This window comes from Cydia amplana, chromosome 2, assembly GCF_948474715.1.
Source record: "Cydia amplana chromosome 2, ilCydAmpl1.1, whole genome shotgun sequence".
Taxonomy (NCBI): Eukaryota; Metazoa; Arthropoda; class Insecta; order Lepidoptera; family Tortricidae; genus Cydia; species Cydia amplana.
In genome coordinates, this window is record NC_086070.1 from 9,283,819 (window position 1) to 9,572,176 (window position 288,358).

The 288,358-nt window shown below is 36.5% G+C and overlaps 4 protein-coding genes and 1 long non-coding RNA gene across 7 annotated transcripts; 2 read left to right on the top strand and 3 right to left on the bottom strand.

Annotated features, from left to right (window-relative positions):
- Window positions 1–27,854: 27,854 nt before the first annotated feature.
- Window positions 27,855–145,321, top strand: LOC134658104 (peroxidase-like). 2 transcript variants are annotated; one of them, XM_063513714.1, is made up of 14 exons: window positions 27,855–27,997; window positions 104,261–104,468; window positions 105,854–105,898; window positions 107,236–107,426; window positions 111,243–111,419; window positions 115,629–115,822; window positions 120,600–120,798; window positions 122,922–123,119; window positions 123,744–123,894; window positions 124,269–124,445; window positions 132,984–133,134; window positions 134,967–135,168; window positions 140,795–140,903; window positions 145,197–145,321. In XM_063513714.1, the coding sequence occupies exons 2-14, from the start codon at window positions 104,266–104,268 to the stop codon at window positions 145,273–145,275; spliced, it is 2,076 nt and encodes a 691-aa protein (XP_063369784.1). In that variant the 5' UTR covers window positions 27,855–27,997; window positions 104,261–104,265; the 3' UTR covers window positions 145,276–145,321. The 2 variants fall into 2 exon arrangements, with proteins under 2 accessions (XP_063369784.1, XP_063369791.1); XM_063513721.1 differs by lacking the exon at window positions 105,854–105,898.
- A 5,889-nt stretch (window positions 145,322–151,210) lies between these two features.
- Window positions 151,211–151,927, top strand: LOC134662127 (uncharacterized). The gene is made up of 2 exons (XR_010098022.1): window positions 151,211–151,293; window positions 151,450–151,927. It is a non-coding gene; the product is annotated as an uncharacterized LOC134662127 (long non-coding RNA).
- Window positions 151,928–158,856: 6,929 nt separating this feature from the next.
- Window positions 158,857–208,311, bottom strand: LOC134658386 (tachykinin-like peptides receptor 86C). Its single transcript, XM_063514072.1, has 10 exons — window positions 208,070–208,311; window positions 202,259–202,401; window positions 201,683–201,896; window positions 192,953–193,087; window positions 187,695–187,772; window positions 187,178–187,325; window positions 182,052–182,248; window positions 178,913–179,016; window positions 163,434–163,526; window positions 158,857–159,050 (listed from the first exon to the last, which is right to left on the bottom strand). The coding sequence occupies exons 1-9, from the start codon at window positions 208,207–208,209 to the stop codon at window positions 163,480–163,482; spliced, it is 1,206 nt and encodes a 401-aa protein (XP_063370142.1). The 5' UTR covers window positions 208,210–208,311; the 3' UTR covers window positions 158,857–159,050; window positions 163,434–163,479.
- A 26,170-nt stretch (window positions 208,312–234,481) lies between these two features.
- LOC134657402 (trans-Golgi network integral membrane protein 1-like) lies at window positions 234,482–240,327 on the bottom strand. The gene is made up of 4 exons (XM_063512952.1): window positions 239,241–240,327; window positions 238,052–238,189; window positions 236,010–236,137; window positions 234,482–234,677 (listed from the first exon to the last, which is right to left on the bottom strand). The coding sequence occupies exons 1-4, from the start codon at window positions 240,256–240,258 to the stop codon at window positions 234,540–234,542; spliced, it is 1,422 nt and encodes a 473-aa protein (XP_063369022.1). The 5' UTR covers window positions 240,259–240,327; the 3' UTR covers window positions 234,482–234,539.
- A 10,484-nt stretch (window positions 240,328–250,811) lies between these two features.
- On the bottom strand, window positions 250,812–258,152 carry LOC134662128 (odorant receptor 94b-like). 2 transcript variants are annotated; one of them, XM_063518397.1, is made up of 9 exons: window positions 257,722–258,152; window positions 257,072–257,201; window positions 255,336–255,540; window positions 254,828–254,950; window positions 254,621–254,743; window positions 253,350–253,449; window positions 252,714–252,818; window positions 251,889–252,044; window positions 250,812–250,912 (listed from the first exon to the last, which is right to left on the bottom strand). In XM_063518397.1, the coding sequence occupies exons 1-9, from the start codon at window positions 257,914–257,916 to the stop codon at window positions 250,856–250,858; spliced, it is 1,194 nt and encodes a 397-aa protein (XP_063374467.1). In that variant the 5' UTR covers window positions 257,917–258,152; the 3' UTR covers window positions 250,812–250,855. The 2 variants fall into 2 exon arrangements, with proteins under 2 accessions (XP_063374467.1, XP_063374468.1); XM_063518398.1 differs by lacking the exon at window positions 254,621–254,743.
- Between the last annotated feature and the right edge of the window lie 30,206 nt (window positions 258,153–288,358).

The window sequence follows — 288,358 nt, forward strand, 5'->3', positions numbered from 1 at the left end:
AAAACGCCGCCTTATCGTGACTTGGCTAGTGACCATCTTAGCCTCTACAAAACTATGTATGCTAATAATATATCTCAAGAGTATCAAAGAGGTCAGTGGATTTTTGGATACAGGACGACAATATATGTAGGTAGTAGGTGCCTACTTAGTTTAAATATCTAAAGGGTGCTTCCTGTAACAGGAGCAATAAATTAAACTGTAGGCTGTACTCCTCAAACTGACCAACATTTGTTCAGCAACTTTTGAAAATAACTCATGTTTTGATTTTTATTACACTTTAAAGTTTATTCTAAGACGCAATGTATTGCAAACTTTGTTATGTTTAAAGCGTAACAAGCAACGTCAAACACACTGATGTCAGCGTACATTGAAGGCAATATTTATTATGTATGAAAAAGTGGAAGTCTAAAGGATTCATAATTTTTAAAAGTTGCTGATCAAATGTTGGTCAGTTTGAGGAGTACAGCCTTTAGTTTAATTTATTGCTCATGTTACAGGAAGCACCCTGTATATTCACTTCATCTTTTTACAACTACATTATGCAGCTTTAAAGAGCAACATTTTGCGGTTTATGGGACGGAGAATTTTCCTTATAATAAAATTATTTAGGTACCTAATATTATATACTAAAATTGTTTCGTTACATATAATATAATGTATACCTTAGTACTCAAATATTTATTATTGTTTGCTTAAATATTACCTACTCAGTAATTAAGCAGTAACCGCGGCCAGAAATATTTGGTTTACTTTAACTTCTCGGGCAGAGTCTGAGCTGACTTTTGATTAGATAAACAGATTGTAGAATAAACCATTACTTTAACAGTCGCGTGCAAAGTACCTACAGGGCAATAAGGTTATAAAAAACTTACAGATTATAATGGTTCTAACTTGAAACCAAAAGTCTGTAGTCTGTGATTTAAGTGTCTTGGATTTGACATCTAAAGACTGGGTGATTAACGATTCTAGTGCCTTCTGCGTAAATTTTCGCGTTTATCCTCATTTGATTTCATCTGCAATGAAACGATCAAATATTCTCAGATTAGGTACTGAAATTTGTTATGCGTACCTACCTATAAATATTGACCTACAATAAAGCATCTATGGCCTAGCAAGCGTTTTTTTGCATCAGCCTTTAATAAATAAAATGCAAATGTACAGTGAGCTGCGGAATTGCATGGAGAAATTATTAATTAATATACCGATTGAAGGCATTTCTGAAGGCTTTGTCGACGCGGCTGGTCGATTCCACGGGGTACCCTATAGCGCCGGCGGTACACCGAGAAATTCAGTAAAATGCTGCAAATGATGTTAAAGGTATGAAAATCGGTACGATTGATCTTTAGGACATTTGAAACAATTTGATCCGAAGCACCAACAAATAAGAAAAAACGAGAGGAGTTATGACGTCATCTTTTATTTGTATGGAATTTAAAAAAAATGTGTAGAAACCTATCGTGTGTGGTATTAAACGAAAGTGCTTTCTGAGCCAATTCTAAAAATATATCACATCATTATTACATTTCAGTCATTTTTTTTTTAATTATAATAAAAATAATTTTCAAAACATACCAAGTTTGGGTTTCTCCAGATACAATTACACTTTGTAAAATAGAAAAAAAAAACTAAGGTAAATATTTTCAAAATTGCTTTATTAGGATTAGATATGAGGATATTAGGTATAATTTGAGGTATATTTTACAAAAAAATATTGAACGGTAATGTATCTGGAGAAGGCCAAACTTGGTATGTTTTGAAAATTATTTTTTATTATAATTAAAAAAAAATGACTGAAATGTGATGATGTGATATATTTTTGGAATCGGCTCAGAAAGCCCTTTCGTTTAATACAACACACCATAGGTTTCTAAACAATATTTTATAAATTCCATACAAAAAAAAATGACATCAGAACTCCTCTCTTTTTTTTATTTATTTATTGGTGTTTCGGGTCAAATTGTTTCAAATGTCCTAAAGATCAATCGTACCGATTTTCATACCTTTAACACCATTTGCAGCGTTTTTTGGCGAACCGCTAGCGCTACTAGGGCTGGCGCGTACCTCTCTCAGCGTATCGCCTTAGCGGTACAGAGGGGTTATTTTTGTAATTTAAAATGGTACGATGCAAAAAATGTCGGTTTTGGTCTGGTTTGGTCGCTAACACGCTCCTCCTCGCTTCGCTCGTCGTCCCGTTTCTCTCAGTCAGTCAAATGACTAGTTATTATTGTATTAATGAATATTTGGCCAAATAATTATTTGGCGAGTCAGATGTGTTCCAAATGTTGTTTGTCATTATAATAATCTACCAACTTAACAATAATTCTACCAAGTAAAACGTAAGTATCGTGAAATTCGGATATTAAAATTACGGCGAAAAAGCACAGAAGACCGAATATAGAAATGTAGACTCAACATGGCCCCGCAATCCCGACATGCTGCTCTTGGCAGTCTTGGCCGGTATATTAGGTATCCCTATTACATTCCATTCTATAAATACATTGATGTCTTTATTATTTCCGTATTTATTTTGTCCGACCCTCAACAAAAATAAACTGAGCAGGGCCGACAAGGAAATTTGCACGATTTTTAAATTTAGGGAGTGTAGGTACACAGTACACGGAAGGCACAAAGTAAAACTTAAATGACATTGTGATACCCAATACCCAAACAAGGCTGGAAAATCAGGGTCTCAAATGCCATTTTTATTATAAACTATAGTAGCTGAGATATAATAGGAAATAATAGTCACACTCATTATAATAATATTTATATTAAATACTACTTGTGAACATTTTAATTTTATAATGGTCATACACGAGCCTATCAATATGACCTGTCAACTGGTAAAAAAGTAACATATGGGTCGGTTTTTATTTTAATGTCAATGATTTTTAGGGTTCCGTAGCCAAATGGCAAAAAACGGAACCCTTATAGATTCGTCATGTCTGTCTGTCTGTCCGTCTGTCCGTCCGTATGTCACAGTCACTTTTCTCCGAAACTATAAGAACTATACTGTTGAAACTTTGTAAGTAGATGTATTCTGTGAACCGCATTAAGATTTTCACACAAAAATAAAAAAAAACAATAAATTTTCGGGGTTCCCCATACTTGAACTGAAACTCAAAATTTTTTTTTTTCATCAAACCCCTACGTGTGGGGTATCTATGGATAGGTCTTCAAAATTGATATTGAGGTTTTTAATATCATTTTTTTCTAAACTGAATAGTTTGCGCGAGAGACACTTCCAAAGTGGTAAAATGTGTGTCCGTCCCCCCCCCCCCCCCTGTAACTTCCAAAATAACAGAATGATAAAACTAAAAAAAATATATGATGTACATTACCATGTAAACTTCCACCGAAAATTGGTTTGAACGAGATCTAGTAAGTAGTTTTTTTTTAATACGTCATAAATCGCCTAAATACGGAACCCTTCATAGGCGAGTCCGACTCGCACTTGGCCGCTTTTTGTTATATTGCTGGTTTGAAAACCTCCTCATTCTGGGTGGGATAAATACGGAATCAAATAAAATCTGTTGTGTTGCGAAAATACCTATTCGTGACTAAAAGAAAGATTGTTTAAAAATGGAAAACAACATTTGCCAGATGCCAGATGCCAGATTTTTCTGTCACTTTATGGCTTCTCTACACGATGGGCCAACGCCGGCCACTCCAAGGGACGCAGCCATGCGGTAGAATGAGATAGCAATATCACTTGCTCCCTCTAACGCATAAATGCGTCCCTTGGAGTGGCCGGCGTTGGCCCATCGTGTAGAGGAGCCATTACAGGCGGTGTCAACGTAAATCTCATCGTGGCGCACCGATTCAGTAATAACTTTTCTACTGTCTAGCGTATTCCAATACTAGCATACAAAAACGTTGATTATCGTCCATTTCTTTCGTTACATTCTTGATCATTTTATTTTAATATTATAATCTTCCGTCCGTCTGCGGCGTCTTTGGCAATAGGTATTCACAGCTACATAGGTAATAGGATTGTTTGACTTTATCCAATCTATTATGTACTCGTAAATATATGACGTTAACGCATTCTCTTTTTGTGTGTGATTCTTGCATCAACCCTTACACATAACATATTAAATAAGCAAAACTCAGTCAATTGTATAGGTAATTAGTAATTACACTAATTACCTTATTCTCATGTAAAAAAGTTAGAATCAATATTAAATTACACATTTCCGTAGTACGATGGTTACAACATACCTAACGTGGATATAGTCTCAATATACTTCAGTAGTTATCGATTCGATCCCTACATATATTTATAAACATGCAGTATTAAAACCCCGGGGACAAAACCATACCTATTCTACGGCGCTATTATGTGTAATGTAATGTAATTTAATTAAAAATATGGTATTTAAGCTACACAGAATGACAACAAATTTTATAAAAAGTTTAAAAAAAGTTGAGTTGAGGCGCGCGCGCGTATGCAGCGTTTTTAACTAGCTCCTTTTCAAAAATAGTTTTTAGTGGTCTAAAGTGAACTGTTTACCATGTAATTTATATCAAATTAATCCTCAAAAAACAGTGAATGTGTATTTGTTAAAGTTAGTGCACACAGAAATTGGATTGAAGTACATTTAGCAAAAACATAAACCAAAACAAAAGTGCGCGCGAATCTAGATATTGTCTCAACAAAACGCGTAAGAGATAAGAAATCCTGCGGCGCTTCCGCCTTTCTGGACTCGATGTACGCCACAGCAACTAGCTGCTGGTTCCTAGAAAATTGGGGCGATTTCCGCGAACTGACCAGCTGTGTGTCGAACTTTCCGCAAACTACACTATTTTGCGACAAATATTCTCGTTAATTGATAAACACAGTGAAATAAACTAGTAATACCAATATTTTTTCAATGGTTCCTACTGAAAATAACAAGATGAGTCCACCAACGAACTGTATTAAATGCGACAAAAGAGTCTCAGATAGACGTTCGCTCGATTGCTCTGCCTGCCTTGATAGGTACTGCATGGATTGCCTGGAGCTAATCGGAGTGCCTAGGAAAAGGTACATACTAATGACTATAGACAATAAGAAAAGCTGGAAGTGTCGTAACTGCTGCCAGATGGGTAACAAAAAACTGAAGACCGCAAGTACTCCGCTGTCTAAACAGCCTAACACATGTAAATCTTCGTTAGAAAAAGAGAAGCTTCGTCTAGACGACTCGTCGCTACTCGAATCAAGCATTGAAAAAACCGCTCTCAGTGGTCTAGGAGATACGTTTATTTCGTCAACTGATGTGACTATTACACCGAATAAATTACCGCCAACTACACCGGCCAACTTAACGCCTTCACCAATAGAGACGCAGGATACAATATCGCAGCTTAAATTGCGATTGAAGAACATGAAAATTGAACTGGAGAAATCTCAGGCAGAAAAAAAAGTACTAAAACAGTCAAATGATAAACTCTCGACAGAAATCGAAGTTTTGAAAACTTTATGTCAGTCATCGACAATGGGAAGTAATAATAAAATGAACAAAAACAGATATTCTCCTTCTCATTCCAAAGCAACGTCGGTACCCTCCTCGCCTTCCAAGATCTTGACCAGTCAACCTGATTACAACGAAAAGATACTCCGTTTACAACAAGAAATAGAAAAGTTTGAAAAACAGCTTGTTGAAACAAAAACATTGAATACTGAGCTAATGCACCACATCGATGTTCTGTCAAACCAACTGCATGCCCCACAAAACACAGCCTGGACCCAAGAAGCAAACAATGAAAACAATACAAACATAAATAAACAATCAAGAAAAATATGCATCGTTAGTAACAGTAATAAAAAGCAGACGAGAAGACTGATTATGGACAACTTTGACTCAGATCAAGTCTGTCATTACATGATTACCAACGCGAATACTGAAGAACTGATTAAGGGACTCGAAAAAAAAGTAGAAAATTTCACGATGAGCGATTACTGCATATTGTTTATAGGTGACTCCGATTTTGAAACGACACAAAACTACCCAGACCTAATAGAAAGTGTGAAAAACAAACTACAAACTCTACAACATACAAACATAATAATATGCCTCCCTATTTTCAGGGTAAACAAATTAGCGAATCTATTTAACCGGCGTGTTGAGGTTTTTAATAACCTACTATATCTTAACAACCTTGAACATCACTACGCCTATATACTTGACAGTAATAAGAATCTGAACTACTCGTATGAAATGTTTTCAAGTTTTACAGGAAATGTAAACAAAACTGGGATGAAAATGGTTATTACAGATTTAAATACACTTATAACCGAAATAAACTCTTTTAACGCACAGAACAATGCAATTATTGCAGATAAGAACAGTCCCAAAGTAAAAAGTCATTTATCTCCAAATGAAAATATGAATGATGCAACACTTTCTCCAAACACCAGTGATACCAACCTAAATTTAAATGCCTTGAATACTTGCAATAATACATCGAACAACACTTTTTTTCGTAAACAATGACAAACTAAACATATTTCATCAAAACATCGCTGGTGCCCTTAACAAACTGGATAACTTAACTATTGTGCTCGATAACTTTAGGACTAAAGATAACTATATCGATATAATATGCTTAACTGAACATTTTATCAAAAGTGGTGAAGAGCGTAACTTAATACTACAAGGATATAATTTGATCACACATTACAGTCGAAGCAATACACGTCGGGGTGGGTCCTGTATATTACTGCGAAATGGATTAAAAGGTGAACCAATTGAATGGCTCAAGGATCTAACTGTAGAGTCTTGTTTTGAATGTTGCGGTGTTGCCATAAAGGAACCAAATGTACTAATTATTTGTGTCTATCGGGCCCCTAATTCTAATATTAATAACTTCTTTGAAAAATTAGATATTATGTTGTCAAGAATAACAAAAAAATATAATCATAAAGTTATATTGTGTGGTGATTTTAACATCAACCGCAACAATCAAAACTTAATTAATACTTCATTCGAATCTCTATTACTAGAATATAATTTCAAACTACAAATCCATGAACCTACAAGGATCACCACTAAGACAAGTACTTGCATTGACAATTTTGCCTTTAATTTTAGAAGCAAAAACGCTGCAGTTATTCATGATTTAAAATTATCTGACCATACTGCCCAAACTGTTGCCATACCTGCCTCAAATAAGAAAGTATTAGAATCATGGAATATTTGGAAACGTGACATGAACAAAAACAATTGTAAAAAATTTAGAGATTGCATTAGTAAATTATCTTTTAGCGATACATTTAGGGCAAATAATGCTGACGAAGCATTCATGGAATTCCATGAACTTATTACCCTCTTTTTTGAATTATGCTTCCCACTAGTCAAAATTAAAATACATAACACGAGAAAGACAAAATGGCTAACAACTGGGATTAAGATTTCTGCAAAAGCTAAACGAGATAGGTATCAAAGATACATACATTTCCCCAATGAGAATCACAAACAAAACTATAAAACATACGCAAGCCTATTAAAAAAATGCATAGTAACTTCTCACAAAATATCAAATGCAAAATATGTTGAAAGATGTAAAAATATTGTCAAAGGTACCTGGAATGTAATTAAAGAAAATACTAGTAACAAGGATTTACAAAACAAATGCATTGAATCAGTACTGGTCAATAACAATTTAATTTCATCACCTGACAAAATCGCTACTGCATTTAACAATAAGTTTATCGATGAAATTAATAATGATAGCAGACAGGGAACTAAATATACAAATAATGTTTTAAAATCTAGTTTATATCTAAAACCAACAGATCCATCTGAAGTCTATAGAGTTATTAAAAATTTACGGAACACTAATTCAGTAGGCTACGATAGCATTCCTACTTGCCTCATAAAAGAAAATGCTGACCTGCTGGTATACCCGCTAAACCATATCATTAATTTATCAATTAGAGATGGATGTTTTCCTCATAAACTTAAAGTGACAATTGTGAAACCAATTCTTAAAAAAGGTAAACCTTCAGATATGGATAATTATAGACCGATCGCCCTTATTCCTGTATTTTCGAAAATAATTGAAAAAATTGTTTACCATAGATTAGTTGAATTCATTAATAAATATAATATACTTACCAATACACAATTTGGCTTTCGAGCAAACAAAACTACGGCTTTAGCTGTATACGAGCTTGTTAAAATTGTCAGTCAATGTAGAGATGACAGGACTCCTGTATCTGCTATATTTATGGATATGTCCAAAGCCTTTGATCGAGTGTGTCACAAAAGGCTTCTGGATAAATTATATGCCTGTGGGATACGAGGAAATTGCTATTCATGGTTAAAGTCATATCTCCAAAACCGATACCAGTGTACTGAAATTCAAGCACATTGCCAAATAAATAATACATTCAACAGCTACAGGTCTGAATATAAAAAAGTAATGTATGGAGTACCACAAGGCAGCATTCTTGGTCCGTTACTGTTTTTGATTTATATCAATGACCTACCGGTTATAACAAAACATAAAATACTACTTTTTGCTGATGATTGTTCCATAATTATTCGTAGTGATGAGACTGAAAACTATGAGACAGAAATCAATAATGTGTTTCATGATGTTAATGTTTGGATGGAAACTAATAACCTTCAAGTAAATTTACAAAAAACTAAGCTAATGGAGTTTTACTCGCCACAGGGCAAACAAGTCCAACCAAAGATTAGTTATAAGGGTTGTGAGCTAGAAAACGTTAACCAAATTAAATTTCTAGGCATAATAATTGATACTTATAGTAACTGGCACCACCATACAGAGCATATTTTAAACAAATTAGCCAAATTCATATACCCTCTACGTAGACTAAAAAATATATCATCAGAACAAACAGCCTTACTTGCCTTCCACTCATATATAATGTCAAATCTGCGTTACGGACTAATAATGTGGGGAAACAGCAGCAATAAAGATAGAATCTTTACATTACAAAAAAAATGCATTCGTTCCGTTTACGGTATCAATCAAATGGAATCATGTAGATCATATTTCATCAATAACAGGATACTTACTTTCCCATCACTTTATATATATGAAATCTGCATATTTGTAAAAAATAATCCAGATTTGTTTCCTGTAAAAAAATCTAGTACTCAACCAATCCGAACCAAATACATGTACGATATAATACGCGCTAACCCTAAATCGGCACTATTTTCAAAAAGCGTTATATGTATGAGTATAAAGATATTTAATAAACTTCCCACAGACCTTAAAAAATTCGCATCATTACCCTTCAAAAAAAGATTGTTTGATTGGCTAATCAAACATTGCTTTTATAGCATAAATGACTTTTTACAAAGTTAGCTAGTTATTAAGTACCTACAATTTAATGATATGTCTATCTATGTAACTGTTAATGTTAAAAGTAGTTCTAAGACAACTTACTAAATATTGTACGCCTTTGTAAGGCAGGATATGGAGAACATGAAAAATTTGTACCACCTTTGTAAACCCATAACCATACAATAAATATATTTTGATTTTGATTTTTGATTTTGATTGTAGGTACTCAGTTTGCCTAATAAATCACTAATGCTTGAAAAAATTAAATGACAGTCATGGCCACTATGGTACCTAGTAGTTGCCTACTATAGACAGTATTATACCTACTAAACATACATTTTTGGCGAATACGGAACTTAAGTGTGTCTATCCATTATATTAAATAACTATCCATGTCTGATGCCATTAAACGATATGATTAGGCAGGTTATTAAAATTAATGAGCGTAGACACCTACTAGCTACTAGTATAAGCTGTTATGTACGCTGCAGTACAGTTTAATACTCAAGGAATTAAGTAGGTGTCATAGTCGTGCTCAAAAGTACAACGAATTACAAACTTTAAGCGTTCCTTCCAACTACAACAAAAAAATAGACATGTTGATAGACTTTAGAAGTTATGTATTTGCATTTGTATAGGTATTTTAGTAGTATGTTTATAACTGCCATTTACTTAATTAATTTTGTATCCAGTAGAAACGTCTGCGAACGGTGTTATTTAATATTTATTAAGCTTAGAAACAAATTAAGAGTGGAAAAATTCAGTCTCGGGTGGGGTTGAACCCACTGGATCGCTAGCCCACAGTGCCCTGCCAATAGTTACATGAAAATAAAGATTCTCATTTCATTTCATGTATGCCATATGAGCTACCAAGACCTTACCCAATACAGCGAACATTAGCAAATATTTGCCCTCTAGGCAGAGCACTGGGCTAGCAACTTATGACTTATGCCTATGCATTGTATTTGCTTTTCAGAATCGTAGGGGTCTGTCTAGTCAGGAGGAGAATTGTTTAAATAATGATAAACGCCATTCAAAATTTAAACATGTAAGTACCTATTGGAATAACGCGGCAACTGCGTAATCATTTCTATAACAGCCATGACTTGTTCTGATTGGCGTTTTGGAATAAAATATTGTCCCTTTTAATGTGCTCTGTGATTATTTAACACTACCTACCATAAATTTAAGGATACAAATACTTCAAATAGGTACTCTACGAATTGCGGACTCCACCTCCATACAATATTGTAGTACGATAATAATTGAATAATTAAATTTCGGATGAAGTCTGTGTAGAAAGAGAAGAGTCGTGAAAGCTATGGGAACATTGGGAACCCATACAGGGTGTCCCATAAGTGACACGTCACAGCGACACTGGAGGTAGACCAGGCCAAGAGGACCCAAACCAACTTAACATGACCCCAGTAAAAGTGGCACGGTTTTCGAGTTATTGCCAAATTAAGGTTTTTCATGAATTTTTCCCGTTTTTAACATTGTTAGTGTCAGTGTGCACTCGGAAAGGTCTCAAAGTTAGTTTTTTTTATGTGTACGGTATCATGAATAGTTAATAAAGATAACTGATGAGGTATTTTGTTGATAAACAATGTAAAATACCATAAAATACTGGTTTAATCTTGAAATAAAATCACAGCGAGACATTAATTTCGACTTTGACCACCTGTCGTGAAAAAAAAAAATACTAGAAAAGTAATGAGCAAATAACGTCACTTTATTAAGCATGTCATGCAGATTCAAAAATGGTATAATACATGTACCTTCCTGCAATAAAATAGGAATTATTATCATCTTTCGAATGCCTCATAAAAAGTAAGTTAAAATTAGGAAATCTGCAATCCGTTGCTACTTAGTAAAAATAACGATTTAATGTTAAGATTATGGATACAGAAATAAAAAAAACGCCTATTCAGTATTTGTCGAATGCCTAAAAGAAAGAGATGGAAAGTGCTTATCTCCCTTTTTAAGGATATCATTGATTTGATAAATGTTCAAAGAAAATAAAATACAGGTTGAAGTTTAATTGATTTATTAAAATTATTTTACAATTAGGTGCTCGATTTTTTTTCCCCCCGACTCGTATGCACTCTTGGCACCGTCTTGTTTTACTTTTAGTTATTTTCCATTAATTTAATTCCACACGAGGCAAGAGAAGACCGGTCCCAACACCAATTTAAAATTAATTTGTGGACGGGAATATTCGATGGCCAAATAATAGGGCCGGTCGAGTTGCCAGCTATTTTGAATGGCAGAAATTATTTGCAGTTCTTGCAAAACGATCTGCCTCTTTTACTTGAAGACGCACCGCTCGCACTCAGACGGAGGATGTGGTTCCAGAAAGATGGCTGCCCAGCACACTACGCTCGCGATGTCCGCGACAACCTCACGAAGAAGATGGATCGGCCGATTGGGACCTGGCATGGCCGCCGCGTTCCCGGACCTAAACCCATTAGATTTTTTTTATTGGGGATGCTTAAAAGATAAAGTTTACTCCAAGCCAATAAGGTCCCAAGAGGAACTACGGCGTCGTGTGTTCGAGGAAGCACGAAACATATCCGAAATTAATTTAAGGAAATTAACTAATAATTTTACACGTCGGTGCCAAGCGTGCATAAGAGCAGGGGGAAGACAATTCGAGCACCTCTTGTAAAATTATATAAATAAATCAATCAAACTTCAACCTGTACCTATTTTATTTTCTTTGAACCTTTATCAAATCAATGATATCCTTAAAAAGGGAGATAAGCACTTTCCATCTCTTTCTTTTAGGCATTCGACAAATACTGAATGGGCGTTTTTTTATTTCTGTATCCATAATCTTAACATTAAATCGTTATTTTTACTAAGTAGCAACGGATTGCAGATTTCCTAATTTTAACTTACTTTTTATGAGGCATTCGAAAGATGATAATAATTCCTATTTTATTGCAGGAAGGTACATGTATTATACCATTTTTGAATCTGCATGACATGCTTAATAAAGTGACGTTATTTGCTTATTACTTTTCTAGTATTTTTTTTTCACGACAGGTGGTCAAAGTAGAAATTAATGTTTCGCTGTGATTTTATTTCAAGACTAAACCAGTATTTTATTGCATTTTACATTGTTTATCGACAAAATACCTCTTCAGTTATCTTAATTAACTATTCATGATACCGTACACATAAAAAAAAACTAACTTTGAGACCTTTCCGAGTGCACACTGACACTAACAATGTTAAAAACGGGCAAAATTCATGAAAAACCTTAATTTGGCAATAACTCGAAAACCGTGCCACTTTTACTGGAGTCATGTTAAGTTGGTTTGGGTCCTCTTGGCCTGGTCTACCTCCAGTGTCGCTGTGACGTGTCACTTATGGGACACCCTGTATATTCTACGACCTCTTTCCGCACAGACCTATCCTAACATGACCTAACATACGGTTGTTATACATGGTTTCATACGTCGTCTGAGGCTTGAAATTAATATGTATAATAATTAAACTAAGATAGGTAAACCATAATGTTATTAATTACACGCCTGCTGTACAAGTACTAGAGACAATAAGAACTTACGTAGACTAAAAAAACAATTCTGAAATTGACCTTCATAGGTACTTTCTTACAGTTTATTGTTTCAGGTCGAACAAGTAGTGGAAAATATAATTTTCACCACACCAGCTCGGAAAGGCTTACTTTGCACTTCAAAAACGGATAGCAAAGTTGCACTTTGCTATCAGTAATTCACATGTGAGGCAAAGTAATCAAATGCAAAAAATGTTGAGTCGTTTTCTTATGTTTGCTGGTAGAATTGGCTTTTAAATGATGGTTTTGGATGATAAATATTTAATAACATTAATTTGAATTTGATTTTGTTTGATATTTTACATTTAATATTTGCTTCGGGTTGGTGTGGTGAAAAATGATGTGTCTCACTCAGGGGCAAATTTTGTTTAACCCTCGTACTTTGAAACCCTAGCAACGCTCAAGAATCCATTTTTGGAATCTTTCGCTTGCTCGGGTATCAATATTAGCACGAGCGGTTAAACAACAACTTTGCCCCCTTGTAAAACAAATAACTATTAATTACTTTATAGTACATATGGTACTAATTTACCGCCCTAGTGCGTACGTTGCACAATACACGTGCGATAAGGTAATTCACAACTCGTGTCTATTTAAGTTTTAAAATACTCCCTTCGGTCGTGTTTTAATTTTATCGCCACTCATTGCGAATATCCTACTTTTCGCACTTGTATCGATGTACTAATGCAAAATAATTATAAAAACAGCTTATTAAGTAATCTTTACATTATGTATAGTTGTATACTGCCCCGTTGGTAGCTGTTACAGCTCATATGTGTCGTGACTTTTATGACCCGTGACAGCCTTATAAATAATTCGGTCAATTCATAATTTTTTTTTTGAAGTGAAAACTTCTTTAGCGTTGCTGGGCACTTTTTGAGGTGGGGAAAAAATGATAAACTCGAGACAGCGTAAGGCGATTACGTGACCGTAAGGGGCGTAAGGCGATCACGTGACCGTAAGCCCCGTAAGGTGGCCACTCATAATTTAAATGGCATTTAAATCAATAAAGAAAAACTCAATGTTATTTGACATTTATGTTGCGGACTCCTTTTCAAGACTCTACCTATGTTCAAATAATTTGACGTTGTCATGGCAGTATATATAGCTGGTCAACCAAATCTTGTCAGTAAAAAAGGCGCGAAATTCAAATTTCTATGGGACGATATCCCTTCGCGCCTACATTTTTCAAATTTGCCGCCTTTTTCTACTGTCAAGATCTGGTTGACCAAGTATAAATAAATATGTCAATGAAAAAGTGTGATCTTATTTGAGAATGATTAATAATATATAATAAATAAATAGAATACCTCCGCTAAACGTATGTATCGTGTTACCGGGCGTCGGTAACATAGTTCACTTCTATCGGCACTCCCGGAGTGCAACCGTTGTTGCTTGTTTTTATGTAAGTAAGTAGTTGTAGGATTTATTTAATTAAAAAGGTCAGTAAAAAGACAAATAAATAACTTATGAACTAAATACATCTATGAATAATACTAAATTAAAACTATAACAACCCTAAATATATCTAAAATAAAACAAGGAATATAAAAACTACTGAAAGAGGCCTCCCCGCGCTACCCCTGGCGCAAAGGTGCCCATCACACTCGCTGCGCTGCGCTACCGCGTTGAATTTCATTAATTATAACTATCACTACTTATATGCTCGCGCTACAAATTCTAAAATACCGTAAAACGGGGTGAGTAGGTTTCGTGGGGAGAGGTGGGTTATGAATGGGGAGAGAAGGTTTGAGATGGGGGTGAGAAGGGATTTTAAGGCTACTGCTACAAAAATAATGTATTCCAATTTAAAATGGAGCTATAGTAATACGCATAATAAAAAAAATCGATCCAACAATCTTCCAAAATCACCTTTGCATGAAAACCCCTCTCACCCCAAATACGAGGCACTACGGGGTGAGGTGGGTTTTCCTCTTTATCGTCAAAGTTATGAAATGGAACTACCCAAAATAAAATAAAAACTAAAATACAAACGTCCGGAACACATATTATATACACCATTCAGTTTTCATATGTAAAAATAAAATGTTATCGAGGTTTGAATTTCAGTTTTGACCCTACTCACCCCATTTTACGGTACTGCTGGTTTTAAAAATGGGCTTTACGAATATTAGGCACATCAGCATCACATACTAGCTCATTTTTAGGGTTCCGTACCCAAAGGGTAAAAACGGGACCCTATTACTAAGACTCCGCTGTCCGTCCGTCTGTCCGTCCGTCCGTCCGTCCGTCCGTCCGTCCGTCCGTCCGTCCGTCCGTCTGTCACCAGGCTGTATCTCACGAACCGTGATAGCTAGACAGTTGAAATTTTCACAGATGATGTATTTCTATTGCCGCTATAACAACAAATACTAAAAACAGAATAAAATAAAATTTTAACTGGGGCTCCCATACAACAAACGTGATTTTTGACCGAAGTTAAGCAACGTCGGGCGGGGTCAGTACTTGGATGGGTGACCGTTTTTTTGCTTGTTTTGCTCTATTTTTTGTTGATGGTGCGGAACCCTCCGTGCGCGAGTCCGATTCGCACTTGGCCGGTTTTTTACAGATATTCAGTGTTTGAATCTCAATGGTCACTTAAAAAAAATCATTATATTCCAAGATCATAGAGATTTTTCCAGACAAATAGAAAATATCTGAGACTCTAAAAATTCAGCTCGTATTTCACCCCTCGATTTAATATATGTTTATGCGGCGTGGGGCAGCACAGTATGTATAGTAATACAACACAATGCACAGTAGGTACCTTAATTGTTATTTGAAAATCTGTTAAGGTCTTGATATTTATATGATTGATATAATTACAGGATTAAACGAACTTACCTGAAGTGAAGTTCTATCCTGATTATATGAAGTACTTAGTCCGTGGTAAACTATTGTAGTTGTCTTCAGTTCTGCCTTAGAACGTCGCGAAATACAAAGCTAAAAAAAAGAAAAACTCCGACGCTGGCAACATTATTAGTAGCCCATGTCGCGTACCACTCCAGCAGGGCGACCGCGGGGTGAGGTTCCAGCGGGGGGCAGCCAAGTGATCACGTGACTTACTTACTAGCCACCGCGGCAATGACTCGGCTGCATTACATTTTTGTATATTTTTTATAATTAAACTCATAGTAACTACATTGGAGTTCATATTCAGCATCCAGACACCAGGATAGCCCCTCAACATTGGTCTTCGAGCCTACAAATCAAGAACCAGCGAGTAACTACGAATTAACTGTCCAGCCAACGTGTCCGTGCACCGCCATTGTCACAGCGCAGTTAACTATTCGAAATTACAAGCTAAGTTACGTCGAGTTCGCCGCAAGAAACAAGCTAAGTCCACTAAAAATACTTCAAGAAGGGATCTACAAGCCTTTATGGACGGATTTAAGGAACCAGAAGCCCAGGATTACTAGAAACCAGCTAAGTTCCCATCCACTCCCTTTCTTATAAGTGCCTACTTAGGTAATCATTTCAAAATTACTAGCGTCAGAAATCATATTAAAAACTAGATTACAACGTAAAACATACCTTACTTACATAATAAACAGTGAATTAAATACGAATCCTCATAAAGTGCAACTATAGATATCTACTTAGCCATCGTTATCTTGTTGCAGCTAACGGTAAAAATCACATGTTTACGCCGTCAGTACTAGTTGCCGGCTCATAGAAATTACAACTAAATTAACTAAAATACTTGCCTATTGTGATTAAAGTGCAGTTATTTTAACTTCTAGTGCATAAAACAAGAACATTACATATATTTTCGATCAATACAACTAGTGTTCAAAGATATTAGTACCTACAAAGAATATAGTGCAAATAATCTTAACCTAAAATTACTAATTACGAGTAAGTGTTGTTTACATTCGTTTCCTGTTGATTGTTTTAGCATTGCAGTGTCGTTTTTGGAGGTGAAAAATGACTGAAGCCATTTTGAAAGAAAATGTTAAACGTCGTGGTACTTGTAAGGCTCAGTTAACTAATTTCAATACCTATTTGAGTGAATTACCAGAAAAATTAACTCCTCATCAAAGGTTTGAGCTCGAGCTGCGCATTTCGAGGTTGGAATTAGTGTTTAATGACTTCCATGACGTACAATTACAGATCGAATGTGCCCATGAGGATGCTGCCGAGCAGTACAGCCAGCGAAAGGCTTTCGAGGCAACGTACTACTGCAGCATCGCCCGCGCCCAGCTCCTGCTGAGCGAGGCGGAGGGACCTGCGGTCAGTAATGCTAAATCATCACCAGCCGATATGAAGGTGACGGATGTGAAGCACACAAAGGTAAAATTGCCTGAAATAAACCTTACTAAGTTTGACGGTACGTACAGTCAATGGTTGGAGTTTCGTGACATGTATGAATCTATGATTCATAACGATACTAGCTTATCCGATATTACGAAGTTTCATTACTTACGATCTTACTTAGAGGGCAGTGCATCGCTCGTGATTAAATCAATCGAATTTAGTGCATCGAACTACCAAATTGCATGGGAGCTCGTGTGTGACAGATACAATAATAAACGCTTGCTTATATCTAATCACGTTAAAGCCTTATTTAACGTATTTGCAGTGCAAAAAGATACAGCCTTTCAGCTACGCAGGTTAATTGATACTTTCGTAAAAAAACCTAAAGTCATTGCAAATATTAAAGGAACCAGTTGATAAGTGGGACACATTATTGACTTATATTGTGTGTACCAAGCTAGACACCCAAACATTATTTGAGTGGGAAAAATACAAATTAACATTAGAAGGCGATTCTAACACATTTGACGATTTGGTCAAATTTGTTAGGATGCGGGCCGATTTACTAGAAACTCTCGAGCAAAGAAATGTTAGGCAAGAGAAGCCGCGAGCCTTAGTCACTTACGATTCACCTACTAAAACTAATATTACCAATAATAATACCAAATCATGTCCTGTATGCAATTCGAGCGTTCACAACATTTACAATTGCAAAACATTTCTAGATTTGAATGCTAAGGATAGGGAAAACAAGGCCCTAGGTTTGAATCTGTGTCTCAATTGTCTCCGCCATGGGCATCCTACCAATAAGTGTCGTTTAAGCCCGTGCAGAGTTTGTAGGAAAAAACATAACACTATTTTGCACTCGACTAAACCGACTGCGCGGGATAACAACGCGCCGAGTACCTCGGTACCTAGCACAAGCGGTCTCGCGCTGCCCGTCGCGGTAGCGCCACCTGCGCCCGCGCCGGCCGAACCGGCCGCGTCTGCGCCTGCTGACCGGGCGGACGGCGCGACCACCGCACCTGCGCCTATTAGCCTGGTTTGCGCCGAGCCGCAAGAAGGGGTATTGACAACCGCTATAGTCGACGTGCGCGCTGCTGACACTAACGCTTATCCAGTACGTATTATGCTAGATTGTGGTAGTACTATAAATTTTATAAGTGAGCGATTGTGCACAGAGTTGAATCTGGAAACGAAAGAAGCTTTAATTTCGATAACAGGAATAAACGAACATGAATCAATTCTAAATAAAACTTGTATCGTTAATTTAAAATCAAAATATAGTGACTATTCCATTGAAATACGCTGTACTGTCATACCTGTAATTAGTAGGCCGTGGCCATGTGAACCAATGAATATTGAATCATTCAATATACCCAAAAACATCAAATTGGCTGATCCTACTTTTTATGAAAAGTCCAATATTGACATCCTACTAGGGAACAAGGTATTTTGGGGTTTATTAGGCTCAGAGCAAATCGACTTAGATAATACAAATTTAATTTTGCATGAAACAAAATTCGGTTGGGTCCTAGGAGGCTCAGAACCAGGCATGACGGACATATGCGCGTTCGCACATGCACAAAATATGACAAGTACACAATTACAAAACAAAAATAACATAGAAAATTGCACAATACAAAAACAATTAGCAAGGTTTTGGGAACTAGATTCCATAACAAATGATTCTACGTCTTTGAGTGTCGAGGAGATGGAATGTGAACAAAGCTTTGTACAAAACACGACACGTTTACCTGACGGTCGATTTTTACTTACCATTCCACTCAAAGAATCGCCTAGCTTATTAGGTGATAGCTATGGCTTAGCAAAACAAAGGTTTCTTTCTTTAGAAAATAAACTACAAAAAAATCCTAGCTTAAAAGAATCCTATACAAAGTTCATTCATGAATATATACAATTAGGTCACATGATACGATAGGTCGCAAATTACCTACTTTGCGCCACATCATGCTGTTTTAAGCGACAGTCTCACTAGCAAATTAAGAGTCGTTTTTGACTGTTCAGCTAAATCGTCATCTGGCTACTCGTTCAATGATTTGCAGCAAGTCGGTCCGACTATACAAGACGATTTGTTTTCAATTTTAATGCGTTTTAGACAACATGACGTGGCATTGACTGCGGATGTCGCAAAAATGTATCGCCAGTGCGGCGTCGTTGAGTCGCAACGACTATTGCAACAAATATTGTGGAGGGACGACCCCTCCCAACCTATAAAAACATTTCAATTAAATACCTTGACTTATGGTACGTCGTCGGCGGCTTTTCTAGCCATCCGCTGTCTACGACAATTATCAATCGAGTGTGATGATCCTATTGTTAAAGAAATCATAGCTAGGGATTTTTATGTCGATGACCTTATCACCGGGTGCTCCTCTGCAGAGGGCGCCACTAGTATATATACAAAACTTACAGAAGTCTTGAATAGTGCTTGTTTTCCACTGAGAAAATGGAGATCAAACGACACTAGCGTACTTCAAAATATAGCTAATGACAAGACTGTAGACGCCGAAGGAAACCTGGACCTATGCCCCGAGCATAGTTCCAAGGTTTTAGGCATTACCTGGAACAGCATCTTCGATAGCTTGTGCATTACAACCAATGTAGACCTTAAGGGCTCTGTCACTAAGCGCAGCATATTGTCAACTATCTCTAAGATATTTGACCCTTTAGGTTTGGTCGCACCAACTATTTTAGAAGCCAAGGTCATGATGCAGAAGTTGTGGTTGCACCAGTTATCGTGGGACTCAGCTGTTCCTGATGACATCAAAGATGTGTGGCAAGCCTTTGTGCTCACGTTGCACAATCTCAACGAAGTACAAATCCCTAGACACGCGATATGTCACAGTCCTGTCAATTTACAATTACATATCTTCGTGGATGCGTCCGAAGTAGCCTACGGTGCTTGTGCATACGTGCGTTCAACAAACGAACATGACGAAGTGACTGTCAACTTGCTGTGCTCAAAGGGGAAAGTGGCCCCACTTAAACCGTTGACCACTCCCCGTCTGGAATTATGCGCAGCCCTACTAGGTTCTCGGTTGCTAGACAAGATTTTGACATCCATGAGACTGCAATTTGACAGTTGCTTTCTGTGGTCTGACTCAACTATCGTATTGGGTTGGTTGAGCATGCATCCAAGTAAGTTGCAAACATTCATTCGTAACAGAATTGCCGAGATACAGTCCACTTGCGCCAACCATACTTGGAGACATGTTCCAACCAACGAAAATCCCGCAGACCACATTTCACGTGGATTGACAGCCAACGAAATAGTGCACAACCAGTTATGGTGGAACGGTCCACAATTTTTGTCCCAGCCAGAGCACTCATGGCCTCAATTAAAATTAAAACTAAATACTAGTAACTTACCTGAAGTTAAAACCCAAAATACATGTCTGGCAGTGAGTTCCGGCAATGATGAGCCATTTCCTTTTAACAAGTTCTCGGACCTAAAGCGCATGCAACGCACGTTTGCTTATATTACACGATTCATTCACAACACGCGCTTTAGGTCCAACAAAAGAAGTGGCCCACTCAGTGCCGAGGAATTAGACAACGCGTTAAAACATTTAATATTAATTTCACAAAAGGAATCGTTTCCCACGGAATATACTAAGTTAAAATCGGGAACGTCCATCAAAAAATCTACAATTTCGTCACTGAACCCGTACATAGACACGAATGATTTCAATTTAATTAGGGTAGGTGGCAGATTGTCGAATTCTGATTATGAGTATGACAAGGTTCATCCGATTCTATTAAGCAAAAATCATCGTATAACTAAATTGTTATTCGAATGTCAACACAAAGCTCTCATGCACGCCGGTCCTCAGCACTTGCTCTATTCAATAAGGGAACGGTATTGGCCTATTGGGGGACGCGGTATAGCGAGATCTATTTCACACCAATGTGTAACTTGTCGTCGTTTTGGTGGTCGTACCGTAACTCCAATCATGGGCAATCTACCCAAACAAAGACTTCAACCAGGCTCTCCGTTTTTGGAAGTAAATGTAGACTACGCTGGGCCCATAATGATGGCTAATCGTAGGGGACGTGGTTGTCGTCTCATAAAGGCCTACATTTGTATCTTTGTGTGCTGCAAAACCAAGGCCATACATATCGAGCTGGTGGGCGATTTGAGCACAGCTAACTTTATTGCCGCTCTCAAGAGGTTTATTGCTCGCAGAGGAAAACCTTTAGACATATTTTGCGATAATGGCTCGAATTTTGTAGGAGCGGCTAACGAGCTCAAATCTTTTATTGCACAAAACGCTTCTGACATATTAGGCGCTACAACTTCGGAATCAATCAATTTTCATTTTTTGCCTCCACATGCGCCACACTTTGGTGGCCTACATGAAGCCGGTGTACGATCTATAAAGCATCATTTGCGCCGCGTATTAGGTTCGGCTAATCTAACTTATGAGGATTTGTATTCTACACTGACTTATATAGAGGCACTTTTAAATTCTCGACCTTTGACCCCACTTAGCTCGGACCAGAATGATTTATTGCCACTCACACCTGGACACTTCATAATCGGGCGAAGTATGACAGCGATCCCAGAGGCAGATCTCACTTCACGTACCAGATTAGTGGACAGATACCAGAAGATCCAGCAGCTACGCCAACACTTCTGGGCACGCTGGCAACTGGAGTACATAAGCGAGCTTCAGATCCGAGCTAAATGGAGGCAATCGACGAACGGGCAACTAAAGATTGGGACCCTCGTCGTTATTAAAGATAAGCAACAGCCTCCAATAAAATGGCTCCTAGGGAGAATACAACGAGTCTTCCCAGGGCGCGACGGTGTTACCAGAGTCGCAGAAATTCAAACCGCCACTGGACTGCTGCGCAGAGACTTCACCAAAATCTGCCCCTTACCTGTGGACACTGCAGTTGAAGACGATACTTCAAGGTCCGCCGGCATGTCGCGTACCACTCCAGCAGGGCGACCGCGGGGTGAGGTTCCAGCGGGGGGCAGCCAAGTGATCACGTGACTTACTTACTAGCCACCGCGGCAATGACTCGGCTGCATTACATTTTTGTATATTTTTTATAATTAAACTCATAGTAACTACATTGGAGTTCATATTCAGCATCCAGACACCAGGATAGCCCCTCAACAGCCCATATCAGTAAGTTTAGAGCTACATCCAGAGGCTAACAAGGGAAGAAGTTAACAAAATTAATGTTAACTTGGGAGGGAGGGAAGCTCCTACCACGGACTAAGTACTTCATATAATCAGGATAGAACTTCACTTCAGGTAAGTTCGTTTAATCCTGTAATTATATTTGTACTTAGTCCGTGGTAAACTATTGTAGATGTTTAGAGTATTTAACATCAATATATTATATGACTTGTGATCTGATGATATAAAGTTTAGCCTCGTAGGAACATACTTCTGTCCATATTCGTAATATATAATTATTGATAGTACACAGTTAAAAAACAAGTGGAAGTTTATTATTAACAAATTTATAGAACTGTGTTATACAATTAATAACTGACCTAGGGATGGTTCTCGAGAGCTCTCGATCTTTGTAAATATCTCATCGTCGTTACGCGTGGCTCATGAGAGCCTGTATTGAAATATCTGTAACTATTGGTCAAACGTTTAATTAGCATTATAAAAATGGTAATGACTTAGGCATATGTATGAGCAAATCTTGATATATCAAGATGTATCTTTCAATGACCTAGCTGAGATTCATTGTTATCTTTAAGCTTTAGAGAAGTACCTCGTATTACAGATTAATGTCTGTAAGACCAACCAAAACGTGTACTAAGTAGGTATATACATGATATTATTAATCATCATGAATTGCATAAATAATTTGTGTAGGTATACTAAAAACAAATTAGTTTCTAATTTATTCTGGTTCTGAGGTAATCAAATTATCCACACAATATTTATTTGATAATAATATAATAGTTGGATAAGTAGGTACATCGCAAGGTATGTATTCAAGTAAACCACTATTTGTTTTTGTCATTTGGGCCTTGAGGCGCGCCTTGAAAATAAAAACAATAATTGTTATTTATCAATGAAAGCTAGCTGAACTCTTGTTGTTGAAGTTTACTTTCTTGATCATCTCTCTTTCTCGCTTTAAATGATTACCTACCTAATTATATTTCTGTTTAACAAATTCCATTTTATTCAATAAGCTTGCATCATTTATAACTGTCACTCTGTGACTGTTGACAAAACTAACGAAATGGTAAAGTAGAAACATTATATGTATATATATATATATATATATATATATATATGTATGTACGTTAAACTCTCCTTGAACTTCCAAATCGATGTAATCGATTGTACATATCTACAATTAAGCTAAACAATGTCTAGCGCGACACTGATCCATTTGTCACAAATGTTGTGAAAGTAATTAATTATAGATAAGGTGGAGAGAATCATGGAAAAAAAAATAACTCTTTTTCATTGCGATATAAGTACCGCCATATCCAACGTGATAAATCGTTAGACGAAGAATTAATCCATACGGATTTAATAAATTGAGAGCTAAAAGGAAGTATGTCTAGTAGCGTGTGCGGCGACAAAATAAGGAATAAACCGAGTCTATGATCCACTATGAAGTAGTTACAGGTATGCATGTTAACAAAAACTAAATAAGATACATTAAGTATGTCATAATGAACCCTTTAACAGGAATTATTAATACAAAATTGCACCTTATCACTTTGACTTAAAGTTTAAAATCGACATGGGAAATATATTTGTCAGCCTTATTAGTATCTGACGACTTAGTTAAATAAATTGAATAAATATTTCATCTTCTCATATAGGTAAGATTCTTGTATATAGAGAAAAGTATAATATGTGCTGTATGATGATTTCTGAATGCTACTTCTTTATTCCATATAATCCACCTATCAGCAAATCATTCGGTACCTATATTTTAAGTCTCTTAATAGTTCCGAAAGTAGCAATCAGTATGTATCTCAAAATTGTTATCAATCTACCATGACTATTTATATCCTTATGAATACCTGGAAAGATTGCGTTATCCCAATCTTGTGGTGGTTACTCCCTGTTTTTCCAGCTTCTTTTAATATCATGATGAAGAGTGAATCACATTCCTTAAGGTACAGGTGGGACATGTCTAAGTACTATGTCATGTGTTTCCTGTCTTCAGGGCATTCAATCTATATACATATACATAAGGCTCAGATTGAAATTACTTTGTGATATTACTTTGTACATCTCAAATTCTGGTTATCCTTGAATAGTTAGTTAGACATGTTATCAAAAGCTGTTATCCACAGAAGAGAGACAGTAAGACAATAACCATTTTCAGAACCTGATTTTTCTAATATATGATAGACATACATTATATAATATGTCTCTAATTACTAAATGTTATTGTTGGCAATGTTGGTAAATATATATACACACTAATGACTAAATTAGGTATTTTATGTGTTTATTGTATATTATCTTTTATAACCATCTTATTTAACATTAGCCTAAGAAGCCAGGTAAATAGCCTAAAAATGCCATTATAAAGATTTTTCATTCTCATCTTTAAAGGTGTCATTCTAATTTGCGCTGTATTGCCAAATCCTCCTGTGATTGCTTATGTTATTATTTCTCTGAGCAATTATAGGGTTTTATGAATGAAATATATGTACCTATTATATTTATTATATAGGACTCACTATAAAATCTGTGAAGATAGTTGGATATTTGTTATCTTCTTATTGCTTTTTAATGGATTTAAATTAGATCATTAGATTGTTTACTAACATTGGCATTAAAATCACCTTCCTTATGACACGAAATTTAATAACCAGTATATACTCCACTGCTGAAATATTTCTTGCTATATATATATATATATATATAGATGCAAACCTGCATTGTACTGTGTATTTTGTAGTATAGATTTTAAACACCTATCTTCTTGAGGAACCAAACTAGAATAAAAAGATCTATGGTTCCTAAAAGGACTGCTATACTTAATACAGTTCATAAAGATAGCTATCGATAGGCCTAGAGCCTAGGCAAACCTATCTTGATGGTTGGTTGTGGTTGTGTAAGATCCAACAAATGATCCTATATATTTTGTAGAAATAAATACTACTTAGGTCCAAGAATATAATTATCTATTTGTAATTAACCCGCTTTAAGATCTTGGTGTATCCACTCATGTGGTATTGTATATTAAAATTATACATATAACTTAACCCATAAAAGTTGGAAAATCTTGCAATCCCCAATTACCCATTTTGGGATTTCAGTTTGTGTGAACAAAGTCACTTAAGTAAATAGATTTTTAATTAAATCTCTTATTTATGATGCATTCTGACAATATGCATATTACAGCAGCATGAGCATGCGTCAGCATATAAGCATACAAATCCACTTGGCGTTTGTTGCACATTAATATTTGTGTAAGAGCGGATTAAATGTTGTAAAATAGGTATCAAGTACTTTGTTGTACTTACTTACTATGACATCTTGATGTTCCTTGAGTAATAAAATTCTGACTTACTTTTGCAGTATCACAGTACAGTATTTGGAATTGAATCTGTTCAATTAAGCAAGAACCTTGCTAACATCCACATGATGGTATCACAATAACAGGTATCTACTTACCCGAATAATAGACTGCTCCTCTAGTGCAAGAATTAATTACCAATACTTCTCAGTACTTGCATTTTACACAGACTTCATGTTTGTCAACCACCCGTCGCACTTGCAGTAGTTTGTGTGGGTAAGGTAATGTGAATGCATACTTGCATGTTTATGAAAGATATTATTTGTATCTGAGCATATAAAACACTGAACTTTTTATCAGACTGACAGCAGGGACGGTAATGTCTGTCGTTACTAAAGACCTTTTTCAAGGGTATCTTAAGTCACTATCTTCTTCCAATCCATTATATATTTAATAGTTTTAATCAAGAAAAATTCTTTTATGTGTTATATTATCTGTACTTGGTATTCCAAGCATAACATTAAACTTGGATTCTAAATATTATATGTTTAGGTATATCCAACCGGTCTAGATATTCTTAATAAAAAAATGGTATTAAGGTTGGGGACTTCATCCATTTGTTATACCTCTTCTGTGTTCTATTGGTCCAATTTCTAGTTTTGTAAAAAAACAACTTTAAATATACTTCTTGATAATGAAAACATATCTTGGATCTGAGGCACATTTCAGATTATTGTGTAACCAAAACTAGCATGTAAGGACAAATATAAATTTTTGTATAGTCGGATCATCCAAAATATATTGTATAGGTACCCCAACCGTTTAGAGTTCCAATAAAAATGGAAATGGGAATTGGTACAAGTCAATTTATCTTCGACTAAAAACAACTGTAGAAATGTGTCTTCTTAGCCCAACGGGCCAGAATTAATGGATATTCAGATGCTTGAAATAATGAAAGGTAAGTATGTATCTAATGATGCTTTATTTACATACCTGCAAAAACTTATGCACTTCTCTCCCACCGGGAGGACAACATAATGCAATGTATTATGTTGTAACTTGTAACAGTATATGTACCGGTTTATACTATAAACCTTCACTCAATGAGTGATTGAGTATCTTTCTTTATACCTCTTGTCTCCCAAAGATGTCGTAATTACTCCTTCTAAATTTGAAAATGTGCATACTTTTCCACCGGAAAAGCACCCTTGTCCAACGGAAAAGAGTGAAAAAACGATCAGAGTAAAATCGTGAATTTGATAATGTGCATACTTTTCCACCGGAAAAGCACCCTTGTCCAACGGAAAAGAGTGAAAAAGCGATCAGTCGTGATCGTTAATAGACATTTTCCGATACTGCGGCAACGCCGTATTATTGAGAGGTTATGATAACCTTCTTATTCTTATCTTAGGTAATAATGATTTGTATATATTGTCACAATAATGTTGTTTTCCACCGGAAAACACGGCAAAGTATAACATACTATGCCAGTAATAGTATTTGTTTGGTAATCGTATGAAACAAAAACATTGTTTAGATGACAGTAACATGTCATAAGTAAATTTCTCCAATCTTCACAACAATTCTTCTTCTTATAGTAATTCAAACTTCCACTTATCATTTGTAGATATAATAATTCCTGATATGGGCTACTAATAATGTTGCCAGCGTCGGAGTTTTTCTTTTTTTTAGCTTTGTATTTCGCGACGTTCTAAGGCAGAACTGAAGACAACTACAATAGTTTACCACGGACTAAGTACAAATATAATTTGGCTAGGACGCCAGTCTTCCGTGACCACAGATAGTACAACCTGGCTTAAACGTCGGGAAAAAGGTACATTAATGAAATTTAATCGCGTTAGACCCGCTAATGACATTAGGCAATTATGATACAATTTAATCGTTCACGCTGATTAGTGCGTGTGTAATAACTGCCTGTATTCTTTCTGCCTACATACAGTACATGTATACGTATTATGGAGTAACCATGGTAACTCCAGGTTTAACCGGTTAATCCCGGGTAAGTCAATGGTGCAAGTGGCCCTAAAGTGTTAATGTTTCAACAATACTTTCTCTTGACCAGGACTACACCTTACATGACCCCATGTCAACTAGTATTTGGACTAGTCACATGACTTAAATTATTAAATTATAAAATATGAGTATCGGCTTCATCCCCGCTGCCGCTGTATAAAGGTGTAGCTTGCGCGTGCGCACGGCTTAGTCCTCAACAAGCCGCGTCGGCCGTGGCACCCGCGTAAAGCTCATACTATTTACAGTACAGTAGGTACCTAAAAACCTATTAAGGCAGTTCTCGTGTGACGAAAGTGGTGGTACTTCGATTACAATTATTAATTCTAGGTAAGTGATTGGATTATTAAGGAACTAAATAAACATATATAGGGGTCCCATTCAAGGTACTGTTCCTATTAATTAGACACCCGTACTGAATTAAAAAAAAATGCATTAGCATTTTTAATGTTATGTAAACGATGTTTTCTTGTAGTCGAATTATGGATATTTTTTGCTACATTAAACATATAAAATATGTAAAAAGAAAACTGCTTAAGCAACTTGTTTACATTATGGGTTTTGTCATGTAGACATTTATCGCAATTACAATTTGTTTTCAAATGCCATTAACAATATTCTCTAATTCTCTAAGCTTAAAGATATTTATTTAATGAGTTTGACGAAGAATAAATTAGAAATACCTACTGTTAATTTAATACTAAGATCAGATTAAAAAGTTTTTTAGCTAACCAAGTTATAGTGTCGCTATAAATTATAAGTTTCAGACTGTAAACGAGACGACTGAAACTTTGTGAACATGTTGGTTTACAACCCCTTGACGAGACTGTGATCTGAGGTAAATCACCTCGATAGGCTATTACATTTATAATCTCGATTGTTGGCGCACTAAGAGCTGTTGTTTCGTATATTTTTAGTAAAAAAACCTGTTTAATAAAGCAAAAAACATGTTTGCCCTTATCAATTCTTAATATATATGTAATAAAAGTTTCTCTGGAATTAATGTAACTTTTGTCAATATCTCTTTTCTCTCAATCATATTTATAATCATTCGACCAAGATAAATTCATTAATCAAAAGTACCTTTTTGCCGTCCATATTTTCAGTAATACCTTATATGTCTTCTTACGTCAAAAAATTATATCAAATATATTGCTCGTACTAATAAGGATTGTTTGATTCTTACAAAATCCTTTTTAAGATTGACAGTGGACCTATATGCAATATGACGAGCAGTCGTAGCCGACAGTGTTCCCATTTGAGCAGCCTCAGGCTCTCATGGTACTTATTATTATAGAGAGTTGTTTGACGTGGTGTAAGTCGCATTTTATTTCACCATAGTCACCATACCGCGGCCTGCATATAATACGATATGTACAGCCAGAAAATTAGTTTTGTTGTTAGTATTCTCTGGAGCTGACTGTACGTGGTTATTGCTTATAAGTGTTACCTATAACTTAAAAAAAAAGTAAGTCGGGTAGAGATTGCCTACTTCGCTATTTGTACCCGCTTTCTCGATTTGTGGAATAATACTTACCTAAATAAAGTTACTCAGCAAGGTTACGTGAATCGCCAAAGAGCGATCTGTTTCAAACAATTTTCGGTTAGTCTGTGAGAATAATAACGGCCATATTCGAACTTTAAGATACGTCAAATACTAGAGATCTTGGAGGATATAATCAAACGGAGACGCCATGTCTGTAATTTTCTGTACAAAACAGTCTGCCGATTTTTGCGGGGGAGGGGAACGTCAAATGTATGCGTAACGTAAAAATAGCCATGTCAGATAAACGTCAGTCCATACATTGTGTATGACCGTTGGCCGCCTATTTTCGACAGAGGGGAAAGCCTGTTAATGGCTACTCCGTTTAGTTGTATCCTCCAAGCTAGAGATTGAAACGATATGGATTGGATATGTCAGTGCCAAACAAGTGTCAAAAGTGACGCGTTTGTTTGAAGAAACGTCACTTTTGACACTTGTTTGACACTGACATATCCATTTCATATCGTTTCAATCTCTAGTATTTGACGTATCTTAAAGTTCGAATATGGCCGTAAATCAAGGTGGATGCGCTCGCCGCGACACGACGACGCGTCTACACCGGCGGAACGTATTAGGTAGGTACGTAGCGTTCATTCAAGTATTAGCGTGTCCGTGCGTAGATATTTGTATACAGTCTCGTGCCACACGAGACGCTACACCGCCCACATTTTTATCAGTTATCCAAGTTCAATGAAATTCACGATATATCAGTATTGCCTAGCCTCACTGACTTAATATTAGAAATAACACACAGAGCAGAACAAAAACGTCAACAAAATGTGGGTCAGGATAAAAAGTAAAGTAAGTATGGTCAGAATCACTGACTTAATACGTATTAGAATAGAGAATGCCTTAAGGTATTAAGTCCCCCATTTGTACAATTTTATATCGTGCAATAAAGTTTAAATAAATAAATAAAAATAACCTGAAGTATATGGTTACTATATGGTTACCTTTTTTTTACGTTGGGAAAATGCTTTTACGCAACTATATGGTTACCTGTTATTTATTATCTTTAACCTGTTATTGTTTTATAACACTTTAAACTCTCGCGTTTTGTACACATATTTAATTACACAAACGGGTCTACCGCGATATAATTTCATTGTTTTTACCTTTAATTCCGACGTTTCAGCTGAAACACCACCCTAAAAATAAAAACACCCTAAAAATTTCAATCGAGAGGACGGGTACAAATTATCGTCTACTTGGGGACCAGTGATTCAAATGTTGAAACCAGCGGATATATCTTCGGACCAGTGTACGGATACTGTGAGTGTTGCGTGTCGTGCCGTGGACAATAAACATTAAACTTTGACGGGTAGCTGCAATTTCTTTGTCTACCCCGAACATTTTTACTAACTAATTTCGGGTAGTTTAGTGGTGTTTTATTAATATCTCCGTTGACATTTGTTGGGACGTCAGTCTTTCCGTGACCATACAGCTGGTGCAACTCAGCTGAAACGTCGGAATTAAAGGTAAAAACAATGAAATTATATCGCGGTAGACCCGTTTGTGTAATTAAATATCTGTTATTGTTTTATTATTAATACAACCTTTGTTAAAGTAATTAATAAAAAATAAGAAATTTCCCATGCTAAAACCTTTAATAACCTTTTAATAACATCCTTATTTTTTATACGGTACACTTTTGCACCGTACTCCTTTGTAATAAGATGAAATATGTACCTAAACGTAAACATATCTTTGACGTAGTTTGCTTCATAAGCACGCGTTCTATGTACATAAGGTTCACTGTACCTGTACATAAGTAAATTAAGTAAAGGTACAGGACATGCTTCGAATATTTCGACATTAATTCTATTTTCAGTTATTCAAAATTCCACTTTAAAAAATCAAGGTGTGTTTGTGGCTTTAAAACTTTGATTACGGTAGCAATAATATTATTTCTAATATTATATAATTATAAGATATTGTTTAAAAATTATAATTGACGGTAGAACCTACCTATCGAATTGTATCTGTTAAGCCGTTAAGGCCTATCGCCTCTTTGCCTTCTACATAGTAATTACTCATATAATTCATATATCCGACTTCTGAAACAATAATGATCTAGCGGAAGAGAATGACTCTGTCTTATTTTAAAACCATAATAGCCTTGAAACCCTCGTATAATAAATATCTTGATAGTATAATGCTTAAAAACAAATTGAAGCAGGTATTACCATAGATAACTACTCACTTCTAAAAGTGGAAAGTTATCTATGATAATACCTACTTCAATTTTCAAGAAGCACCTAAGTACTTCAGTGATCCATATCAACCTAAAAGTGTAAATACTTATTGTGTTTGCACTTAAATAAATTTTATTAATCGATTTAAAATTTACCGTGACAAATTAAATATTAACTACAATCGGAACCTAATCGAATTAAAATGGCTACGAATTAATACTGGCAGTATCGCTTCCATTCCGGGGCACGCGATTATCACGGTTGTAATTCGCTTACAAAGGCTTGTCAAGCCGAGACAATGTCAATCGCGGTTATCTGTTACAAGTACTAATACAATGCCTTATTATTTTTCACTCGCACGTTTTTCCTCGACACGGTTACGGCTGGGTAGGAAACGCGTTGTGAAAGACGCCTGGGTTTGTACAACTCATTGTAAATAGCTTAATATTATCTGTCCTACCGTTATGTTACACTGTCGTCGTTAAGGAAAACCCAATGAAATCAACATGGTTGTCGATATATCTAGACAATTAGGTACAGTCACGAACATTGACACATTTTTACACGACTGCCCAAAAAAGGAGTGTATTGTTTTGTTTATCTTATAACATTGGCGTTATGGGCTGGTTGTCTCTGCTACCTACCTACTAAGTATACAGATATAGTATTTAGATCGAGGGGCTTTTGTAACTATTAAGCTAGATTTGCTTCTGACATGCTTCAGAGACATTTTGGAATTCTTCGAATTTGACAGATAAGATCTGGGAATATGCATGTAGATGATGTAGATAGCATCAAAAAAGGATTGCACTCGCGGGGTTGATGCAGTGTTTGCAGTGTTTCTGTAGGTATGATTAAACCTGTAGTGCTTTGAATCTCTATTTGTTTCAACAATTATATCATAATATAATTGACACAGGCTTAGCGTTTCTTAAACGATGCAGATTGAGTTATACCTCTTTCTCAAAGGTTTATATAATAACCAGTAAAACTTGTTTCTAGGTACCTAAAAGCCAATGTTGAAAACTGTTTTATTTAACGGGTATTAAAATTTTAAAATGTAGTATTATTACCGATTCTATAGTTCGTTTTTTTAGCATTCGAAAAAGACTAGGTACGCAATCTTGACATGTCTTAATTGAAAAGCGCTTTTTAAAAATCAGTTTTATTACTTATGTAAGTAAAAGAATGTACATAATCATATATGATTCATTACTGTTACATATTTGCAGTGACTTATTTTTCAAGTGTTTGTTAATGAATAGACACGTCAAGATTGTTTACCTTTTTCCTAATGCTAAAAAAAAGAACTATAATAGAAAACGAAAAGTGTTTCCAATAAAATATGTACCGTAAAATGGGGTGAGTAGGGGCAAAACTGACATTCAAACCTCGATAACATTTTATTTTATTTATTTTTACATATGCAAACTGGATCCGGACGTTTGTATTTTAGTTTTTATTTTATTTTGGGTAGTTCCATTTCAAAACTTTGACGATAAACAGGAAATCCCACCTCACCCCGTAGTCCCTCGTAATTGGGGTGAGATGGGATTTCATACAAAGGTGATTTTGGAAGATTGTTGGATCGTTTTTTTTTTATTATGAGTATTATTCCATTTTAAATTGGAATACATTATTTTTTAGCAGTAGCCTTAAAATCCCATCTCACCCTCCATTCTTCCCTCCTCTCCCCATTCATAACCCAACTCTCCCCGCGAACCCTACTCACCCAATTTTACGGTAGGTATAGAAATATTCTTCTTCTCGCATTTGTTACCTTTATATAACAGTTTCTCGATACAATAATTTCCCAACGGCATAGTTAAGTTTGTGCCTCTTTAATCCTTTCCAATAAAATATTGATTCTTCTAAATAGGTACCTACGTAAAATCTAAGAAAAATTCATGAGGTGTACGAGTCTGACAAGCACTTAGCTGTTTTATATCCACAAAAAGAAAAAGGCACAACTGGTAATTGATATAAAGGAGACAGTTAAGGTGAGTTATCAGAATGATAAGATGTAGACCGCATAGATACGGAGAAACTCGCAGTAATATGTATGTTAAATATTATATAGTGCGAGTTTCTCCGTATCTAATCGGTCTAAATTACTTCTTATCATTCTGAAAACTCACCTTAATGTGCACAATGCAATGCACTGCACATCACGTAATCAGTAATGTTGCAGAACTGCATTATTATAGCCGTACCAATTGCAAAAAAATAAAAATAGTATTTAGGAGGTGCTAATAATGCTGGTAAATTGCATTTGGCTTGCATCTGATCGGACTCAATCGATTCTTAAATTAAGTTTAATAATTGAATTTTTTGCTCTGTAGGTACTTAATTAACATGCTGAAAATGCAAATGGTCACGTAACGTTTCGGGTCAGTTGCTAGAATAACAGGACATTCAGTTGCTTGAGAAGAGAAAGTGTCTACAATAGTTTTATGTCGGCTAAGTATTGAAATTATAGCTGCTAATATTGCAGCGCTGTATTACAGTTTGTTGCATTGCCGCGGGAAATGGTTAATGCGGTTCTCAATACATCTAAGCTATAGTTATATAGCTATATAGCTATTGGAAAGTTCAAATCGTCACTCAAGTTATCATTGACATTGGCAGTGACATTCGCCGTTTTGCGCGGCAATGCCGCCTTTTGCCTTTTGCAATGTCGGGGGGCATACTTCCCTATCCCTACCTCTCTGTATAAAGAATATAAAAACTTCATTTGAGGAGGACTTTATTTTCGTGATATTTTTATTTGTGATTTACGACCGGCGGCTGAAATTAACTAGCTGTTATATTTCATACCACCCACATTTTATTCGTTTATTTGGGCCCGATTCGGTTTTTGAACTAGATAACTATTAGACATCACCAAGAAACGACAACGATATTTTTAAGATCTAGCCTTTCAAATTTCACATTTCCGCGATTCTGGAGATACTCTTGAATGATTTTGACAGTGTCTAAAACATCTCGTTATGTATTTTTAGATCTCAAAGCGATTTTAAAACGATTTTGAAAGTGACATTGGTTGCCCGAATTGAGCTGCAAAAGATATCTAGTTGAAATCTAAACTACCAGATATCTAGTACATATCGTATCGTTCTCTTCTCTAGAACGGATCTTGTTCTCCGAATACCGCGGTTTATCTAATAAATTGTTATAACTAGAGATGAAAATATTTACCTATAAAAACAAGAGGGAAAAGAGTTCAAGATCAATTGAATCTTAAAGATGGTTTTGTCTTCTAGCATCCTGGCGCTAAAGATGCTCAAAAATGTAATTGCTTTGTGATGGTAATTGTGAAACAAAGAAATAAATGTTTATGTGATGTTTTATATAATTAATGTAATTTTGGTGTATCTGACATTTTGATTAATTTGTTCTCTCTATTGGTTCTTAATTATAATATATTTCATTAATAAATCTAAGCTAATCTATACGAATTTATATTATGATCGTCAACTATTTATTATATACAAATGTCAATACAGATAAAAATCATCATCAAATATCAATAGCAAAATAACATTACATTATGTAAGAAATAAATAATAAACCTATTCATGGTAATATGCAGCTGCCTAGATACAAATAGTTGGTACCTATAATACCCACGTGTTACCTACTACGACTACTTGCATGAGCTGAGTTAGGTTTCGGAATTCTATCACCGTCAAATTCCGTTTAGCCCGGCCTATTAAATATGTATGTACAGTCAGCAGCAGAAGTTACTAAGCGGGCGAGGTGTTCAAAATGATCTTGACGCAGCTTTATTGTTAAGAGAATAAGAGCGTGTCAAGGTAATTTTGAACACCTCGCCCGCTTAGCAACTTCTGCTGCTGACTGTACTTGTTCATGTAAGCGTAATCTTACCTTATATTCAAGTAAAATCGCAAACCAACGAACTGAAGCTATTAAGTATTTTGTTAACACCCAGGGTAAGAATCTTACCCTATGGGGGTTCAAATACTTAATACCTTCAGATCATTGCTTTGTGATCTTACTTGAATACATAAGTAGGTACCTACTTGTACATGTTTAATTAAACTAGCAAAAAGCAGAGCTTTGTAAGGGCTCGCGGAGTTACCTAAACGTACCGGACCGCGACTTTGATCGAATCCAAGGCTTGTTTCATGTTCGATCGAGTGGGTACCTACGTAATAAGTCCGTTAAGAACGCAGCTATAAGTGAGAACAAGAAGGAAATATACTAACCGGACCTCGGTTGCTGTCCGGTACGCCTGTCTGTTACAGCTTTTACTTTGTCCATTAAAAATGTGTCCAGACGACAAAATCATCCACACATAATTATACAATTTCATAAGCGCTTATTACGTCCTACACGGTCGCCCAGTACTTACTTTTTGTAAAGAAGCCAACTGGCTTTCCTACATAATGTTGGGTCAGTCAGCCAATGTCCTTGAATTTATTTTTGCGTCCACACCCTCTCCACACCACACAATTGACCGAAAAACTATCCCGTCTGGACACCTACTGGCGGTAATCACGCTGCTCCGCACATAAACACACACACACAGTTCCACTAGGTACAGCCAGGGTTCAGCATCAGCTCTATCTTGGGTACTGCTCTTCTAAGTGTTCATTAAGACGTGTCAGATGACCAAAGCAGCGTGTGCTATGTTGCACAAAACCTGAGTTCCACTAGGTACAGCCAGGGTTCAGCATCAGCTCTATCTTGGGTACTAATCTCCTAAGTGCTCATCAAGACGAGTCGGATGACCAAAACAGCGTTAGGCACACGCATTATATATATCCTACACGATCGCCCAGTACTTTTTGTAAGGAAGCTAACTGGCTTTTTCCTACATAATGTTGGGTCAGCGAGCCAATGTCCTTGAATTTATTTTTGCATCCACACCACACAATTGACCGAAAAACTATCCCGTCTGGACACCTACTGGCGGTAATCACGCTGCTCCGCACATAAACACACAAACACAGTTCCACTAGGTACAGCCAGGGTTCAGCATCAGCTCTATCTTGGGTACGACGAGTCGGATGTCCAAAACAGTATGTGTCTATGTTGCACCAAACCCGAGCTCCACTAGGTACTGCCAGGGTTCAGCATCAGCTCTATCTTGGGTACTATATACTCTCCTAAGGGCTCATCAAGACGAGTGAGATGACCAAAACATCGTGTGCCTATATTGCAACAAACCTGAGTTCCACTAAATACTGCCAGGGTTCAGCTACAGCTCTATTTTGGGTATCTCCCAAGTGCTCAAAAAAACGAGTCGGAGGACCAAGACGAGTCGGATGTCCAAAACAGTATGTGTCTATGTTGCACCAAACCCGAGCTCCACTAGGTACTGCCAGGGTTCAGCATCAGCTCTATCTTGTGTACTATATACTCTTCTAAGGGCTCATCAAGACGAGTGAGATGACCAAAACATCGTGTGCCTATATTGCAACAAACCTGAGTTCCACTAAATACTGCCAGGGTTCAGCTACAGCTCTATTTTGGGTATCTCCCAAGTACTCAAAAAAACGAGTCGGAGGACCAAAACAGCGTTTGCCTATGTTCCACCAAACCTGGCTCTTCTAAGTGTTCATTATAAGACATGTCAGATGACCAAAACAGCGTGTGCCTATGTTGCACCAAACCTGAGTTCCACTAGGTACTGCTCTTCCAAGTGCTCACGTGTCGATTGACTAAAACAGCGTGTGCCTGTGTTGCACCAAACCTGAGTTCCACTAGGTACAGCCAAGGTTCAGCATCAGCTCTATCTTGGGTACTACTTTCCTAAGAGTACACATCAAAACGAGTTGCATGACCAAAACAGCGTGTGCCTATGTTGTATAAAACCCGAGCTCCACTAGGTACAGCCAAGGTTCAGCATCAGCTATCTTGGGTACTGGTATACCCAGTGATCACGCATGACGAGTCGGATATCCAAAACAGCGTGTGTCTATATATGTTGCACCAAACCCGAGCTCCACTAGGTACTGTCAGGTTTCAGCATCAGCTCTATCTTGGGTACCTACTACTCTCCTAAGTGCTCATCAAGATGAGTCGGATGACTAAAACATAATGTGCCTTTGTTGCACCAAACCTGAGTTCCACTAGGAACTGCCAGGATTCTGGGTCATTTTGTTGAACTGCACGCCGACGTTGCAATTGGCGTGCAGTCGGCGTGCAGTTTCCATACAAGTTGCAGTCGTGTATCGGCCCTAAGTCACTGAACTATGTTCAGTGACTTAGGGCTGATACATGACTTAACGACTAACTTTGTATTAATATGCTTATCTTTATTTATAATTTTAGCAGTTCCAAGCAATATTAACACTAAAGGCGCCATTCATTAATTACGTAAGACAATTTTTGCCAGGTTTTGACCCCGTCCCTCCCCTATGTAAGAAATAATAAGAATAGGCTGACCCCCTCCCCCTCCGACCCCCTATATTAATCTAAATGAAAAAATGAGTTCACGTTTGGTTTGTTTTAGTGTTTATTTTTCAAAAATATATTTTTATGAATGTTTATTTGTACCTGTACAAAGGTACTTGAGCTCATTTACCCTAACTCTGCACCGTGTTTGATAGCATAGAGTGTGGAAGTATTATTATTATTTTAAACGTTATAACTTCATAGAAATTTAAAAAATCGCATCTTTGTGATCTTACGAAAGAACTATAAAACCCCCTCCCGCCCTTGTAAGAAAAAATAAGACATTGTTCGATCCCCCTCCACCCCAAAATCGTCTTACGTAATAAATGAATGGCGCCAAAACTGTTTCTCGAACTGAAAATACCTGATTTAAGTTGCTAGCACAACATGACTGATCAGTTCATTAGCGTCACAAAACATACGAGTAAATTGACCTCCGCAGTGAATATACAGCAAGATTGATTGTTCTAGTAGGTATTCACAGAAAATTGCTAAATTGGGAATCAAACCAAACGAAGCGATTTTAACCCACTTTTGTATTTCATCGATGTTAATGGCGTAAGCGCCATCGACATTATTGAAATTGAAAACACCACATAGGTATCGTTGTCTGAGTACCCACAACACAAGCCTTCTTGAGCTTACTGTGGGGCTTAGTCGATTTGTATAAGAATGTTTAATATTTATTTATTTATTTACTACTGACGCCATCTGTTAGAGAAATAAATAATTAACATTAGCGCCAATGTTAATTCATTATTTTGCCAACAGATGGCGCTAGTTTTAATACAAAGTGTTATTACTTTAATTTATTTTTTTACGCTCATAAAATGATATTTTTATGTTTGATAACACATCTAGACATCAATTTAAATTACTATGTTAAATCTCAAACCTAACAGTGCAGTAGTTTTTCCGTAAAGTGTACCACAAGAATGCATAGTTTGTCGAATAGTGATAGGGCTCGCTTCGCTCGCCCTAATAACAATGCTTGTACAGTCAGCAAAGCTATTTAGCTTAGTACCCTTGCATACAAATATGTATGTAACTACTTTGTAAAATACCAAAGTCGAACTCTGCGCCAAAACTATCTGTTCTGTGTTTTCAACTGATTTTTTAATCGAACTCTATTTAATATATGGGTCATGCGTGAATTAGCTGATTATTTATTTAATTTTTATTGCTGCATCGGATAAATGATTTTGATTCAGGCATAGTATCTATTTAGAGTTGAAAAGTGTAGCTGCGACGCATCCAACCACGCTTTCTTGAAACGGGTCCTTGACATGCATAAAATTATATTTTTACGAACAAAACTGAGAGATGCATGGATAATTCTTTTCAAATAAATTTCCTTGCTTTTAAATAAATTATTTAGCTTATAAATAGAACTAAAAAAACTGGCCCATCGGTAGAAAACCTATTTGGCTTTGTAAAGACCATTCTAATAAGAGCATGAGGGCGTAATATCTTTAAATAAACTTCCAAAACCGTTTCACATTTATAAAATTTGGAGAGATCCGCTTATATAATTTTTCGTTACCCTCGCGGTATTGTGTCGAATATCTTGAACTTTACGCGTCATTAAATTTCTTTCGTTCCAAATAAGGTATTCTTTTTCGAGACGAAGCTCCAAATATATAGGTAATTTACTAGTAACGGGATCTCTTTTTGTCGACTAACATTCGCAATAAATAGAGACAAATGGGTAGTGTGGAGTAAAACCAGATTTAACATGTCGCAGGCGTTTCAGGGTTGATTAGGTCGAGTACGTGTCCATCCTCTTCCAAGGGCCCATTGTAGGTTTGATTAGTCAGCTTTTGTAAGACATTTTTAAAATTTAATAAATGTGTGTTAGAAAATTGTTGTAATTTTTTTAGTTCTTGTATTGAACTATACTTACATATATTTAACCCATAGGTAATGTGCATTGGTTTCTTTTCCTATATCACCAAAACTTATATGTACATAGGTACGTCTAAACATCTACCTACATGGTCAATATACATTTTGGTATGTCTAATCATTATATCATCCAAGCTTTCAGTGTAAGTACCTAATTATGTGAATTTAATTTAAAAATCATAATAAGCTGCGCAAAGCTTCTTATGCGAGCCCAAAGAGCCCTAAATAAATACCTACATCTATAATAAGTAGGTATCACCCCAAACACAGTAATATCTTCTTGTATAAGTACACAGTAAAGACCAAACATACAATATATTATTTTAACACATTTGCGGAATACAAAATAGTGTGTGGTCGTTTCTTGAAATTGTTCGGTCTTTCAAAATATAGGTATTTTACAGTACATATGATGCTTCTTTACAGCACTAGTGCTATAATTAGCACATTACGGTGTGACTATGTCGCAAAGGGCCATAAATGTAATGTAAAACGTTGAACGATACATGTGCGAATAGGTAATTCGCAACTCGTGTCGATATATCGCTACTCGTTGAGAATTTCCTATTTTTCGCACTGGTATCGTAATGTATTATAACAAGTTAGAGCCGGTGTACTTTATAGCTTGTTATACTTATAGGTATTAAAGAGAACTCTGCGACATGCCCACATTAATCTACAATTCTACAAAATGGAATGGAAACATAATATGAATCCGTATAGCTATACGGATTCAGCAGAAAATAAGTAATTAGGTAGGTAAGCTGAGTAACTTCTAAATAGAGTAGGTTAATAAGCAACATGATTTGATAAATTATAGATATATTCATCTTTACACGATACTAAATAAATAAGACCGGATGTCTGAAATAAAGCGACGGAAATATTTGGGGTGAGGTAAACACATTTAATTCAATAACCCGAATGCCGAGAGAAGCTAATGAAAACCTGAAAGGTACGATTATGATTTATTGACATCTTTAAAGGAACCTCCGTCAATCAGACAAGCGTATTGGATTTTACGACGATAATAAAACTCGTCACAACTGCTCGAATTATTGAAAAGACCACTGAGCGTATAAAACCGTAGGTATATTTGCCAATAATGATTATATTCGAGTTTTGATACACTGAACAAGATGTTTGTTATGTGAGAAATGAAATGAGGCGAGTAAAGATTGTTAGGTACCTATTTGTTTAAAAGGTATTAGATACATATTTATTTACGATTATTTATTATCAATCCCTACAAACTCGCAAAATCAAATTACAAAGTTCTACAAGAACAACTCCGAACTCGTCTTAATGCAATGATAAGGGAAACAACTTGATCTTTGTCGTATTTTCCAACATTAAAGTTGGTTTGTACTGTCATCATTTGATTCGCATCAAAAGCCGCATTATGATTGGAGCTATTGTTAAGCCAATTTTAAGATAACAATTTTCTTAAGCAACAGATTTGAGATATAGCAGCTGTGGTTAACTTATTCATGTTACCTTGACAGTAGTCGCCCGTATTTTAACGTAGGTATCTATTGCGTAAAAAGAGAGTAAACGAGTTCGTTTACTCACTGTGCCTTTCTTCACGCACCGATCGCCTTGAACGCATGATCACGTGCACTGGAACTCGGTTCAATTTATTTTAGCAACAGCTCGTGACATGACGATCGTATGGAGACTTTTTATACAATTAAGAGAAAAGGGGTTGATCGCTTCTCCATACAAGCGTAGTCCTTATTTTCCTCTCTGGACATTAACATTACTCGTTTAAAAAGTAGTTTAAAACAATTTGATGTAGGTATATGAATCATAGCATATTTAGCTATGCCCCTTCGTTAGACTTTTTTCGATTTATTGATTATTACTAGCAAAAAGCAGAGCTTTGTAAGGGCTCGCGGAGTTACCTAAACGTACCGGACCGCGACTTTGATCGAATCCAAGGCTTGTTTCATGTTCGATCGAGTGGGTACCTACGTAATAAGTCCGTTAAGAACGCAGCTATAAGTGAGAACAAGAAGGAAATATACTAACCGGACCTCGGTTGCTGTCCGGTACGCCTGTCTGTTACAGCTTTTACTTTGTCCATTAAAAATGTGTCCAGACGACAAAATCATCCACACATAATTATACAATTTCATAAGCGCTTATTACGTCCTACACGGTCGCCCAGTACTTACTTTTTGTAAAGAAGCCAACTGGCTTTCCTACATAATGTTGGGTCAGTCAGCCAATGTCCTTGAATTTATTTTTGCGTCCACACCCTCTCCACACCACACAATTGACCGAAAAACTATCCCGTCTGGACACCTACTGGCGGTAATCACGCTGCTCCGCACATAAACACACACACACAGTTCCACTAGGTACAGCCAGGGTTCAGCATCAGCTCTATCTTGGGTACTGCTCTTCTAAGTGTTCATTAAGACGTGTCAGATGACCAAAGCAGCGTGTGCTATGTTGCACAAAACCTGAGTTCCACTAGGTACAGCCAGGGTTCAGCATCAGCTCTATCTTGGGTACTAATCTCCTAAGTGCTCATCAAGACGAGTCGGATGACCAAAACAGCGTTAGGCACACGCATTATATATATCCTACACGATCGCCCAGTACTTTTTGTAAGGAAGCTAACTGGCTTTTTCCTACATAATGTTGGGTCAGCGAGCCAATGTCCTTGAATTTATTTTTGCATCCACACCACACAATTGACCGAAAAACTATCCCGTCTGGACACCTACTGGCGGTAATCACGCTGCTCCGCACATAAACACACAAACACAGTTCCACTAGGTACAGCCAGGGTTCAGCATCAGCTCTATCTTGGGTACGACGAGTCGGATGTCCAAAACAGTATGTGTCTATGTTGCACCAAACCCGAGCTCCACTAGGTACTGCCAGGGTTCAGCATCAGCTCTATCTTGGGTACTATATACTCTCCTAAGGGCTCATCAAGACGAGTGAGATGACCAAAACATCGTGTGCCTATATTGCAACAAACCTGAGTTCCACTAAATACTGCCAGGGTTCAGCTACAGCTCTATTTTGGGTATCTCCCAAGTGCTCAAAAAAACGAGTCGGAGGACCAAGACGAGTCGGATGTCCAAAACAGTATGTGTCTATGTTGCACCAAACCCGAGCTCCACTAGGTACTGCCAGGGTTCAGCATCAGCTCTATCTTGTGTACTATATACTCTTCTAAGGGCTCATCAAGACGAGTGAGATGACCAAAACATCGTGTGCCTATATTGCAACAAACCTGAGTTCCACTAAATACTGCCAGGGTTCAGCTACAGCTCTATTTTGGGTATCTCCCAAGTACTCAAAAAAACGAGTCGGAGGACCAAAACAGCGTTTGCCTATGTTCCACCAAACCTGGCTCTTCTAAGTGTTCATTATAAGACATGTCAGATGACCAAAACAGCGTGTGCCTATGTTGCACCAAACCTGAGTTCCACTAGGTACTGCTCTTCCAAGTGCTCACGTGTCGATTGACTAAAACAGCGTGTGCCTGTGTTGCACCAAACCTGAGTTCCACTAGGTACAGCCAAGGTTCAGCATCAGCTCTATCTTGGGTACTACTTTCCTAAGAGTACACATCAAAACGAGTTGCATGACCAAAACAGCGTGTGCCTATGTTGTATAAAACCCGAGCTCCACTAGGTACAGCCAAGGTTCAGCATCAGCTATCTTGGGTACTGGTATACCCAGTGATCACGCATGACGAGTCGGATATCCAAAACAGCGTGTGTCTATATATGTTGCACCAAACCCGAGCTCCACTAGGTACTGTCAGGTTTCAGCATCAGCTCTATCTTGGGTACCTACTACTCTCCTAAGTGCTCATCAAGATGAGTCGGATGACTAAAACATAATGTGCCTTTGTTGCACCAAACCTGAGTTCCACTAGGAACTGCCAGGATTCTGGGTCATTTTGTTGAACTGCACGCCGACGTTGCAATTGGCGTGCAGTCGGCGTGCAGTTTCCATACAAGTTGCAGTCGTGTATCGGCCCTAAGTCACTGAACTATGTTCAGTGACTTAGGGCTGATACATGACTTAACGACTAACTTTGTATTAATATGCTTATCTTTATTTATAATTTTAGCAGTTCCAAGCAATATTAACACTAAAGGCGCCATTCATTAATTACGTAAGACAATTTTTGCCAGGTTTTGACCCCGTCCCTCCCCTATGTAAGAAATAATAAGAATAGGCTGACCCCCTCCCCCTCCGACCCCCTATATTAATCTAAATGAAAAAATGAGTTCACGTTTGGTTTGTTTTAGTGTTTATTTTTCAAAAATATATTTTTATGAATGTTTATTTGTACCTGTACAAAGGTACTTGAGCTCATTTACCCTAACTCTGCACCGTGTTTGATAGCATAGAGTGTGGAAGTATTATTATTATTTTAAACGTTATAACTTCATAGAAATTTAAAAAATCGCATCTTTGTGATCTTACGAAAGAACTATAAAACCCCCTCCCGCCCTTGTAAGAAAAAATAAGACATTGTTCGATCCCCCTCCACCCCAAAATCGTCTTACGTAATAAATGAATGGCGCCAAAACTGTTTCTCGAACTGAAAATACCTGATTTAAGTTGCTAGCACAACATGACTGATCAGTTCATTAGCGTCACAAAACATACGAGTAAATTGACCTCCGCAGTGAATATACAGCAAGATTGATTGTTCTAGTAGGTATTCACAGAAAATTGCTAAATTGGGAATCAAACCAAACGAAGCGATTTTAACCCACTTTTGTATTTCATCGATGTTAATGGCGTAAGCGCCATCGACATTATTGAAATTGAAAACACCACATAGGTATCGTTGTCTGAGTACCCACAACACAAGCCTTCTTGAGCTTACTGTGGGGCTTAGTCGATTTGTATAAGAATGTTTAATATTTATTTATTTATTTACTACTGACGCCATCTGTTAGAGAAATAAATAATTAACATTAGCGCCAATGTTAATTCATTATTTTGCCAACAGATGGCGCTAGTTTTAATACAAAGTGTTATTACTTTAATTTATTTTTTTACGCTCATAAAATGATATTTTTATGTTTGATAACACATCTAGACATCAATTTAAATTACTATGTTAAATCTCAAACCTAACAGTGCAGTAGTTTTTCCGTAAAGTGTACCACAAGAATGCATAGTTTGTCGAATAGTGATAGGGCTCGCTTCGCTCGCCCTAATAAGAATTAAGCGTGAGAAATAAATTCCATATAAATTTTTGAATGCTCCTTATTCATATATGTAATAATTAAAAATCCGAAAATAATCAAACAAAAGGTGCATAGCTATGGTTGATATTACATACCTACATCAAATTATGTCTAAATATTTTCAATTATATATTATATTTTGTTAATATCTAGAGAGGAAAATCGGGCCTATGTTTGTATTAAAAGGCGATTTCGGGGCGGTTGTCCACTTTCGTCTTAACGTACCTAAATAGTATTTTATAGACTATATATATAAGTGGCTACATGGAAAATGGCACAATTTCACAAGACAGACAACGTCATTTATAAAAAAAAAATGTTGAATTGTAACCTTGTGCCCTCGTTCGAGTAGTTTTTTTTTGTATCTCTCATGTACCGTGCTCTCTATCTGCCGAACCCTACCACATCAATCTTACTCCGCCTATTCATTTGTCGTGGATATTGCGTGTTTATTACATTATAACGAGATGCGATGATACGTAATGTAGTTTCCGTTCAATGTTAGCGGTTACTTTACTTTGCGTGTGAATTTTTCTAGGGAAATGAGCTTCGTTAGATGTAAGAAATTATGTAACAGTGAGTAAACATGTGTAATCAAATTAATATTGATAGGTACATATATGTATGTTGTAATTTTTTACGCCGCCTATCGTAACGTAGTTACTATTATATTTATTAAATGAGTTTATCGCTTTAGTAATATGTAACAGCCCATAACTTTATCATTAAGGTAAAATGAGGCCATGATCGAATCACTCAATCTATCTGTTTTTTAGGATTCCGTACCTCAAAATGAAAAACGGAACCCTAATAGGATCACTCGTTTGTCTGTCGGTACGTCCGTCTGTCACAGCCTATTTTCTCCGAAACAAATGGACCAATTAAGTTTAAATTTGGCACATATATGTAAGTTTGTGACCCAAAGATAGACGTGTAACGTAAATAAATGAATATTAAATATGGAGGCCATTTTTGGGGGGTAAATGAGAACATGAAAAAATAAAGTTTTTCAAACTATATCGTGTTTCATATCAAATGAAAGAGCTCATTGTAAGAATCTCAAATATATTTTGTTTATAATTTTATGATTAATAATTTAGCAGTTATTTAAGAAAATAGGCAAAATATAACCATTCCCCCCTTATCTCCGAAACTACTGGGTCTAAAATTTTGTAAAAAATACACAAAATAGTTCTTTACCTATAGATGACAGGAAAACCTATTAGAAATGTGCAGTCAAGCGTGAGTCGGACTTAATGTACGGAACCCTTGGAACGCGAGTCCGACTCGCACTTGGCCGGTTTTTACAATAAAATACTGTTTATTTTCATCTTTCATCATAATGCCGAATTTCGAAATAATTATCATATACATAATATCGGTTTAAAATACAAATAAACATGTTACGTTCGTATAAGATATCATTTGAGTCTTCATCTTTATCATCTAATTTATATTAACACTGATATTAACTGATATGATTTAAATATCGTAAAACGAATACGTTACGTTATTTATCGTGTATCGTGTATCGTTACGTTACGAATTAGCCTGATAGACGACATTGTTGATGTCAAGTCACTAAATGTTCAAAAACAACGTCAAATGCGTACTGTGAAGCTGCAGGAGATTTGTACTAATTTGATCCAATGGAGGTGAATAAATACGTCAATTAGTTGACCCAATTTGATTAAAGATTAAACCCGCGTTCCAACTTCGATAAGGGTAATCTACCGGCTTGTTTACAACATCACAAAGTTTCGCCAAGATAAGTAGATACCTGTTTATAATGATATCATTATGCCATCATAAATATCCTCGCGGTCAATCTTCTGAATCTTTTTAGATATTTTGCTGTTATAACAAATCAACCAATGGTTTATTTTTTGTAGCTTAACGCAAAATTAAACATTTTAAACAGCTTATCTTAAATATGACGATAACGTTTATTAAATTGACAGTAAAATAAACCAGCGTAGGTACCTTAATAACTGAACTGAGTTTGAAAACTCAGATAAAGAAATACATACAGAATTTACACACGAATGGCAAAAAAATCTTACCAAATTCGAAATAAAAACGAGCAATCAAAAATAAATGCATGAAATTTTTTAAGGAATAAGACAAGTCGCAGGACTCTGTTAACACAGCTCCTTGAAGTCCCGTTTTTTCTTTGATGAATGTTGTATTTATTCCCTAGTCGTTTAATTAAAAAAAGCCCAAAGGAAAGCTTAGGAGGGAATTTGTAATGCATAAATAAATAGGTAACTGAATAGACGGCGAGCTAGTGATTTTGCTTTATCGGCCATCTTCCAACTGTTCATCAGTGGGGGTGAGAGTAGCAAACCAGCAAAGTACTAGTAGGAATACATATATACATAAACTTACCTAGATAGTAAATAGAAAGATGCATACATAAGCATAGCTAAAATGATAGCATTACCATATAGTTGGGTAAAGACGATAAATAATGAGCTCAGAAACCGGAGCTATTAACAAAATTATTTAAATTATTTGTTACTCTAGTAACAAAGACGAGAAGAGGGGGTTTGTTGCCTAAATATTTTATTCATTTTTCCGAGTCATGCTCTTAGTTTAAATGTAGCGGCTAACGAGTGCCGGGTGCTGTAATCTGAGCTGATATTTGCATTGCTCACCGAGCGTACCTCAGAATTTATATAAGAAAGATTTGATTTGTGAACGGACTCCTAGCCTAGTCGGTACGGTAGTAATCCTGCCTACAAAGCAGGGGGTTCCGGGTTCGAATCCCGGTAAGGGTAAAATTTCTTAGTTATGGATGTTATATATGTATCAAAGTATGTACCTATTTATCTATATAAGTGCCTATGTATATCGTCGCGTAGTACCCAAAGTACAAGCCTTGCTCAGTTTGTTACATAGTATTGTCCCCAAATATTTATTTATTTACGATACATTTCTATAATAAGCCTCGAGGTCTCATTCACAGTGGTTCTTCTGAGATAACTTGTTCGGTAAGAGAATTGTATTACAAACCTTTGAGGCTTTCTAATCGATCTCAAAAGCAAAGCTCTCTGTGACGCCGCATACTGATTATCCGTGTACACAGTGACACACAGGCTCCTAAATGACAGTGGATCTGAAATATAATTTACGTTTTTTAACAACACAATTTAAGTATATAAATTTAATTTAAAAAAACGCAAATTATTTAAGTAGCTGGCCAATATTAAGAGACAATAAGTAGGTGAGTCAGGGGGTGGCGTTACAAAAATATACAAATAAATACACTTCGCTTTCGCTCGGTCAATTAACTTGTTGACACTAAATGCTAGAGCATGATTAATTGATAGTGACGTTTACATGTAAATACCAATTCAAAATCCTGATATTCAAAAACATAAGCTTATTTTTATGATAACAGGTTATTAGATCGAAAACGAAATATAGCTGGTCAACCAAATCTTGTCAGTAAAAAAAGGCGCAAAATTCAAATTTTCTATGGGACGATATCCCTTCGCGCCTACATTTTTCAAATTTGCCGCCTTTTTCTACTGTCAAGATCTGGTTGACCAAGTATAGGTATATAGGTAACATGAATGTGAAAAAACATGTTTCTTGTGTATCTTACACATATGTATATGTGTCACTTTTTAGGGTTCCGTACCTGGCCGGTTTTTTATGATGGGAAAAATGTTTACTAGAACAAAAATATATCACGAGTAGGTATCGCACCGTGTTGTGGTTTTATATGTCATCCTTGTCAACAAGTACCTATATTCTTAGAGTTAGGAAAATATTTATTTAAAGTCATTGTCAACTCCACCTAGATATATTTCTAGCAATGAGTATCTTGAAAATATTAATTGGGTTTTAGTATCTACAATACATTACATAATGTGCTCCCGAGCATTAAGTTGTAAGACCTTATGTAGGACTGAAAATAATATTAGTATCAAGTTTTTACATACATTAATGTCTCTGTTTGACTCAATGGTTGATTGGTAGTGAATGACTTTTGGCATTAAGTCTGCCATTTGTAATTTTTTCTTTGTTTGTGCAATAAAGATTAAATAAATAAATGAACACACCCTTTTATTTCGTATGTATGTGTGCTTGTGTCCTAATATCCGTCTCAAACCAACGTACCATAGAACGTACAACCATCGTTTTCATATTTAAAACATTAGGTACCTACGAGTAAATCCATTAGGACCGTAGTCCGCGCCATTAGTATTTCCGAGCGACGCGGAATACTTATTAATTAACTTAACATTTACTTTATTACCTATTCAGTATTTAGAGAATAATCTATTTTTGAATGGTATTATACTTACAAATTAAATGGGTCTTGCTTTAGTAAGTGATCAATGATTTTATTCGTTGCATCGTATGTACCTTTCGTATTGATAACAAGTAATTTGTTGTTGTTGTTGTTGTCCTATGGCACCCCAGAGGTGCAAAGGCCTTCACAAGCTCGCGCCAGGCCTTCCTATCTCCAGCGACCCTTCTGGCCTCGCTCCATTTCAACCCGACCGCTCGTAGCTCATTTGTGACGGACCGTTGCCAAGAGTGTACAGGACGCCCGTGGCCACGGCTTCTTCTGTCGCCGGACAGGACAAGTAATTTACCTACCAAAAATTCTTTATACCTATACAAGAAAATCATTAGAAATACTGCTGACAAATATGGCCGTATACAAATACTGCTGCCTGCGAGCGATTCCACTGCTCCTTCTGGCAACAATTGGAATTGTAATATTGTTTTTTTCCCTAGAATTTCAAGTTTCTGTAGCTAATTTCCTGTGGTACACATGGGTTGATTTGTTAACTTCATTAACTTCCGACCTTCTATTATATTTAATTACACAAACGGGTCTACCCCGATATACGTTCCGACCTTCTGTCTACAAGTTAGATATGTTTCAATGTTTGTATTTTTAAAATAGCCTACGCTAAACAGAGGTGGTTTATGGGTAATCTCATATTATTATAATCTGTGTAGGTGCCTGTGTATTTATTCATCTATCTATTCTATTTCGTATTGGTAAATGGTAGAGCCTATTTTATTGAATATAATATTAAGGTTTCGCATCACAAAAAAAGGATCTTTTATAGGATCACTCTGTCTGTCCGTCCGTCTGTCACATAAATTTGCTCCGAAACTACTGGGCGATGAAGTAAAATATAATTTTGTGAACCAGAAAAGCGGTCAATTGTATGTAAATTTTATAACCTCTAATCATACCATAAGTGCGCTGTATTGTAAGTGAAAAGAACTAAGAGACTGAGGAAAATGGTGGAAGGCAATACGCAAATAAAGCTAAGTACCTATAAGTACTTTTTGGATCGAACGTCGGCACTGAGGTGATTGTTTCGGAATTAGGTCCATGAAAGGTCAATGTATATGCCAGATGTTCGCGTACGATACGTATATGTCAACATACTTATTTAGTTATCTATGGATACACGTGCCGGTATGATACTTTCAAAAATTGGCTAACATTTTCGTATTTACAAGTATTTTGTTACAATTTTGACACATGCTTTTTAGCAAAAGACGGGAGACATGTTTTAGAAGGTCTGTCTCTTTAGCGAGGGTATGTAAATATTGTTAGCTCCGGTTCAAGATTTATTTACAATTCTTGTTGGTTATTGGGTTAATCAATGCTAAGACGCAATTGTGTAACAAAAATGTGGATAATCTTCTGGCTGATTACAGCTATAGTTTGATTATTAATATAAATTACATATATTTAATATTAAGATTTATTTTATTTTAGTTATTTATTACACAATAGTTACAACTTTTTTGTTAATGACAAAGCTCCACAAAACTACATTTGTTTGACTGTGGAGTCGCATTATTCTATACTTAGATAAATTCTGATATAAACGTTGAATTCGAAACTTTCATTTTATATCGATAAATTGTTTATACTTGTTCAATTTCATTTTACAGCAGTTTACTTAAACATTAGTCTACCTATTTTTTATTCTATTTTATATTTATACTATTGAACACTAAAAAACTACTGGGAAAAATATTACCACTGGCAAAAGATGGGAAAAATTGCTAAAGTGGTAACAACTTGGTGGTAACAATTGGAAATAACCCGAATATTGCCTGTTAGGTAGGTATTTACTTGCGCCGATTATCTCGCCAATATCCAATAACTAGGGTAACAGCACCAGTGGCCAGCCAGGTACCAGTGGTTAGCCTTTTGAGTCGTTTATTGGTCATAAATATCTGGTATATTCGTTTAAACAAATCGGGAGTACTCACATAGGAGCTTTGATTCCTTATTGGTTAATACGTCACACGACAGGTGTGGTGAGGGAACGGGGGGAAGAAATATACTCGTTCATACAGGTGCTGTTTGTTGACGAGTGCAATAGTGTCATGTCCGCCATATTTTTTTACTGCAAGTGGTGTTCTCTTAACAGGCAAGAAAAACTATGTTTTAATGTTAAAAGTAATTGTTTTTGTTAATGATTGGTTTATCTATTTTTTGTTAATGATTAGTTTATCTATTAAATTGCATTATATTTGAATGAAAATATCAATATTTCACTTATAAATTGAGGGGGCTGGCCACTGGATAACACTTTTTTCCAAAGAATCCAGTGCCCCCCACTGCTGACCTTTGGGTTATTCGTTTATTTTATTATTTTCGAGCCAATGTGACCGTTAGGACCGTTAAATTTACATTTTCAAATTTAGTTAGGCATGCCATAGTCAATTTAAAGTAAAACCCAGTAGTCAGCCGCATTTGAAATAACGTTTTAATGCGGCTGAGCACTAGGTTTCGCGAATCCAGTACTCGGCCATTGACTTTGCTTGGTACGTCGCCGCCAAAAATATATCCACATTTTTATACCCTATCTCATTGAAATAAGGTTCAAAAGTGTATACATATTTTTGACGTTAACTATACATAACTATCATTTTGCTTTTTCCTGGTCGGTATAATGACTTTGTTTATTAATGATAATTAGATCTGCATAGACTCAATTAATTATTTTTTACCGAATACCTACTGGGAACATAATTATATATTACCTGATTTACCTCGTTAATTTTTGACGGATTAATTATTAGAAAATAAATATTGCGATTCTTAGTTTGCAAGAATAGTGTTAGTTAATTAAGTACCTGGCCAACAAATTTCGTGTAATAAGAATTGTATGTACCTATAAGAAACATTTTTTTGATTAAGTAATACATACCTATATGCAAAAAAATTATAAACTAAAATTAAAAACTACAACTAACTACAATAACGATAACAAAAATTATAAAGAAAAAATAAATATTATAATATCGTTGATTTTGATATAAATATTAGTGATTTTGATCTAATTATTATGAATAGTTTATATAGGCTGAGTACTGGGTACACAGAGGCTGCATACTGGATTTTGGAGGCTGACTACTGGAGAAAAGTGCCACTTTTTGTTTAAACTTAATTAGAGATATTATAAAGAGGATTGTTATTTTTTAAATATTTTGTTCTAACCATGATCATACCATGATGTTTCTTGCATGTTAATTGATCTAACCATGTCATTTGTTTAATTATCCGACTAATCCTGTAGAAATGCCGAACGTTCAAACTTAAAAAAGTCGTTATAAGGCTGACTACTGGTGCCTTTACCCTACAAAGAGCCGATTGAGAAGACGCTTTTATACTGGAATCTAGAAATTCTATTTTAAAATGGCAAGAGAAGATTCTAGGAACTGCCACACCACGATATCAATTCTCGAATGAATATTTGATATAAAAATTGGAATTGAATCTAAATGGTACCAGACGGTGTATTTCTTGGTTGAAGTTTTCAATTAAAGTTCCCTTTAGGTTTAATAATACCTATCACGAAAGAAGTTGTGCGGTCAGAATAAGTATTCTCATTATGCGTGTTTGTATTCGAAAATACGTAGGTGTTCTATAGAATCTCTTTTATATTACGCCCTCGAGCGGAATATTTTTAATACCCCGTAACAGAAATGTTATCCATTTGTAAGGTTGGTACAGATTCAAATCCTTATCTTTTGGGTCCCGGAGCCAAATTAGCAAAGTGGAACCTTTATTTTAATCATGTCCATCTGTCCATCCATCTGTGAAGTGTGTAGGTATACATATCACAATACAAAAGAACCAAATTACTTAGTATGTTAATAACCATTATATTCTCTTTCCCCTCTCTAACTTACTAACTTTTGAACCTCGGTCCAAATATAGGACCTATATTTATAAAAAAAACGAGAAAATATATAATATCCAGTACATCTAATTTAGTTTAACTAAATTTCTTACCAATTCACGCCAATAGGCGTCTTCATTTTTAATTGTGTCATTCTTTCATCTTCGACTTCGTTGTTTCAAAAAACACTAATAGATAGGTAAATTCGTTTAGGTATTGTAACTTACCTATACGTATTTATTGGAAATATATAAATACATAAAAGGCATTTATTGCCGTGTAAAAATCGTGTACCATGGACGGAAAAGAAACTTCAAAGTAAGTAATTGGATCCTTCGTCTTTGGAAATCTTGAATACACAAGTAGTTATTGCTAGTCAAGGCAAGTTCTAATATTTTAGTATATATTAATCGGTTTTTATCGTGCAAAAATGTCTTGCATGGTCATATTGTACTCTATACTTATATTATATATTAGCTTAGAAAGTTAGCGGAAATGAAATTACACCCAACCTTTAATGAGTGAACTATTTAATTAGGTAATAAGTTACTGACTCGCCCGCATGATCCCTTATTTTAATACAAAAAATTGTGAGGCTGGTCTTAATGAAACTATTGTTGTGTTAAGGGAAGCGCTGGTGGCCTAGCGGTAAGAGCGTGCGACTTGCAATCCGGAGGTCGCGGGTTCGAACCCCGGCTCGTACCAATGAGTTTTTCGGAACTTATATGTACGAAATATCATTTTATATTTACCAGTCGCTTTTCGGTGAAGGAAAACATCGTGAGGAAACCGGACTAATCCCAATACGGGCCTAGTTTACCCTCTGGGTTGGAAGGTCAGATGGCAGTTGCTTTCGTAAAAACTAGTGCCCACGCCAATTACTGGGATTAGATGCCAAGCGGACCCCAGGCTCCCATGAGCCGTGGCAAAATGCCGGGACAACGCGAGGAAGATGACGTTGTTTTAGAAAGTATTGAAACGAGAATCATCACCATCTTCCTCGCGTAATCTTGGCTTTTTGCCACGGCTCATGGGAGTCTAGGGTCCGCTTGACAACTAATCCCAAGAATTGGCACACGCACTAATTTATACTAAAGCGACTGCCATCTGATCTTTCAACCCAGACGGGAATTTCTGCCTTATTGGGATACGTCTGGGTTTCTCACGATGTTTTCCTTCACCGAAAAGCGACAGGTACATTTCATATGATATATCGTAAACGGCTCGTACCAATGAGTTTTTCGGAACTTATGTACGAAATATCATTTGAATATTACCAGTCGCTTTTCGGTGAAGGAAAACATCGTGAGGAAACCGGACTAATCCCAATACGGGACTAGTTTACCCTCTGGGTTGGAAGGTCAGATGGCAGTCGCTTTCGTAAAAACTAGTGCCCACGCCAATTACTGGGATTAGTTGCCAAGCGGACCCCAGGCTCCCATGAGCCGTGGCAAAATGCCGGGACAACGCGAGGAAGATGATGATATCGTAAACGGCGCAGGATCGGGAATAGTGGTGTGCTCTCGTCTTGGAGGACAAGACCCTGTTTGGAATGCTGAGCCATATTTAGTTAGTTATATCCATAATCTGTCTTCTTTTATTTATAATTGTAAAAATCGTATTGTAATTTTAATTGAATAAACGATATCCATAATTAATAGAGTTTTACGACACATCGTCCTTTAAACACAGTCAAGCCCAATAGGGCTGTAAGGCGTGCCAAAGATCATGATAACTAAACTTACATACAATTAAATGTATCTTATATATACTTATAGGACTGTTTGTACATAGTTTTAGTAAACAATACTCCCCCCGCCCCATTGCGGTCCCCATTTCTTCATTAGCCAAGTTAAATATGACAGTGTGAAAATGGACAGCAGTGGGACAGCATCATGACAGACATTGTTTCAAAATCGTTAGTCTTTAGAATCGTAGAACAAGCCTTGCCCTGAAAAATTACTTAATTCAGTCTTTAATCTTTTGATTTGCATTTTTCTAAGAATAATGTTTTCTTTGTGATCTATCTTTAATTATTTAGCATCGCATGTCTTCTTTGATGGTTATGCCTTATTTCTCATTAGGCGGCGTGTATGTACACATGTATTATTTATGTCGAGCCGTGTAATTGAACAACTTGAAAATGAGTTTCTTCTACAGTAATTTAGGCTGAGGCTAAATTTTGTTTTGAAGCTTATGCTATTATTTGTTTAATTATTGGACAAAAGAGGAGAATTTCTTTATATACTTAACTGTTTGATAATTAGTACATAATACAGTTGGAATGAAAATGCATGACAAGGGTAAAAGGTTATTTCGTAATAATATTATTGTAATTGTAACCTTTATTGCAGACAAATATTTATGTAGTCCATATTATACACATAATAAATTAACAAACAGTTATTGTCGCTTTGTCGCTACCCAACTTGACATTGACATTAACATTCAGTGTTTAAATTTTTATTCGTTTTTAAATAAATAGTACATAATACAGTTGGAATGAAAATGCATAACAAGGGTAAAAGGTTATTTCGTAATATTGTGCTTTGTCGCTACCCAACTTGACATTGACATTAACATTGAGTGTTAAAATTTTTATTCGTTTTTTAAATAAAACTAAATCTAATTTGCATACTTACCTGTTTGTTGTTCGTATAAAGAAATGATGGAAGGAAATTGATTATGTTAAAGTTTCTAAAGTTGGATATACCTAAGTAGGTAAACAGAAAAATGCCACCTATTCACACCAGTTCCGGAGTCGGTCGTCTTTATTGCACTTTTTAGTAGAGCTCTAGAGCTATTTAAAAACGAACTAACTTTATAAAACGGAGGTACTTACATATACTTAGGTATAGCGATTGTAGGTACATTTCTATTTAATTCTAGATTCCACTGTATTCTTAAGGATTCCTAAGGATTACCTAGTAGATTGTTAACAACGGATGAAAGACCCATTTCTGACTAGATATTTTGATTTTTAGGGTTCCGTACCTCAAAAGGAAAAAACGGAACCCTTATACTTAGGATCACTCGTGTGTCTGGCTGTCCGTCTGTCACAGCATATTTTCTCCGAAACTGTTAAACCAAGTTGAAATTTGGTAAACATATGTAAGTCTGTGACTCAAAGACGGACATGTAACGTAATTAAATGAATTTTAAACATTTTCACTTTTGGGAGGTGAATGACACAGTTAAAAAACAAAGTTTTGCAAACTATATCGTGTTATATATCATATGAAAGAGCTCATTGTGAGAATCTCAAATATATTTTAAGATAAATAGTTTAGAAGTAATTTAAGAAAATAGGCAAAAAAATTACCATCCCCCCCCCATTATCTCCGAAACTACTGGGTATAAAATTTTGAAAAAAATACAGAAAATAGGTCTTTACCTATAGATCACTGGAAAATATATTAGAAATGTGCAGTCAAGCGTGAGCCGGATTTAATTACTTTATTTTTGATCCGACCCTTACGGGTTTTTTATACACATTTCACTCACGTTTCAAATCAAAAAATACATTGTTAAAAATTGTGTAATGCAGGGAACCCTTGTTTAGCTTGGTCTGACTCTAGTTACATTTTTGATTTTTAATTTCTTTTCCCTAAAGAGATCAAATTGACGCGAGTTTTTTAAAATTGGAATTGGCATTTAGGAATAATACCTTACCTGACCCAGAGTAACGCGACCTTGCCGGCTTTCGCAGGGCAAGAGTGACATGACTTAATCAGACCTTGCCTATTGTTTCTTTGTGCCTTTATTTTTCTTAAATTGTGAGTCGAAAGCAATTAAATTACAATAGGAATACCATCTATTATGAATTACTTATATTGCTTAAAAAATCGACTTCAAATTATGTAACTGTGTATAAAGTAGTGAAATTTTAGAATTCCTCGTGGTTCGAGGGTCGAACTAAGTGGAATACAAACTTCCCTATAGTCCGAGTGGTTAGACAGTGAGGAATTAAAATTCCTTGTCCTCTGACATGTCGGACATGGCTGTCGAACTACGCGGCCGGAGGTACAACCCCACGTAGGGTTCTCCTTTGCGGTGTGTGCAATTGGCATATTGCTTGGTCAGTGAAAGCACGCGGAAGCCATTGCATTGAATCAAGGAGTCTATTCGAACTGCATGCCTAACGATAACGCAGCACTCGTCTATCCTAAGCTAACCAGTACCACTCGTGACTCTCTAAATCCGAGATAAATGCGCTTAATTGAACTTCAATGTGACTAGTGCTGTGAATTCCCTACATTTTCGGACTTCTGAAGTTCTGTATTAAAAAAAACATGTTAAAAGCCGGCGGCGGTACAAGCTATGTAGATAGTAGAGCCGAACTGCTCTCCTAAGGTAAATCTGAGAAAAAAAAAACAATTTGCATTTGAGATACTTACCGCTTTTTAGCTTAGCAGGGCAGCGGAGACGTGTTGCATTAATTTAAATATGTTTTTTGCTGTGGCAATCAATTATTTTTGTTTCTTTCTTTAAAATAATCATACTTACCTAACTAATTTGCCTTAAATTAATATTTCGAGCGCCCAAGCGACGACGTCTTTAATGTATGGTCATGGTCGCACTTAGAAACACCTTTTGCTGACAGATCTGAGAGAGAGCTTGCAGATCATATCCATGACAAAACCAAATCAAATTCATAACCTGTTATTTCAATCCGAATAAGCCTCTAGGCTTTATCTAAATTGGCTTCCTAGCTGTCTGCATCTTTCGGAATATAATTTCTGTACTTACTGATCCTTATGCACCTCAACAATGCATGGAGACATGTATGCTGGTACACTCCGAAAATACACAGATTGCACGCCCGATATTGGCCCTTCACTAGCACTGAGGCGTATGTTCGTCATACCCCAGCGTTAGGAGTAGCGGCAGCGGCCAAGGAAGTTGAGGAAACCACTTAGAATTTGCTGGACCGCTGAACTGATTAAATCGAGAGTCAGTTACGGATAGCGTTCTGACGTATGAAAAGACACAGTACCTACCTAGGTTCCTATACGTTGTTATGGTTATATTTTTGTATTTTCAGGTTTTCTATATTTATGGTTCTGTGTTTTGTTTTCATTGTTTTAAACTACTTTATTTAGTAAGTACCTACTGAATGCCGTATAAATTATTCATGCGGCACTATAAAACCATAAAATTTAGTAAGTAACCCTCTGTAACTCTGCCGTCGTTGTACATTTTAGAAGTAAGCACTTTCGTTAAAAACAACAGTTCTCTCGTCCATCTAACTTACGACCCAATACTAGATTAGCCCGCCCTAACTCAAACATGAAAATGATCCACTCTGAAGGGCTACCGCGAAAACCGTTTTTCGCAAATTGCGGGGATCTTTCTCTTTTACTCCAATGAAAGCTCCAAAAAAGTAATTTGAGTGACAGAGTTAAATGCCCGCAATTTGCGAACTTCGATTTTTGCGGTTATAGCCGGTCCATTTGCCATGTCAATAGTGATGTAGTGACATAGATAGTGTAAAACAAGGTCGCTTCCCGCTGTCTGTCTGTCTGTATGCTTAGATCTTTAAAACTACGCAACGGATTTTGATGCGGATTTTTTAATAGATAGAGTGATTCAAGACGAAGGTTTATGGGCCAAAATACTTTTTGATGCCTAAAAACTGGTCCCTCCGAAAGAATAATTAATTTTATGGGATATCAGTACAAAATTGCGCAAAAAGTATACTTATATCGAAATATAACATTATTTTCTAACGCAGAAAACAAGATTTGACCGGAAAAATACGTTATTTATCCTAAAATTGCGGTAACAACGCTGTAATTTTTGGTAACGCAGTCGTTCTTAGTACAAAATATTGCTGTCCTTGAGCACTGTGTCAAGATGTACTTATATATAATTTGTTAACCCGTGCGAAGCCGGGGCGGGTCGCTAGTATCTATAATAAAATTACAAAGTCAATACAGGTATAAGCAAACATAAATAAATTTAAAGTGCAATTAAATCGATATCTAGTTAGCAAAGCATATTATTGTATCCAAGATTTTTTAAGTGAGATCTAGATGTTTAGTTTAGTTTAAGTTAGTCATAACATGTTGCTATACCCTCGCAGGGTTCATGTTGGAACTGTACTTAGCCCTAAGATCCTATGTACACATGAAATGCAATAAAATATATGAGTATGATTATGAGTATGCAAGTTTGTACCTAAAACCAGGGCTCGGAACCGGTATTTTTTTTAAACCCCGAAATATCCTGATATTTAGAATTATTTTATGCCCTTTACGTAGGACTGAATCATGTATTTAGGTAATAACTTTGTATTATTAGATTGAGCTATTAAAAATGAAATAATAAACCAAAGAACGAAAAAGAACGTAATAATACCGGTATTTTTGTATGAAGCAAATACCGGTTTCCGAGCCCTGCCTAAAACTACTTATTTACTAATGCGATTTTGTTGTTTTAAAAACGTACTTACCTCGAAAATACAATGTAAGCAAGCTAAACAATTTTCTGCTAGATTATTCTTAATAACAATGAAATATGAAGCTGGAGTTTTGGTCACAAAATATTAATTTCCCGGCAGAGGCGCTCAAAGGCTGAAATTACTTAGTCTCGTTATGACGGCGATTTAAATCTAAAACATCTAAAAGTTACGGTTTCTATTTATACTGAAGTTAGCTACCACGAACAAAAACCAAAGACCCACAAAAACCAAAGGGGTTAAAATGTTTTTGTTTTAATTAAAAAAGACAATTGACTATGGATTTAATATTTAAATTATAAATAAATGATATGAAATGAAACATTCTTTGGTGGTTCGATTTTGGTGACAGCTATAAGTGTAGTACCTAGTTTTAATAATAATAATTCAGCCTAAATATATACGTCCCACTGCTGGGCACAGACCTCCTCTCATGCGCGAGAGGGATGAGGGATGAGGGAGGGATGTTTTAATAAATAAAATAGAATATTGATTACATGTGTTTATTGGTCAAACACAACTTACAGACTGACTCGATTACATGATTGATACATAGCTTATATAATAAGTGCATAAGTACACATATACCACACGCCCCCTCTGCATGTAAAAATAAAAAAGTATAAGCTTTTTTTTTTAGGAATAATATAGTTTAGTTCTATTTTTGTGCAGAGTTTTTTGTCTATTTCTTTTATCTAGAATTATTACATTGGGTTCAATGTCCTTAACTACTTTAAATGGACCTAAATATAAGGGGTCCAGTTTGTTAGAACAAGCTTCATTTTTAACTAATACTAAATCGCCTTCTGTATACTTTACAGTGTGTACATAAGTGTCGTAGCGAGCTTTTCTTAACTCCTTACTTTTACATATATTATTCTTAGCATCTAGTTGCGACTTTTGTAACCTATATTTTAATTCATACGGGTAATCGTTATGGTTGTACAAAGGATCTAATGTATCTGTCAAATTTGTCGGTATATTACACATTTTTCCAAAAACAAGTTCAAATGGGCTGTATTTGGTTTCGGTATGAACAGTAGTATTGAAAGCAAAACACCAGTAGGGTAACCATGTACTCCAATTTTGTGCCGAGTGCAATCAATGGAAATTGATATTATTTGATATCGGACGTCGAATTTCGGATGCAGGATATGATACCGATATACTGTGGGATGAAGCCATTATCGTGTGGGATGCCATTTTGCATTAAGTCCGCCATTTATACATTGTTGTATATATTTTGTGCAATAAAGTTTAAATAAATAAAGAAGTAAGTACTGTAAAATGGCGTGAGTAGGCTTCGCGGAGAGAGTTAGGTTATAAATGGGGAGAAAAGGGATGAAAGGGGGGTGAGATGGAATTTTAAGGCTACTGCTACAAAAATAATGTATTCTAATTTAGAATGGAGCTATAGTAATACTCATAATAAAAAAAAATCGATCCAACAATCTTCCAAAATCACCTTTGTATGAAATCCCATCTCACCACAATTACGAGGGACTACGGGGTGAGGTGGGATTTCCTGTTTATCGTCAAAGTTATGAAATGGAACTACCCAAAATAAAATAAAAACTAAAATACAAATGTCCGGAACACTTATTATATACACCATTCAGTTTGCATATGTAAGAATAAAATGTTATCGAGGTTTGAATGTCAGTTTTGCCCCTACTCACCCCATTTTACAGCACCTACTACTCTGTCTATTTTTATGGAACTAATTATATAGCTTCACACCGGCCATCGCTTTTCTAAGCTAATGCAAACTTTTAGGTTGTAAATAATCACTCAAATATCCGATCTCTGGTGATGACTGCTCAATAAAAAAAATCCCTAATGGGACGCCCCGAAATAACTTCTGTTTGCGAGTTCTTCGCTTCTTTTAATTAGGCGTTCCTCTTTAATTCATTTATAATTACGGGTACAATTATTGTCCTTTTATGTAAGCTGGCAGCTGGACATAACGAAGTTAGTTAGGTACCTTTAAAAAAACTATTGAGGTTAATTTGTCGGTAAGCGTTGGGACTCTTACACTCTAAAAAATGAAGACCAACTAAGAGCAGTTTTCTCTTAGTTGACGTTAAGTTAATTATAACAATAACGATCTTATATAAATCAAAGAAACCTGATTACTTAAAACAATAAGTGTATCTGTGATTGAACTAATAAAGTAGGTATGTTATTAATCCTAACAATTGTATACTTTGCATCTATCATTAACTTGTTGGCATAATTATGTAACGTAGGTTGATTCAATCCTTAACAAATTAATTAAAACAGATAAATATGTTAATAATTATGAACATTTTAATAGTTTATGTGATTATTTTCTCTTTGTTGATTTACATAAGACTTGGTATTTTAATCAACTAAACATATAATATTTAGAACAACGAAGATAAAACATTCAATCCCATTATGATCAAGTTATTGTATTAATTACGAAACTAATATTCCATTATATTATGAATTATTTGTTAAATCGATTTTCTTCATAATTAAATTAAATAATCAGTTAATCCGTTCAATCAAGAGATAAGTAGGGGGGCGCCGGTGCACCCGCGGTCCTCCCCGCCCGCGCCCCTGCGGCGCCTGTGACCGTGCGAGTGGGGAGTCAGTCTCAGCCTCGACGTTCAACATTCAACTACTTAGTCATTCAAGTACGCGTCAACGAAATAAACTTTACTTGTGCCTTTATTTCACGGCAAGCCTGGAACAGTGAACGTGTTACCTTTGCTTTGTGTACCTAATGTATAATAGTGTATGTGCAACATGGAGCAAGTGCTAATCGCGGCGACGGGAATAAAAGGCGCGGGGACGGGCCGGGATGGTTATGTGGGAATCCCTGTTGTGGACTAATGAGACCCCAGGTCTACCCAGTAAAACCCCTGTTGGCCGCCTCAAGGCTTTAAGGCGAGGCACGGGAAACGATCGGGACCATGCTTCCGAAACCCCGCCAGCGGCTGTCCGAACTGCGGACTCGACTTCGGAGGAACTGTTTCCCTTTACTTCTCTAAGAGTGCGCCATTTTTTGCGCATTGGACATCCCAGGGACCCTCGTGTAGGCGACAGACGTCCCCGAGCCTGCCGCCAACGGGTACCCATAAGGGGGAAATCGACGGTTGTACGCCAAACGGTCATTATATTTGTAGCCCGTTTTAAATGTTAATTATAATATATATGTAAGGTATGTAAAAGAAAGTTCGATTTTTAAATGTAAAACGTTTAGTTTTCTAAATGTTTAGATGAATAAATAACATCTTATTATATATATTTTTTGTTTTATTCATTTACCCCCTTTTCATAAAACTTTACTTTGTTAAATTTGAATCTCAATCAATTGTTTAATCAGTTCAACTATGAAGCTTGTTGTTTGTTGTTGTGTTTTATTGTACTAGTACAATTGATGAAGAATGGTATATTGTACTAGACAAGCTTCATAGTTGAACTGATTAAACAATTGAGATTCAAATTTAACAATTTCTTAGTTCTGGCTAATAAGATGCATAAGTCGATGCAATCATGTTCTTAGTTGAACTTATTAGGGTCAAATAGTTGATACAGTAATTCTTCATGTTAACATTGATTTACATCTTAGTTGAAATTATTAAACAATTGAGATTCAAATTTAACAATATCTTAGTTCAGGCTAATAAGGTGCATTAGTCGATGTAATCATGTTCTTAGTTGAACTTATTTGGGTCAAATAGTTAATACAGTAATTCTTCATGTTGATATTGACCTACATCTTAGTTAAACTGACTTGTTTGTATTAGTTGGTACAGTTACTTATCATGATAATAATTATCAAGCCCTTAGTTGATCTTGCTAGGATCAATTAGTTAGCATAATTATTTTTCGTGTAAATATTGAACAAGATCTTAATTGGTTCAGTTACATAGATATAGTAATAGCAATCAGAATTACCTTATTTGATGTGTCTAAGTTCTTGTTAGGCTCGTATGGAATCAAGATGCTTGATTACGACTATCAAGATATTGATAGGACCAACCAAATTTTTTTTAGAGTGTAGGGGCCCGATTCGGATTTTGAAATAGACATCTATAAGATATCTTTTAGACATCACCAAGAGACGATAACGATATGTTTAATATCTAACCTGTCAAATTTGACATTTGCGCGATTCTGGAGATACTCTTGAACGATTTCCACAATATATGGCTTAGAGATCCAATTCACATCTATTAGATATTTAATTCTATCTAACGAAAAAGTGACATTGGTTACCCGAATTGCGCTGCAAAAGAGAACTAGTTGAAATCTAAACTATAACGTATCTAGAATAGATCTAGTACGTGTCGTCTCTTGTGAATATCTTGAAGTTCGAATACAGCAGTAAGTCAAAATATGTAGTTAGAATGGTCGAGGAAGTTACAATATTGTTAGAATATTCTACTAAGCGCATGTAATCCGTTGCTATGCATAATAGGTACCTACGTTTCCCAGAACTATTATGATAGGGTATTATGATATATAAATTATTATGTAACATTCATCCAAACATAAGACAAATTTTGTATGTATGTAAGATGTATTTTGATTTTTCAAGGCACTGAACAGCGTTATGCGTGGTTGCGCTCCATACTTGATCATTATATTGGGATAATTGCAACAATCAACTAAGTAGTTCCGTCTAAGATGCGGTACACAAAAATGCATTTCTTTATATCTGCATTACAAGTCTGTGTACCTACATTAATTTAATGATTGAAGTTAACTACCCAAGAAATAACCAATTAATATACTCAGGTATATTAGGTATATATAATAAATCAGATGCAATCAATTTTTCATTACTTAACCGAGCAAGACGTAATCGGTAACCGTTAAATACGATGATGTAGCGTATCATTCATAAATCGGAAGCAGGGATGTTGCGGATGCAGATTTTTTGACATCCGCGGATGCGGATGCGGATGCGGATATTTAGAGGCTCACATCCGCGGATGCGGATGCGGATGCGGATGTCAAGATTAGGTACTCAGAAAACGTCAAATATTACATTTTTATTATTTTTTTATTTAAAAAAAACGAAACTTTTAGTATTTGAGCAAGAATATAGGTGCGTTATATTTATTAAACAGTTACTTGGCCGACTTTTCTGGATCTAGACGATTTCGTTATAGGTAATGACGAAATTACCTAGCACTTACGCCGCCGCTAAGACGTTCCTGTACCGACTTGTTCGACATCCGCATCCGCATAAGCTCCGCATCGATTTTATGCGGATGCGGATGCAGATGCGGATGTTGAAAATAATGCGGAAGTTCCGCGGTTGCGGATGCGGATGCGGATGTTCGCAACATCCCTGATCGGAAGCTATAAAAATACGAGTTTGGTTATGTCATCATACGTTACAAGTCACCGGCTTGTTTTTTTAGCTTTAGGTCCACTCCAAGTCAGAGCTACGCCCTTAATGCTCTACGAGTAGGTATTTCACTTTACGTTCCGAAGCACCTTGCTGTCTCTGTTGGCAGATTTAATTTAATTAAAACTGACTTCAGTTTGACGAAACAGGGAAAGTCTTCAAGGAGCACGCTGGCTTCCCATCCTATCCATATGTATTTTTGAAGTAGGAGTTGTTGAAGTCACTTTGCTAGCAAGCTTTTATATCCGTAGCAGTCACCTTCATTTTATACCATTAATTATCTAACAGGTACAGTGGGCCAAGAAAGTAGTCTACCAGTTTTGACAAAAGTTTCTGCGAGATGTAACGATCGCTAAGGTTGACTTTTCTAACGGAGTTTAAAGTAAATCGACCTTGTTGTCTCATGACGTTCAAACGAACCTCAACCGTAGGGTGGTACACCACTTTCTTGGCCACGTGAGATGGTATTGGGGGTTGATTAAATATATCAATCTAAATCGTTGGATCATAAGGAGAGAACCTACATGTAATTACTGTCCTATGAAAGGGGTCTGAGCTACTTTGGGGTGTCTGTAGAGAAAATGCGCATGGCGATTTATATACTTGAATTTATTATCGCAAATTTGTTGGGTATTGTGCGTTCCTATGAAAAATTCCACAAGGCATTAGTTTCCTAGAAGTCAATTATTCGTGCTTGGATATAAACTCAATAAGTAATCTTTGCACTGTGTAATACAAATATGAAGTGCAACCTATGCCTTTTATTGCTCGAACCATTACCAGAATTTGATGAAGTCTTTATACAATAACAATAACCAACGCACATACCCCCCTGGGAAACATCTTGGTATCTCCTACTCGTCGAACCAGGAAAAACCCAGGAAAACCTTTGGCTCGACTCTTAATACTCTAAATTATAATGTCTAGATACATCGGTGCTTACACGTTTCAATTTGTTTAACAATAACAATTAACAATCTACTCGTAATTTCCAAGACAGTATACACAGCATAATTGCGAATGACGGTTTAACATGATTAGTCGGTAATATTCAACTACAAAGTATAATATCGGAATTTCCATCGACAATTCATTTAAGTACATCCAATCATCTGCGGGAACTTGAATCCCTGATTCTATAAATGTATTTAACCATATTTATTAGGTAACACTAATGAGGGTCGAACTCATTATATATAATTATAGAATGTCACCTTTAAATACTCGTAGTATAGTTTGACAGACTATAGGTAACATTATTAACACTTGGCCTAATGCTAGGTACTTAACTGGGTTATATCGCCCGACTGGAACCACTGATTCTAGATTTGATTTTATACAATACAAGGTTAGATAACACTTGGCGATATTTCGTAGTAAGAGTTAATTTAATGGTCACCGCCGTCCTCTCTAGCGTCTCGAATCTGAGTGTCCCTCATCTCATCCCATCTCATCCCCAGCGAACCCTTACAAAATAGGTACCAACTTATCTCTACTTAACCTAGGGTCGACTTTATTAACAGTGAATAAAATACATTCTCGCTAGAAGTGTCTGCACATCCCCGTTTGTCATGGCGTCACTGTAGTTGCTCGTACGGGACGCGTTCTTCTCTCTCCCTCCAACTTATGGCGCCAACGGGCTGGTGGTGCTCTGCCTCGCTCGTACAAGGATGTCAAGTGCCCGGCCGCAGGCGACGCGCGCGCAGGGATTGCTTTGCACATGTTCACTGAAACATTCGAATAGACCAAAGTAGATACTGCTGCGTATCGTATTGTAGACCTTAGGGTCATATGTTGAGATTCTAGATTAGTTTACCATTGTGTACAGTGACGGCCCTCTATCTCTCCCAGTGAAAGCTAGAATAGACGTTGTTTTGCGTAGTTTTTGTAATTTCCTCGAAACTATACATCGAATAACCATAAATTACAACCTTTTTGCTCATGGTTTCACTTTAAATTATCGTTGTTTATTTTAGCCTGTCGTTTTTGTCCGTCTAACTATTTTAAATTTATTGCTTCCTCATGATGGGTCAATGGTTTTAAAACTATTAGGGGCCTACGTATGAGAACCTATTGGGCCATCTCACACCCCTCTCTGGGTAGATGACCAAAACTACATCGTTCTCTTTTGGTCTTCTACACAAACTATTTAGGTCATTCGAGAATCTTAGTAACCCTCCAACTCTCCCTTCAAATATCTGTCAATATTAACGAAACTAACACTAGTCAACTCAAGGTTAAGTGTAAAATGTCTTTCTAAACAAAAGTCTATTATGGGGCTTGTAGTGGGCAATAAACAAATAACTTTAGCGCTGGCGCCTATCCTTTTGTGCGGCCTACCCGGCTATTGAACATGGAGTGTCGGACTGCTGTATACATCAAGTATAAATATAATAAACAGTAAGCATACAATAGACAGTAAGCATTCTGCTTTTGGCTAATACAAGTAAAGCGTATGATCGTGTCAACCACGACATTTTATTTAACAAATTATACGGAATAGGGATACGTGGAGACGTCCACAACTGGTTCAAGGCCTATCTGAAGAACAGAATCTATTTACTTGAAGTAAAACATTATGATATTAAAAGGAAAACCGCTGAGAAATTATATTCAGAAACTAAACAAATTACATGTTCTTGTTCCATTCCGCAAGGTAGTGTCCTAGATTGTATCCTATTTTTGATTTACATTAACGACCTGTATACCAACATGTGAGCAATGAAGATATTCTATTCTATTCTATTATTTCGTACGATACTTTAACTTAGGCCGTTGCCTAACGTCTATGAGACTAAAATATATCTCTCAGAAAGGAAAACATCATATTTTCTAACTTCCTGTCTAACAATGGGATTCAATTAAGGCTGTATGTTCGACACAGTGCGTTTATATAATTATAAATTCATTTAAAACAAGTTACCGAGCCCGTAAGTTACAGTTTATAACAACAAGATCTCTTGACTCATCCATCATCAAACAATTAACCTTGTATTCACTCACCATTTTCTTCTAAGTTACATTCATCCTTCTCCATTCAAAATCACGCAATACTCTGGCCAGAGATTTTTCACACTAAGTTCACACGTATTACAATTAATTTGTTACTTATATTTGATTTCCCATTCCTTTCTGATATTTACTATTTACCCGCCAAATTTACATTTGTTGACAAAAACGCCTATATTTTTGTCAAGAGATCTCGCCTCATAAAACTGCATTTAAAACAAACCTTTCCGTGTCCATGTTATCCCAACTATGGTAAGATTGCAACTGATAAGATCTTGTGGTATAACAAAATTTACTTTCCTTCATTTATGAGATTACTGTCATGACACTCATGATATCAAAACTCCTTTGTTAATTGTTTTCTTTGGAGTCTTTAAATATTGTTATAATAGAGATGTCTATAATGTTGTAATATGGTTTTAAAATTTAGTAAGTCACTTGATTTTTTTTTCAAAGAAATAATAGTTCGAACAGACAATGGCCTGGCCACACGTTACAGAGTCATTTCGTCAAGGAGCGGAACATGAACTGCTATAAATATCGTTCGTCTAATACGGGAGTGTTTAATTCTCTAGCTCTGTTGCGTCCAACAGAGGAGAGGCGCAAGAACAGTTGCTCCTAAACGTAAATGACGATAGGTTTGATTGACTAGACCGGGTCTGTCATCCATAACGCCAAAACTTCTAGAATTGAAATCGTTTGCTGCGTACATAGGGCCTGTCTCCAGTAATAAGTGTGATTGCTACGTAGCCTTTTCGTATGGAGGGTCAGCAAGTGCACATGTGCACTATATGATATGTTTTTTTTTATATATAGTATTTGATGTTAACGGTACCATTTCGTTTTTTTTTTTTTTTTTTCTTGGCCAGTGCCGACCCTCAGCGCTTCAAATAGAGGTGGTGTCAGGTTATCCTATGCAAACCGTATAACCGTGGTCTATATTGGCAATTAATCGAATCCCTATTCTCCATGACGTAGTAACGTCGAAGCATCCCTTAAATGTGTACAAGATTATAGGCCTCAATAAAAATAAGATAGGCAAATATAATTTTGTTCCAAGAACAAAAGAAAACCCATCAAATAGCGTCCTCAGAGGTTATCCCCATCCGGTTGGACTCCCTCCAATTCCGCGTCAAAACTGCCAGTATACATCAGAGCTTTTCTACCTGAGATCAAATCTAGTTGCTTATTAAAACCAGGCACATAATGTTACATGTAATTCTCTAATATTGTCTGTTCAAACTTGCTAACGACAACTCTACTTGCTTCCCAAACCCCCCAACGTAAAGCAATTGAATTAGTGTCATCTGTAAAATTACTATCATGGACTATTAGAACGGGCAATTATAAATGATTAGTTTCAATTACTAATATTCATCTTTAATACCAAATATATAAACGCATTTAATGTGAAATACAGCATCAATTGAAATAAATAATTATTTTTGTAACTTTGATTACAGGAAGATTTGTGTAATAAAATGTGCGTATAAATCTATAATTTAAAACGGTAATAAATTTGTGACATACATACATACTACATGATCTTTGGAATAAATTACACACTCTTACTCAGTTTACTACCGCGAATACTACTAAGTTTTGCACTATTATTCGGTTTTCCTTAAGTTTCTCAATTCTAACAAATGCATCAACATCAACTCTACTAGAGCTCTACATAATTTATGTAATCTCGTTAACCTCATAACAACCGAATTAACCTTCTTATCATAAAGGTAAAAGCCCTTCGCTACAGAAGCTCGCATATTATTAACTTTATATTATATGAGTTACTATTTATTCGGCGGCATTAAAACTCGGTCTAGATATCTCACTCTCTGCTATAAATAAAATACCACGCCTGTCACATCTCGCCATCAACAACTCTATTGTATTAGGTACGTCCTATGGTCGATATTTCTACAACAGCATTCGTACCACGCTATATACTCTTGAACCACCCAGGCAAACTTTCTGGTCCTATAGTTGTTTGGTACCTGTTTCGCGCCTATTCGCAACCTTTAAGGTGAATTATAAGCCATAGTCTAAACTCTAGGCAATCAAATAAAACTTACAGCTACAGGGGACTATTTAGCTCTCAATTTAGCACAAAATATCTGCGTCACTGTACACAAAACACACAAAATAAAATCCATTGAAATAAAGATAGGTATACTGTCTTGGAATTTTTGTTTGTTAAACATTATAACAAAACTGAGACTAATAATGATTTTAATTGAAGTATGTTCGCACTCTAGGTAGCCTAATACCCCTCTCAGACCCTTCTCAAGTATGTAAACATTGTGATCGTCATATTAATTTAATAAAATTTAAGATTTCCTACGTTGTGTTTGATTTTAAAAGCAAAAGTTCTTTTTCTAGTTGTGTCTATTTTTTTTGTAATTTAATTTAGACACAAAGTCTAGATCCTGCGGTCACGGAGCCACGTGAGATGGTATTGGGGGTTGATTAAATATATCAATCTAAATCGTTGGATCATAAGGAGAGAACCTACATGTAATTACTGTCCTATGAAAGGGGTCTGAGCTACTTTGGGGTGTCTGTAGAGAAAATGCGCATGGCGATTTATATACTTGAATTTATTATCGCAAATTTGTTGGGTATTGTGCGTTCCTATGAAAAATTCCACAAGGCATTAGTTTCCTAGAAGTCAATTATTCGTGCTTGGATATAAACTCAATAAGTAATCTTTGCACTGTGTAATACAAATATGAAGTGCAACCTATGCCTTTTATTGCTCGAACCATTACCAGAATTTGATGAAGTCTTTATACAATAACAATAACCAACGCACATACCCCCCTGGGAAACATCTTGGTATCTCCTACTCGTCGAACCAGGAAAAACCCAGGAAAACCTTTGGCTCGACTCTTAATACTCTAAATTATAATGTCTAGATACATCGGTGCTTACACGTTTCAATTTGTTTAACAATAACAATTAACAATCTACTCGTAATTTCCAAGACAGTATACACAGCATAATTGCGAATGACGGTTTAACATGATTAGTCGGTAATATTCAACTACAAAGTATAATATCGGAATTTCCATCGACAATTCATTTAAGTACATCCAATCATCTGCGGGAACTTGAATCCCTGATTCTATAAATGTATTTAACCATATTTATTAGGTAACACTAATGAGGGTCGAACTCATTATATATAATTATAGAATGTCACCTTTAAATACTCGTAGTATAGTTTGACAGACTATAGGTAACATTATTAACACTTGGCCTAATGCTAGGTACTTAACTGGGTTATATCGCCCGACTGGAACCACTGATTCTAGATTTGATTTTATACAATACAAGGTTAGATAACACTTGGCGATATTTCGTAGTAAGAGTTAATTTAATGGTCACCGCCGTCCTCTCTAGCGTCTCGAATCTGAGTGTCCCTCATCTCATCCCATCTCATCCCCAGCGAACCCTTACAAAATAGGTACCAACTTATCTCTACTTAACCTAGGGTCGACTTTATTAACAGTGAATAAAATACATTCTCGCTAGAAGTGTCTGCACATCCCCGTTTGTCATGGCGTCACTGTAGTTGCTCGTACGGGACGCGTTCTTCTCTCTCCCTCCAACTTATGGCGCCAACGGGCTGGTGGTGCTCTGCCTCGCTCGTACAAGGATGTCAAGTGCCCGGCCGCAGGCGACGCGCGCGCAGGGATTGCTTTGCACATGTTCACTGAAACATTCGAATAGACCAAAGTAGATACTGCTGCGTATCGTATTGTAGACCTTAGGGTCATATGTTGAGATTCTAGATTAGTTTACCATTGTGTACAGTGACGGCCCTCTATCTCTCCCAGTGAAAGCTAGAATAGACGTTGTTTTGCGTAGTTTTTGTAATTTCCTCGAAACTATACATCGAATAACCATAAATTACAACCTTTTTGCTCATGGTTTCACTTTAAATTATCGTTGTTTATTTTAGCCTGTCGTTTTTGTCCGTCTAACTATTTTAAATTTATTGCTTCCTCATGATGGGTCAATGGTTTTAAAACTATTAGGGGCCTACGTATGAGAACCTATTGGGCCATCTCACCACTGTACCAAGAAATGCAATTTAAGTTAACAAATTCATTCTAAGAGCTTTATTAATGGGGTAATATTTCAAATGCTTTATCCAGAGATATTCATCAAGCAAGTACTGGGTGTACTAAACCATAGAGAAATAAAGACAAGAGTGCTCACTCCATACATCAGTTCAGACTATTAATTTCAGTGTCTACATCTAGCATCGAGTAGCGGAACTATCAGTACTGCTACTTGACAATAGATGTAGCACCGACCGGAAAGTCTTATCTCAACAGCATAAGACTTTCCTGTCGGTGCTACATCTATTGTCAAGTAGCAGTACTGATAGTTCCGCTACTCGATGCTAGATGCTAATAGTCTTTTTGGTACTAAAACTGATGTATGGAGTGAGCACTCTATGTATTTTTTTCTCTATGACTAAACGTTAAAAGATACCAAGGTGCGTTAAAACAAGTTGCTGTCGTTTGCCGTCAGAATTGGCATTACCCTTGTAGACGTCACCTGCCGCTCCGTTGGTAGGATGACGAATGGGCCGAATGGCAGCCATCCAAACCCGTAAAAAAATAGATATCGCATCCCAATTCAATAGCTATTATTGTGATTTAAAAAATCGCCAACCGGTTGTATCGCGGAGTAGTTACTATTTTGTTCATCGTATTAGCATTCCTGTCTAGCGTAGCAAATAGGCTCATTTATGTTCCTCACTCTGGTTACTTAAAACAATATTATTTAAAATGTAACTGTGTAAAAAACACGGAAGATGATATCACAGTAATGAACAAAATTTTAGAATAAGTCTAACTACACAGAAATACAACAGATGCCAAAGACCAATGTCGTTATTCTAATGACTGTTGTAACCTTAATTAGGACTCGAACATCATTGGCACGCGAAGCTTCTAACACAAAAAGATATCTAACTTAGTTTGTTGTGAATTTCACAATTGTGAGATGTGTCCTAAGTATTCTTCGTTGGAAATTTAATATACTAACAGTTATCTATGTCTAATCCGCCGATAAGGCTCTTAAAATGTTTTCTGTACTCGTCAAAACATTTAGCGTATGGCTAGCAGAACCTAACTTTGTTTAAATTATCTCAAAGAAGGCTGGTGTAAGTGTAATATTCCAATTGTATACCTTCAAATGCCTGGGTAGGTATCCAAATGCAAAGTGATAGCCGAATTGCCTCAGATATTCCATCACACATGCCAAAGCCGCAACCACATTCGGAAAATTAAACTATCGTGTTTGGAAATCGCATGTTATAAAACTCCGAACTAAACTTGTACAAACCCACGGTACTCAACATATTTTCACACACTTATGAGCCCATTAACGTGCACACTAGCGCCACTCCTAAATAATCGTCATTATTCAAATTTAACGAAATATATTTAAAAAAGGGGGCCGCTACGTACTGTATGTTGTATGTATTAAAGTACCTTTTGAATACATCAACCTAGTTTCTATGTTGCTGTATTCCTCAATCTATAAACTCAAAATAAAAATGGACTTTTTAACTTTGGACGCATATATTGACGAATCCAGCAACATAGAAACTAGTTTAATATATTCAAAAGGTACTTTAATACAAGGTACAGTACGTAGCGGCCCCCTTTCTTTAATTATCTTTCGTTAAATTGAAATAATCACGATTATTTAGTAGTGGCGCTAATGTGCACGTTGATGGGCTCTTCAGAGAAGGTCTGTACAAGGGAGACAGCTTGACACTTTCTATGTGCAGAATTAGTACCTACCTATTAAATAGTAGGTAGTATACAAAATTGTATCAACCAAAGTGTAGTGTAAGTAGGTTATATACGAATACGAGAGTTTTTTTAATTTATTTACTAAAATTACCTACTCACAAAACAATCACGATGAATAAATTAAGCCTTTTGTTAAACGTATGGCGACATGTCACAATTTTTGTACTTATTCCAAACTTCCAAAATAATGTTATCGAAGGTAATATTATGCAAAGGTCGGTATCTTATACAAAAGTGTAAGTAAAAACTTTGCCTTAGCTGCGCACGTAGTACCTACAAATTACAGCAGTGTCAAAGTAATTTTAATATTGAGTCCAAAGTGTCACAAAGTTGGTACTTTAGCTAGATCAAAGTCTAGTAATTTCAATTTCAGCGACGTACTGAACGCGTTTGCAGCTTCGTCATTGTGGAGGGATTTTCTCAAGCGTGTAACTTCTCGTGCGAACAACTCAGAGGGCCTACCGCGAACCACGTTCGACATTATGCCTCCCTGTCACACTTACGTACGAACTTTCAAGTGCGACAGAGAGACAACACGTCGAACGGGGTTCGCGGTAGGCCTTCAGATTACAATATTTACCGTGTCGTGATACCTTATTCGATTGCAGTGTTACCTATACACTCTCCTGCGTCACGTGAATAAAACATTCTATTCCCACTGTGGATTCTGTCCGAGAGGGCAATTCGAACGTCCCTACACTTTGACATCTAACTGATGTCATTTCATTTAGTTATCATTCGAGCGTGCTTTTTTTCGTAACTATCCGTACATATATCAGCGCGAGCAAGACGCATGGGCGAATAAGAACAAAACGACATCATTTTGATGTCAAAATGTAAGTTTGAATTGGCCTCCGAGTCAAATAAAGAATCTACTCAATTTGGCTGTGAATAAATGATTTGAACTGTGAAATAGGTGGGTATAGACTTTCTAACAAGTTTTGTACTCGAAAGATATATTTATTATCCTCCGGAAATTGCGGATTTTCTATTTCACAGAGAGGGACAGGAGCATGTAAAATAAAAATTCAGGAGCTTGATTGCGGGGCAAATTATTTTGTGTACAATTTTTCAATTTTGAATTGGATATTTTCTCTTGATTCTTGCTTGATTTACTTGCATATAAAATAAAACAAAAACGACTCCACAATAGAAATATCATAATCATAACACCATAACGATTTGACCAAAATCTTAATTTATAACCTTAGGTAGGTACTTACTCGCGGAATCGGAGTTACTAAATGCAATAAAACGTATTATGAAATAAAATCAAAAGTCATTCAAACAGCCAACATAAAACCAGTTCCATATGCGGCCCATATGAAAGTCATATGCACGTCAATAAAATCTGTCGAAATGCGAATAGCGCACACGTTGCAATTACCCTTTATTGAGTCACTAAGTCATTTTAATGCCTACGCAGATAGTAGGTACATATTTACTCAACATTTTACCAATGAAAACATTGATTGAGTTCATAAATTTTAGTCGTAAGTATGTTGTCTCGTAGTCCTGATTACTCCTGACCTGACAGTCCTGACCCCTGACCTACAGGCCACCTTTGGTGTTATTGAATCAGTAGTGGTGTCTCATTACTCGTAATACGTAGGTAGACAGTTAATATTTACACTGTCTGTGCATAGTGCAGTTGTTGTCGCTATAATATAAGTACTCAAGCGTGAGTCGGATTTAAGACACAAACTTTATAAACAGACCAATTTGAACGTACCTACACTGACAGAATGATATCTGAATGATGGTGTTATTTAGTTCTCTCGCGCTAATAGGTAGGTACATGTAACGATGTACGAGCGAAATGCACAATAATTGAGTGACATTTTAGATGTCATTTTGATATCAAATTGTTCAAATTGTACCTAGATACTTGTTTTGATCGCGGGATTTCGGACGGTACAGCGCACAGAACAAGTTAGAATGGCGATGCGAGCAGAGTACGTGTTGCCGCCGGTTTTGAGCAAACGCTCGCATGCTACTCGCCCGCGCTGACCGAAAAACGATGTAAACATGCTTTTTGCGCCACAATAACCTTCAGATTAAGAAGCCAGACATCAAATCTGTCTAAAGGAGGCGTATCCATTCACCACGCACACAAGTTTTTACTACTGTTGCGCGAGTGTTAGTAAATGTGGAGAGGAACGAGCGGCGACACCGGTTCCGATACTAACTGCGCGCGATAGCCATTCTAACCTCTTTAATATGTTCTGTGGTTCAGCGTGCTCGGGCACGCTCGTGTGCATCGCTGCAGCAAGCCCCTCATGAATATTCATCAACGTGATGACTGCGAGGAACCATCATAAATTTTGACTGGAATGAGAAATGGTGATAATGTCACCCGAATTGTTCAGCGTTTATTAGCGATACAGAACTTTGGGAGGACATAATATACCCAAGTAGGCGCCAAATGGGATTATTTCAAAGATATCATTTTCCATGGCAACCCTACGATCGATGTTGTAAAAAAATGCTATTTCTTAGTGATATAATATGAATAAAAATATTATTTATATAGGTAGATTAAAAACGCGATTAGTACTCCTGCAAAAATCACAGTAGGTACTCATATCTATCTATCTATCTATCTAAACGAGCAATTCTTGTATACCTATTTATTTATATATATATTTCGGGGATCTCGGAAACGTCTCTAACGATTTCGATGAAATTTGCTATATAGGGATTTTTGGTGGCAAAAAATCGATCTAGCTAGGTCTTATCTCTGGGATAACGCGCGTTTATGGTTTCCGAGCAAAGCTCGGTCGCCCAGATATTTAAGTACAGTGTAAACAGTCAAGTAATGCCGAGACGTGCCCGAGTGCCCCTAGGCAGCCGAAGTTGCAATTTAATGTAAGAACTAGCGAACGGTTGTCTATCGTAGGATACTTAACATATTTAAATTTAGTAAGATTTTTTACATTTTTAATAGTTAAGTACGTATAAAAATAATAATTTTAAAATCATCTGTGCCGAGGGACCCTCGTTATATTAAAAAAACGTAGTTTTGTTTGCTATTTTATGATTTTTATGAATCCAGACACAATTATAAAATATGAAGATACCATAAATCTATGTGATATAATTATTTACTCTACTACAAGTGAATACCTAGGTACTCATATTTTGACATTGAATTGAATGGTTTAATTAGTTTAAAGTTTAGAACTCACCTTTTGATTAAGATGTAGGTAAGCCTTTTAAGTTGTAGCACAAAACGCATCCCTGGGTAATCCCTTGAGACACATCTAATTAAGTATTCATCGCATCAAAAGCTTTACAGATCGTTTATCTAAAGTCAAAGTAATTTCAAACTTACAGCAGTTCAATTGCGTGGGCTTATGAGTTCTCAACATGTTAGTTCTAAAGTGTCATTCTTTGGAACTTGCTAACTATGTAAACAAAAGTCACTAGTAAACTGACATTCCGAGACAATTTTATTATGGCGGTTTGTTTACATAGTTAGCAAGTTCCATAAAATGACACAATACATACAAATTTTAATCTGAAATGAAGTCAACTAGGGTAAAAATCAATAAAAGATACAAGGTTTTAAAAAGCGGCCAAGTGCGAGTTGGACTCGCCCATGAAGGGTTCCGTATTTAGGGGATTTATGACGTATTAAAAAAAAACTACTTACTAGATCTCGTTCAAACCAATTTTTGGTGGAAGTTTGCATGGTAATGTACATCATATTTTTTTTTTAAATTTTATCATTCTCTTATTTTAGAAGTTACAGGGGGGGGGGGGGGACACACATTTTACCACTTTGGAAGTGTCTCTCGCGCAAACTATTCAGTTTAGAAAAAAATGATATTAGAAACCTCAGCATCATTTTTGAAGACCTATCCATAGATACCCCACGCGTATGAGTTTGATGAAAAAAAAAATTTTGAGTTTCAGTTCTAAGTATGGGGAACCCCCAAAATTTATATATTTTTTCTATTTTTGTGTGAAAATCTTAATGCGGTTCACAGAATACATCTACTTACCAAGTTTCAACAGTATAGTTCTTATAGTTTCGGAAAAAAGTGGCTGTGACATACGGACGGACAGACAGACGGACAGACGGACAGACGGACAGACGGACAGACAGACAGACATGACGGATCCATAAGGGTTCCGTTTTTTGCCATTTGGCTACGGAACCCTAAAAATGGGACTAATATAGGTAGATAATACACGTGGCTTGCTTAACTTCTCCAATAGAAATCTAGTTTCAACTTGTTCACAAAGTGCTTCTAGGATCGACCTGCATATGTACACAACCTTATCCTTTCTGTGGCAAGGGCAAGTCGTCCTTCTGATATAAATTGTATCTCGTTCTCTAGCTAAGGAATACTATTACTTATTATGTGCCTACGGTATGCGGTGTTGTATTATCATATCTGAAGTGTAAAACAGTGGACTGCATCGGAATCTTCAATAAGCACTGTGTAATTAGATTTTTCTAGCATATACCTAGGTTTCCTGTTTCCAGGACCGTCTGGATATAGGTAGTGATTAACTTCTTAATTATCGAAAGGGACAAGATCATCTTCGAAAATGCCCCCTAACTTTACTTTTTAATACTCCTATGCTTTCATAAGTTTCTAGCGTAATATCGAAAAAAGTACTAAACTTCTAGAGTTTTGTTGACAAAGTTTGCATAAAGCCAAGAAGTACTAACTTTAAAATTAGGAATTGCTTGAAAGTTATTTTTTTCATAAAGATAATTATTTACACGACGCAATAGGCTTCGGAATCTGGTAGTGTGGGAGTAGCGCTATTAAATTGTAGAATTAACCCAGTACAGCAGTGATTGTATTGTATCTAGTAGTTTTGGTAGTAAATCTAAAACCACCCACCTGCAAAGCTATATAGCTATATATAATCCGTACCATGGTCCTACAGCCAAACAAGGGGCCACTCGCTGTTTGTTCTCCTGTCATATGTATGTATCAAATTATCGATACTCAATTACTTACCCTGGATTTTGTTTGTTAAAAATTAAGTAAAACGAAAGGCAGACTGACCTTGACATGCATTCACTTTTATATGTACTACATGAATAAAGAAGGTAGCCTTGAAAAGTACCTACATATAATTAAAACGTAGGCTAAAAATAATGGAGTAAATATATACCTAATACTCTAAAACGATTTAATTGTTCGTTTAGACATGACTAGGTTCGAACTTCGAATGCATACAAAAAGACCGTGTCGAATGTCATGATCGCTTCCGCTACGCTGAAGGTTGGGTGCAAGTTCTTTACCTATACTTATGCAATTGAGTTGTTTAAGTACATATAAAAAACCTACCGTTTACTTACCTAATTTAAAAGTCACAATGAATCGGGTAACATGTTAAAATGTCCCAGAAATTACGAAAGCTTCTATACCTACGCTTTAATCTTATTTTTATACTATGAAGTAGGTACCGCCCATAGGAAATAGTATGGAACGCTTATTAACGCTTATTTGTTTCTTGCATAAAAAATTTACGGCGTAGTACTATAGTTAAAAAAATAAACATGTTAGTAGCGCGTAGGTAGGGGAAACTGGGGAGGGTTGATCACCCCTTTTGTTTTTTGCATACATTTTCTTAACTATTTGTAGTATTGAAAAACTTTATAGACCATACGATTCAGAATTTATCTCTTCATTAATAGTTTGAATTAGAACAGATTTGTGCAATAAATTAGACCATTATTTAATGAAAACCCATACTGTTGACTTTTACCATGTGTCCCCTATGTAAGGGAGACTTGTTTACCCCTGGTCGGGAGCCTTGATCCAAGTGACCCTGGTTCTTGGGACACATGGTAAACAGATTTTTACCATGTCTCCCCATACCAGATTCTCATTGATTATATAACTCGGATCGCTATTAGCAATGCATCTATAATTTGTAAAATACACAGCAAACATATATATATTGCATCTTCCATGCTTTGAAGTTGTATTTCCGGTAATCAGATGTCTAAGCCGAAGGGATCAAGTCTTCCAGATTTGGGGACACTTGGTAAAAAGATTTTAAGCGGCAATGTCATATTTCGAGGGTAGTATCTACATTAATTTTTTCACTTTATCTACAGAAAATTAATATATGAACATATCAAACACATATTAATCCATAATCTTGTACTTTTAAAAAACAATGTAATCGTATTATCCATAAAACAACATAAAATAGGGAATCAATTTTTGAACCAAAAAAAAAGTTAAAAAAAAAAACAAAAATCTAAGTTATTAACATAAAATTTCTTGTAACAAGCTAAATTTTTTAAAGTTATTATGAAGGTATTTTTAGCGTCAGATACCTACAGCAATTTTAAATTTTTTACCCATCTCTGGTCGTTATTGTTTACTATAATAAATAAGTTTAGAAATTTACTGCTCACGTTTCGAGGACGGTGGTTGAGCTGCATAATCCTAAAATCCTTTCTATGGACCGTCGGTTCTATAGTACATAAGGTCGGAAAGCCATTGAAATAGCATTTCATCCATAAAAACAAATATCGCCGGTTGAAAACCAAATATCGTTATAAGTGTTGTTTGTCGACCGAGTAACATCCCCTGTGTGTAAAACGTTTAACTTGATAAACAAGACCATGTGCGGGTAGTTCGTAAAATGTTGATGTCTACTTTAGTTAGTCTTTTCAAAGGCCACGGGGATAATTCCGTTTTCGGAGTTCGGAGTCGGTTATATAATTAAAAACTGAATTATACGCCATTAAATCCCGTTTTAATAAACAATAATGAGTCAAAAACCTTGAAAGTTTAAATCAGTGTTTCTCTGGTCGTACTTTTGCGGCATGATTTACTAAAGAAAAGAAAATATTTATGATAGCTCTATGAATCATTTTGTAAGTAAATTTATTACAATGTATACTTAATCGCTTTGGGGGTGACATGATCCCGGAATCATATCTCCCCTGAAGAAAAAGACAAAGTCTCCCCATACATAGTAAGATTATAAAACGTGCCGTACTCGAAACGTGTGTTCGCGTATATCAATGTAATCCAAGTTAATCATCACTTCAATAAACAACAAATAAAATAAGCACACTTACTAACATCATTTCCATCTCATATTATAAAATAAATCCAGTTAAAGCTTACCGAAAATTGAATATAGTACGTAGAAAATCTTTCACCGTCCGCCATTTTTGAACCACTGACTTTTCTGATACAGTGCCATGACAGAACGTGAAGTTAGGAACGAATGAATGAGTGTTACCAGTGCAAAAAAATGTATCTCGTTTGGTTTGATTAAAAATGAAGTTTACCAAGTGTCCCCTAGGGATCGACCCTCCCCACCCTCACCTATATGTTTGTGCCTGGTACGCGTACCTAAAGTGGCGAAAATCTATGTCTGTAAAAAGGATGTCTTAATAGAGGCAGGGGTCAGATACCAGTACATATTTCCTTCATACAATTAATCGCTTAATGATTTCTGTTAATCGTAAAGCGTGACGTTTTTTAGTTCTTTAAATAATTAATTTACTACTCTGAGGCTGGTAAACACAAATTTAAATTAAAAATAGAGAAATTAAGAATGTATTTAAGAAAGATATTCCAAAACTTGTAAAATACCTACCGGTTAGGACCCTTTTTTTTTGCTTGATCGCCCCTACGACGTTTGTGGGGCCGTGCAATGCGGGTTACGAAAGCTTCTATACCTACGCTTTAATCTTATTTTTATACTATGAAGTAGGTACCGCCCATAGGAAATAGTATGGAACGCTTATTAACGCTTATTTGTTTCTTGCATAAAAAATTTACGGCGTAGTACTATAGTTAAAAAAATAAACATGTTAGTAGCGCGTAGGTATATGTTTGTGCCTGGTACGCGTACCTAAAGTGGCGAAAATCTATGTCTGTAAAAAGGATGTCTTAATAGAGGCAGGGGTCAGATACCAGTACATATTTCCTTCATACAATTAATCGCTTAATGATTTCTGTTAATCGTAAAGCGTGACGTTTTTTAGTTCTTTAAATAATTAATTTACTACTCTGAGGCTGGTAAACACAAATTACGGCGTAGTACTATAGTTAAAAAAATAAACATGTTAGTAGCGCGTAGGTATATGTTTGTGCCTGGTACGCGTACCTAAAGTGGCGAAAATCTATGTCTGTAAAAAGGATGTCTTAATAGAGGCAGGGGTCAGATACCAGTACATATTTCCTTCATACAATTAATCGCTTAATGATTTCTGTTAATCGTAAAGCGTGACGTTTTTTAGTTCTTTAAATAATTAATTTACTACTCTGAGGCTGGTAAACACAAATTTAAATTAAAAATAGAGAAATTAAGAATGTATTTAAGAAAGATATTCCAAAACTTGTAAAATACCTACCGGTTAGGACCCTTTTTTTTTGCTTGATCGCCCCTACGACGTTTGTGGGGCCGTGCAATGCGGGTTCGGTACCCGCTGGCCCCACTACCGGTTAGGACCCTGCTTAGAGGTTTTGATAGACAACGGTACTTAATATAAGCAGGCATTTCAGAGCATTATGGATGTCTGACGTAAATATTCCCGGCTATCGTTTTGAAGATAGGTAGATGAAGGATGAAGGTACATGTATTGTTTAAAGAATAAGAACCACTGGGAACCCCTTCAGACAGGGGTTGGTTTACTTTGCTCGGACTGAATTCTAGGTTATATAGACTTAGTAAATAGGTACTACGTAAGTTTCTTTCGCACAGAGCCGCGTCATACTGATCTTAGCCGAAATATGCCCTGAATGATTGAGTACCCGTTATACAAAGGTTTCTTTTTCGCCATTTTTCTATGTCATGCAGAGTCCTTAAAAGCTTTACTGCCGTATTCGAACTTCAAGATATTCACAAGAGACGACACGTACTAGATCCATTCTAGATACGTTATAGTTTAGATTTCAACTAGTTCTCTTTTGCAGCTCAATTCGGGCAACCGATGTCACTTTTACGTTAGATAGAGTTAGATATCTATTAGATGTGAATTGGATCTCTAAGTCATATCTTGTGGAAATCGTTCAAGAGTATCTCCAGAATCGCGGAAATGTCAAATTTGACAGGTTAGATCCTAAAAATATCGTTATCGTATCTTGGTGATGTCTAAAAGATATCTTATAGATATCTATTTCAAAATCCGAATCGGGCCCTTAGTCGGTACTTGCGTACTAATATTGTATGAATTATATCTATAACGCCACCTATATCATGAAAATTTCTGTTAATGGTAATATATTATGAAACGAATTAATCGTATTACAAATTTATCAAAAAAAAAAACGATCTTTCACAAGTATTTTCACGCCAAATTTAAATGTATGGAGATCCAATCATTCTCATTCGTCTGAGTTCAGATCCAGATAATTCTCTATTCACTAGACGGATGTGGATTACAAACCCTACCCTTCACTAATCAATAGGCACCTACATTTACTAACGGGGATGCGTACCTGGTTTACTCTAATACCTACACTACATGTAAATATAAAATAATGTACCCGGGATACAAAAAAATATATAATTTATACGATGACAATGCAGTTAATCGCGTGCGACTCAAATTGTTTTATTAAGAGCAAATTGTTTTGTGTTCCGCAAAATAGCAGTTACCAGTATATTAAATTATTTAAACACATTTAAATCAAGGGCAAATGCTATGAAAAAATTCACTCGGAACTCAGACTCTAAGCAAAACCGTGAAAAGTAAAACTTGGCGTAATAGAAAAAAAAAACATGGAAACGGCGCGCTACCTTATCTTTTGTCCCTTTCTAATTTCCTTGCTTTACGCTCCCGCTTTAATATTTCGATTTTTGTTACTTAAAAGTACAAACTCTACTACGTATACAAAATATAAGGATAAAACAGTTCTTATCAGGTTAAAGAGTTCTTGACCTGATGGTAAACTCATTAGAAGAAAAAATGCTGACAATAGAGGAACAATAGGAATCAATAACGTTTATCTTAACGCAAATAGTATTTTCCTGTTGCTTCGCTAGATTTGTTTTAGTCGTGCCGACGTCTTATTGTGGCAATATGTATAATTTAACTCCTATTTATTAAGAATAAAGACCCTTTTTACGTTTCCAACAGCACGGGGTAGAAAAACCGGCCAAGTGCGAGTCGGACTCGCGCACGGAGGGTTCCGCACCATCAACAAAAATAGAGCAAGAAAATCGTGTTTGTTGTATGGGAGCCCCCCTTAACCCTTCGTATGTTTTAGCACTGATCAGTGCGAACGAATTTAAAATTCATGCGCATTCATGATTTAGGATTAAATATTTATTTTATTTTATTTTTAGTATTTGTTGTTATGGCGGCAACAGAGATCGGCATCATTTGTGAAAATTTCAACTGTCTAGCTATCGCGGTTCATGAGATACAGCCTGGTGACAGACGGACGGACGGATATGGACGGACAGCGAAGTCTTAGTAATAGGGTCCCGTTCTTTACCCTTTGGGTACGGAACCCTAAAAACTACATAATGGCACTATTTTGTCAACCGGTCACGTCGTCGATTGTATTCGTAGGGGTAATGTACCTAACATTAGTTTATTCGTGCGTGTAATATATACAAACGATATAGAGCCTATAAAAGATGGCCTTGACTCACATTGCAAATTGTAGTAGAACTCGTATCGTAGTTAGCTAATGAATGAAAGCAACAACAGTTCCGAGCGTATCAGAACCGGTTTAGTTCCCATATCCGCGTCCAATTAAAACTAAAGCAACTAAGGTACTACGTTAACTGGTGGCGTAACAAAGGGTTCACACTGCGGGTTCAGTGAGCGGTGACCTTTATAATGGCACGGTCACGATATGGAGACAAGAATGCTAAGTTAACGTGAGCCGATTCCATTTTATCGTTTACTTAACTAAACTTTGCCCGTGCCAACGTTTTCGTTGATTAACCTTACTATCATAAATTACTCTAACAATGTAATTTTATTGAATATGGAACAAATTCAAAGGGCGACCCCCGCGCGGGCAGCTTTCTCGCGCAGAGAATTGCAATCGCAATCCAGCGCGGGAACGCTGCCTGCGTATTGGGCACCCTCCCGAGGGCACCAAATTTTGATAGGTACGAGGGGTGTTCAAAATATTCTCGATATGAGAATGAAAACAAACAAGTACGAAAAGTTTGATATTTTTATTTTTCAATATACTCCCCCCCTATGTTCATACACTTAAAAGATCGATCAATTATTTTTTTTAATCCCTCGTAAAAATATTTTTTATCTTTCGTGTAAAAATGCTCCTCCACTGCCGCCTTCAATGCTTCATCGTCAGAAAATTTATTTCCACGCAGATCCTTTTTAAGATTGGGGAGCAAAAAGAAGTCGCTGGGGGCTAAGTCCGGACTATACGGTGGGTGAGTAACAGTTTTAAACCCACGTTCAACAATAGCTGCCTTGGCAATATGAGCAGTATGGACGGGGGCGTTGTCATGCAGAAGCAGAATACCTTTGGTTAACTTTCCTCGCCTCTTTTCTTTAATTACATCCTTTAATTGACGTAGAATGTTAGCGTAGTACTGTCCTGTGATATTTACACCTTTTTCTTTATAATCGATTAGTAATACTCCTTCACAATCCCAAAATATCGTGGCCATGACCTTGCCAGCTGAAGGGATGACCTTCAACTTCTTGGGATGAGCTGAACCCTTAATGTGCCACTGCATGGACTCTTGTTTACTCTCTGGGTCATAATGATGAACCCAGGTTTCATCTCCAGTAACTATTCTTTGCAGCACCTCATCAGGATTTTCACCGCACAGGTCAATAAAATCGGAACAACAAGCTACACGCATGTCTTTTTGAAGCCGAGTCAGCATTCGCGGAACCCATCTTGCACTTACTTTTGACATATTAAGATGGTCATGTATAATATCATGTACGGTACCAATAGAGAGATTGGTTACTTGTGCTACAGATTTTACCTTCACTCGACCATCTTCCAATATAAGTTTTTCCACTTTATCAATATTTTCTTGTGAAGTAGCTACTACAGGCCGGCCAGGTCTAGGGTCATCTTCAATACTCTCCCTTCCGCGTTTAAACTCGCTTGACCACTTTTGAATGGTAGATAAAGAAGGAGCAGACTCACGGTAAACACAATCCATTTCCTCTTTTATGGTTTTTTGATTTTTACCCTGTTTTGTCAAGAATTTTATCACGCATCGATGTTCTAATTTAGTTAACATTGTCAATTCGCACAGGATGTTCATGTTTGTTCAGCAATTGCAGAAAAACAAAAGACTATCTCGGTTCGAATTATACTTTTTTTTAATGTCAATGAATAAACCTTAGCGGCCAGTAACGAAAGAAATTTTAGAAGAGGTCGTAAGATATCAATACCGAGAATATTTTGAACGCCCCTCGTATTTTTAATTTTTAGTTTTAGTTATTTTAATTGTAGTTAGTTTTAGTTTTATATTCTATGTCTTTTAGTAATTTATATTAATTAGGTACCTGTATTTTTTTTAAATATCTATAATTGCTAATATTGTACCCGAATTGTATATTTCAATAATTATTTTATTATATTACCCGTACCGTACGAATAGGGATGACCTGTATAAAAAAAAGATATTTAAAGGAAATTATTAAGAAATATATTCTATCATTTAAAATAGATTTCTTCTCAACTTTAAAATCTCACTCTCAGTTCAAAATTGTCTGTATTCGCCCCGGTTGACGGTACATAACTAGCAATTTGTGAGGTTTAAACGATATAAATTTGTATTATGAGCTTAAAACGATGGGAAATTTGTGGCGAGTTGTGGGTACACTTACCGATTCTAGGGTGTTAATGTTAAGCGACGAAACTAAGCATTTTGTATAATAAACAGAACCTAGTTAGATCCGTATTAATAAATAAGGATCTAACCCATCTATCCCCTACCTACCTATTAAGTAAAGTGCATAGAAAATGTTCGGTGATCGTGTTTCTATGGACTTTATCTTGCCCATAGCACGCAGCCCTAGCAAGGTCAATAGACCTTGCTAGGGTTGCGTGCTATGGGCAAGATAAGTCACTTGTACAATCTATGTAGTAGTAGTAGTAGTAGTAGTTGGTGTCTAATGTTTTATTGGACAACAGGCCGAAAGGACCAGAAGCTGTCTTAAGTACCTAAATGTATCATAGCCCATGCAAATACGGTGTCAATTGTTAGAAAAAAATTACATTATCATAATTTTCCCATCGATATAGGTATATATCCAATTATCCATGTAATTTTTTTATGATTTTCGTTTATTCATCCTCAGATTAACACTTACATTCAAGCTACAAATATTGTACAATTTCCCATGCCAAAAACATAAGCAAACATTACAAAATATACCAATTATTACTTGTAACCAGATAAAGTAATTCCATTAAAGGTAATGGCCAACATGAAATATAATCGTTGATGGAATGTTATCATGTGCTCACATGCAATTAAGTATTAAGCTTCACGTGTTGCAAAATCGCCGAGCTATTATGGTGAGGTGAGTCGAGGCCGATATGTCGAATTTTTGTTTCGATTTTCTATCAAGCAAACTTTTTTAAATCGTGTATCCATATATAATATGTACTTATATATACTCGCTACGATGTCACAGGTAAATATTATTTATCGAAAGTTTAACATATCGGCCTCGGCCCACCTTACCTTCACGGTAAGCAGGAGTTGGCATTTGAAATTTACGTTAGGGACTGCGTGAACTCGATCGCATTCCCTTTCTATCGCATTTGTTCAACCCTCGTAACGCTCAAGATTCCACTTTTCGAACCCCTCGCTACACTCGTGATTCAAATTTGGAATCTTTCACTTGCTCGTGTATCAATATTAACACGAGTATTCTGCGTTACATTATAGTATAGCAAAACCTTCCCGATGTCTTCGATCATTAAGACATTTGTAACACTTGCATATTTTTATGTTAAGGTTGACTTCACTAAAGATTTAAATTGATTATCTGGATTGCGCAAATAATCGACTTTGATAATAAGAACAGTCCAAGTGTTGTTTTTGCGGCGATTAATTAAAACAATGTGTCCGTGGACGCCGCCCACCTAGACGAATAAACCTTGATCCCGATAGCGCCAAACCGAGATTTTAGACCATTTAATTGCTGACCCGTCAAGAACAAAGAAGTTGTGTTTGTAAAAAATATCTAATGGAACAAAAAGTAGATACGTAAATGTCGTAAATATTAAATTAAGCCTTTTGTTTCAGCTAAGGTCTGCCCTTCAAATGGAAATCAACCCATAAAATAATTTGATACTTTTAAGGTAAAAAAATATTTATAGTTAAGCTTGGTTTTTACAGAGTCCTCTTATGACTTAGGCCAGGTACGAGTATTATTATTAGTTCTTTTGAACACAAACAATTCACAAATAACACAAACAACGTTTAGTATCGTTCTGATTGTGTCTACGTATACGATAATATCAATGCCGTAGAATGGTGCAGTAAACATAATGGCCCGTTTTTAGCACGATCGGTGATAGGAAATAATCTAAATGACAATCGGTAAAGTTGGCCCACAAAGCATTTTGACGACCGATATTTCTCATATTCCTGATATTTTTAGAGACTCCTCTCGTAGTTTATTTGCATAAATAATCCGACACTTTTTTTATATCCATCATTGGCTGTTCAGTTGATTTGTGTAGTTGTCTTTGTTACTAGGCTAAATAAAATAAGTACCTAAGTATATTCGTTTTTTAAGACAAGTACGTGTAGTAAGAAATGGTACCGCTAAATGAAACATCATTGATTGTATTGGAACTCATTTATAACATAACTGTATACCTACTTATGTTAGAGGTACCTACCTACAGTAAAAATTCAGTAAACAATTTAAGATCTGTAAGATAAATTACAAAAGGTATTAAACTAAACAAAATTGGGACCCGATATACATTTTATCTGGAATAAAACTTCAACATTCATAATTATAATTATGGAGAAATCTCGTCAAGGAAAGCAAAATTGTAAATTGTCACTGGTTATCATATAATTTGCGTGATATAATAATTGTAAGGTCATAAAAAACAATCGCCTCTCGAAGGCTCTCGCAATCATGACGATAGCGCTTGACCGCGGCGGCAACAATGGTCGTATATCACAGACAACTTTCCGCTTTGTTCTTGCTCTAATAAAATAGCCAATAAATCTGTTTACTTAAGAATTTGCTACCGACACGCTCTTATAGCGCCGGAATAATACCACAGTCCGCAAAATCATAGCTATTTCCTCGAACCCTATAAATTAATGTTTGTGGTGAAAAAAAAAACTGTGGAAAATATTCTATGTCCTACGATTACTTGACGGATTCATCGGACGGAGAAAAATCTTATTAAAAGTACAAATGTTATTAAACAACTGCACCAAAATTCTGACTGAACTATTTTTAAATGTTGTTCAACGTCTCTTTTAGATAAGTAACACAAATATTTAATGTTATCTAAGTAAGATAAAAGAAAATCTTGGTATCAACTTTACGGTACTTTATAAAGTTATAAAAGTCAAACAAACAATTCCTGATTCGACAAAAGGCAGAACGATGTCTTCTCAATGCTTTTATTATAAAAAAACCGGCCAAGTGCGAGTCGGACTCGCGCACGGAGGGTTCCGCACCATCAACAAAAAATAGAACAAAACAAGCAAAAAAACGGTCACCCATCCAAGTACTGACCCCGCCCGACGTTGCTTAACTTCGGTCAAAAATCACGTTTGTTGTATGGGAGCCCCACTTAAATCTTTATTTTATTCTGTTTTTAGTATTTGTTGTTATAGCGGCAACAGAAATACAATACATCATCTGTGAAAATTTCAACTGTCTAGCTATCACGGTTCGTGAGATACAGCCTGGTGACAGACGGACGGACGGACGGACGGACGGACGGACGGACGGACGGACGGACGGACGGACGGATGGACGGACGGACGGACAGCGGAGTCTTAGTAATAGGGTCCCGTTTTTACCCTTTGGGTACGGAACCCTAAAAACTAACTATTTTGGCTCAGTGATCCAAAGAGAATCTTGGCCTCCGAAACGAAAATTATAAAAATACAAGGAAATTTAACTGAAGAGTAAACGGATTTGAATGAACTTGCATCGGCCCCCCAGCGCGCGGGGCGGTGCAGTTGATCACATTATCGGCTTAGACCATGCGGCAATGTTGCATGAAATTCCGTTATCTGCATTTGCATTTGTGGTTAATTATCTAAATTAAAATTATTGCGATATTACGGTGCCATTTGAAGAATAAGCTAAATTATAAGCTCCAAAAGCATAATGTTTGTTAGCTTATTAAATATGTCAACGTTTAGAAGGTTAACAGTTAATATACCTATCCAGAGATAATGCAATGTTATGGACTTATGGTACAATTAAGTTATTCTGATATCCTAATACCTACATATGGCCATAGAAACTCAGTAACTAAACAAAACAACCGTCCTTAGTTTACGCTTGTTAGATTTTTTAAATACTTAGCTTAGCTGTCGAAAAAGTACAGCCGACGACAAAAAATATTAAACTAAATTACAAAATATGAGTAACTACCTAAGTTTATGTGCACGACTTCTTCATTGGCCATTTTTAATTTCGGGATGCATGCGAGGTAAAGAAAATCAACAACAGTAGGTAACTGAAAATATAGCGTCATCCTAAAAAAGGTTAAATACCAAAAGGATAACTTAGAAGACTATAAAAATGTCAAAATAATTTCGTTTCCACGAAACTTTTAGTTAGGAATTCTTTTTATCCAAATTATGTTAACCTACCTACTTAGAAACCCTAGGCTACATAGACGTCTAATCTGTAAGAAGTATTAGCAGTCTTTGCCTCAAACTAATCATAATCATCAAAGTAAGCCTTTTCGCCATTAGAAATAAAAGCTGGAATATTGGATCAGACACATACGAGTATACACTATACCTACGTAGGTCCTTATATTTGTAAAAATAACCTGAACTATATTATAAACGGCTTAACATAACTACGTTAAGCCGTTCCTAATATACTTCACTTAGCTTGGAGCTAGATTATTAAAACTTTAAATTCTACCTACAAGCTAAGCTCTAAAGCATTTTTGATCCTTAGAATACACTAATTGAAATGGCGTTTACAGTTCTCTAGGACCTTGTTTGTTGTTTACGCTTTTGGCTCGACAGAGCTGTGTGGGTTTACAGACAATTTCGTACAAGAATAATTACACAGTGCTTTCAAAAACATCCCTGACAAACGGCTAACGGCCAATTATATGTATATGAAGTGTATGAATTATATGAGTGAATATATTTTTTTCGATTGATATTTAATTTACACATGCTTACTAACCAGTCTTTTCCATCTATCAGAACCTATAACAACATATCGGCAACTGTGACCGAGCCCCGATATAGCACGACAATAATTGTATCGCGCATTATTGCTCTTATATTTGCATATCGATATGATTTTGTTAATAGTCACAACGTTAAACAGATATCGGACTGATGCTATATAGGAAACGTGTTGTCGGATAAGTACTTAACTAGGTAAAAAGGTCCAATAAACGGATCCCCTAAAGGAATTCTGATGTCAAAGTTATCCTTGACTTTTTTACCAGCGGCCTTTTTAATAATCCCGCCCCAACTTTACTTTGATTTCTGAAATTTCTGAACTTTTTGGAAACTTCCCGCAACTTGCAAATCTGTAAATGGGACCTATTTGATGGAAACTGTAAAATTTCACTTTGAAATTTGTTTCTAATTTAGAATTGATGAATAGAATGATTGATTGATGAATTGAAGAAATAGAGGGACAACCAGCTAAATTTAACTGGCGTCAATTAAGACTTCGTTTTAAAGAATTATATAAGGTGATTATTGTTACCTATTTCATTAGAAACTAAATCCCATCTGGTACTCTCACACGATACCTGTAGATAGATAACTGTGTAGTTAGCTATAGCTGTGGGAATTTAACTGCATTCACTTGTGACTAAATCGAGAACACTGACTTCTAGCTCGCGCTTGCAATATCTATATCTGGATATTTTAAAGCCATACTAAGGTACTGGAAGCGAGAGGAAATCGGCACAACATTCTGCCATACTAGTTTATCTTTACCCCGAATCAGTGTCCCAATATTATGCTAATTTACAACTGCATGTTGCGTTTTACTTTCACGATATTGCTAGACGGGCTAACCAAGCGGACGCAAGTGCAGTACTTTTCTAAACCTATGAGCACAGTCAAGATTGCTACAAATTAATAACTTTTTATTTTAGCCATAGTTGAAATGCCATCTTGCTGGAATTTGGAGCAGCCCAACTAATGGAAATATTTCCATCTAATGGAATGCATTTGTTTAAGAACATTGTTGGTCGTATAAAAAAAAAACGACCGAGTTCGACGACGAAACGACGACGAACGACGGTCGTATACATATATACGTTACGTTATAACGTAAATTTGCTCAAACTCAATGTATCTTAAATCCTAACATGTAACTCGAGTGCAGCAACCCATATTGTTCATGCACTCATACCCTTTACATCCACTTTCGTAAACTAGCGCCCTTGCTGATTTGCCGAGATTAGTGTCGACATGCGATTTGTGTCTGCATTGACGTTCGTTCGTGCAGTTGCATTAACTAAATTAGTTTAATTTGTCTTACATGAGTATGTCGTATGTACACTCCCGGTTAAAAGTATGGAAACAAGCTTATATTTCAATAGAAAAATGAGATTTTTTAAAGTGACGTAATATATGCTGCCTACCTATACTCATTAACAATTTAAACATAAAATGGTTAAAATTATAATAGAACATCACTTAGAACATACTAAAAGTACATTACTCAAATTCCGGCTATAATAATTGCCAGTTCGACATTTTGTAAGGCACTGAAAAGGGTATTATCTAATCTATCTATCTAATCTATCTAATACCTTTAAACGAGCAATTCTTGTTTATTTATTTATATATATATATATATGTCGGAGACGGATGGTCCCAATAGCGGTGGGCGCGTGGGGGTAGTACCTAGATGTATTACTTCACAGCCAAAATAGTGGGTATGCTACCAACGCATGAAATAAACATTCGGACTCATTAACCATTCTAGTGCCTACTATATTTCAGTACTAAATGATGCAAAGAACTAATTGCTATTAGAATGTTGACTGGTTAAATTGAAAATAAAAAGATCACATGAAATCGTTCAAATCTTTATTTCAGTCAAACTAAACCGGTTCCAACCCTACACCTCTGACCCGAGAAGATTTAACCCGGCAACAAACTCGGCGGGACACATCTTTTCAAAACAACACATAGTTTATTTACTTTACAAAAGTAAGCTTCTAATGGCACATAAGAAATCAAAACAACACTTGGAATAAAACACTTAGCTAAACGGTTAAACAACGTGAGAATCTATAAGCTTTCAGAATAATCCTTCAGGTGTAAGCCTTCAGGAACGTAGCAAATTAGGCACGAGCTTGGCTAACGTCCGATCTCTAGCGCGGTCCGATCAAGAAGAAGGAAGCCAGTTCCAGCGGCGGAGCCAACCGCTCCCGCCTCCAATTCAAGTTGGTAAACCTGCCTGACCAGTCTACCAACATAACGACAAAAATGCCTGCTCGTGCCTACGTTCACTCAAGATACACATCTTGACGTTCCAAAGCCTTCTACCTGTCATTTTCGTTCAACAATACACCAATAGATGGCGTTATACTCTCTGCGCAACTTTATTATTTAGTTACAAGCAAATAATACGTAGCCAAACATTGCTAATCGATTTTATACAGGCGTCTAACTATGAACTGTAATGCTGCAATACGTCTTTCTGGCGTCTCGCTCCGACATATATATATATATATATATATATATATATATATTTCGGGGATCTCGGAAACGGCTCTAACGATTTCGATGAAATTTGGTATATAGGGGTTTTCGGAGGCGAAAAATCGATCTAGCTAGGTCTTATCTCTGGGTAAACGCGCATTTCCGAGTTATTATATGTTTTCCGAGCGAAGCTCGGTCACCCAGATATTTATAATTATGTTGCTTCTTCCTAATTTCTTTTTTTTTATATAATTTGAAAATATTGTAGAATGTAGTTGTCTTTTTAGGTTGCCCTATTGTCAGTTTTAAGGTTACAAATATGCATTAAAAAAATGCTAAATTGAACTTTCACGATTTTTACACATTACCTATTATAAACAACGGGACTTAATCGCCCTTAATCGGGTCTTCTCCGAGACCACGGGGACAACGCCGTCCTCGGAACGTCGGAGGTAAATCTACGCGATTAAGTCCCGTTGTAAAACACGTAACGTTACGTACACAACAAACGTAATAATGAACAAAAAAAATGAATATAAAACTTGGCGCTAGGCGCCCATTTTCAGAGAATAAAAAAAATGTGAAACTATATCGTGTGAAATATCAAAAAAACCAGTTTGGTGCTAGGATCTTAATTTTTTCTTTATAATTATTTTAAAGTAAATAATTTTGAAGTTTTAAGTAAGAAAAAAATAGAGACATATTGTCAAATGTGAGTCGACCTTAAAAAAAATTAAAAAGTTGTTATGTAAGTATGTAGGTACCTTTAACTGCTAAATACGTTTTCATACAGAAACAGATTGAGCAAGCAAAGAGGCGAGAAAGGCGTATTATAAAAAAAGCGTATTACCGGTATTAACCAGTGAATAACAGAGGTGCGTCAAAAGTCACAATATGATAAATAAAACCATGCGTAAAATAACCCGATGGGTTGTTTTACTTCATTTAATATTTAACCTAACAGAAAAAAACAACATTAGCTTTATGTGTGCCAAGTATTTTATGCTCGAAGCCAAGAGCCCTTAGAGTCAATAATACAAATTATATTAACTTAAAGATTTTACTCACGTATTTTAGTAACTACGCGTGAGACATCTCCATTTTCTGTGCAAATTCATTTAGTGAATGAATACCTATTCACTCAATGAAATTCCACTGATGTTGCGTTTAAATAAGTAATTACTTACCGTGTATGCAACTCTTAGTTCTTCTAAAGATGTCTGTCTTATCAAAACTGTCTGCTGTCAGAGGTACCTACCTACATACTTGAATTACTGTGCTGTTCGGCGCATTTGGCGTAAATGACAAAGTAAGATTAATATTGTGCAAACATGATGGTTGGGTAATGCCGGATGGAAAATTGAGATTATTGAAATTGGTGTGGGTCGGGCCATATATATTTTTGTCTAGGTGCGAAGGAAATACAACCGCCAACATCGCATGGCGTGGAAAACAGGACATTGTGAACTTTGTGGGACGACATCTTCCTATTGGCTGCTGTGCTGTCAACTATCAGACATAATAGAAGTCTCACACCCAACAGGGCGGCACTAAACTCATAACTGTGTCGACTTTTTCACTGCCTCGCGAGCAAACCAACTGGTAAGGCTCTCGTGATTGTTCAAAAACTGATAACCAAGTTGCATTTTATTCACATGTGAAGCAAAGTAATCAAATGCTTTTGAGTGGTTTTCTTATGTTTGTAAATAATGATTTTGAATGATAAATATGTTGTTTGATATCTTACAGTTAATCATTTCTCGGGGGAAAATTTTGTTTTACCCTCGTGCTTTGAAACCCTCGCAACGCTCAGATTGCGTTTTTTAATTTTGGAATCCGCTTGCTCGGGTATCGGGTACGAGCCGGGGTTTGAACTCGCGACCTCTGAATTGCAATACGCACGCACTTACGACTAGGCCACCAGCGCTTATTAATAATAAATAAAATAAAAAAACGAAAGACGAAAAATAAATAAAGGAATAAAATAAATAAAAATCATTTATTTCAGAAAACAGGTTCCATAATTTGGTTAGTAACTCTTAACTTCAGACCTATGTTAGAGACAAAAAAAGCACATAATATCATATATCTTATCCACATAAGAATCTTAAATTAAGTCATGATTTACAATAACGTCAAAATTATGATGGTAAAGATATATGTTTATAGTCCAGTCCCGCATGAAAACCGAACGGCCCCCGGCAAAGATAAGATGGCATATGTTAGAGAAGAATGAATGTGCTATAAAATTTAAAGAACGTGTGATAGATAAAATGATAGAAATGAAGGGAATGGAAGGATTGAATGCAAACGAATGTTGGAACGAGATGGCAAATTATATACGGGTAGTAGCAAAAGACGTCTTGGGAGAGTCGAAAGGGAAAGGTGTGATAGATAGAGAAACGTGGTGGTAGAATGAGGAGGTGCAGGAAGTATTAAAGAAAAAGAAGCAGGCATTTAAAGAATGGCAAAGTGTTGAAACTGGACAGGATATTGAAAAAGAAATAAAGAGGACAGAATATAAAGAATGCAAGAAGAAAGCAAAGCGTGCAGTTGCTATAGCCAGAGCAGCAGCACAGGACAATTTGTACGAGTCTTTGGATGGCCCTAAAGGCGAAAAGCAGCTGTACCGCCTAGCCAAGGCGAGAGAAAGAAGTTCCCGGGATATGTCTCATATAAAATGTGTGAAAGATGATGCAGGTAAGGTGATGACGAAAGATGAAGCGATAAAAGAACGTTGGAAAGTCTACTTCGAAAGGTTGATGAATGAGGAAAATGAATGGAACAGGGTGCTACAGCACAGGCCGATAAATATGGGTGCAGTGAAAGAAATGTGTATGGATGAAGTAAGAACGGCTGTGAGAAGTATGAAAAATGGAAAATCTGTAGGACCAGATGGTATACCAGGAGAGGTATGGAAGTTACTGCGTGAGGATGGATGTAAGTGGTTGACTTTATTCTTCAATAAGTTGTTGCATGAAGAAACCATCCCCGACGAATGGTGCGACAGTCTGCTGGTGCCCATTTTTAAAAACAAAGGGGATGTACAGGAATGCAACAACTATAGAGGAATAAAGCTCATGTCACATAGCATGAAAGTATGGGAAAAAGTGATAGAGAGACGCCTGAGAGATGAGAGTGATATAACACAAAACCAGTTCGGGTTTATGCCGGGGAGAGGAACAACAGACGCCATTTTTGCACTTCGCCATCTGTGCGAAAAATACAGACATGCCAAAAAGAACCTGCATATGGTGTTTGTTGACCTCGAAAAAGCATACGACCGAGTACCCCGAGAGGTTTTGTGGTGGGCTCTGAAAGAGAAATGCGTGCCTGGGAAGTATGTGGAGCTAATCCGGTCAATGTACAACCGATGTTGTACACGCGTCCGGTCAGCTGCTGGCACTACCGACAAGTTCAGTGTCACGGTAGGCTTGCACCAGGGATCGGCTTTAAGTCCTTACCTCTTCCTGCTTGTTATGGACGCTCTATCGTCGGAAATACAGGAGGAGGCACCCTGGTGTATGCTGTTTGCCGATGACATTGTGCTTGTAGGTGAAAACGAACTCGAGGTGCAGAACAGACTTGAGAAGTGGCGGCAAAAATTGGAGAATGTTGGCCTGAAGATCAGCAGATCTAAAACAGAACACATGTTCTGTGATTTTGGCGGTCTCTCCAGTTTTGCTGCCATAAAACTCGACGGCGTTACATTGCCGGTTTGCTCCGACTTCAAGTACCTCGGTTCGCTAGTACAGTGCGATGGCAATATCGATCGTGACGTAAAAAACCGGATTAGCACTGGATGGATGAAATGGCGACAGGTCACGGGAACCATTTGCGATGCCCGAATGCCTCTTCGGTTGAAGGGTAAAATTTATAAATCAGTCATAAGACCTGTCGTCATGTATGGATCAGAGTGTTGGCCCCTAAAGGTGACGGATGAAAAGAGATTGCATGTAGCGGAGATGAGAATGTTAAGGTGGATGTGTGGCGTGACAAGAATGGATAGGATAAGGAATGAGTATATAAGAGGAAGCCTGAAAGTTGCACCCATAACAGAAAAAGTAAGGGCAAACCGCCTAGCCTGGTACGGACATGTGATGCGGAGGGATGAAAGTCATGTGACGAGAAAGGTATTACGAATGAATGTGGAGGGAAGTACAAGGAGAGGAAAACCGAGGAAAAGGTGGATGGACTGTGTGAGAGATGATATGAAACGAACGCAAGTGAATGATGAGATGACGGGTGACAGAGAGGTATGGAAGAGGAAGACATGCTGCGCCGACCCCAAGTAAATGGGACATGGGCAAGAGAATGATGATGTTATTCTCATGCTATCATACATTTATTATATAATATTTGCTCTTGCCTGAACCTTGCTAATGTTTGAACAACTGTACAACTTTACGTATGGATATAATTGAACCGCGAACCAATATAAAGTCCAAAAACTGTAAATTTTCAATCCGTTTGTCGCAGGACAGTATAATATGTCTCCCTCCCTCCCTCTTCTTTCCTCCTTGCTTCGTTCTCCTCAGTGCTGAAGGTCGGGACCTCCACGTAGGAGGTCATGCAGCACATGTATTGTATAATATGTATTTATACAATAAATCACGACCTGAGAAAAATTACCTAATCCATATTATGTATAATTAATTAGGTACCTATGTCTCAATAGTACCTATGTGAACCATTTCACATTTTCCTTTGCTCACGTTATAAATAGGAGGATTAAGAATACAACATTTGTATAAAACCAAGTTAGACTTGTAGCGAACCTCTTTGATTCGCTTACCTGCGCGGCCTGCGCCTGCGAACGCAGGCCGGTAAGCCAGTTTTGATTACTCTGTGTCAACTGACTGACTGATATATTATCACGTCGGAGTCACCAGTTGTGGGACACTATTATTGAGAAATTAAATAATAAATCTTCGATAGATAATAAAACGAATTACATTTTATTTGTCAAGCCAAGAATAATATATCAGTCAATCAGTTGACACACCAGTAATCAAAATTGGCTTACTGGCCTGCGTTCGCAGGCGGAGGTAGGCGAATGAAAGAGGTTCGCTACAGACTCATACAAGTGTTTAGTGAGCACGGGCCCATTATAAGTAGTTAAACTGAATACTAACGTATGATGAAGTTCACTGTTCCCAGTTGATAGCATTTGAATTAGTAAAGTTATTGCTACAGCAGTTAGAGTTGATCCATCGGGAGACCGGTGTCACACGTAATACATATTTGCTGCTTGCTTACGTTATATTGCGGTTTATCTAACTAAATATTTTACTCGCCCTCAGTATAATTATATACATAAAAAAATACCAGCAGGTCTCTTTATAAAGAAAATGTAAACATTTTATTTCATTGCCCGCGAGTACGATAAATAACCTACTAAGTGTTATCCATCAATCATCATACTCAAATCCACAATAATAGTAGCAATTCAACTGAAGTAGGTAGGTAGGAAATTAAGTTTTAATTATTATATCATGTAATATTTCAGACACTTTGTCATACTGGACCTTGAGAAAATATTACCTTTCATCTATCAAATAATCAGTCAAAAGTCACATAGGTACGTAAAACCTACTTCCTAAAATCACTTCCGTGAAAATATCGATTAACTTAACGTGTACGGTTTGGTTTGATTGATGTTTTAGAGTCGGCTCTATGTGTTATGCGTGGGCAGGAACCCGGAAGTGAGTTACCCTTTGTTGCTTCATTGGATTATAATAATTTACTTTTGTTTTTTCACAAACCTAAAGAGAAATTAAAATTGACTTTATCTTCGTAAAACAGTCTAGCTAAAATGAAATGAATAGTTATTTATTTTACAAGAGGGCAAAGTTGTTGTTTATCCCTTCGTGCTAATATTGATAACTGGGCAAGCGAAAGAGTCCAAAAAAGTGGAATGTTGATGGTTTGCTTTGCAGCAAACTTTGCTACCTAGTTAAACACATAATTGTTTTCCACACCAAAGCGAGGAAACTAATAACGGTAAATCATTACATACCTAGGTGTCATATCCAAATGAACAGTATCAAATAATTATCATTCAAAATCATCACTTAAAAGTTAACCCTTCGTATGCTGTCTGTCAAATTTGATCATTGAAAAAGTGACCTTGACATTTACAACAATATATTAAAATTCCCACGCACGGATCCGTGGCTAAGCATACGAGGGGTTAATTCTTCCGGCCAATATGAGGAAACAACGTGAACGTCAGGATGACAGGACCATGATGGCTATTTATAACGAGTGTTACTCCAAGATTTAGTACCTATTTAGTACTATTTGGTACCTGACATCAAATATTTAATACCTCAATAGAAATCGAGAAATATTGAAAATAAAGTGGCCAGCCATTCTGACGTCAGGTTGACAGGACCAAGTCCAGTTCCCCTATTTGTAGACGTTATATCGAATCCATCTTTTGACAAAGATTTAGTACCTCTCATAATTATTCTTCTTATTTAGTTTCGACTTAAGGTAAAAAAGTTACAGCTAGAATAAACTTCGTATGTGCACAGTGGTGCAGCCAGTCAATGTGAACCGGGCCTAAAAGTTTGTTCAAAAGTTAATATTTTTGACTACAACATTTACTTTACGTTGTTTGGCCAATCCAAAATGAACCACGAGCGTAGTGAGTGGTTTGAAAGTGGAATCTTGAGCATTGCGAGGATTTCAAGGCATGAGGTTTAGGGTAACATTCTATTTCTGACCGCAGCTGCACTACTGGTACTGAACGCGCCGCTGTTACTGTCAATTTCCATAGTAAAATGAACAGTAGTGCAGCTGCGGTTGGAAATGGACTGTCACCTTTAAACAATGTTTCTACCGAGTGACACACTACATTTTTGACCACACCAACTTGAGGGAAATACTCACTTAAAATTGTAAATCATCACTAGAAGTCAATTTTACCAGCCAACATGAGTAAATAACTCGAATTTATTACATACATACATATAATCACGCCTATTTCCCGGAGGGGTAGGCAGAGACCACGGATTTCCATTAAACGGTCGCGGTGCGGTGCACTCTCGCTCACTTTCATGAAAAATCACAAAACTGAATATTTGTTACTAAAATTTTACCTACAATCAATTTTTCTGAGCACATATTAAAGAAATTATATCATACAAATGAAATAAATCCTAAAACCGCAACTAAATACTATATTTAACCTCTTATGGCACTTTAAACTTACATAACAATAACGTTATTTGCGAAAACAAACATATACATTTAAGAAAAGGTACCTACCTTATGAAAATAAATGTAATAATACATCACTACAAAACATCAATTACATTGAAGTTTATTTTTTATGAATTGAAAATATTAATTTACAATAAACTGTTTCAAATTTAATTAGTTCCTCGTCATAATAATCTTAAAAAATATCAATAATTTGTATGTAATGAAAAGGTACCTTGTGGTTAAGTTACATGATGAGGCATGATGATTGATGATGATGGAACAGTTAAGATATACTAATCTTATTTTGGGGTTAAGATAGTATATATCGTCTATTTCTTATCAATAATATATTTTGGTTGCCATTGAAGACAAGCGGCTTTGAGGTTGGATGATGACCTATAGCAATGCGTCGGATGTTGGCATTTTTCAGCAAAGCAATGGCAGATTTGTTGCACCAAATGAAGATTATTCTAGTCAAGAAGGACTTGACGAGAGTAACTTTGATATAATAGCAGGCTACATGGATTTGTAATGTAGGTCCGATGTACGGTTATACCTAATAGGTATTGGCTAGGCCCCCCGACCAGAACTGAAATTATCAAATTAGTTTTTCAGAATGCTAATACAGTTCTTTACCAAACTTCTTTTCCCGTATTGCCTAGGTATTTTTGGAATTTTCAGTCACTCCTCCATACGCTACCTTTTCTACTAAACTTTGAGAAGACATTACTAGGCTTATAATTTACTTATAACAAAAATAAAAATATGTAAACAAACGTTAAGCATTAAGATTTCAGATCACATAATAATAAAACAATGTGGGATGTTGATTCGATAGTTGTTTCAGCGAACGGTCTAATAGCGATTAGTCTCGACCAACATCTTGAGGGACTCTCGCTAGGTGGTTGGATCAAGGGCCAGATGCAGAAGGCGGTGATCTTGGACACGGCGCGGATAGTCCGCCGGTTCCTCTCTCTGCGGCCCTGACCACCGGTAGCTTGGGCCTTGCCCCGCTGCCGGCGGCACCCTAGGTTAGGTTTTTTATATTGTGTTTATATGTATTTTTTATTGTTTTGTAAGTGTTTTGATATTTTACTTTTATATTCATATTTCAAATAACCTAATCTACGAAATTAAATGAATAAAAAAATAGCATTACTTCAACTTTTTACAAAACATTTAATATCTCCGAAACTAGAAACCCTCATATTTCCCGTGGAACGTTACAAATTGACTTTAAGTGATGATTTTCAATTTTAAGTGAGTATTTCTCTCAAATTGGTGTGGTCAAAAATGTAGTGTGTCACTCGGTAGAAACATTGTTTAAACCTCATGCCTTGAAATCCTCGCAATGCTCAAGATTCCACTTTCAAACCACTCACTACGCTCGTGGTTCATTTTGGATTGGCCAAACAACGTAAAGTAAATGTTGTAGTCAAAAATATTAACTTTTGAACAAACTTTTAGGCCCGGTTCACATTGACTGGCTGCACCACTGTGCACATACGAAGTTTATTCTAGCTGTAACTTTTTTACGTTAAGTCGAAATTAAATAAGAAGAATAATTCTGAGAGGTACTAAATAGGTACTAAATCTTTGTCAAAAGATGGATTCGATATAACGTCTACAAATAGGGGAACTGAACTTGGTCCTGTCAACCTGACGTCAGAATGGCTAGCCACTTTATTTTCAATATTTCTCGATTTCTATTGAGGTACTAAATATTTGATGTCAGGTACCAAATAGTACTAAATAGGTACTAAATCTTGGAGTAACACTCGTTATAAATAGCCATCACGGTCCTGTCATCCTGACGCTCACGAAACAACTCAAAAGAATCAAAATTACTCTTTACTTAAAATCATGAAGCATATGCCACTCTCGCAACTTTCTCATACATTTTTGAAAAATAAAGAAAGCCTTTACGAGCTGGTGAAGAAAAATAGTTCATTACGACACCAGTGCGAAAAGTAGGAAATTCGCAACGAGTGGCGATAAATTGAAACACGATCGAAGGGAGTGTTTTAAATCGACAAGAGTCGTAAATTCACCTTTTTACAGTGCGGGTAATGACAATGACAAAAACGTTATTGTAAAAATATTTGGCATGCGATGCAGGTATTGAACGCTTAACGGGGTCTAGAACGAGTATGTCCAAATGCCTGGATGCCGGCGAATTTCATTACTGGAGCTAACAAGGAATTGGGTGTCATTCTGAATCCCTAACAACGTTTGTCCTAAAGTCACTTGCCCTAACTGGTTTGTCTTAATGGGCACATGCCATAACGATCAATTGTCATAACGATTATTTTCCATAATATAAGGTTCTGAAAAATGGTTAGGTTTTAGAACTTGCTGCCACAAAAGTGGGTTAGGTTAGGGTTCAACTGCGACCCTCGCAAAAAAGAAAATATGCATAATAACATTAGGATAAGTAATCAATATTAGGATAACCAAAATTAGGGTTTTTAGTGTTAGGACAACTGATCATTATGACAAACAATATTAGGGAATGCATCGATAGGAGAAAAAACTTTAGGGATTTAGATATAGATCCCAAGGAATTGCCCAGCTAGCAGTGTTACGGGTAGGGACCTGTGCAGGGAAACGTCCCCGGTCCCCACCGGCTCATTAACGCCCGGCTAATAACCACTAAAGTTAAAATTTTACGACGGGTTTCCATTTTAACCGTAGGTTTGTCTTTTGTTTTATTTAACTTTGAATTTAAATTTTAACTAAGCATTTAAAGAGAGGTTTCAAAAAGAATTCCTAAGACTGAAATTTTACCGAAGTTAGCAGTTTTGTCCTCGTGGTAAATTAGAGTTAAAACTTAACGTATAATAGGTATAATAAGTATGGGGAATTACCTATTTAGATTGTTTTAAATAGCAAGCCATTCTCTAGTCAAAATACATTTGTCGAATAAAACTAAATATAATTAATTAAGGATATCTACTCAACTCAACTATTAAAATTTTTAGGTACAAAAAACTATATTAATTACAATTAACTCAATAAATCGTATACCTATATACGCTTAACGCAATAAAAGTTGTAGGTATATCACATTTTAACAAATGACATTTAGGTCGAAAAATTTATAGATAATTTTATTGCTATAAAAGCTCTTAAAGGCAAAGGCCTGAAAACTTATAAATATTTACATGAAAGCAAAACCTCGGAAACCCGTTAGCCTTTAAATTTTTAAAATGAGCCAGACATGTGTTCTATTTAGACTATTTAGAGATTTTAGAGCATTAAAAGAACAAAAACATTTTTGAGAATGTTGTGTAGCTAAATGCTAAAATGTTATGCTGTGCGGTAAATTTTTATAACTTTAACTAAGTTACGATCCTTTTTGTTTTAGGTACGATGGCGAGGGTCTTCGCCATAGTGCTGGCGTTATGCAGCGCTGCGCGCGGCCAGGGCTACCACGACCACGGCGCGGCGTCGGCAAACGCTCGGGTCTATTACCTGGAGGACAGTTTAAGCCCAGTGCAGAAATTTGACGCTGTCTTGGCCACGGCCTCTGCGTTTTCTCCTTTGCCAGCTAGGTTACCTGTAAACGGATTTGGGTGAGAAAAACTAAAAAGCAAACAACATTAATATATATTCTGCATCCATTCTCCCAGACAAAGAAACAAACCGTTTGGTGTAAGTTTGCGTTAAGATATTTTTGTAATATAACACGTTAATATTCTGATGGTCTAGCGTGAGTCATCCTTAAATTGATTTGTTATTGTGTAGCCACGGAACAACAAAAACGTTATAGTTATAACATTGGCGGCCACTATTTTCACACATATATAGTACACACACTTAAGGTGACCGCCTCTCACAATACTGTAAATAATTTATATTTTTACATGTTGACTAATCACAGGATTGGGATGGATATAACTTTGCTGTATAAAGTGTGTATATGCACGGACTGAATATTGAATTCCATGCTGCAAATTGGTCTGAAATTTGAGCGACATTACGTAAAGTTTTTTGACAGCTTGTGACATCGCAATATTTTAAAAGGGTCCTAATGATTATAGAGTTAGTGCGGAAAGAAAAGAGTCCTGGAATGTATGGAGCCCAATTCATTCCGCGACTCTTTTCTTTCCGAACAGACTCTAGATAGATTTTCTATTTTTATGACCGTTCAAATGCGCTCCTGCCGGGCTAGCACATGATTGTCGCGACAGTATCTCGCGGCGAGACTACCCGTCCCTCTTTTATTAACATAGTTAGAAAAAGACGGGTAGTCTATCTCGCCGCGAGATACTGTCGTGACAATCATGTGGTAGGGGTGCTGACACGACCATTTTCAAAAATGTGAGCATATCTGGACGTTACGTCACAAGGAGTCATCAAAAAATGCTCCGGAATCTTAATTGCGAATGTCGGCGCGCTCAGTTCACAACTACAAACTAAAGTTATCGTCACTAATTCCAGATATTTTAAAACTGTACTGTATAAATAAAAATAAGTAACACATGTGCACTGAATGTTAAAACAATGACCGACGAAATGTACTTTAACATTACTTAAACGTTGTAAAGGACCAACGTGTCTCTCGCCATGTTGTAGACACAATTCTCTTGATGCAGCGATTTATCTGGCAAAAAATAAGTTACAGCCCGGATAAAATTCAACTATGAAATCTTGTGTTTAACCACCATCAGAAAATCTTGTCGAGCGCTTATTTAAAATTTCCTAGCGGTTTTATGCTGATATTTTACTAGCATAATATTATTTAAAAATAAAATTCAAAGTTTTGATTGTCAGGAAAGTTGATTATCCTGTACCATCAACATCATTACCTAATCATTATTTTGTCATTAAAAATTTCATAGAAATTAATTGTGTCTGCAACAGGTTTGATGTTGTACCTAAATATAATATTGCACTTTCCTTTAACTGGGTATTACCTATTGCATGTGCTGTGTTGTTTACTCCCTTCTGTCTACAGCGGACCAGCCCCACCGGGACATCAGGCCGGCAGTCCACTAAACAGGTCAATAATCCCTTTTTGTACTTATGTGGTTAACCCTTATTGTACTAAAACTGAACTACCCTTGCAAAATGTTTCCTATAAAGTTAAATAATTCAAACGGAAAAGATTTCACCGTGCAACAACTTATTTCACAAAGATCCCTCGGGATAGAACCCGTATATAAATTGTTTGTGTATCCACTCAGGAAAACCAATACAGATCGAAAACATACATGTAGAATTTTGAGTGGTGCCGATTATTCGATAGTTGCTAGTTGAGAAAAGCCAATTAAAACACCTAAGAAAGATGTTTTATTTTCCAATTGGTTTTGGTTTTCTGTCAGGACCTATTTAAGCGACGTACAGCTTACATGTTGTATGGAACGCAGGGGACCAAAAGGTTAAAGCAATTATGGAAACGTTCATACATGTCGCATGTTCTAAACAAAATAAATGTTTTGCGTAACGAAACACGTGGCCCGACATTTAATTTTCTACTGGGCTAACATGAGGGGTATTTTAATAAGCTCACAGCCACCACATCTTCGTCAATTATGTGCCAACTTGACTTGTGTATAAATAGTTCAAGTAATTCGCACAAGGAAGTCGTAAATACATTCGCCATTTTAAACAATTTAACCTAAATGTAGAACATCCTCGTACCAATAAAATAAGTTTATCAGCAATTTAGTACTTTGATCAATTAAATTACAACTTTAAAATGCTCAAGCACAGAACAAGTTAGAATGGCGATGCGAGCAGGGTACGTGTCGCCGCCGGTTTTGAGCAAACGCTCGCATGCTACTCGCCCGCGCTGACCGAAAAACGAAGTAAACATGCCTTTTGCGCCACAATAACCTTCAGATTAAGAAGCCAGACATCAAATCTGTCTAAAGGAGGCGTATCCATTCACCACGCACATAAGTTTTTACTAGGTACCGTTGCGCGAGTGTTAGTAAATGTGGAGAGGAACGAGCGGCGACACCGGTTCCGATACTAACTGCGCGCGATAGCCATTCTAACCTCTTTAATATGTTCTGTGTGCTCAAGTATACTTTAAAATTGCGAGTGGGTCCTTCACTTTACAATTAAGTTTGCTCTAGTACTTATTACTTCGAGATTGCGGAAGTGGAAAGTGAAGATACATGGTTCAGTCCATTTCTTATTGGACTATAACTAAGATATTTACAATGTTTTCTGTTCGACTTTAGTGCATACTTTTACTCCACTGTAGGTAGGTAACGGTTTCTAAGAATCAAAATAGTCGATGTCGCGTTTCCGGATTGACATACAAGTAAATGATGATTAAGTACATACAAATAAATATTGTATTTTTATTAATACGTTTTTGTTGTGCAGTTTTAACAATCCGCCGCCTCCTTTGGGAAACGGCGTGGATATCTCAGGGTTGACATGCGGGCTCGCGCCCCCGTTCTGTGGAAAGTCCCGGTACCGCAGCATCGACGGTTCCTGCAATAACCTCCAGCGGCCCGTGTGGGGCATGCCGCAGACGCCCTATGGACGATTATTGCCTTTCAACTACGCTGACGGTAAGTGAAAACCGAGATATATAAATATAATGTATAATTTGTTAGCAGCAAGCCATAATCGCCACCTTACAGATAAAATCATTCGAGTTGCTAATAAGTTCATAATTTAATCCCCATTAAGTACACGTAATACAAACTTAAATGTACTCTAGACCTACTTTGCAAAATATATATCTAAATATTTTTCGTAAATTAACTTACAATGCATACATGCAATAAAATAATAATTAAATGGTGATTTATTCCTGACGGGATTGTCAACTGTTTACTAACCTTTACGATTATCAATAGTGAATTTCACTTAGTGAGTGTCACTTAGTGAATTTGTTGCTATTGCAGGTTTAGGTACGTGGTAATATTTTAAGTTAAAAGAAAAAATAACTGTTTTAAACTACCTATGTGTTGTAAATCACTCTAAGAATACTAGTTAAACTAACTCGAGAAGAGGTACCTAACCTATTAAGAGTTTGGAGACAATTATACTCTTATTTAATAACATTTTTGTCACCCTTTCTATCGAACTTGGACTTTTTTTCGAACTCACTTATTTTCCCCGAAGCGCTTACACACTTTATAGACCCCAATTAACGTTAATTTGCATTCGATCTGATCTGAATATTCGGAAAGAGTATCTTTTTATCTTTTATTGAATCGTATCTTTTTGTTGGTCATTGAATTAAATTATTCTTGTAAATTTAATCTACTTACTTACCTATATAATATAAATGAGTGGTGATCTGACTGACTGACTCATCAACACATATCCGAAATTACAAAATCTAGAAAGTTGAAATTTGCACATCATGTTACGTAATTATATTTATAATGTACTTATAGGTTATAGAATAAACAAGAAGCGATTATGAAAAATTCAACTCCAAGAGGGTCAAAAAGGGGATGAGTTACACTGATTTAAACTTTCACGATTTTTACACATTATTAAATTGAATGCGGTGGTGGCCGAGTGGATATGACGCCCGACTTTCAATCCGGAGGTCGCGGGTTCAAATCCTGGCTCGTACCAATGAGTTTTTCGGAACTTATGTACGAAATATCATTTGATATTTACCACTAGCTTTTCGGTGAAGGAAAACATCGTGAGGAAACCTGCATACATCTGCGAAGAAATTCAAAGGTGTATGTGAAGTCCCCAATCCGCATTGGGCTAGCGTGGGGACTATAGCTCAAGCCCTGTCACGCATGAGAGGAGGCCTGTGCCCAGCAGTGGGACGTATAAAGGCTGAATTATTATAAAAAAATATTATTATTAAATTGTACAACGGGACTTAATCGCGTATCTAAGTTTTAAGATTTACCTCCGACGTTTCGAGGACGGCGTTGTCCCCATGGTCTCGGAGACCCCCCATTCAAGCCCCGCATTCACAAAATGTTTGATCTCTATACACAACCCTTTTTCACCACCTTGATGATGAATATTCAAAAACGCTGAAATTAGTTTTTTTCACTTTTAATAATTTACCTTTTTACGTTCCTAGCTTAAAATAAAATTTGAACCCCATACAAACTTTTAACCCCTTTTTAACCCCCTTAGGGGTTGAATTTTTAATAACGTTCAATTAATATTATTTTGTTATCTTATATTATGGCTTTATAGGAAGTTTCAAAGAATTTGTAATGGATTCCAACTTTCAACCCCTTTTAACCCTGTTAAGGGATGAATTTTTAAAAACGCTGAAATTACTTTTCTTGTATTTTGATAATATGCCCATATACAAAGTTTCAAGTCCCGCACTCAAAAAAATATTTGATCTCCATACAAACTTTCAACCCCTTTTTCACCACCTTAGGGGATGAATTTTCAAAAACGCTGAAATTAGTTTTATTTGTTTTTTAATAATATTTCTTTTTACGAAGTTTCAAATTCCTAGCTTAAAATAAAACTTGAACACCATACTAACTTTCTTCCCCTTTTTAACCCCCTTAGGGGTTGAATTTCTCAAAATCGCTTCTTAGCTCTAGTACACTTGATAAATTCAACCTAGTGTGCAAATTTAAACTTTCTAGCATTTGTAGTTTCGGCTCTGCGTTGATGAGTCAGTCAGTCAATCAGTCAGGACACGTAGTGCATTTATATACAGGGTGAAACGTCACGAAAGACCTTCCCGGAAATATAGTGTCGTTTAAGTGATATAGAATAAATTAGTAAGGGCCAGAATCATGAATTAAATAAAAAATAAAAATAACAAATTCACTACTTTTTAACTGTGGTGATACCCTATACCATGGGTGGTTAGATTAAAGGAATCGCTGTCGGGAAAACTCGGCGATTATCAACGTTTATTTCCGAGTGTTGACGTAATCACACTAATGCATAAATGACGCATAAATATGTCAAATACTTAAATTCATGAAATAAGTGCGAAAATATTAATTTCAATTAAGATCTTTATTAGTTTTAACCATATCTAACACTATTTCACATTCACATACGGCGTTCGGCGTTCGTTCAAATGTTCCTCCACCTCTTACAATGCATGAAGCAGCCCGTGCCCGAGTATGAGATAGTGTATTGCATTAACCATTGGATTCCGTTCTAAATAGTAGTAAATAGGTACCGCATTCGTTCTTCTAGTCTAGCCGCCAGTTACTCAACACATCATCCACGTTCGTTGGTCATTCCGAGCTTGGTCGTGGTACAATGGGCTGATTATATAGAGCTAAGGCTAAACTATCTCCCATTTCCGTAAAGGTCCGTCGTCACACATAGATTGGAAATAAAATGTCTTAAAGTTTTTTCCTATTCTGTTACCATAATTCCAAATAGTATGGCGGTATTATGGCAGTTACACAAAGAAAAGTTTCCAAAATATAGGTTGTAAAGAACTTATGGTCACTTTTTTTCTGGATTTTCGATCCATTTCAAATTCACGAAAATGTTCACTAATGAAACAAGGGATTTTTGTTAGAATTACTTATATGGTGTATCCGGAAAAAGTTGTATTTTGTAGTACACATTATACCTACCTACTTACACACATATGTAGACATCTCACTAATTGATAGTGGGTACCTATTTAAGTGGCTACATTAGAGTTGATTTTAAAGAAACGGGAGTAATAGTGATAGGTATGTACTAAATATTTACTTGCCTACCAAAACAATTTAAATCACCTTTCTCGAAACTACCACTTTTCTTCATAATATGAAAATGTGCTTCTAGTCTGTCTTCCAGTAGTGTTGGAAATTACGCACAATGCTGGTTTCCTTAATGAAGAACATCGCTCAAGTGAAATAGGTCAAGAGTAGTGTGTAGGAATTTTACCTTAGCAAGCCTATGGGCCCGATTCGGATTTTGAAATAGACATCTGTTAGATATCTTTTAGAGATCGCCAAGATACGATAACGATATGTTTAAGATCTAACCTGTCAAATTTGACATTTGCGCAATTCTGGAGATACTCTTGAACGATTTCCACAAGATATGGCTTAGAGATCCAATTCACATCTAATAGATATCTAACTCTATCTAACGTAAAAGTGACATTGGTTGCTCGAATTGCGCTGCAAAAGAGAACTAGTTGAAATCTAAACTATAACGTATCTAGAATGGATCTAGTACGTGTCGTCTCTTGATGTGAATATCTTGAAGTTCGCGAATACGGCAGTATCTCTATTAAACGGGTTCGTATATAGGTAGCTTTAATGAGAAAGCCGTGCATACACTTGGTTACCCCCTACCGCGTGTTTGCTGCATACGAATATTAAAATGCGAACTATTATAATCGCTTATTAAATGAGTATTTATGTACAATCCTTGTAGTTAAATTGTAAAAAAAGTATTGAATTTATTTGTAGGTATAAGCGCTTGGCCAGTGTCTTCGACGGGGCAGCAATTGCCAAACCCGCGCACAATCAGCTTGGCACTGTTCCCCGACAAGAACCTCGTAGATCCAGTGTGGAACCTGAATGCGCAGCAGTGGGGCCAGATCATCACGCACGACATGTCGCTCACGGCTGGAGTTACTCAGACTCGTAAGTATTTCTGGGTATTCTAAGTACTAGTTCTAGTGAGCTTGAACTTTGATCTGTTCTACAAGGTAAATTTCTTCGGAAGGATTCTTTTTAGTAGTTTGTTCATTCTGAGCGACACTCTGTATATGAATAATACGCTTCTACATAAAGAGTTAGTTCTCTTGATTAAAAATGTAATAATGAGGATCGGAGTAAATTTGTTCCGTAATACCAGTTCATTAACTTTGTATCGACAAAGTGAATCCCCGAGCTTTTTGAAGCTTTTAATAATTCTGGATTTAACTATATTAAGTTCCAATAATATGAAAGGAATTAATTTTTAGGATTCATCTTTAATTATTTAAACTTCAACTATTATGTATCTTAAAACCTTGTTTGGAAACATTCATTTCGCATCTGAATGTTACTTATTCATAACATTCAGATGCGCCTTTAGATTTACCCGTAGCAATATTTGCCAAATAAATTGAACGGTGATGATTTCTTTTGCATACCTAGTAATAATATACATTATTATATTCATTGAATTATTAGTGGCAGATTTATACTGTCAAAATAATTTCGTGTGCTCATTTTATGAAATTATGAATTATAATTTAAAAACATCAGCAGCAGTTGCGCTCATGAAAATTGTTAGATGAAGATTCTCTGAAAAGCGTTATCATAAATACGTCGACAAACAAAAGATGCTTAAACGACGTTAAATTACGAAGCTAAACTCGTCTTCCTAAATTACACCATTCTCTGGAGAAAGACATGATAACTCTAGGTTTCTGTTTTTCGAGCCAGGACAGCGGACAATGTCTATGAAATAAAAAAAGGTTTCACTCATATCCGGAATTAAGTAGGTATGTAGATAGAACATTGTTTTAGAATATTATTTTTAATTCAGGCACGTTTATGTAAAAATGTGATGAGAGCCGAGCTAAGTGAAAAAATAACCATAATGCGGTAAAATCTAATTAAGTACACACCCATATACGTCAGTTTATTTTAAGGGTGATACGAGTATGTTGGTAACAATAGTAACAACAGAATAGTACAACATTACTGCAAACATCACATAATTTTATTTTATATTTCAGACAGCAACGACACAAGAAACGATAGTACGTAAAAAATATACCTAATTAATGTTTGAGTTCTGTGTTTCATATGTGTGTTTGTTTAGCCGTGATTAATTTGGTGGCTTTTCATTTTAGGTAATTCTCAGAGAATATGTCTGCAGGTGCGTCTAATTGCCATGACTCTTTTCATACATTTTGTATAGGTCGCGGCAATTAGACCGTAGGTATATTTTGAGAATTACCCTATACTTGATGTCGACGTCTTCGGGACAGCCCACGGGCCCACTTCGCGCTGTGTTTGTCCGGGATTAGGCGCCGGTTGTAATTGTAAATTATTGACTTTCAGTTCGTTCGCTTCCGTAGCTTCTTTATTTGTTTAGGGACGTTGAATAAACATTTACTTCATTTTTATGTATATTTTAAATCATTGAATGTCAATAAACTTCAGTAGGTACTTACATCATTCATTTATTATAAAGCAGAAATCACTGATTCCTACCATGCAATCGTACGAGGAGTAAGTAATTGCTGATACATTAGTACAATTTCCTAATATGACTTAATTATGAGTTTGTATTTTATGCAGGTAAAGTTATTACGCATAAAATATAAGATTGAATAATTTAAAAACCTATTGAAATATTTTTAAGTACACACTCATATACGTCAGTTTACTTTAAGGGTGATACGAGTATGTTGGTAACAATAGTAACAACAGAATAGTACAACATTACTGCAAACATCACATAATTTTATTTTATATTTCAGCATGCAACGACACAAGCAACGATAGTACGTAAAAATATACCTAATTAATGTTTGAGTTCTGTGTTTCATATGTGTGTTTGTTTAGCCGTGATTAATTTGGTGGCTTTTCATTTTAGGTAATTCTCAGAGAATATGTCTGCAGGTGCGTCTAATTGCCATGACTCTTTTCATACATTTTGTATAGGTCGCGGCAATTATAGATAGCACGCATATTTTATGAGAATTACCCTATACGGGAAGCGTGGTCTCTGGGGACTATAGGTTGGGGTGTGGGATGAGGCAGGGAGGTCTGACCTGTCCCAGACTTTTCAACCTTTATATGAACCAGCTGATTGAAGAGCTTAGTAGCACCGGAGTCGGTTGTCATGTAGGAGGAGTGTGTATAAATAACCTAAGCTACGCTGACGATATGGTGCTGCTAAGCCCTTCAATCAGGGCGCTGCAAAGGCTAATTTCAATATGTCAAGGCTATGCGGAAACGCATGGCCTAAAGTACAATGTAAAAAAAAGTGAGCTAATGGTTTTCAAGCCCAAATCTAAAACCTACACCAGTTTGCCGGATGTATCTCTGTATGGCACACCTCTGCTTAGAGTAAGTAAGTTTAAGTATTTAGGTCATTGGGTTACCGAAGATCTTAGCGATAACTGTGATATAGAGAGGGAACGTAGGTCGCTGGCCGTGCGGTGCAATATGCTTACCCGCAGGTTTACACGTTGCACACATGCAGTTAAAGTGACGCTTTTCAAAGCCAGTCTTTTTACAGTTGCAGCCTGTGGGGTAGCTATACGCGGCGGGCATACAGCGACCTACGAGTGCAATACAACAAGGCTTTCAGGATGCTGATGGGGCTGCCTCGTCACTGTAGCGCCTCCGGGATGTTTGCGGAGGCGCAAGTCGACGGCTTTGCGGCTATCATGCGGAAGCGGTGCGCCTCTTTACTTAGCCGCTGGCGGGGCAGCGCTAACAGTATCATGATAGCGTTGTTGGATAGGTGGGACTCCCCTCTGCTGCAGCAGTGGACAAAACTCCACACTGTAGTAAATAAGTACTTAGTAAGTAGTTAAGTACTTACGTTAAGATTACATTGTAATTATTCTACTATTTAACACTATTTTATAAGTTAATTTTAAATGTAACTAACAACTATGGATTTATGTCCGAAATAAAATGATTTTATTTTTTATTTATTTATACTTGACGTCGACGTCGTAGGGACGGCCCACTGGTTCGCGCTGTGTTTGTATCGGTCCGGGATTAGGCGCCGGTTGTGAATGCAAATTAATTGACTTCCAGTTCGTTCGCTTCCGTAGCTTCTTTATTTGTTTAGGGACGTTTGAATGAATAAACATTTACTTAATTTTTATGTATATTTTAAATCATTGAATGTCAATAAACTTCAGTAGGTACATCATTCACTTATTATGAAGCAGAAATCACTGATTCCCACCATGCAATCGTACAACGAGTAATTGCTGATACATTACAATTTCCTAATATGACTTAATTATGAGTTTGTATTTTATGCAGGTAAAGTTATTAAGCATAAAATATAAGATTGAATAATTTAAAAACCTATTGAAATATTTTTATTGCACAATATAGGTAAGTAAGAATGTTTCATTGATCTCTGCCTCTACCTACTACTAACTGCAATTGGTAGAAAATTCTGTACATAGGTATCTACACACCGTGGGTCATTTAAACCCGACAGATTTGAACCTCGCATTCCTGTGTTACAAGGAACAATAAATGTTATATGAGTTTTGGTCACATTCTTGTTTATGCTTTTTCTGCACACGCCACGTTATTTTTTACAACGAATAGAACGAATAGAATTAAGAAAAAACTGAACGTACCTACACATTTAGTTTTTTTTTACAGATAAAAATGCGTGTTTCCTTTATAAAACTTTAATGTCTGTCAGTAGGTATGTCTAAACCAAGTCACATTAGTTGCAGCGCCACAGCTAAAAAGGCGTTTTTCTCTAAGTTATTCCAGGAAAAATTTTCACAAAAAAATTCATTATCTCTAAAACAAGGTCGATTTCAGCAAACTTTATATGACATATTAGTCTCTAATTTCTGTGCCCCAGAGGCCCTAAAATACATTAATTGAGACATAAAAAACTTTTATTATTTAAGATCATGTTCCGAGTTCTAAAACAAACCAAAATCTATTGGGACTTTTAATAATTATTAAATAAAAAATACAATTTGAAAATGGTACAATTTTATTAACGATACATAAAGTATATATCATCCATCGGTGTAAGCTTCCATTTGTTTGTTATAAAATTTGGCGTGTTTTGAGTTTGCATTTGAATGTCGTGTCTTTGACAATTGAAGATTAGGCTTACATCAATCAATATTTCAGACAAGGAACCGGTGACGTGTTGCGACGATAGCGGGCAGTTAGCGCCCGCCGCCACCAACTCGCAGTGCCGGCCCATCCTCATCCCGCCGGGAGACCCCGTGCACGCGCCCTACGGCAGACAGTGCTTGAACTTCGTCCGAACCGGGACCACCAGAGACAGGGGCTGCACGCCCCCGGATGCTCCCGCCGCCCCGGTAATATATTAATTTCAAAAATTTGTTTGATGGCCTGTTGGAGCGGTCTTCGGGGGCGGATCGAGCAAGACTTCTTGCAGGGTCGAGGCCGGAGTCAGGGGCGTGGTTGCTTGCGTTGCCTTCCCCGCATTTAGGCACCCTCCTCGACAACGATTCGTTGCGGGTGGCTGTTGCTCTTCGCTTGGGCTGCGATGTGTGCGTTCCTCATTTATGCATCTGCGGCGCCATGGTGGAGAGCAATGGCCACCACGCTCTGAGTTGTTGCCGATGTGCGGGAAGGTTCCCACGCCATCACGCTCTAAACGACATCATACGCAGAGCGCTAGTCTCGGCAAATGTGCCTTGTTTGCTTGAGCCCCCGGGCCTTAGCCGGTCTGATGGGAGGAGGCCGGATGGCATGACGTTGGTGCCTTGGCAGAAAGGGAAGTGCCTGCTTTGGGACGCAACATGCGTCAGCACTTTTGCTGCTTCGCACTTGAGTCGCACAGTAGGTCTAGCGGGGGCAGCTGCTGAGATAGCTGCTCTTAGAAAGCGGGAAAAGTACGCGTGCCTAGGTGGTTATTTGTTTGTTCCGCTCGCGGTGGAGACCACTGGGTGTTGGTGCTCGGAGGCGCGGTCCTTCTTTAGGGAGCTCGGGAGTCGCTTGCGAGAGAGGGGACTTGATCCCCGCTCCGGGTCATTCCTGGTGCAAAGGTTATCTATTGCGATTCAACGCGGAAACGCAGCGAGCGTGTTGGGGACTTTTGCGCCTGGAATGGCTCGGGGTGGGTTATTTGATTAGTTACCTAGTATTAGTACCTAGCTATTAGTTTTATGTTAAGTGTCTTGGTTTAAATGTAGTAGTTTTTAAGGTTTTTTTTATTATTGTATTTTTTGACATGTGCCGTTAAAGTATGTAAAAATTTACTTCTCTCTGTAGTGAAATGTATAATGTCTTTGAGAAAATAAAGATTTCAAAATTGATCTTCAAAACCTTTTTCATCAATGAATTCCATTAAGAAACTCTCAGGTTTCTAATAACGATAGACAAATGAGGGCGCATATTATAAATGGGCGGTTCATTAGGTAATGAATGTTCCTCTATGATTTCAAACTATTTTTATACCTGTGCGAGGAGAATGACAGACTAGAATAGAGCCGGTTTTACAAATACATAATATGTTCTATTTACAAATCTGGACTACAAAAATCTTGCAAAACATATATTGAATAACAAATACAAACGAAATAACATCTCCTTTTGGGTTCAACTTTTGGACTTAAGTTGCGGTTTCTAAAACTTCGTAACTCATTTAAAATATTTAGCAAATCCGATTATAAGCGGATAAAATGTTGTTATCCCTATAACGAAGCCGTATGATTTTGCCAGATTTTCATACTCAGCCTAACCTCATAACCTTCAACCTAAATAAGTATACTTATGTTTGTTGCAAAGTTGGATAGATCCAAATAGGTACCTACACAAATTCTCACAAACCTTGAGGTAATTTATTAATAATACAGACTTGAACCTCTGGATGCCACCTTACTCTAGTCTAATTTTTTATCAATATAAGTACATCACCGTCGAAATGCGAAAGTTCTTGAATATATTCGACGTAATTCTCGATGTCAACCAAATTACATTTCACCGCTCCATAAAAAAATCTTTCAACGAATATTTTACATTATCTACTTCAAATAAATATTCTACAAGTAGCCATACAAAAATGTGAAATAGAACTTTATTTTTACCTAAGATTATATGCCAAGTTTAATATAATTACCGCGGTGCGTTGCGTGTCAACAATTTTTTTTGTATGTTTCAAGTATTGCATTTTTTTCGGCTTCAGATAGTGTTATTCTGTAACTCTGTTGCATTTATTTATATGGGTTATAAATACACTTAAGGGCAGCATAACAACAGAATATGTCTGATCTGTAGGTATCACCGATGGTACCCATACAAAAGTGTCAATTCTCCTTTCCCCGCCCTCTTAGTATGAAAATTAATTATCTATGCTATAATTTAACAAAACAGGAAAAAAAGAACATGGTTAAACTGATTAAATTTAATAAAGGATTTGTAGGTATAGTTATATTGGACTAGCTGTTGCCCGCGACTTCGTACGCGTGGATTTGTATATTGGTGGTTATAAATTCTACATTAGCTTAGAACATTATGCAGCAAAAGATAGCAGTAGGGACGGTTAATCATTTGTTAATTATTATACGACGCATGAGATTTGTCTTTCACAACCTGGCTACAAAGTTTCGAGCCCCTAACTGAATAAAATTGTTCTCGATAATCTCGATATAATCTCTCTCAACCCCCAGAAGATTTTCAAGTCCACTATTTAATAAAACCTACTACCTAACTACCTATTTACGAAGTTTGAAGTTCCTAGCTTTAAATAAAATTTGAACCCTCTACCAACTCTCAACCCCTGTTTAAACTTTTAGGGGATGAATTTTTAAAAACGCTGAAATTACTTTTCTTGTATTGTAATAATATGCCTTTATACAACGATTCAAGTCCCGCACTCCAATAAATATTTCGGTTCCATACAAATTTTCGACCCCCTTCACCACCTTGGGGGATGAATTATCAAAGACTCTGAAATTAGTTTTCTTTTCTCTTAATAAAATACCTTTTTACGAAGCTTCAAGTTCCTAGCTTTAAATAAAATTATAACCTATACAATCTTTCAACCCCTTTTTAACCCTGTTATGGGATGAATTTTTAAAAACGCTGAAATAAGTTTTCTTGTGTTCTAATACTATGGCGTTGTACAAAGATTTAAGTCTCGCACTCTCAAAAATATTTGATCTCCATACAAACTTTCAACCCCTTTTTCACCTCCTCGGGGGATGAATTTTTAAAAACGCTGAATAGGTTTTTTGTTTTTTAATAAAATACCTTTTTACGAAGTTTCAAGTTCCTAGCTTTAAATAAAATTTGAACCCTATACAAACTTTCAACCCCTTTTGGACCCTTATAGGGTATGAATTTTTAAAAACGCTGAAATTACTTTTCTCGTATTCTAATAATATGTCATTATACAAAGATTCAAGTCCCGTACTTACAAAAAATATTGACCTCCATACAAATTTTCAACCCCTTTTTCACCACCTTAAATGTTGAATTTTGAAAAACGCTAACATTAGTTTTCTTCTCTTTTAATGAAATAACTTTTTACGAAGTTACAAATTCGTAGCTTAAAATAAAATTTAAACCCTATACAATCTTTCAACCCCTTTTTAACCCTTTTAAGGGATGAATTTTTGAAAACGCTGAAATTACTTTTCTTGAGAATTAATAATATGGCTTTATACAAAGATTCAAGTCCCGCACTCTAAAAAATATTTGATCTCCGTACAAACTTTCAACCCCTTTATCACCAACTCGGGGGATGAATTTTTAAAAACACTGAAATTTGTTTTGTTGTTTTTTAATTTAATACCTTTTTGCGAAGTTTCAAGGTCCTACCTTAAAATAAAATTTACACCCCAAGACAAAGTTTCATCCCCTTTTTTACCCCCTCAGGGGTTGAATTTCCTAAAACGTCGCAATTCCTTTTTTTGCAATCGGCTATTATGCCTTTCTAAGAAGTTTCAAAGCATTTGTAATGGATTCAAACTTTCAACCCCTTTTTAACCCTGTTAGGGGATGAATTTTCAAAAACGCTGAAATTACTTTTCCTGTCTTATAATAATATACCCATATACAAAGTTTAAAGTCACACACTCACAAAAATATTTGATCTCCATACAAACTTTCAACCCCTTTTTCACCACCTTAGGGGATGAATTTTCGAAAACGCTGAAATTAGTTTTCTTATTTTTTAATATAATACATTCTTACAAAGTTTCAAATTCCTAGCTTAAAATAAATCTTGAACCCCATACAACCTTTCATCCCCTTTTTAACCCTTTTAAGGGATGAATTTTTAAAAACGCTGAAATTACTTTTCTTGAGTTTAAATAATATGGCTTTATACAAAGACTCAAGTCCCGCACTCTCAATAATATTTGATCTCCGTACAAACTTTCAACCCCTTTTTCACCACCACGGGGGATGAATTTTTAAAAACGCTGAAATTAGTTTTCTTGTTTTTTAATTTAATACCTTTTTGCAAAGTTTCAAGGTCCTAGCTTAAAATAAAATTTGCACCCCAAGACAAAGTTTCATCCCCTTTTTTACCCCCTTAGGGGTTGAATTTCCTAAAACGTCGCAATTATTTTTTTTTGTAATCGGCTATTATGCCTTTCTAAGAAGTTTCAAAGCATTTGTAATGGATTCAAACTTTCAACCCCTTTTTAACCCTGTTAGGGGATGAATTTTCAAAAACGCTGAAATTACTCTTCCTGTCTTATAATAATATACCCATATACAAAGTTTAAAGACACACACTTACAAAAATATTTGATCTCCATACAAACTTTCAACCCCTTTTTCACCACCTTGGGGGTTGAATTTTCGAAAACGCTGAAATTAGTTTTCTTGTTTTTTAATATAATACATTTTCACAAAGTTTCAAATTCCTAGCTTAAACTAAAACTTGAACCCCATACAACATTTCATCCCCTTTTTAACCCCCTTAGGGGTTGAATTTTTCAAAATCGCTTCTTATCTCTTGTACACTTTACAAATGCAACCTAATGTGCAAATTTCAACTTTCTAGCTTTTGTAGTTTCGGCTCTGCGTTGATGAATCAGTCAGTCAGTCAGTCAGTCAGGACACTTGCATTTATATATATAGATCAATAACCTTACACTGTATTTTTTGTTTATTTAGTTGTCAGTAGTGACCGCGTACATGGACCTGTCACAAGTATACGGCAGTAGCATCGGACAAGCGGCGCCGCTGCGGGAATACCGCGGAGGACGCATGGTGACGGTGCTGCGCGGGGGCCGCGAGTACCCCCCGCAGGACCCCAACGTGACGGTCACCTGCGAGTCCGCGCAGTCGCCCAACGAGCCCTGCTACTTGGCAGGTATGTGGGTCAGAATAATGTATGGCAACGGAGCTGTGGGGAGGCCGCGAGTGCCCCCCGCAGGACCTCAACGTGACTGTCACGTGCGAGCTCAAGCAGTCGCCCTGCTACTTGGTGCCTACCAAGGACGGTGGTGGTGGTCCGGGATCACCGTCCCCCCACACTAGAACATGAGTACACGGAGGTCGCTAATACCCCCCGCAGGACTCCAACTTGACGGTCACCTGCCAGTCCGCGCAGTTGCACGAGCCCTGCCACTTGGCAAGTATGTCGAACAGGGGACGATAGTACACGAGTATAGGATAAGGATTGGATGATACAAGCCTTTTGTATGAACCTGTTTTTGTATAACAGCACAACAGGATGATACAATTTTGTTAGTCATGGCTTTTGCCCTCAGCTGATTATAGAGCGCCAAAATAAAACATCATCTATTCTTATAGCTACGGTACCGTAAACGGGGGTTACTTTGATTTGCGGGTCAACTTTGATAACAACTTCCAATCGTTACTAAAGTGCTTGTTTTAACGAGTTGAAAAACACCTTAATGAAATGAAATGAAATGAAATATTTTTATTTCGAACATGTAGTCCATATATAGGGTTAGGTATTACAATAACTTATATCTATAGTTAGTATTATAATTACGTCAAAACAAACAAACAAAACAAAACATTATTAGCAGTTATTTTTTCTTTATTGGCAACACTGATAGTTGCTTCACCGCATAGTGACGGGATGTGTGTGTATTACTGTTATATTGTTTAGAAAAAAAATCATAAAAATGAGTACGCTTTTCTACCTGATTTTATTTTAGCTGAAAAACTTTTACTGTACTTGTGTCAATAATTATTACAATGTTATTTTTATTTTATGGTTAAGAACGTTAATCAGTATTTATTCGTGAGTTTGAAAAAAAAATATCCAAAATTCGACAATCTATCCATGCGCACGTAGTCAAGGAATCCATGGCTCGGGGTGTCTTTGATCACCTATATGTGGTGAAATTAATCAAAAAGAACTACTCAATGATGCACTCACAGATATAATGGTGAGCACAAAATCTATTCCTCTTAGATTGCATCGCAAGCATATAAGGTTCCTTATAGAACATTATACAATAAGGCAACATAATATATCAAAAACCCGCGCACGGACCAAATTTACTGAAACTGAAAAGCTTGCAATTCAAAAATCTCTTGCTAAGTGCGATGATAAGTTCTTACGTTATAATAAGTAAATAATCTAATAAAGCGCTTAAAATTATTAATTTGTAGCATTTGTATGTGATCAATTACCTTACCTTACCTTACACCTTAAAAAGACATATAACTTAAAAAGTACTCATACGATTTTTATTTTTTTATTTTACGGCCTTTTTAGCGGGTTTACTTTAGATTGTCAGTAAAAAAATTAGTGGCTTCAAAGTAACCCCATTCTTAATATAACTTTGATCGCGTTGTTGTTTTTATTTATTTTTGATTAAACTATAAGTCCTAATTTTTTTTGTATTTGGCAGGCTGAAAGAAGAGAAAAAACCGATTATTATATATTTTTTTCATAATTTTACGCATATTAGGATCGTCAAAAAATGATGCCAAACTCAAAAATTGATCAAAGTAACCCCGGTTTACGGTATTTGCGGTAGACTCTTGACTAAAAGTGTGATAATGACGACTAAATAAAACAAAAATAAAACAGTTGATCCAAGCTGGATGCAAATAGCCCAAGAAAGAGCAAACTGGGCAGATGCCTTTTGCTTTTTTTTTTTGAGGAGGCCTTCACCTGCAGAGGGGTTCTTGTAGATTCAATATTCTTTTCTCAAGAGTGTTTAATACATTAATAAGTGTAAATAGTAGTATAAAAAGAACATTATGTAAAAATGTGTAGACTTTTACTTGCAACATATAAAAGGCTTTTTTCAAATAACTGAGTGGGACGAGCGACAAATTTCAGGCTAGGCCATTTCAGGTTAAAATTTTGTTAAAATAATCAGTTTCAATTTAAAAAATAGTAAATACCCATTGTTTTGTCAATACACTATTCATATAAACCGCATACAAAATCACTGTTTGAAAAGGATAATAACTTCGACTTGAAATAATAATAAATACATTTATCAGGTGACGTCCGCGTGAACCAGAACCCTCAGCTGACGTTGCTGCAGATCATCTTGCTGCGCGAGCACAACCGCATCGCGGACGAGCTCGCGCACCACAACCCGCACTGGAAAGACGAGACGGTCTTCCAGGAGGCCCGGCGCATCAACATCGCTGAGAACCAGCATATCAACTATTATGAATACTTGCCCATCTTCCTTGGTAAGCTATAGCCTCATGACACTATGCTAATCAACTATTAGCTACTTGGGACAGATCATTGTTTTTTTTTTTTCGAAGTAACCTTACTTCAGCTATGATTTCAATAGATTGTTACAATTACAGAAAAGAACGATGAAAACTGATTTGTTAAAGCAGCGATCGGCAACCTTTTAGCAGCCAAGGGCCACATTGTAGTTAACGAAGTTGACGCGGGCCGCACTTTGTTAATATTTTGACTTTGTCAGACATTGTCATTTGTCAATATTACATACAAAATAGCCGGGGAGGCTCGCGGGCCGCAAGTGACAGGTTCACGGGCCGCATGCGGCCCGCGGGCCGCGGGATGCCGGCCGCTGTGTTAAAGAATTGTCAATATCGCTATACTAAACGAATTTGCTTCTTTGAGTCTTGTTGTAAAAATTATCCAAGTTTTGGAAGTACAACCTCAACTAATAGTAAGCTGTCATAAAGACTAGAAGAATCTTATGATAAGATGTACAGTACGAGGAAGTAGACAATACTTGGTATTTAATTAGTTCAAAAGCCCATTTGAAATGAACTCGGTTAGTTTTTCTGTAAGTATGTGAGGCATTTGTAAGTACTTATATGCTTTTATCTATACAGGCACTGAGAACATGATAAAGAACAAGCTGATCTACCCGGGCGTGCACGGCTACGTGAACGATTACAACCCCAACGTGGACCCGTCTGTCCTCGACGAGCACGCCACCGCCGCCTTCAGACATTTCCACACGCTCATCCGCGGCTTCCTTCAGTACGTACCTATGTAATTCTCTAAAAGCAGACAGAGAGACCAAAACCGGAAAGTTTTTGTCACGATATTATAATACAAAAATCTAAAAATAACGAGAGCACTTTTTAACTTAGACAATTCATGCATTACACCGTATCCTACTCGAACTACAAAGGTATTAAAATTTTAACTTTCGGCTCAATTCGAAAAATGCTTCTAAGAACTCACAGCGATACGATACCGATCTGTCAGTGTCAAAAGTGACATTTATTCAACCAAAAAACGTCACTTTTGATACTGACACATCGGGTAGCGTGTTTTCTTTAGCTTTCGAAGACGTTTTTCCTTCTAGCGTTAAGCATAAACATATTTTCGAACAAGTTATTATGTTGCAGGCTGATATCTGAAAACCGCAAACTACTAGGCGCAGTGCGCATAAGCGACTGGTTCAATCGGCCCCAAATTTTGGAGATCGGCAATACATTCGAGGACTTGACTCGGGGCTTGGCGACGCAACCGGTGGATTTCAGCGACCAATTCTGGACCAGCGAGATGACACAGTTCTTATTTAAGTGAGTGTCGAGTTAAATCAAATGTTATGACCATAGAGAAAAAAATACATAGATTGCTCACTCCATACATCAGTTTTAGTACCAAAAAGACTATTAGCATCTAGCATCAAGTAGCGGAACTATCAGTACTGTTACTTGACAATAGACGTAGCACAGACCGGAAAGTCTTATGCTGTTGAGATAAGACTTTCCGGTCGGTGCTACATCTATTGTCAAGTAGCAGTACTGATAGTTCCGCTACTCGATGCTAGATGTAGACACTGAAATTAATAGTCTAACTGATGTATGGAGTGAGCACTCTGGTCTTACTATATTTCTCTATGGTTATGACATAAATTGCATGTAAAGGTGACTTACCTACGCTACGCCGTGCCGTGAGCTATGAACCGTGTTGGACAGGAATCAATGCTAGCTGCATAAAGGATGACTCACGCTAGACCGGGCCGTGCCCGGACCGGCGACCTACTGACTAGAGATACCAGAACATATTATATTCCCTATTTTACGGGACAACTTTAAAGTTCAGGCACAAAAAGGCATATTCTGATTGTAAGACAACTTAAAATTACAACATACATGAACGTCAAAATTACAAACTATGTATACTTTCAATAGTCAAATAGTCAATAGTCAAAATATACTTTATTCATGTAGGCCTAGCAACAAGTACTTATGAATCGTAACATACTTACTTATAAATTATCTTAAGCTAATTATCAGAGCAATTTATTGATGTTATTATTCCATAATAATATTAGATTATTATACAAATAAAATTTAACACAAATTTAGGAATTTCACAAAAGGATCGTCAAACATGAAAAAAAAATTGTATAAAAAATACTAGTCTAGAATGTTTCTAGAATAAAATCTAAATGTCAAATAAATCAATAAAAAAAAACACTTCCTAACTGAAATAAACTTTACTTTTGTTACGGCGCGAGGTACTGTTATTTAAGCGTTGGGTTTATAAGGTTTTGTTGCTTAATGATCAAAATTCAAGACAATGTTCTGTCCTTAATTGGATTTCCCTAATTGCGGGACAGGTACGAATTGAGAGGCTGAAAATCGGGGCGTCTCCAAATATTCGGGACATCTGGTCGCCCGACTACCAGGCTACTGCATGGGTTATGTCAGACGCACGTCTCATTAAATAAATAGGTACCTACCTACTCAAAATAGATATTAATGAATGACCATTTGATGCTCATGCACAGGACGTATGCATGTATTTTTCAATAGAAAATATCAATGTCCTGCTTTTCTAGTTCGCGGTTTGTGTCAAAAATTCATTCTGAAGCATGGTGTTTCATGTTTCTTTAAAATATTATTTGTTTATTTTATAACCGATTTTACAAACCTCTGCTGCCTTATCAGTTATATCTAGACTCCACTGATGACCAGCTGCCGGACCCTCGGACCCTGTAATGATACTATAGCAAACTAACTAGAAGGGTTTCGTTGCCCTCAAAATTGTATTCCTCTTTCCAGGGCTAGTTTAGTGTAATATGACAACGTCCGGTCGGTGCAATTAGGGTTACAATTCACGAAACTGTCGGTCTGTCGATGCCAATTTTATCGACACACGTATCTATGGGTAGACTAGTACGTATAACCTGCGACCTCCAATTGCGAATAAGTAGCTATAGGTATAATCAGGGTCAAATTGTACAAACTACTAGGAACACTCAGTCGCGATGGAATTTGTGATTAGAAAGCAGTGGATAATGTGATTCAATTTGAGTGAGCGGTTCCTGAATTGGATTTAGAATTGCGGTGGAAACTTGGAATTAATTATATTCTGGAATTAACCCGGTTAGTGACACATTGGCAGAGCGATGTCAATTGCATACTCGTAGTTATTCAAGGGTATTATTTCAAGGGTAATATGATTTTATTAGTTAATTAATTAACCTTAGCCAGGTCGCATAGCGATCACATAGCAAATTATTTATTTTGGCAAGCTAAATCTTGCTTTGGTTGCATGTAAATAATATACATAAATGTCTAGTATCATAGTACAGTCAGCTGTAGAGAAAAGGTACCACCCCTGTATAGAAGTTTGTATACAGGGGTGGTACCTTTTCTCTGCAGCTGTTATCACTGTTATAGTTTATTTGGTGAAATATTTGCCCTAAAAGTTTGTGGTTCATACATGACCTTTGCCCGTTTGGGATCAGTAGATAGAGTCTGTTCGGAAAGAGAAGAGTCGTGGAATGTATCAGGCCCCATACATTCCACGACTCTTCTCTTTCCGCACAGACTCTAAGACTAACTTTAATTGTGGTTTATAATGTCAACGATTACATGATCTAAAGACGTGACTAACCCTTATCTTATCTTATTGTTTTCGGGGGCCCTTGCGGATACACTTCGACCCATAGGGATCTTTTGTACATTACCCCCTAGGGAAGATCCGTCAACGACTCAAGAGCTTTTCCTACAATATTCATGTGTCGGATGATGGAGCTCATGGGTAGCCTTTTAAAGTCCTTTGGTTCCAGATATCCTGCTCCAAAGTCCTTCATTCTTTGTCTGGCGAGGGCGTGACATTCACACATTTTTTAAGTGTTTCACTGTCTCTTCCTCTTCGTCACACATACGACAATCGGTGTTGTCAGAGTGTCCCATCTTGGCCAGAATTCCTTTGGCCCCGTAATGGCCAGTAAACACCCCCGTTATGATTTGGAGTTGTCTTTTGCTAAGTTTCCAAAGCTTTTTGCTTCAGCCGGAGTCTACTCTTTGCATAAAGAGCTTTGCATGCTTTAGACCCGTCAGACTGTCCCATTCTTCCTGATGTTTGGTCTTGGTATGGTCTTTAATAGCCGTTGTGATGGTTCCCTATGAGAGCCCCACGAATGGTTCCGAACCTATAAGATTATTTACAGATCCGGTTCTGTCAAGTTCATCTGCATTTTCATTGTCTATGAATCCCTCGTGCCCTGGGATCCATACCAGTTGCACTCTGTTTTGCCTTCCAAGCTGGTTCAGAGCTTGGACGCCATTATATACCAGTCTAGAGTCCACTCTGGGCGCTTCAAGCGCTTTGAGTGCAGCCTGACTGTCGCTGAGTATATAGATATTCTTCCCTTGGGTTTGCCTAACTATATTCTCATGCACACAGGCAATTATAGCGAATGTCTCGGCTTGGAAGACAGTGGCGTAATTGTCCATGCTTGTACTACTACTAAAGTCATTTGCATAAATGCCTGCCCCCGTACCAGATTCTGTCTTAGACCCGTCTGTATATCATATGATGTCGTTTTCATCAGAGATTGGTGCTTCAAGACCTTCGGTACATTCAGCCCTTGTTGGAATTTTAACATTAAAATTCTTATGGAACACAAACTTGGGTTGCATCTTATCGCAGCCCATATTCGTAATCCTTTTCATGAAATTGTCACATTCCATGTTTGTGTGTTTGGTCTTTGGCTTGCTATCGCTCCAGAGGCCTGTTAGGGCCAACCTGTGTAACGATTTCCGCGCCTCAGATTGTATCACTAGGTGTAGCGGCGGGAGGTCTAGCAGTACCTCCAGCGCCGCGGTTGGCGTCGTTCTAAACGCGCCAGTAATAGCCATGCATGCCGTTCTTTGTATTTTCATAAGGGCATCCCTGCATGTGCTCTTTAGTGTCCTTGGCCGACATGCCAGGCATCCGTACAAGATGATTGGTCTTACCATCATGGTATAGATCCATCTTAGTACCTTTGGGTTTAGACCCCACGTTTTGCCATAAGCCGATCTACACATTCCAAACACTCTAAGTGCCTTGGTGATTGTAAGTTCGACATGCTTTCCCCAGTTCAGTTCTTTATCTAGTGTAACGCCTAGATATTTCACTTCATTGGACATTTCCAGTACCCTTCCATAAAGCTTCAGCTGCTTCATGCCATTAAGGGTCTTTTTCCTGGTAAACGGTATTACTACTGTTTTGCCTGGGTTTATGGAGAGTTGATGACAGTTGCACCATCTCTCCACTTGCTTCAGTGCTTTATTCATGACTTCCGATACTGTTCCCGGGAATTTCCCGTTTACAAGAATCACTAAATCATCTGCATACCCTACCGTATGTATTGGGCCTTTGTTTAGTTCTTCCAACAGTGAGTTAACTACCAGACTCCAGAGAGTTGGTGAGAGAACCCCACCCTGCGGGCAACCCTTCGTGGCCGTAGCTAATATTTCATCTCCCATAAGGGAGGATTTTATTAGTCGGCTATTTAGCATAGTACCAATCCATCTACACTATCTACAGATTGTCGGCTCTATGCCATGTTTAGATGCTGCAATACTGATTGCCTGATACGTGGTGCGGTCGAATGCCCCCTCCACGTCTAGAAAAGTGGCCAGACATAGTTCTTTGTTCTCTATCGCCTGTTCCGCTCTGGTTGTCACCAGGTGTAGTGCCGTTTCAGTCGATTTACCCGGCTGGTACGCACACTGCAATTGGTGCAGCGGATGCCTCTTAAGAGGACCATCCCTTATGTGTCTGTCTACCAGTTTCTCCAGTGTTTTGAGGAAAAACGATGACAGACTTAAAAAAACCCTTAGTGGCCACGTACGTACTACGAAATAGAACCGTTGGTTACGGGCAGTGGTCAACGACCATAAGGTTATTTAAAGAAAAAAATAAAAATAAAAGAAATGTATAGTTTTTTTTAAATTATCGTTATCTGCCGTATAAAAAGTAATAAGTTTTTATCGCTGACTGTAGGTACTTTTCGTACCACAGTCCACAAACGAATACTTACTCATCGAGACAATTCTAAAAATTTCAAACACAATTAGGTTGCGTTGTTTCATGATAGAGTACCTATGGCCACCTCCTGTCTTCATCATCAGATTAGCTCTATGGTACCATAATATTGCAATGTCACCCGACTTGCATATTATGCATGGAAATTTTCAGGGCAATCGGAAATCGGGAAGTGGGTCAAATTTAGCTTTCAAGATTTGACCCACACTAACAAACCAACAAACATACAAACTAACAGGGCAAGTTAAATAAAAGCTTGTAAAAATTAATTGTCAGGCCTGGCTAAGGTTTCAGTAATCTAGCTAAGTTTTAGACATACTGGTGATCTTTTTAAAGAAAACTCACCCAGAAGATGAGTAATTGAATACCTCATAGGCTATTCAATTTGTTACTTCTCTCGCTTTCAAATAAATTTGTTACTTCTATCGCTTTCAAATAAACTGAATACTCCCAAAGGCGCTTAGCGAGGTGCTAACCGATAATTCGATTACCTACCCCGTTATCTTATGTCTGAGCATCCCGCAATACGAGCCCAATCTAATAAGGGAGTTTCCGATAAATTTTAAATAATTATCTTATCCGTTCCTCAATAACTCAACTAATTGGAAACATGCCCACACATGAACTTTTAATGAACATGAACTTTTAATTATACACTTGACAAATTATATTGAAAGCCCTTTACATCCAATTAACCTACATTCGAAAAAAAAATTAACTTGTTAAGTTTTAATTGGGGTACAACTGTTAGTGAAGGGCCTTTCTACCCATCTACGCATTTCTGACAAACGATCTGCCAAACACTCGGCTTATAATACCTACAATTATTTGTTAATAATTGAGATCGAGTAAACAAACCCTTGTTCCATATTTTATGCACTCGTGTGAGCAGTAAACAATCGCCTGGGAAGAAAACACGAATATGTAGTTAAGGTGTTATACCTATGTATACAGCTACGTATACGCCAAAAATGATTGAGTATTGTACTTAGAGAAGGAAGTGATTCTATCCGCTGGCGCTGGGTGAAAATAAACATATGAAAAAATTTCACATCTTTACTAAAGTGCTACGTCATGTATTATACATGATGTGAAATAGAGACATCACATTTTATGAGGTAAAATAAAATGGCAGGTAGGGAGTTCCTAAATCGATAAACTCAAATATCGATACTTTTCCTATGTAGGTACCTACTTATGATCGCTCCAAGTTGTGCTTGTAAAAGCATAAATGTACTAAATACAATTAAACAAAATAACAACTTATTTTTCTTCTCCTTTATTTTTAAAGCATTTTTAAAACTTGTACGATCATCGCACTTTTCTTCAAGTTGTTTGTATTTCCGAATAACCATACCGTTGTACTATTTCTGTTTTGCTACGCTATTTATTTACCTACATATATGTATAGACTAGCTGTTGCCCGCGACTTCGTACGCGTGGATTTGTATATTGGTGGTTATTCTACATTAGCTTAGAACATTATGCAGCAAAATATTGCAGTAGGACGGTTAATCATTTGTTAATTATTAATATTATACAACGCATGAGACTTGTCTTTCACAACCTACGAAGTTTCTAGCCCCTAACTAAATAAAATTGTTCTCGACATAATCCCTCTCAACCCCCTTAGAAGATTTTCATGTCCTCTATTCAATAAAACCTACTACCTAACTACCTATTTACGAAGTTTGATGTAAATAAAATTTAAACTTTTTAACCATTTTAGGGGATGAATTTTTAAAAACGCTGAAATGGATTTTCTTGTATTCTAATAATATGCCTCTGTACAAAGATTCAAGCCCCGTTCTCACAAAAATGTTTGAACTCCATACAAACCACCACCTTGAGATATAAATTTTCAAAAACGCTGAAATTATTTTTTTTCCGTTTTAAAATAATACCTTTTTATTATTATTATTTTCAAGTTCCTAGCTTAAAATAAAATTTGAACCCCGTACAAACTTTCAACCCCTTTTTAAACCTGTTAGGGGATGAATTTTACAAAACGCTGAAATTACTTGTATTATCTTCTAATAATATCCCCAAATACAAAGATTCAAGTCCCGCGCTCGAAAAAATGTTTGATATCCATACAAACTTTCAACCCTTTTTTCACCACCTTAGGGGATGAATTTTCAAAAACGCTGAAATTAGTTTTCTTGTATTTAAATTTAATATATATTTGCAAAGTTTCAGGTTCCTAGCTTAAAATGAAATTTGCACCCCAAGACGAACTTTCATCCCCTTTTAACCCCCTTAGGGGTTGAATTTCCAAAAAACGTCGCAATTACTTTATTTTGTGATCGGCTATTATGCCTTTCTAAGAAGTTTCAAAGCATTTGTAATGAATTCAAACTTTCAACCCCTTTTTAACCCTGTTAGGGGATGAATTTTACAAAACGCTGAAATTACTTTTCCTGTCTTTTAATAATATCCCCAAATACAAAGATTCAAGTCCCGCGCTCGAAAAAATGTTTGATATCCATACAAACTTTCAACCCCTTTTTCACCACCTTACGGGATGAATTTTCAAAAACGCTGAAATTAGTTTTCTTGTATTTTAATAATATCCCCAAATACAAAGATTCAAGTCCCGCGCTCGAAAAAATGTTTGATATCCATACAAACTTTTAACCCCTTTTTCACCACCTTACGGGATGAATTTTCAAAAACGCTGAAATTAGTTTTCTTGTATTTTAATAATATATCTTATTCCGAAGTTTCAAGTACCTAGCTTAAAATAAAATTTGAACCACATACAAACTTTCAACCCCTTTTTAACCCTGTTAGGGGATGAATTTTAAAAAACGCTGAAATTACTTTTCCTGTCTTTTAATAATATCCCCAAATACAAAGATTCAAGTCCCGCGCTCGAAAAAATGTTTGATGTCCATACAAACTTTCAACCCTTTTTCACCACCTTAGGGGATGAAATTTCAAAAACGCTGAAATTAGTTTTCTTGTATTTAAATTTAATATCTATTTGTAAAGTTTCAAGTTCCTAGCTTAAAATGAAATTTGCACCCCAAAACGAACTTTCATCCCCTTTTTAACCCCCTTAGGGGTTGAATTTCCAAAAACGTCGCAATTACTTTATTTTGTAATCGGCTACTATGCCTTTCTACGAAGTTTCAAGGCATTTGTAATGGATTCAAACTTTCAACCCCTTTTTAACCCTGTTAGGGGATGAATTTTCAAAAACGCTGAAATTACTTTTCCTGTCTTATAATAATATCCCCATATACAAAGTTTCAAGTCCCACAATCACAAAAATATTTGATCTCCATACAAACTTTCAACCCCTTTTTCACCACCTTGGGGGATGAATTTTCAAAAACGCTGAAATTAGTTTTCTTGTTTTTTAATATAATACATTTTTACAAAGTTTCAAATTCCTAGCTTAAAATAAAACTTGTACCCCATACAACCTTTCATCCCCTTTTTAACCCCCTTAGGGGTTGAATTTTTCAAAATCGCTTCTTATCTCTTGTACACTTTATAAATGCAACCTAGTGTGCAAATTTCAACTTTCTAGCTTTTGTAGTTTCGGCTCTGCGTTGATGAATCAGTCAGTCAGTCAGTCAGTCAGTCAGGACACTTGCATTTATATATATAGATAGATATAATATTAAGTTTTTCATAATGCAATGGTAGATAGCTACCTGTACTCATAATAATCCAGTTTATCCAGTGTTTTATCCTCAATTTACAGTTGTTTTTTACATGCTGATTGATTGTCTAGGTACGTGTATGAATTTAAAATTGAAATGAATGTTTGGCAGACGTAACAACACGGTCGGAGGCGATTTGCGCGCGACCGACATCCAGCGAGGCCGCGACCACGGGCTGGCCAACTACGGGGCGACGCGCGCTGCGTGCGGGCTGCCCGTGCCCGCCACCTTCCACGACATGACCGACTACATATCCCCGGAGGTGCGACACTATTTTTTAGGGTTCCGTAGCCAAATGGCAAAAAACGGAACCCTTATAGATTCGTCATGTCTGTCTGTCTGTCCGTCTGTCTGTCCGTCCGTATGTCACAGCCACTTTTCTCCGAAACTATAAGAACTATACTATTGAAACTTTGTAAGTAGATGTATTCTGTGAACCGCATTAAGATTTTCACACAAAAATAGAAAAAAAAAACAATAAATTTTTGGGGTTCCCTATACTTCGAACTGAAACTTAAACATTTTTTTTTCATCAAACCCATACGTGTGGGGTATCTATGGATAGGTCTTCAAAAATGATATTGAGGTTTCTAATATCATTTTTTTTCTAAACTGAATAGTTTGCGCGAGAGACACTTCCAAAGTGGTAAAATGTGTGTCCCCCCCCCCCCCTGTAACTTCTAAAATAAGAGAATGATAAAACTAAAAAAAATATATGATGTACATTACCATGTAAACTTCCACCGAAAATTGGTTTGAACGAGATCTAGTAAGTAGTTTTTTTTTATACGTCATAAATCGCCTAAATACGGAACCCTTCATGGGCGAGTCCGACTCGCACTTGGCCGCTATTTTATACTACGTTGGTGGCCAACAAGCATACGGCCCGCTTGATGGTAAGCGGTAACCGTAGCATATGGACCGCAACTCCAGAGGTGTTTACATGCGCGTTGCAGACCCTAACACCCCGCACCCTCATTGAGCTCTGGCAACCTTACTTACAGCAACACATCACAAATATCCCCGTTTTATCCAAGACTTCGTCGTTTTTAAAATCGAGTAGAAATTGATTTGAAAATCTTGTTGAAATGAATTCGATCGTCACTTTGGGCGCGTTTAGTCAACAGACGAGACGGGAGAAGTCTGCCGTAAACGTGTAGGTACTGAATCATTTGCAGATTCCCATTTCTGAATAATTTTACACTTTCACTTGAGTGTCTCAGCTTGTCTGAAGTTACACGGCTAAATAGCCTTCACTTGCCTATTTGACTTTCTTTCTGAAATCCTACGTGGCAATGTAGTTAAAAAAATACAATAACCAACTATATACCTACCAAATCAAACAAAATTATATTCCTATGTACCTACATATTTAATTGAACAAACACGCTTTACTGGATTCAAATCTTCAAAAGCGACGGAAGAATGAAAAAAGATTGAAGCGATAATTCAGCCAAAATCGAGTTACGTGCGTTCGATAAAATCAGCACTTTTGCCTCATTAAAGGTAGGCGTCATATATTCGACAGCGTGAAAGCCTTGATTTCCGTTGACAGGTTTTAAAAATACGACATCCTAACTAATTTACGATTTGCATTTTGTGCTGGCACTAAACGATTATTGTGAATATATAAATTATATTGATTTTGTAACATTAGTTATTTTATTTATTTTCTTTTTATATAATTCATCCCTCTAAATCTTATTTGAAAACGAATTAATACTAAACGTTTTAGGAAGTAACGATATATTTATTTAGTATTATTAATAGTAAAAGTGCCTACATAGTATGTATTTGATTATAGTTTTAACTTGATTCGCTATCAATCAGAGAAAGTTAATTGCAAACTAAGAACATGTAAGCTTTAAGGGGAAATACTAGTATGCTATGTCAGTTTTAGGAATTTGAATTATGGACTATACTGAATCTAAAATTACGTTCAATTTATTCACGTCATGGTTTTGTCTAGACAGTTGCTTGAAAAATAAAATGGAATAAGTAGGATCTATTATCATGTATCCAAGTTGAATTTAGGGCTGACATATTTATTTTATGCTTATTTATTTGATTAATATGAAAAGCTTTCCTTTTCAGAACGTGCGAGTGCTAGAGCAGCTGTACGCGAGCCCCGAGGACGTGGACGTGGTGGTGGCGGGCTCCCTTGAGCACAACGTGCCCGGCGCGCTAGCTGGCCCCACGTTCCTTTGCATCCTCACCGAGCAGTTCTACCGCACGCGCGTCGGCGACCGCTTCTTCTACGAGAACGGCGCTGACCACGTCACCGCCTTCACCCCAAGTAAGCACGAACACAGAAACTGCACCACATAGAATATTAATAGCTCTGTCTCATTGTACCTTTACATAGTTTGAAATCTAATTTACTGTAGGACTCAACGTAAGTGTTGCCTCCCACGCAAGATCACGGTCGTCACGTCGCAATTACGCGCCAGCTTATGCCTTCTCCGAGTTCACTCAGATATTTTTCACAAAACATTTTCAGCGATAGCTATAACTCGAACTAAGTAAATCAAATAAATTTACGTGACATTTAAACAGATCTTAGCAGATTTGAAATAATATATAGTAGAGATGCCACGAATATTTGGCAACTATTCGGTATTCGGCCTATTCGGCCACTTTGCCGAATATTCGGTATTCGGCCGAATGTTGCCTACTACTCGGCCGAATCTGTTAGACCTACTTAAAAAGAAAAATTGCACAATAAAAATAACCAAAAACTATGTAGGTATATTTAGAATATGTTCCTGGAAAGTTGTTAAATATGAAGTCCATTTTTTGAGCATTTGTTGGTCAAAAAACATTTTATTTTTATCATGAGTCTGATTTGTTTCACTCTATTCATTAATTCTGTTCAATAAAAATAAATCTTAGCTAACGTCATCTAACGTTGAGCTTTGTTGGCGATCAGTTTTCATAATAATTATGACTCAAAATGTTCGCTTGTCATGCCGAATATTCGGTCGCCGAATATTCAGTATTCGGCCGAGAGGGGCCGAATATTCAGTATTCGGTATTCGGCCAAAACCACTATTCGGGGCATCTCTAATATATAGTTAGAAAACAGATAAAAACTTATTTAAAAGTTAAACCAAATTGCGTTTGGAAACATAAAATCCAATTGTCAGTTCATCCCTTGATAGGCAGTAAATTAAATAATATCTACCTCGGTGCCTTGACGCTAATCAAATTAAAACAAAAGATTCAATTAGGCGGCCAACAACGGCGGGTTTCAGAACAAGTTATACTGGTAGTCGACTTTATCCATGATTGATGTCCAATATTCACAATTCTACATAATAGATTAATGGCCGCGTAGTACATACTTCTTAAATCATTAATCACAACATAATTTATGTATATATATATATATAGTCCTCCTCATCGTTTTCGATGACGGCGACCCCAAATAAACATCATGGACGTTGTCTAGCGTGAGCCCTTATGTGGCTGGCCAGGCCGAACTTGGTCTTAAATACTCTATTGCACGTGTGACAATAAAGTTGGCCAGCTGCGTTGAGCGTGTACACGTAGGAGGGCTTAGGTCTCTCTTTCCGTGACTGGCGTTTTGTGTCTAGGCTTGTGAGGCGGTTATCCTCAAACATTTTGACACCGTTATGGATGGTAGAACGCCAAGATGACCTTCTTCCAGCAAGCTCCTCCCAACGCTCAGGGTCGATGGCGCAAGCACTCAGATGCCGTTTGAGGACGTCCTTGTAGCGCAGGTGCTGACCACCGTGCTTCCGCTTACCCACTGCCAACTCAGAGTAGAGGATAGCCTTAGGCAAGCGGTGGTCATCCATTCGAAGGACGTGCCCACACCATCTGAGCTGCCGCTGCATTAGAATGGCCTCCATGCCATACATTCCGGAACGACGCAGGACCTCGGAGTTGGGAACATGGTCCTGCCACCTGATCCTGAGTATAGACCGCAGACACCTCAGGTGGTAAGTGTCCAGTTTCTTTATGTCTGTTTTGTAGAGGCACCATGTCTCTGCTCCATATAAAAGGACAGGAATGATTAGCGCCCTGTAGACGCTAATTTTTGTCTCGAGCTTGAGATCATGGGACCTCCAGACGCGACCTGTGAGTCGTCCGAAATTAGCAGCGGCGTTGGCGATACGTGAAGGTATCTCCGAGGCTAGGGTGTTATCACGCCTGATAGTGCTCCCAAGATATTTAAAGTGCGATACTTCATCTAGAGGTCTCCCATCTAGATTCAGCACCGTTGGGTCAGCCTCGCCTCCTCTTGGCGGTTGTTTGAGAATTTGAGTCTTGGAAGCACTAATAACGAGACCAAACTGTTGACATGAGCGATGTAGTGCATCAACGTAGCCTTGGAGACACGCCATGCTGTCGGACATGAGGCATATGTCGTCAGCGTAAAGAATCTCCAAAATGGAGACCCTCTGAACCTTGGTCTTCGCTCTAAACCTAGAAATGTCAAATACACCCTTTTCAGTTCTGACATTCAGCTGAATTTGGTCACCACAATACTGCAGAGCATCTCTCATGACCACTGAAAAATATATTGCGAAGAGTGTAGGTGCTAGAACACATCCTTGCTTTACACCACTTGTAATTGGGATCTCCTCGGAGAGTTCGTTTTCGTGCCGAACCTGGGCTTTCATGCCAATGTGGAATTGGCGAATCAGGTTGACGAACTTCTTCGGATAACCAAATTTACAAAGAACAATCCAGAGAGCCTCGCGTGGAACTCTATCAAAAGCCTTTTCCAAATCCACAAAGCACATGTAGAGAGGCCGTTGGTGCTCAAGGCTTTTTTCTTGGATTTGCCTCACGACAGCGATTGCGTCAATGGTTCCTCTGCTAGGACGGAATCCACAATAATTTATGTAAGTAGGTACCTACTTGTCTGATAGTAAATAGGAAGTAAATATATTCTACAGGAAACTTAGTCAAGTTTTATACTTGTAAAATTTTCAAGCTTGGTCAAATGGGTTATGAATGACTTTTTTCAAATAATGAACAGATAAAACACAATTCAGCGTATCGTGATCAATAGGTATTATGATATATCCATACTATACGTACTATTTGTATACAGTACCACTTCATTTAAATTCAATTGCCGTTGCAACCTATAGAGAGTTCGGTCAGTGGAAAATGCGAACTGATTCGATTGTAGTCACAGTAGGTATAGGTTATCGAAACAATAGTTATAGGTACTCGAAACAATACACAACATACAATTGTCTGGGATTAAATGTGGTTTTCCATGTAGTACGTTTCAATTGCTGAAATCTCGTTAATCTTATTGAACTTTGTGATGGATTAAAAGCAACCAAGAATGCGCCGAATAAAAATGTCGTCATCACCTGGAGATAAGTAGGTACCAAAAGCGCTTGGATCCTATCAAAATTGAAGTAGGTACGAGATTTTATCTATCTGTTAAAGTACTTCAGCTGGCTTGGAATAATAATAATGATCAGCTAATAATATGGTGTTTAGCAAAAATGTGCCAACCCACATTCATTTTGCAATAACATGTCAACTCAAAAAATTTACGCTTAAAGTTGACATTTTATTGCAAAATCAATGTGGGTTGACACATTTTTGCTAAACACCATACATTATATATAAGGACAAAACCCGGACCTTACTGGCCAATGATTTACCTACTTTAATACTAAAAGAGAGAGTCTGTGCGGAAAGAGAAGAGTCGTGAAATGTATGGCGCCCAATATAATTCACTACTCTTCTCTTTCCGCGCTGACTCTATGAGATTGAAATCCCAGCTCCTCTACTAAAAATAAGCCCAAACATAATAAATATGCGGAATTAAAAGGGGTGAAAAGGATAACAAACCCTATTTCGCGGATAGTCAACATCGACCCTACTTAGAAGCGAACGAAGTGATCTTAAGGGTAACATTCCATTTCTGACCACAGCTGCACTACTGGTACTGAACGCGTCGCTGTTACTGTCAATTTCCATAGTAAAATGAACAGTAGTGCAGCTGCGGTTGGAAATGGATTGTCGCCTTAATTCGCACCGTCGACCACGTTATGTAATCCTTTCCCTAGAAATTAATTCGTCTTTATTAGCAACGCTTTCGTTAATAGAAAACGTTTACATTGACGGCTATTACGGCTAATAATGTGTAATACCTACCTGTATACTCTTTAACCTTCTCATCTCTCATTGTAAGTATGAAAACGTGTGTAGATGTTTATGAACGTGACGTTACCGAAAATGATCATTAATTTATTTTTATTACGAGGGCTTTGCAAACAATTTAGACAGATTGGCGATTACACGAAAATGTTAAGAAAATGAAAACCGAAGTATGTACTCAGTATCTTACCTCTGTTTAATAATAATCTAAATCTCTCTCTCTTATTAATAATCTAATATTTTATCAGTAGGTATTATATTTAATATTATAAGCGCTATAACAAATTAGGATTAATTAATAATTCCTAGTAATGATAACAAATGAGGTAGGTAAGGTTCAATTAATCTTTTAATAAAAGGCGTAATTATTTCCACCCTTCTAGAACCTTCTTGAATTGAAAAAATTACCTTATATAAGGCTAGTTTTATGATAAATTGCTGTCATGGACTCATGGCCTAGTGATTCAAAAAAGGGTATATATGAAGGGCACATGAAAGAACATGACACACTGAAAGAACACTTTTTTTGGAAAATGAGATTTAAATCTCAGAATGTAGAGCTCTTAATGAACTATTTGTTACAGCTTCTGTTGCCTCTGTAATCATAAAATATAACTCCTTTTTTCTCACTTTAAAAACACGTATACACGAAAATAATGTATTAATTATGTACATCGTTCCTTTCAAACCGCGATAACTCAAAAAGTTGTCAAAGTGACTAGACATGTTCTTTCCGTGTACCCTTCATATATAGAGTTCGGTACTTCACTCAAAAAACGGGCCCTTTTTTTGGTTAAACGGTTTTAACTGCCTATTTGCCTGCCTGTTTGTTATTCTTATCATAGAAATGTTATCTTTGCCATAACATACAAATTTAAATGATATTTGAAAAATAAAACGATGCGAACTTTTATCACCTCTTGCTCAGAAACCAATATTTATAATTGTTGTTTTGTGTAATAACGCCACTCTGACACGGAATTTGTTGAAGTACCGTAAAATGGGGTGAGTAGGGTTCGCGGGGAGAGTTGGGTTATGAATGGGGAGAGAAAGGATGAAAGGGGGGTGAGATGGGATTTTAAGGCTACTGCTACAAAAATAATGTATTCCAATTTAAAATGGAGCTATAGTAATACTTATAACAAAAAAAAGATCCAACAAACTTCCAAAATCACCTTTGTATGAAATCCCATCTCACCCCAATTACTTACGAGGGACTACGGGGTGAGGTGGGATTTCCTGTTTATCGTCAAAGTTATGAAATGGAACTACCCAAAATAAAATAAAAACTAAAATACAGACGTCCGGAGCACTTATTAAGTATATACACCATTCAGTTTGCATATGTAAAAATAAAATGTTATCGAGGTTTGAATCTCAGTTTTGCCCCTACTCACCCCATTTTATGGTAATAAGTAATAGTTGTCAAAAGGAAATCGTCGATTTTTTAAAGCAATTGTGCCCGCTCCGTGAAATTGAACGTAGGTACCTACATGTAATTTAATATTTTACCTGATATAAATGAATCGTTATAATTTGTCGATTATGATCGTGAAAACAAAATCACTAAATAAAGAGAATTCGGAGAAATCCTGAAATGAAAAGTTGTACCTGACAAGAATAACTTTTATAAATAAATGCGTACCTATACCTACATACTATTCATATTCTTGCACGCGTTCGCTCCACAACCGCTGTCGCCGCATTAGGCTGCCGTATTACTATAATTATAAAAAAAAACTTTTAAAAATGTTTTGGTATAACAGGTCAGCTGAAGAGCATCCGCCGCGGCGCCTCGATGGCGAGGCTGCTGTGCGACAACGCCGACGGCATCCACATCATGCAGCCCAAGGCCTTCGAGCAAATTAGAAGCGGGTGAGTTCACTCAGCCATGCAGCTTTGATCTCGGACTGTCTAGAACACAAAATGACTAGTGTAATATTTTGCCTATATCTCTTTTAGTCTACATCCCTAACGGTCTAGAACACAAAATGACCACATATAGGTAGGTTAGGTTCGTTAGGTATCTTCAAATGGCCGAAGGCCAAACCGCACCGTAAAGATAAACCGACGAAATGTAGGTAAATAAAGGTCTAAATAATTGTCTAAGCGGTGGTGGCCGAGTGGATATGACGTCCGACTTTCAATCCGGAGGTCGCGGGTTCAAATCCTGGCCCGTACCAATGAGTTTTTCGGAACTTATGTACGAAATATCATTTGATATTTACCGCAGGTCAGCACCCCTGCTGCTGTGGGGTGCTGACCTGCGGTGAGTGTGGACGTACATTCGCCGCAAAAATAGGCTACGTCAGCCACCTGAGAGCTCACGATCGTCGCTCTCAATAGCCAGTGAATATCCAGTCGCCGAGGCCGAAATCGGCTAGGACAGGATGATGATGATGATGATGATGATGATGATATTTACCACTAGCTTTTCGGTGAAGGAAAACATCGTGAGAAAACCTGCATACATCTGCGAAGAAATTCAAAGGTGTATGTGAAGTCCCCAATCCGCATTGGGCTAGCGTGGGGACTATAGCCCAAGCCCTCTCGCGCATGAGAGGAGGCCTGTGCCCGGCAGTGGGACGTATATAGGCTCAAATTATTTATTTATTATTTTAAATAATTGTAGTCATTTTGTGTTCTAGACCGTTTGCGATGGAGACTAAAAGGGATATAGGCAAAATGTTACACTAGTCATTTTGTGTTCTAGACAGTCCGAGACCAACCCGCCATGCTGCCCGGTTCTATATATTTAAAATAAAAATATGGTGCGACTGGATTGTCATAAAGTACAAATATACTACCTAACATCATTATTTGTTTACTTATCCTAATGTGAGTTTAGCCTGTTCTCCATCAAAAGGAGCGTGTGATTTTTAAATGTGAAACAATGACATGTTTATTTATTATAGTAGGTACATTTTTTCGATAGCCATTTAATTTAACTATGTATTCCAGCCAGTCGAGCTCAGCTGGTAATCCTTCCTTCGTGGCAGTTTTGAAAGTTCTCTATTTGGTTAGAAATGTTTAAAGTTCAAAACAAATTCCCACAAACGTAGAATAGAAATGTTTCGATGTTGGACTTTTAAATTCAATAGAAAATTGTGAGCGTGCCTTTACAGAAAATATCAGTCTTAAAATGTTTAGATATCGGATTTAGTTTGTTGATTTCATCGAACCGTACTCCTTACGAAATATAATCTGATAAGCTTGTACCTAATACCTACACATTTCGTCAAAGTGATCGTAATTAAAAAAGGACAGTTGTTTGGAACACTTTTATAGCTTATAGTGCGTGTCCCACAGCTGGGTCTTTGTGTTTTTGCTCGTTTTTATCTAAATAAAGCGATGTAAGGCTACAAGAATTTATTAAGGTCGTACCGCCATTTTCCCGGTTTTCTTCGAAGTCAATAGTTTTTCTATATTACTAAAACTGTATCATAATGTACAGCAATGTTCAGTTCTATTGAGGAAAACAAAAAAAAACATTTGTAAAGTCACAGTTAGCCAAATTATGTTTACTTAATGATGTTTGTCGGCAAACAAATCGCAGACAGGTAAATATTTATATAGGTAGCAGGTTATGAATTTGATCTGGAGTGACGTTTCTGGTTGAAGAAATATAATTATTGACACTAACAGATCATAACCTGTTATCACTATCAATAGGTACCTACGCTTCCTTGTTACGTGGATGACATGAATAAACAAATGAAAATCAATTCGTTTGTTTAGTTGGTGGTAGGGAAATTAGAAATGTATTTCATGTTATGGGGTATATTTTCTCGATTTAACTTTGAAGCCGATTAAAACTTACTATTATGTACTTGATGTCGATCTCATCTTTTTTTGAAATCGTGTGCGATTGTGGTGCGGTGCGGGTATAACATTCACATTTTATACCCGCACATAACAGATTCTTAACACATTCACTGCCCCCAACGCACATGTGCGTCCACCGTCATACAAGTTTGTTCCTAGGCCACGCCCCCTGGCAGTGAATGCGTTAAAGTTTCAATACTTACCGGTCTCCGGGCCCGGTCTTGTACATTTTATGGTTCATATTAAACAACTATGATTAATTAAGGGTATTTTCCCAACCTTGTAATAATATGATGTCACAAAATGAATGTATGACTTAGTAATTGTAATTGAGAGCGCAAAAATAATTCCACCTTGTTTCAACATTTTGTGAGGCTGTGAAGCAATTTAGTTTTTCAGTACTTATTACATCATGTTGTTATTTACAAGTTGTTAGGTACATTCATGGATCAAACGTGAACCCCGTTAGGGCCGTGAACCTTATAAGTATAACTATACGGGTGTTTTTTTTTATCAACCTGCAATATTATTTTGACGATGTAAATATATAGGTCATACTGAACAACTTTTTCTATGGGACCAACCCCGAAATCGCATAAATAAAAGTTACTCTTCCATAAAAAAGATCAACACCAGCCAAAATGTATGAAACAGCCAAGAATCATCGATAATTTTATTGTGCTTATCGATAGGTATACGAACTCCCTACCTATCAATAAATTACCTATGCCCCCTAGAATCCGAAGTATGCTTATATTTGATAGTCTAGTAAAATTTAATAAGTATTTGGTCAGACTGTACGAAAGGGGGGGCTGGGACTTAGAATTTTTTTTGACAAAGTTACCACTTATACCTCACACTTATACCTCATTATGACACTATTTTTAAATGATTGTAATGTGTAGATCACGTCAAAATAAGCATCTTTTATTGGAAAAACTTTTCTCTAAAATAAAAAATGGCCGAGTTAGACGCGACCAAAGATTGATGTTTTTAAAGGGAGCTGGGACTTGCAAAATTGTATTATTATAAAAACGTCGGTTCTGGCGCTTCGCCGGCCGCTGCCGCGGCACGCTCGCTTCGCTCGCTCGGCTCGCGCGCTGTATGGTCGCAGTTCTACCTAACACTCCTCCTCGCTTCGCTCGTCGTCGTACCTACTCCGACCTGCCTTAAAAGCCTGGCCTGCCTTAAGCTCTATCTCCGCCATTTTCAGTTTTAGTAAAAAGTTTTCCAAGTAAAAGTTGCTTATTTCGATGTGTTCTATACATTAAAATCATTTAAGTCCCAGCTCCCTTTAAAAATATCAATCTTTGGAGGTGTCTAACTCGGCCATTTTTTATTTTAGAGAAAAGTTTTTCCAATAAAAGATGCTTATTTTGACGTGATATACACATTACAATCATTTAAAAATAGTGTCATAATGACACCACTTTGTCAAAAAAAAATCTAAGTCCCAGCCCCCCCTTTGCTACAGTCCAACCTAGAATAGGTTACCTACTCTTACCTTATAAGACCATACCATTAGTATTTAGCCCGTTTTATGGCCACAATGCTCAATTTCTGCACATTGTGCACGATTCGTATGATAAGAGGAACATAAGCCACTCGTAGACAGCTCCCCTCACGCCGATGCCATAGGTACAGTTTTCGTAGGAGAATTTTATGTAGGTAAAACTCTGCAACCGACCTAAGTATAGACTTAGGTCGCGTAGGACAGCAATAGCATATTTATTGACATTGATAATAGTTAGAATGTCATTGATTTATTTGAAGGTAGCTAATGCCTCCGACCTTCATAAAACGTCCTGAAGCCATTAAATATTTTATTTATAGGATACAACCTACATATTTACGTGGCTGTGTGATGTGTAAACATATTATAAATGAGTAGTAGGAAGTGGATGGTCATCATTATAAATAGGCACAAATAAAAAAGATAAACATATTTATGTGACATTCTCATTAAGCGTAATAAAAATTTCTATCACAAATAAAGTTCTTCCCCGTGGATATTATACAGATATAGTTAATTTGCATCAATGTGGTTAAAAATATGATTTTACAGCTATTACGTAATGTTCCGTTTCTAATCTTGTATGGTTAAAATCACATTTGCTTTGGAAAATATCAGAGAAGGTAGGAAATGACTGAAATGAGCAATATTAAGTATGTATTCGAACAGTACCAAATCCATGCCATTGTGCGAAACCTATTTAGAGACTGTACGTACATTTTTTTGCATACAATGTTTAGCCTTTCAAAGACTATTGTTTCGTTGGCCATACTTTATATACCTACGTAATTATATGTACTTATAATTATTCAAATTTTTGTTTTCCGCAGAAACCCTCTAATGCCGTGCGACCACTTGCCAGCTATCGACCTCTCATTATGGAAGGATGCCACCGGATCGTACAAATGATTATTTGATTAATACCTAAGTTGTACTAAGATGAAGCAACATGTAAGATTAATACGTATGAAATAATAACATGACAATAGACCTCACTTCGGGCGCAACATGGTACCATTTTTATTGCCTGTCACCTTTGCACTTACATACTTGGTAGAACGTAACAGGCATGGTGACAAGCGATAAAAATGCGACCGTGCTACCGCCGCTGAACTATTTCCTATTAGGAGCGTTGTATTTAATGTACCTAGATTTATTGAAACGCTAAGTTACCCAATGGTTGTGATTATTATTTGACATAACAAAGCCACTGTCATATTTGGGGGTACCACCCAATAGTTTTAAGGAATTTATATTTCTTGCCTTCATAATATAATATTATCCTCTTCCCATTATTTCTTTTTCTAAGGACAAATTGAGAAGTATTTACTTACATATGATTGTTATGTGAAAGTAGGTATGGTTTTATTGTTGCTGCATTCGTATCGGTACTTTCAAATTAAGAGATTATTTTTTGATATTATATATAACTTTTTTCTTGTAATTATAAAATGTATTAAGTACACGTTAATCATTTTAACCTCGTAAGGCTCAATGCTTTTGTTTCATTGCTTTTTCAAACAAATTTACTTATACAACAAGGTTCAAATTAAAAATAGGAAAATTTTGTATGGTGGGCCTTACGAGGTTGAAATAGGTTCGTATATATTTTGACGTTATGTATGAAGTGAACCATTTAATATTCTTAACTTATTTGTGTAAATGTTTTGCCACTTGCATTTTTGTGAAATAGGAGTTACCATTCACCATCAGATATGATATCGGAGCAACCAATGTGCTCCCAAATGTCTGAACACGCCTCTATTGTCAAGGCGTCAGAGACGTCAGAGTGCGTGTTCAGATATTTTTGAGCACTTCGGCCGCTTAGATATGTCTGATGCATAAGGTGAGTTCGACTAAGATCGGACACCGGGTAAGATCGTATGATTCAAATTTCTGCCTGTTTCCCGGGACCCGGGTTTCCCTTGTGTCCCGGGACAAAACACATTGCAAAACAGCGCATTGCATCACCTTGCCAGCATTAAAAAAAAAAGCCCCGCAACAGGCAGAAATTTGAATCATACGATCTTACCCGGTGTCCGATCTTAGTCGAACTCACCTTAATGGAGACTGTACAACGAGTACGTTCATTGTGTTAGTAGACTACTATAAAGGCCGGAAATTACAGAAATATCTACGAACAAGGAAGAAAGTTACTAGCCGAGGTCGGCTTGCAAACATGCTGTTTTGTACAATCATCATCTTCCTCGCGTTGTCCCGGCATTTTGCCACGGCTCATGGGAGCCTGGGGTCCGCTTGGCAACTAATCCCAGGAATTGGCGTGGGCACTAGTTTTTACGAAAGCGACTGCCATCTGACCTTCCAACCCAGAGGGTAAACTAGGCCCGTATTGGGATTAGTCCGGTTTCCTCACGATGTTTTCCTTCACCGAAAAGCGACTGGTAAATATCAAATGATATTTCGTACATAAGTTCCGAAAAACTCATTGGTACGAGCCGGGGTTTGAACCCGCGACCTCCGGATTGCAAGTCGCACGCTCTTACCGCTAGGCCACCAGCACTGTTTTGTACAATACTAATTTAATATTTAGCCTATTGCACGTCATCTGCTCAAAACCTCACTCTATTTATCCCCTTTTTTCAATAACTTTTCTTGACACAAAGTTTTTTGGAAATTCGAGCTTGAATTCATAGTATAGTTTAATAGGCCATAAATGCCTACATATTATGCTCACATAGTATGATGACGATTCATAGATAATTAAGAAACTATGTCTCTATATAGTTTATTAATTATAGAATTTAAGTTACTGAAAAAAAGCGGGAAAATATGATATATTTTTGTCGAAGACATTTTTAAAACACACTTACTCGAAAACTAAGAAAATAATATGTAAGTAGATCAATTAATTTTTGAAGTGAAAACTTCTTTAGCGGTGCTGTGCATTTTTTGAGGTGGGGAAAAAATGTTAAACTCGCGACAGGTCACGTGACCTGATCGAAAAACTGTTACAATGTCATTGAGTTTTCACTCCCGGAGTGCAACCCATTGTTTTTTTACACCAATTTCCAAAAAGAGTTTGTTCCATGTTCGCGTTTTTTTATTGTATATAAAAGTTATGTCTTGTACATATGTTAAAGTGTGATTAATTACGAATGTACATACCGGATCGTTCTGTCGAATTTAATATTAAATAAACAGTAATATTACCTACTTGCTGTTGTTTTATTTTTATTAAGGGGTTCGACAGAGCTTTCGCCGTCCATCTATCTATTCGTTTAGCCGTCAGCGACCTCTATGGATCTCATAAAAAAGCCGTAAAAGGTAGACAGTTGAAATTTTCTGATTGTTTTTGTTTTTAACTATCGCTATAGCATCAAAGAGAAAAAACCGTACAAGTGCGAGTCGGACTCGCGCAGGCAGGGTTCCGTAGCATTATCTATTGTTTTTAGTATTTGTTGTTATAGCGGCAACAGAAATACATAATCTGTGAAAATTTCAACTGTATAATTATCACGGTTCATAAGATACAGCCTGGTGATAGACAGACAGACGGACAGAGGATTCTTAGTAAAATAGGGTCCCGTTTTTACCTTTCGGGTACAGAACCTTAAAAAAAAGGGAAGAATAAAAAAAAAAATGTTTCAGCCGGCTCTGACTCATTATCTGCATATCAACATTTTTGATGTCCTCTAGTAATCCTAGAGTTAGACTAGATACGACTAAGTCTGCAACGATTTTGATAGCACACGCAGTGCAAGTGTTATTTATACGTCATAATTTCATAGAAGTTTGACGTATAAAATAACACTTGCACTACGTGTGCTATCAAAATCGCTCCAGCCCTAGTAGCACGGTCGCATTTTTATCATTTATCACCATGCCTGTCACGTTCTAACAAGTATGTAAGTGCGAAAGTGACGGGCTTAGTGATAGTGGATAAAAAATGGAACCGTGCTGAGCCCGCTGACTTATCTTAGTCTGACTACTCTATTTTCAATACAATATATTAACGTAATATTTATTATATTTTTTATCTCAAGCTTACATGTAATATGTATAGATATCTTATTCGTACTCAATTTTCTGTCTGAACTAGCGTTGGTGGTGCAGGATTTTCAATCTAATAAATGTTATAGCCGTTATAGGATTTCATTCTATTGAGCAGATAAATTTATTTGACGAGCATCTCATATAGGTATCTAAATTAAACAGACATATCATGAACATATAAATCGTTTAATAAATCTTATTTTGGGTGCTTGGGTATCAACAAAAAATTCGATTTGGATCAGCAAAACTAAAAAAACTTGTTTTATTTTTGACTGCTTACATTATTTCCACTGAAGGCTGTGTAGCACCTTCTCCTTTGTATAAGTAAATGTTAAAACAGTGTTTATATGTTTGGTCTTCCTACCTAATATATCACACTCGCAATGTAATCGTAAGTAGGTACCTAACTCTTTACATTGCGGTTTCCACGTCAATGGATGTAATAAGAACATCGCAGTAATTTAATAGAAGTTAACAAGTGATTCCGCAAGTTGAAACGTGAATAAAGTTAATTAAGTGACATATCATTTCGCTCGACAGCAGAGCTCTTTTCTTTGTAGCGCGCGGAGACATGTAATCTGAGCATGCCATTCAGAAGCTCATAATACCAGTGCAATATTGACGCCAGTAGGTAGGTATATATGTCATATAATCAGGACATATAATGCCAATTTATGTTTGCGCCCTTTTGGCGCTGTTTAAATAAAACAAATGATAAATTTAACTACCATTCCTTTAATGGTGAACTGTACAAAAGGTTCTTAATTAAATGTCTAGGACACGCGCGTATCGTTTGGTGGTTAGAATGCAAGAGAAAGATATATAATGTGTATGGTGGTAATGTTTTAGTAATGTCCGCCCATTATGTGAACAAACCTTCTATAAACGGTGTCCCCAAGAGGTTCGTGATTTTGATTAAATATGATATGTGACCCTTACTCGAAGTAAATCGTTTTCCGATAAAATAACGAACTGGTTTGTGTTTGTTGTCGCATATAATCCTATGCGATGGTGTGAGGTACATACCTACATGGGTACGAGGTGATATAATTTGTAAGTTTAATTCAACGATCCTTAAGATTTAAATAGTTTTCGTTGCTAGAAAATGTAGGTGTTATTTACAAATCCAATAGAGCGAATACAAGATTTAAATAAAAAACGCCTATTCGTAGTATTTTCTTTAATTTACAGTTTTTAGCAACTAAAACTAATACCTACTAGACTTAAATATTGAGTAAATAAATGTTACCTACTTATGTTTATGCTACGTCCTATAGTTCGTTTTTTTTTAGCATTAGAAAGAACTTGAAAGAAGGTAAGCGATTTTGACATGTCTTTTAATTGAAAAACACTTTTTAAAAATCAATAACTATTACTTATGAAAGCAGAAGACTATAAAAGATCGTATTAGATTCATAATTGTTACATATTTACCGTAACTTATTTTTAAAATGTGTTTTTCAATTAAAAGACACATCAAGATTGTTTACCTTATTTCTAATGCTAAAAAAAACAAGTATTCTAAAAAAAATTGTGCATAGGTAAGTCCTTCATTATCACCTAGACATTATTTTTGTTTTTCCGGATCTATGTGCTGCAAATAATAACACAATATAATAATCATTATCATGACTAAATGGCGTCATTACGACCAGAGAACTTTTCTACTTTGTTTGTTTCATAATCAGACGGGCGAAATTGGATTTCTCCTTTATGGCTTCTCTCATATTTGTCACGTTCGCATGTACTATGAAAACCTATTTCGATTAACTAACTTCGTGTGACCAACATGAAAATAATATGCCTGGGCAATTCATGCATTATAACAGGAAGGAGATGGTTACAAAGAAAACAAGGTTTATTTAAAACGGTGTTGTCTAAAACATAAATGTAATACAAGTATTGTCTTTTTATTTTATGTATGGTAAAACTATATTTGTAGTAGTAGTAACCGTATCAGTAAGTCTTCGCAGTCAGTTCCGTCTGTCTGTCGGTACACATACAGACGTAGGTCTTTAAGAACCGTAATTAGTCGACATTTTCGCAGGGTGTGTTTTTCAATTGCAACTTATAGGTACAAATAGGTAATAATAGGTGCGGGCTCAATTTCCCAATATTCAACAACAATCATCATCTTCCTCGCGTTATCCCGGCATTTTTGCCACGGCTCATGGGAGCCTGGGGTCCGCCTATTACACTGGCGGTGTTTCCTCTCCCTCTGTAACAACTCTATGACCTCTGTAATGTACCTAGGTTTAAAAACAACAAAACGTTAAAACAAGATTGGTTCTACATGAAACAAACATGGTGGTTATGAATGACCGATGATGAATTGACCGATTGACCATAGACCAATAAAATTAATTACAAGTAGTTTTTAAAACAGGAGTGTACCTACCTATTTTTTTAGTAAAAAAAAACTGTTGGTCACACTGTTCGTGTTTATTACTTTAGAGAAAATACGATTGTACTTGAAATTGTTTTCGTATAATGCTTCGTGATGCAGTTTGGCTTCAACTAAACTATGGACGTTGTTTAGCGTTTGTTAAATAAACGGGTCACGATTTGCCAAGTAATTTCTTTAATCAAAAGTTGATTGTTTAGCTAAGGGGCTGTCCATAAATTACCTCATCTATTTTTGACAAGTTTTGACCCCCTCCCCCAAAAACATCCAAAAAGCATGCTTCGAATGACCCCGTTTCCTCCTACGTCTTGCTACCATCATCCGATGTCCAGACCCCCCCCCCCCCCCAATTTGAAATGACGTAATTTATGAATAGCCCCTAACTAGAAGAAAGGAGTGAATGTTGAATTGAAGTTTCACGTTACGCCGTTGAGCGTTTACAGTTGTCCATAAAGTAACGAGTTTCATGAAAGTTTCGTGTATAGCAATGATAAAACTAATTCAATTACGTAAGTATTTCTTTAACTGCGTTTCAAAAATTCCCATGTTGGGTAATATGTACAATGTTATAAACTTATAACCTCTATGAAATCTATCAACCTACATGTATCTGCGTGATCAAGAAATCTTTTAGCTTATCTGTATATTTTTGATGTTTATTGCAGTATTTATTTATTTTATTCAACATACTATTTGTGCCGGAATAGAAATAAGAATTGAAGCGGATGACGCTATAAAAATTTTGAACACTTTTGTAATGTCTCCTATATTTAAAAGCATTACAAACGACTTCAGAAAGTCTGTTTCTGATTATAATAATCCATATCACCCCGAGGATGACATATTATCTAACAATGGAGTGATGCCTAGTACACACGCACCAACCGAATCGCCAGAAGATGCTAAGCTAGAAACTGATAACAAAAGGTATAGCGGCAAAGTCAGCGAAGATGAGTTGGCTGATACTTTGGACGAGCCCAGTATAAATAATGCTACAATCCCAGATAATGAGTTTCCTCAGAATGACACTAGAATTTTAGAGGTTGTTGATAAGAACAATGCCATACCGAAAATGAATGAAGGGGATATTCAAGATTATCAGCCCTTGAAAAGAAGATATTCAGTTTTAAAAGGTGAATAAAAGTGTCATGTTAAACATTTTTTATTAGACCATATGGCGTTTGTTACAATGTAGTCAATTGCACATAATAGAAACATAGGTAATCGGAAAACTACCTAGGACTTTTTTTTACGTACGTACGTAAATCTAGTTACTCATAGTAGCTAATAACAGATATTCGTATGTCGAATTATCCACCAGTAACTTGCTCTCCTTTACGTACCTTCATACGGTGTAGTGTAGTGGATAAGAACTTAGAAATGTAAATTATACGAAAAATACATATGTTGTTATTAATATATCTGAATAGAATTCAGGAAGTATTCAAAAATAATTGGTAATTTGAATATATGATGTGTTACTCACACGTGTAGAATTTGGATTACCCTGTGACTTCGTTTAGAAAAAGGTACACTACGCTCGGAATAATACATGGAGGCTGTCAATTCAAGACAAGGAGGTCAATTCGAACTTCTCTCATCTCACATCAATAAATGATTTTATTTTGTTACCATCCAGCCAGCCAGCCAACCAGCATTTCGCTCGTACTTTTTCGTACATTTGTAATGGAGCGTGTGAGAAGCACGGACGAATTACAACAAAATGACATCATGTTGACATCGGAAAGTAATTTCGTATTGGCTTCCAGGAGCAGCGTTTTGATGGTTTTGATTAGATTTTTTAAATTTGTTATTGATGTAATATTATTTTCAAAGCATCTCACTCGCGCTTAAGTAGTAATTTTATTATTGATGCCAGCGCGATACGTTGAAAGTATACTAATTTATTTACCTTGTATGATATTAATAAAAAAACTCAATAGTACCTACCTATATCAAAATAACTACTATTTATAATCTGCAATTGTCATAATCTCAAATCTCAACAATTCGAAATAATAGACATTAATAATCACACTGACTCAGGTTCTTTTGATGTTTTAACGATAACTCACGCTAGACCGGGCCGGGGACTGGCCCGAGCTTCCGGCGCTTCGTTTTCTATGGAAAGCACCACGTGATGAGGCTTTGATCTCGGACTGTCTAGAACACAAAATGAATAGTGTAATATTTTGCCTATATCTCTTTTAGTCTACATCGCAAACGGTCTAGAACACAAAATGACCACATATAGTTAGGTAGGTTAGGTTCGTTAGGTATCTTCAAATGGCCGAAGGCCAAACCGCACAGAAATAGGAGCCCGTCGACATCGCTAACGTAAAGATAAACCGACGAAATGTAGGTAAATAAAGGTCTAAATAATTGTAGTCATTTTGTGTTCTAGACCGTTTGCGATGTAGACTAAAAGGGATATAGGCAAAATATTACACTAGTCATTTTGTGCTCTAGACAGTCCGAGACTAACCCGTGATGAGCCGTCATAGAAAATGACATGTCGGACGCCACGGCCTGGGCACGGCCCGGGTAGCGTGATTCATCCTTTAACCGGAGATATAAAAACAAACAAAAACGTTTCTTGTATGTGCGGTCGGGCCCCCTTCATTTTGCGTTTTAAATAGTTTAAATTCTTGCGTTTGTTCTTAAATTCTTGTTTGTTCTCTTTTGTTCTATATAAGCAAAAGTAACACATACTCTGTGTACCTATATTTCAAATGTATAACAAGCACGGGTCATGTGATAGAGCCCCCTGAAAGACAGCTATTGAAAAGCAATAAAAAATCATGTTTTTGTATGCCGCCCCAATCACATTTTTATTACTCGTTGTAATATAGATAAACACACACAGATAGGTAGATACCAACCTACCTAGCTCTTAAATATTGCATTGAGATTATTGGCTAGATTTGCCAATACTTACTTAACAGAAAACAAATTAATACTTATGTACATATCTATAAATCTGGTCGTTTATAAATATTATAATTAAGTTCTTTGACTTGACTTTGACTTAGATTTGTGTTTACATTCAATAGTGTATTTACTTAAATCATCCTCAACAAAACGAATCCATTAACGGCTGTACAAAGTGCTAGAATAAATTTTGCTCTTAAGTTATAACCAACGCACTTTATACGCATAAATACATCATTGGCGTACAATATGATACTCGTATTCAACCCTTGTTTATTTTGTGTGAAGTTTGCTTTCATAACATAACTGCCGCAAACCGCTTAGCGACTATTCAAAGATTAGTTAACGTAAGTACTTATTATGTACTATGTTTGTATATATAATGTAATTTTTAAATATAATACTAACAACCTTCAATCTTAATATGTTCATTAACAACAAATTGAATCGGAGAAGTGGGTAAAGTGATATCAAAAACCTAAATCCGGGAATCGGGCATTTTCTGAATCTACCTAATTGAAAAAACCGTCCGAAAAGTGCGAGTGAGACTCGCGTTTCAAGGGTACACCATTTTTAAAAAAAAAATTGTACCTATCTACTAGAAACGTCTTGAAAACCCCGAATGGGATAAAAAACCAGATATAACGGAAAATGTTATGATGCGGTGGCTTATATCTCTGCAACTTTCTTCAGGTCGTACAGAATTAGCTTGGCCAGGCGCCTAAAGTAAGTACCTACATACGTAACATTTTCCCGTGTGCCAATTTTCGGAATTAGCAAAAAATTAATTAGCACCTTGTTTGCCCGATGATCCATTAATTGTATTAAATGGCACCTAGATCACAATCACTAACGCGCTATTCCCGATGCGTGCCAACTTGCCAAGTGGAATGTCTGCCAGTTTGTGACATTCTTGCACGTCGCCAAGAGAGATTAATGGTAGCATAATAGTCGTTTTGCTCCTCCAACCTTCGGAAAATCTGTTAAGAGCCCTACGCCAAGATAAAAATGAAAAAAAAAAGGATAAACAGTTTGTATATGTAGTATACCTACATTATGTTTACACACAACACACACAAATACTCTTTATAGGCTCAATAAAAGAAAACAATCCAAAAAGAGAAACAGAAACACAAGCAGAGGTAAACAACAGGTACCTAAATACTTATTTGCCGTGCTTTTATGCTATATTATTATTTCCGCAAGGAAATCTACCACTAACAACTGCAAAGACGCACTTTATGATATACATAACATATCGCGGAGGGTTAATCCCATTTTAAAATTATGTTATATAAATATTGATACCGTAAAACGGGGTGAGTAGGTTTCGCGGGGAGAGGTGGGTTATAAATGGGGAGAGAAGGTTTGAGAGGGGGGTGAGAAGGGATTTTAAGGCTACTGCTACAAAAATAATGTATTCCAATTTAAAATGGATATAGTAATACGCATAATAAAAAAAAATCGATCTAACAATCTTCCAAAATCACCTTTGTATGAAAACATTGACAACCCCTCTCACCCCAAATACGTGGCACTACGGGGTGAGGTGGGTTTTCCTCTTTATCGTCAAAGTTATGAAATGGAACTACCCAAAATAAAATAAAAACTAAAATACAAACGTCCGGAACAATTATTATATACACCATTCAGTTTTCATATGTAAAAATAAAATGTTTATCGAGGTTTAAATTTCAGTTTTGACCCTACTCACCCCATTTTACGATATGTTTATTTGTCTTTTACTTTTATGTTTGTTGTCTATAATTAAACAGATGAATAAATCATTGCTAGACTAAACTAAAAATGGCGGTTGTTTAATTTCAATTCTAATATTACAATACTTATGTACCACAATGCTTCACCCCGTCGCGCTTATTTGTGCGTGAGAAATGCGCAGTGCATCTTGGCACGTGTTTGATGCACTGCGGGTTGTGTCAAGGTAATGTCATAACAATAACAAGTTGAGGATTCTGATTATAATAACATGTTAAGAATTTGATTTAAATAAGATCTGTCAGCTGTCAACAGTGATATTTATTCTAGCGGAATAAATAACCGGTTATTTAGGATCAGAATTAGCCTCCTGTTCGGTGTGTCCTAACGCCGACAAGCTTGGGGATCTTGCTGTGTTTTCAATATCTATGTGTCGTAGATACCTGTCGTATGTTATAAGTTTCCTAGAGCCTTTCTTCTGATTATCAATTTTCCGATATTTTTTAAATCTTAAATATTTTGTTTTACATGTAATAAAATGCCTGATACTCGTACAATTATGCTGCTGTCTCATTATTTAGGTACAAGAGAAGAAGGGCGCAATGAATATTTTTATAATAAATCTAATTCAGATTTAGGTAGGTATTACATAGATTTCTTTCAATGTGTTTCCTTATTTTTTCACTGGCTTACCTTTCCGGCCTTTAAAGATGTATTAATTCACTGTCGTTGTTAAATGGGATTACGTAATTAATAATATTTTTATTAATTACATAATCCCATTTAACCCGGGTCCGGGTTCGGTTCCCGAGCCGAGTATAACTTATTTTTTGTATGAATGTGGTTTTCCTTGTTACTAAAATCGATGACATGGTTCTTAAGAACAGATTTTCATATGTATAGTATAGTTTCAGACTTTCCCATACTGACCGATTTAAATGTTACACCCTAGACTTAAAACATCCTACTTTCAGCCTCTTAGTTCCGATAGTTGTTAATTCTATACCCAGTTTGACAACGTATTATCTGTCTTTGTTGTTCGTCGATTTCCATTTAGTATTTCAATCATTTGCAATTCGACATTTACGATTCTGGATTTCAAGATTGAGATAAATTATTCTACTCAGTTTGTAAGTAAGTACCGTAAAGTTTATGGAGAGTCCTTCGAAATGGGCTATGATTAAACAAACTCAAAGATTTATATGAATGGCCAAACTGTTTAACAAAGATTACTAAGGCACCAAAATCTGTTACTCGTTAAACTTTCCTCCACTGGTTAAGACTGGGTTAAACATCAACAATTATCGTTAAGGAACTAAATAGCTTCACGAGAACTATATGAATAATAAAAACCACTACCTAATTGTATTTAGACTGTAACTATTACAGTAAATTCAGTTGTACTCGTAGTTACCAGCTAGTTAATGTGACATAAATTGTAATAGGTACAAAAAAAACTTCAATAAAAGGACTGGAAATGGAACAACAATGTATTATAATAAAATTATTTTAGGTAAACATATATTTAGGAAACTTTTTACTTACTAATTCTTATATGTACCTTCATCAGATCAATTAAAAATATATTATCGGGGAGATTTCTACAAAACCTTTAGTTAGTACATAATACTTAATATTGTCTTTGGGTTTTGAGTGTGAATTTAATTTATTGTAACGGTAAACAGACATTTATTAATTATTTATTTTGAAACGTTTATTTATAAAACTTAATGCTAAGTTATTTAAGAACTACCTATATCTCTACCTACCTACCCTAAATGACTTAAAACATTATTGATCACCGTATTTTACAATATTATTAGGAGGCGTATTCTAATGGTAATAACAGGTTAGGAATATGACCTGTAGTTGCTTTGGATATGATCTGTCATTGTCAAAAGTGACTTTTCTGGTCGAGGAAACGTTATTTTTAACATTGACAGATCGTATCCACAAGAAATGCATTTCAAATTAATAATTTCAAAATAATATTAAATTCAGGTTAAAATTTAATAGGTTTTCTTTGACTTTTAGGGCAACTAAAAAAATACGAGTTTCCACCTTATTAACTCTCATTCCGAGTGAAACCTCAAAGACTGGAACACTGTGTTGAACACTAACAATAGGGTATTTGACTGTATATAAAATAAATTATTTCACACCATGCATGAAATAAAAGCATTAGATAATTACTAGAAAAACATAGATAGCAGTTATTTTTAATTTCTATTTAATAAATCGGATAAAAATATAATAAGTAGGTGAGTTGACCGTGACGTCACGATGTAATGTTTCATATAAATTCCATATTAGCAAATCGTTTTGACAGTTCTAAAAAAGAAGCTGATTTGACTAGTTGGAAAATACCCTATTATCGTAGGGAAAAATAACATCATGAGAACTATATGAATAATAAAAACCACTGTATTCAGACTGTGTGTGTGTGTGTGTGTTATTAGGCTTCCGTAACCAAAACACTTATAGGTAGTTTCGTCATCTATGCCGTCTGTCCGTCTGTTCCTAGTGTTCCTACCATCATTTTCCTCTGAAACTATTTCGTTGATGCTTGAATTGCTCGATGTAGGTAGACATAACGATTGATATTTTGAATCTGCGCATGAGGTGTGTTAAATAATTAATACGATGACTTTTCTAACCAGTATACTATTTGTACTTACCGTTTTGCTTGTTTTACAAGGCCCAAGCATAACAAATAACTCGGTATTAACAGTTTCAAACACATCCACTTTCCTTTCCCATAAAAATTATCTGTTCTTTACGAGTATATTTAACTTTCATAAAAAGAATAATAATTTCACATCATGAAATGAAATATCGTTCTCGGTTCTCGTGTTGCAGGTTTGCTGTTGCTTGAGGTAATTAACTCTGGTTCTAGTTCAAGCAAATATACTCTGTATCACACAAACATGATTGTATTCCAAATAACTCTTGTCTAAATATTTCCTCAGACATAGTGAACTATCCTAGAACTGTGTTGAATGTGTTAATAATACGTAATATGTAGCAGAAGCTTCTCATATACCTATATTAATTACTATACCCTATGTAGACAACTCATCATCTTCCTTGCGTTGTCCCGGCATTTTGCCACGGCTCATGGGAGCCTGGGGTCCGCTTGGCAACTAATCCCAAGAATTGGCGTAGGCACTAGTTTTTACGAAAGCGACTGCCATCTGACCTTCCAACCCATAGAGTAAACTAGGCCTTATTGGGATTAGTCCGGTTTCTTCACGTTGTTTGCTTAAACAACTATTACCTGTATTAATACTTATATACAATATATTCCACCCACATATATAGATGAAAGCTAATTGAAAGTCTTGAATATAACAATATGGGTAGTAGCGTATGTCACACGTCCAAAGCCTCTTGATCCTTATAATTTACCAAGCACAGACTATACCGCTCAGCAAAAGTAAAAATTACAAACTCGATATAATTACGCGTAATGGAGAACGTAGAATCCAGCAGCCTCGATGAACAGCAAGTGTTTATAGGCGGTCGTCACGGACGCTGCCACCGTCGCGGCCGCCGGTTGGGTTCATCCTCACCGCGTTGCCGGTGGTCAGGGTTGCCACTGCCGTTTCTTTTGAGAGCCCTGGCGACGCAAATACGTCTTTAGTTAACGATTGTGTCCGGTGAATAAAAAAGTAACCACGAATGGAATAAATCTTTATTTTATGGCAAATAATGTGGTTTTACAAAAGAGGATGCTGAAGATAGTGCAAAAAATCAGAAAGCTGACTGGGCGACGTAGCGCAGCTTAGGATGCATCCAGCCGGAATAAATACAATATATGCACAATTTCAAATGAGGCTTGTGGAGCGAGACAGACGGACGGCTAGCAATTTTTGCCATTTTGGCTACGGAACTCTAAAATCAGCTTACAAAGTGTAGTTGTAAGTCTAATGTTTTCTGGGTTACAGATAAATTCATACCTGTGCTAACTCGGGGCACGAATACTAAAGTGATGTAGCAAAATATTTTATCGACAAAAAGTTGTATCGATGTTACTGTCAACATTTAGATGTTATTCAACATAAATAAGTAAGTACCTATTATATTTTTTTATGGATTTTAAATAAAAACACTAAACAAATTTATTATTATAATTCTTATTTTTATTTTAAAATTGATTAATCGTTTACATGAATAATCAATCGTTTGAGTTTGAACCCTAAACAAAAGAACCATTGATTATCGATGGTCAATCGATCGATTGATCGACGACGGTTGGCTTATTATAGACCGACTAGAATATAATAATATACGATAAATATGATAATATGATATCGTCGTTTTTAGGGTTCCGTAGCCAAATGGCAAAAACGGAACCCTTATTTTAGGTATCGACTTCGATCAACACGGAAGGGATGCGGCATTCGCACTATTTCCCCTCTGTCTAGGTACAAGATCAACTGATCTAGCACGAGTAATAAAACTAGTTGCGCTCGGATTTTTAACTAGACCGAGTCCAGACGCGCGAGTGAACACAGCAGCAGAAAAAATGCCTAAGGTAAAGGGCCCCAAGTTCGTGTTAGTACGTTATTTCGTTAGTTTTGTTTCTGGCGCAAATAATAAGGAATTCAAGTATTGTTTATTTAAATTATACATATGAAAAAAATCTGTATTATTTAATCTCTTCAATAAAATAATAACCAATGTTGTATGCGTGCACTTTTTTTAGGCGTAAGGTGCGCGCTCTCACTTGTTAAGCTTATAGGAAGGAAAAGCTAAACCCATTCGAATAAAAGTTTTTGGGAGTGTTTCTGTGGGTTCCTTAGTAATTGATTTGATAAGAAAAAATATTGAATATATGCATAGAAATACCTTAAAATTGCAATAAATCGACTCACGAAATAGCGGTCATTTTATTTTTCGTGTGTCTCCTATTTCGTGCCACTAACGAATCAAGGATTTTCTAGATACATTTTGAGTGCTTGTTTTTAAATAGAACAACGAAGATAATTAAAAAAATAAATTAGAAAACAATTAATGTATTTCATGAAGTTTCGTATGAGCGAAATTCGGTATATGTTTTTTTCACTAGAATTCTCATAAAACGAGTTTGAATGTGACCCGAGTTTAAATTTTTAAGGTATATTCCACGTATATTCTCATATTAACTACTAGCACAATTTTATTTATAATTCAATTTATTTGATTTATTTTTGTGTAAGTTTATATAGCTGGTCAACCAAATCTTGTCAGTAAAAAAAAAGGCGCGAAATTCAAATTTTCTATGGGACGATATCCCTTCGCGCCTACATTTTTCAAATTTGCCGCCTTTTTCTACTGTCAAGATCTGGTTGACCAAGTATATTTAACGTATAAGATAGTAAATTTTTTTTCTATATATTTTTTTTAATTTTTGAATTTTTTTTTATTTATATAGTTCGGCTTTTAGTCAAGTAATAAAGTACCCATATGGTTTACCCAGGTGGTTACTACGAGTACAAAAATTTTAAGCTTGCTCTCAATATTTAACATTTTTTTTAAATATTATTATTAATTTGACCTTACAATTACTCGTAAGTAGGTAAGACCGTTAAATAATTTAAATGATTATCAGCAAATTATCACCAATTACTCTAAGAAAACTTTATTCCGAAACAGGGGACACGAATTCACGAACTTAGGAGCTGAGCTAAATTTGTATCACGAAATGGGAGCCAAGAGGTTCACGAAAAAATTCATATAAAAAAAAGTTTCAACTAAAACCCTATAGTTTATACATTAAATTATTAACAAAGAACTAATATAACTTACTCAAAAGCTTTCAAGGTATTGATATGCTTAGTAATATTTAAAAAAAATGCTTAGTAATATACAAACTCTCAAGAGCCTTAACCTGCCGAAACAGGGGCCCTTTACCTTAATTGCTCGGTTTTTTGTTGTAAAAAGAGGTCGGGGACATCAAATTTACAAAAAGAAGGTGTTACATTTCACATGTCATATTTTTTTTACATGTCATACGTTTAATTACATTTAAACACAATTATTATATTTTAGTCTCATGTAATTGCTGGATTTATCGATTTTGCTCGCCCAGTACAAATTGCGGATCGGTCGAGCGACAAATCCGACTTCTCATCTCTCAGAAAACAATAAAATTCTTTGACGAAAATGTGTTAGTGTGCGTGTTGTGACACTTGTGATTCGTCCGTACACAAAAACAGATCGAAGTGTGCAAGATTTGTCTGTGTAGGGTGTCATTTTCTATGTATTTGTGTCGTCATAACAGATTGGATTTTGTATGTAAGTGTGTGAGAAGTGCGACTGTGTGCACGTTCCCCCCCGCGAAAAATGGCAGAATGATTTGAATGTCAAGATATCGCTTGGGCCTATCCCTTCCGACGTGTCGGAAGCCCGTGTTGATCGAAGGGTATCGACATAGTGGGATCCTAGACTCTAAACTGTAAAGGCTCTTTTTACACCCTTTTAAGGTGCATAAATGAAGCGTTGCAATATGTCACAGATTCTTAAGTGTATGTCGTATCAGTTTATGTAAAACAAAGATTTTCGGTAAGTTTTTCCAGTTTTAACGAAACTGCCCATAACTCAAAACTAGAATCGACAAAGTGGGGTCTTTTAGTAAACTCTGTTGTAAATATCGACTTCAAAAGTTCAAATGTAAGACGACTGGGTGGCATTCATATGAGCTGCTCGGTTTTTAAATTACAAGATTTTATATAATACAGATAGATAGAGAAAAATGAAAGTAGGTAGGTATACAAAAGCGTGGGAAAAGAATCTCCGACAATGGTTTTCAAATATTTTATGCAAACATTTTAAACAATGGCTTTCATCCAAGTAAACGGGCAACTTAAGTAACTTAGGTAACTATTACGAACAACCCGTCACATGAAATGTATGCGACTAAATGTGATATGAAAGCCAAGAAAATGGTGTTGGAAGGTGTGTAACTTTATCAAAAATAATGCTTAGTTAATTTTATAGATAACTGAATTATCCGCACTTATCCCAGATCCGTCCTTATCCAACACCTTAGAGCAAAATTACGAGTAAAATCTCGTTTTATATACTTTTAAAAACTAGGTAAAGAAGAAATAATTCATTACTTAACTACTACTTAACTTACTAAATGGAGTTAAAATTTTCAAGCCCCATTTTAACTTTTAGCAGGTTTCTCCGGTCTGAACTACTTTGTCTTAAGAATACATGCGCAACGACATAACGACAACCTGCCGTATTCGAACTTCAAGATATTCACAAGAGACGACACGTACTAGATCCATTCTAGATACGTTAAAGTTTAGATTTCTACTAGTTCTCTTTTGCAGCTCAATTCGGACAACCAATGTCACTTTTACGTTAGATAGTGTTAGATATCTATTAGATGTGATTTGGATCTCTAAGTCATATCTTGTGGAAATCGTTCAAGAGTATCTCCAGAATCGCAGAAATGTCAAAATTCGTTTCAGCAGCGCAGTATTCAAGTTTAGGCTGGTACGTATAGATAATTGTGTGGGTACAGATCTTGAAAGCAATATTAAAACAACTTCCTGATGTTCGATTTGACCTCAATTTTGTATATTGATTAAAAAACAGGTGACATTACAATTAGGTATTTAGATGTCTAGCTGATCTGAAGATGAAGGTGGCCACCTAATGAGTTAGGTTTGTTAAAATCGTCTAGATTTAGGAGATGAGATGACTGTCGAACGAAAACAGTTAACAATAAAAGCCTGAATCGAAATTCATTCTTTTTTTGATGAAAAAAAACGTATTAAACAGCCGCTTCAACTTTTGCCTTGTCTCAGAAGTCCTTGGTCGCGTAATTTGAGTCTGTACCTATGTAATGTTCTTAACTCTTGAATTTTTGACTGACCATAAACTAATGCACTTTGCACCCTAATTTGTATTTTTGAAAAACAAATCTCAGATATGTACTTGTTAAATAATGAAACCATGAAGGTTCTACAAAAGCCACTAAAAAGCAAAAAAATGACATACGTACCGTGTGGAGTAACCGACCGAGACAGGTTGCTCCGTCGGGGCGAGTGTCATACGCGGCTGAAGAATGAGGCGTCACGATAGTGCCTCTGGCTGACTGTAACAAAGCTTACATATACGATCCTACGGGAAAATCACATACAAGAAATACGATACCTTGATTACTTAGAGGTAATTTTTTTTTATGTTGACATGATTTTTTTTTCTTTTTTTTTCATCAAATTTTATTTGGCGTAAATATTAATTAAGTAATGTCCGATAAATACTAACGTCTACCTATTTTATTAAATCCCCATTTGAGTTCGTAGTAACTAGTAACGTTGTGTTGTTGTTATTACTCTAGATTCAGGGCTTGTTAAATAAAATAAAATAAAACATTCGCAAATTTTAGGGTAGAAAAAAGTAGGTACTTAAGTACAAAAGAGAAAAAAAATATATAAACTGCACATGGAACACAAAATGACAACACGAGACTTTCATCGAGGAAATATTCTCGAAACGTAATTTATTTACTCGACCATAAAAAAAAAATCAACGAAAATTATTCACTGCCAAGCTCGTTACGAACCGGTGCTTTATCTACCTACGAAAAAAATGACAGATTGTGTTTTGGGCGCGGCGCTAACAATAGGTACATTAAATTATAAAGTTCTATATTTACGCCAAAATGTTCTTTATTTACGCTAAAATAATAAGTCCCATGAAATCTGTATACTAAAACAAAGAACCTAATTACATAATAACTTTTGTAGGCGCCTTTATTTAAACGTGTTAGTGGAGTGTGTTGAATAATAATCAATCAAATCATTTCATACAGACTTTGGTCGACGCGTCGGCAAGATTTATTACTAACATCATTTGATGGGCGTATGAACATGAAACAATATCTACGCAAGAATATTATATTGTTGAAAAGTCTGGAAAGTTCTCTATAGCTGGACGAATTAGTTTAGTTGAGTGAGAGCCGACCCGCCAGGCCCTCGAAGATGCGCTCGCCATTTTTACGCTTACTTACCCACATAAAACTTTTAACGACTACTACGAGAAATGAATTATCCGTACAATTTTAATTTTAATAGTTTAACATTAAATATTTTTATATACCTGCCTTCAACAGTAACGACCAACTTTACACTAAAAGCCACCATTAGATTCCAAAAAATCTACCAAAGATGGCGAATATCACAGTGACACATGTCATTGTCATTATGACGTTCCAGATGTAACCAACCTTTACAAAGCAATAAAAAATATTATTTTGCTATTACGTACTTAAATTTGATAAAAATCATCCTAGGTTTTAGATGTTTTTTAATGCATTTATCGCCTATCACGTCTTGAACTGGTTACTCCAAGAACTATTGTATTAGTGAATACATTTTTCACCTTACGTCCATGTGACAGTAGCGAAACGGCCAAGCCACATATATGTTGACTAAGGTGTAGAGTTTGTGAAGTTAGGGCTTGTAGAGTTAGAAGCTTGGCCCTACAAGACATCTGATAACTTTTTGTCAGTGCGAACCTTATGGTTTCGTCTTGGCACCATTTTACATGAAAATGTTTTTGGTGGGATAATTATTATTTATAATGAAGGATGTAACCATAAGCGGGTTTGAAACATATTTGATTTTAATGTTCTTATTTTAAAGGATCAAAAGGGTCAGCTAACAGAAAATACGTCATGACGGGGCCAGATTGCTGTGTTTAATTGAGTATCGACATCGACCCATCAGCGAGTTGAAAAAGAGTGCAGCGTTTCAAAACATCATTGAGGTGTGTAGATCTATTCAACGGCTACATTTCTGAGCAGTGGCGTGAAAAATAATGAGATAAAAACCCATCAGGCCGCGTAGCCAATTTGTCAGCTTGGCTAGGCCGGCTGGTCACAGTTCGCGCAGTATTACAGTAGTACGCGCTTATCACTTAGCCTATTCCATGAATGTTACAGAGAGGCAAAGCCAAAATTAAAAATATGTATCTGATTTATGAACGTAACTCCTACGCTGAACGGTTCCCGCGCTGTCAGCTGTCAATGTCATTTAGTTTAGAGTAACAAGCCAAGACATAACACTTTCACTGTCAGTAGCCCGCTAGGGTTCTCTATTCTTAGGTACTTATCGCTACAAAGCGGAAAAAACATATGGTATCCGCTATGCTTGTAGCTCACGCTGGCAGTGAATATGCCATTAGATGGAACAACTTGGCCCCCAATTCAGCAAAGCCAATATTACCATAACTTTGACAGGGATTATAGGTACACGAATCCCTGGTTGTCTCAGGACAACGTGGGTACTGGGTGGGATGGGTTATCATTTCGAAGTTTGTGCAGCTAATATAATTGAAATGAACTTCACTTACAGGTAAGTTCGTTTAATTTCCAATTATTATTACGCTGCACAAACTTCTTCAATGATATATAACTATGTAGATGTTTAGAGATAAGTATTCAAAGTTCACAGGTCGCAGATGCCGAACGAAATAAACCTTAAAAAATGTAGGCAATAAAAGTAAAAACCCTACTTATAGGCTTTTATATGGTATTTGCGTATGTTAAGAATATCGATTCTGTTTTATGCAATCTTGGAAGAGTGTTTTTGTAACTTAAGTATTTCGTTGGTAAACATATCGATACGAAATCAAATTAGGCTGTGTTATGCAAGCTAACTAAAGGATGTACGATAAGATGGAAAGAGATCATAAAAAAATTGTAAAAAAAACCTTGGCTAAGTAGTACTAGTTCGAGATGCTGTTATAAAAAAAGACTAGAGAAAAGCTTTAAAACATGTTTTAAAACAACATAAAAGTTTATTAAATACTTAACATCCCATTTGTTATTATTGGTAGCAGCTAGTCTTATTTTAAGAAAGTCCTAGAAATCTAAAATCTAAATGAATCTGTTCACATATCGATATAATAAAACCTCAACCCTCCTGTTATATCTTTCATCTTTTAACAGTTTATACTTGTACTGAGACAAAAAATTTGAAAAATTAGCAAGGTATATTGAAATTTTTGTTTTAACTTAGACTAACAAGATTCTTTTTTTTAGTTTAAGAATAGTTTAGTTAAGGACCTTTCGATTCGATGAGTTAAAGCAAAACTTTAAAAAAACATTTTTATCAACTTTTTACTTTATTTAGCATTGAACACGGGAATCCGCTCAGCGGGCCCTCTGTTCGTAATCGCTTTCCTCTACAAAGCGGGAAAACGCTAGAATCGGCTTCGCATGTAGCGCTACGAAAACGTTGGCAGTGAATGCGTTAAAATACTGCTGGTGGTAATCTACTGGGATTACTTTTTCCTCAGTTTTCCTAATAGTAAGTTTCAATTAATTTCATTCCCAGCGGTTACAATGGCAACTTGGTGGTGGTAACAGCTGAAAATAAATAAATAGCCGAAACACTTAGGCAGTGCTTTTAAATGATCCTTTAGAATTTAGAATAAACTGTATGATAGGCATTTATGCCAATCAGAATTAACTTTACACCAATATTTATTATATATTTATTACACGCGATATAATTATTAAACCTAATATTACACGCGAATATCGGATTAACCATTACAGAAATTTCGCGGTTGTACGATTTCGTTAATACATTTATTTGTGCCTAACATACTCGTACACTCTCAAACATAGCCGAGTTAGCTGTAGGTACAAGCCGAGTTAAGTAGGTACTTTCTGAATGAGAACAAAGACGTGAATTTCACGTTGGACATTCTGAACCAGTATTGTTATATGATGCGGCGTAAACACATATTGCAAGCAAATAGGAAAAAAAAGGAGCAAACATGCAAAGCCTTTAATAGTAAGCTGGGCAATTTAGAGTGTTTGACAAATATGTAGGTATATTAAAGTTAGAAACACGTTAGGTAACTAAAGGTAACCGGGCGATGTACAGTCAGCAATACTATACGCTTAGTACCTTTGCATACAAACTTCTATACAGGGGGGGCACCTTTTCCTGCAACTGACTGTACCTACACAGTGTTTTTTGAATTTGTTTTTAAGGGTACGTTCTGGAGCGTAAATAAAGTTAATTTCTCGAAAACATCATGTCGTTATCAAATGAGAGCGTCATCATCTTCCTCGCGTTGTCCCGGCATTTTGCCACGGCTCATGGGAGCCTGGGGTCCGCTTGGCAACTAATCCCAGTAATTGGCGTGGGCACTAGTTTTTACGAAAACGACTACCATCTGACCTTCCAACCCAGAGGGTAAACTAGTAGGGTAAATTAGTCCGGTTTCCTCACGATGTTTTCCTTCACCGAAAAGCGACTGGTAAATATCAAATGATATTACGTACATAAGTTCCGAAAAACTAATTGGTACGAGCCGGGGTTCGAACCCGCGACCTCCGAATTGCAAGTAGCACGCTCTTATCGCTAGGCCACCAGCGCTTCTATCAAATGAGAGCGTAACTTCGTTTAAATGCCAGATTTATTCTTTAACTCCTGTCAGTTTCCTCCGTCTAATTGTGGATACCGTAAATTAAACCAGAATCTATTACAAATAGCATTAGCCACCGACTCTGACTGTTTAGCATACGATCAACCATGCAAACAACCTCTATACACCGTGTTTTTCTTTGATTTCCGTTAATTTCAAGGGTGCATTCCTGAGCTTAAATCAAGTAACTTTCTCAAAGACACCGATATTCTAATTAACTCCATTTCGGAGATAATCAATAATTTATTTTTTTCCTATAAGGCCTCTACAAGCTAACATTGAAACAGTCGTTTATAAACACTATGTCGCAAGAAAGTGTATGATATCGAGCATGGAGATGCTTAAAACCCTCCCGCGTCCACCTAGTTGGCAATCATTTGTTTATTTGTTTATTTGTTTATTTTATTTACAATTAGTACTAACAGTTAAACCTTACGTACTAATCGGTGTTGAGTTACTTAAGTCTAACATGCAGACAGGTACTCAATTAAGATGGATTAAATTACAATATATTACATGGGGGATAAAACTAATTACAATTGCAATAAAAATTAATTACCATAAATTACTATAAATTAAATAAAAAACAGGTCCAGGAGCAAAATGTCAGAAATTAATGTTAATTCTATTAGACTATGGAGCTTTTCGCCACTATTGACTCAAGGTAGCGGTTGGATACTGTCAGAAATTGGTTTTCAGAGGTGTAAAATATGTCAAGTTGGCTATCGCTGTTCAAGATGCAATTTAATTGCGTCATCGCTTGATGTAGTGGGGAGAAAGAGAGAGCACGCGTCCTGGCCGGCGGGACGGCAAAGAAGCCGCGGCTGCGAGCGCGTAATAGCTTGGTGGAGGCCTGAGGCACCCTAATTGCTACCAGGGAGAGTAGGGCAGGATTAGTTAGTGTTCCCCGTATAAGCCGAAGGAAATATTTAATTAGGTAGATATTCCTCCGAGCCTCCAGCGATGTGTAGTCCACCATTCCAAGTATAAAAAGAGTTGGATATAAGTATGGGTAGTAACCATATAGCTTTTTGTATAGGAAACGTGCATATTGTTTTTGTATCCGTTCAAGAAGAAGAATATACTGCTGCTCATGGGGATTCCAGATTAAAGCGTTAGTTTCCAGCTTACTACGCACGAACGCGTTGTACAAAATACTGATAGCGTGCCTGTTTGTAAACATTTTTGCCTGCCGTATAACGAATCCCAGACATCTCCTAGCATCATTACAGACCTTTACAATATGTTGGTTAAAAGTGAGCTGAGGATCAAACCATGTCCCTAGATCTCTTATTTCACTGACTTGTTTAAGTGGTTTACCCTCCATTTTATATATGCAGTGTATAGGTTGGCGCGCTCGCGTATAACACATCACAGAGCATTTGTCCTCATTGAGGCCGAGGCTGTTCTTTTGTGCCCAGGTGTGAACGGCGTCTATATCTGACTGTAGCATTCTGTTATCGTTACCAGTTTCGATGGGTAGAGCTAATTTTAAATCGTCTGCAAATAGCAAGCACGTTGAGAATTTAATTGCTGCCGGAAGGTCATTAACAAGTATGAGAAATAAGAGAGGCCCGAGATTACTTCCCTGTCCAATGCCCGAAGTAACCAAAAAAGGAGTGGACCTAGAACCCTCGTAGCAAACATATTGTTGTCTGTTTGAGAGGTAATTCGACAAAAACTGGAGCAAATCGGTTGAAAACCCGCTCATACAGAGCTTCCTCAGTAGGACATCGCCGTCAACTCGGTCGAATGCCTTACGGAAATCAAAATAAGCTACATCTACTTGTCCCCTCTGATCCAGATTACTCGCTAACAAAGATACAATGTTAAGTAGGTTAGATGTAGTTGAGCGCTTTGGTAGAAACCCATGTTGTTCGTCGCAGAACCAACCGTTTAGCTGTTTGAATATTTTTGCGTAAATAATTGATTCAAAAACCTTGCCGAAGATGCAGAGTACAGCAATTGGTCTGTAGTTATGGACCTCCGATTTCGATCCTGATTTATGAATTGGCAATACTTTGGTCGTCTTCCAGGCTGTTGGGTAGGTTCTGTTTTTTAAAGCCAAGTTAAATATACACTTGAGGGGTTGCACAAATGCTTCACAGCAGTCTCTAACGACATACTGAGGGATCCCATCTGGTCCCTGTGTTTGTTTGGGCCGTAAGAGATTAATTGCTTTGCGAATATCATTGTCACTTATGTCATCAAGGGTTATATGCCGGTCACTGCAGTTGGGTAGTTCAGCTCTGGCATCCATACATGCTGTGGTCACGTCGAGAGTGGGGGAATTTTTTAAAAAGACTTCTTTAAAAAAAGTTGCAAATGAGTCGGCCACATCTTGCGATGACATATTGCCAAAAGTTGCAGGTTGCTTCGAACCACGATTTCGTTTTATATATTTCCAGAAGGTGGAAGGGTCACGAATGATATTGCTTTGTAGGTTTTCTACGTACGTTCGTTCAGCAGCTTCGGTCTGAATGTTTACCATCCTCCGATAGTAGGTGAAAAACGCATAATTGAGTTGATCGCTTGTTTGTTTGAATAACTTGTGATAGTGATTTTTTAATTTGTTTAAATCAATGAGATCCGCTGAAAACCATTCCGGATACTGGTGCTTAGGTTTATTCTTGTGGGGTTTTCTTAACGGTACACACTCTGTGAGGATTTCATCTAAAATGGCATAAAAATGGTTAGTGCAATCATTTGTCTCGCTAGTATTAAGGAGAGGGGACCAGTCCGTGGTAGCTAATTTTTGATACAGAAGATGAAAGTCAGCCTTACGGTAATTTCTTATAGGTATACTGTCATGGTTGTTAGGAGGTGGGCTATTCGTGTTATTAGGACAATTTTTAGTGAATAGAGATGGGCATGACATCACTATGTTAAGTGGGGGGTGATGTTTTTCTACTGTTACAAGTCCAGCGACAGCTTCCTCGACTACTATTTGAGAGGTCACGTTGTCTGACAGCACCAGGTCCAGTATCCGATTGAGATCATTTAATATTTTATTATGTTGGACCATGTTACAATAATGCATAAAATTTTCAAATGACTTACGGACGTTGCTTGTGGCCGAGTATAAGTTAAAATCACCTACTATTACAATTGGGTATGACTGAGAGCTTACAATTTTCTCTATACATCGGAATGCAGAATGGTAACGAACGTCGGGTATTCTAGGGGCCAAATATACGACACACAGAATCAATTTCAAACGTCCCTTGGTAAGAAGTGCACAGATAATTTCATCCTGTGGATGCGCGTCACAATCTAGCTCCCGCAAACAATAGGGTGCGCGCGCCGCGAGCAGCACTCCGCCTCCGCCGCGGCCGGGGCGGTCACAGCGCAGCACGTTGAAGTCGGCAGGGAAAAGCTCGGAATCGTGCACCGAGGCGTCGAGGCGGGTTTCAGTTAGGGCCAATACATCTGTCTCAAATGTCACTAGCATATTCTTTGTTACGGATAGCTTACCCTTTAGCCCCCTAACATTCTGGTAAAAAATATGTGTTTTCTGGGATTTGGGAACGAAAAAACTTATTCAGAGACTTGTTCGCTACATCGAAATGATGATTGTTTATATTTAAAGGAATACCATGACTATTCGAGTCTAACGTAAAGTATGTCAAAAGCGTCATTAGATCATTATAGATCGCAACAAAACCCCGCTTATTGACGTTACCAAATCCAGAGAACATACTATTATCGTAAAGTAAATTCTTATTAGTGTCTAATGTAAAGCAATATTCACTTTGTACATTGTCTGTATATAGCAGCCTATTGAAGGTAGAAACACGGTTATTAAAGAGGATGGAGTACTTGTTACGTTTAAATGTAGGCATACATATGATTATATTAGTATGCTGGACCGCATTTACCTGTTCTCTTATAAATGTAATAAGTTCTTTAAAGTTTACATTTTTCTTAAAATCACTGTCACCTATGTAAATAACACAAAAGTCGTTAAAATTATAACCTCGAAGCTTTTCAGGGAGGTCGCGAAACAGCTCTCTAGTGCCTGCCCCTGGTTTCAAGTAAATACACGGGTTTTCATGGGACCGTGACTGTTTGATTAATTCTATCAGATGATTGGAGTAGTTGCTTATCAGACACATTTTGGAATAAGGTAGTGACGACCGATTTTGCCGAACTTTTTTGGAAATGGGGATTCTTGGCGTTGCGGTCCCTTTGGTTTTCATACGGTCGGGAATGGTATTCGGAATAGGTACACCTTTCAGTTCAGCGAGTTGTTCTTTGTGAGTCTCCACATCAATTTCTAATGAAGCTATGAGCTTTTTCAGGCGCTGCAATTGTACCTCACAGTCAATATTTAGGCACGTCATAGCTCCGCCGGGAGATTGAGGCATGACGTTTTGAATGGAGTTTCGCTTATTTATGCTAGACGGTGAGGGAGAGGCAAGGTTAGAAGAGTGACAGAGCTTTTTCAGTGTGCCAACTTCTCTCTGCAAGTTATCAATAGTTCTTTTCAGTCCATTGTTTTCTATTATTACCTCTTCAAGTTGGTTTTCTGTAGACGCGAGTTCAGTGCCGAGTCGGACTATTTCTTCCTTCATTTCCAGGACCGTCAATACGTCATTCACCGAGTAATCCAGACTCTTTGAGAGCTTTTCCTGAACGAGTGCAGCTTTTATGGAGGTATCAGATTCCACTTGGGCATCTGAGATATGCGATGTTAACGGAGATTCACATTCAAATGGGGGGGATGACGAATTTGTTACATTCATCCCGTCGCTTATTATGGGAGAATTGGGAATCAATCGGAGAAAATCTTGAGATTTTTCTTGGTCTGTGGATAGGTTTTCTTTCTCGTCCGTTTGTAGCGTAAGCGAAGTAGCGGATAAACTTAAATAAACCTGATCCGGTGGTGCTTCTTGGTTCGAGCCTAGATTTTCTGATGGGTCCGTTTTTGGTTTATGTGAGAAGGCTGTTGAGTTTGATTGGGACCTGTCTGGAGATTCTGAAGGTTTGTCTTGGTCCGGGGTTAAGTTTTCTGACACGTCCGTGTTTAGAGCATGATGAGGTAAGGGGGAGCTTAATTGGGAACAACTCGGAGCTTTTTCATGGTCAATGTTACAGTCAACAGTTACTATGGCGTCCGTTCGTGGCGTACTATGGGACAGAACAGGTAAACTTAGCTGGGGACAATCGAGAGCTTTATCTATGTCCATGGGTAAGTCATCCTTAACCGTTATTGGTGTGGAGTGTACATGAGTTTGTGTTGGCTTCTGAGCTTTGTCTTTATTTGCGCTCTTCGCTGAGTTCGTTCGTGACGGCAAGGGTCGCAGAGCCAGTTTGTTTGCCATCATGGGGGACTGCTTTTTATTAGTACATGTTTTGCACTTCAATTGTTCTCTTTTTGTTGGTTCCCACAATCATGCTCCGTGAACATAAAAGGCGCCTTTCTCGCAGCATGCCGTAAGTGCCGACCAGATTTTCGATTCACAATGAAACTTAGGTGTGCGTACAATGAAACAAGTCTTTCGCTTTTAGATATTTCGGCAATCTTATAACGATTCCATATTTCGGAAACCTTATAAATAACAAATTTCAGCCTACCACTATATTCTCTTTCCTTTCTCATTAATTGATTGAAAGGATGTATGTATTAATGTAACTTATTTATTACAACGTTTCAATGTTTATTAAGGATGTTTCATGGTAGACTATATATATTACATCTGTTTCACTGTAAAAATTAGAGTGTTTCATTGAAAACATGCACAAGTACACAATGAAACAAAACTCATTTAAAAAAAAAAGGTTTACAATACAGAAATTGTTAAAGATAAGTAGAAACCTTGAATGCCATACGATAGCCAACTAAATTGTTTATCTTCATGCGAAATGTCACACTCGTAACTTTAAAAACACCAGAGATAGAAAGGCTTGAACTTTTAGTGTTTCATTGATCAACAACTAACCCTATAGGTTATATTCTGATTGCGACTGCAACTCCAATCGCTACTCCTTCAATAATTTTAGTAGCTGCTGTAGTCATAATCGGAACGCAACCAAGGTTCGACAAAGTATAATGTATTGTGTAGTTCATCAAGTTGTTTCATGCACCAGAAGATATTCCATTACGTAAGTTTCGAGAATATTCGGAGGTGCCTTCATTATCAAACTTGATACTAACAACTTCTGCCAGACTTAAGTTTGGTTGGGTCATAATTATTAAGATTGGTACATTTTGAGCAACCTGCGGAGGAAAATTTTAATTAACTGCGAAACTGTTTTATAGTGTGTCAAAGGTCTGTTTGATTTCAAACATAGTCAGAGAGAGTCATACTATCTTTGTCTTACACTAGTACTAGCACCCAAAAGAAAAGGATGGGTATAGTTTTTTTTGTTCCTATTTACTGACAAGATTTGGTTGACCCAGTATATTTACGAATGCCCTTGTACCTTTGAAATGTAAGTATTTCACTTAACAACACAAGAAAGTTATATTTAAACTATGTACAACTGTTGACTTCTTTATACCTACGTATGACCATAATAGCAAATAAAATTAAGAATGCTTGAGTATACCTAATATGTATGATATTCGAATATAGATTCAGATATCTTTCAAATAAGTAATTATTACAAATACATAGACGGTACATAATTATATCAACTTAATCAATTTATTGATGTAATTATGATTCTTTAAACATATTACAGATGTAGTGCATAATGGTTTTCCATCATTATTTCTCGGAAACGCTCGTATTTGTCATGCTACTTCAGTCAACCTCAGGACTTTTTGTACGGAGACAGACAGAGAGAAGACACGTTCGTACGTTTCCGTGAAAATATGTACTATGGTCCTATGAAGTTTAGGTACGTTAGTTTTTATGGATTCAATACATTGCGTGCTAAACTATTTTGTACGAAAAAAAATCATCTTCCGTAAAGAAATATGTAAATAATAGGTCCCTTGGTCCGATACTAACCCTCATTAAAATATACGCCCGTGTAAAATTTACACGCTGTACTTATAAGTCTTATAACTAATTATTTCCAATTTATTTAATTTCGAATATTTTGCAGTACGTACATTTCGAAAACTGAATCTGCTAGGTACGACCTTAAAGAAAATGCGATATTGAAATATTTAAACTGAAATCTAAGTGTTCTGGGCTTGATGGAGTAAAACCCGAATCTTGATAATTAAATGAGAACAAAGCTGGGATTGATACAATAAAGTAGCGCTTTTTTACGGCGAGAACACTCAAGGGAAGAGGGTTTTGTTTACTACGCCTACAAAAATAAGTTTATGCTGCATTTGAAATTGCACACCACTTTAACAATTATGGGAATCTGCAAAAACAACATACAAGGTGACTACTTTATTTAAAGACTTATAATGCCCAACTCTTTATTTATTTGGTTAAAGTATGAGCAGTGGCGTAGCGTGAACTAATCTAGCTGTGGGCGAAATCGCATCTGCGAGGCCCTTTCCTTTCACTGTAACCGAAAGGGGCTTGCGCGAGGCTCCCATAGGGGCGCGAGGCCGTGGGCGACGACTTCGCCCACGCCTAGCTACGCCACTGGGAATGAGTAAATCCACGAGATTAGTTAAACAAATTGAGCAATATTTCGTAGTCAAAAAAGAATGTGGCCAATATATTTCTAAAAGACGTTATTATTTTTCTACGGTTGAAATATCATTTCATATTTATGGATAGACCTTAAACAATAAGTATTCTTATAACTAGTGGGGAAAGGGAACTAATCCCAAGGTCTTTGTTTCCCCTATGGATTGTATTATAAGATCCGATGGCTGTCGCATAAGGTGGTTCGACTAGGTTACTCAAAGCTTAACCCTCGCTAGATGGTGCCACTTTCGCAAAATTTCATGTTTTATTTTTTTATGGAATGGTCTTGGTATTTGTATACTTAAAAGTATGTTTAGCGAACTCTTTAAGTAAATATTGAACTATTAAAATAAACATTGAATACTTCATTGTGCAAAAACCACCCTTTAAAGTCGACGGAGTGTTGCTGTCATGCTTTTTCCTACTATAACTCATACATGCAAACAGTGTTTCCGTGATGCTTATAGTAGACAATTTCACATAACGTAAGTATACTGCAATAGCGTTACGGTATGTTCGTGGAAATACGTGCAAGAGGATTAGGGTTCAAGACTGGTGCGAGTAGGTAATTTCTTTTTGTTTATTTTTGTCCTTTTTGTGTTATCTTACCTTTAAACATTATTATATATATATTTATTTATATATTTGGATGATATCAGAAACGGCTCTAACGATTTCGATGAAATTTGCTATAAGGGGTTTGATCTCTTAGCTAGGTCATAGGTCTGATCTGTGAGAAAACGCGCATTTTTGCGCGATATTCAATCTCTTCTTCCTCGCGTGGGGTCCGCTTGGCAACTAATCCCAGAATTGGCATGGGCACTAGTTTTTACGAAAGCGACTGCCCTGACCTTCCAACCCAGAGAGTAAACTTATTGGGATTAGTCCGGTTTCCTCACATTGGTTTCTTTCACCGAAAAATAGGTATCGGTATATAAATAGGTTCCGGTAAATAGGTATCAAATGATATTTCGTACAAAAATTCCGAAAAATCATTGGTACTACGGTACGAGCCGGGGTTAGAACCCGCGACCTCCGGATTGCAAGTCGCACGCTCTTTCCGCTAGGCCACCAGCGCTTCCCCCAGATATTCAGTATCATCATCATCACTATCACTACATACTATAAAACAAAGTCGCTTTTCTGTCTGTCTGTCTGTATGCTTAGATCTTTAAAACTACGCAACGGATTTTGATGCGGTTTTTTTAAATAGATAGAGTGATTCAAGAGGAAGGTTTATGTATAATTTGTTAACCCGTGCGAAGCCGGGGCGGGTAGCTATTATCAATAAATTACATTATCAACGTTTTAAAAAAAAAATCAATACCTGATTTTCACAGATTATGATCTTTTTGGGTTCTTCCAACTCAGAATCACTAGCATATTCTTGTTGAATCCTGAAGCTAATATGAAAACTATGTCCCAAATATTTGTATAGAAGTTTTAGTTTCCGCTACGTCACGCAGGCTGGGAAACATTTTTGATACTAAAACCTGACGTGATGACCGACATTTTAGGATATCTTTTTATGCTAGGATGGAGTATTCTCCAATACCTACTGACGATTCTTAGTAGAATAAGCCCAAGGAAGTCCAGTTTGTAAGTGTCAGGCGAGTATCAGTTTTTTTTAAAGCGCTAATAGTTTGTTCTACAAGTAAAGCAATCCCTTACTGCCCAGCCTCTAATAAAGTAGTAGGTAATTGTAAAATAAAATAAAAGGAAAAATTTTTTTTTAATTCAAGTACCTACAGTACATTTTTTCATATTTGTTATCCGTAGTAGTCCCTGTACCTGAAAGAAATATAATATCATGAATCATGATAGAAAAAAATATCTAATGTAATAGGAAGAAAGATGATGCAACAATATGGATTCTAATAAAGTTATAATCAAGTTATAATTTACATACCTGGTAGTAACTAGTAATAATTGTGTTTTTCATCCATAGACAAAATTCCATTATTTTCAACCACAGGAAATTTTATACATTTCTTTTTTATTGCTGTGAGGATGTCCTGATTGTAAAACTCAAAGAGATTAGGTAGAGTATAATTTCTAATTATCTTTGTAAAAATTAAACGAATACGCTTAGCCCATATTTAATCCATCGATTTTTGAAAATAAGAAAAATTCAATAAAAATAAAAAACACAACACGAAATTTAGGTGTAAAAAAAATACAAAAAGTTATGTCCCAGCATACAATGACTGGGGTTTGAACCGGGAACCTTCCGTTTGTAAGCAAAAAAGCGACTGTTTACAAAACGTGCCATGATAGTTCTTAGCTAAGCTGACGAACTTCGGGTACTTATTCAACAAAATCGGGTAGGTCAACAAAATTGCACTAAACATGACGGCACTTCAAATTCACGCCGTGGTCAGCCCGGCAACGTCGGAAATGGTATGGCAACGTCGCAAATGTATCCGTACACGACATTTGTGACGCACACATACGTAAAATTGATGAAAAGTTAACTATGATTTTTGCATGATTTCTGTATGAAACATTGTTTTCCTATTCATTTAGCGAAAATGAATATTCGAAAGAAGATAAATGCGGAAATATTTATGTAGTAATAGTGTGTAGTTACTTAATGAAAGTCGATTGAATTTTGTATGAAAATCGAACCACCTTAAGTGAAACAAGTTATTGTTTCAATTCTTTAGATTAGGTTGTCTAGCGGACCCTAGATTTCATTGGAATGTAATCGGGCAATTGCTGAGATAAGGAATAAGATATTATTTGTAAGACTGCAAAGGTTTTTATTTCAAATCTCCTTTTTATGAATTAGCTATATAAATATCCTTCATCCGGAATTTTCCAGTAATAAAACATATATGTTCTTACACGAGATACCCCAATAGACTTCCCGATAGTGATTCCAGTTTGCATTAATTATATAAATATTTCGTTATACCTTTAATTTAAAATATTGTAGGTAAGTGTAGGTAGTTGTAAATTTTGCATGCTAGCTACCTACTGGTGAAATGTGTGCTTCACTTATAATTGTGGACCACCTTATAAGCAAAATAAATAATTTATGATTATGATTATAGAATGAACTGGCTGGATCTAAGTGTAGCAATGTCTAGTTCTCAATATTATGAAAAGCAAATTCATACCTACTAAGAACTAAAAAAAAATATTTTGGTTGAATTTGTCTTTCTATTGTAGAATATTTAACAGTAAAAAAATGCACGGAATGGAACAGCCATTAGCAGTGTTAGTAACGGGTTGAAAGCCGCGCATCTAGAAAAAAACACGAAAAGTAACTAAGCAATATTTTCTGTGTCTATTTTGACATTACGGCTATGGTCTAACAAGTAGTATTAGGTAAATAGAAATAAACAGGCAATTATATTTAAATAACAAATAGTTCAAAGTTAAAAGAAGTGAAGAAGTTTGAATATGTTACAAGAATGTATTTTACCTGAAAACGACTTGTTCATTTCCAGCTGTTTAGTCATTTCCGGCGGCGTCTTCGTCTTTGAAGAACGACACCAGCAAAGTACCACTCGAAAGTAGATCCGGAATCTGTTAAGGACAAGTAAGTCATTTTGTAAATCCGATGTAGGTACATTATAATTTTTTTATACTTCAATTATAATTATTATATTCCTTCCTAGTAAAAAACGACGTCATACGTATAAATAAATAAATAAATAAATATTATACGACATTGGGTTACATTAGGATATAAAATGTAGGTATTTATAATATAATGTACCTACCAACCGAACCATGGCTCGTACGCGTGCATGGTTTCACGAAACTTTAGTACAAAATGACATTTGATATTTACCAGTTTTTAGGAGAAGGAAACCGACAAGATCTAGTTTTCCCTCTGAGTTCGAAAGTCAGATGGCCGTCGCCTTTGTAAAACGCCAGTTATGACTAGGTTGTCTAGCGAATCCCAATACTGGCTCAATTAGGCCATGGCAAAAGGCCAAACAAACATGGAGAAACGCTAAAGAAACGCTCTTAAAATTAAAGTTAATTTTAAATACCTACTATAAATTAATGTTGAAGACAGTAAATATTTTTTTGTGATGCAAACAAAAAGAAACCAAAAGCAGAAAAGGATTTGAATGTAAATAAAAGCAACATGCAACGTTAAACATCCTCGACGGCATCCGCTCCGGGTTTTTGCATTACATATAATATTTTTTTATTTGGGACTTTTAGGAATTTAGGGCTTTTTTTCTCAGGTTGAGTTCAAACAGGAAGACATTTTTATTTGAGAGAAATCTACATTATTGTCCAACCAACGTCGTTGTCGCAGTTTTAGTTCAGTTTCAGACATTGTATATTATTATTCATTGTATTTTATATGTTACAAACTTCTGTCAATTAATTCTTCTAAGATAGTATAAACAAATTTTGTGTTTGTTTTCAGTACACTAATCTACTACATGAGAATAATTTAAACATTATTAATATTAAACTGAAGTTAATAGTTATCTCAGTCAAATAATAATATCTCTATGTAATATTTTACTGCTCCAAACCAATTGAACCCTTATCGATCCGATCCCCTACCCACCGCGAGGGCGCAAATATCGACTTGCTTAAGCCCCAGTAGGGTCGTGTTCTTCTCTCACTCTCACTGAGCGTAATCGTGAGCGAGATGGATGTGCGTGCTCGGGTCTGCGGATATCATGTTTTTGATTTTAAATTTTTTGTATATTTTAATAATAAAAAAGTAATCGCTGAGTATCAAGCATAATATTGCTCATTTTTAGAATAAAATTTCATATTTTTAGTTTTTGCGGAAAATTTACTATACATAATTTTTTAAAGTTCATTTTTAACCTAAATACCTATGTTCGTGGTTCTATCAAGCGGAAGTCAAAAACTCAGGATTCGAATCACTGGAGTCCCTAGAAAATTGCTCATAAAAATTTTGGCAACCTCATTGTGGTCTAGAACAACGCTACGACTTTTAAAAAACTCCGTTCTCTGAGCCTACTGCACCTTAAAAAGATTCTCGTTAAACTAAAATCTCAAAATACTTTATATTTGAGTGTCAAAATGACACCGTATTAATCTAAAATCCATTTCACGTCTTTTACCGATGTTATTTTTATTCTTGCCTCTTTTTTACATTCAAGCCTTTTATCTAAGTAAATATATTTACGTCTAAGTACAAGTATCTTTGCGTACCTACTCCGTCAAAATAATATAAGAAAACGAGTATAATAAATTCAAGACAAGTGTTATTTTAATAGCGATCTCCAATATGTCGACGTAGGACCCTAAACATCATCACAGATTACCATATATCAAGTCAGTCGACGGAAAAAATATATTGGAGAGCAATATAAGCATGTATCATGTGTTGTGAATGAATGGAATAAGGCTGAATTACATTGCGAGAAATAGAGTCCAATTTAAACTTACATTGTGACATCAACATCTACATGATGTGCGCGTGCATTTCGCTTGTAGGTACCTACTTGTCCGTACATGTATTGGCGCGAGTGAGACGCACGAGCGACTGAGATTAGTTAGATATCATTTTGATGTCATAATGTAAGTTGGAAACGGCCTCCTAGTTTACGCCATAATAACTTATATATTATTATTACAATTAAGTACTAATTAATGGTCTATTCTGACGTTGCACGTGTTTGTTAAGATCAAATAAGTTCTTAAAAATATTGTAGAATTTAAGGAAATTAGCCAGTACTTTTTTCCTTTTTATATCAACACCGCATTGAGCAGCGTTTCTCGAAATATTTAAAACCTAAAATATAAACTAGGTATTTAATTTAATCAGATTATTATCCAACTGCGAACTCAAAAAAAGAAGATCTTTTATGTCAATATAATTAAAAGTAATTATTATTTTCTATAACAAAATAAAGCAAAGCAAACGTTTAACTAAATTACCCTTTGGTGTGGGTAATAAACTATTTGACTTTAAAAGTCGCCGCTCTATTCATTAGAGATCTAAATATAACTCAATTGTATTTACTCCTTAATGATTGCAGATGTTTTTCGGTCATATTTTGACCGCCCACGGCGTTGAAGTCGTTGAATATCAAACACGAATAATTCTTAGATACTTACTTAGTTACTTACTACCTAGATTATATCACAGACAACACAACTGCACAATAAGTGCTGCAACCGGAATTAAATGGACACATGCAGGCAGACCAAGGATATTTTACCGAAACTGAACTACAAGCCCACCAAAATACTAGTGAAAACACCTAGACACCAACTACGTAAAATAGTATGATTCATTACAGGACATAAAACACACTAAATAATGTGTCTACACAATATGGGTAAAACAGACAGCCCCATGATGTGCAGAGCGTGCATGGAAGAAGAGGAAACAAACAAAACACATTCTCCTAGACTGCGAACAGGAAGTATACAGAAGCAAATACCTAGTGAACCCGTGCACACTAAAGGAGGCGGGGTAGCAACATATAAACATTACTAGGTTTCATGGAGGAGCGGGGGTGGTTAGAGTAGCGCTACCTAGGATCACGCAAGAAAGGCACAATGGTTGTCGATTTGCGGAAAATGTCCAGAAGCACTAACTAAGTACTTACTTATTACTCATCCAATAGTAGATAAGTGGGTTGAACATGGAGTTGGCCATGGCGAGCCAGTAGAAGAGCAGGTACACGTGCTGCGCCACCGGTGCGGAGGCCAGGCGCTGGTGGTGGTACACCAGCACGAAGTAGGCGTGGTACGGCAACCAGCACAGGGCGAACACCATCACCACGAGAACGAACATTCGTACCACCTAGGAAAGAGAAAAATTAAGATAGTATTTAAAGACCGTGCTACAGAAATTGGAAATGAAACGTTATTATGTACATGTAAATACTACTGAACTTGAATAAGCTGTATGTACGGTCGAGTTCACAATAAACTTCTGTACAAACCAACGTCACATAAATACGTACGACCTTATACTTAGTCTCTTAGAGGTGTTCGAAATATATTTTTGGAACATTAGCTTAGTAAAGATGTTTGTGAACTTGACCTTACGTTATTTTACTATGGTGAATGGGACATATAAAAATAAGTCGAAATTTTGTAATTAATGGACAACCCCTAATAATAAATATGTATTTTTCACGTTAATATGAATGCATTATGACGGAGATAGGTAAGAATAATCCACATAAAAAAATATAGGTACCTACCTACGAGTACCTACACAAATATTTTTACTTTGTAGGTATTTGTAAGTACTTCGCATTCACACAAGTCATTATTTGCCGATAAGGGAAACATATTTTTACGTAATTTTTATTACTGAATAGTATGTACCTACTAGTAGGTAACTAGAAGATTTTTACTCAATTATGTGCCTGCAAAATGCCCCGAATATATGCGATGTATGTTCATGGGAACCTTGCCAAATATTTTTCGTTTTTGTTCGCTTTTATGATATTTCGATATATTTCACGGCCAATTAGTTTTTGCAAAATAGTTATTTACGATACAAGTGCGGAAAAGAGGAAATTCGAAACGAGTGGCGATAAATTAAAACACGAACGAAGGGAGTGTTTTAAATCGACACGAGTTGCGAATTACCTATTCGCACGTGTATCGTACAACGTTTTACAGTACATATGGCCCTTTAAACGTGCCGCACTAGTGCGTAAAGTAGCACACGAAAAGTTAAGCGTAAGTCGTACTGATAGATAAAAACTGTCTTTACGGAAGTCTTAGGATGCAAGTCCGACTCGCACTTGGCCGGTTTTCTTCAATTGTCCCGGTCGACGTTCCTATGTTGCTAGCCTCTTAAAACTAACGTTTATTTTATCACGTGGATAACGCTATTCATCATACACCTGCTTGTCAGCTGCAGTAGCGCTTTTGAAGTTGTTATAAAACCTTTTTCTTTTGCACGTGCCCAGCACTGTAATTTTTCGCATCACAGAATTTTTTGTGCGATAAAGGTTTCTATCGCAGTTATTTTCTTATTTTTATTTGTATAGGAAGGTACAAGGTTACAGGGAAATCACTTCGTTTTTCTGTTCCTGTAGCCAAGTTTTCATCCCATTTTATTTAAAGTAAATGATAAAACTTGAGTTTTAAGGTCCTATTATTTGAATATTTTATATTAGTTGAGTATTATGATTTTATAGAAATAGAATGTTTACATGACACATATAGAAATAGATATGTGTCATGTAAACAAACCGCCATATTGAAATTGTCACTGAATGATGAATTTACAGTTGAATTTACTAGTGACTTTTGTTTACATAGTTAGCAAGTTCCATAGAATGACGCTTTATATGTATTATAAACTATTTTTGTATGAGAGTGCGCCGTAATAAGAGGTTAGGTTTACATAAGAAAATTTGCCCCGAGCCACCGTGACCCACAGACCCAGGTGTCGGAGCGGTTTTAGGCATCTGCCGTGAACACAGAGGACACTGGTCCAATTCTAGCCCTGGCCACTACAGGTTTTATTCTCTTTGTTTTCGTATATGACATCTATTTCAGATTAATGATAAAGATGATATAGAAAATGATATTGTAATTTATTCTCATACCTATTTATAGGTACACACAGTCACGATTATAATGTGCATAATATGTCCGATAAGTCAGATCTCAAAAATAAAGCTGACGTCTTCCGATTACTTATTAAGATCCCCTTTCATAAAACTTCAGAAACAAAGTATCGAATGCGTACCTACTTATACTTACCTTATTCTTTCGGCAAAGTTTTACTTAGTCAATAAACTCACGGGACTTTGCAGACTTCATTGCGGTGATTGTGAACCACAAAAGTTCGGGGCACCATTAAATTGGAATTCAAATTAGAGTAGGGTAAGCGTAACATTGAATTAGTAATGAATAGGTATTTAAGAACGGTTTCAAGATTTCTAAAAAAATCTAAAAAAAGAAATCTAAAAAAATAACGTTTTCTCCGTCTGTCCGCCGACCGAGTTGTTTTTTTCAAATTTCAGGTCCACTGTTTCTCAAGGCTTAAAAAATCCAACGGAAGGAAAATAGGTATATGTCCCCAAACAATTTTTTTAACCTATATTAGGGTAATTCCTATTGATTTGGCAACATAAAATTTGCCATGATGATGCAATATGTACCCAGCACAAACGAAGCCATAGAGAAAAAAATACATAGAGTGCTCACTCCATACATCAGTTCAGACTATTAATTTCAGTGTCTACATCTAGCATCGAGTAGCGGAACTATCAGTACTGCTACTTGACAATAGATGTAGCACCGACCGGAAAGTCTTATCTCAACAGCATAAGACTTTCCGGTCGGTGGCGACATCTATTGTCAAGTAGCAGTACTGATAGTTCCGCTACTCGATGCTAGATGCTAATAGTCTTTTTGGTACTAAAACTGATGTATGGAGTGAGCACTCTATGTATTTTTTTCTCTATGACGAAGCACACAATATGAAAACAATCATTAAATATTGTAGTTTTGGGAAATACACTGCTGGACAGGGCCAAGGTAAAATGAAAGCAAAAAAAAACATAATTAAAAGAAATTGTCATAAAAAACTGAATGGTTGATAAATTAAATACTTACTCGTTGCCTACTCTTTATTATCAATCAACCAATACCTACAGAGGAACACACGTTACAGAAACCAAAATCCCTTCTAAGTGAGTTATGATTAAATGTAAATTAATATGCGATGAAGGTCTATTCACATTCAATAATAATCAAAGTTTGGTATAGGGTATAAGAGCCAGTTGTCGATTTTAGAGCCAATATGTAAAATTTAGACGAAATCAATTTTCACCAGAAATTACTTCAAAACAAGTGAACATTTTTCGTGAAAATCAACTTAATTTCAATGGAATTTTGATTCTGAAACAATCTAGTTAAACAACTTCCTGAAACTGTTCTTATACCTACATATTTTTTTATAATTTACCGCTATAATTTTTTGATGAATTTTTAAAACTGCCCCTTCTCGTCATATATTGCCGGTGACGCACGCTCGGGACCTCATTATTAAAAGGCAAGATGAGAAAACGTGCTAATAGAAACCAATACTTGTTATTTCAGATATTACGTAACAAAAGGAGTACAATTTCATCGACTAAATCTATCAATATTACATTTATGCGACTAAAATCGATACCGGCATCTTAAATCAAATAGACGTCTAGAAAAGGTGCCTACCATTAATAGGTCGATATATATTCCGTTTCACATTGTAACTATGTACTAACCAACTATGAAATGAAAATAAAGGATGACTCACGCTAGACCGGGTCGGGCCTGGGCCGAGGTGTCCGACATGTCATTTTCTATGACGGCTGATCGGGGATCACGTGGTGCTTTTTAGGGTTCCGTAAAAAACGGGACCCTATTACTAAGACTTCGCTGTCCGTCCGTCCGTCCGTCCGTCTGTCACCAGGCTGTATCTCATGAACCGCGATAGATAGACAGTTGAAATTTTCACAAATGATGTATCTCTATTGCCGCTATAACAACAAATACTAAAAATAAAATAAAATAAATATTTAAGGGGAGCTCCCAAGCAACAAACACGATTTTTTTGCTCTATTTTTTGTTGATGGTGCGGAACCCTCCGTGCGCGAGTCCGACTCGCACTTGGCCAGTTTTTTATAGATAACGAAGCGCCGGAAGCTCCGGCCCGGTCTACCAAGTCATCCTTAACTTCCTTGAATCAGCTTTTTTTGAGGAATTATTGGTTCTATTCAATTGTAATATTACGTAACGTTTACCAAAACAAATTTTACCGAATAAAATCACCTAAACTTCTAATAGTAAATAAGTATCTTTAGTGATGATAAAACGATGTGAATGTTTTATATCGTGTACCTGACATACCTATTTTAAACCTTCTTGGACTGAGTTGAGACCTAAATTGTATGTTTCCATTTTGTCGCTTGGTGTGATGTTCAACTGCTGCCTCCTTCAACACCTTCCCCAGATTAGGGAATGCTCCCGGTACTGGTTTTCTATACAAATACAGTACCGGAACCGGGAATTCCCGGTTCTCGCCATACAAATTCAGTACCGGGAGCATTCCCTACCTCAGATGGTTCGCTGCATCGGGTAATGATGCCCGAATAGCCAAAAGATCTTGAGAGATACATGTTGCAAGGGTGTCACTCAGACTCCTACTTATCACTAACTATTAAACTAATTTTCTAAATTCGTAACTTGGGTAAGTATAAAAATAATTCTTATATCGTATTAGCTACATAGTTACTTACCAGTTACACTATGCATTTTTGTAAATGGAATGGAATAAATAATTGGCTGCTCTCCTACTAGTCAAATCAGCTTCTTTTTTAGAACTGTCTGAGCAAAAACGATTTGCTAATATGGAATTTATATGAAAACGTGTGTAGTGACGTCACAGTCAACTCACGTAACATAAATGCTATCTATGTTTTTCTAATAATTATCTGGTGCTTTATTTCGTGCACAGTGTGAAATAATTTATTTTAAGTAGAGGAAAGTACCCAATTCTCATTTTCTTATACCACACCGCTTGCAAGCAATCGTATGCATGGCCCTATGGATGCCTGGAACTCCAGCTACTTACGAAACTCAGTAGCGTTGTGGGTGTAACGTCTAGTCCACGAAGCGCACATGCTCCAAGTGTGCACGCTCGGATCGTACATTACGTGGCCCAGTAAGTATTGTATCACTACCACAGAATACCTAATAGTACTTCACTACTAACCTTCCGTTTGGCTCTGACCACCTGCATCTGGTGGTGCGTGCACTCGCCGATGGCGCGCCCGCGCAGCGCCGCGCTCATGCGCGCGTACGCCCACACCATCACAGTCATGGGCAGCACGTACGTCACGCCCAGGAACACTAGGTTATAGCTGTAGAAAAACACGAGCGTTAACCTTTTACTTTTATTTATAACTAGTGACTAATATTAAAAATTTCAACAAATAATTTTGGTCAGCTTTTAGGGTCAATGTGTCATTTTGACGTCATGAAAGTATGTTTGAAATTACTCCTATGGAGCGAAGTTTAAATATCCAATTATATTTGTTTAATATCAAGATCATTTACAGGTAGTTGTACATTAAAAAAATATTTAGGGGATGAACAGGTACCGTAAACCGAAGATTATTTCTGTCAGTATAATGAATTTATTATCGCAGGAGTCTTGCAGACTTCCGGTTGTCTCTATAAAAACAAACTATGTAGGACTGTATTATCATTTTTAAAGTCTCTTTTCTTACCAATAATCCGTCTTAGATGTGGGGTAGCTACCGTCTGGCCATTTAATGAAGCATATTTCTCTTTCACCGTTTATGTACCTGTAAAAGCGTTTGTAATTAGATTGGTAAACAATTTGCAACAACAATAAATATAATAAAAAGATAAACACTTCCAATTTCCAATCTCAAGGATGGTATCTATTCCATAGATGGTGTTGATACTTAGACAATAAGAATTTGGACAAGAGAGGTGTTCAAATAAATCAGTAGTTAAGTACCTATTATGGCAAGAACTTTTATTTGTATAGTACGTACATCAGTCGCCATCAGATATATCGGAGCGGCCAAGGTGCTCACAAATATCTGAGCACGCCTCTATTGTCAAGGCGTTACAGTGCTTGTTCAGATATTGTATACACCTTGCTGGCCGCTCTGATAATATATCTGATGGCGACTGTATACGTACGTAGCTAGTAGAAATGTCGGCGGCCGATCGTAAGCTCAGGTTGATAGTGAAATTTCCTAGGCATATCGTGAAACTATTTGTCTCGTTCCCTGAGTCTCTTTTATTCCAAACAAAAAAAACTTAAAACTAAAGAACATAAAAAAATAGTCACAGGAAAAACAATTCAAGTTTACTCAAATCCACGGACATGATTAATTTGTTTGGAGACTTTTAATGAGCTCTTTCAGCGCGAAGTTCAAAGTTACGTAGTTGTTACACTTAAAACAAACATCAACATTTTTATCTCTTTCCCTGTTAGAATTAGAACTCTTTTTTGTGGTCATAATATACAATCCCATGAAATGTGTTATTGGTTCATCATATTATTCTGCTTCAAATTTTCATAGTTAAGTACTACCAATGGGTAAAGATCAAACCTCGTTATCAATGATGCAATTCATTAAAAATCAGGGTTGGCAAAAGTATTGATGCCCAACTTCGTAAAATATTAAAATAATGTATTTTACCTTGATATAAATATCCATTGAATTCACAGATAAGAGCTGCGTACAATAGTTGAAATATCTTCGTTACCCCTGTCCAACTTCGCCGTATTATTAATATTAGGAAAATTATATTACTTATTCCAAATCCTAAATGTCCAATATGCCCATGAATCTCATGATACAATTTATAGTGGAATTATGATAAAATTATTGAATTTAGGATACGTTTTTTGCCAACTATTATTTTCAATGAATTGATCAAAGAATCAAAGTGAACACAAACTAGTTTATTTTATACCTATACCTAACACCCAAACAGCGATAATTATGTTAGTTGTTGCTTTGTGACTTAAATTCTTACAACACTACCGAGAAAAATATATATTTCCTATTTAGAATGTCTTCTAAAATAATAAAAATAGAAAAATGTCGGGATCGTACAAACTCTGATCCTAAATCTATCAGGGGATTCTTTATTCTTCTGGCCTGGGCCAAAACTAGCCTAAGCATTACATAAATGTAATGCTTAGGCTACAAAATGACTAAACTTATATTGTTTGTGATACTCGTATCCTTTAGCCGCCTAGAGGCCTATAAAAAAAAGGTATTCCATCCCATTTTATCTGGAATTTTACTTCAAAATTGCATTTGTCTTGGCAAGTTTTGTTTGGCAGGTGGCAGAGATTTTCATTATACATAATGTAACAATGCAACGTAGGGTAAACCCTCCAGTGAATGAACACCCCCCAGTGAATGAAGTTTTTGTTTAATATAATATATTGTCTAATATAAGAAATACAGCAATTTCTACCACTTGTCGTATTTTTTTTTTCTTATTAACAACTCTATTTATTTACTATGCAATGGCAACATGTAATAAATTTATTTTTGACCAGTTGGAATGAGACTGGCGTTTGAAATTTACGAGTTTCTGGATTTGAAGTTTTGTATGGCAAAATTAGATCCCAGATAAGAACAGTGTACGTTTCGAGCAACATATGATGTGCTTATTTAATATTTACCTGTACAAAGTTTAGTTATTTAGTTAGATTAAGAGTTAAACCTTCTATAAATGTACACTTTGTCGGCGTATTATGCGATATGACCCTCTGTCTTTATTTTTTGTAGTTCCATTACTGGCTTATCAAATGTTCTGAAACCAGTAAATGAACAGTGTGTTCATTTACTGGTGTAGTGTAGATTTCATTTTTTTCCCAAATGTATATGTAAACGAAATCGTATTGAGCTTGTTTTTGTGATTCTGCATAGAAAACGATTCTGATTCATTCAGCCAATATTGGAACAAACCAAAATTCTATAGTCCATTTACTAGATTTGTCATGCCTATGTATGAACAATACAAAATTTGGATGGTTCATTTATTGGATTTCTACTAATTCTATGTATGAACAGTATTACCACGAACAATGCAATGATAAGTATATTATTTTAAGCATTATTTGCTTAGCATGACCGTTTTTCATCAAAATATGCACTTTGTTTCTTGCTTTAAAGAGTTATTTTATTTTATCCTATTAATATGTAACTTTTCTGTGTTATTGGTGAATAAACATCATTTTATTACATTCTTATCTATTTTAAATCAACGTGGAGGGATAAAAAGATAAAAACGCTATCGCTATACCTACTAGAATAGAGCTGGAAACGGTGTTTATGTTAAAAATGATTTTTTATGCTAATTAAAAATATCTAAATAATGTTCATTCACTGGGTTTTACGGTGTTCATTCACTAGTTTTTATGTTCATTCATTAGGTTTTTGGGTAGTTTTGCAGTTAATTATTCCAATTATTAATGAATGCTGAGTAATGATTTTTCAAACTTGGATAATTGCTTTTAAGTGTTCATTCACTGGTGGTCTTACCCTATGTATTAAACATTTCATTTTGATATGGACAATTATTTTTAAGGGTTCCATAGTCAAAATGGTAAAAACGGAACCCCTATGGTTTCTTTATGTCTATCTATCCCAGTCTGTCTGTCGTCTCCGTATGGCACAGCTATTTTACTGGAAAACTATAAGTTAATATGTAGCCACACGTTAGTGGCATTGACGCGTGACCAGAGGGCTGGGTCATATCTAGCATAGCGGATCAGCTTTGCCTTCTGAGCACAGCACGACAGCGATTTGGGGCAAGTTTCTAGCTATTTATGGTTTATTTTTAAGTTTAGTTTGTAATTTTTATTTTAGGTCCTTTTATTGTTTGTTGTTAGGTAAATAAAAAAATCGTCTATTAATATAATTAATAAGTTATATACATAATAATATTATAATTACGTACCTACATATACATATATAGAGTACGTTAATTTAAATTATCTGAAGAATTCTGTACCGAAATGACCGGATGCAAACATTTTACGGATAATGCAAACCCTACCTTCACTGAGCATGGCCGACATGCTCTTTGATTTAACAGTTTTTTTTCCACTTTTGCATATACATGATATAAATGAACAAAATGTAAATAAAGGTACAGTCCAAACTGAAGACTAATTAAAAGCTAAAAATCTATATCCAAAGGGTGCCAAAATGCCAATGATACTATCAGCATTTTTTTTACATACGTATACCGTATACAGTACAGTCCTATCGAAGGTCTATGTAAAGATAAGATAATATGTACCTAATAAGAATATCCAATACTTTTCCTTATTCTGAAAACACTCAACATTTTTAGTACCTATTTAATTAGAAACAAACTTAAGCAATCAAATTCAACTGAAAGCTTGTTTTAAAGTCGGAGTCGGACGCTCCGGAAGGAAAGCGTTTTCATTCCTTACTTACTACAAAGCCTGTTAAGCTTAGTTGCTTCAGTGGTTTCTCTAACTTGTTATAATAACTTTTTGCTCTAGATTCTAGAGCAAGGGTATTAAATTTCGACAGATTATTAGGCAATCATATTACATATTTTATCATCGTTTTTAGTTATCCTAAGATTTTCAAAAAATATCAATACCTAAGCGTGTGATACTGATACAGCATTATTATTTAAGTATATTGGTAGGTTCTCAATGATAAAGTCATATATGGCTGCATCGATTTTAATGAAATGGCTGGTTGATATTTAGTATTTACAATTGAACTCTGTAAGTGGCGCTAAAGTCTGTTTTTTGTAGACTTACTTAGGTACGTAAAATATGTATTTAACACAGCAACATCCAGTTTTTAACCGCCTTCATTTATTATAATGTAATTACAAAACTATTTAGCTACAAAATATCATGAACATATAGATGGAATAAAAAGAGTTAGTTAGTTCACTCTTCAAAACTTACTTACTAAGGTACTTGATGTTATATCACAAGAAAAAATAATATTTTCTATTACTAAATAATAAGCCACATCGTTGGAAATAAAAAAGCTCCAGTTGTTTATAATTCTCTGCTAAGAAAGCAGAGAAATTACCTTCGTGGCAAATTCTATAGCTATTGTTATAAATTGCTCCGAGTAATTATCAAGTCAAAATTGGAGATAGGGATACCTCCCTTTTATTTAGAAGACAATGGGAAAAGGCTAAATATATTAGCCAGATCTCTCGTTATTTTGGTATTTTACATCTTAACCTTTTAACCGATGTAGACTGATGTATAAGGTTTAGGTTTAAGATCATTTATTCTCATAAGAATTTTACAATTCACTTGACGAGATAAATACAGAATTACATACAATATCGGGCTCATTTCGCCGCTGTCTGGTAAATAAATAGTGTAATAAATAAAAAATAAGACAAAACTTCGTGTAACTTTGTACCCCCCGGCGACACGAGCACGCTCGATGACGTATTCTATGGCGGTTAAAAGGTTAAATACTTCTTCCACTCCAAACACTTACAAAATTGCATGAATAAATATTGAGATACCTACGTATAAAGATGCTTAACTGTTGTCGTGCAGAATGAAAAACGCATAGACTAGGAGTCCTCTAGACGGAGTTTAGAGCAATTATTTCATGAAACCGATGCTGCCAAAAATACTGGGGTACGGGGGACGAGGTGAGCGAATCCCGTGCCATGATTGGTCCGTTCAGAGACACGGACCAATCACGGCACGGGATTCTGACACTTGACTCGAAGATGGAGTAAAACTACCGTATATTTGTGGCAGAGGCGGTAGCGTTACTATGCTCAGTCTAGAGGATGTCTTGTCTATGGTAAAAACGTCACTGTTATTCCAAAAACTTACTCTTTGTAAGAGAGGAGCAATATGTCAGCGCGCTTGCCCACGGTACAGTAATCGGAGTGCACCTGTGTTACTTCTGTACCGTTGCGTATCTGTACAGAAGCTACTGGTATTTCAGAAACTTACTTCTTCTTGTAGGTATCAGAGTAAATCAGGCTCGGCAGCGCCAGTAGGGCGCTTGCGCACCACACGGTCAGGAGGGCCGCGCGCGCCACGCTTCGGCTGAGCCGGTGCTGGAGGGGCTTCACTATAGCCACGTATCTGTTCAAACATTATTAATATAAAGGCACTGTTTTGTGTTTGTGAGCACAATACGGATAATCCACATAAATCATAACCCGGTATCTCTCGTCTATTCGCCATGAGAAATATAAGTATTTTTACTTTAGAAACATATTAAGCAAAAGGATGATAAGGCCATTAGAAGACACTCTCCACTAGAAAAGCAATATCCACTAGAAAATTGCTTCCAATTGAATGTCGACTAAATTGAATTTCCTGGATACTTTTCTGTGACACGAAACTATCAACTTTATTTTACGGCACCTTCTAGAATGAGTATTATTACTAATCGAAGGTATATAAACATTCTGTTAAAATCGTCAATATTATAAACAAGTTCGGTTTAAATTACATTTCACTTACTTACACGAGAAATATATGTATAACTAACTTGATCATTATATCCCAAGAACCTACATAATTTATACCCATATATGTAATGACTTAACTCACACTTAAGAAGTTTTATGCCATAAGGATGGTAGTGCAGGTAAATTGACGCCTGAGTTCTCATAATTTACTTATATTTTCAGCTGTGACTTGGGTTGGGACAAGGCTAGATACTGTTGCAACCCAATAGTTGCAACCTTCTAGCTTAATTATTATAAGCAATATAGGCGGCAAACGGGCTGTCAACAAATTGGAATTACGCTGTCAAATACCAGAAATTAAATTCCACAATTCCACTCAATAACACTACTTAGCATTAACTTTTGAACCCCACTCCCGATGACATGGCTTACCCTGTCATTGAGGCTGAAATTAAAAGCCTTCGTGATATGTTGTTAAACCATTTTTATCTAAAATAATGAAAAACTCACATCTTTTATACAATAGGAAAAATCAACAAATATTTTAATTACTTAGAGCTCGGAAAGTATGTGTTTATTTGTTGTATGTTCATAATGTATGATTATATTTTAAATTAGTGCTTCATACGAGACAGTGTAAGAACAATTGTCTCGTAAAAACGTAAGTATGCTTTTTTTACAATTGCCGGACTCAATGTCGTCCTATTTATATTAGTGGGACACCTTCAGAGCAATTGAAGTCATAAATATCGAGCGGACTCTAATGGAACCCGACACCTCCCAATAAAGTGACGCTGATGTTTGTTCAAAATAACACGTGTTTTGTGTCTAAATGACGGTTGAAATGTTCCGTGTCACGCGCGAACAAAAGGCAAGAAAATGTATATTTTTTCGTGACACATTTATGGAATAGTATTATCTACTCACTTTATTCGTAACACTCACATATATAATAATATAATAAGAAAAAAAGGAAGGATGTTCATGACATGCTTTTCTCAAAAATGCGTGGAAATACAATCTGAAACCAATAATACTTAACCTAAAAGTTCAAATATACACGCTAAGTCACTTTGCTGACCTAGGCCAGTAATGTCTAAGATCTTACGGCCTCATAGCCTAGCCGTTAGTGACCCTGCCTACGAAGAGATCCCTAGATACCAGGAGGTCTCAGGTTCTAATCCCGGTAGGTTATTTGTGTGTTTATGACAGATGACAGATATTTATTTGTTCACATTTTGAACACGACAAGTTTTATAAAAAAAACTATGATCATTCAGCGAAAATTTAACAAAAAAAATTTGTATGTAATTATAATATACTAGCTGTTGCCCGCGACTTCGTACGCGTGGATTTGTATATTGGTGGTTACATATTCTACATTAGCTTAGAAGATTATGCAGCAAAAGATAGCAGTAGGGACTGTTAATAATTTGTTAATTATTATACACAACCTGGCTACGAAGTTTCAAGCCCCTAACTGAATAAAATTGTTCTCGATATAATCCCTCTCAACCTCCAGCATATTTTCAAGTCCACTATTTAGTAAAACCTACTACCTAACTACCTACTTACGAAGTTTGAAGTTCCTAGCTTTAAATAAAATTTGATCTCTCTACCAACTTTCAACCCCTTCTTAAACCTTTTAGGGGATGAGTTTATAAAAAAATAAACAAAACTAAAACCAAAATAAAATAACTTAATATAATATCTTTTTTTTAAAAAGGGAACCGCCTTCAAAAAACCAACCCACTGAAAAGTACAAAATAATTTTTATATGGCACACCTTTACGTGTCCAGGCCCTATCCCGTCGTAAAGCAAATTTTTGCCAAAAAGTGATTAATACCTAATAATAAGAAAATTAATAATCATCCGGGTAATTACTTAGTTTTTGAAGTCGGTGCCAAACCAAAATTTTTGAGAACCGATATTTTAGACAACGAAGAACGCTGCACTTACTTGCATTATAAAGACATAAAGTCCGTCAACCAAATCTTGTCAGTAGTAAAAGGCGGCAAATTTGAAAAATCGCGGGTTAGCAACACTGTGTTCAAATAATTCCAAAACGCGTGTCATCAGTGTTTTATCTGTGGAATGTGGATCTTGAATGACAGCCGTCACCTTATTTGTTTTCATTTGGTTTTCATTCTGAATCGTTTCTGTTTCAAGAGATATTTCTGCTGTCACCATTAAATACCAATACATTAAATAAGAATAAGCAAAGCTAAGGGGCCTACAATGTACAATCATGCTCGTTGATGGTAAACATTACTAAAAATTTAGGTTATGACAAGTACTGGAAGAACTCTATCGAACTTTTAAGATTATGTTCAGTTTTTTTGTTTTAGGGTTAAAAGGCATAAATAAAATGAAAACGTATGCCTAAATCTATCCAACAAGACCATAAATTGTGTCCTGGAAACCGTCCATAGGCCCACATGTCTAATATTTTCAGCAATCAGTTGTGACTATTTACAAAGGTAAACCTTTTAAACAGTATTAAGAGCCTTGATTATATCGCCGTTCTTTCGCAATATCTACCTAATCCATACATGTTTGTTGCAGGATTAAATCTTGCCCAATATAAGGCGTTCGTAGTAGAAAGTATCTCTTCAGACAATACTTACCTATGGCGGTTTATATACGTGTACAACGCAACCAAGTCGAAAAGTGCCCCTTATCTTATTTACCTTTAAATTAAATAAACACCCGAATATCAGTTGTTTTATTTTTAATATGTATATTGTACAATATATACCAATCAAAAAAATTACACAGGTATGTCATATTCATCCAGAACAGTACACTAATTTACATTAACAAGTGGCATATTATATTGTAAATAACAAATATATGCACTATCTAATTATCTGCATTTTGATATGATTTTATTTTAGTAAACTTAGAAGACATAGGGAACAAAGAGAATATAAGCACTACGATAGGGAGTTGTTTTTGATATCTTCAAATTTGTTCATCATTTTAATTAACATTGTTTTAACATCGCTTTTAAATTGTCCGTCCATGTTTCAATTTTTTTCAATAAACCGCGAGTGACAATTTGAATTGACGTACGCAGGGCGCGCTCAGCGGAAAAAAAAATCTTATGGTTCGATGTACATTACATTGCTGCTTTTCTTAGCGCAATACTGCTCTTTGAGTGTTGCCCTACTTTAGTTTGCTTTACATTGCTACTGACAAGATTTGGTTGACGGACTATACTTAGTTTACTCATTAATTTAGTTATTGTACCTACTCGTATTTTTTTTTTCTGATTGGTAGTAAAGACTGTTTTTGTTGGTTTGGCACCGCCTTCAAAAACTAAGTAATTACCCGGATGATTATTAATTTTCTTATTATTAGGTATTAATCACTTTTTGGCAAAAATTTGCTTTACGACGGGATAGGGACTGGACACGTAAAGGTGTGCCATATAAAAATTATTTTGTACTTTTCAGTGGGTTGGTTTTTTGAAGGCGGTTCCCTTTTTTAAAAAAAGATATTATATTAAGTTATTTTATTTTGGTTTTAGTTTTGTTTATTTTTAATTTTTTAATTATTTTTTATTTATTTTATTTTATTTTTTACTTTTTAGTGATACGTAGTACTTCATTTATTTTAGGTTTTGGGCTAAAATACTAGTTTGTTAGGCTCTCCATTTAGTTTTGGGCTAGTAACTAGGGTAAAGGCACCAGTAGTCAGCCTTATAACGACTTTTTTAAGTTTGAACGTTCGGCATTTCTACAGGATTAGTCGGATAATTAAACAAATGACATGGTTAGATCAATTGTTTATCATAGTTTTAAAACAAAATATTAAAAAAAATAACAATCCTCTTTATAATACCTCTAATTAAGTTTAAACAAAAAGTGGCACTTTTCTCCAGTAGTCAGCCTCCAAAATCCAGTAAGCAGCCTCTGTGTACCCAGTAGTCAGCCTATATAAACTATTCATAATAATTAGATCAAAACACTACATTTTTATATCAAAATCAACGATATTATAATATTTATTTTTTCTTTATGATTTTTGTCATTGATATTGTAGTTAGTTGTAGTTTTTAATTTTAGTTTATAATTTTTTGCATATATCAAAATCAACGATGTTATAATATCTATTTTTTATTTATAATTTTAGTTATTGTTATTGTAGTTAGTTGTAGTTTTTAATTTTAGTTTATTATTTTTTTTGCTTATATGTATTACTTGTTTAAATATTTAATAAAAAGAAAATTTCTTATAGGTACATACAATTCTTATAGGCCACAGGTACTTAAATAACACTATTCTTGCAAACTAAGAATCGCAATTATTTATTTTCTAATAATTAATCCGTCAAAAATTAACGAGGTAAATCCTAATATATAATTATGTTCCTAGTAGGTATTCGGTAAAAAATAATTAAACGAGATTATTCAGATCTAATTATCATTTTATCATTAATAAACAAAGTCATATTATACCGACCAGGAAAAAGCAAAATGATAGTTATGTATAGTTAACGTCAAAAACATGTATACACTTTTGAACCTTATTTCAATGAGATAGGGTTTAAAAATGTGGACATATTTTTGGCGGCGACGTACCAAGCAAGGTCAATGGCTGAGTACTGGATCAGTGAAACCCAGTGGTCAGCCGCATTAAAACGTTATTTCAAATGCGGCTGACTACTGGGTTTTACTTTAAATTGACTAGGACATGCCTAACTAAATTTGAAAATGTAAATTTAACGGTCCTAACGGTCGCATTGGCTCGAAAATAATAAAATAAACGAATAACCCAAAGGTCAGCCGTGGGGGGCTGGGCACTGGATTCTTTGGAAAAAAGTGTTATCCAGTGGCCAGCCCCCTCAATTTATAAATGAAATATTGATATTTTCATTCAAATATAATGCAATTTAATAGATAAACTAATAAATTAACCAATCATTAACAAAAACAATAACTTTTAACATTAAAACATAGTTTTTCTGGCCTGTTAAGAGAACACCACGTGCAGTAAAAAATATGGCGGACATGACACTATTGCACTCGTCGACAAACAGCACCTGTATGAACGAGTATATTTCTTCCCCCCGTTCCCTCACCGCACCTGTCGTGTGACGTATTAACCAATAAGGAATCAAAGCTCCTATTTGAGTACTCGTGATTTGTTTAAACGAATATACCAGATATTTATGACCAATAAACGACTCAATAGGCTGACTACTGGTACCTGGCTGGCCACTGGTGCTGTTACCCTACCTACTAATGTTGGTGATGGCCCAACTCGATGATAAACGCGACACAACATAATACGACGTTTTGGTGCTAAACGATTTGTATGTATATTGCTCCCACTTCCACTCCCATTCCCAGTCCCAGTCTGAGTCCGACTCCCACTCCCACTATTTAATCTAAATCGGTTTCAGCAACATAAATTTGTTGGTAGTCATACCGATAGCATGGCCACCTACCGGGTCCAATTGGTTTTTCAAACCATCCATGTACTGTACACTAAAACCTACTCCAGAATGTAACAAACACTTTTCTGAAAACCGCATCAAAATCGGTTCAGCCAAACGCGAGATAATCACGAGCAAACATACACACATACATACGTACATAAATACATACGGGTCAAACTGAGAACGTCCTTTTTTAAAGGCAGTTAGAAAAAAGTTCATCGACCCACCTAGTGGAACTCTGCAACATAGGCACACGACGACAAGTCGGTTAACCAAAACAAAGTGTGCCTATGTTGCACCAAACCTAAGTTCCACTAGGTACAGCAAGGGTTCAGCATCAGCTCTATCTTGGGTACTGCTCTCCCAATTGTTCATCAAGATGTGACAGATTACCAAAATAGCGTGGGCCTATGTTGCACCAAACCTGAGTTCCACTAGGTACAGCAAGGGTTCAGCATCAGCTCTATCTTGGGTACTGCTCTCCCAAGTGCTCATCAAGATGTGACGGATGACCAAAATAGCGTGGGCCTATGTTGCACCAAACCTGAGTTCCACTAGGTACAGCCAGGGTTCAGCATCAGCTCTATCTTGGGTACTGCTCTCCAAGTGCTCATCAAGATGTGACGGATGGCCAAAATAGCGTTGGCCTATGTTGCACCAAACCTGAGTTCCACTAGGTACAGCCAGGGTTCAGCATCAGCTCAATCTTGGGTACTGCTCTCCCAAGTGCTGATCATGATGTGATGGATGACCAAAATAGCGTGGGCCTATGTTGCACCAAACCTGAGTTCCACTAAGTACAGCCAGGGTTCAGCATCAGCTCTATCTTGGGTACTGCTCTCCCAAGTGCTCATCAAGATGTGACGGATGACCAAAATAGCGTGGGCCTATGTTACACCAAACCTGAGTTCCACTAGGTACAGCCAGGGTGAACCCTACCAGCCAGGGTGGTTTGGTGCATCAGCTCTATCTTGGGCACTGCTCTCCCAAGTGCCCATCAAGATGTGACGGATGGCCAAAATAGCGTTGGCCTATGTTGCACCAAACCTGAGTTCCACTAGGTACATCCCGAGTTCCACTAGGTACATCCAGGGTTCAGCATCAGCTCTATCTTGGGTACTGCTCTCCCAAGTGCTCATCAAGGCGTGTCGGATGACCAAAACAGCGTGAGCCTATGTTGCACCAAACCTGAGTTCCACTAGGTACAGCCAGGGTTCAGCATCAGCTCAGATCTATGTATACTAAAACCTTCTCCAGAATGTAAGAAACACTTTTCTGAAAACCGCATCAAAATCGGTTCAGCCAAACGCGAGATAATCGCGAACAAATATACATACATACATACATACATACATATATACATACATACATACATACATACGGGTCAAACTGAGAACCTCCTTTTTTTTTGAAGGCGGTTAATAAAAAAGCTGAAATTACTTTTCATGTATTCTAATAATATGCCTTTATACAACTATTTGAATCGTGCCGCACTCAAATAAATGTTTGACCGCCATACAAATTTTCAACCCCTTTTTTACCAGCTTGAGGGATGAATTTTCGAAAATGCCGAAATTGCTTTTCTTGTATTCTAATAATATGCTTTTATACAAAGTTTCAAGTCCCGCACACTAAAAACTTTTTGATCTCCATACAAACTTTCAACCCCTATTTAACCCTTTTAAGGGATGAATTTTTAAAAACGCTGAAATCACTTTTTTTGTATTCTTATAATATGCCCTTATACAAAGATTCAAGTCCCACACTCAAAAAAATATTTGATGTGCATACAAACTTTCAACCCCTTTTTCACTACCTTGGGGGATGAATTTTCAAGAACGCTGAAATAACTTTTCCTGTATTCTAATAATACGCCTTTATACAAAGATTCAAGTCCCGCACTCAAAAAAATGTTTGATCTCCATACAAACTTTCAACCCCTATTTAACCCTTTTCAGGGATGAATTTTTAAAAACGCTTAAATCACTTTTCTTGTATTCTTATAATATGCCCTCATACAAAGATTCAAGTCCCGCACTCAAAAAAATATTTGATGTGCATACAAATTTTCAACCCCTTTTTCACCACCATGGGGGATGAATTTTCAAAAACGCTGAAATCAGTTTTCTTCTCTATTATTAAAATACCTTTTTACGAAGTTTCAAGTTCCTAGCTTACAATAAAATTTGAACCCCAAGACAATCTTTCATCCCCTTTTTAACCCCCTTAGGGGTTGAATTTTTAATAATGTTCAATTAATGTTACTTTTTTATTTTATGTTACGCGTTTATAAGAAGTTTCAAATAATTCGTAATGGATTCCATCTTTCAAACCCGTTTTAACCCTGTTAGGGGATGAATTTTTAAAAACGCTGAAATTGCTTTTCTTGTATTTTAATAATATGCCTATATACAAAGTTTCAATTCGCGCACTCGAAAAAAATTTCGATCTCCATACAAACTTTCTACCCCCTTTTCACCACCTTAGGGGATGAATTTTCAAAAACGCTGAAATGAGTTTTCTTGTATTTTAATAATATATATTTTAACGAAGTTTCAATTTCCTAGCTCAAAATAAAACATGAACCCCATACAAACTTTGGACCCCCATTTCACCCCTTTAGGGGATGAATTTTGAAAAATCCTTTCTTAGTGGACCCCTAGACCTTATAAGGAATCTACTTGCCAAATTTGGACTTTCTAGTCCCAGCGGTTTGGGCTGTGCGTTGATTTAAGTCAGTCAGTCAGTCAGGTCTTTCACGTTTATATATATAGATAATAAATATGTATATTTTATTTGTTAGACGTCAATCCTTACCTGTCCACAGTTATTGCTACGAGCGTGAAGACGCCAGCCGAGACAGTGAGATTCGCCGTGAAGTTGCTGGCCGTACACGTGAGAGCCCCGAACGGCCAGTGGGCGGTCACCAAGAACACGAAGTTCGGAGCCCCGTTCAGCGTGGCCATGAGGAGGTCAGCAATGGCTAAGTTGACGAGGAAACAGTTCGTCACTGTTCGCATTCGTCGGTGAGCTGTGAGGAAAACGAAATAGCTCAGTTTGTGGCTACTGAGCCAGTCTAGTACTAACGTTTATTGGAACGTTATAGTACCTACTCGAAAGCTTCTCTTTCACATGTGTATATAAACAATATTCATGTTTATATACCCATGTGAAATGGAAAGAACCCGTTTTAAAGCAAAACGCGTGTTATCTAGTTAAACTCCTAAATGTCTTGGTCAACTCTAGTTCACGACAGAACCATAAAAACAGAGTGTCATATGTGCCTAGTAAAAACTTGATCTAAAGTAGTAATTATTGTTACTTACTTGTCAACTTTATTTTCATGGGGTACACTAAATAATTACTAGGCACACAAGATGAATATCGACTTACCGAGTACAATCCATATGACTAGGGTATTCCCAAGAACGGCTAGCATAAGCATGATGGCGAACACCGTGAACCAGGCCAGCTGCCCCCACCAGGGCGGGCTGTACGGCCTCTCGCCAAGCCCCATGCAGTTGCCGAGTGTTTCTCTGTTCAAAATAAATCACATTACTTATTTGGTTAATTTGAGGGTCTACCGCGAACACCGATTATCGAAAATAGTTCATTATTAGCGTTTTCATCGCCCTAGCATATTCGATTCAGCAGATTCGAACGAAATATCAAGTGGTAACTAGGTCTTTATTTTATTAAATTTATTTCTAATAAACAAAAAACACAACTATTAGAAAACCTCGCCAAACTGCGTAACAGCGCGTCTTCTGTTTATATTTCAGGTTTTTTTTTAATTTGCAAATGTTCTAACGACCAATGTAGGGGAGCATGGACAATGGAAGCCTACGAAGAATATTTGCCAATTAATTTTATAACTGATGTAGGTAGGCTATAAAAAAAATATGGACGGAAGTATTGCTCATCCGGCTACTCATAATCAGAGAAAAAGTAACACCACTCCCATTACCCACGGGCTCCAACGATTTCTAAATAATAAAGCATGAAGCATTTTATAATTTATAAATAGAATTTTACAGAAAGCAAAGAAAAGAAAACATAAAAAAGAAGCGAAGGCATAGAAACCTTCGTAATTTGGTTTTTATTTCATTAGAAATTTAACATTTACAAGTAAAATATGAATGGAGAAATTGGGGATTGATAAGCTTAAAATAAAATATATTTTTGAATTTATGTAGACATTTACAGGTTTTCAAAGGCTATAATGCATTTGTTTATTTAAACGAGCAAAATGTTTGGAAAACTTTAACTTAACTATGGTTTTATTAGTTAAAACAAGTCTCTTTCTCTTAAAAAATAAGTTGAAATACTCATAGGCTACATCTGATCCACGGTGCATGGTTAGAAAACGTATTACATACGTAGTAGTGTTATTACATACCTACATAGTAGTTTTGACTCTACGGTGGAGCACACTACACAAACATACCCACATTAGAATATTTGCGTACGTGTTGTACCTTTATATACAGATAGATAGATAGATAGAATACTCTTTATTGGCACACCTCAGTAAAAAGATACTTACAAAAAAAAACAATTGATAAATATAGAGGTTGACAACACAGATTTATATTCCATTATTGAGGTGTGCAATAATCCTAACTAGGTATTTACGATACAAGTGCGGAAAAGAGGAAATTCTAAACGAGTGGGGATAAATTAAAATACTAAGGGAGTGTTTTAAATCGACACGAGTTGTGGAATTACCTATTCTCACGTCTATCGTACAACGTTTTACAGTACATATGGCACTTTGAACTTTCGACATACACACGGAAAGTGCTATTTCCCGCACTAGTTCCTACTGTAAAGAGTATTTATATTGTATTGTATTATAATTCTATTTAAAGACATCACCGGAACATTTCAAAAGATACGCTCTAACTAATGTCATTTGTCCGCCTTGTTCATTTCCAAATATTAAAAGGGCTTTATATTAAAGCTGTAAAAATTCTGAGTTCTTTTATTAAACGTTGCGGTTGGCAGTGACAAACCGTTAAAAAGGGTGGCATTTTTTTAGGGCTTCTTATATTCCGTAACATGTTCAGTACGTCTACAAAATGTAACATGGAATGACAAGAAACACTTTGTTTAGTTTAGTTAAGAATTATGTTTCCGAGTGACAAATGAGCTAGTAAATAGGTAATTGGTTGTTAATTGATTGATTACTAGTTATATTATTATGACTAATTTTGAAAGGAAAAATAAGTAGGTATGTGTAAAAGACGATTGTTTTAAAAATATGCATGATAACTATCATATTTGTAAGCAACGTTTAAAAAAAACCGGCCAAGTGCGAGTCGGACTCGCGCACGGAGGGTTCCGCATCATCAACAAAAAATAGAGCAAAACAAGCAAAAAAACGGTCACCCATCCAAGTACTGACCCCGCCCGACGTTGCTTAACTTCGGTCAAAAATCACGTTTGTTGTATGGGAGTCCCACTTAAATCTTTATTTTATTCTGTTTTTAGTATTTGTTGTTATAGCGGCAACAGAAATACATCATCTGTGAAAATTTCAACTGTCTAGCTATCACGGTTCGTGAGATACAGCCTGGTGACGGACGGACGGATGGACGGACGGACGGACGGACGGACGGACGGATAGCCTGCGGACAGCGGAGTCTTAGTAATAGGGTCCCGTTTTTACCCTTTGGGTACGGAACCCTAAAAATCAGCGTTATTAAAATATCATGGGACTTTTGAAGCTCTCGTCTATTTTATGGACCTACTTAAGTAGCGTAGTTTTTCAATACTTGTTCAGTGAGGAAAACTGCGTTGAAAATATTTTATAGAAATCGCGTCAGATTTTGATGCTAACAAAAACAGCAATTTCCTATACAATCAACAAGAAGAATATTGTCATGGTACATTTTAACTGACCTAGAGAAGGCAATATTCAAATAAGTTACTCTGTATATAGCAAGGAGTGGCCCGCCCTTCGAGTGACCTCTAAGGGATTTCTTTGTGTAGCACCGAGAGTTCGAACAACGCATCGTCTTATGAAAAGGGCAGTAAAAGCGCCACAAAATTTCTTGAAGGCAATTTGTGGCCCACCTGTTTGATTAGGATAAAAGCCAATTCTCCTGGTGCAGGATATTTTTGCTCACATTACACTGTATACTTTACACTCACTTGAGGCGTCGCAAGAGGAAATGTAATCTTTTGAAAAAACACACTGAATTTCTTCGAAAAGTTTCAAATCGAACCTAACTGTATTCCAAAGTTATTTTACCTTTACCTTTACCGGTACCTTTTGCCGTGGAACGTCACATATCTTTACTATTTCATATCTAGTGAATCTCTTATTCATTTTCCGAATCGCGCCGTATGATATTTAGCAGATAAGAAGTTTATTGAAATTAATTGATGAATGAAACTTGAAGACTTAGTTTGATAGTAAAGGAAAAACAGCGCTACAATTCTTGCAAAGAAATTTTAAAATACATATAAAGAAAACCACGTTCTTTCTATGCCCATTCCAAATATTCCAATGTTGCTCGGGTTTATTAAGTAGGTATATTTCACTTTCTATCTATCATATACTCAGAAAACAGTGTAAATCTGGAGTATATGATAGACACTCTACAAAAATCAAGCAGGCAAGTAGGCCTAGAAATGAATTTCAGTAAAACAAAAATTATGACAAATTCATCAAAGCAGCCAATGATCATCGAAGACGTACCACTTGAATATGTCGATTCATATATATACTTAGGCAAGCTAATCTCTTTCGAAAAAGAAAGCAACGAGATGGAAATTGACAGAAGAGTAAAAGGAACATGGAAAAAGTATTGGAGCCTAAAGGAAATTTTCAAAAGCCAGATACCTATACAGATTAAGAGAAAAGTCATGGATACCTGCCTATTGCCATCGCTCACTTATGCTTGCCAGACGTGGAAATTCACGAATCAAATAAAAAATAAAATAACCTCCTGCCAACGAGGTATGGAGAGAAGCATGTTAAAAATCAGAAAGATTCAAAAAATACGGCACTCTAACATAAGACAAGTATCTGGAGTAACAGACGCCCTAAGCTACTCAAAAAAAATGAAATGGCGGTGGGCAGGCCACGTAGCCCGTATGAGCGACGGTCGCTGGACAACGGTCCTAACTAAATGGCCAGGACCGCTCGGCAAAAGAAAGCGAGGAAAACCAAGAGCCAGATGGGAAGACGACATCACACACGCGGCTGGCAAACAATGGATGACACAAGCCAACGACAGAGACCATTGGTCATCTCTGGAGGAGGCCTTTACCCTCAGCTAAGAGGGGTTCTCGCCTGACATTGCTTCACTTTATTATTATATTATATTACCATTGACTATTGACATTTAAATTACTATCTGCATTTTGATGACTGTATTATCTTATTTTTTTATATTTTTTATTATTCTAGTATGAAATGACATGAAAATATTCAATTTAGTTAAATGTATTAAACTTAAATAAAAAAAATGCATGATAGAATAGGGACCTATAGAAATGTACTGTGACTTTCTACGAAGCATGTCTTTATGTGATAATTAATACTATGTTATGTGACTGTATATTTTATATTCGCGAGAAATAAAAGGCTTTTTTATTTTATTATTTTATTTATTTTATATTTCACTTTGTAGGCGACGTTGTCATGTAGTAGTGATGAGGCGTAACTTTACATACCGTAAAATGGGGTACGTAGGGGCAAAACTGACATTCAAACCTCGATAATATTTTATTTTGCTTTGATCTCGGACTGTCTAGAACACAAAATGACTAGTGTAATATTTTGCCTATATCTCTTTTAGTCTACATCGCAAACGGTCTAGAACACAAAATGACCACATATAGGTAGGTTAGGTTCGTTAGGTATCTTCAAATGGCCGAAGGGCAAACTGCACAGAAATAGGAGCCCCGCGGCAGCGGGGCTCCGTCGACATCGCTAACGTAAAGATAAACCGACGAAATGTAGGTAAATAAAGGTCTAAATAATTGTAGTCATTTTGTGTTCTAGACCGTTTGCGATGTAGACTAAAAGGAATATAGGCAAAATATTACACTAGTCATTTTGTGTTTTAAACAGTCCGAGATCAACCCTTTATTTTTACATATAATATGCAAACTGAATGGTGTATATAATAAGTGTTCCGGACGTTTGTATTTTAGTTTTTATTTTATTTTGGGTAGTTCCATTTCATAACTTTGACGATAAACAGGAGTCCTCGGTAATTGGGGTGAGATGGGATTTCATACAAATGTGAATTTGGAAGATTGTTGGATCGATTTTTTTTATTATGAGTATTACTATAGCTCCATTTTAAATTGGAATACATTATTTTTGTAGCAGTAGCCTTATAACCTTTTCCACGCCGTGTCAAACACAAAAGCTGTCACTCAGACGCCACATCATTGAAGTGTCAAAACTGAAGTTGAACTTTATGTATATGCACGTAGGTCGATGTTGCTCTGTGGTCTGTGACCGATTAATCGGTCTTTGGCGTTGAACCTACGGTGCGGATATATCGGTCATTGGCGTCCAAAAGGTTGAAATTCCATCTCACCCCCCTTTCATCCCTTCTCTCCCCATTAATAACACAACTCTCCCCGCGAACCCTAGTCACCCCATTTTACGGTACTTATTTATAATAGATAGATCATACCGTATCTTTTACTATAAGCAATTTTTCGAACTTTATTAATTTGGTTATTCAGCATTGTTTCATGACATCAGTATATTTATTTATGTATTTATCAGTAATTTAAACGGACACAACTCAATAGGTAAGTATGTAAACTGCAATAATCGAATTTAAACTTGTCCCCCAAGCGGTTTTCTCGGCGCGCGCGCAGCGTGCGACGCGGCGTTCCGCGGTACGCGATACACGGCCGTCGTGAACGCTGCTCGCACTGTACGGTTACCATCAGTTTGTCACTGACATAAACGCCGTCGAGAACGTAATTTACTTTCTATACATCCCGTTTGCACGAATATGCGAGTGCGAGCAAGATGTATAGGAAGTAAATTACGTTCTCGACGGCGTTTATGTCAGTGACAAACTGATGGTAACCGTACTGTTAGTGCTTGAGAAAGGAGACCTAGGCTCTCCGAAACATGTCGGGCGAGTGACTTAAAACAAGTGAGACTAAACCGTAAAATTATTCTATGTTGCTGTAAACAAGTGATAATGATGAGCAACTTACTTGAGTGTGACGTCCTCCTGCAGCTGGTCGGGGAGTAGGTCCAGCAGCTGCGTCACGTTCAGCGCGTCCCACGCGCGGTTTCGCCGGAGCACTTGTTGCGTGCAGTTTATAAACGTCTGTATGTCTATGTCGGAGTCCATCTCAGCAGCGTTTCGCTACGTTTCACTAGAACGCTGTTACACTCGCGAAGCTTTATTTATGTGTGTGTTTGATATTAATGTCCATTTCAACAGACTTTCGACAGTTTTTCACTACAAGGTTATTTAAGTATAGGTACACTAGGACTTTTGATGATATTGGAGTCAAACTTTTAATTATTATCATTTTGCCATTTCACTTCATTAACGTTATGCCAATAGAATAAACGGTTTCAGTGTAGCTTGGCGCAGATGCCAGATGCTATTTAGTACGATAAGGGTAAAGTTTATTGAAAAGACAGCTGACTGACACCCACTCCAAGCTACGATTTATAACACTGATAATATCGTTCATGATACTTATCTAGATTCTTGGTAGGTATACTAATAACGATGTTCGTACAAGCTTTCTTAAATGGCATTATATAATATAACACAAAAGAATTGAACTTTTAGATCCTATTGTTTCACTCTTGAAATCATAATTTATTATTCGCACGTATTTTTTTCATTCTATTCATTTTTTCTTTCTTTGTGACAGCAAGAAGCGTGTACAGTCAGCAGCAATAGTTGCTAAGCGGGCGAGGTGTTCAAAATGATCTTGACATGACTTTATTGTTACGGAGAATAAGAGCAACTTCTGCTGCTGACTGTATTAAGTTTGCACATAACTGGCAAGCAGTATATGTTAAAATACATACTTAAGTGCAGGAAACAACCATTGTTAATTGTTTACTCTTTTAAGGAATTTATTGCAATTTGCACTTTGCACGCCTCCTAACTAATGCTTACACAGCAACTTCATCTTTGTCAGGCATTTTAAATCTGATCTAATAATAAATATGTTGAATATCAAACTAATACAAACCTAAATAAATACATTTTCCTTACATTAGTAGCGCAATGAATAAATATTTCGTAAATTTAAATAGGTAAACGTTATCAAGGCGCACATCGGTTGACCGGCTTTATTTATGTAGATGAAGAGTAATACGAAACGATTTGCCTCAATTACACTGCGATTGTAGTTAGATCCCTATTATTCCCTATGAGCGTTTATAGCTATCGTATAGGATGCCATAATATATGTTCTCCGCAGTCATACATCTGACTCGGAAATGAACCGCTGTGCGTGCCTCGGGGCGTTTCATTTGGATAAGAGAACTTACTTACTTAATCCTAAATCATACATAACACTCGTGCAGGTGTATATATTTTCGTGCAGTGAGACTAGTAAAATTTACTCAAACAAACCTAATGCATTTGAAAATGGAGCGTTGCATTAAGAAAGAAAGAAAGAAATCGTTTATTTCAGGCAACTAGTGGCCCATACATAAATACCATAATATATTAAGTCCACTAAATTTGCAAGAATGAAATTGCTTTGCTACTTAAATTTTAGTCAAGTTTACCAACGTTTTGAAAATTACCTACTTCACGAAAATGAATTAGATGCGATCTTTTCTCCTTAATAATCAAGACTTGAAGCACACCCAAGAGCACTTTCAGTACTATAATAAAATAGAAATTAAATAAAAGCATAACTTCGTAACTGCGCATTAGTGGCAATTTCTCCTAACTTGTTTTGTATTCTTCACGGTATCCTGCGCTCTGCGGCTGGGCGAGCACCGCACCGACCAACTTCACCGTCCAACTGCAGATAATTTTATTACCACATCAGTAACACACTAGTTTGTATCAGTTGTAAAAGCAGTAAATTTGAACAATATTAGCAAATCTAATTATACATCTGGGAGACCGAGCTTTGCTCGGAAAACATATAAAAACTCAAAAATGCGCGTTTTCAAAGAGATAAGACCTATCTAGATCGTTTTTTGGCCCCCAAAATCCCCATATAGCAAATTTCATCGAGATCGTTTCCGAGATCCCCGAAATATATACAAATAAATAAATAAATTTACAAGAATTGCTGGTTTAAAGGTAAATATTAGATAAGATATAGTACCTAAGTACTTAATTTTTATTAAAAATGTAAACACGTCGCTCAATTTCTGGAGATTTAATAAACTTACATACATAACGCTGACCTTTAGAAAGAAAATTATAAGTTTTTACTTCTTGGGACCATATTTTTTGCACGAAAAACGATTTCGGATATTAACACGGTTCGTGTCTTATTATAATTCCGGTTCATTGAGCCGCTTCAATGAGTTCTACTTAAGGTCAGGGAGGAAAAATGCTCTCGCGGGGCTAATAATATAAATGTAAGTCAATTCGAGATACTTGTTTCTCGGCATATATGTACTCTCCCCGGTAAGGTGGGAAAGTTCGCCGAATGCTCCGGCCCAGTGCATTGAATTTTTATATTTATGAAGACACTCGCCACGTGACAAGCACTTGATCCACCTAAACTTAATTTTGTAAATTGATGTCACGGCGATAATATAATTCACATGTGGTAAATAATAACTTCCGGTACACAAATCACTACATCTGTGAAATCCATATTACATTTTAGTATATATATATATATATATATATATATATATTTATTAAAAAGTTTTTTAATGCAACAATAGGCACAAACGGTGGATGTCAAGTGGTATTCTCAACAGTCAACAATAGGGGACGTACAGTGAGTGATAAAGGCATAGGTAACCGAGACATGGTTCGACTCGTGACAAAGGTCTTAAAAGTAATTTATTTCCTTGACTTCAGCGTCTGAAAGTTCATACAATGTCGGTGACGGTGTACAATTTGACGTGTGTGAATGTGTGTGTATTTAGGAAATAAGATTCCTTCTTATTTAGGGTGGAATCACATCTGTCAGCATCGAGCAGCATTTTATATATGAGAAATTGCTCGTTAGTATGAAGATGTTGTTAAAATTATTTAGGAATTTTGCAAGGTTATTTGTCATGCATGTAAGACTGTAGGGAGCAAAGTTCTTAAGTCTGACGATAGCTGAGAAAGTTCTTAGATTAAATTTATATAAATTAATAAAACCAATGAAAAAAATAATTACTGTTGGTTTACCTACTTGGGTTAGGTATATATTTAAGGGAAAAAATATTTTTCACCTCAGCAGCTCGAACAAGGGTACTTTGCTACTTAAAATGCGATTTTGCTCACTGTTTTTAAGTAGCAAAGTACCCTTGTTCGAGCTACTGAGGTGAAAACTTAATTGTTGGTATATCTTAAGAAAACACGAGTGAATAGAGGTAAGTGATGAAGAAGGAATACATTTTTCGGATTCTCTAATATGTTCTCACTGCTGAGGTGAAAAGTTTTGTGAACTACACGAGATCAAAGTTATTTACATCTCGTGCGCTTTTGAGTCCCTTACTACGCTCAAGATTCTAAATTAGATTCACTCGCTACGCTCGTGAATCTAGTATAGAATCTTTCGCTTGCACGGGACTCAAGATAAGCACTCGAAGAAATATCAAACTTTGATCTCTTGTTGTACAAATAACTATTATTGTTCTTTAGCGACAATCATCAAAGGCGATAATTAATGGCTTGCGTGACACGGTCCGTGTCACGTCGATATGATATTAATTATTATAACAAAGGTTTATTATCGAATTCCGTGACAGATTCAGTTAGACCAAGATAAGTCTGCAAAGATTTTGATGGCACGCAGTGCAAGTGTTATTTTAAACTACTATGAAATAATGACGTATAAATAACACTTGCACTGCGTATGCTTTCAAAATAGTATAGAATCTTTCGCTTGCACGGGACTCAAAATAAGCACTCGAAGAAATATCAAACTTTGATCTCTTGTTGTACAAATAACTATTGTTGTTGAGTATATAAACTCAAAGAGAATTGTAGTGCATGTGCTGATATGTCTTAGCTTATAGTTAATAGTTAGGTATAATATTACGGTTATATCAACGACTAAAAATAGGCATATTTATTAGTGACTGATGTTAAGTACCTAACTATATCAGTCATCCATCACACTCTCTTAAAGAGTGTCCTGATCTAGGGATCTATTGATCAACTATCAATCTATGTACTTGCAAAGGACACAATGTTTACATTTGACGTCCAGCTGATTACCTTCTACTTGTGTCAATACAAAATAGACTGACGGTATCTGTCATTATCCGTGACTAGAGATGGGTAGTGAGTAAATACTCACGGGTAAATACCGAGTAAATACTCAGTATTTACTCAATATACCCGTATTTACTCTTTTATACCCAAATTGGTGGGTATAAATTATTTAGAGTGCTGAAAGGAGCATATAAATTTGAAATATAGGTGTATTTTGTAAGCCGCTACTGGATTAAGTACCTACTCAAAATTGTAAGAAATGTATTTTTAAGAGGGGCACTCCATGTAACTAATTGTCACAAAAAAATATTTGAGAAACCACCAACGTGCTGCACATCATTAAATGGGTCTTTAAAAATAACTGGAATGTTTCTAAGAACTTTTTTGGATAAATTGAATATTTTTGGAAAAAACTGTTTCAAAAGGCCAAAACAATGCTTATTTCTCTATAACTTTCGAACCGAAGTTCAGAAAACATATGAAAACATATCGGGAGGTTAGCCGTATAATAGAGTACAAAAAACAATATTTTGAACATCATAGGCTGAGCCATTTTTGAGTTTTCTTTAAAAAATCCTTAATAAAAGGTCGTAAGTGCCGCGTAAACACGAACTTTTGCGCGACATGCAGTTATCTAGAACATCGATAGAATTTAAGTACCATATTTTTAAAGTAAATACCGTCTTATTTAAAACATAATTGTTAACTATGCATTATAACAATTTGCCTCTCACTGATAATTACCTTTTTTTTTCTAAAATTAAGCGTCCTATATGCTTTTTATTTTATAGATATTGTTAATACACGTTAGCATTGTTCAATAAAAGACAATTTTGTTCTTCAATTTCACTTTTTGAATATTTTATAAGCAATCGTTTTTACCCACCTAAATGAGTAAATACGGGTATTAATCGGGTGCTTTGAGTAAATACCGACTAATACTCAGTAAATACTCAGTATTTACTCACTCCTACCCATCTCTATCCGTGACATTACATATTAGCATATTTGAAATTAATTTGCGATGGGTCAAAAGTTAATTTAATACTATTTCATAAGTTGACAACTGAACAAGGCCATGAATTCATACCCTCGTTAAAAACAGACAGTTGAAATAACATATTAAGTACCTATTAGTTCTCGGTTAAATTTTTGCGCGTAGTTAGGAACAGGAATGTTGCGAATATCCGCTTTATTTTCAACATCCGCATTTGCATCCGCATCCGCATAAAATCGATGCGGAGTTAAATGCGGATGCGGATGTGGAACAGGTCGGTACAGGAATGTCTTAGCTTCGGCGTAAGTGCTAGACTGCTAGGTAATTTAGTCATTAGCCAAAAAAGACTTAATGTACGGAACCCTTGTGTAGTAAAAGTCAAGATGCTTGGTCAAACACTGATTTATTTCAGCTACCCACATATGATAATATCTAAGACTAAGACCTACCCACCTATGTACCATTATTGTAAATCTACAACACCTTGGAAGGCGAGTCCGACTCGCACTCCGGTTTTTTGAAATAAAAATTACTAAAATGTAACATTTGACGTTTTTTATGTACCTATCTTGACATCCGCATCCGCATCCGCGAATGTGAGCATTTAAAAATCCGCATCCGCATCCGCATCCGCGGATGTCAAAAAATCGGCATCCGCAACATCCCTGGTTAGGAAAATCTGCGGCGAGAAATTGGAATCCAACTGTAATCACTCCCACGGGGAATACTCTCGTCCTGGCCATATTTTTTACGCTTATGTTCTGTATTATGTAAGGAGTACCTACCTAGCCAAATATTTACTTACTTTAACACCGATATAAAAAATATACTTCTAGGGTCTGTAGACTTGAGTTTATGGTTTAAATTTTTTTTTTATTTCAAGTCAATACCTTCACGCGTTCCCGAGATAAAGGGTCTTGACAGACAGACGGACGGGCGGCCAAAAAAGTGATCCTATAAGGGTTCGGTTTTTTCCTTTTGAGGTAAGGAACCCTAAAAGTACCTACCTATGCTAGTACATACCTTAACATTCATTAAAATTGTTCTCTACCCCATTCACCTCTAAGCTAAGGTCGTAGCGCTACGTCGTAGCGGCGCGCTCTTTCTTTCTTCCCTGGTCGTAGTCGATTACATGGGTATTGGGGCCCGATTCGGATTTTGTAATAAACATCTATTAGATATCTTTTAGACATCGCCAAGATACGATAACGATATGATTAAGATCTAACCTGTCAAATTTGACATTTCTGCGATTCTGGAGATACTCTTGAACGATTTCCACAATATATTACTTAGAGATCTAATTCACATCTAATCTAGACACGCGGTAGCGTGTCCAGCCAAGTTCAAAGAAAAAGGAACTGGCGACGCAGCAACCGTGTGTAATATTTCGAGACAAATCCTTTATAATTTCAGGATTTTCTACACAGCACAGAACTTGGCACCCATATAGATCTAAATTCTTTTGTCGGCGAGTCAACAACGACACATATTCTTAATGCCTATTGAACTTGGCTTTCATTTCACATTTATGTTTTTGTTGGGATAGATATCTAACACGATCTATCGTAAAAGTGACATTGATTGCCCGAATTGCGCTGCAAAAGAGAACTAGTTGAAATCTAAACTATAACGTATCTAGAATGGATCTAGTACGTGTCGTCTCTTGTGAATATCTTGAAGTTCGAATACGGCAGTTAGGCATGTAGCAAAATCCTTCGTATAGATAAAACGAGGCATAACGATGTGATTAGATACGACTTCTCGGTTAAACAATGATCGTCAGCAAAAAATATCAATACCCACATTTTTAAGTCGATTTGAGTTAAAACCAAAAAAGGTAGGTAAGAATTTGTTTTCATAATTATATAGAGTTAGACCAAGAAAAGTCTGCAACGATTTTGAAAGCATACGCATTGCAAGTGTTATATATACGTCATAATTTCATAGTAGTTTAAAATAACACTTGCACTGCGTGCCATCAAAATCGTTGCAGACTTATCTTGGTCTAACTGTATCTGTCACGGAATTCGATAATAAACCTTTGTTATAATAATTAATATGATATCCACGTGACACGGACCGTGTCTCGCCTTTGATGATTGTCGCTAAAGAACAATAATAGTATTTTATGCAACCGTTGTTTAAGAGAGGTCAAAAAAGGCGAGTGGCGTGAGTAACAATTTGAGGCGAAGCCGAAAATTGTTAATAAAGACGCCACGAGTATTTTTTGACTCAGTTAAACAACGTTGCATACAATACTTTTTCTACGACCAAGCACTTACTTTGAAATAAAATTGTAAATTTAACAAATATTTTTAATTCAAGAAGTAGCAAAAATGGAGGGTACGGACGGGAAAAGAATGAATGAATGAATTAAATTAAAAAAAAAAACATGTCTATGGTTCACTTATTTGTCAGAGATGACATTTAAAATAAGGTTGGCAACACTGTATTTCATTCAATATTTTTTAAGTGTTCATTAGGTTATTCGTCGACCGCCATTTTGGTAACATCGCCTCGTGATTCATTTCTTTGTTTTTGCTTATTAATATTGTTTAAAGTGTAATATTGATAGCGTATTATGCAGTAAACTAATGTGGAAGTGTGCAGATAATGAAAAAATAATCATGAAACGCGTTTAACCACCATTCTGGCGTCAACGCCGGGTAGCCCACGCGGGTTCTTGTAAAGTCCAGCTATCGCCTTACAAGAACTGAGAACCCAACTACTTACCGAACAACGTCGTGCTCTAGAGCATTTATTTTGGTATTTCTACCTCTAACCGTGGCTGGCTAGAGCCCTAGAGGCCATAATTTTATACTTTTATACCGTACACTGGCTGAATTTTATTACAAATAATCAAAATAATAATAATTCGATCCCACGTGGGATCCACTTTGACGTTGGCGAAATCATCGACAGTATCGATGGAGCCATATTACCCAAAGATTGATTGAAGTGTTCATTACACGAAGTATCGTAAAATCGCCAAAAAGATACTGCGTGTATGCACAAATTATTTTTTGGGGAATAGACTAAAGACTTGTCATGACAACTATAAGGTAGGGTTTTAAAGGTGTGTGCACGACCCTTTAAATGACAAATAAAAGTACGGGAGTAGAAAAAATAATTTATCGCTGTAGTGTCTGTCTATGCATGCTATCGGCGATTGGATAGGGGAAACTTTGTTTCGTCTCCTTATATAAAATAATCACGACTTTTTTACATAAATACATAGCCTTTACGATTTAGCGAACGGGCTTAATTTTGTTACCTATTAAAGCAATTAGCTATTAGTAGGGCGATTAGTGGTTGTGTGAGAGTTAGAGTCTAAAGTTTAGACTTGGCGATCTATAGAGGGGAATACAAATACAACCCTTTCACAATTTTTTTTGCTCACAAGATAACTCTGAATATACTCGTAATTTGCAGTAATAATTGTAGTTTCGGTGTCTACACGGGGTAGCAAGATATCACTCGTATCTTAATCTGACGCGTTCGAGTAAACACAAAAATCCCCTCTTGGGCTCCCCTACTATTAGTAAACAACACAAATAATATACAAGAAACGTCATAACGGCATTAAGCGTTTAAAATGACGTATCAAAACAACAATAGACTATCGCGTCGCACGGCCAAACGCTTGTCTTTTTTCTTATAATAAAATTCAAACGAAAATATTTTGTTGTATTTAAACAGTGTTTAAATAAACTTGAAAATTTATGAAAAAAAAATCCCAAAACGAGTTATTAAGTATAGGTCAATCGACCATATTATTAATTAGATTGTAACGTACTTAGATTACTTACGAAAATTTTGATACTGAATAGTTTAGAACCTAAACCTTTGCAAAAATATCCTTGTCTTAAATTACTAATTATCATACATTTAATCACTTATCCCAAGATGTATGCATTGTACCTAAAAGTTTAAACTCATGATAACTTTCGACAAACAGCAACAATTTTTATTTATTTACGGTTTATTTAAAAAATGTACGTTACTATTACACTTGTTTTTTTTATTTTGATAAACATAAAAAAAATGTTTTTAGTTTATATTGTAAAAGCGCCAAAACGGGGCGGATTCCCTTACACGTGATGGTCTGACCGCGCGCGGCTCATGACTGACGCGGCCGCTGTTTCTGCGGGAGCGTCTCCTAAGCGTTTTTATTAAAAACCAGTCAACTGCTCCGAACAGATGCTTAGGGATTTTCTCATTTGCCATTAAGGTCACTACTAAGAAGTGAAAAGTCCTCTACACTAAACGAAATGTCTTAGTTGTTTTTAAAAAGGGTAAGATGATATCGCTTAGCTAAAAACAATACAGGCTTTCGAAAAAAGGCGTAAAACTAATTTCTACTATTATTTTCCTCAACAGATTTAGGTATAGGTACAATTTTAAATAAAATATTTTGAGTTAAGCCTTTGCCTTTTGTTAGGGTTTTTCAGACAAATTTTAGACTGGTATTTTGCGTAAAACATCCTAATTTATTGACTGAATATTTTATTATTACAGGGTTAATCCTTGAGCAAGAAAAGTGTTGAACCGTAATTTTTTACTGTATGATCTTTACTTAGGAAAAATAGTGAAAATATTCCGGTTTGCCGTAGTACTTCAGAATTATTATAAGGAAAGCCTGCAAGTTCGTGCGTTCATAATTTTATATATTATTTCGTATATAGGGATAAACATACGAACCTTAAATTCGGTGTTTAATAAAATAAACCTAATTTTTTTTTAAACTAATACTGCTTAGCAACAAAACAGTAAGTCGAACTTAATTCACAAATCAAAAAACATTTAAAACAACGGGTTGCACTCAGGGAGTGCCGGCAAATGTGAAAACTCAATGACTAGTGCAAACCGCACTATGTATAATTGAGGTTAACGCCATCTAGCGTTACTTCGTCGCATTACTTGAAACCCCTAAGCACATCACTGTTAGTACTCGATTAATACCAGTTAGAGCGGAACTCACTAGATGGCATTTAAATCAATAAAGAAAAACTCAATGACATTACATGTAACAGTTTTCCGATCAGGTCACGGTCACGTGATCGTCTTACGGTCACGTCATCATCTCTCGCGTTTAACATTTATTTCCCCACCTTAAAAAGTGCACAGCGCCGCTAAAGAAGTTTTCACTTCAAAAAATGATGATACGGAACCCTCGGGGCGCAAGTCTGATTTGCACCTAGCCGGCTTTTTCTTTAATTTCAATGTTTAACACATTCACTGCCCCCGACGCACATGTGCGTCCCCTGTCATACAATACAAGTTTGTTCCTAGGTCACGCCCCCTGGCAGTGAATGCGTTAAAGTCATATTATAGGCCAATTTGAGTTTTAGTCTATTTGACCTTTTTCCGATATGATCCTGATCTGTCAGTGTCAAAATCAAGTGTCATTTCTTCAACCAAAAACGTCACTTTTGACACTGACAGTATTATATCGGAAACAGATCGAAAAACTTGAATATAAATCTCTTAATATTCTTAATTTTTTTTTATGGAAAATTACGTAGCTTGGCTCGCGGTCGTGTGCGCTTCTCAATCACCACATTATATACCTACGCGGAGCGGATATGTCGAAATTGGTAACAATTTTGTAATTGAATAACACGACGTCGTAAATCTATATAAGTAGGTACCTATATAAATTTGGCGACCATCTTTTCGTGCTAACCGATTTAAAGATAATAAAACTAATAAATGTCTCCGTACCTCCGTTTACGCTAAGTGTGCTAACCGCATTATTAGACTTAATTATCAAGCCACTGAGTATCTACGTCACGGAACCTAGGTACCAAAATTTCAGATAAAATTTTAATAACAAGAACAAAGGATCAAATAGCTATCGCAGTTTGACATATTTTTTCACCTTCTGACACAAAGCATGTCACTGCACACGCTGGCTTTAACGTTTTTAGCCACCGGCCATAGGTACTCGTAATAGGTCTTCAGCTCGTAATGCTTCCAAACGTATGCACGAACTTTATATCAAATAATGTTAACACAAAATAAAACACAACTTAAATGAAAAATTATTCCGTTCTTTATGGTACAGTATATACCTACTTAAATGCCGAAATCAATACGCTGGGCAGACTTGGGCACAAATTTAGCTGCTGCTTTTCGTGATTTATGTATGAAACAAGAGGCTAGGTATATCGAAATGTATAAATCCTTGATTTGTTATTGAAAAGATACGGAGGCCAATTCAAACTTAACTTTTGACATTAAGCTCATTTTACGGTTTAACTCATGTGTATTTCACCTACACGTGACACACACACAAACCCACACACACACACACACACAAACACACACACACACACGCAAACAAGTGAGTTAAAGCGTAAAATTAGGTAGCTTAATGTTAGGTATGTCTCACGATAGTTTAAATTCGATTAACCTTTGAGATAAAAATGATGCTATTTCGCTATCATTCGCCCGTGCATGTCGCTCGCGCAATACATGTAGGCACGGAAAAGTACGAGAAAATAGACGCGCGAATGATCAATAAACAAAATCCTTTAGATATTAATCAGGGATGTTGCGGATGCCGATTTTTTGACATCCGCGGATGCGGATGCGGATTTTTAAAGGCTCACATCCGCGGATGCGGATGCGGATTTTTAAAGATGCGGATGTCAAGATAGTACCATAAAAAACGTCAAATATTACATTTTAGTAATTTTTATCCCATCAAAATCATTACATGTAAAAAGGTGCAAGTCTCGCAACGCTTTTACTACAAAAAAGTTTTGAGATGTAATGTGAAACCAAGTCGGTTATTTTAATCAGTGCTAGGGGGTGTTAAAACCGTATCAATAAGATATCTTTAATTTGTAATACATATAATGACTTGGCCATCGCACGACTGCATAATGACAAACGGATCATCGTCACCTATTAAAAATACTTATAATTGAACATAACGCTAGCGCTAATTGCAGTTTGAACATTACACATATTTACGAGTACGGTACGAGTAAAGCATTATGTGATATTGCATTATTTTTAGGTTATCCCTTTATGTGGCCATTAAACCCTAACTCTGTAGCAAATTTCAGCTCTCTGAGTTTAAGGGAAGTACTAGTTCTATTCTGATGATCATGAGTGAGTGAGTGAGTGTCATAAATGCGAAACTTTGCTTTCGCTTAACCCATTCAGGGCCAGCGACTCAGCGTATGGGTCATGCTCAAACAGTTCCGCAGGGCCAGTGACTCACATGTGAGTCCTGAATAAATTCTGATTTAAACTTAAACGAAACGTAATTCGATGTAATAACGTAAGTAACATATAAGCTAACAATCATTTCTATAAGGCATATTAGGATAAAAATTATAAACACGTTTTTTTTAATGAAAACAGGGTCTCGAATATTCAAGTTTGGTTTACTATCAGTGCAATATAGTAAATATACTGAAATTCTAGATACATAATGCGATGCAAGCAAACAGAAAAATCTATATTGAAAAAATACAAAAAATATATATATTTCAGAAGTTATTGACAGGGCTCAAGGTATGGGTCACCGTGGCCTGGCGCTACTTGTAAAAACTGCTAATGTTTCCGTAGCAGGCTAAAATAAACTTTATTGGCTGGTATTAAAGCTTATTTCATGTTGAAGCCGTTTGATATTGTACCATTTTACAACTGATTACTGTTTGGATGATGGTAAGCAACAATTTGTAGGAACCAAGCCGTAGTATAATAATATTTTGTTTTGTATAAGGGGTAAGGCAACGAGGATTTTTTCCCACTGTACTTTTATGTCATAATATTTGGTGATCGTTGTATTGTACCTTAGGCAATTACCTACTAACAATGATGTTAAAGTTAATTTTTTTTCGTTTCAATATAGAACAAGGCGGTTGAAACAGTCACCACTAACTAATATGTATTGTATAACAAATAGTTTGTGACAAATATTTACAAGTTTTTTCAAATATCGTGGTTTCTACGGCAGATTAGAAAGTAAGTACTATAATACATTTTAAGTTCTCTATTGTTACTAATATAATGGCGTTTACCAAAACAAAGATAATGACCGACCAGGTGTAAGCTTATCGGACACACTTGGACAATAAACAAGGAATGCATCCGAACGGCGGCGGCGGTATTATCTTTCATGTGGTATTTGTCACAAGAGTTCAAGATGTGATTCATCCCATCCCCCCTATTAGAGATGTATTTTGGAGTAACATGGAAAATATTATTTAGTCACGATTTATTCGTTGGCGACTTTATACTCCTCCTGTGCTGTTTAGTGATTTCGTATTTTGTTCATCATAATATTGCATTGTCATTCGATTTACATACGTATGCAAAATTTCATCTAAATCGGGAAACGGTTCTAATTTAACTTCCAAGATTTGCCCCAAAAAACAACAACAAAAACACGGCAAGTTAAATAGAATTAGACTAAGCTAAGTTGGCAGCGATTTTGATAGCACAGGCTGAGTACCTAAGTGTAATTTAAATGTCATACTTATATGAAATTATGACGTTTAAATTAACACTTGCACAGGCTGGGCTATAAAATTTGCTACCAACTTAGCTTGGTCAGACATTAAACGCTTGTAGAAAGTAAAAATATTCACTCCTACAAACTGCAATAATTAGTTTCTTTTTTAATAGGCACAGAAAATCGGTGGTTAGTAAAAATGTTGCATAATGCTGTCCAACTGGCCGGCTTCATAAGCGGCGATTTATTTACCGTTCGCGCCAGGCTCGAGACCCATAAGCTGAGTCATGCGTTTTAGCTAAAAACGATTTGTATGGTGGCCTGGCGTATTGTGTACGCTCGGCGGTTCGTGGCCATGAATGGGTTAACTTCGGAACTAAATGACCTACAGACTTGAAATTTTGGATTTTAAGTATGTGATTATACGAGGGGTGTTCAAAATATTCTCGGTATGAGAATGAAAACAAACAAGTACGAAAAGTTTGATATTTTTATTTTTCAATATACTCCCCCCCTATGTTCATACACTTAAAAGATCGATCAATTATTTTTTTTAATCCTGCATAAAAATATTTTTTATCTTTGGTGTAAAAATGCTCCTCCACTGCCGCCTTCAATGCTTCATCATCGGAAAATTTATTTCCACGCAGATCCTTTTTAAGATTGGGGAACAAAAAGAAGTCGCTGGGGGCTAAGTCCGGACTATACGGTGGGTGAGTAACAGTTTCAAACCCACATTCAACAATAGCTGCCTTGGCAATATGAGCAGTATGGACGGGGGCGTTGTCATGCAGAAGCATAACACCTTTGGTTAACTTTCCTCGCCGCTTTTCTTTGATTGCATCCTTTAATTGACGTAGAATGTTAGCGTAGTATTGTCCTGTGATATTTACACCTTTTTCTTTATAATCGATCAGTAATACTCCTTCACAATCCCAAAATATCGTGGCCATGACCTTGCCAGCTGAAGGGATGACCTTGAACTTCTTGGGATGAGCTGAACCCTTAATGTGCCACTGCATGGACTCTTGTTTACTCTCTGGGTCATAATGATGAACCCAGGTTTCATCTCCAGTAACTATTCTTTGCAGCACCTCATCAGGATTTTCACCGCACAGGTCAATAAAATCGGAACAACAAGCTACACGCATGTCTTTTTGAAGCCGAGTCAGCATTCGCGGAACCCATCTTGCACTTACTTTTGACATATTAAGATGGTCATGGATAATATCATGTACGGTACCAATAGAGAGATTGGTTACTTGTGCTATAGATTTTACCTTCACTCGACCATCTTCCAATATAAGTTTTTCCACTTTATCAATATTTTCTTGTGAAGTAGCTACTACAGGCCGGCCAGGTCTAGGGTCGTCTTCAACACTCTCCCTTCCACGTTTAAACTCGCTTGACCACTTTTGAATGGTAGATAAAGAAGGAGCAGACTCACGGTAAACACAATCCATTTCCTCTTTTATGGTTTTTTGATTTTTACCCTGTTTTGTCAAGAATTTTATCACGCATCGATGTTCTAATTTAGTTAACATTGTCAATTCCCACATGATGTTCATGTTTGTTCAGCAATTGCAGAAAAACAAAAGAACATCTCGCTTCGAATTATACTTTTTTTTAATGTCAATGAATAAACCTTAGCGGCCAGTAACGAAAGAAATTTTAGAAGAGGTTGTAAGATATCAATACCGAGAATATTTTGATCGCCCCTCGTAGCTTACTGGATGACGAAAATTTCTGCGTGGTCTTATCCAGAGGTTCTCAAATAGGGGCCTGAAAATGCGGCGAAATGGTTCCAGTAAAGGATGGTACGGCAGTGTTTGCTTCGCGCTCGACTTGGCGGGGGCACTGCCGTGCCCCCAGATTTCAAGAAACCGGCCGGAGTCGGACTCGCGTTCCAAGGGTTCCGTACATTAATGACTAAATTACCTAGCAGTTAGGGAATGCGGTACCGGTACTGTTCCCAGAACCGGGACTGACATTTTCGGTACTGGGAAAGAACCGGGATTTCCCGGTACTTCGGTACTTTTCGGTACTGAGTATTACTTACATAAGTAAAACAGAAAATAAAGAATCAATTTTATGTACTTCAGTTTAAATAAATGTTTAAAAGCACAACCTAGAAAAGAACAAAATGGCGATGATCAACACTAGCAAAAAGTGCGAAGATTTCTTACTTTCTTCAATAATTACTTTGCACAAAATCTATAAGAAAACATGTCTCATAAACTATAATTTAAATAATCAACAAATGGAAAAGTAAATTAACGACTGTTAAGACCAAACAACAGTTTTGTAACCTATCAATCACTAATCAAGAAAAAATATAAATTTGTAGTTCTTGATAAAGATATTCTCTTTTTGGGTCATATACCTGGAGTAAAATTTTCTTGATTGTGCTGGCAGATTTTGACAGGGATTGACCAGCTTATTCAAACAGCTGTCTCAAATCGAGAGATATGATAAAAAGTTTAAATTTTTGATATTTTTGGGTTTACCTTCAGATTCGAAGTAGTATGTGAGTAGTTATCTCTTGTAGGTCCTGGTTGTGGGTCTGGCTGCACGTTAAGGACAATTAAAATAACCTTTTTTAAATGCTTGCGTACCTAATCCACTAGTTGATTCACCTAAAGTTTTTAAAACTATACTAAACTGTTTCAAGTTTGCATCTTTCTTTTTCACATAGGTAATGTACGCGCGAATAATAACAAAATAACATTTTAGACATAAAGTACGTTCGGAATGTTCGGATTGGCCCGCTAGTCTATTTCTTCACATATATGTATATATACGATCAAACTACAACAGCTACAATACTTATAACTAAGTACTTGTAAGTCCGGCAGGTTCGGGACTTTGGGTAGTTAATAGTTATCGCTTCCGATGTCGGGTCGCTAACGTCTGAATCGTAGCAAAAGACCAACCGGGACTAACCTTAGGCAGTCGAAATTGCCGAGAGTACTACACGGGTGCTACGGAGATTACGAGCCAACTTTTAAATTAATTTAAATGCGCTTTACTTTACTCATTTTTCAGTACCGAAAAGTACCGAAGAACCGGGATTTTCAAAATCAGTACCGGTACCCGAAAAGTTGAAATTTCCCGGGATTTGCCGGTACTTTCGGTACCGGGAATTCCCGGGAGCATTCCCTACTAGCAGTCTAGCACTCACGCCGATGCTAAGACGTTCCTGTACCGACCTGTTCCACATCCGCATTAAATCCGCATCGATTTTATGCGGATGCGGATGTTGAAAATAATGCGGAAGTTCCGCGGTTGCGGATGCGGATATTCGCTACATCCCTGATATTAATATTATCAATATGATGTAAAAACGTACCTTCGTTAAAATTGGCCTCAGGGACTTGACACGACTCGCATCGCTTACCTACTAGTGCGCACGAAATGTACTGCGAAATACGACACGGCATGTTTGTATAATATTAATAACAAATCAAGATTTGATTTGAAGATTCGAATAGGCTTCTAAGTAAGTTGAAACTTCCTACTGTCACACACCTGTCAACCGGCGTCCCTTCGTTTTGTGGCCTACGAAGTTCTTTTGTTTACCTCTAATTAGAAAATTGTTAGGATTTTTTTTCATTTGTAACTATTCAAAGATTGCTTAATTTGCTTAAACATTATTATGAAATAACAATTTAAGAGTTCGCAGCAAGCTCGGCTCTTCATACAAATGTATAGTTACGCTCTCATTTTAAAACGACTAGCTATGTAGCTATACCTTGTGCACTCGTATTTGCCTTATTTGACACATGACACTGACAACAGCAATAGAACGTAAAATATCTTGCACATCTAAATTACAAAGGAAGACAATTGCACTGCGAACGTTTACGTTCTACGTCTTTTTTTTAAATTTAGGGTTGGCCGGACACCACCGTTATGAATCGGTAGTCGTCTAAGTAAATTTTCTCAAAGTGACAACGACAACCCTAAGACTTTTGAAAATGCCGTTAAGTATTATGCGACTTGTATGGAAAAGAGCAATTGAAACCGGCTAGGTAGGTAGGTAACAAGAACAATCTCCTGTAGCCCGACACGTTTGGCTGCCTAAATGGTCCAAAAGGGTTTTTTTAGCTTAAAGAACGACATTATAATGTATATATTTGTTTAAATTTTGGTTAAGGTATTAAGATTACCTATTGATGCATGCATTAAGGGTAAAGATGTATTAGGATCATTGCCTGGGGCATGTGTATCCCTGAGTTTGTATAAACACTGTTTTGTTTAAATTAACCTTGTTTGTAGTGAAATTTGAGTAATTAACTATCTGAAGTATGAATAACTTCTAAACGAATATATTGATATTAAACGAATATGTAGTACGGTGGCGAGAAAACTCTAGTAACTTAGATATTTCATAAAAATATTATTCATCTTAAATAAATTTAAGCAAATTACTCACAGTACCGATACCGACCCCAACATCGAGTGTACCCGGCGAGGACGGTAGTTACGTCGTGTAGGTTCATCATTAATTTAGGTCATGTTACCCGATCCCGGTCATTACTACCATTTTAGTGTGTAACGTATACCTAATAACTACCATAAATTCCAGTATTCGGTCCAGTCCAGCCGGTTGTTTTCAAATAAATACCCTAAAAATAGAACAATCAATTTTCACGACTAATACTGGCCGTTACCCAGTTATTAGGCCTAAATGTAGGTAATAAGTTCACACTTCCTATTTATTTCTGATAATAAGCTATTTATTTGCGCCATAAATCTAGAGCATGTAAAAAACCATGTAGCTAAAGGAAAGGAAGCTAGAGGTGAGGCGAGGCAGTGGATTGCTAATGGTTGGCCATAGCAATCCAACGCGGGAACGCTGCCTGCGTGATGGGCACCCTACCAAGGGCACAAAATTTTGATAGGCATTTTTAATTTTAGCTTTAGTTATTTTAATTGCAGTTTTAGTTTTATACTAATTATGGTGCGACTCTGTCCGTCTGTTTGTCTTTCTGTCTGTCACATTGCTAAATATCTCGAGAACTACTGAAGCTATCGATTTTAAATTTGGAATAGTTATGAACAACGCTAACCCAAACACATTGGAAGTGTATTTTTTTTTATTGAATTTTTATTAACTATGGGACATGCTCAATATAAAGAGGGGGCAATATTTCAAAGTCTTATTACTAGGTCGAGTGGGCTATCATTTGAAAGAGCTCAAATTGAACATTACAAATCGTTTTTTTTTTTCATGGTGAAAAAAAAATTAACTTATGGACGATGCTGTGAAAAAAATACCAACGAAAAATTATGTTTTTTTTTTTACATAATAATAACATTATCATAAATATTAGAGGAAAAATATAATTTCAGATAAATGGCGCTGTACACAATTAGGTACGCTTAGTATACTTTTGGTCAAGTCTTTCGTGATTAAAACCATGAGAAAATTGAAAGGTTGTACGGAACACTCGGTGCGCGAAACTTAAACGAACTCGGACTTGATCGTTTTTTAGGGTTCCGTACCCAAAGGGTAAAAACGGGACCCTATTACTAAGACTCCGCTGTCCGTCCGTCCGTCTGTCACCAGGCTGTATCTCACGAACCGTGATAGCTAGACAGTTGAAATTTTCACAGATGATGTATTTCTGTTGCCGCTATAACAACAAATACTAAAAACAGAATAACATAAAGATTTAAGTGGGGCTCCCATACAACAAACGTGATTTTTTACCGAAGTTAAGCAACGTCGGGCGGGGTCAGTACTTGGATGGGTGACCGTTTTTTTGCTTGTTTTGCTCTATTTTTTGTTGATGGTGCGGAACCTTCCGTGCGCGAGTCCGACTCGCACTTGGCCGGTTTTTTTTCATTATCGTAGAGACATTAATGTCAATGTTAAAAAAATTATCACTAAATATCTGTACTCAAATAAATTCGTAAAACGAATTAGACCAGTTTTATTTCGGGAAAAAATGAAGATTTTAGAATTAATTTAATTTAGAAGTTGAATTAGTTAAATGAGATGCGCTAGTAAGTACCTATTCTGAATTGTCGTTTCGAGACGAATGCGGAATACTAATTCCACCGAATCATAATAACTAACCCGAACAATATTTAGCATTCAGCCAACAGCCATCCTGCAATTACCGTTTTACACTAGATACCTAATTTTCAGTTGAGGCCCATCATCAGTAGCAGGGATGTTGCGGATGCCGATTTTTTGACATCCGCGGACGCGGATGCGGATGCGTATTTTTAAAGGCTCACATCCGCGGATGCGGATGTCAAGATAGTAGGGGAGACCTAGGACAGTTGTGACAATTTTTAATTTTAGGAGAATATCTCGCTCCAGAAACATTCCACAGTTACGACCTATGTGAATAAATGTAGCACCATTCCTTCCCTTTCCAAAACAATCATCAAAATTAAGTAAAGTATTACGGTTTCCCAGAAAATCAACAAAAAGAAAGACTACTCCCTTTGTCACAACTCCCCTATCACTGAGGTAAGATGTGACAGGTACCGAGGAAAGTTGTGACAGCTATGTATTTAGACTGTTTCAGTAATAAAAAATACCATTACACATATTATAAATAAATGAAACATGTTTTTTTTGCAAAAAGTAGTTTAATCATCTTTTAGCACATCAATACCAACAAACACAACGTATAACCTTTCCATAACAAGTAATTATATCTTATAAGTAATTATGGCATCGCTTTGAGATCAATCATATTATAATCAGTCAAAGATTTAAATCTAATCTGATAGGCAATTATGGCAAACGTATTGCAGCTCGCCTCCAGTACAATCTGCGTGTGACCAGCCTTTGCATTCTAGGCATTGCACCCACTCACTCCTCATTCGATCTGCTGTTTGAATAGGCTTCAAGGCAAACCAAGCAAAAACAATCATTTTCTGCCTCTCCTTCGTCATCACCTGTTCTCTTCTTCTTATTAGTCTTCTTGCCTTTTTTGGGTTTCTTCTTATCTTCGCTTAAGACACGCTTTTTCACATTCTTCGCCATTTTCTTTTGTTGTCAGCCCATAATTAGATGCTGCACATGTTAGCAAATACTCGCTTAATATTTTCTCCTCCTCTTCTGTAAATATCGTTGGACTGGCATAACCCATAGATGGAGCCTCGCCTACTGGGTTTGCTTGATAAGCCACTTTCTTCTTAATATATCTTGACAAAGACATGTAGTTTAGATTGTAAGACGACGCGGCATCTCTTAGACTTTTACCTCTTAATGTTACCTCTTCAAAGGCCAGGTCGTATATTTCGACACTAGCAGTGCCTCTATCAGTTTTTCGTGTGTAGTTATTAGGCATTCTGAAACAAAAAAAGTAGTCATCCAGCATGCAATTTCACACCACAACCAAGTATAATTTTTTATCGGAAATTACTTTTTTGACACAAGCTTTTACTGCGGACTGTACTTGCAAGATTTGGCCTTAATATACTAATGTACAAACACACATACAGACATCGCAAATGAATAAAAAAGTGTCGAAATAACCCAGCAGAAAAATTAAGTCAAATAGGAGAGTTGTGACAGGCTGTCACAACTCTCCTAGGTGCTCAAAATTACGACTTGGTCCGAATAATAATTCAAATTTTCTAAACACGATGCAAACACAAAAAATCAATGCCACGTTTTGAGACTTAGATAACCACACAACTTAAGAAAAAATAACACAACAACGCACATGTAATAAGATATGATATAAATTCAATCAAAATTTTGACGAAAAACTTACTTTTCGCATTTTTTTGCACGCGGACGTCGTAACTACGCAACCGCTTCGCGTGCGCCGCCGGCGGGTACTGAGTCAACTAGCGCGTCTCTAAAGCGTCAATCGAGCGTTGTTGCCAGCACGCTCACCTTCATAGGTAGGGAGAAATCGCGTCTGTCACAACTCACCTCTGTCACAAATCTCCTAGGTCTCCCCTACCATAAAAAACGTCAAATATTACATTTTAGTAATTTTTATTTCAAAAAACCGGCCAAGTGCGAGTCGGACTCGCATTCCAAGGGTTCCGTACATTAAGTCCCACTCACGCTTGACTGCTCATTTCTAATAGGTTTTTTTGGTTAATGACTAAATTATACCTAGCAGTCTAGCACTTACGCCGATGCTAAGACGTTCCTGTACCGACCTGTTCCACATCCGCATCCGCATTAAATCCGCATCGATTTTATGCGGATGCGGATGTTGAAAATAATGCGGAAGTTCCGCGGTTGCGGATATTCGCAACAACCCTGATCAGTAGGTAGGTAATTTTGAATGCGAACTTCAAAATGTTATCAAATGGAAAATAAATGGGAATGCGACCTTTACCTTTCATATTATTTAGTGTAGGTACATACATCAATAGGGTGTTTGACTGTATCTAAAATTACTTAATTATTTTTCACCATGCATGAAAAGCACCAGAAAATTAATAGAGAAACGTAGACGGCAGTTATTATCAGACACAATATTTTAAAACCCGTACCTATCAAACTATAAAGAGTAGGTAATTTGATTGTGACGACACATGCTAGTGTTTTATATAAATTTCATAGTAGCAAAATCGTTTTTACAGTTCGAAAAAAGAAACTGATTTGACTAGCAGTCAAATACCCTATTTACAGTGTGTGTGGTACAGTCAACAAAGCTATTAGCTTGGCACCCTTGCCTTCACATTTGTATGCAGCATGTGTTTTTCTTGTTGTGTTACCGCGCCAAGAATGACCAAATCGCACCATTGGTAAGTGTGTGTTTGCATTTTACACCTGTTAACTTGTAGCTTGTATTATACCTACCACTGTAAATAACATAGGTTCTTCCATAGGTCCACATCTCAACTCACGCTCATCATTCTTATTTTACTTTATCTCTTCAATAAGCTTAATCGAGACAAATGATTGATTATGCGTTTTTACGGAGAGCGAAGCTCTTCGTACTTATCTACCAAAGATGATTAAGGGTCGTTCTCGCAAGTCGTTAAAACATCGTATTTAATATTTATTTATTTACAATACCTATTTTTATTGATACAACATTTTATACGGAAGTTATGCAACATTTCATTTTCATTAATCAAATTAATTTGGACTATACGAATGAATGAATGATCGTCATTGCTTACGTATTAAATCTGAACCGCTAAAATGAAATTTAATTAAATGGAATACACTAAACCTAACTATAAAATTGATACCTAATACCTGTCAGGCAACATACCATTTCTGTTACATTTCGTCAAAGAATACAATACTCACTAGGAGCATTTCGCATGGAAAAAGGGGCCTATTGAAAACGCTACACAGATTATAAGAATAGGGTAGGTATTTGACTGTATTTAAAATAAATTATTTTAGACCTTGCATGAAATAAAGCACCCGATGATTCATCGAAAAACGTAGTCAGCAGTTATTTTAGACACAATTTCTATTTTAAAACCGGTATAAAACTATAAAGAGTAGGTAATTTGATTGTGACGTCACATGCTAGTGTTTCATATAAATTCCATAGTAGCGCTATCGTTTTGACAGTTCGAAAAAATAAACTGATTTGACTAGTAGTCAAATACCCTATTGTGCAACAACTTTTAAATTAGAGTCTGTGCGAAAAGAGAAGAGTCGTGGCAGACGCGACATACGAATGTCTATGAGAAAAAAAATACATTCGATTTTTGAAGTTTATTTTCAGCCAACATGTTGACACTTAGGTAATGTACAGCCATACACAAATAACAGGTCTGTATAACAGAAATTCTACAGCCATTAATAAGAATGTCACACATAAACCAAAGCCATTAATCATAAGAACAATTAGGTAGGTACATACAAAATCAAGTGGCACCAATCTCTTCGCTGTAAAATATTTTGAATATGAATATTGAAACCCTGCTGTTTGACATATTTCATATTATCATATTGTGTATATATAAGTGTTGCATAATAATATACCTACATAATTATGTGACATAATTAGATAATGTACCTACAACACGTGGTGAAAATAAACTGAATATCTATGAGATATTTTAACAAATACAAACATTACAAACATTACAAACATATTAAAACGACTTTAAGTGCCTTGTTGTTTTAAATAAATACTTAAACTATTTACATGTCATTAGAACAAAAATAAATTCGTTTAAACGAAAATAAGGTTTTGAATCAAAAATATAGCAAATAGGTAAGTATGTACAAAATATATTTCATACGGAGCGAAACTTCAATATGATACGCTCAAGTTCATACTATTCTGAAATAAAAAACAAAACAATTGATAAAACATTCTAGGCTACATTAAAACAATAGTACATTATTGTCGAGGTTCGGAAGTAGCTACTTGCAGGCTGAGGATTCGTTTTAAACGGACGACCTTGGGAGTCCGTTTAATTGAATCCGAAGCCAGCAAGTAGCCTTCCAGCCGAGTCATATATAGTGCTTTTCTCAAAAATGGTGCAAGAAACAGAAATATTTTACAGAACTTACAGAAGCAACGTTCTAATTTTCCATTAATTTTCACAGAAAAAAATACAACCATTAAAAAAATTAGCTTGCCGCCTTAAAAAAAAAAGAAGTGTATTTTTCTGCTGAAAATACGCCAACCTATTTGAGACACCTAAATAGTCGCGGTACCAACATTAAGCCTGTAACAGACTATCGCACCGCACCGCCACCTTGGAGCGTCGCACCCATAAGTGAGAGCGAGAAAGAGATATCTGTTTCTCGCTCTCACTTATGGGTGCGACGCTCCAAGGTCGCGGTGCGGTGCGATAGTCTGTTATAGGCTTTATAATAATAAGTGCTGATCATCTGTTTGGCTGTTTAAGGAACCTATGCCTTTATTTGATATGGTCATTTGAAGTTTTAAAAAGTTTGGAACTCGTTAAATAATGGAATTTGTATGCGACATTGCAGTCCCGAAATCGAGACTGCAATGTTTTTAACTTTTTAATTTTTTGAATGACCATAAACTACGCACTTCGCGACCTATTTTTTAACCGGCAACGTCGACTTTGCCGTCCATTTTTGAGAAGAAAAAGAATATTATTCGTTACGGGCGTCATAAGTTTACAAATAATAATTAATAACTTACGCCTATTCGCAAACCATAATGGACTATAATTGCACACAATACACTGTAAGGCTAAATTATATTAAAGGTATTGCTGCTATCACAACCTAAATTTTCAGTGCATTATATGTATAAGAAAACAGTTAATAAAATAGTTTGTGCAAATGAGGTGATAATTGTGAAAGACCATACTTTTTCGATTTCTGTCCAACGGAAACAAATGCCAAACACAACTGTGCAGCAGCAAATTTAGAAAAATCAACAAGAGTTAAACTTAAAATCTTTAGGAAAAATTTTAAAAATCACTTTATTCCTCCATTTTTCCTTTAATATAAAAATATGTAGTATCGCTTGCAGACGTTCTGCTAGTTAAAAATAAGAGTTATGGCAAGCATAGAAGAAGAAACTACTGCAATGTGCTTGATAGCTTACGTTTACTTATAGATTTTATCATAGAAAACATATTAAGTAAAAACGTGCGAAGGCTGCGACAGTCTTTTTCGACTTCACACATATCATTATTTTAGTTTGGTTGTTTGTTTGTGCTTTCACACATGCGTCACAAATACTGTTTTTAACTCTTTTTTTCCTACACTTGAATGTCCGAGATGCTAGTATAGTTAGATTTCAATAACATAATTTATAGTAAATACTTTTTTTGTTTGAATGACATGTAATTTAATATTAAATAAACCCTTTCAGTACAGCAAACACATAGTATCGTATTAATCATACATCAAACACGACGAATAAACATGTATAAGTATCTACCATACAAATGGGATAATATTTTTAATAAACACAGACAAAATTTAATTTAGGAAATGACAATAACTGTACAGAAAAATCATTCTGCATATTTAAGTAATACATGAGATCCGAAACGATACTTTTTACATGATCATGACACATTTTAGGTTGACATGGTGAAGGATATACATTACTATTATTCTATAACGAATCTCTAAAAAATACCAAAGTCATCACAGTTTTGAACGTAATGAAAGCATTCAATAATAAAGGCATACCTACGTTACATATATATTGTACTTTCTGAATTATTACAAGGTATGTACCGATACACATCTACAATTGAAGAAGTTTCTATTTTAACATGTGATTATTATTACATTTATTATATAAAACGTGAAACACAAAAAAATCGAAAGAAAAATAATAACAACAAAGTTGCCATATGTAATAAATAATGACTTATAATTCGAAATGATTCACCGTGGCGCAAAATGACTGATATATTGACGACATTGAAGCATTTCATCCCAACGCTATTTGTGTAAGAGTCGTAATATTTTATTGGAACTCAGAATTCCCGAATAGGTACTATTAAAATCACATTATCCAAAAGTAAATAGGTATGCTTCGATATTTAGCGGTAGAGATAGTGCATACCTACTCGTAGCTCAAAGCCACTTAAGATTTACTTAATGACCCATTCACTTAAGTCCAGCAACCAGACGTGAGCCCCAACCTGCTACGTAACACCTTCCTCAGGTTACTCTGAAAAGGTACGCTTCATACAACAAAACAAAACGCGGTGCGTAGCACACTTATGGCGTGAATTCTAAGGACCTACTGCCAACATCGAAAGTAATTACCTGCTTCTCTATCGATCTTTTACATATTCGGTAACGGTTTTCGTCATTTCGATGTTGGCGCTAGGCCCTCCGAGCCAAAGTTTACGGGTGGTACCACGGGTAGTACGTCAATGTATACCTACTCACACCTTACAAGGAGACTAGTGGGTTCAGTAGATGATCTTGCTGGGCGGCGCAGGAGTGTTGGCGCCCATAGCCTGCTCCAGGGTGTCGAGGCGGCGGTAGGCGTGTCCGCGGCTGTTGCGGCGGCGGCCCGGCTGCCGACCCTCCACTATTAGACCGAAGAACTGGAATAACCAAACGATAATTATGTGAAAAACAATTCAAATTGATCTTCATCAAGGAACACTTCACTGCTTCCAATTACTTAGCTGGGGTCAGGTTACTTCCCGACCTGTTACATGCCAGTCCCTTGCATAATCGGCGCCCTGATGGGAAGGAGCTAATCGCCGATTAGAAACATTTAAATTATTCTTATAGCCCTCTGGATATCGAGAGGAGTGGCGTGAGCTCGTCAAGTCCTCAGTACTGGCGTACCATAACAATGCAAATAAGTAGGTGGTGTAGATTTTCGTCCAAATTTCAAATACTTAGGTTCCTAATTACTTACAGGTTAAAATTGTAGATAGGACAGACAATGAACCACATGTATGGAAATATTAACATAATGGCATGGAAAAAAATTTATTTCTGGTACAAACTTTTGTCACCATTTGTAGTTTTATTTCTACAGGCAACTAATACTCATCGAGACAATTCTAATAACCCCAAACACAATTAGGTTGCTTTGTTTCATGACAGAGTTTCTATGGCCACCTCCTGTCTCCATCATCAGATCAGTTCGATGGTACCGCAGTATTGCATTGTTACCTGACTTACATGGGTCACTAGATAAGTTATGATTACAGACAGATAACGGAACAGGTGAAAGTAATTAAAAGCTTGTAACAAATTAACATAAAAAAAATTGTGACACACTTTTATAGCTGACTGTACTTGTCTTCTCATTTGCATGTATATTATGTAGGTACTTTTCGATACCTTTCTAATGAGCCTAAACTCGATGTGTTTGTGTTTTTCCATCGAGAAGTTCCTTTGGTTACCTTCTGACTGCATTATCAGATCAGCTCCATGTTAGCATATTATTGCATTGTCATCGGAATTACGGTAGTACCTATTTCAAATTTCAACTGAATGAGATAACGGGAAGTGGTTCAAATATTAGTTACAATATCTGAAGCAAATATAGTATAAGTTTTATTTGTATAGAGATATTGTTAAATCCATAGCCATTACATTCTCAAATACGACTGAACATCTAGCGACTTTCACCAAGGAGGAGTTTTGGCCGAAGGGTGTCAAGTTTCGGCGGTTCCGCGGCCGGTTCCCTGACACTGCGGGGTTGCGTAATGCATCACAATCATAATGTGTTTTTTAGTATTTAGTTATATTTGTATAATATGTATGCTAGTTTTAAGGTATTTATGTATGGGCCACTAGTCGCCTGAAATAAAAGATTTCATTCAAATAAATTTCCGTGGGACGAACAAAGCACCTTCCAATAATCATAAACGTTTCTGGAAAACTTTGAAGCTAAACTTTTTTATTGTACTACTTACCATTTTTCCTACTTTGTTCTTATTGTGGTACAAGACGTACAACACTACAACGACTATCACGGCGGTCAAGAAGAAGGGGAAGAAATGGTCATCATCTTCTGTAAACCCATCAGGATTTTGGAAAAACTCTAGAAAGAAAAAAATATGTGTCATTATATCCGCTACTAGCACATGTAAAGAAAAAAGAAAAATACTACATCACATCACGACAAATGTTGTTTTGAATAAGTTTGAAGAATGTTTGGTAATTACCTTATTTTTTAAACAATGGATCATTTAATTAAAATATACTTGTATCACAATATAGGTACTAATATTATACACAAATTATTTACAGTATAATTCTGAAATAGAACTCATTTATTGTATAATAAGTGTTATAAAATGAATATAAAACTAAAATTAACTACAATTAAGATAACTAAAGCAAAAAATTAAAAATACCTATCAAATTTTTGCGCCTTTGGTAGGGTGCCCATCACGCAGGCAGCGTTTCCACGTATCATTCTTGATTTATTTACTTGAAAATCCATAATATTGTAACTAATGTGATGTGCTGATGTGTTTAATTTAACAATAATTTCAATCAAAATTCACAAAAGAAATGTGATCACACTGATCACCAAAACAGCACTCAATTCTGCGTTTTTGAATGTTTATATTCCTAACATTACACAGTTGTACAAACATTAGCAAGGTTATAAGTAGTGCAAATATTATATGATAGATGTATGATAGCATAAGAATAACATTACATATCTTTACCATCATAATTTTGACGTTATTGTAAGTCATGACTTAATTTAAGATTCTTAGGTGGATAAGATATTATAAAGAAGCGCTGGTGGCCTAGCCGTAAGAGCGTGCGACTTTCAATCCGTAGGTAGCGGGTTCAAACCCCGGCTCGTACCAATGAGTTTTTCGGAACTTATGTACGAATATTGTGAGGAAACCAGACTAATCCCAACAAGACCTAGTTTCCCCTCTGGGTTTCAAAGTCATATGGCAGTCGCTTTCATAAAAACTGGTGCCTACGCCAATTCTCGGGATTAGTTGCCAAGCGGACCCCAGGCTCCTATGAGCTGTGGCAAAAAGCTTGGATAACGTGAGGAAGATGATGATGATATGGATAAGATATTATTGGGTCAGTCACAACAGTTTTTCAACTAGTAAGCTCAAACAAGCAAACATACTCTGCCACAAGTATATTTTATACTTAAAATAAGATTCCAACCTTATTACTATTGAAATGTAAATTGCACCCAAATAAAATAATTTTCATTTTTCATACTCGGAAAATAGTGAGCAAAACTTTAAGTTATATGTACAGTAAGCTGCAGAAATTACTGACCCCCTCCCCCCTTGCAAACAAGTTTCTATGTAGGGGGTCTGTTATCTCTGCAGTTTACTGAATATCAAGAGAGTGGTTGGGTTTTGCTGTGAAACAAAATGATTCCAACAATAGAATAACAAGTCTAGCGAATGATTTTCATTTCTAATTTTGTGTGTAGCCAGGGACTGAAATGCACATTGCACAAGGTGCAAGTAACTCTAGTTATTTGTTGCAAAAACTTGTACTGCACCCTTATTGTAAAGTATGTTTTCAAAAATATTTCCATTGATTAAGTATATGTATGATTTTTATTTATTATTTATTTATTTTAATCTTTATTGCACAATACATGAAGGTACAAATGGCGGACTTAATGCCTTAAGGCATTCTCTACCAGTCAACCAATGGGTCAAACCAGAAAGATTAAGTAGGTGCAGTGTCTTTTAGAATAAATTAATTTGAAAACACGACTATATCAGTTTTTAGTGGAGAACATAATAAATTGACCTGCTGTTCTTGAGATTATGCTAGATTGAGCTGCTGTGGTGAACATTTAGGGCTGAATTAGACGGCGCGCGAACTCGCATGCGATTTTAATTACATTGCGGACCATTGAGGTTAGAACAATTCAGCCGACCGAACACATGACGCAATGTAGTGAAACTCGCATGCGAGTTCTCGCACCCTCTAAATGAGCCCTTATGCTTACCCCTTTGCGCCCCGTCTCCACTCAAGGACACCTGGGTTTCGATTCTTTTATGTGAGCTAGCTTCTTGTTCTTGTTTCACTTCCAAATCTCCAACAATTGTGTCATCTCCGTCATCACTGGCGTCTTTTCCATCATCATCTGCAATGTCACAATTCACATATTATATTATTTAAGTTTTTTTTAAATAAATCATATAAGATCTCCGTTTTGAAATCCTACTGAAAAGGTAAATGGTGATATATCATAGTTCTAAACAACTAAAATTAGTTAGTAGTAAAAATGTACTAGCCATGGTCTGAACGTGTAACCATCTATTTTAAAATCACAAAGTCGGAAGTCATTGGGGAAAACTTGTCATTGAAGTCTCCGCGGAATGGAAATTTAAAATATATAAATATATCTTACAGAAATAAAAATAATAAATCAAATCAAACTGATTTGTAATGCACAAAGTAGAATTTGGATTTATAATTTTTTCCAAACTAGACTGAAAACTGAAAAATTACTTGTATTTATCATATTGTATTTATCATGGGATAAGTATAAGGATTTGTTCTACGGATAATGAAGATTTAAATCATGTTTGCCAGTAATTCAGATAAAGTTAAAATTATTTAAACATCAACTCAACAACTTTTACTGATTACCTACATCTGAACCTGTTGAAGGATTTTAATGGAATTTATTAAGTCAGAAGAGGAGTTAAAAAATAGATTTGTAAACTATAGCAGGTGCGACCACCAAGAACTCTATACACTTACACACACTATACACTTACACACACACATACATTTTCTATTTATTTTATTTTATTTGGAAATTTAATTCAGGCAACAAGGCCCATATTACAAATACCTTACAGACTAACATATGTATTATATAAACTTAAAACTAAACACTAGCTATTTAGTCGATAAAACGGCGTGGCTCCGTTGCATCGGCTGCTCCTGTGTCGGATTCGGCAGTTTGCCCCGGAACCACACTTATACACTTGGATAGGGCACAGTCGATCTGGCGATTTCATGTATAGGTGGGTAGGTGGGTGGAAAAACTCAGTGGAATGCGATTGTGGAGGGCCTATAAAATCTATCCAACATATAATTATTGATGCGTGCCCAAAACGAGTGTATCCTGGTGACCCTTTGACATAGTAGTAAAAGAGAAGAGAATAACAATTTTAAAACCTTACCCATGTCCATTCCAGTATCATCAGTATCTTCATTTTCCAAAACTATCTTATGTTTAGGGGTCTCAATTTGTTGCATTGAAACATCCGGATCCTTAATCTCTCCAGGATTATCAATGCCACCTTCATTTCCAGCATCAATTGGTTCCACAACCGAGTCACCAGGATCTGCGTCTCCTGCTTTGTCTGCAGTATCTTCATTAACTACAGGTTTTTGAGTGGTCTTCCTATTACTGTCTTCGTTACTTGGAAAATTAAGACTTCCTGGATTTTGTGAAACAGTCAACAGTATTGCCGAAGAGGACTCTGGTTTGGCCACTTCCGATGTGTGTTGATTTGTGTCTCCAGCTTTTACCAACTGTGTATTAGTATCTACAGTATCTGAAGTCTTTTTAACTTGTCCACCTGGCTGTTGAATTCCCTGAATTGCTGTTGCATCATTTTTGTGTAAATCACCTGGTGGTCCTGAACCAGCAGAATCAGTAGGTACAGATCCCTGAACAAAGCTCTGTGGTACTTGGAGATTCAACAATGACCACTTGTAATACTTGCAGAAGAAGTGTGTATCACCAGTTCTTATGTCATCATCAGTGCAAACTCTTTTACAGTCATCGGAACTTTGGAACACCATAGTAAGCATACCTTGGTAGGATGTTGAAGGAATGGTGAAATGCAAAGCTTCGCTGCAGAAAGCGGAGACGGTTTGTTTTTCGTTAATTTTAGCCTTAAAATCTGTTGCGAGGTTAGCAGTACTCAGTGCGGTAAGGTTACACAGGAGACGGTTAGCGTCATAAAACATCAAACATTGTAAATCATCAATGTGATAGTTCATTTCTAAATCGCATGTGATGTTTTTGCTCTCAATTTGGCTCAGTACGAACTCGTTTTTGCATTGTTTGCTAAGGTCATTCAGCAGGTTACTTATCAATATTTTACCGTTACTGGTTTGCTTTGGTACAGGTCCTCCCAAACTACGACCGTAAACATTTACTAATAACAATATAAGGGAGTAACGCAACATTTTTTCGGACGTAATACTCCAGAATTTCACAAAGTACTATAAAATACTGTTTAAATTCCTCTCGTAACTCGCGAACACGAATTACTTACTGATGAGCGATGAATGAAAATAACATGACACTCACGACAGCTTGTCGAGTTCGAGAGAAATACTACCATCTCATCTATGAGTTCGAGCGTATAATATATTCAGTGTTGCCAGATGAAATCTGAAATATTCAGTAGAAAAAAAATCGTTTTAGCAGTAGATAGGGGAAAAAAGCAGTAGATTTAAAAAGTGATGTCTGCAATAGGTAAAATTTAAAATAAATAAATTATACTTGGTCAACCAGATCTTGTCAGTAGAAAAGGGCGGCAAATTTGAAAAATGTAGGCGCGAAGGGATATCGTCTCATGAATTTCGCGCTTTTTTCTACTGACAAGATTTGCTTGACCATCTATATGCTCTGACCTGACACCAACCTCCCATAGAATTTTTTTTTTACCTTTTTCTGCTGACAAACTGGGCGTAATTGAGTATAGCTGGCAAATCAAATTGTCAGTAACAGTAAAATGAAGAGTATCATTCTGTCTCTTACTTCTGTTATTATAATTAATAAATGAGCACAAGTTTTTTTTCTACTCATCATTCGCTTGCCCTTATCCCATTCATTTGGGGTCGGCGCAGCATGTTTTTTTCTTCCATACCTCTCTCTCGCTCGTCATCTCATCATTTACTTGCGTTCGTTTCATATCATCTCTCACACAGTCCATCCACCTTTTCCTCGGTTTTCCTCTCCCGTTAATTCCCTCCACATTCATTCGTAATACCTTTCTCGTCACATGACTCAGTCCATCCATCTTTTCCTCAGTTTTCCTCTCCCGTTAATTCTCTCCACATTCATTCGTCATCAGGTCATCACATGCCCATACCACGCTATGCGATTCGCTCTTACTTTTTCTACTATGGGTGCAACTTTCAGGCTTCCTCTTATACTCGTATACTCATTCCTTATCCTATCCATTCTTGTCACACCACACATCCATCTTAACATTCTCATTTCCGCTACATGCAATCTCTTCTCATCCGTCACCTTTAGGGCCCAACACTGATCCATACATGACGACAGGTCTTATGATGGTTTTATAAAATTTACCCCTCGTTTTCGAAAAATCAGTAGCTCACCAGCAAAAAGCAGTAGATCAGTAGATATTTTTAAAATCAGATAGATTTACTGCTTAATCAGTAGATCTGGCAACACTGAATATATTCTTCATGCAGTTGACAGATTTGTACAATAATGTTACCACACCACATAATGGTGCTCATAGGGCTCATAGGGCTCTATGATAGGGCTCTACTGACCTTGCAACAAATGGCAAACTATTAAGTTATAACACACTATCGCACCGCGCCGCGCGCGGCGCGAAGCTGCGATTCACGCACATAGTCCGTTCAAGTTCACGGTGCGCCGCACCCATAAGTAAGAGTGAGACCGAGCAAGGGTCGTTTTCCGTTCCACGAAATATAAGAACATCTTTCAAACATTTATGTAAAAAGTAAAAATAAATGTTCAAGTGCAAAAATATCAAACATGGATAATTTTTGGCAATACGACAATAGTCCTGGGCTATAACCACGAAAATCGAAGTTCGTAATTTGGCATCTTTCTCTTTCACTCTAATTACATTACGCCTTTATTGGAGTAGAGAGATTCCTGCAATTTGCGAATTTAGTACGAGCTATTTCTAGAACCGCTCCAAGGTCGCGGTGCGGTGCGATAGTGTGTCATGGTCTTTAAATGAAGTATATATAGTTGGTCAAACAAATCTTGTCAGTAAAAAAAGGCGCGAAATTAAAATTTTCTATGAGACGATATCCCTTCGCGCCTACATTTTTCAAATTTACCGCCTTTTTCTACTGTCAAGGTTGATCAAGTATACTAAAATAGACCGCAACCTTGGTGCGGTGCGGTAGTGTGTTGAGTTGAGGCTATTACAGGAAATCGAGCATGCGATATTGTTTCAAACATGTTTCAGAGTCTGTGGGGCCCAAGTTAGCGATGTGACGAGTCCACTTTTTTTCAATTCGAATCATTCGAATTGATTCGGCCGCTGATTCGAATTCAAAATCGAGTTGACTCGACTCGACGATTCACGTGGTTCGCGACAAGGTCACAAGCACAGAAGGCCTACCGCGAACCACGTTCGACGTGTTGCCTCTCTGTCGCACTTGTAAATTCGTACGTAAGTGTGACAGGGAGGCAACACGTCGAACGTGGTTCGCGGTAGGCCCTCAGGCGCGGAGCGAGTTGAGACGGCGAGTTACGCGGCAGTTGTTGTAAAAAGAACCTTCAGGGCACGGAATTAAGGTTTATTTTTGAATGGCCATACTAGCAGTGATTCGAGTTGGGATACTTGGGATGGCGAATCAAGCGGCAGTTGTTGTAAAAAGAACCTTCGGGTCACGGAATTAAGGTTTATTTTTGAATGGTCATAGTACCAACTCGAGTTGAGACGGCGAATCGAGCGGCAGTTGTTGTAAAAAGAGCCTTCGGGCTACGGTATTAAGGTTTATTTTTGAATGGCCTTAGTAGCAGTGTGATAGCGTTGACTCGGCTCGGCGAGTTGGCGAATTGGCGATTCTTTCGCCGAGTTAGCTAGTGGTCGAGTTGATTCGAATTGCCAATAGTCTTGATTCGAATTAACCCATCTGTAGGCTGATTAGAATTATTGCGACACACTATACCAGCTAGAGGGAGCCGTGGGCAGGCAGGATGTCCCGCAGCCCGCAGGCCCCAAGCGTGCTGGCAGCGGTGGCCTTCCTTGTCGCGCGTCGTGGTGGTCGTGGAGGCAGCGGCGGCCCGCTCTCGTCAGTCGTCAATGGGCCTGTCTGTCATCAGGCGCTGTCATGAACTCGTCGCCTTATTATGTTAACAAAAGGGGACAACGCCGGCGGCGTTGGTGTTTATGGTTTTATATAGGTAATAATAACGTAGGTAAGTGAACTTAAAAGGAAAACTAGGTACTTACCTATCACCAATATAAATAGGCTTGCCATAACTTCTCGAGTTTCATGCGATTGTATTACGGGTTACGGCCCTTACGGGCGCGTCTATTCGGCGGTTGAGGTAGGGAGGTACCTACACGGCTGTTCGTTACATTCGTTCGTTACGTTCATTACATTATCCCACTTTATCCTTAGAACAGAAAAATGTACGGCAACGAGCTTGTTTAAGCGACATCTAACGAAAAAACGAATGCTTACGTAGCCAGTCTAGCGCGTTCAGAACCTGTACGCCTCATTTCCATTGCCTGCGTTCATTCCCTCTTTCTATGCTAGCATTTCTCGTCGATAGATGACGCGATTGAAGCATATTTAAAGTAATAGGTACCCTGGAACTAAAAACGATAAAAGAGCATGGCGTGACAAAAAGTAAACTTTCATGGACGCAAATGTTCATATTTATTGGCATATTTTATTATTATTACTATACTAACCCTATGCGAGATTTTTTTATTTCTGAGATTAAATCAGGATAATGTTAATTGACCTCTAGATTAAGGGATTTTTTTATATAACAATATAAACAGAATGTATATTACTGCCCTCCTAAGCCAAGTAGCGCTATCTCAAAAACAAATGATTTTGAAAATGGAATTCTCAGCTATAGAAACGAAAGTATAAGTTAGCAATGAATTTTCTTTTGAAATAGCGCTTTTCGGCTTATCAGGGCAATATACCTTTAGTATAGATGTAATATTTAACGTATATCATGACGAAATATTTAAAGTTCGAATTGGGCCATTCAGCAGCGCGTTACATCAGTAAGCTGTGTCCAGACGAGACAATTTTTCGCCAATCAGATGAAATTGTCCGATCAAATCAGGACGTGCGCACGTAAACACGCCAATTTGGCTCGCCGAATTCGACCGCCGATTATGACCGATATTACCGATAAAACGGGGTGCGGACGCAAGAATACCAATTTGTGACGCTAGTATTTTCGTTTTGAAGCATTTTTTAAAATTAGAGGGCTCAAATATCGCCATAAATCTGGAATGGGTGATCAAACTGGAGATTGGCGCCAAATATTTTCCTGATCAAATCGGTGGATTTGTCCAGCTTGTCTGGACTCTACATGTAACGGCAACATGCTACAGATGCGACGCGCTAAGCGCGCTACGGCGTAGCACAGCTGAGCGCTTTATGCATACAGAAGGCCAATTCGAACGTGCATTTTGATATCAAATTGATGTCATTTTATTAGTAATCGTGAATATCGCTCGTACTTGTTCGTACATGTAGGTACCTATTGGCGCGAGCGAGACGCACGGGCAAAGGATAACAAAATGACACCATTTTAACATCAAAGTGTAAGTTATAATTTTCCTTCAGGAGGTAAGGACTATATGATTTGACAATTATACTTAAAGATTTGATAGTTCTAATTGTTATGATACGACTTTGACGTGACTCGCCTGTACGATATGTTTACAGTTGGGCAAGCTAAATATAAGTACCACACTTACGTCACTTACTAAAATTAATCCCTTATGAAATAAAATAAAAATATTGATAGTTCTTGTACCTGTACCTATAATTTTTTGCAATGCAGTTCATTGTAATGTCATCCACATGTTTTCTACTCTTATACTGTGGATATATTTCGCCGCATTAATAAAACGATTAAAAGCTTTTTCAAGAAAAAGTACCCACGAGCTTTATTTCCTTATTGTCATTAATAAAGTGCCTAATTTCAATAAACTCGTGGCTAAATGGGAATCTTTCCGTTGAAAGCTCCAAATTAAGTAATTTTCAACTTTTGTTTCAACGCATTGGCATTCATTAGACTTAAACTGTGGGAGTTTTTGCGTTCCTGTGTATCTAATTATATGTATCAAACTTAGTAGGCACCAATATTGAAAAGCATAAGTCAATAGGTTTTTTAAGTTTACAGCTTACGCCAAAACACCTAATACCTGAGTTTATCTCAACTTTGTCCTACATATTATTCCATACATATTTTTTTTAGTGACAATGTAGGTATATTATTAGCTGAAAATATTCTGAGGTGTTCTAACGCCAAATAGACTCACGTAAGCAGCAGAAGAGGCAATAAAGAAAGAACAGTGTTCGAGTGGATGTCATCTGGCATGCCGCGCCTTCCGGGCATTCCTAATCCGCCAACTGTAGCTGCGAGGAATTTCAAATTTGAACTGTAGATGAAGTGCATTATACGCCGGCGCTAGTACCGCTGCACGCGATAGTGTAACAAGACGTTTACAACCAATTTATTGTTGCAAATAGCTCTCGGAATTCTGCATTGTTACTCGTTGGTTCATGTTTTGTTGAAGTTTGTGTAGGTACAAATTTATGGAGCATATTACAAAATATTATTCAATCCGCAATGTGTTTATTGTCCTCTGTCATAGTTTTTAGATCGAGAAAATATACAGGTATTAAATAAACATAAGAATGAAATGAAATAAAAAACGAAACATCTTTATTTTCCTGTACCTAGACTTAGCATAAGAGCGCAGAGATAGTATGTATCTCTCCCGCGAGATAGATTATGTGTCCCTCTAATTAATACGGTTAGAAAAAGACGGGCAGTGTAGGTATCTCGCGCGCGAGATACTTAACTGTCGTTTCGTTTCGGTGCTAAGCGCACTGGAACCAAAATATTACTTTTCGCTACTCGCACTACGGAACAATTGACTACTGCGAGTACTTCTTCTACTTTTCATGTCGATGGTTTCAGTCTGTTGACTATTGACAGCGAGTGGTGTTGTTAATTACCTAAGAATCGATTAGGATGAGTTTGGAGTGGAGATTTTAACTCCATAATTTTAGAAAAGTAGGAATATCTCGTAAACTAAGCATATTTCGCCTACAATATACGCAACTTTTTTACTCCAGAGAGACAGATAATACTACTTACTAGCAGAGATCTATGGGTAGTTAAAAGTATACCGGCCTGCATAATATACCTTTTTCAAACATTTACAAACAATTTCGTCATACAAGTAAAAATGTTATCTACGAAAAGGATACTACAATATGAATTATTCCGCGGAAAAGTTTCCTACCAAATTGTCTACGCAATTTTAAAAGCATACTTATACCTAGTAAAGTAAATGCATTTAATAATTGCAGAGTAATAACAAGTAGGTAATAACAAATATTTTCCATTCCCATTTATTTCCGTCCCAGCGAACAAAATAAAATCGAACGCATTAATTTGAGAGAATGAAAGACCGCAGAATGAAAGGCATTGCTTCGGTTTCAGATGTACTTAACATCTGAGCCCTTTGGCAGCGCTCGGTTAATTATTGGGCGCACGGGCCGGGTTTTGGGGAAATTGCAGTGTAAACATATCAGTTTCCGAGCCTGCTGTAATCTAGGGAAAGGAAAGCAACATCAAAAATACAATGCAGTGTTGCTGCGAGCTTTGCCGGGCTACCCTCTACTTATAGTATAGGTATGGGGCGAGGTTAAAAGGTCCAATATTTAAACGCCCATTATGCTTTACTGCACTTACCTCTGCCTGATAAGTATTATCGAATTCCAGCTCGTTTATCTATTACTTACGTATGATTATAAGGTCTAATATCCAGGATTATAAGGTTTGCATAGTTAAGATCTAGGTTGATCTGTGCAACTCCTGATATATTAAATCGACCACTATAAAGTTAATAGGCATACAAAATCACTAGGTCCCATTGTCGGTGCTAATTTATTATGCAAATTTTTTAATCTTGATACTCCAACAGCCCTAACGTCGCCCCACGTTAACAATGAATGCCAACGCGGCACCACTTAAAATTTTATGAAAGAAAATATGTAGAAGGCGTTTTGTCCTCAGATGTTATTCCAATTGCTAAGCGAACGCAGGAGAGTCGAAACGCTTAAAGGATGATTAGACCGGACCGTGCCCGGGCAGAGGCGTCCGACATGTCATTTTCTATGACGGCTGATAGGTGATCACGTGGTGCTTTCCATAGAAAACGAAGCGCCGGAAGCTCCGGCCCAGCCCCGGCCCGGCCTAGCGTGACTCAAGCGTGAGTCTTTCTTAAGTCAACTAGTATGTATAATATAATTGCGCTCTCCTTATGCATTTGTAACATACCGGTAATAAATAAGTAGATTATAAAAAAACTACAAACTACGAGTACGAACTGTAAAACTTTCAACGTAAGTATTACGATTACAATTTAGTATGTACCGATTTTTGGTCTATCTAATTTAGAACAATTTCCACAAGACTATAAAATAGTAATACTATACACTGAAAATATAAATCAACAACGAAAATAAATATTTGAAGACTGAATTTTGATATTAACAACCTTTAATAGGTATTTGTCAAAATATTTAGCTTAGGATGTTGAACACTTTGTTCGAATCTATCACTGAATCTGTGAAGCGACGCATTCTTCCGCAGTGCTTTTATGTACACAGAGCTGCAAAATTGCATGGGCACTTCATTAATGGTTTTCATTCGTTTTTAAGTGTCCATGCTCTTTTGCAACTTGCTGAACTTGATTGTTATTGGATTTAACTCTGAGTCTATCTACTCAGATATAGATTTGCACAAGGCTTTTTGTCGAAAGATTCGTACTGAAAGTTAGATTACGAATAAAGTTTTAGATTGTTCTAATCCATTTTACAGTTTCCCGATAGCAAGCCAAACTGAAACAAACGTTGTATAGTTTTATTTATGACAATTTATTTTATGTTTAATTTCTGTTAAGGTATCGTTAAACCAGTAGAGCTTTCCATTTTGTATTTCTGGGAAGTACAGAGAACGCTTATTGTTATGTTACATATTTTTTCCGCAATGTATGTGAAGATCGCGAGGTTAAAAGTAAGCCTCACACGCACTTATTGATGAGAGGTAGCGACTGATGTAAACAGCGTGAGCCACCTAAGCGTTCGACTCGCTTGCGCTGCGTAACGAATAATACACGGTCTGAAAGGCGGATTCGTCGTCGGAATCTCGACGGCTGGTTTAATTAGCCACTGTAATGAATGTCGGGGCACGTACGCCTGTAAACGCGGCCCATTACCTGCATAATTCACGCAACGATAACAATGGCCGACGCCGACACCTCACCGTGCGAATTCTAACAATGATCCCACACTTCTGAATACATTTTTCGGGATTCCTGGAAGTAATCCTTCTGAAAATATCATCTTTATACTTATACTATCCACGGTGTTTTTTTTACTCCGTTAACTTCAGGGTATGGCTAAGTAAGTACATTTAAGGAAATTAACGGACTTAAAAAACACCATGTAATAGTATACACGGTGCCCTCGTGGAATCCGAATCATTTTAAGAGAATGCTCCTGACCATATTTAAAGTTAAAAATGTCTTATAATTTAAGTACGCCGAATTCAGCGAATTCTAATTCTTGTTCTTCTCTTTAAACTTTCTTACACAATAATGCAATACTCTACTCCTTAAGGGCAACCGCAGAAACTTACTCCGCAACTCTGCACACAAAGAGTTCCAGCAGTTTGAGGCTACAACTATAAATTTTAATGTTGCCAACCAAATATTAAGCCCTGACAAATAAGCGTGTAATTTCACAGAGTCAAGTTTACCGTTAATATAAACCTAAGGGCTTTCGCGAGCGAGACATAACGAAGGGTTACATTAAATTTGGATACGGGCAAGTTTTAGTTTTATTTAGTTAGGTATGCAAGTTTTTTAAGAGTTTAGTTAAGCCCATTGCTCAAATGTGGCTTTCCATAAGAGAAGGGTCCTTATGCTCCATGTACATAAGGACCCTCCTCTGATGGAAAACCACAAATGATAGCTATCGTGTGATATACTCTCTATGTCTATGTAAAAACCGTTATGTTCTGGAGCACATTGATGTTTCGTGCATACAGAAAAGCTGAAGCGATTGTGCAACGTACTCTAAATAACAGTCCATACAACTAAATAAACAGACAGCAATACACCTACCGGAGCTAGGAGGGAACAAAATTCCCTCCACACTAACTCGCCTCCTCGCCTGCAAAGTTATCCCATATTTTTTTCTGCTTTTTGCTGAAATTTTGCGAACGTTGATACGGAAGCTAAAAATAATACCAATCGCACAGTTCTACGAATTGTACTTTATTTATACTTTACGGAAAGAAAAAATATGTACCTATACATTACAAGTACTCTAGATAATGAAAATATGGATAATTTCAGGTGAATCGTTGAGAAGTATGTAAATTCTTAAGTAATTATATGATACCGATTACCGAAGTATATGCAAATAATTCTAATTTGCAGGTACTCGCGTCTGTAAAGTATTCTATTATTAGCGCTAAATATGTGTAAGGTCACTGCGGGCAAGACCGTCTACAAGGCAAGTCCGTCTACACGTTATAACTTTTGAATTAAGAGGCGTATGCCGCTTTGGAGTCTAGTCGATTAATCAGTTTTGCGCGTTAGTTCCCTCACTCTAAAACAGATAGCGCTGTGACAACCAATTTCAGAGCAATCCGCCTAAATAAGTCATTTCGTGTTTTGAACTCGAAGTCATAGTTCGACAGCCGTTCGAAAAAAAATTGTTAAAAATAGTTTTTGAAAAGATTGTGCAACAGAAAGTACCTATTATATCTATAGTATCTTTATTCTGTGTTTAAAATATCAGAAATTGGCTTAGTTTTGTAATTATACGTTCCACCATTTATCACATTAAAATTTTACTAAGTTTGAAAGTCCGTCTATTCTGTACAAGGCAAGTCCGTCATATGTCCGTCCGGACTTTCGTTAAATCAGAGATTACCAACTGTTTTTGCGACTTTAATATTATAACGATTTGATAAGGTATCGACAAATCCGCCTGACATTGCGCATGATGTTAGTTTCCTAAATTTTCATCTCAGTAAATTAAAAGAAACTAATAAAGTACATTTTAAAATTTCTATTGGTCTTTTATTTCGGAAATCCAAAAAATAATTACGTGTAATTATTAGCCGTAAAAGGTTTACCACCCCATTTTCGTAGTTTATGCCGGACTTGCCTTTATATTAGAAAAATGGCGTTTATTTCGAATCTGAACAACATATTAACAAGTTGAAAGTACACTTTTCATTGTCTTGATTCATTCTTTTTAGGAATTCGACTACGAACATATACGCACCCATAGATTGGCTGATATCATTACTAGACGGACTTCCCTTAAACTACAAGGGAAGTCCGTCTACTCGCCGTCTTTTTAAAAATACTAATGTTTTTGCTTAATGTATGATTAAAATGATCTGTCACTATGGCTAAACTATTAATTATTAAATTCCTCATCGTATGCGATTACAAACGGTAACCTAGGTGAATAATTAACGCAACTAGATCACTCCAAAGTTAAAAAAAAATAAAGTATGCCGGTCTTGCCCGCAGTGACCTTAGGTATTTATTCTACATGTGAAATATTTAATAACTGCGCGTAAAGTTTTAAAATACTGAAATTATCAAAGGTTTAAATCAAGCTTATAGTTACGTGATCGTTGCAAACTATCAAAATAGGTACAAAAATTGTTACTTGACATTTATTTATTTACGTCGTAGGTAGGCTTTATTAACTTTGCACGTACTCGTAACTCGTTCAGTTAGTTAGCATTTGAATTACTCAAGAAAGTGTAGAATGTGTACGAAGTCTTGACAATCTGTAAAAAAAAAAAGATTTCCTGCGGTTTAAACCCTAAAGACGAACATAATAAATAATTTAAAAATATGTAGGACCACAGAATAAATAATAGTACTGTACAGAAGACTCACTCTCTAACAAAACGCGTCTGTTACGATTAGCACAGATATGGCCGCTAGGTGGCGACAGCGCCACGCGCGGCTTATGGCTTTCCCCAAAATTGGGGCCGAACGGATGTACTTTTAGCTACCTGTAGCAAAACTACGAAATCGCGGAGTGAGACACGCCTGGTAGGACTTGTTGCGCTTTTTATCGAAAAAACTGTTTCAGGTCACGGGTGCAGTTCAATTTGAAAAGCTGTATGTAACGCGTATTCAATGATGAAAGTGGGTCGAGATTTTACTGCTAACTGTATGTAGGGCTAGAACGCGAACGCAATCTCGGGTAGAATGGAGTCATTATTATTTAGTAGGTACCTACTACTTTATTCTAAATATATTACGATTTCGCCTCAAATTTCATAGTAACTATAATTATGCTGCATAATAATATAGTCCGTACACCGTATAACCCACCATTTCTTTATTAATGTAACGAAGGATTTATTGATCAAAACTAAATGATCGCGCATGCTCTAAGGACCAAATTAAGAAACTACTTACATAAAGGCGAATTTTATAAATTGAGTTATTGTAATTTAATCTTTTGGACGCCAATATATATACGCACCGCAGGTCCAACGCCAAAGACATATTAATCGGTCATAGACCACAGAGCAACACAAACCTAGGTGCATATGCATAAAGTTCAATTTCAGTTTTGACACTTCGGTGACGTGACATCTGAGAAACAGCTTTTGTATTTGACACGGCGTCGAAAAGGTTAAATAAACATGTGTCTGAGGAACCACTGAGGTTGAATCTTATTCACTGATTGCGGTTGTAGGTGATGAGTTAAATATGGACTAGTACCTAATACTATATGGATTATCGTACCTGAACAAAAGTGTTGATCGAGAGTGGTACAATCTTGCCAGCTTTTGGTAATATAGAACACTTAATTCTCTCCATAAAAATTATTAAGTACTGACGGTATTTTACTGGCATATCCTCCCATTGCATGCAGTACGCAGATTCCATCAATCTTTGGCTCTGATAAATACATATAGTTAAAGGTTGCACATCATTTATGGTATTAAGTACTAACAAAATAAAGGCAATACATGATTTTATATAATAGCTATTTTAATTTAGAATAGGTAGAGCTATATAGCTATCATAACATTTAAACATCTAAATATACATATGAGAGATAATAATTATATTATAATAGATAATAATAGACTACATAACATTAAATTTAGACATTTGTATAATTGTATATAATCAATTTTCTTTGGCGATCATAATATAAATTCATATCAAATAGTTTAATAAATTTATTTGTAATTTAATGTTATGAAATAAATAAATCTAACTAGAAGCCTTGTAGAGTTAGACCAAAAAAGTCTGCAACGATTTTGATAGCACACGCAGTGCAAGTGTTGTTTTAAACGTCAAACTTCTATGAAATTATGACGTATAAATAACACTTGCACTGCTTGTGCTATTAAAATCGTTGCAGACTTTTGTTGGTCTTACTCTTGTGTTGTAGGTATAATAATGTTCGTTGCGAAAAACAATTATGTCCAAGGAAACTATGGCAGATAATTTTTAGTGTATTTTAGTTGTTATGGCAAGACTTGTTACATATCATTCTTGAACGTATTGCCATGACCTAGTTTATTTAAAAAAAAAAACAATAATCAAACAATTACTTACCTCGTGAGCGACCTCGTTACCGTAAAAGCAAAATAAGAAAATTTCCGAAAGAATGCAAATCATGTACAATATCATGGATACGAATTCTCCAGAAAGAGGATTCATCTGAAAACACATTCTCGTTTTAGATCGCATTGAAAACATCATTAGTATCTTTACTTTCAAACAAAAAAAACGAATTCAAAGAAATTATTAGGTAAGTAAGTTTTTTTTCTTGTAAGTAATCCCTTATTTCCTAAAAATATCTTATTGATTTAAAAAATAAACATGTTTTTTTTATATTTTTACCCCTTTGAAAGGTCACGAATAATGGACTTCGAAAATAATTTGCGGTTATAAGATCAACTAACAGATCAACAACTATAAGTAATAACCACGGGTGTAATTTTACTAAAGATAACATAAATAATAAGCATGCAAGCATGCTAGGGCTAGCGAATTAACAAAAAAAATGTGTCTAAAGTGTCATTCTATGGAACTTGCTAACCTATGTAAACAAAAGTCACTAGTAAATTCATCATTCAGAGACAATTTCAATATGGCGGTTTGATTACATAGTTAGCAAGTTCCATAGAATGACACTAGCGATTCTGAGATTTCCGAATAAACGTGTTTTTCTAAAGCACATGAACTTACGTTAATTGTTCTGTAGGCGGTGGTGCAAATAATCCAACCACTAACCAAAAATTGGAAAAGTATAGGACTGCTAAATATCTCCTCGTTTATCTTCGAAAATCTGAAAGTATAAGTAATGTATGCGTTCTTTAGGATAAGCAACTTACACTGCTCCTCCGCGCTAAAAATCCGTAAATGGCATAAGAAAATCAGTTAGAAAATGACAACATGGCGGATGAATATCTGAAATTTCATCGTATTTAAGAATCGTTTCACTTAAAATGTAGTTTTTTCTTTGCAAGTGTGACGAAAAACATTTTGTGTACCGTAAAATGGGGTGAGTAGGGGCAAAGCTGACATTCAAACCTCTATAACATTTTATTTTTACATATGCAAACTGAATGGTGTATAATAAGTGTTCCGGACGTGTGTATTTTAGTTTTTATTTTATTTTGGGTAGTTCCATTCCATAACTTTGACGATAAACAGGGAATCCCACCTCACCCCGTAGTCCCTCGTAATTGGGGTGAGATGGGATTTCATACAAAGGTGGTTTTGGAAGATTGTTGGATCGATTTTTTTTATTATGAGTATTTCTATATCTCCATTTTAAATTGGAATATATTATTTTTGTAGCAGTAGCCTTAAAATCCCATCTCACCCCCCTTTCATCCCTTCTCTCCCCATACATAACCTAACTCTCCCCGCGAACCCTACTCACCCCATTTTACGGTAACTCCGGAGGTCAAAAGAAAAATTGCAAACTCGAGTCTTTAGAATTTATAGACCTCGTGCAAAATTTTACTTACCCCCCTCGTTGCAAAATGTATATAGGTACTATAATTTCATCAATCAATTACATCCCGTCTGTCCATACCAACGTGTGTAAAAGTATTCACTGTATTTTTAGAAAATAGGTCGCATTCAGGTTTAACCAGTTTTAATGTTGCGAGTAACACGTTCCGGGATTCTAGCAAACTGTTGCAAAATTTGGGTCAATAACGTATTAAATTCTAACTAGACTTTTTTTAATGCATAATTATAATTTTTGATACCTAGGTACATTTGTATGAACTATGATTAGTAGGTACATATTAGGTATTAATACCATAGCTTATTCTTCAAAAGATTTTATAGCAAGAAATTCATTTGATTGTTTGTGTAGGAATATAAACTTATTAATATACCGACCGCAGTGGAAGCACAAATTGATTGATGTCAACAAAATGTCTTGCAAGGAAAAGCAGTAAGAATTATTCGTTACTAAAATTTGAATGGCTTCATATTCTTACTTAATGATTTGATTATAGTGGTAAATAATTCCTCTAAATCGCCATTCAAGATGTTCCGTAAAAGAATGAGATGTAGTTTTTGTTTCTTCTTGACATCTAGTAACAAGGTTTTCTAAATTTAACCTGCAACGTAAAAAATATTGGCTTATTTTGTGCTTTAGTGTCCATCATTTACTTAAAACACATGCAATTTTGCTACGCCGTTACCTCAAAATGCAAATTTGAGTCTTGATTTGCGCAAACAGGTAAACAATAAAAATATCCATCGTTGAATTGTTTAGACCTAGCCACGTAGTTTGCATCCATACATAACAGATGACAATATAAAACCTGGACAAAATAAACAAAGCAATTTCTTATGAAGCAAAAACGTCCACAAGCTACCTACTACAAATTTGCGGAAATAAAATAGGTGAATTTTTAATTTTTTCCTGTAGTATAAAATTTTTAAACAAGCGAAATTAAGCGAAAATGTTACTAAAATTACCATAAGTGAAGTGGAGATTCACTTTTCAATTCCCAATAGCGGTAATGCCGTTATCATGCGCACGTTTGCCTAGCTTGAAAAGCAGTGTTTTTTTTTTACCAACCAGCGGGCTATATGTAATTGATAATATATAAAAAAATCATAGCGTTAATCACTGTTGTAAGCCTTGAACAGTTGCGCATGGTAGGCAATGTTAAGCATTTTTTTTAAATAAGTGGTGGTGCTTACTTTGATTTTTCATTGGTGTCAAAAGGCACCCATATGGTGAATTCAACTGTTTCATTTTTTAAATGCAAATAAACGGGCAACGTGATCCAGAGAAAACAAGTCACTATGCAAAGTGTGTTAAACAGTCGCAGCAGAAATTGAGCATGGTTAATTGTCCTCACGAGAAGTGGCCGATGCTCATCTAGGCCTTGGTTGAAACTCGGCCCTAATTGAGAATATACAAGATACATATACGTACAGTAGGAAAGTGGATAATTCTAACAGTTAAACATTATAACAATTTTAAACAAGCAATATATGAAACGAACGAACTGACGGCCATATTCGAACTTTAAGATACGTCAAATACTAGAAATTGAAACGATATGGATTGGATATGTCAGTGTCAAACAAGTGTCAAAAGTGACGCGTTTTTTTTATGATATAGGAGGCAAACGAGCAGACGGATCACCTGATGGTAAGCGATTACCGTCGCCCATGGACACCATGGGATGCAACACCAGGCCCCTATTTCACCACGGTGACAGGTGCGACAATTTTATCGTCGACATCACTGTTACTGACGTCACAGGCCTCCATAGACTACGGTAACCGCTTACTATCGGACGGGCGGTGTGCTTGTTTGCCACCAACATATTAATTTAAAAAAACTCCATTATATCGCCAATAAATAAGTACTTTTTTTGCGAAGCTAATGACAATTGTCACAAGAAACACGACAATTGTCACGGAATTCCGACACAGAACTCTTTTCGTGTCAAGAATTACCGAACGTTCTATTAAATCGTGTGACAATTGTCATCATCATCATCATAAACTTCGAAAGAGAAATACCTGTTTTTTGCCGATATAATAAAGTATTTTAAATAATACAATGATGGTGGCAAACAGGAATACGGCTCGCCCGATGGTAAGCGTTAACCGTAGCCCATGGATGCCTGTGGCGTCAGCAACAGTGACATTTGTCGAATTGTCGCACCTGTCGCCGTGGTGAAATAGGGGCCAGAAGGGTTGCAAGCGCGTTGCCGGCCTTTAAGATGAGAGTACGGTCTTTTCTTGAAGGTTTGAAGAAACGTCACTTTTGACACTTGTATGACACTGACATATCTATTCCATATCGTTTCGATCTCTAGTATAATATATGCCGTAATAATATGGCCGATGTCACGAACACAGAAAATATAGTTCAGTGCTCACGAATATGAGGCGTCTCCGAAATATCTTAATCGCTCATTTTACACGAAATATATTGCTATTGTTAGCTTATAAACAAAAAAAAAACAAATAAATTTTAAACATCCTAATTACAAGATAAACAACGTCAATTTGGCGGTAAATCGGTAAATCTAAACTATTTTCACTCAATCACGCATGTCATGCAACCGTTTTTTTTTTCAATTCACAGATAAACTAGAGCAGGCCACAACTGCCATATCGTTCGATAAGTCTGCAACTATTTTGGATTGAAATGAAGGTAACTTTTTAGTTTATGATTTTGATTACTATGGTATGTATTATGAATTAGCTTATACAAGGCGTACCAGGCGAAGCAATTCCAAATGGTTTTTTTTTGTTTCTTATTCCAAATTGAAAAAAATACAATATAGTTTACTGGTAGAGAATGCCTTAAGGCCGCCATTTGTGCTTATTTTTATTTAGCAATAAAGTTTAAATAAATAAGTAAACGCACCCGACTTTATCAACTTTGCCGAAGTCAGTTGAAAAATTAGCCTTACCTTTCATAATATTAAGCATTTCCAGTATCTTGTGAGGTTTCTTCATAAACATAACTTGTTTAAAGATGCAATCGAGAAATGTTAGTAGTAAAAACATTGCATCCATTACTTTTTCGATATCAGTACGCACCTAAGAAAAAAAAAAGAAGTTTGTCATGCAGATTAATTACAAGGGGTTAATTTGTTCCAATTTCTTGTGCATTTGGTCTGGGTGGACGACATTGCAAGTCTGGCGTTCAAGGTGCTGATGCGGTTGCATTGTACGGTTACCACGAGACGCGCAAGACCAGCAGGCTGGACTAGGGTGGTTCACGTTTGTATGGGAAAAATTAAAACTCTTCAGAAGATACGCAATTTTTTTTTAATTACATGTTCAAGTAGTGTAAGAACAGTAAATTAAATAAAAATCAGAAAATAAGTGTTTTTATTTGGGTTTCATCATTCATACACATTACAATTTCAAAATGGTTGAGCATCCCTTTGTAGTTGAGATAAGTTACAATATATAACCCATTTTATCATAATAATAAATGCAACAGAATAAGGAAGTGGCTCGTCGATAAAAAAACGTTTATTGAACCACCAGCCGCCAGTCTCCTGACCATTGTAGCCGACACATAGGACAGGGCTTTGATTTCACCCTGACTTACTTGAAAGACGTGAATTATCTGCAGCAGCGTATACAGCATTATAAGCGAAAAACTGATGCATATGTAGAAGCCGTGGAATATTTTTTTTAAGTTCGAGGAACTGGAATCCAAAGGGAAAATTCCACAACTTCTTAGTACTTTCAAATGTGGAACTAAACTCAAATATGATAGTAATTCGCCTTCGTATTCGGCCATTTCTAAGACCACAACCAATAGGTTTTACTGTTCTAAATGGCCACTAAAATGCTAAACGTGCATATGGTTGGAAACCCAAGTTACGGATTGCTGGTGTAGGTTAACTAGAAGCACTTTCATTATGTAGTCTCGACACGTCAACACGGAATTAGATAACGACGTATTGGGGTAATAACGTGTAATAAAATATTTTATAGGCTATTATCTGGATGTGACCTAGTGGCTGTTAAAATAATAAGTATAGGTACATGTTTCTTGTAATGTATATAGTTCAAATTCCAAATGCTAAAAGCTGTTATTATTCCTGTCTGTTACCGAAAACGATATGTATGTATAAAGAAATTTATGCTTGGTTTTTGATGACAATGATGACAATAATAAAAGGAAATGGAGAAATTAATAAGTACATATATAGTCTAATCATATATTCTGTCACAAAGTTAATTGTCCCCAGAGACTATGATTTTAAAGTTACTGAATAAAAACACTTAAAATAAAAACTTATAAATAAAAAATTGGCCTATGGTCGCTCGGTACCCAGAAGGCTTTATATACAGGGTGGCCAACTTAGAGGTATACAACTTTTTTTTGCCGCCATTTTATTTTGGCGGTAAATATGACAGTTATTGCATAAAAATTAGTTTGTGTAGATACGGCAAATTTATTATGGAGCGTTTTACGACGGAACAACGTGTTTTAATCATTAAAAACAATAGAAGCATTAAAAATAACGTTTCCCGGTCGATTAATTTTGAGAAACGGTGACATTGACTGGCCCTCTAGATCGCCTGATTTAACAGCTCCTGACTTTTTTCTGTGGGGCTATCTAAAGGGACATGTCTATGCTAATAGGCCAACGAACCTTCAGCAATTGAAACAAAATATTCGAAACACTGTCGCTGACATAACGCCAGAAATGTGTGAAAAAGTGATGAAAAACGCGATGAAAAGGGTTCGCATCTGCCATGCTGCTAGAGGTGGACATTTGTCTGACATTATTTTCCATGTGTAATTGCTGACCCTACATATTATATTTAACAAGGAATACTTAATATTTTTTATGTTTTATAGAATAAAATTTCAAAAATAAAGTGTATACCTCTTATTTGGCCACCCTGTACTTAATAAAGGGACTGATAATTAATAAAAGATACCTATTGTAAGGACAAAATATTTTTGCGAATTCGACAGCTGGTGCCTCTGCCTCTAGTGGTTATTCCGTGCATCCGCAAATTAGCGTTCGTTCCAGACGATTTGTACGCCTCACACCACAGTCATGAGCTTGCGGTTCCGGGTTTTGTAGAGTTTTCCCCAAGTAACAATAAAGTATTGAATTTCCCGGGCAACAATTTAAAAAATACTTACCTATACATATTATGAACGTATATCTCATTGTATCGTAAATATGTATACTTTTTCATAAAAATTAACTTGTATAATACGCAAAAGGTTTAATAAAATAAAAACATAAATGATGCTGTCGCAGTTTTCTAAGAGAAAATAATTACTGATTTAATAGTATTTTATGCAACCGTTGTTTAAGAGGGGTCAAAAAAGGCGAGTGGCGTTAGTAACAATTTGAGGCGAAGCCGAAAATTGTTAATAAAGACGCCACGAGTATTTTTTGACTCAGTTAAACAACGTTGCATACAATACTTTTTCTACGACCAAGCACTTTGAAAAAAAAAAGTAAATTTAACAAATATTTTTCATTCAACAAAAATAATAATTTAAACAAGTGGAATCATATAGGACATATATGTAGGTAAACAAACAAACCAAAAGTATACAGCTAAAGGCCCCAGTACACAATGGGCCATCGCCGGCCACTCCAAGGGACGCATTTATGCGTTAGAGGGAGCAAGTGACATTGCTATCTCATTCTAACGCATGGCTGCGTCCCTTGGAGTGGCCGGCGATGGCCCATTGTGTACTGGGGCCTTAAGATACGCGTGCAGCCGCGATACCTTCATATTCGTAGGCGACCCTGCCACCGCGCCCCGCGCCCCACGGCCGGTTGGTCAGCAACACCTTCTTGTAACTCATGAGGCCCTGGTACTTGCTCTTAGATAAATTACAATTTTGGACAGTTTTTTCTCGATTTTGGCCACAGTAGCCTATAGAGACTAACAAGCAACGCTAAGCGGTGTTCGTAGTCTTAGTCTTAGTCGTAGTAGATCTTGCTATATTACGGGTGTCACATGCGCGTTTCTGACTTCTGAAGCAATTTTATTGTTTCTACTATAGAACCTAATGAATGTTTTGTAAATTGGCAGCAATGCACTTAGTACTCATCTGTCAGAGAAGACAATTAAAATTAGGTTCGCAACAATGTATTTCATACAATTTTTTTTAAGTGGTGATTACACGAAGTATCGTAAAAGTACCAAAAAGATACTGCGTGTATGCACAAATACTTTTTTGGGGAATAGACTAAAGACTTGTCTTGACAACTATAACATAGGGGTTTAAAGGTGTGTGTACGACCTTTTAAATGACAAATAGAAAAAAATAGAAAAAAATAGTTTAAAGTTATCAAACCTGTACCTTGAGTGGAGATAAACTATAAAAGTGCGCACTCTTTCCTTACGATTAGTATCTTAAGTACATAAGCATATGACCAGAATCCGGTTCAATAATAGGTACCTAACCTATTATTGGACCGGCTTAATCATTATAATTAAATAATGTATATTGTCATAAGGCAGCCTACGCAATTCTCACGTTTCTTGATAGAACAAATTTAATTTGAATATTGGCACTGCAAACAAAAAACTTATTTCATTAAGCGTTTTCATCACATCCATTACTTTATGTTAGTGACGTATGAATAATGTAGAGTACGTTTGTATTGACGGTTTCGCCCACTGTTTATGTAGGAAGGCGTTCAAGCCTTGTCATTATCACACTTGTAGTCTCTTGTATTATTAAATTATTGTACTTATACGAGTAGGTACTGGAGGACGAGCGATATATCCTCCTAAGGCCCAACGAAAAATTGAGTATGTAGTCAGTACAGCCCGTAGTCCTACCAGTAGTACTATTTTTTTATACTCATTCAGACCCAAGTACCTAAAAGACTTTTTTAAATGTTATTGTACTTATACAGCACCTTGTACAGCACTTTGATTTTTTTTACGAACTTGTTAAAGGGCTCACAGACAAAACAAAACAGTCCTTTAGAAGTTCGTACACGCCAATTTCGATAAGCGCAAAATTTGAAATGGGTTTTCTATTAGGTCCTACTGGTAGGACCGTGGTACGCTATGACTACACAATTGTTGTAGGAGCTGGGTCTGAATAAGAAAGTTAATAAGTGCTATGGGTAGGAGCTTGGGCCTTAGAAGGATATAGAAATGAGTTTCTTGCGTTATTAATTATTTTATATATTGTTCTTCGGCGAAGAAAAACGTTGCAAGGACACCTGTATAATCCTGCCAAGATATTTAAGAAAAAGGTACTTGGAAGTGGGCGTTTTTTTTTTGTCCCTACACTTTTTTTTCAAATTTGGGATTTTTTATGTTATTTCTACTCAGAATCACGAGCTCTTTCTATCCTAATAGGAGAAAAAAAGTGTCCTAAGGTTTTTATTTCCATTACGTCACCATTTTTCATAGACTTTGTATGGCGGTCGCGGAATGGAAAGATCGAAAAATGTATGGACATTTTGGGACACCGTTTTTCTCCTATTAGGATAGAAAGAGCTCGTGATTCTGAGTAGAAATAACATAAAAAAATCCAAATTTGAAAAAAAAAAAGTGTAGGGGACAACAAAAAAAAAACGTCAAGTATCCAACATACTTGGAAGAAGACAAAATCTTTGCAAGTTTTGCTTTTTTATGCCTAAAATATTATTTAAATTTCACAATGTTTATGCCTCGTACAATTTTTTAGAACTTGCAATGGATTTTAATAATGACGTCTGATCAAATGATCAGCAACGTGTCGATTAGATGCCGGAAAGCTTTACGCTCTAGAAACTTAACTCTCGAACTATTTACATTGTCAACTAGCCCGAAGTCTTGGTGAAACTTCTAACGAATCACTGTTACCGCCCGTTTCCTAACGTAGCAACGACTCATGTCACATATAAATATTGCAATACTTAGTCAGTGGAAGCTTTACGACGGCATATTTTGGTTAAGACAAGAAGTTAGAGATCTTACAAATTTTAGGTTTGTGCTCAGTGGAATTGATGCGATAACTTCCTTGTTATTGAATACTCGTATTCTCTGCAGCAGAAGTTCTAATTAACTCCGATGAATAAATATATAAATATTATAATACATTCTTACACAAATTGTCAAAGCCTAGAAAGCTTGTATTGTGGATACTCAGGCTTTATAATATATAATAATATTATAAATACTTAAATACCTTCATAAAAAAAACACCTATGACACAGAAACAAATGTTCATTTCTGAATGTCACCATAAAATACTCATCTCCCATTTCAGCGATAGATATGTAGTAAGTTTAAGATTTAATCTAATTTTGGGGAGCGCGCGCTTCCAAATACTAACAACAATAATGAAGTTGTACGTACCTTCTCGTTCGTAGCAAATTAGAAACAGATGCAATGAGTAAAGCTACGTCTTGTGCATCTTGTTTACCTACCGATAGCTTGTCATAGGCAGATATTCATAAATTTGCCTTTTTTTCTTTGTTTCTTATATGTGTAACTTATGTACCTCAACGTATTTAGTAATCATTTAGTCTAGGTAGGTATTACGAGCATCGCCATCGTACTCTTGGGCGGCCAGTAAATTCTGTTTGTGTTAAGGTAAGTATTTAAGGGATTGAAACCATTTGCTGATCGTAGACAACACTCAAAACCAATAAAAACTGTTTGCACAGAAATTCTTTGAATTAGGTATGTAATGTAAATGAAACCAAAGTAAAAAGAGGATCATAAAATTTTCTTAACTCTTGGGACAACATTGCAGTATTATTTATGACTGTCAGTGTAACCTGTATATTTTTATGGAACTAATTGCATTATATTAACTGTTAGTACCTCGGCGTTTTTTTTTAAGTTGTCCCCTACACTTTTTTTTTTCAAATTTGGGATTTTTTATGTTATTTCTTCTCAGAATCACGAGCTCTTTCTATCCTAATGGGAGAAAAAAAGTGTCCTAAGGTTTTTATTTCCATTCCGTCACCATTTTTCATAGACTTTGTATGGCGGTCGCGGAATGGAAAGACCGAAAATGTATGGAAATTTTGGGACACTTTTTTTTTCCTATTAGGATAGAAAGAGCTCGTGATTCTGAGTAGAAATAACATAAAAAATCCCAAATTAGAAAAAAAAGTGTAGGGGACAACTTTAAAAAAAAACGCCCACCTAAACCTTTTAATACCTAAACATAAACTAAATACAACGAGCACCTAGTAGTACCTGTTCATGGTACAATACTATCAGAAACAGGCACTGAACTTTCATAATACCGGGTTTACTGCTTACGTACATCGCGCTCGGGTATTGCTGTCAAATGCACAAAGAAGTGCTTTCTAGTGGCCGACCGTTACTACTGTGTTCAATGAATGAACCCTTAAAGCTTTCCATTCCTTTTCCCAGTGCGAACTAGCCCTGCAATTCAATATTATTGTGTTGTCGAAATTTAAAATTAGATACTCGATCGTAAATTATCAAAATGTAGTTTATGCACTATAGGTAAATCATTTATAAGAATACTGCTTATAAGGTTTCAGCGTAGGTATAAACGTGTATTATGTTTCTTTCAATAAGTGTGCCATAAGTGTAAGGCCTGAGTGGACGCTCGAAGCGGAGCGTTCGGCGGGGCGTGCAGCGTGGCGTCGGGTTCACAAGTAATTTGAGCAGCGTGCACTAAGGCCGCTCCTATACGCTTGCATTTGTTTAACATGCACGCCGCACGCCCCGCCCCGCTGCACGCCCAACACGAGCGTCCACTCAGGCCTTACACTAAGAGTAACATTGACTTTTGCACACTTTACTCAAGAAATGAATAAAGTGTGCAATAATTGTAACGTAGCTTAATGTTTGCTAGAATTAAAATCATATTTAATAAAAACCGGCCAAATGCGAGTTGGACGCGCGTTCCAAGGGTTCCCTACATTAAGCCGCACATTCCATACATTTCCGCACATTTCTAATGGGTTTTCCTGTCATGTATAGGAAAGAATTATTTTGTGTATTTTTTTCAAAATTTTGGACCCAGGGTAGTTTCGGAGATAAAGGGGGAATGGTCGGACAGACAGACAGACGCACGAGTTATCCTATAAGGGTTCCGTTTTTTCCTTTTGAGGTACGGAACCCTAAAAATATGCATAAAACACTAAAAGAAACCCTTACATAATAAATTGAACGAAGTCGATACAATAGCAACAAAATGTATATTAGTAGGGGGGTTTCTCTGCAAACCTTATGATATATAGGTACCTTATCTACATAGAAAAATAGACAAATCCTTTATTTTAGAGGGAAGGAAACCTAATAGCTATTACATCGCCTTAAGACCCGCCAAAAATGGTAAAATGTACGATGTGGCAATGGACTGCGATAAGAGACACTTTTACGAACCCAATTAGTTAAATCCCTAAGCGAATTAATTCCGATTGTTACGGCAACATTTAGAATTCGTTCCAAAAAGATCAGCCTTTAATTTTTTATTTCCCTTTAACCGGTACGAATTAAGCCTCGTGCGCCGATTTGATTAACAGTTGCCATTAACCCTTTTAAAACGCGAAATCGAAGCAGCATTCAAGGTTACATCAATTAGCACTAAAGGGTCCTAAAAAAGATTTTAGGATTGGGGATTTAAGCGTGACATTCATTAGTAGCAATCAGTCAAGCGAACTAAGCAGGGTGCCCTTCCGGCGCTGCCAACTACTTATCTAAATAAGATCGGTGTGCGTGATGGATTTAAGGACCCTTGTCCATGTCACCCAGTAAACTTTGTAAATTTTATAATTGTATTTCGAATTTTACGTTATAAAAACGTTAATTGATTACTATATCTATACACATATATTTAACTAATTTTAGTATAGTATCAGGATTTACAAAGTAGTTTTTTTTTAACTCTACGAGTACCTATGTAAATTAGTATAGTTTCAGGCCTTTTTTTAATCTCTACATATGTAATAGTTATAATGACTATCCACTCACATGATTCCAGCAACTAGAGTTTCAAGATTGCGCACCTCTAAAATGATCGTCGCAACTCGAGTTGCAAAAGGAGTGTATGCGGTTTTTTATTTATTATCTGTGAAGGGCTGCACAGATACGGTATAAACAATTTTTAAAACACAGACTACCAACGTGACAATATTTAAAAAATGTTTCAACCATATAGACACAACCACAGTATTTCTTATCTATTTTACTTTGCAAGTTGTTCAGGAAGTGCGATGTGTAAAAAGTTGCTGCGTGTTTTAAAATGCCTCAAGTATTCAAATTTAGATATTTCTATTAGTAATGTATATTAAACTACTCCGCGTTTATTGGTCTATTAGTTTAAAACTATATTTTAGACCTACTTAATATTGATGACCAAATAATATCACTTCAAAACAATAGTTCTGTAGATTCTTGACGTGTTTCTTATTTGAATGCCCTACATTTCTAAGATTACTAAATATATCTTGAGCAACCAATAGACATTAACTAGCTCGATTATTAAGTTACATTAATAAACCATAGAATGTATTAAATCACTGTGTATTACACAGGATTAGCGATCAAAACATGTGACGGTAAATTGTAAGTACAAACCCGGCAACTGTGGTTGCTTAAAGCATTTCTGCATATCGTAAGGCATGTGGTGTACTAGACGCGTTGCATACGCGTTTTGGGATTTTTTTTACTACTTACTTATAATTTGTATTTACTAATATTTCTTTGCTATTTACATTGAATAAACTAAATAATTATACGATTAAATAAATAATTAATTAGGTATTACAATTTTAAAGTTCCTATTTCTGTTGAACATCTGCACCGCGCGCTGTTGTGTCTCCACCCTAAATGGGTAGCCATCTTTATTTTTGAGATGGAAGAAGTCAGTTTACCGGCTTATTTACGTTTGTAATCAGTATAATTTTATGTGTTAATAGTTATTATTGGTTTATTGTGCTTAATATGTTGTGAAGTGTGTGTTATGGTGGATGTATTAAACGTATTAGTGTAGTTATAAGTTAGTTCGGTTGTTGGTGATCGGCAATTATAAAAACACCAAAATTTAGTAGGTACGTAGATACTCTTTTGTTATTTTAAGTTATATAGCTACTATCATCGTTATAATTGCATAAGTTATGCATTTTATTTCAAGATTATTAGTGTCTTAAACTGTTTTTTACTATATTTTAGTACTTCAGTGTCTAAATTAGCCACAAAAAAATCATGAACATAATATATAGTTTCACAGCAGATTGAGCAATTCGAAAGTTTCTTATCGGAATTTGAATTAGTTTTACTCGGCAATTTCATAGGTGAGCTATCAAGATGTTTAGTACCAATTAAAAGCTTATTAAGTCTTCTTTAAATTGAATACAAAAAAAAGATACGTTATCGATTTAGATTTTTAATTAAAAATAGTTTTCTACTATAACGCGGACATTATTTCATTGGGTCAACTTTGTGAATTTTTAATAATTATTTTTATTATAACAGCACAATGCTATAGTAGTAAAATAAATTCTTTGTTTCTTTATCATTAAAAAACCAAAAGAATCGTTGCAAATGCTTTAGCAGAAGTAAAGTTATCGATTTTTGAAAATATCATGACACTGTGCCGTCGTATCTGCGAAATGGCAGAGCAGTTCAGGGCACCTTTTGTTAAAATCGGAATCATGTGAGTGGCTATGTATTAACAGTATAAGTGTTTTGGCATATCTAGAGCTGTAAACTTATACCTGTATTTATTTAAAGAATAAAGAATAAATAACTCATACTAGTCGTTAGTTGTTATTAAATATTATATAAAATTATGACTAATAATAGTAAAACTTGCAACAATTTACAGGCCAATTCGAACGTACACGGACATCAGAATGATATATTGCGTCTCGCCCGCTCTAATACATGTAAGATAAGTACGAGCTAAATGCACTATATCTGAATGACATCATTTAGATGTGTCATTCTGATATGAGTGTACGTTCGAATCGGCCTGTAGTTTGAAATATACGCTTAACCCAGGGTTAGTGGGATGGTGCAAGTGGGCCTAAGAGTATTCGCTTTCTTATCCTTCGCATTCGCACTTATCTCGGCGCAAAAATGGTATAGAGAATGCAAGCACAGTCAACTATCTTTTTACTCCTTTATTCTATTTTATCTAACTTCTATAAATGCTTAACACATAATAATAATTACGCGTGTTACGACAACCCTCCGCGTTGCTTGCATTGCCGTTCGATAGAACAAGCATTTATTATATACATAGGTAGGGTAGAAAAGGGGTTTCAATCGATGTGTGGAAGGGCGGCACCGTCGTCGAATCCAAGCCACCGGCTGTGGACTTAAACCGGTGGCGTGTGCCTCGGATGCACATGCTGAAGGCGCGTATAACAGCGATACTGATCCTGCATCTCAGCCAGCCCAGTATGGTGCTTAGAGAACGGTTCCACCGTTGAGATATAGTTTCTGCCATTGCCGTTCGATTAATGCTCGAGTAAGTTGTGTACACACACACCTAAAATTTAATGTACTTAGCTAAACTGTTTGGAAAATTGCCATCACACATAAGGAAAACTCAGATTAGATGAGGAACATCCCCACGCCGGAGTCTTACGGTAATCCGCAATAACATAGCGCTAATGACCCCGCACTCACAAGGGAGGATTCGTATCTAACTGCGACATTAAGACCTCCTTATTTGGCTATTTCATTTCGTTACTAGACCTTTGTGGTGAACGTGGGAATATCCTATTAATATTGATTACCCACTTTTCTTACGAGGTAACAGAAAATATTGCGTAGGTATACTTTTCAAACACCTTTACGCATTATATGAGGCATTATATATTTAGTAACTACCTACAGTCACGATGAAGTATATTTATGTGCTTAACCCACATACCCATAACATCTTTTATAAAATACCATATACTATTTAATATTCATTATACGTCTGTAACCCCCAACGGCCCACGCTCATGTTTACTTTCGAAGCGAGTACTTATAGGGGGTAGGATTGGACTAATCTCGCCGCCAGGATGCTAGATCAGCTTATTTCGACCCAAAGAACAATAGTGTCAAGCGGCGTGGCCTGAGAAAAAGTGCTGCAGTATTATGCACCATATGCAGAATTCATCAGTTACAATCATATTAAATTAAAATTTTAATGCAGGTCGTGTAGTTATTTATTACCGCTCTGCGTCATGGCTCATAACATACTTATGCATTTTAACTCACTTGAGTGTGTTGCGCTCCAAAGGGTCTTCGGGGTCGTTTTAGGGCATTCATAGTATTTATTTCACTAGGTAATAAAAAGCTCAACAATTGTTCTGAACAAGAACAGAATCAATCAAAACGACAATTACGATGGATTCCAACTACCCTGTATTGTTTTAGAACATTTAATCGGTAATCATATTACACAACCCGTTTATGTTACATGTGTTAATATGCGTGCATATATTATAATTAAACAGATACCTATCCACTTAGTTAGAGTACAATATGTGAATTCAACTTAGCTGATCTTCACTCATTGTATAAACTAAAACAGGACGTCATAGTTGTCTGAGCTAATTGAGAGTTGACGGAAAGCGATGGATTCTACTGGGCTATGGGATAAAAAACCGGACGCCTGCGTAATATAACGGTATGAAATTTTATTTCCGGCAGAAGGTAACTCGCCCCTACAAGATGACCACCCACAAAAAGCGTAACACCGGTTGGGGATAGAAAGGTGTCACAAGACTTTAAACATAGAGCCAACACGTCACTTACGTTTCCACATCTACCCTCGAGAACGCAGCTCTCGCGACTCCACCCAGGGCGGCCGGATATGGCACGGCAGAGGCAGAAGAATCTATGACATCTTTCCACCTATCGGGTGACAAACTCCACCAGGAGCACTCTGGTACGTGGGGTCGCTACACTCCCCAACAGCTCGCCACAAACTGCCCTACATTGACTGATTGCATGGGTAAAATCAGTGGGCGATGGTGTCGTCACATCCCTACGCCTATTAATTCTTATTAAGTATAGGCAACGAGAGCGTAATGAATATGGAAATAAACAATATTCTTTACAATGTAAGTACAGCTGTTTTATGTCAGCTCATTCACGTTTCTATTTTATAATTTTTGTAGAAAAAAAAGGTGACGTTTAAATTAACGAAGTCTTCAAACTCGGAAAAAGAGCGCCTTCAAGTTTGCGACTGCTCAGTTAATAGCTGCCTCTATTCATATTCTGAATTTAAAAATATGATAAATCTAGTCATCTAGTTCGTCCGCTCCGGAAATGAAAACAGCAGCGTAGATCTCGAATTGAATATTGAAGCCGTAATCTGCATTGAATAGGAGTTGATAGTGCATTTTTTCGAGTAAAGGTCCGGTCTTTACTGTCATATCCTATTAAAACAATTGAAAATTGGTCTGATAAACCACTATATACCTTCTGATAATCGCTCAATATCTTCTTAATATGATATATTAATAATTTAAGAGAGATTTAAGAAGAATTTCTTGGACGTATGTACACCAACGTTGTTAGTCAAATGTGGTGGTTAATTAACATGTGTAAATGTGTACAATGTGTTTTTTCATATAATAATTACTTACATCTACATATATTAATTAGAAAAATCATATTTATTAACAATGGTGCCATTAAAGTCTACAGTTGCAATTTGTGCTTTAGAGTGAGTTAACAAATTTTAGGCCCGTGAAAAATAAATCACCTTTACGAAATAGCATGACTATAAACATTAGCAAGTCGATACCTACTGTACAAAAAATCGACAAAAGGGAAACCCTGTACGGCTACCATCAGTTTGGCACTGACATAAACGCTGTCGAGAACGTAATTTACTTTCTATACATCTCGCTCGTACTCGCATATTAGTGCAAACGAGATGCATAGAAAGTAAATTACGTTCTCGATAGCGTAAATGTCAGTTTTGACACTGTCAGTGACTCTTGGTACGGGCTCTGTTGAGTATTTCTTTCACCAATCACGTCTAACTTACAGAACTAGTTACTCCCGTATTTTTGAGGTTCCCTATGTACCGGCCGAAACATTAATCTAATTATCTCGTGTTGTGGGGGATAATGGAATTACTAGCCGTCTTTCAAACGTCGTATTGCTAAGTTACGGAATACTGCTACGAGACCATTTTACTCTTCAGGGAGTTGAAACGTTTTCTTAGGTGTTTAAATGTTTTACTTAATTTATTTATTTATTTATGTAGCCTTTATTTTACAATACAAGAAAGTAAAAATTGCGGACTTAATGCCATAAGACAATCTCTACCAATCAACTAGTGGGTCAAACGGACTAGGAGAAATAAGGAAATGAAACCCTATCTGGGTTTAATACCTACCTACCTAGGTAGAATTAGTCCAAAAGGAAGTTTTTGTTTACCTTTTGTGCTGGTCTAGGAATAATCGACGAACATTATATTAAAATAAAATAACTGGGAGACCGAGCTTTGCTCGGAAAACATAAAAAACTCAAAAATCCGCGTTTTCCTAGAGATAAGACCTAGATCGACTTAACGCCCCCGAAAACCCCCATATAACAAAAATAGAAATCGTTACAGCCGTTTCCGCGATCCTCAAAATATATAATTATATACCTAATATACATTTTTGTTAAATTTATTGGTATAGGGTATAGGTAACTAAAATGTCATTCAATAGAACTTGCTAACTATGTAAACAAACCGCCATACTAAAATTGACACTGAATGTCAAATTACTAGTAACTTTTGTTTACATAGTTAGCAAGTTCTATTGAATGACACTTTAGGTATTGGTTACAAAATTGAAATAATTCGTTTTAAATAATATAACATTAACTTCACAATATTATTTACGTAGAATTATAAATGTTACATATACCTAAATAAATAAATAAATATACAAGAATTGCTAGATACTGTAAAGGCTGGTACTGTTTACAAGGAAACATTATCTCTCCAGCTCCTCACTTCCACCAAGGGCCGTTAAGAGCCCATCAACGTGCACACTAGCGCCACTGCTAAATAATCGTGATTATTTCAATTTAACGAAAGATCTAAAAAAAGGGGGCCGCTACGGACTGTATCTTGTATTAAAGTACCTTTTGAATACATCAAACTAGTTTCTATGTTGCTAGATTCGTCAACAAACAAAAACTCAAAACAAAAACGACCGTGGACGCATAGATTGACGAATCCAGCAACATAGAAACTAGTTTGATGTATTCAAAAGGTACTTTAATACAAGATACAGTCCGTAGCGGCCCCCTTTTTATCTTTCGTTAAATTGAAATAATCACGATTATTTAGCAGTGGCGCTAGTGTGCACGTTGATGGGCTCTTAAGTATCGCGGGCGCGGAGCGGACTACCGCACCGCAATGCCTGCTCCACGGTGGCGTGTTACATGCGCCATACTAATTGAATCCGCGTCATCAAGCGTGCTGTGAGCGCAGTCTCGGGTTTGCGTTATCTTGAGTATTACAGTGTGCACGCATAATGGCCGTAATAACGTTGTTGTTTAAACTACGCACGCATTACGCATGTTAACACAATGTGGTAATTTAAAACACGGGTTGTCTCATTCCTTACACTGTTCGGGGTTGTTCTTACAATACAATACAAAACTCTTTATTGCACATCTCACATACACGTAGTTTACAATAAATGTACAATAACATAAACAAAGACAATAGAGGTAACAACAGGCGGTCTTATCGCTTAAGAGCGATCTCTTCCAGACAACCTTTGGGTATCGGAGACAAAAGAATTAAGAATAAGAATAAGAATAAGAAATGTTTATTAGCACAAATAATAATTAATAACACAAGATAAAATAATACAAAACTAAGATTCAATTACATAAATATTTGTGCCAAAAGGTCCCCACTCAGCTTTTTGTCACGTTGTGTATCCTAGGACACACAACGTGACGCTGATTTTCAGTGAGGCCTGGTAAAAGACTAAAGCTAAAACTAAAACTAGGTATATGGTGGCAGGACCAAAACATAAAAGTTCAACAATGAATAAATAATAATTATAAGGCTATTGATTTTATACATATCTATGTATCTTCTTTTGTCGGGCGCGTATGTGTATGTATGTGTGTGTGTGTGTGTGTGTGTGTGTGTGTGTGTGTGTGTGTGTGTGTGTGTGTGTGTGTGTGTATGAGTATGTGTGATGTTTATTTGTTGGCACGGTTGCCTAAGTGCTACAATTTTTGTTTATCTAACAGAAAGTTCCGGAGTTTTACTTTAAAAGAGGCGACTGATTACGCGATTAAATATACGGTAGGTGGCGCAAAGAAAAAATATGAAAAGTCGAATTTAATATAACCAAACAACACAAAACATTAATAAAGATAAACATACTTAAACACGTATAACCATAAACATACATCTAGACATACATACATACATACATAAAAACTATATATTAAATAAAGAAACAACAGTGTCAATTATTATAAAAATAAAACTAAGGTAGGGAAAGATAGTATTCCTTAAGCTTTGATTTGAAGGAGGTAATAGATTGAGAACGTCTTAACTCAACAGGGAGAGAGTTCCATAGTCGAATGGCCTGAAAAGTAAATGAGCAATTATAAAATTTGGAAGAGGAAGATGGCACAGATAGGAGCAAATTTTGAGAGGATCTATGAGAATTAACATAAGGGAAACGCTCTTTGAGATAGTTCTTAATGTTTCTAGTAAATATAACTAAATCATATAAGTATATTTTAACCGTGTACATGACTAAATGTGATTATAGTATTTATGTGGCAACCGCCCGCAATTTCGGCCGTATAATGTAGGAGTCGTTAAAAACTATCAATCCCATTTTCATCCCTTTAGGGGATGAATATCTAAAAACCTTTTTAAGTAGAGCTTCACAGTAGGTATCAATCTATGTATGAAGGTAACTATGAGAGCATTCCAATGCTGAATATGGACCAAGAAAATTATCTACCTATGTTATTTGTAATTGTTGAATAGATAGTTAGAAGTTTGACCCCACAATCCTAAAGACCGACCGCGTAAACACCCAGCGAAAGCTTTTAGTTCGTTAAGCTTTGTGTTTTGTAACAATCGCAGAAGATAAAGGCGGGCCTAGGTTTAGTTTCAACTTGCTTTGTTCGCTAATGCAACGTCAAACGTACCACTTTCTTGTCTTAAGATCATTAACATTCTAAGTTTGGGTGTGCCTCTACCAAAAAGCTCCTTTGTTATTTATGACAAGTATAGGTTTGCCTTAACCCTTCTTTGCATGATTTTTATTTATTTTCGAAATAAATCAGGATAATGTTACTTGACATTACGGTAAAAATGTAAAAAAAAAACCGGCCAAGTGCGAGTCGGACTCGCGCACGGAGGGTTCCGCACCATCAACAAAAAACAGCAAAAAAATCGTGTTTGTTGTATGGAAGCCCCCCTTAAATATTTATTTTATTTCATTTTTAGTATTTGTTGTTATAGCGGCAACAGAGATACATCATTTGTGAAAATTTCAACTGTCTGGCTATCACGGTTCGTGAGATACAGCCTGGTGACAGACGGACGGACGGACGGACAGCGAAGTCTTAGTAATAGGGTCCCGTTTTTTATCCTTTGGGTACGGAACCCTAAAAATATAAGGTAAGATTTACGAAATATACTTGGTCAACCAGATCTTGACAGTAGAAAAAGGCGGCAAATTTGAAAAATGTAGGCGCGAAGGGATATCGTCCCATAGAAAATTTTAATTTCGCGCCTTTTTTTACTGACAAGATTTGGTTGACCAGCTATATGTCTATTTTTTAATATGATAGAAATTTCCATAATTATGCAAACTCTGACCTTGAGCATAGTAGATGTAGGTACTAAATAAATTAAACAGTTTTGATGTAATTATTCTTATTTATTTTATACAAGAGTTACAAAATATTTATTCTACGTGATATTTCAGGAAACAGTTATTATTTTTATTAAGACATAAATTTACGCGACACTTATTGCACGAAACTGTAGTACATCACTTGGTCATTACTAATAAATAATTCGCCATACTTTACGAGTGAAATTGTTGCATAATGATGGAACTTTCCATCACATACTTTCGAGTTACTTTATGTTCCAATTTCTAAAATGTATGCACAAAAAGTAATATAATATTAAATTATATACCTGATACACAATTATTCCGCAAATATCAATATTTTCGCAATACTAATCGTTCAGAATACAGAATACAAGGTCAACAGTTTTCGTAAATGGTGCGAAACGGCGAGTCCGCGAATAAAAAAATTAAATGTCAAAATTCTGTTTATTTTTTTATCACAACACTACGTTCTATTTCACGCTGTACTGTTATTGAAACATGACAGTCTTAAAATAAATGTCAATCACCCGCAAAACTACCTTTAATTAATAGGACAATATTATGATGGAAAATTCCATCACCTTGCAAAGGAGGGTTAAATTCCCTTACAATATGTTAACTGAGCATGTCTCGCATACTTTGGTTTTATTTAGGCGGGATTCCACCAGTGTGCGGCACTGTGCCGCACTGTGCTTCACATTGTATGGCACATTTGATGGACTCGCTGCGGGGCACACGCACGCTGTTCACGTATTCAATTATGCTTCCGCTGCCGGAGCGAAAACATTTATTTGTTCGCGAACATTTATTGATTTTAATTTTTTTGGATTATGATTTGGACTAATTCTAAAATCATAAAATTTATACAAGCTATAGAAACCCATCCGGTACTGTGGGATACGACTCATTCTGATTATAAAAAGATAATATAATAGGATAGGATAATAAAAATATAACATATAAAAAGATGCTAATAAATGGGAATAAAAAAGCATGATGCATTTCAGAAGATAGCTTGTTCAAAATCTTCGGGACCTGGGATTTCAGATATTTTTTAAATTATCAAATTATATTTCTAGGTGCATATGTTCGTGTACAAATGTGCTTTGTACGTTTACAAAAAATACATTTAGCTTCATCGGTGGAGACGGATGCGTAACTCAGTGCGTGCACAAAATGTTCATAAACAAATGTGCTGCACCGAATTTTGTTGTAATCCCACCTTTAGGTATATTTGTTGTTTTTCCACTTGCTATTGTAATGTATAGTAGTTTGCAGGGGTCGGACAAAAAGTGCGGATGACGTAAAAATGACGTAATCTTGCACACAGGATGATGTTTGAGTTTGTATTTAAACTTCCGTGTGACATGTAGTAACAAAGTAGTATTAATGAAGTAACAAAATAATCGTAAATAAATCCATGGAATTAATAATACAGGTGGTAGGGTGATGTAGTGAATAAAATAAATTTCACAAAACTTGTTACCATAAGGTATAATTATTTGAAATTAGTTAGAACACTTAGAACAAGTCTGTGGAATCCTCAGATAAATAGGTTTAATAGTCAAAAGTGGGAACAGTAGGTAAGATTAGTAAAAATAAAAAAGATAATTTGATGTTATTATACTTTTATAGCTAAATTTTAGCTAAATATAATCGTGAAGATACAATAGCTAAACAATAACGAAGTCAATTTATTGTTCATCTGATTGACAATGTGTCAGTCAAAAACGTACTTACTCATTTCAAGTGGCGATATCGTTTAATAAAGAGGTTGATAAGTGATAAGTGATAATTGTTTATGAAAATCAAAAATACTATTTGAAATCACCTATAAGTGGTTTGACGTCATCCGCACTTTTTGTCCGACCCCTGGTAGTTTGCAATATAATAGCAGTTTATTTATACTAAAATAATTTAAGTAAATAATTTCTAAAAATAGGTTATAGACAGTCATAGTTTGTCGTGGGCGGCACCACCAGAACCTCGAGCAAGCAAACAAGAAGTTGGTCAAAAATCAACAACAAACTCCGAATCCATTATTCAGACTTTGTTGTTGATTTTTGACCACCATTAGGGCTCATTTAGACGATGCGAGAACTCGCATGCGAATTCATTAGATTACGGGTTTTGATCGGTCGGTTGAATTGGACGTAACCAACAGTCCGCAATGTAACTGAAATCGCATGCGAGTTCGATAAAACAATTTATATTTTATAGATGACATGGTGCAGGTAGATGTAAATCACCAATATAATGGAGAAATAAAACACTTAATTTAAATATAAGAAATGCTGCTAGGAAGTAAATAACTCGGTTTTTATGTTTTTTTTTACTTCCAATATTATTTACTTAAGTTAATTTTGAATTAATTTAAAATAATGCAGGAAGAGTAAAAGATAAGTCCAATATGATCTAAAGTTATGGTACCTATACTTAATCTTTATTATCATTCTCTTATTGATTGATATTTTATTGCACACAGATGTCGATGTGTACTGTGCCTAATCTATTACGTTGTAAATTTTAGTATTTTTATGGAAATAATGATGTTTAACTTGGCCCTCATTTATGTCAGGATTTCGGTCTAATTGTGTGTCTATATTTTGTTCAATAAGCTGTTAATTTCAGTTTCGGTAAAAGAAAACTTATGTTTCATAAATAATGTGTGTTAATTATATATTTTATATTACACTAGCTGTGCCCGCGGCTCCGCCCGCGTGGAATTCGGTCTGTGTCAGTAAGCTAATTCATCCCTAATTTCTCTTTCTCTCCCCTGGAGGCGGAACTTGAAGTAAAGTTGACAGATGGATACGATTAGCGGACTGAAGTCCAGATAAAATATTTTACAATTAGGTAGGTACTTACCACTAAACAAAACTACACTCCAAAACCAATAGTTTTTTTCGCCCTTATTCCAATATTAGACGTGATTTAAACGACACAGAGTTATAGTAGGTGTATAACGGACCCCTGCGTGGGCAGGCGCGATGTGTAGCCAACGCGCCCAATGAGGTGAAGGGGTGATTTCCCCAAGAGTCGGGTCCGAGTCCGGACGGCCGCTGGCGAGGTTGCGGAAGAGTACTTCGGCGTTCCTGGGACCTCGCCTTATAGCAGCGAGGCGGCAACAGAGGGGTTTTAGTGGGTAAACCTGGGGTCTCATTAGCTCACAACAGGGAGTCCCACATAACCATCCCGGCCCGTCCCCGCGCCGGGTGGTATGCTTAAAGCATTTCCCCTCTTAAAAAAAAAAGGTGTATAACGGACAATACAGTACTACTTTTGTATTTTTACGTTCTTGAGTGTACCTATCCAAAACATGTCCATAGCAAATATCATCCAATTCTGTCCTCCAGTCAAATCATTCTGAGCATGAAAAATTAAGATTTATACACATAGAAATCCATACTTCCTAACAAACTTTCGAATTTAGGTCTAATATTATATTAGTTAGAAGTAAGATTACAGGAAAGGAGAATATTATAAATATCAAAAACTTGAGGCCGAGTATTTACACTTTATTTACAGTTATGTTTATGTATGCACAACTAAATATCTACATATATGTATGTACCGGGGATTACTTTTAACAGTGTAAAAAAATGTTTAATTATAAATTGGCCTAAGTCGTAGTCGCTTGGTAGGGTGCCCAGAATGCCATCTTTATTAAAGTAGGGCTTAACCCTTAAAATCGTATTAAAAACGCGAGCGCAGCGAGCGCGAATTTTTTTTGATAGAAAAAAAATTGAGAGATGGGAGTAATGTTGTCAGGGACACAGCCGCAATGGTTTACGTGAAACGTTGGTGTGGATATCTAATGCGAAAGCCGAAGGCCGAGCTCCATGTAGGGCCGAAGGCCCGAAGCGTCCAGGCTGTCAGTACTTAAGCACAGAACAATAGTATCAGTGTCTAAATGCGAAGGCCGAAGGCCGAGCTCCGCGTAGGGCCAAAGGCCCGAAGCGTCCAGGATGTGTGTTTAAGTCGTAGTAGTAGTCGCTCGATAGGGTGCCCAGAATGCCACCTTTATCAAATTAGGCTTAACCTTTAAAATCGTATTAAAAACGCGAGCGTAGCGAGCGCGAATTTTTTTTGATAGAAAAAAAATTAGAGAGGCTATGTCAGGGACATAGCCGCAGTGGTTTACGTGAAATTTTGGTGTGGATATCTAATGCGAAAGCCGAAGGCCGAGCTCCGCGTAGGGCCAAAGGCCCGAAGCGTCCAGGATGTCAGTGCTTAAGTCGTAGTAGTAGTCGCTCGGCAGGGTGCCCAGAATGCCATCTTTATCAGATTAGGCTTAACCTTTAAAATTGTATTAAAAAACAATTTTTTGATAGAAAAAAAATTAGAGAGGCTATGTCAGGGACATAGTCGCAGTGGTTTTACGTGAAATTTTGGTGTGGATATCTAATGCGAAAGCCGAAGGCCGAGCCATGTAGGGCCGAAGGCCCGAAGCGTCCAGGATGCCAGTGCTTAATCACAGAACAATGGTATCAGTGTCTAAATGCGAAAGCCGAAGGCCGAGCTCCGCTTAGAGCCGAAGGCCCGAAGTGTCAGTCGTAGTAGTAGTCGCTCGGTAGGGTGCCCAGAATGCCACCTTTATCAAAGTAGGCTTAACCTTAAAAATTAAAAACGCGAGCGTAGCGAGCGCGAATTTTTTTGATAGAAAAAATTGAGAGAGGCTATGTCAGGGACACCGCCGCAATGGTTGAATTTTGGTGTGGATATCTAATGCGAAAGCCGAAGGCCGAGCTCCGCGTAGGGCCGAAGGCCCGAAGCGTCCTGGATGTCAGTGCTTAATCACAGAACAATAGTATAACTGTCTAAGTGCGAAGGCCCAAGGCCGAGCTCCGCGTAGGGAGGAAGGCCCGAAGCGTCCAGGCTGTCAGTGCTTAAACACAGAACAATAGTATTAATGTAGGTTAATGTGTGTGCTGGGCTCTCCAGTACCCGCTGATGCACCGCAGTACTTACCGTCGAGCGCGTCTGTCGTGCGAATCCGCTGAGCGGTCAACCGTTCTTCGCACTGCGTGAACGTCTCCGATTCTTCCTCAGATTCCTGAGACCGTGCTACCTTGTAACCTCAATACGTTGCGAGTATTTCGCGAAAAATTAGTTTTTATCGGATAGGTATGGTAACGCGTTTAAAATGCAAGTCCCAAATTGTTTGACATTTACAATTACTTAATACCTATTTAAAAACTTTCGCGTTTCGAACACATATTAACTCACATTTATAGACCTATCTCGAAATTTATTTTATTACCTTTATTTACCGACGTTTCGACACAGGTTTCACTGGTCATGGTCGCGGCTAACTGATGTCCCAACAAAATGTCAAAACAGAGATTTGTGCAACTACCCGACGAAAAGTGTATGAAAAAGTTTGGGGTAGACATCATATTTTCAAACCACCCACTTCACATAATGTTAATTATTGTCAATAAACCCGCGATAGACCCGTCTATAAATGTGATTTAATATGTATTTGCAAAGACGTTTGACATTGACTAAGAAAAATGTTGTTTTTTTTACAAAGTACATTCACAAAAAAAAAGTGTGCACCACTTTCTTAAGTTAGCGCCATAAGATTCAGGTGCAAACATAACTTAATTGAGTGTAGTGGCCACCCCCCCTTTTAGGGGTTGAATTTTTCTAGCCTAAAATAGGGCCTGGGAGTTTCTTGACAGATTAGTAAAGTTTGCATCAAAATCCGTTCAGCCGTTTTCACGTGATGCGCGGTCAAATAAACAGACAAACAGATAAACAGATAAACAGATAAACAGACAAACAGACAAAAATTCTAAAAACTGTTGGAACGTGTTCTGTTATCGATTCTAAGTATCCCCAACCAACTTTTTTTCGAATATCTTCCATGTACAGACTTTCGACCCTCTTCAGCTTTATTATATGTATAGATTGACATCAGTTACCTGAGTATTTGAACAATTTAACTGGCTTTAGATATTTAGTCACGTGTGTGGTAGGTATTATAAAAACGACTTATAGATCCAGCGCAGCACACAGGTGTCCTTAATTGTTTCTGTGTCGGCTAACAATTAACAAGGCCTGGCTCAAGCAGAGGCAGGTCGATCGAGCCAAGTCTCACCACGGCCCAGAAACCGACGGCAATTTCCGCTGCACCGCCTGTTAGCACCACCTGCTCGCTCGCTCTTGGAGTAACGAACAAACTTGCTTAAAAAAACCTATTCTTATTTAAAATCTTTTCCTAAATACACCGCTTGAAGTTAAGAGTTCGCCGAAGCTTTGCGGCAGGTGTTAGTACCTACGAGGAATGGGAAAGTCGGTTTAAAGGAATTACTGTAAGCTGTCTGCGACGCCAAATTTATTGCTGCTTGGTTAAGACTTCTAATCAAATTTAAAGGCAGACAGCTCGGGCGAATGATCGCGGCGACACGTTTTAATCTGGCGTAAGTTCTAGACTGTAGTTCGAAAACTTTTATTATTATTGGGTCTCAAAGAAAAAACCAAACCGTTAGTGGATCTCTCGTGTGTTTGTCAGTCTATCTGTCGCAAACTACTGGACCGATTTATGTAAGCAGTTCGAATTTGGTTCAAAGTCAATAATCCATATAAGTACAAAATCAATCATCGATCCGACATGCATTTGCCTGTTTTTTATTTTTATTTTGTTAAAACCTGTTGTATTTTATAAACGGAAGAGAAAAACCTCTCTCAACGAATTAAACCCTAACTGATTACGATTTGTTCACAAACGTTATAATGAAAACCCCCTTATTAATAAAACTTTACGGGCCGGGCCTGATTTACTTAAATTATGTTTTATCCCTTTCTTAAAAATACATAAGTCAACATGACAGATAAACACAAACGATTCATAGATAATTCAGGTTTGTAACAATTGTAACGCGTTTATGAATAACGCCATAAATATATGAGCAAAAACTTACAACACAATTTTATCTACGAGGATTACAGGAGTTTCCTGCTCTTGAAGCCAATATAACTATTCATTTTCCTTGTAAACAATGGCTTGTATACAAATAAGGAGATCTTTCTTTGTTTTACCACTGGTCTTTAATAAAACTCGATGATGATTTTACACTGTAAAACAAAATGAAATAACTATTACATTAAAAAGGGATTTTGAGAGCTTCTGCATTTTTACGTTGATATGCGACCTCTCATAAAGTGAATGTGGATGTCAGAAAAAGACGAGACGTTTATCTTTGAGTATAACTACAATCAGTGGCGTCAACGTTGCGTTTATACGGAGACAAATCTGTGTAGCAGCTTGCGGGCACCTCGCCGAGCGTGGCTTAACTGAATTCAGTAAGCAGACGCAGAATATAAATGTCAAAACTTAGTCTGTTGTTCTTTAACAGGGATATAACAAAACGAACTACGAGTAAGTTGGAGTAAAATTATAATTTTAAACAGTTGTATTAAATACAGATACCTAAATCACATTTTATTACATATAATTGTAGGGATGTTTATTGGACTACCTAAACAAAAAAATCTATTGAAAAAACATACCTATGACTATACCCAGCCAGGAGCCGATTGCATAACAACTTGTAACTAATAATATTAGCGAAAGTCTCTTTCTAATCAAAGGAATAGAAAAGAGACTTCTGCTAATATTACATATTAGTTACAAGTTGTTATGCAATCGGCCCCAGATATTGAGAAGTAAATATTATTTCATACTATGATGATGTATGTTGTGAAATTTGTGGTTGATATTTAAGTTTTTCACAAAAAAAAAGTTTTTTCGAGCTATTATAATTATTTGATTAACATTATTGGTACCTATAAGTAGTTAAGTTTTGGTTCAAATTACTTCAAAATGAGTTATGATAAAATGGTATAAATGAGCACAGATTCTGAGGATATAGGTAGGTCCTCTTTATCTTTGCTTTCACTTCGCAGGCTCACTGCACTCGAAATCGTTGAACCGTTCAACGGAGCTCTCAAAGGAGACGCCGCGGCTCGAGCGACCCCTGTTAAAAAAGAATACGTAAAATCGCACTACGATTGCAATCAATTTAGTAATTTCATATTTTTTCATTCTTATATTTCTTTAAGTTAAAGTGATTTACTATGAAGTTATTTTAAAGGTAAACCATAGACGTAAGACAAACGAGAAAATAAAATAGATTCTCTGATTATTAATTATATTCGATTAATTTTATATAATATTAATAGCCGGGAAGGGAGACAGTAATCACTCGTATAATATAAGACATATAAGAGTGATTAGGTACTATTGCGTCTAATAGCAATATCTCCGATCTATGACTGACAAATAATGAAGTAAAGAACTCTTTTTTTTTTAATATCACAGGCGTGGAGATACCTATCTTCCTAAGTTTCTTTAATACGAGTATGTAGCCTTATACTTCAGTATTTACTAATCTACTAGTGTTGTGATGAGAGTGGGACCAACTAGAAGGCATACTCTTTTACAGTTTTTTACCTTAGGACGATATTACTCGTCAAATTTCATAGTTTTAGGTTAACGGAGAGAACTCTATGAATTTTGAATTCCCTTGAAAGTGTCGAAATATACTTACGTTTTTTTGCGGCATAAACGGCCGTAACTTTTTGAAGTGTGTAGGCACACATGAATGGATAGCTACCTATTTTACCTATAAACTTATTTTGCGGCGCTGGGCACTTTTTGAGGTGGGGAAAAAATGATAAACTCGAGACAGCGTAAGGCGATCACGTGACCGTAAGCCCCGTAAGGTGACTACTCATAATATAAATGGCATTTAAATCAATAAAGAAAAACTCAATGTTATTTGACATTTATGTTGCGGACTCCTTTTCAAGACTCTTTAGGTACTTACCTATGTTCAAATAATTTGACGTTGTCATGGCAGTATGTAAATATGTCAATGAAAAAGTGTGATCTTATTTGAGAATGATAATAATATATAATAAATAAATAGAATACCTCCGCTAAACGTATGTATCGTGTTGTGTGGTACTATACAGCACGTCCACGGATGATTTTATTATTTCTTTTGCGGTACATATTCATGAAAAGAAATGTACTTTTATGTACTTATGTTTTTAAAAAATGTACTCGCACGGTTTTGGCATAACGACATACAGGTCGTGGTCGTGCTGAGTAGATACTCCCTGGCACGACCACACTATATTTATGGTTAATTTAATGGTCAAATGAATACAAAACAAATGTACTCAAATTGTACTATCTACAAGCACATCAAAATGTGTCAGTGGTACTGCAAAAATCGCTGTCATGATTATAAAGCCCTTGCTACACGGTCGCCGACAAGCCTTCAGACCGCGTGGCCTTGGTCCGTCCCGGACCATGTAGACAGTTGTTTCCAACAAAATTTGACCAAAACTGACCAAGGTCAGACCAAGGTCAGACGGTTAGAAGGCTTGTCGGCGACCGTGTAGTAAGGGCTTAAAAGGTGAACCTAAGGGCTGATTTAGACGGCGCGCGAACTCGCATGCGACTTTCATTACATTGCGGGTTTTGGTCGGCTAGTTGAAATGCACGTAACCAACAGTTCGCAATGTAACTAAAATCGCAAGAGAGTTCGCGCGCGCTTGATGTCTAAATGTGGGTGTGGTTACGTGCATTTCAACTAGCCGATCAAAACCCGCAATGTAATGAAAGTCGCATGCGAGTTCGCGCGCCGTCTAAATCAGCCCTTAAGTTCACCTTCTATAATCATGACAGCGATTTTTGCAGTACCAGTGACACATTTTGATATGCTTGTAGATAGTACAATTTGAGTACATATGTTTTGTATTCATTTGACCATTAAACTAACCATAAATATAGTGTGGTCGTGCCAGGGAGTATCTATTCAGCACGACCACGACCTGTATGTCGCTATGCCAAAACCGTGCGAGTACATTTTTTAAAAACATAAGTACATAAAAGTACATTTCTTTTCATGAATATGTACCGCAAAAGAAATAATAAAATCATCCGTGGACGTGCTGTATAGTATCACACTATCGTGTTACCGGGCGTCGGTAACATAGTGAGGTGAGTTTTCACTTCTATCGGCACTCCCAGAGTGCAACCGTTGTTGCTTTATTTATGTTGACTTTGAAGTTTGATTTTTTCACAACTTCATGGGACCATAAACCTGACTATATGGTTTTAATTTCAACTCGATACCTCCATGCGTTGCCAAGATAAAGGATCTTGACAGATATATGGACGAACAGAAGGACAACAAAGTGCTCCTTTAAGGTTTCCGTTTTTTTTGAGGTACCGTAAAATGGGGTGAGTAGGCTTCGCGGGGACAGTTGGGTTATGAATGGGGAGAGAAGGTTTGAAAGGGGGGTGAGATGGTTTTTTAAGGCTACTGCCACAAAAACAATGCATTCCAATTTAAATTGGAGCTATAGTAATACTCATAATAAAAAAAAATCGATCCAACAATCTTCCAAAATCACCTTTGTATGAAAACCCAACTCACCCCAAATACGAGGGACTACGGGGTGAGGTGGGGTTTCCTGTTTATCGTCAAAGTTATGAAATGGAACTACCCAAAATAAAATAAAAACGAAAATACAAACTTTCGGAACACTTATTATATACACCATTCAGTTTGCATATGTAAAAATAAAATGTTATCGAGGTTTGAATATCAGTTTTGCACCTACTCACCCCATTTTACGGTACGCAACCCTAAAAATTATTTCGACGAACTTAAAACCTCCTCCTTTTTTGACACGAAAACTCACACGATGTGTTTACACAAACACATCGTGTGAGTTTTCACGTACACACGTGTGTGTGTGTGTTTGCAGGTGTTTGTGACAAACTTATGTTGAGTACCTATAAAAGTCCTTCAACGTCATCATACATATTAACGATACTTTATCGTTGTTTTTTTAAAGGACCATAACTTTCACATCATCCTAAGGATAATATTTTAAATTATTATAATATATATGAACACTTATTTGCTTAAAATTTCGCTCCCGCTAGCGTGAAACCAACTGTGGATGTATTAAAACAAATACACATAGCACTACAAATACGTGTTTTGCTCGAGATCCGTAACAGTGTAATCTGGAGCGACTAGCAATTAACAGTGTACAGCAGGAAGAACGTGAACATGTCGAGTGGAGAACTCGCCGGCAGTTTTCACTAGCGGAGGTAGTTAGCGACACCTGCGTCCTACAGACACCGCCCGCTTTATGCGATCATAACAATAACATCGCACCGCATTAGCCGACCCAACCCTCCCCGTATAATAGGCTTCTCTAGGCACACAACAATAAGATTAACCATTGTATTAAACGGCCCTTAAATCCTTTAACATAGCTTGTTGACATAACGACTCAAACCCACGCCTCGCATATTTACCTACTCGAAAGTTAAAACGTCAAAACGAATCGAGTCAATATATTTTACGTAAAACACCGTTACGCACCGAATTTTTCCAATACATTGAATCGGTATCCTTAAAGTAAATGGCAAAATTACGTCAGAAAGGAAAATTTATTCAATAATCCAGAAGACAGGATTAACTGGGCTTGATAACGCTCGGCTTGAGGCGAGCTTCATCTGTGGAGTTATTGCTTTTTTTATCCTCAGAATTCCATATAGCCACGGGTCGGCCGGGCGATGGGTAAGGAAATCGCTTTCAAAACATCAACGGCTTACTTTCGGAGAATACCTACCTGTTTAAATCGATCAAGTCACGCGTCCGATAAGCCTTTCAATCAGGAAGACTAAATACGAGTTAAGGTAGGGCTTCGATCTTGATGCTGGAGGACAATTGTGCGAGTTAAAGCGTAGCAAATCAAGTTTGTTGCTGCAGCCGAAGTAAACCCGGTGGAGGCTTGTTTGTTCTTTAAATTACATAGGGACCACGCTGGCAGACCGTTGTATCTACATTCCGTTGTATTCTCGTTAGATTGCTTCTCGTCCAAGTTACGATGGTGTTTGGGTTTCGACGGTGCGGATTGCATACGTTTTATTGTAATGAATCTATTGTGAACGCCCGGCTATAACCGCAAAAATCGAAGTTCGCAAATTGCGGGCATCTGTCTCTGTCACTGTCACCTTCATTGGAGTAAAAGAGAACGATCCCCACAATTAGCTAATTTCGGTTTTCGCAGTGGGCCGAGTTCTGCCTACTTTAATAGCGAACCTGATAAAAACGGGAGAATACTATTCTGTGCAGTTTTTTGTTATTTATTTATTTGTAGGTCAAACCTTATAAATCTTATAATTATTTTATACAACGTTTAACTTGGTGCTTTTCTAAATCTTCTGTTGCCTACCTTTAAAACTTCCAGTTTCAGTTAAGAATACGCTTAAATCGAAAAGTATGAAAATGTATGTAGGTATGTACCTAAATGATATTGTATTTTTCTCCCGATATCACTAGGCTGTTTTTTTGTTACTATACATTATTCAGCACTGCCATTGCACTTCAGATCTGCTAAATAAACAATGCACAGCACCGATCGTATGAGCTGAACGAACGTACAAAGTAAAGAAACACGGTGCACAAGCGTTGATGGCGATGGCGTAGAAAGCATAAAATGCAGATAGCCGCTTCACTGAGCGATAGCTGTTGCTTCCAACAGAATTTTATTGGCCTCTTTCTTACTTTTCCTGCCAGAAATTGAATATTTTTATACGCTGCGATATTTATGAATAGAAAAGACACCTACCTATACTTACCTATATTAGGACAGTGCACCTATTTAGGCTAAGCAAGCTATTTACTCGTATCAAAGCAAGTAAAGTACATAGGATCTTTAATAAAAAATCAAGTCAGTATTTCATTAAAAGGTAACGATAAAAGGAAAATGCCACAAAAGTGAGCTTTCGCAAGCAATGAACGCAGAATGGCATTTAAGCAGTTCGTACACAAAATTGAACAGCACTTGCATTGAAACAAAGAACGCTGACCCGCGATTCAGTGTTGTTCTTCCCGTCGCTCCTCGACCACAGACGAGAGATTGCTAAGGCAAACCAGCATAGTTATAATTTCCAATTTACGCATAGTTTGTTAAGAATCGCGAGGAAACTGTTCTATCAAGCGGTTGGTGTCGAATGAATTGCACTCAGTAAGCAATGGGAATGCGGGTCCAGGCTTGAAAACCATTTCCATAATAACACGTTGCCGCTCCGCCGCCGGGGTCGGGCTGCATGCAATTATATTTCAATATTTCACCTTTGACTATTTTCAAATATCAAGTTTTTAAACAAAACGTGATTTTTCAAATTATGACCCTAATGTTGTAGGTTTAATGACTTAGGTTTTATGTAAATTGAAATGTGTCTGTGTGCCAGTTAAATCAAATACATGTCCAAAATGTTTAATAAAGAGATTTTAGGAAACTTTATAGAACAACGAATCTCTATTCTCTTTCAAGTGGTCGCTCGTCTTAAGGGGCCCACTGATTAACAGTCCGCCGGACGATATCGGCCTGTCAGTTAGAATAGAATAAAAAGTTGACAGTTGCGAACAACTGACAGGCCGATATCGTCCGGCGGACTGGTAATCAGTGGGCCCCTTTAGAGAAGCCGCGACGCCTTGATTGAGCTTACCAATTGGGTACATAATTCTAACTTAAGGTTAAGTAATTAAACTTCACCTGAAGCCTAGAAGAAGAAGCCTAGAGTACTAACTCTAGGCTTCTACTTGCTCGACTGATTAATGATTATGGAATTACATTATACACTAATTAAATATTTATGACATTAAAATATACCTACTTAATCATTTTGTTCATTAGGAACTACTTAGAGTTAGACCAAAATAACTCTGCAGTGATTTTGATAGCATTGGCTGTGCAAGTGTTATTTTAAACTAGACGTGTGCGCCGATTAAAAAATGATCGGCGGCGGCGTTTGCCAAAAAATCGGCGGCGGCGGCGTGTTTTCGGCGTGAAATCGGCGTGACCTTGACTTTCAGGTTTCTTAAGAAAAATCATTAATTTGTTGTTTTTCTTGAAAATTTGATCAATCTAGGTTCAATCGTATGGTATGGTTTTGAATAGACTGTGAGTAAAATAGGGTTTGTAAATGAATATAACATAGCTATAATAACTTAAATTACTCTACTAACTGGCTTGCATTAAGGGATTACCTGGTCCCAATGACCTTCGATGCGATATCTCAATATCTCATTTCATTGGCTTATCGTATTAAAAATGACGTACTTTAACAAAACAAAACTCCAAATATCCTTGAAGTTTGCTAGACATAGTGGACTGCTATGGCTTCTATTTATTGGTTTTCTTGTCGTACAAGCAGTAAGCACCATGCTCACTGAGGCGTAACTATCTTCTTTCTCGTTTTCATATTGCTGAGGATTACGACCACATGTAGGTACTTTGTGTCCATTTTGCGCGGTCAGACTGCCGCAAGCCGACCTCTTCATAGCGGTCTACGATCTCACACATGCT

Excerpts from the sequence above, each read along its gene's own strand:
- LOC134658104 (XM_063513714.1), top strand. The coding sequence starts at position 104,266 with ATGGCGAGGGTCTTCGCCATAGTGCTGGCGTTATGCAGCGCTGCGCGC. Across the intron at positions 107,427-111,242 it reads GCCTTTCAACTACGCTGACG|GTATAAGCGCTTGGCCAGTG; the intron begins GTAAGTGAAAAC and ends ATTTATTTGTAG. Across the intron at positions 115,823-120,599 it reads CGGATGCTCCCGCCGCCCCG|TTGTCAGTAGTGACCGCGTA; the intron begins GTAATATATTAA and ends TTGTTTATTTAG.
- LOC134658386 (XM_063514072.1), bottom strand. The coding sequence starts at position 208,209 with ATGGACTCCGACATAGACATACAGACGTTTATAAACTGCACGCAACAA. Across the intron at positions 182,249-187,177 it reads TGGTCAGAGCCAAACGGAAG|GTGGTACGAATGTTCGTTCT; the intron begins GTTAGTAGTGAA and ends TCTCTTTCCTAG. Across the intron at positions 163,527-178,912 it reads AATGAACAAGTCGTTTTCAG|TCAGCCAGAGGCACTATCGT; the intron begins GTAAAATACATT and ends GCTTTGTTACAG.
- LOC134657402 (XM_063512952.1), bottom strand. The coding sequence starts at position 240,258 with ATGTTGCGTTACTCCCTTATATTGTTATTAGTAAATGTTTACGGTCGT. Across the intron at positions 236,138-238,051 it reads TGGAGACGGGGCGCAAAGGG|AGTTTTTCCAAAATCCTGAT; the intron begins GTAAGCATAAGG and ends TTTTCTTTCTAG. Across the intron at positions 234,678-236,009 it reads AGAACAAAGTAGGAAAAATG|TTCTTCGGTCTAATAGTGGA; the intron begins GTAAGTAGTACA and ends TGGTTATTCCAG.
- LOC134662128 (XM_063518397.1), bottom strand. The coding sequence starts at position 257,916 with ATGGCCGAATACGAAGGCGAATTACTATCATATTTGAGTTTAGTTCCA. Across the intron at positions 252,819-253,349 it reads CCGCCTACAGAACAATTAAC|ATGAATCCTCTTTCTGGAGA; the intron begins GTAAGTTCATGT and ends ATGTGTTTTCAG. Across the intron at positions 252,045-252,713 it reads GTAACGAGGTCGCTCACGAG|AGCCAAAGATTGATGGAATC; the intron begins GTAAGTAATTGT and ends TGTATTTATCAG.